Genomic DNA, 288,358 nt, shown 5'->3' on the forward strand with positions numbered 1-288,358 from the left:
TCACCACAATTAGGAAGGATTGCAAAGCAGATACACAGAAAAACCTTTCATCGTCAGGGGAAAACTGTCCGAAAATCTTCTATACAAGCAGTTCCTGATTAGAAGGAATTTAGGGCTGGGCAATAATCGCTGAACAAAATTTAATTGTAACCTCCAGGGTATTTTGCCCAGTAAAGGAAATTCGAACAGCAGGCCTCAAGGGTGAAGTCAGAAGAAAGGCACTGTATCTAAGGTTTTCTCCACAGAAAGGAAATCGGCACGGCAAGACGGAGCAAGCATTGTCCCATTCTCCAGGAGAAGACTAGGCACGGTGGACACCCGCCACTTCAGAGGAGAAACCACAGAACCACAAGCGAAGGTCAGGAGCGCAGCGCTCACTATTGTGTTAGCACCGGTGGCGGAAGGACGTAGTCCCACCGCATCATTAAAGAGTCCTTCTTTGTTCAGTCTCTGTCGTAGACGCAAGCCGAGGTGTTCTTCCGCGCTCACTGCGCAGTCCCCGCCTCCTCGCGGCCCTGGAGAGCTGCCATTCGGCGGTGGAGTGGCTCTGCGCTCCCAGAATGCACCGGCAGTCCGCGGGAAACCAAAATGGCGAAGGGCTATATCGAAGTGGGCTGCGTTTAAGGCTGGTGTAAGAACACTCACTGTTAGACCCCAACCCTTGTCCTCAGGACGTCGGTTTGTGCGTGTGTATGTGCGGGGTGCCCAGTGGGGCGGGTGTCCAGTGAGTGCTCGAACTCGCAGTGGAAGCGCCCACGGGGACGTGATTGGTTGTTTTTTCCTGTATGAAGCGGTTGGCACCACTGAAGTGACCGAATGAGGTGAGAGACCTTGGCCTGGGGACCATGCTTTTCCGGAGGAGATTGGGGGGGTGGGTTGGTGAAGAAAGGAAACAAGTATAACAGGGAAAGATGGAGGAGGATCGAGGTGGGGGTGGTGGCTGCATATGTGTATGTGGGTGCCTTGCATTTATGCTTCTAATGAAAAGAATGGATGAAAAGGAGTAGTCAGTTAGGTGTCGGGGAAACTAGAGACTAAGGGAGGTAGTTGGGCATTAGGGAAGTCAGTTGGAGGAACTAGATGAAACGTTGAGACGGGGAAACAGTGTTTGGAGGGGCAGGAAGGAACCTGAGGGTGGGAGACGGTTGGAGGGGCAGGCTGAACCTGGTGATGAAGGGGTGGGGAACTGAGGGGAGGAGCCGTTAGGAAATAGGGACCAAGGGAGATGTGGGGTGCAAAGTGAAGGCTGCCTGGGACCTTAGGGGGCGCAAAGGGAAGCAGGAGATTTGAACTGGAGTGTGGTGAAATTGTATAGAATTGGAGTAGGGGGTATAGTAAAAGGGCTGGAGTACAGGGATAAAGGGAGCACTAAGTGGAGCCTGGGGTCAAACCCTGAAAGCTTAAAGGGAAGAGCTGCCTTACATTTGGAGAACACCAAAAATCTGAGGCCACTGTTCCATTTAATTAAATCTAATTTATATGCCTGCTCGGATATAGATTTTTATTATTGTGTTCATTTTTTAATAACTGAGGTAATTGTGGTTTAAGGGATTTAAACTAACTTGCCAAGATTTCTTAACATTTTGGTAGTGCCAGAACTCTGAACTCTGTGTGTTTTACAATCTGGTGTCCTTGGTTGCTAGAATTTTTCTTTGGAAGCAACTAGAAGGAACAGATGGATTTGTCGGGGCGATACGACGAACAGTGAGGGTTCATGAACAACGAGAAAAAGGATATGGAATGTTATTCTATTCTTTAAAGCATTTAAAGAAAGAAAGAAACCATTTACTAATACAAATAAGAAAACCTAGGTCGGTCTGTGCATAACATAAGAAAGCATGTGAGGTCAGTGCAGAACTAGAAATATGTAAATAGTGCCTGATTTAATTTGACTCCAGATGCTCTGGTAGTAGTAACTTTCTCCTTCAGATTGATTCCATGTGACCCTCCTGTATACTTTGCCTACAGGCTGGTTTCAATTTCCTTGTTTTCATTCTCTCTTGAGAATTCCTTTTTTGGCAGTGGATTGCAAAGGCAGTGAATTGAAAAGTATTTAATGTGGGCAAAGTAAATACTGAAATTCTTGAGTGACTTTTTTTGATGGTTTGAATTGCTTTAAATGGCACCATTTTGACTAAAGTTTTAGGTGCCCAGTCTTTTTGGCAAGGGAAGAGTTGATTTTAAATTTCTTTAACATACAGTGTTCTATTCTTGATATTTGGAAGTTTGTTCACACTCCAAGCATTTGCCGTGATAGCCTGAGAGGGAACACACGGTGAAATTTTTTGTTTTTGTTTTTTCAGGTTCCTAAATTAAAAAAAATTTAATTCATAACATCTACTGTTGTTTTTAAGGTACTAAAATATTCTAAAATATTTGAATTAAGAATGCACCTGTTTCCTGACAATGTGTATGATGTTAATCGGCATTAACAGAAATTTATACCTGTTAGGATGAAAACACACAATTTTAGAACTAGAAGTACAGAAATTACCTGGTTAAACTTTTTTTCTAGATGAAACAAAATATATTTAACAATGCCTGTTGCCTCAGAGCTCAATTTTGTTGAGGGATTTTATTCTGTGTATTTTGCTATGTATGGGTGCTTTGATGTCATGGATTATAAATATACCTTTTTATTAGATCCTTGCCTGAAAGGATGATTTGTTTCATTTATATTTCATCATAATCTTTACATTTGACTTTGGGAAACTGGCAGTATAGTGATCATCTGTTTTTTAAATTAATTAATTTGCTAGAGAGGGAGAATAAGGGAAGGAGGAAGGGAGGAAGAAAGAAAAAGGGAAACATTGATTTCCTCTTCCACTCATACATTTGTTGATTCTTGTATGTGCCCTGACTGGGGGTGTTGATTTTTGTTTGTGCCTTGACCTGGGATTGAACCCACAACCCTGGTATATTGGGGCAATGCTCTAACAAACTGAGTTGCCCACCCAGGGCATGATAATCTATTTTAACACATGGGGAAATTTGCCTGTGAGGAGTTTCCATGGCCAACATCTGTAGCTTGGTGGTTCTGAAAGTAAAATTTACTGTTTTATTTAGTCTAAATTTGCACAAATGATATTCCTTGTTTGATATTTTTATGCTTTGTTTCCCTGTTTTTCAGGAATTGTTTATTGATATAGTATAACATCCCCAAATTGGAATGTGAGAGTTTCCCTGTGGGTGTGTTCATGTATTAGGAGATGACTGTCCAATAGAACTTTCTACACTGATGGCAGTGATGTTTATTGGCTCTGTCCAGTATGGTAGCCAATAGCTACATGTGGATGTTGAACACTAGAAATGTAACTGGTGAGACTGAGAACTGAATTTGTAATTTAATTTAATTAACTAAAACTAAAATTTCAATGGCCATAAGTAGCTAGTGGCTGCTCTATTGGACAGTAAAATCTTAGGGGTTATTGCACCCATTTATTAGGAATTGTCACATCAATTAACTATGGAAACCCAAGGGCAAGGAATTATCTTACAACTAAGGAGATTGAAATTCTCTTAGTACATTTTTAAGATAAAGTATTTTTCATTTTTGCTACACATCATGTCTTCTGTTGTATCTCTGTTTTCATATAACATTGCCCAAAAATAATGAAGGTGGCAACCTCTGGTCTTTTCAAGAGATAAAAGATTCTGTTTCTTTTGTTGAAAAACAATAAAAATGAGTATAAGGAAAGTTTATTTTTAAAAAATTTAATTTGTTATTTTGACACATCAGTTAAAAACTTTATTAAGGAAAATTTCAAACATACAAACACATATGTATTATAATGGACTTTTTTTTTGTATCCATGCTTGTTTCATCTATACCTCTACCTATTCCCCCACTTCATTACATTGTTTCTACTATTTTTTAAAGTTGTTTTTAGTAAGATATACATATATTGAAATGCACAAATCTTAACTGTACACTTTTAAAAATAATAGATTTAGTGGGATATAGTGCACATACCATATTTATATGTACATAATCACATGTTACCTTTTAAGATACAATTCAGTGATTTTTTTTTAATACAGTCACAGAATTGTATAACTGTCATTGTTATCTAACTTGAACATTTTCATCACCTCCAAATGAAAGTCTGTCTACTAGCAGTCACTCTTTATTTGTCCCTCCCCTTACCTCTGGCAACCACTAATCTATTTTTTCTGTATTTATATTTTACCTATCCTGAACATTTCATATAAATGGAATTATATGATTCTTGACCTTTTGTATCTGGCATTATAACATTTTCACTTACCAAAATGTTTTCAAAAAGTATATTCAAGTTCTAGCATGTATTTCTACATCATTCCTGCTTATGGCCAAAATATATTTCATATTATATTTTGTTTATTCGTTGATTGACTTTTGGGTTTTTTCTTCTTCTTGGCTATTACAATGATGCTCTGAACATTTGTGTACAGGGTTTGTGTGGACATGTGTTTCCATTTCTCTTGGGTACATACCTGAGTGGAATTGCTGTGTCATGTGATGCCTCCGTGTTTAACATTTTAAAGAACTGCCAGTTTCCAAAGATCCTGTACCAGCAGCTATGAGGATTCTAATTTCTCTGTGTCCTTGCCGGTACTTATTGTCTGCCTTTTTTATTCTAACCATCCTGGTGGGTCTGCAGTGGTACCTCATTGTAGTTTTGACTACCATTATCCTAATGTCTAATGATGTTGAGCATCTTTTCCATGCAGCCATTGGCCTTTTGTATACCTTTCTTGGAGAACTGCCATTCATGTCCTTTGCCTGTTTTAAAAATTGAATTATTGCTGCTCTGGCTGGTATGGCTCAGTGGATTGAGTATTGGCCTGAGAACCAAAGAGTCTCTGGTATGATTCCCAGTCAGGGCACATGCCTAGGTTGCAGTTCAAGCCCATACAAGAGGCAACCACACATTGATGTTTCTCTCCCTTTCTTTCTCCTTCTCTTTTCCTTTTCCTAAAAATAAATAAATATTAAAAATAAATAAATAAATAAAAATTGGATTACTGCCCTGGCTGGTGGGGCTCAGTTGGTTGAAGCATTGTCCTATAAACCAAAAGATTACGGGTTTGATTCCTGGTCAGGGCACATGCCTAGGTTGTAGGTTTGGTCCCTGGTTCAGGCACATAGGAGAGACTACAGATTTGTTTCTCTCTCACATGGATGTTTCTCTCCCTCTCCCTCTCCAAAAACCAATAAGCATGCCCTGACCGGTATGGTTTAGTTGGTTGGGCCATGTCCCACAAAGTGAAAGGTCACTGGTTCCATTCTCTGTCGAGGCACATGCCTGGGTTGCAGGTTTGGTCCTGGTCAGGGTGCACAATCAATCAGTGGTTCTCTCTCACGTGGATGTCTCTTTCCCTCTTTCTCCCTTTCTTCCCTTCTCTCTAAAAATAAAAAATTTAAAAATCAATAAGCATGTACTTGGGTAAGGATAAATAAAAATTGGATTATTTATTTTACATTTTTAAATTTATTGGTTTGAGAGAGAGAGAGGAAAAGGGAGCAGGGGAGGGGGCGGGGAGAGAGAGAACATTGATTTGTTTCACTTATTGATGCATTCATTGCTTGATTCTTGTATGTACCCTGAGCTGGGATCAAACCTGCAACATTAGTGTGTTGGGAAGATGCTCTAACCAACAGAGCTACTTGGCCAGGGCTGGATTATTTATCTTTTGTTAAGTTGTAAATAATATCTCTTTATGTGTTTTGGATAAGAGTCCCTTATCAGATGTATGATGTGCTATTATTTTTCTCCCATTCTGTGTTTTTCCCCCCATTTGGTAGCACCCTTTGAAGTGCAAAAGTTTTTAACTTAATATTTATTTTATTTTTTTTAAAGATTTTATTTATTTATTTTTAGAAAGAAGGGGAAAAGGAGAAAGAGAGGGAGAGTACATCGATGCTGGAGAGAAGCATCAGTTGGTTACCTCTTGCATGTGCCCTGACTGGGGACCAAACCTGCAACCCAGACATGTGCCTCCAGACCAGAAATCAAACCAGTGCCCTTTCACCTTGAGAGATGATGCCCAACTAACTGAGCCACACTGGTCAGGGCTGCTTGTGCTTTTGGTATATCTAAGAGTAGCATGCCCATACACGGTGTCACAAAGATTTACTCCTATGAGTTCTGTTTTTAATTTTTTTAAATCCTCATCCAAGGACAATTTTCATTGCTTTTAGAGAGAGGGAGGGAGGGAGAAAAGAAACATTGACCAGTTGGCTCCCATAAACACTGAGACTGGGGATGGACCCCATAACCTAGGTATGTTACCCTGATTAGGGATCCAACCTGCAACCTTTCAGTTTATAGGACTGTGTTCCAACCAGCTGAGCCACACTGGCCAGGGCACTCCTATGATTTTTTTAAAAAAAGAATTATATAGTTCTAGCTCTTATATTTAGCGTGTGATCCATTTTGAGTTAATTTTTACATATGGCATGAACAGGGTATGTAGCTCCATTCTTTTATATGTGAATACCATTTTCCCAGAACCATTTCTTTAAAAGTCTCTTCTTTCCAACCGAATTATTCTGAAGTTTTGACAAACTTCACAGATCAATCGACCATAAGTATAAGGGTTTGTTTCTGGATTCGGATTCTCAACTTTTTTCAGTGATTTGTGTGTCCTTATGTCTGCATCATAATATCTTGATTACTGTTGCTTTGTATAAAATTTCATAATTGGAAAGTGTGAGTCCTTTGGTTTTATTCTTTTTTTCAATATTTGAGTGTTATGTGTTAGGATCAGTCTGTTAGTTTCTACAAAAACGTCAGCTGGGATATTGATAGATGATGCATTAAATTTGTAGATCAATTTGTGAAATAGTGTCATCTTAATGTTAACATCCATGAACGTGATGTCTTTCCAATCCTGTCGTTCTTATTTAATTTCCTTTCTCTGTTGCTATATAGTTTTCATTGTACAAGCATTATGCCTTTTTGTTCAATTTATTGTACTTTTTGGTACAATTGCAAATAGAATTTTTTCTTAATTTCCATTTCAGATTGTTTATTGCTAGTGTATGGAAATGCAGTTGATTTTTGCATATTAATCTTGTATTCTGCAACTTCACTGAAGCAGTTTATTATATCCAATATAATAGTTTGTGTGTGTGTATTCTGAATCACCTTTTGAGTTTTATAGCATATTCCCTCACAATATCAGTTTTTGTGCCATCTTGAGTATTATTGGTGACAGTACTTCTTAAACTGAAATATTAATTCAAAATATATAAAATGTTACATAAAAATTAGTGCTGGCCTCTATACCAGGTTTATAGTTAAGTGTAGCAGGTATATTCTTGATTCTCACTTTGGGAAACTAACGGAACGTGTCTGACATCTCTCACCACTGTGTGGTTTCTGGAGAGGTAAAAGATGCCTTAATATTTTCTTTAATATTTCTCCCCAGTGACTGCTGATACCCATTTTCTGTGTTTTGATGCTGGTCTTCTTAGTGTATGCATATGCATTACCATTGAAGAGTACTTCGCTACTGCTGCCTGGCTAGTTAGTGATTATAAGATACTATCAGTTGTAATACAGATCTACATTTCATAAAGTTAAAAAGTGAAAATTGCATGTCTTTTAGTTAATGACTTCTGAGGGCATCCCTAGGACCCATTGGAGCTCTTTAAGCAAAAGAGTGAATGATTAAAAATAGGTTTTCCTTACTGAATTGAAAGTGCATTAAATAAGCAAGAGGGTTGGTGACAGGAAGATCAGTTAGGAGTCTATGGTAATAATGAAGGCAAATAAGACTGATTATAGGAGATCTTTGAGAGATGATTGTTGAGGAAGAGTCAGCAGGATTTGGTGAGTATTTGGAGGGTTAAGGAAGAGGGGAGAATAAAGAATAACAGATTTCTTGATTGAGAGATGGTCATGATAATGGCATGAACTAAGATAGAATAATGGAGAAAGGGGAGAAATTTGAAAAAAATGTTAGTTTTGTTAAGGTGCTGGGGGAATCCAAGTTGGATATCTAGTGGGCAATTGGAAATAAGGGTCTGAAGCTTGAGATAGAATGGAGCTGGAAAGAAGAGATTTAAAAATTGTCAACAGGTGAAAATTAGGTGAAACATTAGGAGAACATGACTATTTAGGACAGGCAGAACATGTAGAACAAGAGGAGGGAATCCTAGGCAACTCCAGCATCTAAAGTGTTGGCAGAGGAGGACAATTCAGTACAGAAGAGATGGGAGAAGAGTCATTTACTACAGGTGACAAGTAATTCAGAACCCAAGGTAAGTGAATTTCAGGAAATAGATAATCAGTTATTATACAAATATTGGATACAGTGAGAACCTAAATTAGAGCGCTGTCTGGTATTTGGTCATTTGGAGGTCCTTCATGTGATTGTTAACAGTAATTAGGAACAGTCAACTTGCCATGGATTAAATGGAGTGTGCTTTTGTAAGTTTATTGGTGAAAAGAATAAGAAAAATGGAGAGATAATTTGTAAGGACTTAATGTTGTTGCTTTGTTTGTTTTCGATTTTGGTTATGGTGGATTAGCACCAAAGAGAGTTGGAGATTTAAAATAAAGGAAAGGAGAAAAATTGATAAAGTGAGATTCTTAATGTAAAATCTCTTTAATACTGGAGAGAAGAACCATGGCCTCCTTAGAGAAGCAAATTACATACATGCTTTCATGGATAGGTTTGGGGGGAAAGGGTGGGGAGGAATTTGAGGAATTTCATATTTGTAGCTGAAATATAACCCAACCTTGAGAATGGAGTTGAATGCTCTAACAGATTTACCGTCAAGTTCCTCTTTTGAAGGTGTGCACATAGCAGAAATGATTATAATATTTTTAAAAGTTTTCTTTGGGCATTAATTACTTTGCATATGTAGTTACAGCACATAAACTTTTTGAAAAATGTAATCAGTTTTCTGAGATTATTGTAATTTTCCTGAGTCCAGGAAACTAGATTTTAATCATCAAACTTTTAGCTCTTTGAGGAGTGTTGGCACATATATACCACTTTCCTATTCCTAGGAAAGGGTTTTTTTTTTTTTTTTTTAATGTTCTTTTATGGGTGCCTGAACCTCTCTATTGACCGTCTGCAACTTTTTGATAGCAGTTCACGAATTCTCTATAGATAGAAGAGTTTATGCAGTTCTGGTTAAGAGCACTACCTAGTGCTAAAAATATACTTATTTCAGTATACTTATTCTGAAAAAGTACACTTATTCAGTATACTTAAAATATACTGGATTTCAAAACATTCTCATCAGAATATTGTTTGGGTTATTGTCAACAAATATCTGTTGGTTGCCCATCTTGAAGAAAGTACTATACTTTGGTACTATATGCTACGAAGAATTAATTTACTTACTTGTTAGCAAATTTTATTGAGGATCTTCTATGTGGAATATAGTTTTAGGTGCTACAGATGCATTGTTGAACAGCATAGACATTTTCACTGCCCTTGTGGAGTATGCAGTATTTTATGGGGTGGGATACACACGCATACACACAGACAAGTAAACACAGCTTCTATGTGTTTTTTTTTTTATAAAACTTTCTACTAAAACTGTTTAATCTGACTTTAATTATGAGGAAACAATAAGACAGATTTTGTATACGTAGCATACTATGTAGATAGCTGATTTCAAAAAATGCCTAGTGTTTTATAAAAACAACCAAAAACAAGGATATAGTTGACATTAGAAGAGACAAAAAAGACATGACATACAAAGTGTGAACTTTGACTGGATCCTAGATTTTGAAAAAAGGTTTAAAGAACATTTTTGTATCAAAAATTGGGACAATTGGGGTTGTACATTAGTGTGGGGGGGGCTCTGCCCACAGACACCTCCCCCACTCCATGGCCCATGGCTGTCACAGATGAAAATAAATCTACCAGGGCATGATCTGCTTGGAAAGGAGAGGTGGCCAATCTCTCAGAGGAGAAGGGCCAGGAGCCTGTTCCTCAGTAGGCTTTTACTGGATTCAGTCTGAACAGGAATACAGGTAAAGCTCATCAATCACTGTCAGGCAGTAAGGACCAACCAGTGATAACATTCAGAGAACTAAGAGGGCTTATTCTGAGTCAGGGTCAGTTAGCTAAAGGGCCATAAAACTTGGGGAAACAAACTCATTTCCTGCTTGGACCCTTATCAGAAAATTGAGGGCATTCTTAGCAAAGCAGGTTTCACAGGATTTTATGCATTCTTTCTTAGGCCTGCTCTCCCCAGGGAACTGCTTGTTCCTGTCCAGGGCTGCACCACCCTCCAGCATTGTTTGAGGCTTAAGTCAGGCAGGGGAAGTAAGGCAGCCAAGAGATTAGGAGACTTCTTGCAGACAGAATGAGGACTCAGGCTATGTCAAAGCCTTGGGGTGAGGGTCCATCACCCCCTTTTCCTGTAGCCCCCCAAGTCTTTCCCTGAGGGCCCCTTCATGACTGTGCCTGTCTTAGGTCATCCCTCCCTTGAGGAATCTTTCCCATCATTGGGTAACCAGTCATCTGCCTGGAGCCAAGCAGGGTGAGGTAAAGCAGGAAGAGGCGGCACCTCTGCTGGGAAGATAAGCTTTGTCTCCTGAGTGGCTTATGGTCCCAAGGTCTTTTACTCAGCCTTAGCTGAAGGGGTTTATAGCTTCTGAAACCAAGCAAGGCAATTCCCCACATTAGGCAATAATATTAATGTTAAATTTTGTGGGTATGATATTGGTCTTGTGGTGTCATAGGAGGAGATTCATTATGTTAAGCAGGGTACATCTGCTGTTTATTGGTGAAATGTCATGATTCTGTAACTTTCAAATGGATAAGAAAAAAAATCTGTTGGGGGGAGAGAGGGAAAGAGAAAGAAATGTGAAATATTGAAGAATCTAGGTGAAGAGTATACTGATGATTATGCTTGGATTATATTTGGCAATTGCCAAAAGAAAGAATCGGGATAAAAGAGTATTATGATTATAGGTTATAATAAAGAATAAGACTTCTCTTATAGAGAATATTTTAGAGTACAACACTTTGATAGAATTACTTAGAAGAATTAGCTGTGCAAAGAATGAAGGAGTGGGGAGGGCGGTTGTGGAAGGAGGTACAGTATCTATGAATGTCTCTAGTGGGAAAGATCTTTGTTTTTGAGGAATTGAAAGAAGGCCTGTATGGTTTTGAGATGTAAAGATGTAATACTTAAAAGAGAAGAGAAAACTAACGTGGCACTTGTAGCAATTTCAGCCTAATAAGTATCTTAATGTCCCAGTTTTGTTAGTGTTTGAACTATAAAGCTTATTTTTTTAATCTTTATGAGACTCTTAAATGCAGAGCTTTGAAAAAATAAACTGGAGACAGTTGTCCTTGAGTTTTCTATTGTGTCATAATCAGGGATAGGTAGATATTTCTATCTCAGGAACCTGAGCAACCAGATAGAACCATCTCTAGAGACACATTTCATCACTTCATAGCGTCAAATGCATTTTATCATTTAATAGACTTAAGTTAGGCCTGTAAAAGTCTTGGCTAAATGTTTGGTGGACAAGTGGCTTGAAACATGACAATGAATGACTTGATTTCACCACGTAAGTCTGAAAACATTCTTGGCCTTTCCACTGTGTTTTGTGACTTCAGTACATAACTGGGATCCAAAATGACAAATATCTAGAATAACTTAGTTTGTCTCAAATAATGTTACCTGCCAGAGTTTACCATGCTAGGAGTGGAGAGTTTTGAGCTGTAACCCAGCATTGCTTGACTTTCTTTAGTTTTAAGGGAGTGATTTTACTTCTGAGTTACAGGTCTTTTACTTGTTAAAGGGAATAGTAGTATCCCTGTTCTCTCTTACGGGATTGTTTTTAGGAGAAAATGAAATGCAAATGCTCTTGAGAAAGTTAAACACAATATAGTAAAGTGAGGGGTTTTTTCAGCCCTTTTAATTTTTTTTAAATCCTTGCCCAAGGCTACATTTATTGATGAGAGAGAGAGAGAAAAGGAACATCAGTCAATTGCCTCCTCTGAGTGTCCTGACTGGGATCAAACCTATAACCTTTCTGGTGTACTGGACGATGCTCCAACCACCTGGCCAGGGCTCAAGCTATTTTAATGTTTGCTCTGCTACCCATGATTCAGTTAAGAATTTTCTTCTAAGAATTGAAACTTCTTAACTCTAGGGCAGACTTAATAGATTGCAGCAAGGATACCTCAGTTCTATGATTTCTTCTTCCCTGGTCTTAGGGCCAAATCTCCAGGGTAATAATGAAAAATTTGAACTTTTCATTCAGTTCATTTTCCCTGAATTGTTAGTGAATTTCATTTATGAAATTGTAATCAACCTTACCAGTTACGGACTTTAAGTTAACTATGGTTTTTATGTATATTATTAGCATTGTTGGTTTTTGATGTTTTAAATCTGTAGTTACCTGTCTGTTGCATATATAAGATAACTAATCATTTCACAGCTAATATGCCATCAGGGGCCTCCAAAGTAATTGTTAGCTGATATTAAAATGTCATTGTGGAGACATTCTGTTTTTAATTTGCACAAATAGTTAAGTTTTTTAAGTTATGATGTTTAATGATTTATACAGATCTTTTAGTGATTATACAACTACTGTGTACATGTTGCAAAAGCTTAAAAATACAGAAATGGTCTATCAAACTGATATTTTATCTTTAATTTTAGGATATTTAAACATTTTCTGTAATATCACAATCAGAGCCAAAGCCACACTCACTGAAACTGTATACACCACTGTCATTACTTGACCTGTTAGGTGGCTAAGCTGTTTTTAATTCCAGAGGCCTCAGGCTAAACCCGAGGTCATGGTGGCAAATTTGGTTCTTCCTTTCAATCTTGAAGAAAGATGGAATTAAGTACAATTTTAGAAGAGTTTTTAGCTTTTAATTCTACACTTATATATACAAACAAATTTGGAGCTGTGTGTATTGGAGTGTGTACATTCACAGGATAGTGGTATTTGATTAATGGAGGCTTTATTGCCTAGTATGTATTAGTAAGTATAGGCTATAATTTATTCAGGAGATAATTATTAAGTACCTGCTTTGTGCCAGGCACTATGAAAAGTTTTAGATATCTAGTGATGGGCAGAATATTTTCTTTAAATTGTAATTTGAAATGCAAATTCCATTTGTTTAGATCATAGTTTCTAGAAAATTGGTCATAGTTTAGGTCATAGTTTCTAGAAAATTGTTTGCTTCTGCTTTAAATAAGTGTTTTACACAGAAGATTCATAATTAATCATCAGCATATGAAAGTAAAGGTAAATTTTTTAGAATATGAATATTTATGGTTAAGAACTTCTTGTAACCAGTAGCTTGTATTTTAATGCTCAAATTATTCCCACCCCAAAACCTTTATCCTTCTTGAGGAATTAAACTTTTAGAAAGAGTAAACTAAACATAGCCTGTTAGTCTTCACTTCTAAGCCCCATGTGGCCTGACATTTGAACTCAGTGGTGATAGGTGATTTTGGGATTGTTAACTTTAATAAACAGCTTTTACTACTCATTTTACCTACCCTTTTAGGTAATTTGATAAACTATTTTATCCTTTTTTTTTAAAAGCAAAATACATGTTTATTGAGTTGTATAACTAACAATTCAGAAGTATATCTCCAAGGTGGAATGATTTTAAGCCCTCAAAGATCATCACCAGAACATGGTTTATCTCATTTTACATTTATTCATTAATCTGCACCTGTGTGAGCTCTATTTTTAGGCTCTAGCATTTCCCTATGGAGAATGACACTTCCCCGCTGTTCCCAAATAAAACAGCTGAATGGAGTTTTAGAGGGCTCTGATTAGTCTAATTTGTGAAAGTGCCCACCTGAGAACCAGCCATGATGTCCAGAGACCCAGTAAGCGCTGATTCTCCACCAACACCATGTACCCAATCTGTGAAAATGCTATGCTGTGAGTCCTGTGACTTGTTTTTTGTTTATTTATTTTATTATTATTATTATGATAATCTTCCTGGGTTGTCTATTTCTGTGGTGACTTTTTTCCCAAAAAGATTCTTTTAAAAAAATTTTTATTTTGCCCTGGCTGGTGTGGCTCAGTGGATTGAGCGCTGGCCTGTGAACCAAAGGGTCTCTGGTTCGACTCCCAGTCAGGGCACATGCCTGGGTTGCAGGCCAGGTCCCCAGAAGGGGGCACACAAGAGGCAACCACATATTGATGTTTCTCTCCCTCTCTTTCTCCCCGCCTTTCTCTAAAAATAAACAAATAAAACCTTTTAAAAATAAATAAATTTTGTCTGACTATGGTATTACAGTTCCAGTTTTTCCCCCTTTGCTGCCTTCCACCCAGCACTTCCCACTCCCTCAGGCAATCCCCCCACGACTGTTCCTGTCCATGGGTCGTGTGTGTAAGTTCTTTGGCTACTCCATTCTTATACTGTACTTGACATCCTCTTGACTATTCTCTAACTACTTATTTGTATTTCTTAGTTCCCTCACCTCTTCACCCATTTCCCCACATCCCCCTCCCCTATGGCAACCATGAAAATGCTCTCTTTCCATGATTCTCTGTTTTTGTTGTTTGCTTAGTGTTTTTTAGACTCAGTTATTGATATATATTTATTGACATCTTAATATTCCTAGTTTTGATCTTTTTCTTAAATAAGTCCCTTTAACATTTCATAAAATAATGGTTTAGTGATAATGACTTCCTTTAGTTTTTTTCTTGTTTGGGAAGTTCTTTATCTGCCCTTCCATTCTAAATGATAGCTTTGCTGGGTAGAGCAATTTTGGCTGTAGGTCCCTGCTTTTCATGACTTTGAATATTTCTTGCCAGTTCTTTCTAGCCTGCAAAGTTTCTTTTGAAAAATCAGCTGACAGTCTTAGGGGAACTCTCCTGTAGGTAAATAACTGCTTTTCTCTTGTTGCTTTTAAGATTCTTTATCTTTAACCTTTGGCATTTTAATTATGATGTGTCTTGGAGTAGCCTCTTTGCATCCATCTTGTTTGGGCCTCTCTGTGCTTCCTGGACTTGCATGTCTATTTCTTTCACCAAGTTAGGGAAGTTTTCTTTCATAATTTCTTCAAATAGATGTCCAACTTCTTGCTATTTCTCTTCTTCTGGCACCCCTATGATGCAAATGTTAGACCACTTGAAGTTGACCCAGAGGCTGCTTACACTGTTCTAGAGTTTTTTTAGATTCTTTTTTCTTGTTGTTGTTCTGATTGGTTGTCTTTTGCTTTCTTATGTTCCAAATCATTGATTTGATTCTCAGCTTCATGCACTCTACTGTTGTTTCCCTGTAAATGTTTTATATTTCAATTAATGCAACCTTTGTTTCTGACTGTATCTTTTTTATACTATTGAGGTCCTTACTGAGTTCCTTGGACATCCTTATAACCAGTGTTTTGAACTCTGCATCCAATAGATTGCTCCTTTCTATTTTGTTCTTTTTCTGGAGTTTTGATCTGTTCTTTCATTTGGGCCATGTTTCTTTGTCTCCTTGTTTTGGCAGCCTCCCTGTGTTCATTTCTATGTATTAGGTATAACTGCTGTGACTCTCTGTCTAGGTGTCCTGTAGAGTCCAGTGCACAGCCTCCGATATCACCCATGCTTGGGTACTCCAGGTGCACCCTTTGTGTGGGCTGCGTACACCCTCTTCTTTTAGTTGAGCCTTGGTTGATGTTGGTAGGTCAATGGGAGGGATTTTTCCAGGCCATCAGCTCCAAGGACTGGCTGTGACTATTGGCCAGCAACTTCCACCTTCTGTGGAGGCTCAGCTGTACGGGGGCAGCGTGGTGGTGCTCCAATATGGTCTGCAGCTATCCACTTGGGTGCACAGGCTCTGGGGTTTCCTGGGTGGTGCAGGCCAAGGTCAGCCCCTACCTGTGTTCTGCCCCAGCCACTCTGCATGAGCTATAAAGCAGTCAGAGTTGGCTGCTACTTGTGCCGGGCTTGGAGATTCCCAGACAAAGCCAAGTTATGAATCTAGGCTGGCTGCTGCTAGTATGTGGCATGAGAATACTTAGCAAGGGTTACAGAGTTGGGGAGGGGCTGGAGGCTTACTGAGGCCAGCTGTTGCTTGTTTGATAGGATTTAGGAAGTTGTGAAACATGAGTTAAGACCAGCCATTCATTTGGAGAAGTCAACTGTTAATGGTTTGGGTGTGCTGGTAATTTGGGTGGAAAGAGTCTCAGGGGATCTCCAAGGTGGGACAGACAGTGTTAGCCAGGTGATTGAATCTCAGATATGGCACCCATCTGACAGCTCTGTGGCTTTGTGGGAGGAGTGCTTAAAACAGGGACAATGGCCTCTGCCCAGAAGGCTGTTCCCCAGCTCCTGCCTGGATGCCACATACTTCATTTCCTCCCTGTGTGCCACCAGTGCCTCTGAAGCTGCTACGCTGGTGCTGGAGCTCAGAGGTAGTGAGTCTGAATAAGTCTATGTGTGGGTTCTTTAAGGGAACTACGTGAGACTCCAGAATTTTCTTCTACCCACTCAATCCCCACTGGTTTTTGCAGCCAGAATTATGGGGACGTATCTTCCTGGCATTCGCACCCTGGGTTGGGAGGCCTGGTGTGGGACCAGGACTCCTCACTCCTGAGATATCCCTCCCAAATTTTTATCCACCACACATCAATGTGGGACCAGCCTGGTCCACGTCTCCACCCCTCCTACCAGTCCAGATAGAAGTAGTTTCTTTAATTCTGTAGTTGTCAGACTTCTGACTTCCATTTAACGTGTTTTCTGATGGTTCTGAGTGGTGATTGTTCTGTATTTTAGTTGTAATTTTGATGTGGTTTTGTGAGGAGGTGAGCTGTGTTTACCTGTGCCACCATCTTAACTGGAAACCTCCTAAGAGGATTCTTTTGCTCATAGTTTGAATAAGAATTTTCCAGATTCCCAGATTTGACTTTCAGGTACCCTTAAGTTTTTTTGTGGGATAAGGGTAGTGTATTGACATACTTTTCCTATCTTTATATGTTGGAAAGTCAGAAGGTTATTAAGAACTTCCATTTAACAACATCATTTTATAAAAGAAGAGATTTTATCTCTAAGAATGCAAGGCTATGCTCTCAAAATATTGAATGGTTTCTTAAGTTGCTTAATTTTAACTTAATCAAAAGCTCAATACATTATCCTTGCATTTGTTTGTAATGGTCTGTGGACTTAATTATGTTTGAGAACCACTGCCTTAAACAGTAGTTTCTCCAACTGATTCAGGAAGAAGGAATGGGTAATTCTTGTGGTCTGATGTTAGGGAAAAACTATAAAGTGTGTTTTAACATACAGAGTGGGGCAAAAGTAGGTTTACTGTTGTTTGTATGGAAAAATAATATAGTAATTAATAAATAATACAAGAATAAACCATGTGTTTCATGTACTCACAGTTGTAAACCTGTGTTTGCCCCATGTTGCATTAAAGGCTCCAAGTTAAGCCCTGACTTGTGTGGCTTGTTGATTGGGTGTCTCCCAGAAAAGCAAAAGGTTGCTGGTTGGTTTCCCAGTCAGGGCATATACATAACTTTTTGGTTCCATCCCTGGTCAGGGTGTATAGAAGAGGCAACTGAGTGATGTTCCTCTCGATGTTTCTGTCCCTCTCTTTCTCCCTCCCTTCTCTTCTGAATGAATGAATAAATGAATGAATGAATGAATATTAAAAAATACATGCTCCAAGGTAATCCTGCGAAATGCTTCCCCCCACCCCAACCCCCTAGTTTACACATACCAACTAGTATTAGTATTCTATAGAACTGTTATTCAAGAGGATGCCCTTTGGGAAACACTGCTGTGGATGTTGATATTATCAATGGTTTGCTTTCACTTTTACCATTTTCTTTCTTTTAAAAGTTAATGTATAATATTTATCAAAAATGAAGTAGTGGTAAAATTATAAAATGATTAACCAGCCCAGGCCAGTGTGACTCAGTTGGTTGGAGTGTCATCCTGAAAATCAAAAGTTTGCAGGGTTTGATTATCCTTGTAAGGGCATTTGCCTAGACTGAGGATTGGTCCCCAGTTGAGGTGCATAGGAAAGGCAACTCATTGATGTTTCTCTCCGTACCTTCCTCTCTCTAAGATCAATGAACATGTCCTTAGGTGAGGATAAAAAAAAAAAACCATAAGAAACTTTTAACCAAAAGATACAGTGTCTTAGGGAACCCTGGTGCACTGTTGGTGGGAATGCAGATTGGTGCAGCTGCTGTAGAAGACAGTATGGGGGATTCTGGAAAAAAAATTAAAATAGAACTGCTGTAAAGCCCAGCAATTCTACTTCTCAGTATATACCCTAAGAATCCCAAAATAACAGTTTGAAAGAATATATGCACCACTATGTTCATAGCCATAGAGTTATGAACTATAGCCAAGATCTGGAAACAGCGCAAGTCCCCATCAGTAGGTGAATAGATAAAAAAAGCTGTGGTACATTAACACAATGGCATACTACTTGACTGTAAAAAAAAATGATAAAGGAAATCTTACTTTTTATCTTCTGCAACAACATGGATGAACCTGGATGTTGTTATGCTAAATGAAACAATCCAGTCAGAAAAACACAAATTCCATGTGATCTCACTTATGTGTGGAATCTAGTGAACACTATACATGAAGGAACCATAACTAGACTCATAGATACAGAGAACAGACTGATGGTTGCCCAAGGAGAGAGGGGTTGGAGGACTGGGAGAAAAAGGTAAAGTGATTGAAGATAGTAATGGGGATTTAAAATACAACATAGGAAATGTAGTCAGTGGTATTATAATAGCTATGCATGGTGCCAGGTGGGTACTGGACATACCAGGGGAACAGTTTGTAATGTATTTGTATGTCTAACCACTATGTTATACACTTGAAACTAAAAATTAATGTTGAAGGTCCAAAAACAAAAAAAAAGATACAGTGTTTTACTGTTCCCTCCATTCTTCTTAGAGACAACTATTCACTCTTAGCTATATTTTTTGTATCTCTAAATAAAACATTGCTGTAGCTTCATCTATCAATTTTAAACATTTTCTTCCTATAATGATAGATGAGGAATTTCTCACATAGCCTCTTATCCCATTCCTTCAATATGCTTACACAAAATATTTTGAACCCTATTTTCTTTGTATTATCATATACAAATTTACATGTGAGCCACATAGGATATGATATAGCAAAGTAATGTTGAAGGTTAAATGATTTAATACATGCAGAGTACTTAGAACAATGTCAAATATTTGCCGGGTATTCTAGTTGTTATTTTTAGCATTACATTTCTTATACAGTTGGGCTTAAACATTGCCTCATTAAAAATATAATTTGCTTAGTATTTTTTGAACATTGAAATCTTCATGTGTCTTGAAATAAAACCTTCCAGACAAGATGGAGGTGTCAGTAGATACACTTTGCCTCCTCACACAACCAAAAGAAGGACAACAAATTTAAAAACCAGAACTGCCAGAAAAATCAAACTATATGGAAGTCTGACAACCAAGGAGTTAAGGAAGAAACATTCATCTAGACCAGTAGGGGGGTGGATATGGGCAGCCATGGCAGAGAAGATGCTCAGCAAGGCAGCAGCTGGAGGACCCACATTTGCATGTGGATAAACCAAGAGGAGCAACTGGGGAGGGAGACAAACTGCCCAACCCAGGCTTCCAGTGCAGGGAAATAAAAGCCTCAAAACCTCTAGCTGTAAAAACCTCTGGGGGTTGAGGTGGTGGGAGAAACTCCAAGCCTCACAGGAGAGTTCTTTGGAGAGACCCACGGGGTCCTAGAACATACACAAACCCACCCACTTGGGAATCAGCACCAGAAGGGCCCAATTTGATTGTGGGTAGCAGGGGAAGTGAATGAAAGCATGAGATCCAAGGAAGTGGCATTCTTTCCTCTCTGACCCCTCCCCACATCTAGTGCCACAATGCAGCATCATAGGTTGCCTCACCCTGGAGAATACTAAGGTTCTGCTCCTTACAATGTAATAGGGGTGCCAACACAAAGAAATATGGCCTAAATGAAAGAACAGGTCAAGGCTCCAAAAACAACTAAACAGTGAAGAGATAGCTAACCTATCAGATGGGTTTAGTGCTCTCGTTCAAATCACTAATAATCAGGGTACTCACAGAAATACTCAACCGAGTATGTTCACAAAATAGAGGGAAAAGTAAAGGCTATGCAAAGTGAAATAAAGGAAAATGTTCAGGGAACCAACGGTGATGAGAAAGAAACCAGGACTCAGATCAGCGATTTGGAGCAGAAGGATTCAGAAATACACATTCAACCAGAACAGAATTAAGAAAGAAGAATTTGAAAAGATGAGAGGCTTAGGAACCTCCTGGACAACTTGAAACATTCCAACATCTGAATCATAGGGGTGCAAGAGAAGAGGAAGAGCGAGAAATTGAAAACTTACTTGAAAAAATAATGAAGGAGAACTTCCCCAATCTGGCCAAGGAAATAGACTTCCAGAAAGTCCAGGAAACTCATAGAGCCCCAAAGAAGTTGGACCCAAGGAGGAACACACCAAGGCACATCATAATTACATTACCCAAGATCAGAGATAAGGAGAGAAGCTTAAAAGCAGCAAGAGGAAAGGAGACACAAAGGAGTACCCATCAGACTGTCAGCTGATTTCTCAAAAGAAATCTTGCACGTAAGAAGGGGCTGGAAAAAAATATTCAAAATCATGAGAGGCAAGGACCTACATCCAAGATTACTCTCTCCAGCCAAGCTATGTTTTAGAATGGAAGGGCAGATAAAGTGCTTCCTTCCCAGATAAGGTCAAGTTAGAGGAGTTCATCATCACCAAGTTCTTACTATATGAAATGTTAAAGGGACTTATCTAAGAAAAGGAAGATCACAACTGTCAACAGTAGAAACACCACAAACTCACAACTCTCAGCAACTGAACCAAAAAAAACACCCCAAAACAAACTAAGCAAACAACTAGGACAGGAACAGGATCACACAAATGGAGGTCACATGGAGGCTTATCAGTGGGGAGTCGGAGGGGGGAGAATAGGTTAATAGGTGCAGGAAATAAGCATGAATGGTAGGTATAAAATAGACGGGGGGAAGTTAAGAATAGTGTAGGAAATTGAGAAGCCAAATAACTATGAATAACCCATGGACATAAACTAAGGTGGGGGGAATCCTGGTGGGCAGGGCTTGTAGGGCAAAGGGGGGGACAACTGTAATAGCATAATCAATAAGATATACTTAAAAAGGAAAAAGAAGTCTTCACATATCTTTCCCCTGTTCTGTAAAATGTCTCACAGTGTATTTTTCCATACTTTCAGTCTGTCATATGATTTATCAGTTACATTGTTTTGTTTTATTTTTTAAGAGATGCTACCTGGAGCTCTTCTGGAGTCCTCCTGTAATCTGGACTTGTTGCTCTCTAGACTTTCTGCACAGATGTTGTGGTGATTGCCCTCACTATTTCCTTTGTTTTCCTGCTACGTTGACTCCCTTTCATTTCATGTCTGCCTGTTTTGTTTTTTGGTATCTCCTGTCAGGCCTAAGGAAAGTATGCTTTAGCAAGAAATCATCCTTTATAGGCCCGAAAAATGTACCTACTTTACCCTTAGTATTGATTGATAATTTCATTGGTTTTAAAGTTGATTTTCACTCATCTTGTCTTTCACTTAGAATTTTGAACGAATAGTTCCTGTCTCCTGACTTCTGGTTTCACTGTAATAATTTCTTTACTATTCTCAGTCCTTTGTGAGTTACCTTTTTCTTTCTTCCTAACCTTAGTAGCTTCATCCTAATTTCCTTGGCAGAGGACTTTTTCATTCATTTTGCTGGACACTTGGTCATTTCAATCTGGCAACTCCTGCTCTTAAGTTCTGGAAAGTTTTCTTCTACTTTTTCTTTGGTAATTTCCCCCCTAACTTTTCCCTGTTTAGTCTTTATTACATTTACTTTTACTAGTCACATGTTAGATTTCTTAGATTGAGTTCCTGGTTTTGTCTATTTTTTATTTATCTTCAATTTATGTTCCATTGAAATTTTTTTATTTTGTCTATCATTTTTTGGTACTTGCTATTCTGTTTTGTATATTATCTTACTTAATGGATGCAATATTTTCTGAGGTTTCTGAGGACATTATAGTTTTTTTGAAGAAAACCTTTCTAAAGGTAAGACAAAGCACAGATACCAGCTGCATAAAATAAATGTATAGTAGGTTAATAAGTTATTATAAGGTTAAAGCATTTGTAACCAACCCAGGGTCAAGAAATAGAACATTGCCAGCCAACTCAGAAGCCCAAATTTTAACCTGTTTCCCCAAAGATAGTTAGCCTGACTTTTATGGTGATTACTTTCCTTTTTAGAGATTTTATTTAATTTTAGAGGAAGGGAGGGAGAAAGGAAGGAGAGAAACATTGATCAGTTGCTTCTCACACATTTCTCAACCAGGGATCAAGCTGGCAATCTCTAGCTTTGTGGGAGATTGCCCAAACCACTGAACCACACCAGTCAGGGCATTTTTTTCTTTATAATTTTATTATACAGCTGTCCATCTTAAAGATTATAGTTTAACTTTGTCAATTTCTAAATGAGTTTTAAGTCTTTTTCTGTTACAGGTTCCAACTTGCATCTTGCGTTTTTTTTTCCATATGTGCAGTTTGTTTGAGGAAGGAACCAGGGCATTTGACTTGTAGATTTCCCAGCCTAGGTTTTGCTGATTATATCTTCATTGCACAGTTGAATATTATTTCTCTGCATTTCTAGAAGTTGGTGGGTAGATGGATGTGCAGGCTTAAGAGATTTTGGTTTGTTTTTTTGTGTTTTTTTGGCAGGATTTCATAGGTGTGGTGTGTTCTATCAAGAAGTACATAATGTCTAGCTGTTGCTCTTGTGCTGTTAGGAGCTACTAATGCCCAATGCGTAGATCTGTTTATTCATTAAGTGTTGCAAAATGATGATTTTGAAAATTCATTTCTTTTTCATTTATTGTCTTGAATATATTTATACGGTTAGTTTTTTAATAAATATATTCTGGACAACCCTATTCCAGTAGGCTCTTTACCTGTTTTATTCCCCTTTTATTCCATCTTTTGATGGAAATGTGACTTTGCAGTCCAGCTGTCTTTTTATACTGATTTCTACAAAATTATTCTTTGTGCTGCACCTGACCTCTCTTGCGGTTCTGTGGGACAGATGAATTTACTTCTAATTGTTTATTTTGTTGGGAAGTTTAATTGTCTTCCTTATTTTACCCTTGTTTATTATTATTTTGTCTGCTTTCCATTTTCATATATTGTGGTTTGGAGTTTTACATGTGTTGTATAATGATTAAAGATAGTGTAGGTTTAATTTTTTCTTTTCTCCTTGTTTACAGTGAGGAGCACAGAAATCTTTACTCTGCTGTCTTGATACAGTAAAATCCTCTTTATCACATTTCTGTTCTCATTTTTATCCAGGGCTTCAAACACAGTCAACATTTTCTGACTTCGAGAACTTAAAATCTGATTTTCTTTCCTTTCTGAGCTGTGCATCTTTTCAGCCACTTCTCAGAGTTCCTGATTAATTCTCTCCAAATGTTTGCCAGTTCAATCAGTGTTTTCACAGGACTAATTTTTGATGTCATTGATTCTAATGTATATTTTTCTTTCATTGATTTTTTTTATTCTTACATTTTGGGACGGGTTATTTTCCTTTATTTCCCTCTTCAAGGTGAGGTAGATACTTAATTTATTAAGTTTCAGTATTTCCTCTTTTCTTTTTTACCCCTCCAACATCTGTGCTCCAGTTTTTGCTAGCTGAAAGCTTATTTGAACTGATAAATAAAAATGAAACTAAGAGTTTCCCCATTTAAATTCCTGTGTGACTCCTCATCTACTATATATATTTTTTATTGTGTATAGTTGACATATAACCTTATATTAGTTTTAGGTATAATATAATGATTCAGTATTTGTATGTATTGCAAAAAGATCACAGTAAGTCTAGTTAATAACTGTAACCATATATAGTTACAACTTTTTTGTGATGAGAACTTTTAAATTTATATTTTTATCAACTTTCAAATAAATACAATATGACATTAACTATAGCCACCATGTCATACAGTATATCCACATGACTTATTTATTTTATAACTTGAAGTTTGTATCTTTTGACCCCCTTCACCCATTTTGCCCATCACTATGGCAACCACAAATCTGTTTTACGTATCTATGAGCTCAGGGTTTTTTTGTTGTTTTAGATTTCACATATTAGTGAGATCATATGGTGTTTGTCTTTTACTTGTTTCACTTAAGGTCCATTCAATGTTGTTGCAAGTGGCAAGATTTCATTCTTTTTAATGGCTGAATAATACTCCATTGTACAAGGTCTGTCCAAAAAGTATCCAGCCATGTAATATGAAAAACAGAGATATTGGAGGTATAAGATGCAAGAAACATTGTACATAGGACAATGATACCTCACTTCCCTTGAAAGTAGGCACCTCAGGACCTCACACAGTTCTCCCAGCCGCCATCAACTGCTCCTGTTGTATTTTTCTGAGTCTCATTGACTGTCTGTAATCTCTTCTCTTTCTAAGGTGATTTTAGTTTTTGGAAAAGCCAAAGTAGCAGGGCACCAAATTGGGTTGCAGAGGGGTCTGAGTGACTGGATAGTTTGATGTTTCACCAAAAAACTCTGCACAAGATGTGATACATAGCAGGTGTGTTGTCAGTGATAAAGGTACCAATCACCAGGTGCCTATACTGTGACCTTCTGACTCATCCGAATAGTTTCCATGGAGGAATGTTCAAACTTTTTACTCAAAATTTGATGCAGATTCTTTGCTTTACTCGTTCAGTCATTTTGAATGTGACTGCCACACAGTACACATACTTACTCAGTGGCATTTGCTGTCCCCACTGATTGGTACAGTGAAGTCGTTTTGTTCACACATGCTCATTCCAGTCCATTCTCCTTGGCTGCCAGGTTATATCGATGTGCGAACCATTCTCATTATGTTAACAATGGCTGCACTTTTTCCAGACAGACCTCGTAAACACTGCATTTTCTTTATCCTTTTATCCATCGATGGACACTGAGGTGGTTTCCATGCCTTGACTACTGTAAATAATGCAGTGAACGTGGAGGTGCATCTTTTAGAGCTGGTATTTTTGTTTTGGATAAGTATCCAGAAATAGATTTGCTGGACCATAAAGAGTTTTATTTTTATTTTTATTATTTTTTTCCATCCTCACCCAAGGACATTTTTTTATTGCTTTTAGAGAGAAGAAGGGAGAGAGAAGGGCGGGAGTGGGGAGAGACAGAGAGGAAACATCTATTGTTTGCCTTCCTATATTTGCCCTGACTGGGGATCAAACCTGCAACCTGGGTATGTGCCCTGACCGGGATTCTACCCCACAATCTTTTGGTCTATGGGACGATGCTGCAACCAATCGATCCACTCCAGCCAGGGCTGTGTTTCTATTTTTAATTTTTTGAGGAACTTCCATGCTATTTTTCATAGTGGCTGCACCAGTTTACATGTCGACCAACAGTGCACAATGGTTCCCTTTTCTCTATATCCTTACTGGCTGTTGTTGTCTGTTGGTTTAGTGATGACAGCCATTCTGACAGGTGTGAGGTGGTACTTCATTGTGGTTTTGGTTTACCTATCCCCAGTTAGTGAGGTTGGGCATCTTTTCACTTACCTGTTGGGCATCTGTAAGCCTTCTTTAGAAAAATGTCTATTAAGGTTCTCTATTTCTTAATTTGATTGTTTAGGGAATCTTTTGTTATTGAGTTGTAAAAGTTCTTTATATATATTTTGGATATTAACCCCTTACTAGAAATGTGATTTGCAGTATTTTCTCCCATTCAGGAGGTTGTCTTTTCATTTCGTGGATGGTTTCCTTCTCTCTGTAGAAGATTTTTAATTTGATATAGTCCAATTAGCTTATTTTTGCTTTTGTTGTCTTTGCTTCGTGTCAAATCCAAAAAAATCATCAAGGAGCATACTGCCTATATTTTCTTCTAGGAGTTTTATGATTTCAGGTCATATGTTCACATCTTTAATCCATTTTGAGTTGATTTTTATGTGTGGTGTAAAATAGTGATCTAGTTTCATTCTTTTGCATGTGACTGTCCAGTTTTTCTAGCACCATTTACTAAAGAGGCCCTATTATATATTCTTGTCTTCTTTGTCATAAATTAATTAACCATAAGTGTATGGATTTATTTCTGGGTTTTATTTTCCATTAATCCATCTCTCTTTATATGCCAGTACCATACTGTTTTGATTACTATAGCTTTGTAATAAAGTTTGAGGCCAGGAAATGTGATGCCTCTAACTTTTTTCTTCTTTCCCAAGATTTCTTTGGCTATTCAGGAACTTTTGCGGTTGCATACAAATTTTAGAATTGTTCTATTACTGTGAAACATATTCTTGGAATTTTGATAGGAATTACATTGAATCTGTAAATTGCTTTTAGTAATATGGGCATGTTAACAGTTTTAATTTTTCAGCCTGTGAGATGGGATATCTTTTTGTTTGTGTCTTCAGTTTCGTTAATCTCTCTCTTACAGTTTTCACTAGACAGGTCTATTACTTCCTTGGTTAAATTAATTAATTTACTTATGTTTTGATGCGGTTGTACATGGGATTGTTTACTTAATGTCTCTTTCTGATAGTTACTAGTGTGTAGCAACACAACAGATTTTTGTTTTACAGATTTTCTTTATTTTCAGAGAGAAGGGAAGGGAGGGAGAAAGAGAGGGAGAGAAATATCAACTTGTGGTGCCTCTCATGCGCCCCCCCCACTGGAGACCTGGCCCACAACTGAGGCATGTGCTCTGACTGGGAATCGAACTGACGATCCTTTGGTTTGCAGGCTGGCACTCAGTCTACTGAGTCACACCAGCCAGGGCAAGTTTTTATATATTGATTTTGTATATTGCAGTTTTTATTAGTTCTAACAGTTTTTTTGTTTGGAGTCTTTAGGGTTATATATATATGTGTGTGTGTAAATATAAATAAAACCATGTTATGTGCAGATAGTGGCAGTTTTACTTCCTTTTTTAAATTGGGATCTTTTTTTCTCCTTGTTTAGTTGCTCCGACTAGGGCTTCAGTACTGTGTTAAATAAAAGTGGTGAGACTTCTGGCCAAGATGGAGGCATAAGTAGACACACTGTGTCTCCTCGCACAACCAAAATGAGGACAACAAAAGTTTAGAAACAAAAAAGAACAACAACCAGGACTGACAGAAAATTGAACTGTACAGAAGTCCAACAACCAAGGACTTAAAATAGATACATTCATTCAGACCGGTATGAGAGGTGGAGTTGGGTGGCCGGGTAGAGAGGGGTTGCGGCAAAAAAAGCAGTGGCTTGCGAACCTGGGCACACAAGGCAGCAGCTGACGGATGCCAGTCACGCAAGATGGCAGCAGGTGGATCCAGGGAGTGCAGGTGGTGGCTGGCAGACCCAGCGAAGTGCGCAAGGCAGCTAGCTGACTGGGTGGGCACACATTCGCGGACAGATAAACCAGGCAAAACTGGGGAGCGAGACAGACCATGCAGTCCCAGGCTCCTGCGTGGGGAAATAAAGCCTCAAAACACCATTTGAAAACACCTGTGGGGGTTGGGGTGCCAGGAGAAATTCCCAGCCTCACAGGAGAGTTCCTTGGAGAGACCCACAGGGTCCTAGAATGTACACAAACCCACCCACCCAGGAATCAGCACCAGAAGGGCCCAGTTTGCTTGGGGGAAGTGGTGGAAGGCACTGAAATCCAACAGAAAGCAGCGCAAGCGCCATTGTTTCCTCTCTGACCCCTGTCCCACATATAGCATCACAACCCAGCAATGTGGGTTGCCATACCCTGGTGAACACCTAAAACTCCACCCCTTACTACATAACAGGTGTGTCAAGACAAAAAAAAATGGCCTAAACGAAAGAACAGATCAAAGTCCCAGAAAAAATACAACTAAGCAACGAAGAGATAGCGAGCCTATCAGATGCACAGTTCAACACACTGGTGATCAGGATGCTCAGAAAATTGGGTGGATTTGGTCACGAATTAGATGAAAAAATGAAGGCTACGCCAAAAGTGAAATAAAGGAAAATGTACAGGGAACCAATAGTAATGGGAAGAAAACTGGGACTCAATGGACTGGAACAGAAGGAAGAAAGAATCAACCAAACAGAAAAGAATGAAGAAACAAGAATTCCAAAAAAATGAGGAGAGGCTTAGGAACCTCCAGGACATCTTTAAACGTTCCAACATCTGAATTATAGGGGTGCCAGAAGGAGAACAGGAAGAGCAACAAGTGTAATAGTTATTTATTTGAAGAAATAATGAAGAATTTCCTCAATCTGGCAAAGGAAATAGACTTCCAGGAAGCCCAGAGCCCCAAAGAAGTTGGACCCAAGGAAACATACACCAAGGCACATCATAATTCCATTAGCCAAGATTAAAATGAAGGAGAGAATTCTAGAAGCAGCAAGAGATAAGGAGACAGTTACCTACAAAGGAGTTCCCATCAGACTATCAGCTGATTTCTCATAAAAGACCTTGCAGGCAAGAAGGGGCTGGAAAGAACTATTCCAAGTCATGAAAGGCAAGAACCTACATCCAAGATTGCTCTATCCAGCAAAGCTCTCATTTAGAATGAAAGGCAGATAAAATGCTTCTCAGATAAGGTCAAGTTAAAGGAGTTCATCATCACCAAGCCTTTATTTTATGAAATGTTAAAGGGACTTATCTAAGAAAAAGAAGATAAAAGACGTGTATAGTAAAATGACAGCAAACTCATAGTTATTAACAACCACACCTAAAACCAAAACAAACCAAGCAAACAACTAGAACAGGAACACAACCACAGAAACGGAGCACATGGAAGGTTAGCAACACAGGAGTGGGAGGAGGAGAGAGGGAGAAAAGGTATAGAGAATAAGTAGCATAGATGGTAGGTAGAAAATAGACAGGGAGAGGGCAAGAATAGTATGGGAGATGTAGAAGCTAAAGAAGTTATGACACATGAACATGAACTAAACGGGGGGAAGGTGGGTGGGAGAGGGTGTGCAGAGTAGAGGGGAATGAAGGGAAAATGGGACAACTGTAATAGGATAATCAATAAAATATATTTCTTAAAAGTGGTGACAGTAGGCTTTCTTGTAGTGCTTCTGATCTTAGAGAAAAAGCTTTCAGCTTTCTACCATTGAGTATGATGTTAGCTGTGGGCTTGTCATATATAGCCTTTATTATGTTAAAATATTTTCCCTGTATATACTACTTTATTGAGTTTTTTATGATAAATTGATATTGAAATTTGTCATTCTTTTCTGCATGTACTGAGATGATGATTTTTCTCCTTCATTTTCTTAATGTGGTATAATGTATTGATTGATTTGTGGATGTTGAACCATCCTGGTATCCCTGGAATAAATCCTACTTAGTCATGGTGTATGATCCTTTTAAAGTTTGTTGAATTTAGTTAGCTCATAATTTGTTGATAATTTTTACATGTATGTTTATCAGGAGTAGTTGCCTCTAATTTTCTTTTCTTGTGGTGTCCTTGTCTGGTTTTGGTGTCAGAGTAATGTTGGTGTTGTGAAATGAGTTTGGAGGTTTTTCTCCCTTTCTGTTTTCTGGAAGAGTTTGAGGATTGGCATTAATTCTTCTTTGACTTAATTCTTTTTTTTTAAATTTTATTGATTATGCTATTACAGTTGTCCCATTTTCCCCCCTTCACTCCCCTCCACCCTGTACACCCTCTCCCACCCACATCCCCCCTTTAGTCATGTCCATGTGTCATACTTATAAGTTCTTTAGCTTCTACATTTCCCATACTATTCTTGCCCTCTCCCTGTCTATTTTCTACCTACCATCTATGCTACTTATTCTCTGTATCTTCCCCCCACCCTTTCCCCCTCACACTCCCCTGTTGCTAACCCTCCATGTGATCTCCATTTCTGTGGTTGTGTTCCTGTTCTAGTTGTTTGCTTAGTTTCTTTTGGTTTTGCTTTAGGTGTGGTTGTTAATCATTGTGAGTTTGCTGTCATTTTACTATACATGTTTTTTCTTCATCTTCTTTTCTTAGATAAGTCCCTTTAACATTTCATAAAATAAGGGCTTGGTGATGATGAACTCCTTTAACTTGACCTTATCTGAGAAGCTCTGTATCTGCCCTTCCATTCTAAATGAGAGCTTTGCTGGATAGAGCAATCTGGGATGTAGGTTCTTGCCTTTCATGACTTGGAATAGTTCTTTCCAGCCCCTTCTTGCCTGCAAGGTCTTTTTTGAGAAATCAGCTGACAGTCTGATGGGAACTCCTTTGTAGGTTACTGTCCCCTTATCTTTTGCTGCTTCTAGAATTCTCTCCTTCATTTTAATCTTGGCTAATGTACTTATGATGTGCCTTGGTGTGTTTCTTCTTGGGTCCAACTTCTTTGGGGCTCTCTGAGCTTCCTGGATTTCTTGGAAGTCTATTGCCTTTGCCAGAATGGGGAAGTTCTCCTTTATTATTAGTTCAAATATGTGCTCAATCTGTTACTTTTCCTCTTCCCCTTCTGGCACCCCTATAATTCTCGGATGTTGGAACGTTTAAAGTTGTCCTGGAGGTTCCTAAGCTTCTCCTCGTTTTTTTTTGAATTCTTATTTGTTTATTCTTTCCTGCTTGGTTGCTTTTTTCTTCCTTCTGGCCCACTCTATTGTTTTGAGTCCCAGTTTCCTTCCCTTCACTATTGGTTCTCCGTGCATCTTCCTTCATCCCTTTTATGGTAACCTGCATTTTTTTTCATCTAATTTGTGCCCAAAATCAACCAATTCCGTGAGCTTCCTGATCACCAGTGTTTTGAACTGTGCATCTGATAGATTGGTTATTTCTTGGTCGCTCAAAAGGATGAGTCCTGGGGGACTGTCTGGTCTTCTATTGGAGACATGTCTGTCTGTCTCTCTCTGTCTCTCTCTGTCTCTCTCTCTCTCCCCCTTTCTTTTTTTTTTTTTTTTGGTCTGGTCGCTCTTGTTATAGTGAGGGGCAGAGTCTTAGGTGTTCACCTGGGCTGGGCACCCCAGTTGCTAGATTATGATGTTGTATGTGAGGGCGGGGGCAGGAGGGAACAATGGTGCTAGCTCCGTTCTTCTGGGATCTCAGTCCCTTCTCTGGGATCCTGGGTTGCGCTTTCTGCCCTGGCCCACAGTGCCACCTCACTGGATCCGCCAGCTGCTGCTTGCGTACTCAGGGTCCACTGCTGCAATCTTGCCCGTCCAGGAAGGCTTACTCGCTCCCGATTGCCTTTTGCTCCCAGTTCTCCCTGATCTCTGAGCGAGGCGACCTGTGCCCGCTCTTCCTCCGCCCCTCTTACCGGTCTGGATGAACGGGTCTACTGCAACTTCTTGGCTGTCTGACTTCCATTCAGATAAATTCTCCGTCAGTTCTGGGTGTTATTCTGGCTCTAAATTGTTGTTCTAATCTTGGTTGTGCGTGGAGGTACGGTGCATGCACCTATGGCCCCATCTTGCCGGAAGTCCCTTTGACTTAATTCTTTATGTTTATCCATTAGTTCTCCAATGTATCTGTTTTGTCTTGGACTTTTGATCCTTAATAGTTTTTTTGATTACAGATTGAATCTCCTACTGGTAGTGCCAGTTCAGATTTTTTTGTTTCTTTATGATTCAATCTTGGTAGGTTATATGTTTCTGGTAATTTATGTTTCCTAGGTAGGTGTGTAATTGTTCATAGTAGTCTCTTATGATTCTTTTTGCATTTCTGTAATATTAGTGGTGACCTCTCCTTTATTTCTGATTTTATTTATTTGTACCCCGTTTTTTTCTTTGTGAGTTTAGCTAAGGTTTGTCTATTTTTGTATTCTTTTTTTTTTTTTTTTTAAGATTTTATTTATTTATTTTTAGAGAGGGAAGGGAGGGAGAGAGAGAGAGAGGGAGAAACATCAATGTGCGGTTGCTGGGGGTTATGGCCTGCAACCCAGAAATGTACCCTGGCTGGGAATCGAACCTGGGACACTTTGGTTCCCAGCCCGCGCTCAATCCACTGAGCTACGCCAGCCAGGGCTTATTTTTGTATTCTTTTTTCAAATAACCAGCACCTAGTTTCTTAGATCTTTTCTATTGTCTTTTAAGTCTCTATTTCATTTATTGCCACTGTGATCCTTTTTATTTCTTTCCTTCTAATAACTTTGGCCTTTGTTTGATTTTTCTCTTCCTAGTTCCTTGAGGGTTTAAAGTTAGATTGTTTGAGATTTTTTATGTTTCTTGATGTAGTCATTTATTGCTATGAATTTCTCTCTTAGAACTGGTTTTGCTGTATCCCATAGTTTTGGTGTGTTGTAGTTCCATTTTAATTTGATTCAAGATAATTTTTAATTTCTTGTTTTCAGTTTTTTTAATTTCTTGTTTTCTTGGTTGTTTAGTAGCATGTTTAATCTCCATGTATTTGTGAATTTTCCAGTTTCCTTATTGTAGTTGATTTCTAGTTTCATACCATGTTGTTCACAAAAGACTGTAATGATAGACACAGAAGATTTTTGCTTAATGAAGATGGATGAATACAACAAGAGGATATAATATTTGTAATTATGCATCCAAAAAGGAGCACCTAAATATATAAATATTAACAGACCTAAAGGTAAAAATAGGTAGAAATTACAATAATGCTAGGGGACTTTAATACCCCACTTTCATCAGCGGATAGGTTATCCATATGTATATTCAGTAAAGAAACATTGGCCTTAAATGACATTTTAGAACAGATGGACTTAATAGATATATACAAAACATTCCATCCAAAAGTAGCAAAATACACAATCTTCTCTAGGATAGATCATATTTTAGATTTCGAAACAAGTCTTAATTTTTTTCTTTTCTAATAACTTGTTAGACTTATCTAAGTACTGCTTTAGCTACTTTTATGAGTTTTAATGTGTGATATATTATTGTTCACTTCAGCATACTTGTTAATTTCCATTATGATTTCTTTGGCCCATGGGTTAATCAGGACTCTGTCTTGATTTTCAAAGTTTTTAAGTTATATTTTTCTTGATTTTTAATCTTATACCATTGCATTTAAGAACATATACAGTATGATTTTATACCTTGAAATTTGTTGATACTTGCTTTGTGATTCAGTATTTAGTCAGTTTTTGTAAATCTTTTGTAAACATACACCCTGTGATGAAGCATAAATAATTTAATCTTCATTTTTCATTATCAGTGCCAACTGCTGAATGTAATAGTATAGGAATATCAGGACATTTGCATGGGAAAATTATTTTCAACATAAAATACCATACAGAAAAGTATCTGTGAGATGTGAGGTGGGACTGAGATAATTTTAGATATCTAAATTCTCAGAATATTCACATACACACTTCCTTTTATTAGCAAGCTATTGCTTGAACAAAATAGTATGTGATGCAGAATACAGAGTAATAAGGAGAACTTTGAAGGTGACAAGGGCTAGACTACAGGGCAATAATCCCAAATTGGTACAGGAACATGGAGAGCTCTGGAAGCAAGTTACTTGTGGAAAAAAAGAAAGGTTTGGAATGATTCTTGACAATTTGAAACAAGGAAGCAATAAAAGGACACATAAGAGCTCTGGGAAAAATAAAAAGTGAGTAAGAAAAGATGTTTAATAAGGTATGCCATTTAGCTTCTGCTGGTAAGTCATTGATTGTTGTGCTTCGAACGTTCTGGGCTTTGTGTGAGGTACTGGGAAAGTAATGATAAACAAAATGGGACAGTCATTTCCCCTCTCTGAACACAAATTATTAGGAGATGGGTAGTAAAGACAAGTAAGTAGGCAAATGGGATACGGTGTGAGAAGTATAATGATTGGAGAACTGTAGCAAACCAAGAGAACATCTAACCTGAACCTGGTGGGTGGATCTGAATCAAGAAAAGGAACGCTAAGAAGGAGTTCTAGCTGAGTCTTTTTTTACCTACCAAAATCTTGGGCTTTGAAGGTAGGGACTTTGACTGTCTTAAAGGGGTGGTGGGGGGGAACTTGAAAGTGAGCTGAATTTCTTGAAATTTCCTCCCGTACTTACTGAGAAATTATACTGTGTCAAATCCTTGTTTTTAAATATTAGCCTGATAGTAGTCCTCAGAGATTATCTAAGATGAAATAAACTATCCATGGTCTCACACGTAATACTCAGGTAGTTTCCTTGTTAGTTGGGGGAATAAAGTGGGGATTTGGTACAGAAGGGAAAAAAAGCCACATGAATTATACATCCAATTCTCAAGTTCTTGAGTCAGGTTCATATTTATTGTGGGAATAGTCAATCAAGGAAGAGCTTCTTTGTCCAGGCATTGTCTTTCAAGATGGATATCAGTTGCAGTGATGAAGAAAATACTTCACTAATAATGGCATTATAGATAGAAATGGTCTGTTTCTGAGTGTCGTCAAGTAGGAAAAGCAGATAGCAAGTAGTAATGATAGTAGTGACTATTCTTGAGATAATGACTTATTATTCTGCTGCTCCTGTATTGTATACTATGAGGAATGGATGTGTTGAATCAGATCTTAGAAACATTGGAAATAGGATATGTTCAGATTCCCCAGTTTTCAAGTTCCCACTATAACCTACCAATCTTCTTAACATGTCCACTTAAATATATTTAATATATATCCTGCATATGTATGTGTCCTTGCAAAATATATGGGGTTATATATGCATGTTTTCAATTTGCATAGATGGTAATTGTGCTCTAAATTTTGTTCCACTTCTGTTTTCATCAACACATTTGCATGCTCTTTTTATGTTTCAGAATGTATGCTCCACTTCAAAGATCACAACAATATTCTACATTTTCCTGGAGTTTGTGTGTGTGTGTGTGTGTGTGTGTGTGTGTGTATTGTAAGTTAGTGATACAATTTCTTCTTTAAGTTGGCCAGTTTTCCGAGTACAATTTACTAAATGATGCATCCTTTGTGTACTGATCTGTGTTATCACTTTCATCATTTATCAACATCCCATAAATGAATCTGTTTTGGAGATACCTATTCTATTGCATTGCTTTTTTTTTTTAATTTCTGTTTTACTTTCCCCAATTGCCTTTCCATTTTTTAAAAGATTTTATTTATTTATTTTTAGAGAAAGAGAGGGAGAGAAACATCAATATGTGGTTGCCTCTCAGGAGCCCCCCGACTGGGGACCTGGCCTGCAACCCAGGCATGTGCCCTGACGGGGAATCCAACTGGCAACACTTTGCTTCATAGTCCGATGCTCAATCCAGTGAGTCACACCAGCCAGGGCTATTGCATTGCTTTTATTGTCTGTTTCCTTTTTTTCTGGAACAGTTTTTCTCTGGAATATGTCACAGTGTCTGATAGGGCAAGTCTTTTCTTTGTTCTTTCTTTTAAAAGTTGGCTTAGGTATTCCATGGACTTTTCATTTAATTTTATAAAATGTTTGACCTTAAAAAATCCTGCTGGAATTAATCGGCATTTTATTAAACTTATGTGCTAAAATTATCTGCCAAATATATAGAATTTAACTAGCATCAACTCCATTGAGAGAAGCAAGAGTATTCTAGATGCTTCTAACATCCTATAAAGTGAAAACGTATGCGCTGGAAGTTTAATGGATGTTGGGAAAAGGAGAGAACATCTTACATAACCCCACAGCAGACGTAGGGAGTATAGGTGCTTAAGGAAAGGGCATGTGGGCCAACTCCTTTGTTTTGGTTTTCTGTTTAAATTTTCTTTGGTGTGACTTCTTAATCAGGACAGGAAGCCTATCCTGGATGCAATATGAGTAGCTTCGTAGCTACTGACCGGAGTCAACTGGGCACAAATAAATGCTGATTCCCACCCTGGCTGGTGTAGCTCAGTGGATTGAGTGTGGGCAGTGAACCAAAGTGTTGCTGGTTTGATCCCTAGTCAGAGCACATGCCTGGGTTGCAGACCAGATCCCCAGTAGAGGGCATGTGAGAGGCAACCACACATTGATATTTCTGTCCTTCTCTTTCTCCTTCCCTTCCTTCTAAAAATATATAAATGAAATCTTTTTTAAAAAAAGAAATACTGATTCCCTTATCAAAAAGTCTCTCATGGTGATTTTACAGTGAATATATATATTGGGAAAAATATTTCTAACAAGTAAAGTGTTACTGTTTATAATATATAAAATGCTCTTGAAAATTATGAAACAGATTAACATTTTAGTTTATAAAACAGGCAAAGAATATCAACTGCAGTTTCCAGAATATGTACAAACTGTTAACAAATCTGTGAAAAAAAAGGCTTCTGTAATATTAGAAATACAGATAGAAATTGTGTGTGTATGTGTTTGTGTGTGTGTGAAGTAGCAAAAGGATAATAACTCATTGTCAGTGAACGTGTGGGCCATCAAATTTACTCTCATAGTGTGAATGAGAGTATTAATTGCTACTTTTTTTGGAGATTCATTTGACAATATCACATTAAAATATATACATAATATGGGTTAAGGGGAAATGGAGTCTTTAAATGAAATAATATTGGCCATGAGATGATGACTGAAACTGGATGGTGAATACCTGATGGTTCATTATACTTGTTTTGTCTTTTATATATATTTGTAATTTTTTCAGTAAAAAGGAAAAATGTACATATTCTTTGATTCACTAATTATTCTTTATGAATTTATATATTATATAGTAGGAACACTTAAAAATAGGATGTAAAAGAATGAACTTTATATTATTGCTTGTAATAGTGAAATATTGGGAATATCCTAAATGTTCTTTAGTTAGATAATAGTTTGAAAGTAGCTTAGCAGTTGATAAGATATTCTTACACACTTTTATATTTATACAGATGGACATTACACATTGTCAAAGATATATCGTTGTATGAGAAAAGTTACAGGACAGTATATTATCTACTTTTTGTTAAAATATATATGTGAATTATATCTATATATGTAGTATGTACATACAAAAAATTAGAAGTTTAACAGTTTTATTTTGTGGGAGGAGGTAGAATAGGAAATATTCACTTTGACTATGTATTTCTGTATTGTTTATTTTACCATCTCTGCATGTTTACTTTTGCAATCAGAAAGGAAATAAATTCGAACATTAGAAAAATTTGCTTGACTTCTAATAAAGGTCACATTTATGTAGAAAGGAGGGACGTTATCAGTGACATTGATGGTGGGGAACCTTAGGGAGACACATAGAGTATTTATCCTAGTTGTGTTATATGCATCATTTATTTACCTTTTTCTTTTTTCTTTCTCGTTTTCTGTAAAATTTCTTTGGACAGAGAAGTTTTAAAATAGAATAATACGTTCACAAATAGCTTTACTAATGCAGTTTTATATTTAGTTTTTGTTCTTCATGTTTATATGCATAAAGAATTGGTGTTTATTTGCCTTAGAATATGAATTAGAATCTATTGCTTACTCAAAACAAAACAGATTATTTGTGCATACAATTATTTTTAGAAGAAATTTAACTCTTTAAATACAATTTTTTCTTGAATTAAACCTGAACTTTATAAATTCCATATAACCTTTCTGCTTTTTATGTAGTGCGCCCTATTCAGAACATTGAGATACATCTGTAAATAAGAGTAAGATAAACACATGCACTGTTTTTGATGTGTTATTTGCTTTAGGAATGGTAGTATGTGTTGCAGTGTGCTGAAGACTAAATGGGGAACACTGTAGGAGTAGACAGTTATGTGTGTGTAACTTGGCTGTAGAAGTTTGTGCATGGGAGGGAAGAAATAGGAACACAAGGAATCAAGAGAATTTTAGTTCTCTTTTCCCTATAAATTCTTGAAAATATTTAAGCATAGTGGAATGTCAATGGAAAGATTTATTGAAGGCTGACTCTAGCGAATAATTGTATAACTTCGGTCAGTTTCTTTAATCTGCCTTCTTACAGATATAGTTTCTTTTTTTATTGTTGTTGTTCAAGTACAGTTGTCTCCATTTTCACCCCCCAAAGCCCCCCTACCCTACTTATCCCTAACTCCAACCCTTGAACCTACACCCTTTGGCTTTGTTTATGTGTCCTTTATACGTGTTCCTTGTTGGTCTTTCCCCTATTATCCCATTACCCCTTTCCTCTCTAGTTACTGTCAATTTCTTCTTTATATGTAAAAAGGGATTTGTGAAGTCAGCATTTGTAATAATGTCTCCATAGCATTGTTTTGAGTATTAAGTTTCTTTGTTCTCCTGCCGTAGTAAATGGCTCATAATAGGGATTCAAAATAACTTGTGAATAAATAAATATGCAGAATGCTTAATGTATAGTTGAGCACATAGTAAGAATTTAGTAACTTTTCTCTAGAGGTTCGGGTGTGTATGGAGGGGAAAAATAAGAAGGTGGTAGTGGAAGGGGGCATAAGGAATCAAGGGTAACTATAAGGTTGGGTATCACTGAAACATTAGGGAGATAACAGGGCAGAAACACTAGGAGATGAAAAAGTAAGGAAATGTTTGTCTAAGGATATACTGTGCAGTGAGAGTAAATACAGTGGGAAGTAAAGTGGAGACAGACCTGCCATCATGAATAAGGGAGAGAATTTGTAGAAGCAATAGCAGAGCATATGAAACTAACTGGGAATGTTTGCATTTTAATTTTTACACATTTTCCACTTTAGAGTTGGTAGACTCTAGGTCTTAGTAGTCACCCTGACATTCTGTTGGTCGTTTCTCACCCATAATTATGTTCAGGTTTTGGTTCATTTCTTTAACTTAAAGGAAGCAAAAATCCCTCAACCCCTGGATTTATAGCTTTTTAGAAAGTTGTAATTTTAATGCCATGATTCAAAGGCATAAAATTGTGTTCAGTGTCTGGAGACAGAAGGTTCTTGGCCTGGCATTGGGCATTCCTTGTGATAAAATTCATTGTAGTGATTCATCAGACATTTTTACTTGTCTCTAACACTTACCTCGTTAGACTTTTAAATCTTTTAACCCCTCTAATCACAGTACTAAAGTGCCTTTTCCTCATGGCTATGTCAATAACATATGGCAATATATATATTTTTTATTTACAGCGTTGGTTCTCAGAGTCTTTCAGAGGATCTACAAGGTCAAAACTATTTTCATGATAATACTAAGATGTTACTTGCCTTTACCACTGTTTTGGCATTTATACAGATGGTATATAAACAATGTGTTGTCAGACTCCTGTGTGCCTTAGCATGAAACGAGTCGGTGGCATCAGAGTGTAACTAGTACTCTTCATTGTTGAGCACTCGCAGAAAACACACACATGTGCACATGCATGTACACAGAAAACCCTATTTCATTTAAGGACATTCTTGATGAAACAGTAAAAATTACTTTCACTAACTCCAACATAGAGTTTTAGGTTTTTAATGTGTGTGATAAAATAAAAGTGTACATAAGGTATTTAGGCCATGGTTTAAGTTGCCAGCTGAACTAGCAGGTTTTCAAGGAACATCATTTTTACTTGAAACAATGAGTAACTTGGGTATATGGCCAATATTTCCTTGAAATGACATACTTATTTACTCTTTTATTTACCATTTAAGAACGGGGAAGGGAGAGAGAAAAAGAGGGAGAGAAACATCAGTCAGTTGCCTTTCATATGCACCCCAACCAGGGACCAAACTCATAATCCAGGCATATGCCCTGACTAGGAATTGAACTGGGGACTTTTTGCTTTATCGGACAATGCTCAACTAACTGAGCCACACTGGTCAGGGTTGGTGTCATTTCTTGAATACAGTTTAGTTTCTACCACCTTCTTTCTGTCAAATATGTTACATTTCTATGTTATAGGCCTAACAATAAAATTATATGTGTATTGTTTCATATACTTACATTAAAGGAAATAGGCATATTTATACTGTATTTATAATTACTTTTACCAGTGTTCTTTGTTTTCTTGTATGTGTGTGTGTTTTGAATTTTCATCTTGGTTTACTTGTTTTCAACCCTAGGAATTTCCTGTAGCATTTCATGTAAGGTGCTGTGCTAGTTGCAGATTCTTTTTGTTTATCTGGAAGTATCTTTTATTAACCTTCATTTTTGAAAGATAGTTTGCTGGGTATAAGATTTTTGATTGACAGGATTTTTCCTTTCAGCACTTTGAATATGTTATCTCACTGCCTTCTGGCCTTCATTGTTTCTGATGAGAAGTTATTTTACAGGGTTTCCATGTAGGTGATAAGTAATTTTCTCACTGCTTTCAAGATTTTCTCTTTGCCTTTCAGCATTTTTACTATTATATGCCTGGCTATAGAGATCTTTGCATTTATGCTACTTGGAGTTTGTTGAACTTCTTGGATGTATAGATTAGTGTTTTTCAACAAATTTGGGAAATTTAGGGAGAAAACAGTTACCTTTAAAATGTATTATATTTCAAACTGAAACACTGTATACCCTTTAAAGGGTTGCATCCACATGCAACCCTTCTTTCGGCCTCTGGCAACTACCATTATACTCTCTGTGCATGAATTTTACTACTCTTACATCCTATAAATGGAATATTTGCCCTTTTTGTATGGTTTATTTTGCTTCACATAGTGTTCTCAAGGTTTCTCCATATTTACCTTATGATAGAATTTCCCAGAACTTGTGTGTTCTTAAGTATTGAAATTAGGTATTCCCAATACCTAACTAATAAAACATTTTTTCCTTCCATACTTAACTTTATTTTTACTTTCCTGTTATGCTATTTTTTAATTATTACCTATCTAGTTTTACATATTGTTGTATGTTTAATCAGTAAAAAATAATCTAAACTGGGAAAGTGAAACAAAACAAACTCAGCTTTGTTGATCATTTCAAAAATTGATGGTAGCATGCTATGTTGTTTATGGAGTAACTAATACATGTTATATTATTTTAGAATATGTAACTTTTGGCTCTTTTATTTCAAAAAGTAAAATCTTATATATATATATATTTCTCATCTGATTTTGATTTTATGAAATTGATGGTTGCCAATTTTTATTTTAAATTCCCTATGTGCCTATTTGAGAGACTGTGATACATTCCTGTTTATATATAAGAATCAATTCAGAATCACCCCAATATTCATAGCAGCACAATTTAACAATAGCCAAGTGCTGGAGGCATCCTGAGTGCCCATCAGTAAATGAATGGATCAAAAAACTATGGTACATTTACTATGTAAATGGAATTCTATGCAACAGAAAGAAGGAGCTCCTTCCCTTTGCAACAGCATGGATGAAACTGGGAGAGCATTATGCTAAGTGAAATAAGCTAGGTGGTGAAAGACAAATACCATATGATCTCACTTTTAAGTGGAACCTATTCAGCAAAACCAACAAGCAAAATATAACCACAGACATTGAAATTAAGAACAAACTGGAGAGTAACCAGAGGGGAGAGAGGAGGGGATAATGAGGGGGAAAGGGTGAGGGGTTTTCAGGAACAACTATAAAGGACACATGGATAAAACCAAGGGGGTTGGAATCAGGGGAGGGAGGTGGGGGTGGCTGGGGTGGAGGGAAAAGGCAGAAAATTGTACTTGAACAACAATAAAATAAAAAGTAATTTTCAATCTGTAGTAAATTCTTCTAAGATTTGATACTATGGAAATAGTCTTAAATGTACAAAAAAAAAGACTCTATAACAAACTGTATGTAGTCTTTGAATTGGGTAAAAATATATGCATATATAAGTTGTGTTTATTCTTATACACAGAAAGAGGCAGAAAGAAATACCTTATAGTATTAACAGTACTTTTCTCTGTATATTATGCAGAATGGCAGTAACTAGCCTTTGGTTTGTTCTTTTGGCATATCTTTATACATTTTCTACAATGTGCTACTTCTGTAAGTGAGAGAAAAATAACCCTCAGTCTCTACTTTTTGAAGGTCAAGATCAAATATTGCAACTTGGTCAAGTCTTCATCATCATCAACATGTCGTTTTCCTAGGCAGAGTTTTTGTGATGTGATCTTACAGAACACTCTCAAACTTATCACTGTGCTCTTCTCATCATACTGTAATTATTAAGTGTGAGTCTTCTGCAGACTACTACGAGTTTAGCCAGGGGAGGTGTCATTTACTCATCTTTGTGCTCTTTTTGGTTATTACAGTAAAATTCACTGAAACTGCAAAAAAAAAATCAATTTGGTAGTGATTCCCTGTAGAGAGGTCATGACTACCCTTTCAATGAATTGAATATGCCCAGCTTCCCCTAAATCACTGGTTAGTGTGTTTAACTACATGTGGCATAATCGTTTTTGATCTTTATCAAGTGCTTATGAAATTGTGCCATGTAACTTTTTAGTTTGTCTAAACCCAGTTTTGAGATTCAAAGCATCCTTTGCTGATGACCAGGGCCTGTCCACTTAAACTTAGAGCTGTTGTTTTGATGATAGATGTCATTATTATCTTGGAGTGGTTGTTGAATCCTGGCCTCGCCTCAGATAGGCTCTGAATCAATATTGAGAACTGTCATTTTGCTTTAAACTTTGTTTCTGGAAAGTGTTTGTGATTTGAGGTATTGATTATATTGTCCCTCAATTTAAGGTTTTTATAAATGAAAAATTTTAATATATGATATCATTGGTATAAAATAAGCTCTGCAAGTAAATTAATCTTACATATGCTTACCTTTTACTTTCTAACCAGAGACTCTACAGGGGCAGGTAATTCACTGGTCCACAAGCGGTCTCCTTTACGCCGAAACCAAAAGACCCCAACATCCTTGACCAAGCTGTCTTTACAGGATGGACATAAAGTCAAAAAGCCAGCATGTAAATTTGAAGAGGGTCAGGATGTCCTAGCTAGATGGTCAGATGGCTTGTTTTATCTTGGAACTATCAAAAAGGCAAGTTACCTTAATATAATTTTTGTTTTACAGTTTTATAGTAAACTTATAGTAATTTTGCATTTAAATTTAACATCATGTTTTTAACTTTAAAAGAAATCATAGGTATTCCTCTGTATTTCAGATAAACATATTGAAACAGAGCTGCTTCATCATATTTGAAGACAGTTCTAAATCCTGGGTTCTCTGGAAGGACATTCAAACAGGTTGGTGCTATGGTTTCTCTTGAACATGATTTATGCATTTGATATTTTTGCATTTGATATTTTTTGACTAGTCCTTTTTGATTATTATTTGTTCAGCAGTGTATTAAAATATCTCAGAATCCCTTTTGGGGAGAGGCTAAAAAAAATCAATATTGCCTTCATAGTCTTCAGGGTGCCATAATCTATATCAGTGATTTTCAACCTTTTTCATCTCATGGCACACATAAACTAATTACTAAAATTTTGCTACACAATTTTGCTGACATGACCCCCCAAAAAGTATAACTTTGATTCATTGATTCATTTACACCAGACAGCTACTGTGTTAGCTATTGTCATTTTTTTATTTGACAATTTAAGGGAAAAGAGGTCAGTGTCCCTGACTAAATATAGTCAGGTATTGCATATTTTAAAAAATTCTTGCATCACACTGACTGAAAATCGCTGATCTATATTAAAGAGCACAGAAGAAAAAAATTCATTCCTCTGGCGTAGAGGTAGACTAGAAGACAGATGTGTCACTGATGCACACCTATAAATGTTTTAGGACCCTTCTAAGAACTTAGAGAAGAAATACTTTGGGCTTCATCTTAACTATTACTTGCCTATATTAATACAAAGTAATGTAGAGAACTGATAAGTACTGAGAACATAGTATTTGTCAGATGTATGTGGGAATTAGGATATATTACACAGGCTTAGAGTACTAGAAATACTCATTTATAAGAATGGTTTAAAATCACTATTTTTTAATGTTTATATGGGAAAATGAGGCTATTTGGGTACAAGTGAAAATGAGTACAGGTATGCCTTGGCTTGTTACAGGTATGTTTCTTACAATGCTTTCTATTTTTACAAACTGTAATTGCTGTATGCCCTTTGAATCTGCTAAATAAAGGTGTTTTTCTAGGAATCTCTTTCATGGAAAGTGCTTTATTTTTAAAAAGTATGAATACTAAATATCTGAGTATTTTAGCTGCATACTAAAGCAACAGTTTTGGTTTTCTTTTTACCAAGTTAATAGGCCTGCACTAAGACCTGTGTTTTATATTTCCTGTTACAGAAAGGAGATGTAAATTCTCTTTCCCTAAAGGTTGGGTACTTTTCTCAAGTATTAGCTATTGGGCTTTATATTAGAGTCTCAAGTGCAACTTTATGATAGGTTACTGCATGTTGTATTATATTTTTTAATCTGCAATTGATGGGTCAGTGAGAAAAGCAATAGGAGGGTAGGATGTCTTCAACATAGTGATATCAGGCAGATCTTACTACCTCACATACAGAATTTCCCTTTTTCAGTTTGTAAACCTGAGTCTGTCTGTGGTGGGACTGAAACACATTAAACTGCTTCTGTTCCCCCTCTATTAGCTGAGTCTTTCAATTTTTCTACCTTTTTAAGGTTCCTGTGAGTTAAATACAGGTTTCTCTGACTTTTATCTTCTCCTTTTCCTCCCTTCCTCCCTCTTTTCCTTCCCTCCTTTCGAAGATCAGTGGTACATAGGGATAGAAAGTTGTCATGGAAGTGAGGGTCCTGTCTAACGTGTGCCCCACCCAGTATATCAGTTTAGTATTCTAGTGGTTTTTTCCTCACTGGCTGCTTTTACCATCCTTAGAATTACCAAGGATTGCTCCTTGGCCATCCTTTGTAACATCCTGTTAATTCTTTGTAACACCCAGAAAGTAGCTCACATGTAACTTGGAGTTGCTATAGAATGAGCAAGTGAACCTGAAAACTGCATTATGACAGATTTCAGTGTGGAGAGAAGTTTTAGTGGTTTTCTTCCTGTAAGAAATCTGCTAATAATAGATAATAACAAAATAACTTAATAAATTAGAGTAATTTCACTTATCTAATAAGATTCCTTTGAAAAGTTTACATAAATAAGAAAAAAATAGTCATGTTAGTAGTGAAAGAAACGTGCATTACAAAAGGGAGATGATGTGTTAAAATCATTAAATGAATTTAAAGAGATTTTTTTATTTTTTATTTTGTTTTTAAGATTTTATTTATTTATTTATTTATTTATTTTAGAGAGGGAAGGGAGGGAGGGAGAGGGAGAGAGAGAGAAACAGAAACATCAATGTGCGGTTGCTGGGGGTCATGGCCTGCAACCCAGGCATGTACCCTGACTGGGAATCGAACCTGGGACACTTTGGTTCCCAGCCCGCGCTCAATCCACTGAGCTACGCCAGCCAGGGCGAGATTTTTTATTTTAACACCTAATACTGTTATGGTTTTTGTGAAAATGATACACTGCTGTTGACAGTGTAAATTTCTATTTTGGGTATTACTTTCAACAGTTGCATTAAATACATAAAAATGTTTTATACTCTTTAATTTATATAGCAGTTTATTCAAAATGAATTCAAAAGTAAAAATAACTAGATGAAAAATATTCACTGTACTTTTATTTTAGCAACAACACAGAAGTTGGTATATTGAAGATGAAATGGCTTGAACTTTATAGTCAGTTAGATTTAGAATGAGGGAGCCTATAGAAGGCTAGAAAACTACACAGAAAGTTCTTGTCAACTTTACGGTAAAGAAGGTGTACTTGAGTTTCACAAGTAAAGGCAATTCCCTACTTTCTCATGATTGTTTCCTGAGGTGAACACATATTGTTTATTGAATCAGCACCTTCTCCCACACCAGTCCATATGGTTGCAGAAGTTAGATCAAGTACCTGCCCCAATCTGGGACTAGTGGTCTTTTTCCAGGCAATTGCACATTTGGACAGAGAGGTCTTAGGGTCAGTCTGGTTGCTCTCCTGATGGTAACCATAAACTCAGAAACTGTGGGAGGACATGTTTAGCCAGTTGTGCAAGGAAGTAAACAAACCTTGGGAATGCAGGAGGCTAGAGAAGACAAGAAACCAAAACAAACAAGGAAAACTGCAAAAATTAAACAAGAAATTTGGTTTAACTTGTATGCATAAGAATAGAAGCATAATGAAGTAAATTTGGTTCTTTCTACCAGATGGAATAATAGTGTAAGTATTTGAAGTTAAAATTTTGAAAACTGTGGAGTGAAAAATGCTTTTGATAGAAGAAATGTTATATAGTATTAATGAAAGGAAGCATCTCAACAGTGGATAGAGTATTGACTCTGGCATATCTGGATTTGAATCCTAGCCATGGTACTTTGACTGAGGGTCCTTAGTTTAGTTACTTTATTTTTCTAAGCTTCAGTTCTTCTCTTTAAATAGAATACTTATCTAATAAGTTGTAAAATTAAAATAATATATGTCCAAAATCTAACAATGCTTGGCTCATAGCACAGAATTGAAATTTTTTATTGTTGCTTTGGGAATAAAACATATGTGTTAATATTTTTAACTATGTATGTTGAAATTGATGAGAAGAGAATATTGGAAATATGTTAGAGGATTAAAATCATATTGTAAGTTTTATAGACTATAATTTTTTTTAGAATAAAATGTTCGAGAAAGAAATTTTACCTATGTAGGTAAAAAGTATAATTAATAACTAGAACCCCAAAATTTTGTTGCAGGGGGATTTTCTTGGGGTATAGGGCACCATATTCTCAGATTTCAGAAGCTAGAGATTAAATGATATTCAGTCTCTTTTGTAAATTAGTAAGTAAAAAGAAATGTTCCAAGTCCAGAGAAAAGGAGATGTTGATATATCTTCTTTGCTCTTTTTTGTTAGTCCTTAGGCAATGTAGATTGAGTGAACACACCATACATGGAGTAGATACAGATGTGTGTTTTGGAGAATAGTTCTTGTGTTAACAAAACATCTTCTTTCCTCCCCCTCATTCCTCCCAGGAGAGTAGGAATATTAGAAATAAATGATAAGGTATCCCGCCTGAGAGCAGGTTAAATTATGCCCTGTGCCAAAAATCAGGTTAAATTATTAATGTAGACAGGTAGGCATCCTAAAGGTGGGAAGAACGCAGATAGGGAGCAGAGAGAGAGCATGAGAGAGAGCATTTTTTTAATAACTTTTTAAAAAAGAATTTATTTATTTATTTTTTAGAGAGGGAAGGGAGGGAGAAAGAGAGAGAGGAACATCAATGTGTGGTTTCTGGGGGTCATGGACTGCAACCCAGGCATGTACCCTGACTGGGAATCGAACCTGTGACACGTTGGTTCGCAGCCGCCAGGGCCTGAGATCATTTTATGTATAGTACTTTGCCTTGAAAAGAAATTATGAGTTAGTGAACAAATACCGCCAATAAGGGCTACTCACTGAGTCAAAAAGTAGTTTTGTTACATGGAACACTTCTTTATTATTTTAAATAATAATATTTGTTATTTTAAATATTTCAGGAGCCACTGGAAGTGGGGAAATGGTCTGTACAATATGTCAGGAAGAGTATTCAGAGGCTCCCAATGAAATGGTTATATGTGATAAGTGTGGCCAAGGTAAACATTAATTTCTTTTAATCTTGTGGAAAAGTTTTGTTACATATATAATGCCCCTGTTGAAGATTAATGATTAAAAATACTTTACATTGGTAATTTGAAGCTGTTTCAATAAATTTATTCATCAGTTGTAATTATATTAATGTAGGAAAAGAGAATACTAAAATGCCTTCTTGAAATTGTGTTGCAGTATTTATTAATAAAATAGAATTTGCTTTATGCTTTTTTTGATATTAAGGATATCATCAGTTGTGTCACACACCTCATATTGATTCCAGTGTGATTGATTCAGATGAAAAATGGCTCTGTCGACAGTGTGTTTTTGCAACAACAACAAAGGTATCTTTTAAGTGTTTTGGGCTAAAGCCCTAAATGGAATTTGTAAGGCACTATCAACGTAATGATTGTGTACGTTGAAAGTTTATTTGAATGAAATGAGCAATCAGTGCTGGGTAGAAAGAGGTGCTGCTTATTGTTTGACTAATGATGCTTAAGTGACTTGCAACTGTTCTTGCAGTTGTTTTCTGAGAGTGGTCTTGGATTTGGGGCAATAATTTGAAAGAAAAGATAAAGATTATTATTAGTCAAACAGTTTGTGATATGGTAAGAAACTTAGAATGGAAATTTCTTTATAAGTGTCAGAAGCATTTTTAAGTTACAGAATTATATATAAGTTTTATTCTTCACTCTTTAAAATAACCTTTTCCCTCTAATATAGAGGGGTGGTGCACTTAAGAAAGGACCAAATGCCAAAGCATTGCAAGTCATGAAGCAGACATTACCCTATAGTGTGGCAGACCTTGAATGGGATGCAGGTCATAAAACCAATGTCCAACAATGTTACTGCTATTGTGGAGGCCCAGGAGAGTAAGTAAATATAATTATTTAATACCCTTGAAGTACTTTTTATTTGCTTATATTGTTGATTTTATTTTTGTTATTGATTGTGGTGTAAGAGCGATAGTGAATTGTAAATTCATGAAAGTATCAATAAAGAAAATTGGGGGAGGGGAATTAGAGACTAGTTTTATTCACCTTTTTCATTAAATATTTGTTAAATTAATCAGTTCTAACAAAGAATGTTTAGAAATTTATCTTTAACTTCTGATTAGTAATCTTAGTTCATCTGTTTGGAACTAAACAAATAAGTCTTATCTCCCTGAGGAGGTAACTCTTAAAATATCTCAGTCCAACCCTGATGGCATGGCTAAGTAGATTGAGTGCTGGCCTATGAACTGAAAGGTTGCTGGTTTGATTCCTGGTCAGGCCACATGCCTGAGTTCCAGGCCAGGTCCCCGGTCAGGGGTATGTGAGAGGTAACCGATCAATGTCTCTCCCTTTCCTTCTCCCTCCCTTACCCTTTCCCTATAATTATATAAAATATTTTAAAAAGTTTTCAGTCCAGCAATTGTATTTCCCATACCCATAATTCAAATACTAATAGTGTTCTCTTTTCCAGGCAACAGTCTCCATTGCCATCAAAAATTCTTTATGACATGACTCCAAAACTATTTCTTCTTCACCAGTTCTTTTTTTAAATATATTTTATTGATTATGCTATTACAGTAGTTGTCCACCCCCCGCCATTTATTCCCTTCCACCCTGCACACCCCCTCCCACCCACATTCCCCACCTTTAGTTCGTGTTCATGGGTTATACATATAAGTTCTTTGGCTTCTACTATTCCTATACTATTCTTAACCTCCCCCTGTCAATTTTCTACCTGCCATTTATGCTACTTATTCTCTGTACCTTTTCCCCCTCACTCTCCTTCCCATTCCCCCACTGATAACCCTCCATGTGATCTCCATTTCTGTGATTGTCTTCCTGTTCTAGTTGTTTGCTTAGTTTTTGTTGTTTGTTTGTTTTAGGTTTGGTTGTTAATAGCTATGAGTTTGTTGTCATTTTACTGTTCATATTTTTTAACTTCTGTTTCTTAGATAAGTCCCTTTAACATTTCATATAATAAGACCTGGGTGACGATGAACTCCTTTAACTTGACCTTATCTGGGAAGCACTTTATATGCCCTTCCATTCTAAATGATAGCTTTGCTGGATAGTGTAATCTTGGATGTAGGTCCTTGCCTTTCATGACTTGGAATACTTCTTTCCAGCCCCTTCTTGCCTGCAAGGTCTCTTGAGAAATCAGCTGACAGTCTGATGGGAACTCCTTTGTAGGTAACTGTCTCCTTTTCTCTTGCTGCTTTTAAGATTCTCTCCTTATCTTTAATCTTGGCTAATGGAATTATGTTGTGCCTTGGTGTGTTCCTCCTTGGGTCCAACTTCTTTGGGACCCTTGGAGCTTCCTGGACTTCCTGGAAGTCTATTTCCTTTGCCAGATTGGGGAAGTTCTCCTTCATTACTTGCTCAAATAAGTTTTCAGTTTCTTCCTCTTCTTCTTCATCTTCTGGCACCCCTGTAATTCGCATGCTGGAATGTTTAAAGAAGTCCTGGAGGTTCCTAAGCCTCTCTTCATTTTTTAAAAATTTTTGTTCGTTCTGTTGTGGTTGAATGTTTCTTTCTCCCTTCAGCTCCAAACCATTGATTAGAGTTCTACTTTCTTTCCCATCACTGTTGGTTCCCTCTGCATTTTCCTTTATTTCACTTTTCATAGCCTTCATTTTTTCCTCTAATGCGCCACCATATTCAACCAGTTGTGTGAGCATCCTGATTACCAGTGTTTTGAACTCTGCATCTGATAGGTTGGCTATCTGCTCATCACTTAGTTCTATTTTTGGAGCTTTGGTCTGTTCTTTTATTTGGGCCATATTTTGTCTGGGCACATCTGTTACATGATAAGGGATGGATCCTTAGGCATTCACCAAGGTGGGGCAATCCACGCCACTGCATTGTGGCACTGTATGTGGGGGAGGGATCCAAAAGGAAACAATGCTGCTGTCTATGCTGTCCTCCAGCTTTCAGTCACTTCCTCTACTTCCCAATCAAATTGGGCTTCTGGCGCTGATTCCCGGGTAAGTGGGTTTATGTATGTTCTAGGACCCTGTGGGTCTCTCCAAAGAACTCTCCTGTGAGGCTGGGAGTTTCTCCCACTGCCTCAACCCTTACTGGTATTATAGCTAGAGATTTTGAGGCTTTCATTTCTCCACAGTGGAACCCTAGGTTGCACGGTCTATCTCTCTCCCCAGTTGTTTCTCCCAGTTTATCCGCACACAAATGTGGGACTGTCCCATCTGCCAGCCACTGCCTTACTGTGCATCTTCTACATCCAGCTGACCATTTCAGCCACTCCTACCGATCTGGATGAATGTTTCTTTTTTTTATTTTTATTTTTTATTTTTAGAGAGAGGGGAAGGGAAGGAGAAAGAGGGGAAGAGAAATATCATGTGTGGTTGCCTATCACATCACCCCCACTAGGGACCTGGCCTGCAACCCAGGCATATGATATGCCCTGCTGGAAATTGATCCGGCGACCCTTTGGTTTGCAGCTCATGCTCAATCCTGAGCTACACCAGTGAGGGCAAATGTTTTTTCTTTAACTCCTTGGTTGTTGGACTTCCATACAGGTCAGTTTTCTGGCAGTTCTAGTTTTTAATTTGTTATTGACCTTCTTCTGGTTGTGGGAGGAGGCACAGTATATCTACCTACACCTCCATCTTGGTCAGAAATCCTTTTGTTCACCAGTTATTAAAAGTTACTCTTGAAATACAGTGTTATGATTAGAAATTTCACTGTTTCCAGTACATGGAGTATAAGGGGGTTATTCGAGTTCTGGTCGTTATGCTTATGTAGTTGCTTAGAGGGATTGTATTACCTGCCCCTCTTTGGTCATCCCATTATATTCTTTTGGATCATTTTGGGTTTGTAGGTGGTCAGCTAATACCTTTAGCTTTTTTTCTATACAAGCTGGTGTTAATCCAAGTTGTATATCATATATTTGTACTACATTTAAAAAATATTAGTGAGTAACTTTATATTTAACTTTATTTAAATTGTAATTATTGGTTTCTTATATCTTTTGAGACTCTGCTTCTCTTAAGGTGGTGGTATCTAGGAAAATGCTGGGGCATATAGGTACTCAGTGATGAAAACATGAATAAACGAATATATAAATGAATGAAATTTTAGTTCTTCACTCTACATCATCTCTGATCTTAGGGAATTTTTTTGATTTAACATTTTTATAATATTTCTCCGTTTTTGGTTACTTACATATATAAGAAACTGTCTGGTTTTTTAAAATCATCTATAAAATAGATAAAATGAACAGACCTACAAATATTGATTTTTCCCTTAACTCATTTATACCTAACAGTTTAAAGCATTATTCAAAATAGGTGGAAAGTGCTACAGACATTATTTTATGAAACAGATCATTCATTATTCTTTGAGTACCTTAATGACATGAAATTACATTGTAACAACTCTAACTTCAGCAGCTAGCAGACTATCTAGAACATAATATTCATTAGTCTTTCATGAATGAATACTTTCGTATCACCCTTCTTTCTTGCCTTTATGTGTGACTTAAAATTTATGGGGGGTTCACTTGTTGAGCAAAAGAGTTATTGTGGGAAAAACACATTATTGGGGTGGCAAATAAGGATACCAATATATCAAAAACATGTACTAACTGAAAAGAGAGGATATACTCAATTGAAGATTCAGTTTTAGCTTCTTCAGCTCTGTGAAATAGAACCGAATGTTTCACAAAGCCTTTACACCTGGTAGAGTCTTAGATTAGATTTACAGTTATGTTAATTAAATTATTAAATTGCTATATAGTCGTATACCACTTAACAATGGGGATACTTTCTGACTAACATGTCATTAGGTGATTTCATCATTGTGTGATGTGATATAAGAGTATACTTACACAAGCCTAGATGGTATACGCCTGGGCTGTATGATATGTTGCTAATGTATATGTGGTCTGTTGTTGACCAAAATGTTGTTATGCCATGCATAACTGTACTTTCCATTTTAGTGGAAAGCATAATATAAGCACAATGAAGATGTAAAGCTGCTTATGCCCATTTGGTATATGGAGCAAACAGCTGTGCATATCAGTACCCTCTGAAACTTAATCTCTTCTGGAGTGTGGAGTTGATATGAAATCCCAGGCTTATTTTTTTTTTTTGTCTTCGTTGTTGTTTTAATCCTCATTGGAGGATGTGTTTATTGATTTTAGAAGAGAGGGAGGGAGATGATTGATAGATAGAAAGAAAGATGGAAAGAAAAACATTAATGTGAGAGAGAAACATCATTTGCCTCCTATACGCACCCAACAGGGAATCAAACTTGGACCATTTTGGTGTACAGAATGATGTTCCATCCAACTGAGCCATCTGGCCAGGGCCCAGGCTAGATCTTTTACTAGTGTAGGAACTATGCACTTGTTGACTAGAAATAGATGTGTCTCTCTAGAACTTAGTAGTCTTCATGAATAAAAGAGTGATGAAATGGTCAATATTAATAACTGTTTTGGGAAAGAAAAAAGTTAACACTAAGTGTAGTAGAAATGTGATACTATAGGCAGAACCAGATTCTACAGTATCTCTCTTCTTTTTTAAACCATTTACTTCATTTTAAAAGGTAGTAATTTTAATCTTTTTTCTTATAGCTGGTATTTAAAGATGTTACAATGCTGCAAATGTAAGCAGTGGTTTCATGAGGCTTGTGTGCAATGCCTTCAAAAGCCAATGTTATTTGGAGACAGGTGAGAAGGGCATTTGAACTTTACTGTTGTTGTTTTCTTTTTTGTTTGTTAATTTGTTTGTTTTAGCTTTTTAATTGTGGTTTTAATTGTGGTTCAGTTTTAGATGTCTAGTTTTAACAATGATTTGTAAAGCAGACACCTTAGAGGGAAAATATTAAATAATATACTTAAATTATTTATCATTTTAAAATAACATAATTTTTCTACTTTTGGATGTTATTCCAGAAAGCATTTAAGTATTTGATTAGTGATTGCATTTGCTCATATTGCCCCACAGTGCTCTAAATTATTCTCATTGGTATCTTCCTTTAAAGAATCTCAGAAGGATTGTTTGACAGAAAATTGGAAAAGACTGAAGAACCTGATACACACAGTTTATACCTCAGATTTAAAGAATTTCTAAAACAGATTTAATGTGATTTCTGGATTAGGAGAATGTAGAATAACAGAGAGAACTCTAAGAAAAATTAAAGATAGAGCACTAAACTTGGCATCAGAAAACCTGGCTTTAAATCTTGGCTTATGCCATGTACCATCTTTCTGAATTTAGGAAGGTCAACTTGTCTCCTCTGGATTTATTTTACCAGATTGTTTTAAGCATTAAATGTAACAATGTAGATGAGTAGCCACCACAATTCTTGATACACACAAGCCTTTAGTAAAGTATGCTTGTATATGAATCAGTGTATGAACTCTGAAGGTTTCTAATGGTTAAAAAAGGAATGTCTGTTCTCCCCATATATGAGCTATTTCATTATTTGTCATTACTGGAAAAGAAATTCTTTAAATCACAGACAGTGTCATAATTCAAATTATAGTTTGCTCTATCATTCCTTATGTCATCTGTAGGATATGTATTTGCTGAATATTAACTTTAATTGATAAATAATTTATGTATACCATTGATTACTCAATATGTAACTTTTCCTTTTTCTTTAGGTTTTATACATTTATTTGTTCTGTCTGCAGTTCTGGACCTGAATACCTCAAACGTCTACCATTACAGTGGTAAGTAAGGACATTTCTGTTAAGGAACAAAAGCGTCGTATTCTTAAACCTATATGATGCAAATTTATATATATATTTACTTGGCTTAAATAAAAACTTGATCTTCTTTATGCCTGGTTTTATTTCTTTTATTTATCATCAAACCTGATGTCATCTTCACTAATGATTATCTAGTTTTATTGCTAAAGTAATAGGCCATTTATTTACTAATGATATAAAATGCAACTTTTAAAAATATTTTTTAGATCTTCAAAACTCTTATTCACATTTCTAGTTCTTTTGGGCCTTTAGAATAGCATATAGTAAAAGAGAAAGCTCTTATTATAAATACTCCAGTTTCTGTTTCAGTGTAGTAATATTGGAGCATGAGAAATATGATGAATTTTGAGGATTTAATGATAAAATATTACACAGTAGTACCCCCTTATCTGTGGGGAATACGTCCAAGACTCCAAGTGCATACCTGAAACTGTGGATAGAATCAAACTATATTATACTATGGTTTTTCTTATACATGACTACACCTTACAGCTTCTCTTTGGTGAATTGCCAGCGCTACTACTCTTGACCTTTGTGCCCATTGTACAGTAAAATAAAGTTTACTTGAATACAAGCACTGAGATACTGTCACAGTTGATCTGATAACCAAGATGACTGCTAAATGATTAATGAGTAGGTAGTGTATACAACCTGGATACACAAAAGGATGATTCACAGGTGGGACAGAGTAGGGTGGAACAAGATTTCATTATGCTACTCAGAACGGTGCACAGTTTGAAATTGAGGAATTGTTTATTTCTGGGATTTTCCATTTAATATTTCTGCACTGTGATTGACCACAGGTAACTTAAAACATTGAAAGCAAAACTTATGTTAAGGAGGATTACTGTAGTACATACTTAGAAATTTTTATTAAATGTTCTATATATTTTAGGAAACGATACCACTTGTGAATGTGGTAAAGTCTATAAAGTATGATCTATGCTGTAGTTTATATATGGTAATGAAAACATAAAATTTTTTATTGTATAAGTATTATATAGCATTATCCAGTTGTTTTGGAGTCAGATTCTTTTTGAATGCATTTTAAGAAATTATTCAAATACCTTTAGTTTATAGTTACTTCAGGATAACTAAATGTTTAGTTAATGCTTTCCAATAATTTTCAGTGTAATGATTTATTACATTGTAAATATCACTTAGAATATTGACCCTCTGTTCACCTAAATACTTCACATTGGATTTTTCAAATTGGTGGTGTTATAAAAAATTGTGTGATTTTTTTTTTTAACAATTACCAAAAACATTGTTTTTGTATATTTTGATTACTTTTGGATTCCAGGGTAGATATAGCACACTTATGCCTTTACAACCTAAGTGTTATTCACAAGAAGAAATACTTTGATTCTGAACTTGAGCTTATGACATACATTAATGAAAACTGGGATAGATTGCACCCTGGAGAGGTAAGTGGTTTTAGACCTATTAGCTACTTGATGTGGTTTGTTTTGTTTTTGTTTGTTTTGTTTTAATTAAAAGCAACTAAGGCACATGTATAAGCCACACATCTAAAGTAGAATTTTATTTTTAATTTAGGGAGAAATAACTCCAGTAAGGTTATCAAGACTGGCCCTTTTCATCCTCTTATATGTTGCCTGTTGATTAGGGGGAAAATGTAGGGGGAGAAAGTAAATTTATAAAATATTTATATCTTAGTTAAGAGGCTGAGAATAGAAAACAATAAAACTCACAATTAGACTATTTTTAAAGAAATGAGTTCAGTTTATGAATTTCAGGTATCTCAGTTCCAGCCAAACTTCTGATACATATCAGAAGAAATTTATTTCAGCAATAGATACAAATTTTCATTTTCTGTAGTTTGTGAGATAATGTCTTAGATACAGGAAGTTTGAATTTTTTATTATTTGACAATGTGGAAAGTGTTTTTCTTTTTATTTAAAATTAGGAAAAACATTATAATCAAAACCTTACAATAAAAATATTTTTACTGTTGTGAAGTGCTTTTGCATTTTATTTTGAGCCATCAAATGATCAGAACAATCATTCAAATCATTTCTCATTGTTCATCCTTTGCATTTAAAAAAGAAGGAAAAGAAAATGTTCAGACTTCTTAGATTAGTCTGGTTGTTTACAGATGGAACTTAGGTTTTAATTCTTTGTTAACTTTCTACATCTTTATATAATAAAGAGACCATAAAATTTATGTGACTTGGTAGTGTTTATTCAGTTATTTTAATTTAGTTCACTTTAAAAAACTTTTGTAGTAATAGAAATTATTCTAGATTATTAAATAGTAAATAAGTCTCTAGTTAACTGAAATTGATTTGCAAATTGAATTTTGTCACTAATTCAGAAAAAGAAATTTGTTTATATTTGTGTTCAACATTTTATAAAATAGCAATTACTTTCAAAATATGGGAAATACAGTATGCTAAGCATATATTGTTGGTTAATTGAGTACCTTAGGGTACTCAAGGGTTGTTTTGAACATCAACTCTTATTATACATACTATAGACTATATGACATAGGCACTTAACTTACTCTAAAAGTTTTTCCTCAGAAATGACACAGAGCAGGAAAGTAGTTGTGATTTTACTCTCTCAAATATGGGCTTTCCTCCCTTATTCCATTGAGGAAAAAGAAAAAAAAATCTTGTGATGATTTGAGGAGTTTTTTATGGCATTTTGTTTAGATACTTATACTGGACACCTAGTTGCAGGGAGACACGTACTCCTATTTATCATTTCTGACCTGCATTATAACATACTTACATGTGACAGTGGGCTAAAGTCATATGGTATTTCTATGTTGAGAAGCCATATAAGTAATTATTTACATTTCTATTTAGAGCAACAGTAGTATCTGTTTAGTGTTCTGTGCTGCTTCTTTTTTTTATTGTATAAAGGAAGTATTGTGACCTCTTTCAATGACAAAAAGAAGTTTCAAAAACAAACTTTTGGAGAGTATATCCTTTCATACTGAAAGGCACATTTAACATTTATATAGCATGTATATTTTTTCACTTGACTACTTTATGATTTCTGTGAAGAGAAGCTGAAACTTATAGGACATATTCTAGAATGTATAATTTGATATGTTTCCCTATGTTATTTGTTGGTTTTGTTTTTTATATCTTTGAGAGTTAGTGACTTGATGATATAGATTGAATATAGCTATTTTAGAAAACTATGTTTTGAAATATTTTATTTGGGTTAGTAAAAATTTGTGATATAACATTTGAGACCCCAAGTAAAGCTTGCTTAAGGTTTTTATTTAGAATGAGGCATTGCTCCTATAACAGATTTTGGGGGGGAGTTAAAATGAGATACTAATACTTTATGGAATCTGCCTGTTATCATTTGTCTTTGATTCCTAATCTGATTTGAAATCCTAGTTCTGGGAGGACAGTTACTTTTCTGTTAACTGTGGTGATCTTAACAGTGTGTTGAGTATCTCACTTTTGAGGGATGTGGGGGAAAAAAACATAGGTAAAACTTAAATGAAATACTGTGGCAGAAATGATGTTTTGGCCAGAGGAAAATGTAGCAAATAGAGGTAGTATATTAAGAAATCTAGTTAACAAAAATACGTGGGGACTTGAATATTATATGGTAGCATACAGTGTATATGTCTCTATACAAATTACTTAAGATGTTTGTCCTGTTTAAGCCAGTGTGGCATGGAATTCAACGTGAGAAATTGAAGGGTGTATTTTGTTGAAGTGGAAGAGTTGGAACTGTACATAGTAGCATTTATATCTGTACAGAAATATACAAAGCCCTGAAAGTAAAAGCACGGTGTGAGATTGATATCTTCTCATACAGATTATTTGATTTACACTATAATAGTTTCACTCTTAGTTTTCAAAATATAGAATGGGATCCCTTCATTTATATGAATTGAAGTACAGTCCTATGCAAAATATAGCAGTAGTGTTTACTTAACAGATAAAATTTAGTGTTTACTTAACAGATAAAATTTCTGAGAACCATAGAAAATAATTACTAAAGGAAAGATAATAGTTCATTGTGATTCTTAAAAAGTAGAAAGGAGTAGATCTGAGAAATTAGAAAGTCAGTTTTGTTGTTGGTTGTCAGCTAAATTGTAGAGCAGATTTTTCAGATACACAGTTTGTGAAGAGTTAAGAAGCAGTAAGAAAATAACACCTGATATATTAGAGTAAATCATGTTAAATACCCTAGATTTTTAAAAATATATTTATTTTTAGAGAGGGGAAGGGAGAAAGAAAGAGGCAGAGAAACATCAGTGTGTGGTTGCCTCTCGAGTGCCCCTAATTCTAGGGACCTGAGCCGCACCATCCAGTACCCTGAATTCTTTTTTGTCATGATTAGCAAAACTGGTATGGGCATGATGTAGTCATAGTACAACTCGGTTTCATATAAGATAATGAAATGTGAATATTTAAAGTAAAAATTAAGTAGATTTATAACTAATTGAATTATAGTAACAAAAGTAGTAAGTGGCTTGGAAATATTCTTGAGGGAGAGTTTCATGGAGAGCCCCAGGTTCTGTCTTTGTCTCTACTCTCACTATGACAGAATCAAGAGAAAAGATCATTTTGAGCATTGAGCTGCAAACAAAATCAGATTAACAAGTTACAAAGTTCTGCTCTTTGATTTAAATACACAAAAAGTACAAAAGAAGCATGTATGATAGGGGATACTTGATTTGACAGAACTTCATTTGATCAGATTTTAGAGTTGGGGTGGGGATGGGGGAGGATGAGGAAAGATAGAATTAGTTAGCCAATGCTTAACATGGAATACTTTTGTGGTGTTGCTGCTAAAAACTTCAACCTAATCTTATACTTAGACATGATAGCTGCTGTCAAATATTTGAAGAACTATCTTATAAAAGAGGGAATAGAAGAATTCCAGGAAGGAAAGTTTCGTGCACCTATGGAATGGGCTCTCTCAGTAGGTGCCTCATCAGCTTTCATCAATGGTAATAGTTAAGCCAAGGTTCAATGACATTTAAAGTCTCTTTCAAGCTTTAAAGTCTGATTCTGTTATTTTTGCTTTAATAGAAATTCTTTATCATTAGACACTTCATAAATTACAGTAGGAGGAAATGGTAGAATGATATGGAGGAGTGAGCACAAAACTGCCCTTCCTCCCCTTTTTTTTTTAGCATTCAGCATATTGGCACAGGGTTGGTTCTCAGTGAATGGTGAATGAATGCATTTATTGTCACTTGGGTTTAGGGTCTAGCTCCCTCACTAACCAGCCCTGTGAATTTGAGCAGTTCATTTAATCTCTACATATGTTAAATAATAAAGAGTTGTAGATGACTTTGCAAGTCTCTTTTACCTCCAGCATTCTCTTTGGCAGATTTGTTTGCTCTTTTTACTAGAAGCAGTTCTGAGGTTTAGAAGTTTTAACCGGTAAATAACATACGTGGCAGAATTTTGAAAGTCAGCTGTGATATTTTGGAAGTTTGGTTTTTTTGTTTGTGGGTTTTTTTTTGGTTTGTTTGTTTTTTTTTAATTATCTTTTTGTGGCTTTAATGGAGGATGGCCCTTTTGTAATTTAGATTCCACCCCTCTTCTGGTGCCACAGTGTTTAAACTGAAGAGACAGAAATGACTCTCTGCAGGAAACCCTTTTGAAACAAAATAGAATATTTTATAGAATTTAATTCAAATTTAGTTAGATTTTAAAATGGTTTTGACGATAAAAAAATTGCTGAGCCAATTTGGGTTTTAGGGCTAGGTGGAGTCTATAATTGTTATAAAATGAAATCTCCAAATTTCAGTAAAAAAAACTTTTTAAAAAAGATTTTTATTCATTTATTTATTTTTTAAAGAGTGGGGATGGAAGGGACAAAGAAAGGGAGAGAAATATCAATTGGTTGCCTCTCCTACCCGTCCCAAATGGGGACCTAGCCTGCAATTCAACCATGTGGCCTGACCAGGAATTGAACCATATACTTTTCACTTTGTGGGATGATGCCCAACAAACTGAGCCGCATGGGTCAAGGCCCCACATTGTACAGTTTTAAAAATTATAGCAATTACCAGTTTGTACTAATACTAGAAGTACAGTTAGTGAAATGTTATGTTTATTATTTTTATATTCCTCACTATTCATATCTAACATCTATTAGAAGCTTTTAATGGTTGATATTAATATAATTCAAATGTATTATTTCCCTAGGTTATAAAATGAAAATAAATTTAATGATAACCTCATTTTTGTAGTGTTACATGGCTTATATCAATAATTCTTTCAGACACATAATTTAATCCGTACAATTACTAGTAAAGTAACTTGTGTGGGATTTATACTCCCCTTTTTTTATAGATGAGAAAATAAGCCTTGAGAGGTTAAGCAAACCTCTCAAGGCTTAGAAGATTTAGGTCTTCTATCAGTCAGTACACTTCTCTTTTGTGTTACATTGCCTCTACCTAGCACCTGTGTATTACTAATTGATGAAATTATACTATGTTAAATTGTTTCTTGATACTTCACAGCTGGCAGACACACCAAAATCTGAAAGATACGAGCATGTTCTGGAGGCATTAAATGATTACAAGACAATGTAAGTTGATTTACTTTATTTATCCCTATGAGGGAGACATTTATTAAGTATAAGAATAATGACATTGTTTAAAAATTGTGGGATTTGTGTATAGAACTAATACATGTTAACATTTCTAATGTCCTATTCTCTTTCAGTTAGAGTACAGCACTGATTCTCAAGGATTGGAGAAGGGAAGAGCAATCCTATAGGAATGGGGTGTGGGAGGTGACATATCAGTGTCTCAGGGTAATTTGGCCTGGTCATTTGAAAAAGTGTAGTCAGTAATGACTTGTTTTTATACTGCACTCTACTGAAAGTAAAATAAAATCTTGTTAGCCGATGGAAATATGCAGAGAGTATGGGGAATATATGGTAGAGAGAATATGGGTTTTTAAATGAGGTCTCTTATGGTTTTAAAATTAATTATTGCCATCAGTTATAGAAAAGTAGTATTAGTGGTCTGAATTTTTGATAATGAAGTTATATTGTTTAATATTTTCTTATGTGGATCTTTCCTTTGTTTAAAAAACCTAGCATATCTATATTTCTTAAAAATATTTTCAAAATACAATAGAAATACATTTTTAAATGTTTATGCTGGCTCCAACCACTGAGTTACATTGTAAAGTTTCTGTAACAAGTTGCTGTTTTTGTACTTGACTGCATGCTTTTCCTCATTAAAAAAAAAATGTTATAGTTACTAATAGCTAGATCTTTAGACCAGCTCAAAAAGCCATAAAGTATCTGAGCAGTTACTGTGTTGGTAAAAATACTTCATGGGACAATGAATTCTGTAAGTTTAGGGTTCCAGAAATACATGTGTTCCTATTATAGAAGAAATGGGAGCTTCCCCCTTTTCACCCTTGCATAAAAGAAGAACAATACAAGCATTTAATAGTGGTTCTGTGGCTAGGCAGGCAGAGCTCAGACAGATTGGAGTGTTTTGGAATAAGGACCTTAAACGCTTTCGGGAATGGTGAAGGGCATGTTTTTCAGAGATCCAAGCCCACACTGAAATAATATTTCTCTGCTCCACGTTATTTCCGATTTCAGATCTGACACACTAGATATTCCTTTTATTTTCTGGGCTTCTAGAACTGGTTTCCTACTTTCTTTAACAATGCTATTACCTATTGTTTTCTGGCCACAGTTTCTCACAGATACATTCTCAAATACAATTCTTCTTTTCTTACACTTTTTTTTTGGAGATATTTTTAACAGAAGGCACTAAGATATGGAAAAACATACTGGGACTAGAGAGATAACACTCTATACTCTCCTTTAAGAAGTTAGATGCCATGTTTTAAAAAGAAGGTGGACGTGTGCTCTTCCCTCTTCCTTCTCATCCTCTCCCTCCCTCCCTATTCTTCCATCCTATCCTACTGTGGACTGGCCCTGGGGCAGATAAGAATCAAGGAAAGCAAGGGGAAAGAGTGAGTATTGGGTGGACTTTCATGTATAAAGGCTTTATATCTGAAAGTTGAGTTATGGTCTGCCATGTATATATGTTCAGCTTTAAAATTTTTAGTTAATTTTTTTAAAAATTTAGGTTTATGTCTGGGAAGGAAATAAAGAAGAAGAAGCATTTGTTTGGGTTGCGAATTCGTGTTCCTCCTGTGCCACCAAATGTGGCTTTCAAAGCAGAGAAAGAACCTGAAGGAACATCCCATGAATTTAAAATTAAAGGCAGAAAGGCATCCAAACCTATATCTGATTCAAGGTAAAAGTTGTTCTGTGGCTTAGTTTTTTTCTTTAGCTTATTTGTAACTAAAAATGTGTGTCGTTTAGTCTCATTAGTATATTTGAAAGTACAAGTGGTAGTTACCCTGATTTGTTTTACTGTTTATAATTTTTTGCTTAGACAAGATACAAAGAGTTAATGCTAGATGTTTATTTATTTTAGATCTTAGGTTTTCCAGGAATAAGCCCGATTGATGTGGTTAGCAAACAGCTTGAGTACTGGCCTGTTTATTTGTTTGTTTACTTCTCATTTATTCATTCATTCCACTTATCAAGCCTCTTAAACTATCTAAGTGCTGGGGATATAATAACAAACAGGACAGACTTCCTTTCTGCCCTGATGGGGTTTACATTATAGTGGGAAAGAAAGTGATAAATAAAATAATTACAGGTCATGCTAGTGTCATTTTGGAAATAGCATACAGATTTAGACTATACTGGGATGGATAGAGAGAATTGGGTCTAGTTAATTTAGGAAGGAGGATTGAGGGAGGCCTATTTGCAGTGAAACTTTAAAAATGAGAATGACCTAATAATGTGAAGAACAAAGGGAGGGATACTCTAGGTAGCAGAAATAGCAAGTATGAAAGCTGTGAGGCATGTTCTGGGAACTCTTAGGAGGATTTTGAGGTAAGAATTAGGGTTGGGGAGTAGTATCAAGTGTTGGAAAGGTTGGGTGGGGTGTGATTATATAGTCTTTCAGGTGTCATAAGGACTTTTGGTTGTTTCCTACAAATAATGGGGAACTATTTAAAGATGTGAGGATTGGATTATCCTTTAAAAATACCTCTTTGGAAAAGATAGGTATAGAGGTAAGACTAGAAGCAAGAGAAAATTAAATTAAGACCCTTGAAGTTGTCTAGGTAAGATACTGCTTGTGCAGTGGTAGGTAGTCACAGTGAAGTGGAGAAAAAATGGGTTGAGGATCTCTATTGGAAGCAGAATTTATTGACTTTGTAAATGAATTAAATTTATGAAAGAAAGGGAAGAATGAAGTTAAACAATGCCTAGATTTCCGACTTGAGCAACTGGTGGGTAGCGGTGTCTGTTACTAAGATCTGAAAGAACAATTTCGCAAGGTGAATGAAGCATTCTTCTGTTTCATACTCAATTGAGTTCAGGATTCTTAAGGGGGATGTCTAAGTGATGATGATGTTAGGTATAGGCAATTGGGTGTGTAAGTCAGGAACTCAGGAGAGGTCAGGACACATGATATAAATTTGGAAGCCGTGAGAATGAATGAAATTACCTAAGGAGCAAGAAGAGAGAAGAGACTGTGGCCCAGAACAATGCACTGATTTTATTTGGAGATTTGGAAGAGGTAAAATGAAAGAAATAGACTAAAAAAGAATGATCGGTGACACAGGAGGAAACCAAGAATGTTTAGTGTCATGAAAACCAAAGAAGGTAGTGTTTCAAGAAAGATGGGTATGTTAAACAGTATTGAATGCTACTAAAAGGTGGATTAAGATGAGGGAAAAATGTTTATTGGATAACATTCTGTTATTAGTGAGTGACCTTGACACAATTTTTTTGAGAGGTAAAGAAGTCAGATTGAAGTGGGTAGAAGTGTGATTGAATCTGGCATTGCCCAATGTACATGTCAAAACTGGGCTTTTTCGCAAAAAAGAGGCATAGGGAGGTTCCAAATTGATAATAATAAAGGAAAAGGAAATAATCTTTTAAGAATTCTGAGTGAGAAAGGAGAAAGTGGAATGTTTCTTCAAGTCTCAGAAGTAGTTTTACTGTGAAGAGATGTAGACAAATGAGATTGAAGAAGGATAAGGGAGTAATCAAGTGATTGTTTTTTAATAGGTGGAAGCTAATTGGAACTTTTTTTTTGGTGCTAGTAGGAATAATACAGTGGAAAGGAAGAGATTGGTGTAGGAGATAGGGGAGGTAATCAAAGATGTTGTAAAGTCTTTGAGAAGCCAAAAGGGAAGGGATTTTGAGAAGCCAAAAGGGAAGGGATTTAGAAGCCAAAAGGGAAGGGAAGCCAAAGGGAGTAGCCTTTGATAGGACTTACACTTTTCTGTTGAAATGGGTGAAAAAAGGAGATGGATACAGATGCTGGTTCTCTTGTAGATTTGCCATTCAGAAGATGACTAAAGTTATTGCTGATGGCCTCTATTTTTTCAGTGAAATAGTGAGGTAAAAATAACTGAGAAGGAAGTGTGAGAAGCAAATAAAAGGTATGAGGTAGTCATCTTGGAGAGTAAGAAAATGTAATTACAGAGGGTTGACACTGCTTCATATCCATTTGAGTTTATAATAAAGTAGGTACTACATCAAGATTTTTTTGCCCTGAAGGAAAGAATATGCGTTCTTATTACTTATATATTTTATTAATCATTTGCTAGCAGTTGCCCATATGATAATTAGGAAGAGGTTTGCACAAATTTTCTTTCTCATTCCTATCATGAATTTAATAGGACATTCCATCTGTGGTAGCTATCAAGTGATTTGACGCCACCAGGTAATGGTTGGGCTTTCTTTAAAGGCATTCTTAGTTCTTTCTGGGCCCCATGTATGAACTGGTCCTTTTAATCAGAGAGAGTACTTTTCCTTAATCTAGGGATTGGTCTTTTATAAATGTTATGTGGTCATCTTTCAAAAAAGATGTATGCTCTCTCCAACTTATGCTTGAGACTTTTGATTATAGTTTTAGTTATGATCTGTTCCTCTAGCTCCCCTACTTATATATACTTCCACCTTTATTCCCCAATCTTAATTTGGTATCTGGAGGGATAGTCTTTCCTACTTTCCTCCATTTACCACTTCCAGCCTATTGTATATTATTTTTCCTTCTTTTTGTTTTAATTTAATTTTCCTGGGTAACTTTCGTGTATAGCACTTTACCCATTTTATTAGCTTTCTTGTATACACATTTGTCACCTTCTAACTATATCGTGAGCCCCTTTGCACAGGAAACATCTTGGTATTCCTATTACTCCTTTATATGATAATGTTGAATAAAATAGATATTTTGTATATTGATAGTTACCCTTTTTTTCTTCTTCTTTTGTATTAATTAGGGGTGTTCTTGACTGTTGCTTTATTTCTTGGTATTGCTTGATATTTGTCTTTATATTTCTTTTTTTTAAGATTTTATTTATTTTTTAGAGAGGGAAGGGAGGGAGATAGAGAGAAAGAGAGAAACATTAATGTGCGGTTGCTGGGGGTCATGGCCTGCAATCCAGGCATGTATCCTGACTGGGAATCGAACCTGCAACATTTTGGTTCTCAGCCCGAGCTCAATCCACTGAGCTACGCCAGCCAGGGCTTGTCTTTATATTTCAAAAATGGTTTTCTAGGTCTTTCCTATTTTGCCCTTTGAATGACTCACTTACTGCCCAATATGAAGGATTCCTTCCTCCTTTACCTCTGACACCCTGGGCTTTATTCTCTTTCTGATGAGCATTATTCAAGAACTATACTTCCAAGTTTTATATATATAAAATTTGTATATATACATCTAAAGGCAACCTTTATTTACAGACATTATATTTTAACATAGATACTTCCTGGCTATATGAGGCTAACTACTGAATTCCTAAATACTTTTAGTAATAAATCCTTGGAACTTTTAGGAATTCTGAACTCTTCCATTCTAAATAGTCTTTGTTCATTTTTTAAAAATTTTTAAGTGGTATATATTTTTTATAAGTGTACTATAGAAATTTTAATTAAATCTTTTATGTGTAAATATCTCTAAGTCAAGAAGTAGTTATTTAAATTAGAATTTATTTATGTATTTGAATAAACTTGTAGATTCAACTAATTTATTGTTATTTTATATTACTATTATAAAAATAAAAGAAGTATAACCTAATTATATAAGTAGATATGTGACTGTATATAATCCATTTTCCTTCTTTATGCAGAGATTAAATATACAATAATTTTATATTTCAGGGAAGTAAGCAATGGCATAGAAAAAAAAGGAAAGAAAAAGTCTGTAGGCCGTCCACCTGGTCCATATACAAGAAAAATGATTCAGAAAACAGCTGAGCCACCTTTGGTAAGAGAATATGTTGATATATGGTCTCAGGGAAGGGTGCTTGAAATAACTGAGAGATCAGCTTACTCTAGAACCATGCTGGGGTGTGTGTTTGTTTGTTTATTTGTTTTTTTGTTTTTTCCAGGATAAGGAATCAATTTCAGAGAACCCTACCTTGGATTTACCTTGTTCTATAGGGTAAATAGAAAGTTATTTTCTCCTATTCTAGGAATTTTCTTTAGGTGAAATTAGTATTTCTATTGTTATGTATTATAGTCATTTTACCATTTGATTTTTTTTTTTCCTCAGGAGAACTGAGGGAACTGCACATTCATCCAATACCTCAGATGTGGATTTCACGGGTGCTTCCAGTGCAAAAGAAACTACCTCGTCTAGCATTGCCAGGCATTATGGGTAGATATTTTATGTTCTTATTCTTTGTTAGTTTTCCTGTAGACTCTTTTCCTTTGTGAAGTGATGATTAATAAATTTTTTTTCTAATTGAAAGTGATACAAGTATGTTTTTCACTGATACAAGTATGTTTTTCACCCTTTGAGAAGCAATCCATATATTGATTCCTTAGGTGGTTAATATTCATTTGAATAATTGCTTTTCAGAGCCCAAACGTTCAAATTCTCAAATATGTTAGAAAATGTGCTGTGTGTACAGAGAAGAGAGGTGTATTAGAGTTTATAGGCTGGGCTTTTTTTTCTGAGAGACCTTTTCATGTTTTTAATACACAAGAGTGCCTTGCTTTGGAAAGGCTTGATGATGATGATGATGATGATGATGATTATATATTTTTGTAAGTTACCATTGGGAATATAGTAAAAGGGTTTTTAAGCTCAGGATTTTTATCAGTAGCAGATTTCTTTAATATTTTATTTAACCTAATTCTTCAGAAGGATGACTTTTCCCTCAAATGTAATTATCAGTTATGAAAAGTTTCGTTTACTTGGGGTCAGAGAGTTATAAGCTTCCAAGTTTTATGTTACTTTTTTAAAATTTTTGTTCACAATTTAAGAACTTCTCTTATAAATTATATAAAGTTCTAAGTATTTAAAAGCTTAAAATGTAACATTTTTAAATGAATCATGAATAATAGTAAGGTGCGTTATTTTTGTCTTTTTACCAAGTATTATGCTAAGCTTTTTTTTTAAAGATTTTATTTATTTATTTTTAGAGAGAGAAGGGGGGGGGAGAGAGAGAGAGACAGACATCAATCTGCGGTTGCTGGGGGTTATGGCCTGCAACCCAGGAATGTATCCTGGCTGGGACTCGAACCTGGGACACTTTGGTTCCCAGCCCGCTCTCAATCCACTCAGCTATGCCAGCCAGGGCTATGCTAAGCTTTTTACATACTGTCTTAGTCAATTTCTTTTTTACTCTCACCTGAGGACATGCTCATTGATTATAGAGAGAGGGGAAGAAAAGGAGAGAAGTATCAATTCGTTGCCTCCAGTACTGGCCCTATCTGGGGACCAAACCTACAATTTAGATATGTATTGTACCCTGACTAGAAATTGAACCCAGGACCTTTCAGTTTACAGGACAATGCTCCAACCAACTGAGCCACACTGGCCAGGGCTGTCTTATAATTCTGGAAACAGTCTTTTGATTTGTAGGTCCTGTTTTTTTCATTTTACAGATAAGGAAACTGAGACTTAGAAGGTGTTAAGTAACAAGCCCAATATAGTGTGATTAGCAGGTATTCAAAATAACAGAGGCGGGATGTTAACCCATGTAGTATGATTGTAAAGTCTTTGAATTTAGCTGTTATGTTCTATTCTCCCTTTGTTAATAAGGCCATAAAATCATTGACTTTTTAAGGTAAAAAGGACCTCAAAGATTTAGTTCAACCCCTTCGCTTAACCTTTTTACTTAAGAGAACATAGAAGATAAGAGATTTGGATTTGGCCAGTATTATATAGAGCTACACCCAGTCTACCCTGACTTCTAGTTTGTGCTTATTCCAGTTCATTACTTTACCAGGCCTAGAACTGATAATCAGACACCATTTATTCTAGTTTTATAATCTCTTTAGGCACATGGAACAGTGTCTTATACATAGTAGGTGCTTATTAAATAGTTGCTGCATTTAATAAAGGAACTGAGTTTTTTTGTGTGTGATTGTATGTGTTTTTTAAATGATAAAACCATTGACAAAACCTGGCTTATGATTAGGTCCTTTGGTAAGAATTTAACTCAGCCTCATAATTCAAAAATTTCCTATGATTCTTTTAAGCTTAATAGAACATAGTTAAGGAAGAAAAGCTCTTCATAGGTCAGCCACAGAATATGATGGAATCTAACACAGGCAAACAGTGATCCATTTATATAGCATTTATTGTTTTGATTTGGCTAATTTTTGTCACCAGGGTATATACTTACGACAGAGTGATAGAAAAAACTCAGGGAACATATTCTGTGTGCATTGGATGCTTTATAAACTTAGCGACAACATTGGCCTTTTTATCGTCCATAGTTTGTCTGACTCCAGAAAAAGAACTCGAACAGGAAGATCTTGGCCTGCTGCGATCCCACATTTACGGAGGAGAAGGGGTCGTCTTCCAAGAAGAGCACTCCAGACTCAGAACTCAGAAATCGTAAAAGATGATGAAGGCAAAGAGGATTACCAATTTGATGAACTCAACACAGAGATTTTGAATAACTTAGCAGATCAGGAGTTACAGCTCACTCATCTAAAAAACTCCATTACCAGTTATTTTGGTGCTGCAGGTAGAATAGCATGTGGTGAAAAATACCGAGTGTTGGCGCGTCGGGTGACACTTGATGGAAAGGTGCAGTATCTTGTCGAATGGGAAGGAGCAACTGCGTCCTGACTGTAGGACTGAACATTATGTTCACTGCACTCTCACTCTCTGTAGGTACAGTTCAAAACCCTAAAGAAGCCTGGCTTTTACTATGTTTCTTTAAAAAAGTCAAAAAATTCCCAAAAGAAGATGATACTAGCCTTAACGTGTGTGTACCTGTCAATGTTATGGATACTGTCATAAAAAGATATCTTTTAAAAATCAGAACAGAGACTTAATTTTTTTAATCTTAAGATTTGTAGAATGTTTCTAGGATAGGATATTAAAAATGATTCAAATCCATGCATGGTGTTAGGTAATTTTTCTAATTATTCCATTGAGTCAGATTTTGTGATTAGTGAGTATCAGCAAACAGATCATGTAGTTAGATAGCACAAGTATTTGAAATAATTGTCTGTTTTGTTACCAAAATGTTGGAAAAAAATTATTTCAATACCTTTTAGATTTCATAAAGTGCAGTGTATATAATGCCTATTAAAAGACTGTAAAATATTGAAATTTTCTTTCAAACAAAATGTAAAAAATATATTGAGCCTGTAAATTGCTCTGTGACTAGACTTCATTGTCGTCTTAATATATTCTTTGCATGTGCATATATATACACCTGTGTATATATATGTGTGTGATTATGTGACCTATGCAATACAAATTATGGGAATGGGCAGCTTTGGAGTATATATCCCATAATTCTTTTTTCAGGAATAGTTGCAGTATTTACACAGCAGCATTTCTTCTCAGGCTTTTATTGGGTGCTGTTGCTTGCTATGTATGAAGAGAAATGTGTCAGATGAGTTTAGTGTGTTCTGAAAAAGGGTGTGAACAACATTGTTCATGGGCTTTTAGATGCTTTTTTCTTTCAGTCCTTGTAACTCAGCTGTTCAGTACCTAAAACAAATTCAAATAATATGAACATTATCTCCTACTAGAAGTGACGTTTTCAAGTTTTCATGGCACATTATGATTGTAAATGTCTCTCAGTTTTAACAGTAAGTCTATAGGAGTCCCGTGAAGATTCCTAAAATGTCTGTAGTAACTGTTAGTCATGTTGAATAAGTGTAGTATGAACAAAGTATTTTATTGCACAGGGTTAACAAACAGTGTGTCGCCTGCCAAGGCTACACCTGTTTTATTACAACATTACCTCTTGTTTTTATAAGATGTACCAAGATTTAAATTGATAACTTTATTTTACATGTAAAAAAAAAAACCATTTTCTTTTATCACCAGTGTTAGAGTTGTCTTCTGATTTATTTTTTTTTTGTTTTTGTTTGTTTTCTTTTTTAGCCAAAGAGTAAACAGAAGAATTATCTCATTTTGGTGGCTATTCATTGTATTCTTAAAAGTGATTGGTGGATTTTAGCCTAAAAATTGGGGAATTTGCTGCCAAAATGAAAAATATAAGTGTAGTGATTACAGAGCGGTGAAAATGTGGGTTAGTACTTATTTATTCCATTGATTGATTATTTGACTGTTTATAAAGAAAGTTGCTTTATTTCTTTAAACATCTTCAAAAGATGATCTTTTCTTGTCATATTATAGCCAAAAGAAGCAGAGAACTTCGTTGCCCTGCGTTTGGTTCCTGGTTGGCCAGGTATAAATGAGCTTTACAAAAGTGCGAATTAAAAACTGTCACTTCTGTTTACCTCCACCAAAACTTGATTTCCCCCTAGCTATTAATTTAAAGTTGCCTTTCCTGCAGCTGCAATATTTTGAATAACACACAGAGTTTGTGTTGATTTTGAATGTTTGTTTATATCTAGGGGTAATGGAAAATGTAAATCCCGTGTAACCTTACTTACTCCACTTGTATCATATTTCATTCTCCCCAGAGTCCTTTAATTCTAACTGAACACCAGCAGTATTTTTAGTAACTCTTTGGCATACTTGGAAGATGATTTATTAAGCTGAACTGTCTTTAGACGTAAATATTGTGAATGTCTGTTTTTATTTTATCATGGTGGTTCACATGGCTCTGATGTTCAGTTTGTATTTTTGGAATTGCTTTACTTAGAATTAAAACAGACCATTAAATGTGTGTATTTTTTAAAGAGCTAATGAGTTTTGGTTCTGTATTTGCTTGAAAATACACACTAGTACAGCAGATGACTACTTTTATTTTGCCAGGGAGCTAAGGATTTTCCAATTCCGTTATAAAAATGTTCACTTGAATTAATCTTCATAAAACTTCGCTTTCATTTTTCTTGTCCCCCCTAATAATATTAATAATTGTTGCACAATAATCTTAAATGATCCTTAAAAATTTACCTGTTTAGCCAGGTTGTACACTTTATACTTGAAAGACAGTATACCTCCCTCTCTCTGCCCTATCCCTGAACTTGAACAAAATTTAGACTTTTCAACTGTTTCTTTTTTCTTACTTACATAGAAGGTGTCAGGGATCATATAAAAGAATTTCTTGTTTTTTTTTTTTTTTCCTTCTAAAAAGCTTTGTACCTAGGCTACAGAAAGAAAAGATGTGAAAATAATACACCTTACTCTTTTAATTCCATTTTTGTTTCAAACAAGTACATATTTATAAATACCCTGATAAAAAATGATAAACATGGGTTCTTAGGCCCTTAGGTTACCAAACAAGGTCAGAACATGAGCTATCAGAGTTAATCTATAAGTTCTAATGTGGGGATGATGAAGTCAGATCTTGCTAGTTATATTTTATTTCTTTTTTTTTTTTAAATATTTTATTTATTTTATTTTTAGAGAGGGAAGGGAGGGAGAAAGAGAGAGAGAGAGAAACATCAATGTGTGGTTGCTGGGGGCCGTGGCCTGCAACCCAGGCATGTGCCCTGACTGGGAATCGAACCTGCGACGCTTTGGTTTGCAGCCCGCGCTCAATCCACTGAGCTACGCCAGCCAGGGCATATTTTATTTCTAAATGTTCAGCAGAAGTGAATGTTAACAGATATGTGAGTTGAGGATACCTCACCTCTTATTTTGCAAGATATGTCCAAGTAGGCATGTTTAGTTTCTATTGTGAATATAGAAGATTTCTGTTAGCAGTTTTGGGGAGAACTAATTCTGTTTTGGGGGGCTACTTGATTGAGTTTCTATTAGATACTATTAAATTTTGATTGGAACACAATCTGGCTTTGCAGTGTTGTAGCACACTGTTTTATAATGTGGTTCTAGAGTTGTTTGACGATGTGATGGCAAAGAAAGATGTCCGTGCAAATTTGGGAAATAGTAAAAAAGAAACAAAACATGGCCTGTGTGTGAGGATGTTTCCTCTTTAATTATATTTGAGTATCTTCATGAATACACATTCCCAAAAGCCTCCCTTGGTTTCCTCCATGGCAATTGGTGGGTTGTGTCCTTTCCTCAAGAAAATAAAAACTTGACAGTTAAATATAAAGTGAGAATTTTATCTGATCATGGATTCTTTTCTAATTAATGACAGTTAAAATACCAGATGTCTGATAATCATTTGTAGATGGGTTATCATTTGCTGTGAAAGCAAACTGGCTCTTGGAATAACAAGTACATTATGTGTAGCCTTTAAGTTATAATAGCAAAATGTCTTGGAGAAATAGATAAAAAAACTATGTTGCCTTTACATTTGAAATTAGACTAGGAGTGCAAATGAGCAGGCTTCCTCTTTTTTTCCTCCTCTCCCCTCACTTCTACCCAACATAATCCCTCTTTGCTTGCTCCCTTTGGAGATAATGAGTATTGGAGCTGGATGGTTAGTAAGAGCTCCTCATTTTTGCAGCATCTTCAAGGAATGTGATGTCTCATTCAGGAAAACTTCCCTTTGGATTTAAGCAAGCATGCAAATGAACAAAACTTCCATAGATGATTAACTATACATATTAAAAAAGATAAAAATATATTTTGTCATTATCATTAGTGTAATTTCTATTCCCATGGTATTCAATCTTTATTTTTTTTTTTTGAAGTCTAACTTGTTTAACAATAAAGATAATGTAGTCCATAAACTGGCACACAGTGATTCATGAGGGGCAAGGAAATCTTACAAAATGGTTTATGACATTACCCTGGTAAATCTAATACCCATCTGACATCATATATAATTATTACAATATTGTTATCATTTTTTAAAGATTTTATTTATTTTTAGAGAGGGGAGGAGGGAGAGAGAAAGGGAGAGAAGCATGGATGTGAGAGAAACATTGATTGGTTGCTACTCACACACTCCCAACTGGGGACCTGATACACAACCAGGCATGTGCTCTGACTGGAAGTTGAACTGATGTCCTTTCATGCTGTGGGATGATGCCCAACCCACTAAGCCGTACATTCATGGCATTATATTACTGATTATATTCCCTGTGTTAATACTTCACATCTCCATGACTATTGTGTAACTACCAATTTGTACTTCTTAATCCCTTCCCTCTTTTCACCATTCCCTCTACCCTCCTCCTAACTGGTAACCATCAAAATGTTCTGAGTTTCTTTCTGCTTTGTTTTTAGATTCTACATATAAGTAAAATAATATAGCATTTTTCTTCCTCTGACTTATTTAGCATAATATCCTGTAGGTCCATATGTTGTTGCAGATGACAAAATTTCATTCTTGTGACTAATAATCTATTGTATATATGCACCATTTCTTCATCCATTCATCTATTGATAGCCACTTAAGTTGCTTCCATATCTTGCCTATGGTAAATAATGCTACAGCAAACATATGGATGCATATGTATTTCTGAATTTAGTGTTTTAGGTTCCTTCAGATAAATCCTAAAAGTGGAATTGCTGGGTCCTTCTTTGTTTCTTAATATAGCCTTTGTTTTTAAGTCCATTTCATCTAGTATAAATATTCCTACCCACCTTTCTTCTTCATTTCTATTTTCATGAAATATCTTTTTCCAGTCATTTACTTTTAGCCCATGTGTGTCTTTTGATCTCAAATGAATTTCTTGTAGGCTCCATATGCAAGGGTCTTGTTTTCTTATCCATTCAACCCTGCTGTCTTTTGACTGGAACATTTAAGCATTTACACTTAAAATAACTGTTGATAGACATGTAGTTATTGCCATTTTATTGTTAATATTCTTGGTCTTTTCTTAAAGAAGTTTTTTTTAACATTATAATACTGGTTTGGTGGTATCATTGAGTGTTCTTGAGTATCACAAGAGCAGCACTGACATTGAATTCATGGAACATACACACAGTGTGTGCAAGATCGGTGCTATGAAACTAACGAATGGATAGCTATGTTTTTGAGAACTTGTATGGTTCAGTCTTGAGGTCATAGAGTCAGGGGTGGGTCTGCACATGCCTATTGTCCTCTGTTGACTCCCTTGTAGATGCTCACTGCTTTTTGTTTGTGACCTGGGCTTGGAGAATTAAATAAAGCTAGTTCATATTTTGTTATGTATTCAACCAAGGTTATTCAGCCCACTATTAATTATGTCAAATGCTGAAAAGAAAAAATGTTGACAATATTTGAATGAATGTCTAGCAGGTAGTTAAAAGTAGTTTATTATATCAATCAGAAGTTAAACATAAGCTCACCAGAAAAATTTGTATGAAAGAAATTAAGTTTCTTGAAGTTGAGGCCTAGGTAGATATGCTTCACTTCCTCACCCAACCAAAAGAAGGCTAACAGCCAATCTAAAAACAAAAAACAACCAAACAACTGTATGGAAGTCTTAACAACAAAGGAGTTAAAGAAGAAACGTTCATCCAGGCTGGGAGGAGGGGCGGAGCCAGGCAGCTGGGGTGGGGAGGATGTGTAGCAAGGCAGTGGCTGGTGGACTGGGTGGTCCCATATTCTTGTGAAGATAAACCAGGAGGAACAACTGGGGAGTGAGACAGACCACACAGCCCAGCGTCCCAGCATGTGAAAATAAAGCCTCAAAACCTCTAACTGTAAAAACCTGTGGGGGTTGTGGTGGCAGGAGAATCCACTGGAGAGGCCCATCGTGTCCTAGAACATACACAAGCCCACCCACCTGGGAATCAGTACCAGGGCAGCAACTGGAAGAGCACAATTTGCTTGTGGGAAGCAAGAGAAATGACTGAAAGCAGGGTGAGAGCCAAGCAAGCAACATTGTTCCCTCTGATTCCTCCACCACTTAGAGCACCACAATGCAGCAAAGTGTTGCCCTGCTCTACAAATACCTAAGGCTTTATGTTTTAACATGTAACAGGCACCTGAGACAAAGAAATATGACCCAAAATTTTAAAAAAATTCTAAAAACTCCAAAAATAGAACTAAGCTATGAAGAGATAGCCAACCTATTAGATGCAGAGTTCAAAAGACTGGTAATCAGGATGCTCACAGAAATGGTTCAGTGTGGTTGAAAATTAGAGGAAGAAAGTGTAGGCTATGCAAAGTGAAATATAGGAAAATGTACAGGGAACCAACAGTGACGGGAAGGAAACTGGTACTCAAATCAACAATTTGTACCAGAAGGAAGAAACAAGAATTCCAAAAGTTGGGAGGCTTAGGAACCTCTGGGACAACTTTATACTTCCCAATATCTGACTTATAGGGGTGTCAGAGGAGAAGAGGAAGAACAAGAAATTGAAAACTTATGTGAAAAAATGAATGAGGATTTCCCCTATCTGGCAAAGGAAATAGACTTACCAAGTCCAGGAAGCTCCAAGAGTCCCAAATAAGTTGGACCCAAAGAGGAACACACCAAGACACATAATCAAGTTACCCAAGCTTAAAAATTAGAGAATCTTAAAAAGCAGCAAGAGAAAAGGAGACAGAGGAGTTCCTGTAAGACTGGAAGCTGATTTCTCAAAAGAAACCTTGCAGGCAAGAAGGAACTGGAAAGAAGTATTCAAAGTCACAAAAGGCAAGGGCCTACATCCAAGATTTCTGTATCCAACAAAGCTGTCCTTTAGAATGGAGTGACAGATAAAGTGCTTCTCAGATAAGGTCAAGTTAAAGGAGTTCATCGTCATCACCAAGCCCTTATTATATGAAATGTTTAAGAAGAAGAAAATCACAACTATGAATAGTAAAAAGACAACAAACTCACAACTGTCAACAACTGAACCTAAAAATAAAAACTAAGGAAACAACTAGAACAGGAACAGAATCACAGAAATGGAGATCACATGGAGGGTTATCAGTGGGGAGGGAGAGGAGGAATAATGGAAAAGGTACAGGCAATAAGAAGTGTAATTGGTAGATACAAAATAGGGGGAGGTAAGAATAATATAGGAAATGGAGAGGCTGAAGAACTTTATATGTATGACTCATGGACATGAACTAAAGTTGGGGGGGAAGCTGGTGCTGGAGGGAATGGGGCTACCGGGCAGAGGGGGATATAGAGGAGTAAAAAATGGAACAACTGTAATAGCATAATCAATAAAATAAAATGTTTTTCAAATGTTTTACTTCTGGAGAAATATTTTTGAGTCATTCTTAAATATTTGATACATTGCTATTTATGTAAATTGGTAACCTGCATGTGTGATCTTAGATACACCACAATTTAAATAAATAAAATTACAGTGGAAGATATACAAAATGAAGTTTAAAATTGAAGTTAGGTGTTAATAGCAGTATTAATATATGAAGTCTGCCCTGGCTGGTGTGGCTCAGTGGATTGAGTGCTAGCCTGCCAACTGAAAGGTCACCAGTTTGATTCCCAGTCAGGTCACATGCCTGGGTTGTGTGCTAGGTCCCCAGTTGGGCTTGCGAGAAGCAACCAGTTGATGTATCTCTTGTACATTGATGTTTCTCTCCCTCCATCTCTTTCCTTCCCTCTAAAAATACAAATAAATAAAAGATAAAAAAGACATTTATTGAAGATACAATATTGTACATAGGACAATAATGCCTCAGTCTCCCTCAAAGTAGGCAGCTTGGGACTTCACAGTTTTCCCAATTGCCATCAGCTGTCCCACTGTGTTTTCCTGAATCTCATAAACAGCCTGAAATCTCTTCCCTTTCAAAGGTGATTTTAGGTTTTTGGAAAACCCAGAAGTCGGCTGGGCACCAAATCTGGGTTGTTGGGGGCCTGGGTCACCTGGGTGATTTGATGTTTTCCCCCAAAATTGTACGAGACATGATGCCTGAGCAGGTGCCTTTTCAGTGGTAAAGCTGCCAATCACCAGTCGCCCATAGCTTCGGGCTTCTGAATCATTCTAATGGTTTCTGTGGAGGAATGTTCAAGCCTAACACAAGGTTCGATGCAGATTTGTTGCTCTACTGAGTCATATTGAATGCAACAGGCACACAGTACACATGCTCCCTCAGTGGCGTCTACCACCCCCACTGACAAGTACAGTGAAATCATTGTTCACACATGTGCATTCCAGTCTACTCTCTTGGCTGCCATGTTACATGGATGTCGCATAAACCATTTTCATTATATTAACAATAGCTGGACTTTTTCTGGACAGGCCTTTGTATACTTAGTAAAGGATTATGATCATTGTTTTGATCAATAATTGACTTCACATTCCACTGTAAGGAAATTTTTCCCATATAGAATTAGTGGAATGTGAGGAAATTTTCCCGTGCAGAATTTGAGGCAAAAACCAGATTCTGTGAGAATTTCTGTCTTTGAGAAGGTGTAAAGCTTGTTTAGATATCCCTGAAGTTAAACTTTTCCCTGAGGAGACATGAAAGTTTAGGAAATGAAGCTTGTTGGAGTGTTGATAGGAGAGGCCTAGTGGCTCACCTAAGTCTCAGGTGTATGTTGTCTATCATGGACTTATAAGAATAATATCATTTTAGATAATAGCATATTGACGTGGTTTTTTTACATGCATATATTTAATAGTAAAAAAAAATAGCCTCAAGGTGTCAACAATTGAATCTAAAAAACAAACTAAGAAGCAGAACAGAAACACAGATACAGGGAACACTAATGGTTGCCAGTGGGGAGGGGGGAGAAGGGGAAGGGATTAAAAAATAATAGAAGTACATATTGTTTGTTACGGAATGGTCTTGGGGATGTGGAGCACAGCATAGGGAATACAGTCAACGGTATTGCGGTCGCTGTGTGTGGTGTCAGATGGGTGTGGGATTTATCAGGATGAGCAGTTGGTGGGTCATGTGTCTGGTCACTGGTGTGTACCCCTGAAACAGTATAATATGTATGTCAAATGTAATTGAAATATAAAAAATTGTTAATAGAAAAGTAGTGTAAAGGAATAGAGAGGGGGATAATATGTCCATCAGAGCAATAATTCAGTGCTAATTCCCATGACCACATAGGTTAGTGAACTTAACTGATAATAGTAACTTAACTTCAGTACTTTTTAAGTGCTGAAACTGAGTGAACTGCAAGTAAGTGTAAAATGTCAAACTTCAGAGGATCCTAATTCCTAAGAAAATAGTTGTTTTACCAAATTCATGTAATAATGTTTGATCTTGGGTAAGTCAGGGAAATGAGTAAAAATTAAATCACCTGTGCTGGTTATAGCATGTATATGGAAGGTATAGTTTAAAATGTGTCAGTAGGGTCAAGCTTCTATTTTTTGAAATTACTCTGAAATAATTTTCAAAATTTTGAAAATAATTTAAAAATTTGTACTTTTATTAACAAGTACTTAATATAAACACCCATGTACTTGAAAATATAATTTATATTTATTTTGGGGCTCTTTTTAGACAAAATACATATGTTGGCAGCAATGTTACAATCAAATTTTATTTGCTAATTGAAGATGATATCAGTGTTATAGATAAGTAAACTCAGCAAAATACCTAATCATTTCTATTATATTTGGAATTGAAGGGCTTTTTAAAAAAATTGATTTGAGAAAAAGAGAGAAAAAGTCCATTTGTTCCACTCTTGTGCATTCATTGGTTGATTCTTGTATGAACTATGACTGGGGATCGAACCCTCCACCTTGGCACATTGGGATGACACTCTAACCATCTGAGCTACTCAGCCAGGGCTGGAATTGGAGCACTTTATTATTCACTTAGGCTCCTTTAAATTGTTTTGTATTCTTCAAGCATACTGTGACTTAAAAAAGCAAAAGTTGGATAACTTAGAAACATGGCATAAGGATTAAAGGGAAGCACTGGATTAAATTTTTCACACAAAGTAAGCAAAATACCAACTTATACCTAATATCAAAGTACATTGATCATATGAACCTTCTCCATTAAGAACAATGTTTAAGATTTATGTTGTATCCCTGGCTGGGTGCCTCAGGTGGTTGGAGTGTCATCCTGTACACCAAAGGGTTGCAGGTTTCATCCGCAGTTGGGGTGTGTACAGGAAGCAACCAATCGATGTTTTCTCTCTCACCCCCTCTCCTCCTGTCTCTCCCCTTCCCTCCCTGCCATCGTCTCTCTCTTCCGTTTCCTCTCTAAAAATCAATAAACATATTCTTAGGTGTGGATTTAAAAAAGAAAGATTTATATTGTAGTAAAAATACCAATAAAATAGAACTTCATCTATTCACCAGGATTATTTTCTTTAGAAGTAGCATGAATTTTTATAATTATAGTATATATGAGTGTAACTTTGGTTTTACATCTTTTAAAACTTAACACATTCCATATTTAGAGGTTTTACTAAATTCAGTGTAACATAAGCTACTGCTTAATTATAAACAATCCATTTTATATGTTTAGATAAAATATGGTTTTAATTTTAAAAATCTGTTTATTTCTTAGCCTTATTTTTACAGATAAAGAATTTATTTTTCTGAATGTTTAAAAAGGTATATTATTGAAGTATATGTATTGTTGCTTAGGACTACCGTTAAGAAATGACCACAGACTTTATTCCATGAAACAACAGCAATTCATCTCAGTTCTAGAGGCTGGAAGTATGAGATCAGAGCGATGGCATGGGTGGTTACTTCTGGAGGCTCTGAGAGAGAAGCTATTCCATGCGTCTCTTTTAGCTTCTGGTAGCAGCCAGCAATCCTTGGTGTTCCTTAGCTACAGACTAGCATTACTGCATTTTCACTTCCAATTTACACAGCCTGTGTCAAATCTCCCTCTCCTTTCGTAAGGATACCACCCTGAGTCCAGGATGATCTTGTCTCAAGGTCTTAACTTAATCACATCTGCAAAGATCCTGTTTCCCATAAGGTCACATTTACAGGTACTTGGAGTTAAGACTTGGGAATATCTTTTTTGGGGGGCAAGGCACAATTTAATCCACTTTCGTATTATTACAGGGTTTTTTGGTATGCTTCAGTTTTGAAAACATTTTTAAAAGCTATTTTGTGTTATATATGGAGAGCAGGATGACGGGGAGAGGAGGGGAGTTTAGAGGGAGAGCAGTTGAGCAAAAAGGGAAAGGGACTCGTGGACATCAGTGTGGTGATTGCTGGGGGGAGAGGGATACCAGGGGACTACATGGTAATGGAGAAAAATACAATAAAAGTGTAAAAAAGTGCAGCAATCATGCTTCAAATATCTGTGAGTTGCTGTGAAAAGAGAAATGGAATGTTAGGAGCCTTGCTCTGACATTTTAAATTATAGAGGACAGGAATAAATATAACTAAATTTGAGCTGAAATGTGGCAAGTGCTATGGAATATCGGGACAAGTTTCCACAGGAACAGAGAATAAACCTAGGATGTGTTAGGGAAGGACTTACTAAAGGGAATCTTACTTGAATTTGGATTTGAAGGGTGACAGAATTTTGGCTGGCAAAGATAGGGTAGACTAAGAAACAGTATAAGTGAAAGAGATGGACTTTGAGGAGGAAGGACAATTAAAGGGATATAGTTTAGGGAATTGTACAGTCTTGGGGAGTTAGGACATGAAAATTAAACAATATTTGAAGACAGTATATGACTAAAGGTATTCAAGTATGTGGAATATCCCCAGAGAAGTGATCAATTAATTTGAAATGAATTATTTGTTAGGTTGTACCTTGAAAGGAGAGAAAAAGTTTGGTTCAAAATGAGCAAAATGAGGGAGCAGTGTAAGAATGGGCTTGCAGCTGAGAAGTAATGTCTTACTCAGTATGGGAAGTACTATTGTTTTCCAAGATACTACTGGGAGGAAAATGTGAAATAGGCATGATTAACTCCTTTAGTGTTCTCAGCTGGGAAGATGACAATATATGGTTAGCAATTTAGAAGGGTCACAGTAGCAAGAGGGTGTAAAGGAGAGATTACTTTTGCATGGGGCCTGACTATAGAAGACATTTGGGAAAAATGAATTGCTCTATTTTGCCATGTATAATGTGCACATTTTGCCCAAGTTTTTGAAGGAAAAATAAGGGTGCACGTCACAGATGTGCAGTGCCCGAAATACCTTATTATCTGTTCTTGTGTTTTGTAATGACTCATTACATAAAATTTCTTGTGCCATAATATGTTCAAAAATGCTAAAATTCCTTTATAACACAAAAACCTAGTATCTAAATATAATAATTAAAAAATTAAAATGAGAGTCCTTTTCCTGAAAGTTTGGGCCAGAAATGGGGGTGCACCTTATACATGGGAGCACATCATACACAGCAAAATACGCTATTATGGAAGACTTTGTGAAGGTAAATGAGAATGAAGTTTACGGGCCTGTAGAGAAGGGAACACATTGAGACATTCAAGTGCAGGAAGAGTAAGGAAAGTCCACACACAGAAAAGAACAGTCGAGTTTGGGTAGTGTGTAGCATGCCTGAGGCTGGAATGATTTGGATTCTGATAGGACTTCTGGCTAAGGTGTCTTTAAGTTAATTTGGCACTGGTCTATGTGTTGGATGATTCAGTGGGAAGTGATGTGAGGTGCAAAGCCAGGAAGGCCTCATCTAAATCTAGGCAGATCTGAGGTAGTAGAAGCAGTAGGAATGTTAAGAATACATATGAGAGATTTTGGGAAAGGACTGAGCAGGTAAGAGGTCTTCAAGTTTTGAGGACCTGGGAGGCTAGTGATGTCATTACACGGAGGAAACAAGAGGAGGAGACCTGTTCAGAGGACAGGAAGGAATAACATATGCTTGAAAGTAGTGGAAGAAGTAAGATGTGGAACAGGATTGGATTGTGAAACAACACACATTAGCAGCCATTGCTTCTGTCAGGCACTTCCCAGAAGCTTCTGCATTCTGTCATTAAAAACTTGCCTGTTACCATTCTTTGAGCAAAGACTCAGTTTCTTTACTGTGGCAGGTATGTAGAAAATTTTCTGTAAAACTGAATTTTTCTTTCTTGCCTGCCACCATAATATTGGAATAATAATTTAGTAAAGATTTAAGGTTATTAGCTGAACTAGAAAAGTATTTGTTTTTTGAAGCATTAGTACCTATATTTGTAGTGAGAAATCTAGTGAGAAATCATTGTGTTGTTTTATTTAAAAGCTTATCCTGAGGCAAAATCACTTGGAAGTGTTTCCAAGAGAAGACTCTGGGGCTTTCTAGGTGGACAATCTGTTAGGGATCCAAAAGCCCATACTGTATTTAAAAGTGGTGTTGTATAGAAAGCAGGTTGTTACAAAAATCAAGCCTGAAAATATTTTGTGAAAAAAATTGAAGCAAACTAATGTACAAATAATGTAAGTTTTTAAATGGATGAGGAAAAGATTTTGTCCTGGAAGGAAAATGCACAGTAACACATAAACTGTAAGACATACAGAGGGATGAGTAAAAATGTCAAATGGTTTTCTTGGCTAACACTGAAAAGCAGCATTAAAATGTTTCAAGTAGTAAAATTGACCTTTTGTTTTTATTTTTTTTAATTTTTATTTATTGATTTTAGAATGAGAGAGGGAAACATCGATTTGTTTTTCCACTTATGTATGCATTCATTGGTTGATTCTTGTATGCGCCCTGACAGGATTGAACCTGCAATGCTGGTTTTGGGATGACACTGCAACCAACTGAGCTGCCTGGCCAGGGATGAAACTGACCTTTAAAAAATTACACTGTGACACTACTTCATCTTTTGTATTGAAAAATACAACTTAAGGTTAGAAAAATACGAAATATTTGCTGTAGTCCAATAACAGGGAGACCTTGGAGACTTACTATTACACTCACCAATTAATTTACCCCCTTCCTAAGACAACTGCAATAGTCTCCAATTCTGGATTTTCTTGCACTAGAAACTATTCACATCTGGGATGAAAAATACTCCTTTACTCAGCTAAACTTGACTTAGAAGGAAGTAATGCTAATTTGTTCTGAAAGTACTGTTTTTCTTCTTAAGCTTAAATTGTATCTTAGCTGGCAACAAAAAGACTTGGTTAAGCAGTTCCAAGAGAATGAAGATGCGGTGTATAAGAAAGGGGCAATGATAGGGGAGGATGGAGGAAGTAGTTGAGAAAAAAGGGAGGAGGTTTTACAGCAAGTGTTGATTCCTCCAGCAAAATGAAAAATCTTTACTGTTTCCTAAGTATGATATACAAATATTTCTCAGTGAAAAAGTTCAGGCAACACAAAAATATAAAATATTCTGAAAGTCCTCCCAGATCTACAATCCAAAAGAAAATGGTATCTTACCTTTTACTTAATAATATGCAGTGTGCCTGAACTCTGCCCAACAAATACTGTGGCCTAACCACCGGTGCAATGGATTGAACATGTCTGTGTTCTCTGCCTTCAGATATTTTGTTCAGAGTCTAGTAAAGGGTTTATATACGTTAAATATGCTATGATGTGATCAGTGCTCTGAAAGCAAAGTATAGATGGAGCACGTGATAGGGGCACAACCTAAATTTGAGGGATCTCATCAAACTTCCTGGAGCAATGAATGAGAAAGAGGTTGATGATTCCTAGATACTAGTCTCTCCCTAGTTATACTTTCAATTCTTTAAGGGTAGATTCTTTGCTTTTCTGTTCTCAATGGCCTGGACACAGCAATGCTTACGTTTATTTTCTTTTTCTTTCTTTCATTCATTTTTTTTATAGAAAGGGGGGGAAGGGAAGGAGAAAGAGGGAGAGAAATATCAATGTGTGGTTGCCTCTTGTGCACCCCCTACTGGTGACCTGGCCTGCAACCCAGGCATGTGCCCTGACTGGGAATGTAACTGGCAACCCTTTGGTTCACAGCCCGTGTTCAATCCACTGAGCTACACCAGCCAGGGAAACATTTTGCATATAGTACAATATCAAGTCCAGAAAATTGTCATCAGTATAATTCAGAGTTTATTCAGATTTCACCAGTTTTACAAGCATTCATTTGTATATGTAATTTTATCACCTGTATACTTATATAACCACAATTAAGACAGAATTATTCTACCATGAAACTGCCTTGATAGCCACATTTCCTTTCTTCCCTCCATTCACATTCCCTTTCTTCTCTCTGTTCCTAACACTTGAGGACCACTAACGTGTTTTCCATTTCTGTAACTTTGTTATTTCAAGAATGTTGCATAAAAGGAATCATACAGTGTATATATAACCTTTTAAGATTGCTCCCCCCCACTAACCTAATTCTCTTGGGGTCCATCCAAATTGTTGCATGTATCAGTAGTTTGTTCCTTTGTATTGCTGCATAGTATTCCATGGTGTAGATGAATGAAAGTTTAACCATTCACTCTTTCTAGGACATTTGTGTTATCTATAGGTTTGGGCGGTTACAAGTGAAGCTGCTTACATAACATGTACAGGATTTTATCTGAACATCTTTTCATTTCTCAGGGATAAGTGTCCAATAGTAAAAATGCTGGTTTGCATGGTAACTTCATTTTCATTTTATAAGAAACTGACAAATATTTTCCAGAGTGACTACCATTTTATGCTCCACTAGCAATGTATGAGTGACCCAATTTTTCTTGCATCCTAGCATCAGGTGCTGTGTTTTTATTTCAGCCACTCAGGTATGTGTGTTGTGATAATCTCACTGGTTTTAACTCAAATTTCCCTAATGGCTAATGATATTGAACAATCCTTTACATGCTTATTTGCCATCTGCATATCTGTTCCTGTTTGCCCATTTTCTAATTGATTTTATTTTTTACTATTGAACTTTGCAAATTCTTCTATATATTCTAGTCCTTTTTTGGATATGTGGTTTGCATATATTTTCCCTATCTGTAGCTTTATTTTTCATCCCCTTAACAAGGTCTTTGATACAGTAAAAGTTTTTACTTTTGATGAGGTCCAGTTCATGTTTTTCCTTTCATGGGTCAAGCATTTAGTGTCAAGTGTAAAAACTCTTTGTCTACCCATGAGTCCTTAAGATTTTCTCATTTTATTTTGAAATGCTTTATAGGTTTTTTTTTAAATATTTAAGTTCATGTTTTTGCCTATGTTTGTCCCAGTTGCTCCAGCACTATTTCTTTAAAAGGCTGTCTTTTCCCTTATTGAATTCCTTTGACACCTTTGTCAAAAATCAGTTGGGCTTGCTTTGGTGTATTTCTAAAATTTGTTCCATTGACCCATTTGTTCCATCGTTCCCTCCACCAGCATCACAATGTTGATTACTGTAGCTGAATAGTAAGCCTTAACTTAGGCAATTTTTATTCTTTTCCAAAGTTGTCTTAGCTGTTCTTAGCCTTTTTAAAAAAATTATCTTATTGTTGTCCAGGTACAGTTGTCTGCATTTACCCCCCTGTTCTTAGTCTTTTGTCTTTACATATGTTTTAGAATGTCTATAAAAACAAATCCTCCAGGATTTTGATAGGAATGTTAAATTTACAGATTTAGGAAGAATTGAACTTTTTACTATGTTGAGACTTCCAATCCATGAACATGGCATTTTTCTCCACTTATGTAGGTCTTTGACCTTTCTTTAATAGTTTTCAGCATACAGATCCTGTATGTCTTGTTAGATTTATACCAACATATGTAATTTTCTTTGAAATGATTGTAAATGGTACTGTTTTTCATTTCCAATTTGTTTTTTAGTGTCAAGCAAGAATCCAGCAAAATACAATTCTAAAGTGTATTTCTTGAAGCTGTGGCATATCTTTAAGCTTTTTCCTACATACGGTATTATTGGGTTGGCCAAAAAGTTTGTTCTTTCCCCACTTAAGGTGGCTCTAGTAGCATTTAGTTGTCTTCAACTTCATTTGAAACAATTTTGTTAGATTGTATTGTGACAGCTGTCATGTCAGCCTGCATTAAAAAAGAGATCAAAATTGGTGAATTTCTGTGTGGTCACTTTAATTTTGAAGATGGAAGAAAATACGCAACATTTTCAGCATTTTATGCTTTATTATTTCAAGAAAGGTAAAAATGCAACTGAAAACACATAAAAAGATTTGTGCAGTGTGTGGAGAAGGTGCTGTGGCTGATTGAAATGTGTCAAAAGTGGTTTGTGAAGTTTTGTGCTGGACATTCCTTGCTGGACCGTGCTCCAAGGCTGGGTAGACCATTTGAAGTTAATAGCGATCAAATGGAGACATCAAGAAGAATCAACATTATACCATGTGGGGGATAGCCAACATGATCAAAATATCTAAACCAATGAAGTTATTGGTGAAAATGAAAAATGTGTCTTTTATGAAAAAAAACATACAGACTTTTTGATCAACCCAATACTAGTTTAGATTTGAAATAAGGGTAGAAAGAATAGGATAATTAGTCCATCCTCCCAGTTGATATCAGATGTAGAAATAATCCCTTTTGATAACACCTGATCATTATTGCCACTTGAAAACTTTCAGGATGGGGAAGTAGTCTCTCTCTCTATATAAAGGAGCTCATTTTAGTGTTAGTTAACTGATTGTCATTGTTTGTTTTGCTGTTGACTCACGGTAATTAAAAACCTCCAATTAAAAAAAAATATTTATTTTTAGAGCTGGGGGAAGGGAGGGAAGGAAACATCAATGTGTGGTTGCCTCTCACGTGCCCCCTACTGGGGACCTGGTTGGAAACCCAGGCATGTGCTCAGACCCCTTGATTCGCAGGCCAACACTCAAACCTACTGAGCCACATTAGCCTTGGCCAAAAAACCCTCCTAATTTTTATCCTGCCCTGTATTTTCTTGCCTTTCTTGTTCAGATTCAAGGATGGAGTCCATCATCTCAAAGTTCTCACTTTCACATAGCATCCTAGGTATGGATTCTTTATCCTGTGCCCTTCTGCCAGACATACATACAGTAAACGTAGTATGACTCTAGTTTCTAATGACATCAGCCTTCCAGAGCCCAAACACCTGAAAGTGATGGGAGTAAAGTAGAAAGGTGCCTTAGCTTGTAGGGTTGAGCAACTTATCTAGATTAGGTGAAAGAAATGGACTGGATGATATGCTCTTTTGACCTAGTTTTTAAGATCTTAAAGTATTTCTGTAAATGAAGAAACAGACTCAAATGAGTCTTGAATTCCCAAGATCACCCAGTTAACAGTCCAAGGATAATGGACACCCGAACCCCAAGTTATGTTGCTAATTTAAGATTCTGGAGTCACATTCCAGACCTAAACAATTTCTGGGGTTGGGTAGAGGAGTGGAGCAAGCTCCTTGGATGCTTATTTAGCATTCCTAACTTTCAGAACTGATGATCTTTGCCTCTACAAGTATTTTGAGCACCTTTTAGTTACAATGCATGTTTGGACAACAGATGAGTAACTATACATGTAAAGAGAATGCTAATGCAAGGTAGAAGGCAATAGTGAACTATGGCTTTATAGGAGGCCGATGCCTTATCTGTTAGGCCACTGGGGCTTCTGAACTATGGCTTTTTAAATGGAAGGGAGAGCACACTTGGCTAAGAGGAGATAAATGAAGACCTGAAGGATTAGACAGCACTTACAATGACTGGTAGATAAGTTAAATTTTTTACTTTTAGTTTTTATTATATATACTTAGTGCAGTATTCATTTCTCATTTAATAAGGCTGTTCACAACTAAAAAAGCAATTTGAACAACTCAGCATCATTATACTTCACATGAAAAACCATTACATGCTGTATCAATTTCTTTTAAAATTTCATTTGGGGAGGCATACAATTATAGGTACTCTGTCAATTTAAGACATAATAACAATGCTTAAGAAAGATGAGCATAATATGAAATTACATTAGAATTTTTGATTTCAAGGCTATTTCAACCACTTATTTACCCTCTATGTCGATATTCACATGAAACAACAGTATACTATTTATAAATGATCTAAATGCAAACCAGAGTGAAATGCTAGGCCTTAGTTAAATATTGTAGTATTTTAAAAGTTTAATTAAAAACCAATGATAAAAAGCTGTTGATTTATAAACAGCTTACTCAGTTTTAACAAATCTTAATTTGGAAATTGAATACTGACATTAAAAAAACCATGAAGCAAATAATACATCCTTAGAAATATTGAAGAACTTAGTCCTTGCTTACAAATTTTGTTTTTGGTTAATACACGTAACATGTTTCTTAAATCTCTCCACTTTGTGTCTATAAAAATAAAATTGTCCTCAGTATCCCTAAATTCTCTCTTTTCCAAATAAGGCTATTGTTACATTTGTTACATGGTAAAACATTATTGAATCACAGGTTTAATTTAACATCAGTGTCAAAGTATGTGCAGAAGATATAACAAATTCATTGTTAGGTAAGGAATTAGGGTACAGTATAGTAACTAGTCATTCTTTAGAGGTAGAATTCTTAATCACAGTTTTATAGAAAGATGCAGTAGTTTATATCTGTACTGTCTTATTAGTTATAGTAAGTATATTAGTTATTAGTAAGTTTGCTTCCCATTATAAGGTTAACAGTAGGGTGTATGGGAGGGCTCCTCAGAGGCAATGAATAACCTTATTGGTCCTTGTTTTGCAAGTGTTACAGGATGATTCTTGGACACTTAGTGCACTTACCAATGAAGGCAACTGATCATATATGGCATTTATCTCATTTTTTAAAAGCTACAAAGTAGGGAAATCTAAGTGTCTGTTCTCCCAAAAGCATAAAGAGGAAAATAAATCTCTTTCTGCACCACTCTGATTGTAAATTACAAATGAAACCATTCTCTCTGGCTATTAATTATTGCTTAAGAATTCCAGCAGTACTGACCTACAGAGGGGTTCTATACTTGAATTTAAAAGTTGATTGTTTTTAATCATATTTGTCATAAACAATGTTACAAGTAGCTATACACTAAAAATTCTATTCCATTTATGATGTAGCTGAATTACTAGTATCTGAGTAATACTCCACAGACTGTAGTAAGCTAGGATGGCACAGACTTTATTTACATAGTTACTAACACGTAGTATTCAAATTTAGGATTCTGTGGGTTTCTAATCTCACTTGAATGTCAATAAAATGATCAGAAGTTATTTTATGAAAGTTATAATAAAAATTGTAATAAATATGTATACCCAGTGCTAAACTACAGTAGGCCTTATATTTCATAAAATATACCTGAATATGGTACTTAGATAATTGAAAACAATAAAACAGTTGTAAAAAAGTAAAACTCATAGCCAGGTAATGTTTCTTCTAGTTAACTGGAAATTATGATTTGTATTAGGATTGGATCATTATGTGAGCAAATAAGATTAGAGATACTTAATTAAATCCCTTTCTAACTGATTTTATTAGTTCTTTTTTACTGACTTTGAGAACTCAGAAAAGGAGATATTTATTTATGTTAGGCCCAGATTCTTTTAGCAATATTTTCTTCACAACTGCTGGTAATAATGTATCGAACTCAATAATCATGTTAAAATTTACATTAACACTTCTTGACAAAAAAAACCCACAAAATTATTTCCCTCATTTAATTTTAAATTTCCATACCTGAGACCAGGGGTGTAAGCTCATTTTCACTGGGGGCCATATCAGCCTCATGGTTGCCTTCAAAGGGCTGAAATAATTTTAAGACTGTACAAATGTAACTACTCCTTAACTGTTAAGGAGTTGAAATTACATTCGGCCCTTTGAAGGTAACCACAAGGCTGATGTGGCCCCCGGTGAAAATGAGTGAGACACCCCTGCCCTAGACAGAATGAATGTATCCTTAAGGAAACTGAGCAACCTATAGCTGTTTTACTTCAAAGAGATAATTTGTCCTAATTTTAGTAAGTATGACTTAGCATTTTTAAGAATTACAATATCAGCTTTTGGGAATGTAAGACAAGTATATAAAACTAAAACTTTTGTTAGCATTTTAAGTTGAAATATAGTTGGTTATAAAAGTCTCACGAATCTGTTTTTCACAGCTATGCTTCTCCTTACATTAGAGATGCATCTGTAAAAAACAGAAAAGTCGGGTCTTTGTCTTCTAAAGATATATTCAATCCATGATTAAGTAATTCTCACATGACTTATAACTTAACATATTGAAAACTTCTACAATTAATTTGTAATTGCCACATTTACAAAGAAACTTCTGGGTAAGGGAATCTTTTAAAAAACATTGTTTGGTGTTGCATTTAAGCCCAAAGTTCATTTATTTAAATCACCCATGACACATTTGTAAAAAATTATTTACACTTAGGAAAATTCAATTATTAATATGGCTTAATTATACCTATATTCTGTAAAATTTTGTTACACACTTAAGTACTACTGGAGCAATAAGATTACTTGCACAGAAAAAAGTGAAGACTTTCACATTAAAATTATAATTGTTTCACACTTATGGTAGTAACTGAAAATATTTTGGAAAATACTATTAATGGTCTTGACTGTAACAGTTTATTGCATTTTTTGTCTCTCTTTTTCAGTATTAGGTACTCTGATTTGGAGTTTTAAGTTCTGCTTTTCCTTTTGTCTTCAAATAGACTCTTCAGCATATAAACTTGAATGGCTGACACCACCACCATAACCGCTAAATTAACCATAGACCAGAAATTGACTCTATCAAAGTTGCTTTCTTGTATATTTCGATCACGAGCTTCAAATGCTCTAAGCAGAGTTTGGATATGACCACTTTTGCTTAGTCTGGACTTGATACTGTTGATGGATTCCTGGAGATAAAGAAAACAGTTTTACTATAAAAGAATAATCGGTAATTTTAATTTAATTTTAAAATGTGTTTCACAACACCCTGATATTCATAATTTTATATCTAAACACAGTGTTGTTTGTTTTTTTTAAAGATTTTATTTATTCATTTCTAGAGAGGGAGGGGGAGAGAGGGAGAGAAACATTAATGTGCAGTTGCTGGGGGTCATGGCCTGCAACCCAGGCATGTACCCTGACTGGGAATTGAACCTGTGATGCTTTGGTTCGCAGCCCGCGCTCAATCCACTGAGCTACACCAGCCAGGGTGTTTTTTAAAAAAGATTTTATTTATTTATTTTTTAGAGGAAAGGGAAGGAGAAAAAGAGAGAGAGAGAAACATCAATGTGTAGTTGCTCCTTATGTGCCCCCAACTGGGGACCTGGACCACAACCCAGGCATGTGCTCTGACTGGGAATCGAACCAGCAACCCTTTGGTTTGCACGCCCATGCTCGCTCAATCCACTAAACTACATCAGCTAGGGCTAGATACAATGTTAATTAAGGGACAGATGCTACTTAGATTACCTAAAGCTCTTCTTCTGTAAGTTTATGTAATAGTTTTGATACTTTATTGTTTACAAAATTATTTAACAAAGGAGCAAAGCTACTGTGAATTGAAAATAAATAGTATGATGCCCTGGCTGGTGTAGCTCAGTGGATTGAGCGCGGGCTGCGAACCAAAGTGTCGCAGGTTCGATTCCCAGTCAGGGTACATGCCTGGGTTGCAGGCCATGACCCCCAGCAACCTCACATTGATGTCTCTGTCTCTCTGTCTCTCTCTCTCCCCCTTCCCTCTCTATAAATAAATAAAATCTTAAAAAAAAGAAAATAAATAGTATGAAAATATATTCCAATGGCATAATGCCAGGAATTTTATATACATTATTTCTTTTTTAGCCCTCACAACCATAAGGAAGTTTTAAAAAACTGAACTGATAAGTTTTTAGATATTTACTTCTATATAATGCATTGTATGTTAATATTTTTCCCTTTAATGTTAGTCTGGTCCAAATTAGTATTTAGCAAAACACCCAATGTTTTTGTCTCACAAAGCAGTAAAATTAGAAAATTCTTCAATTTGCCCTGGCTGGTGTAGCTCAGTGGACTGAGCACAGGCCTGTGAACCAAAGGGTCGTAGGTTCTATTCCCAGTCAGGTCACATGCCTGAGTTGCAAGCCAGGTCCCCATTTGTGGGCACACGAGATGCAACCATACACTGATATTTCTCTCCTTCTCTTTCTCCTTGCTTTCCCCTCTCTCTAAAAATAAATGAAATAAAAAAATACTTCAATTTTACATGTGCATTCTATACATACAAAAGTATACCGTATTTTTAATAAAAACATATTCCAGCCCTGGCTGGTGTGGTTCAGTGGACTGAATGCCAGTCTGCAAACCCAAGGGTTGCTGGTTCGATTTCCAGTCAGGGCACGTGCCTGAGTTTTGGGTCAGGTCCCCAGTTGCAGGCATGTGAGGGGCAACCACACGCTGATGTTTCTCTCCCTCTCTCCCTCCCCCCTCTAAATCAAGAAATGAATAAACAAACAAACAAACAAACAAACCTTCTTAAAAAATAAAAAGAAAAACATTCCAACATCACATTCATTAAACAAACTTACCAGGATGCATTCTAAGTTATGTATCTTCTAAAAAAGCTATTTTATAGGAGGGACATGGTCAGAAATCATTTGAAAACTAACTACAGATTATATGAACATAAGATAAAATTAAGTTGAGATTTGAAATGATGTCAAAGTATTTATGGCAAAAATAAGAATTCAAGAAAAATTTTTTTGGAGAATCACTTTGCTTAAAAATCCTCATTTAAGCAAGAAATATACTCAAAATTTCAGACTGCTGTGTTAATTTTACAAAACCTCAAAATGTAATATTTATCATGATATTTGTAAAGGAATACAGATATTTTCCAGAAAAATAAGGGGGCTCAGCTCCTCAAAGAGAATGTATAATTCTTTTTAATGGCATAATGATAATAATCATGCATAAAATTATTTGTTCCAGTTTGCTATTATGATACAAAATTTGGGGGAAGTAAATGTGAACAAGTTCCTGAAAGACACTTTTTTTTCCTTAAAAAGAGATTTGTAAGTATTTTAAGCCATATTTAAACCTGAACTTTCTAGTCATTTTATTTAACTATGTGAATAAAGTCAATCTCTTGAGAATGTAGTGAAGCACTAGTAAGATTTATAATTACTTGTATCTTGTTCCTGCTGGCAAGATAAATTTTAAATGGAATAATATAGATATATGATTGAGATTTTTAAAATGGGTGTGAAGAACCCTGGCTGGTGTGGCTCAGTGGGTTAAGCACTGGCCTGCAAATGAAATATTGCCAGTTTGATTCCCGGTCAGGGCACATGCCTGGGTTGCAGGGCCAGGTCCTTGGCAGCGGGCATGCAAGAGGCAACTGATCCATGTTTCTCTCTCACACATAGATGTTTCTCTCCCTCTTTTTCTCTTGCTTTAAAAATAAGCAAATAAAAATGGGTGTGAAGAAGACTGGATTATAGCGAAAGTATAGATACATCATTTCCATTTTAATTTAAGCCAGTTCCTTATCTAAAAAATGGAATGGAAGGGGAAAGAAAGACTGGAACTAGACTAATAATAAATAAGTCATGTTCTGGCTCTAAACTTCAGCTAAGTTTAATGCACATATGAAATCAGGGTGAGATCCAAAACTGTCACGGTAAAAATTCATGCCAGTCAAATTTAATACTTTTTTTCCCTTTTTAATTTTTATTTTTTTATTATTTTTTAAATATATTTTATTGATTATGCTATTACAGTTGTCCCACTTCCCCCCTTCTCTCCCCTCCACCCTGTACCCCCCTCCCACCCACATTTCCCCCTTTAGTTCATGTCCATGTGTCATACTTATGAGTTCTTTAATTTCTACATTTCCCGTACTATTCTTGCCCTCCCCCTATCTATTTTCAACCTACATTCTATGCTACTTATTCTCTATACCTTTTCCCCCTCTCTCCTCCTCCCACCCTCCTGCTGCTAACCCTCCAGGTGCCCTCCATTACTGTGGTTCTGTTCCTGTTCTAATTGTTTACTTCATTTCTTTTGGTTTTGCTTTAGGTGTGGTTGTTAATATTTGTGAGTTTGCTGTCCTTTTACTATACATGTCTTTTCTTTATCTTCTTTTCTTAGATAAGTCCCTTTAGCATTTCATAAAATAAGGGCTTGGTGATGATGAACTCCTTTAACTTGACCTTATCTGAGAAGCACTTTATCTGCCCTTCCATTCTAAATGAGAGCTTTGCTGGATAGAGCAATCTGGGATGTAGGTCCTTGTCTTTCATGACTTGGAATATTTCTTTCCAGCCCCTTCTTGCCTGTAAGGTCTCTTTGGAGAAATCAGCTGACAGTCTGATGGGAACTCCTTTGTAGGTGACTGTCCCCTTACCTCTTGCTGCTTCTAGGATTCTCTCCTTCGTTTTTACCTTGGCTAATGTAATTATGATGTGCCTTGGTGTGTTTCTTCTTGGGTCCAACTTCTTTGGGGCTCTCTGAGCTTCTTGGATTTCTTGGAAGACTGTTCCCTTTGCCAGATTGGGGAAGTTCTCCTTTATTATTTGTTCAAATACGTGCTCAATCTGTTGCTTTTCCCCTTCCGATTCTGGTACCCCTATAATTCGGATGTTGGAACGTTTAAAGGTGTCTTGGATGCTCTTAATCTTTTCCTCAATTTTTTGAATTCTTATTTCATCATGCTTTCCTGCTTGGTTGATTGTATCTTCCTTCTGGTCCACTGTATTGTTTTGAGATTCATATTCCTTCCTTTCACTATTGGCTCTCCTCCGCGTGTCTTCCTGCATCTGTTTTATGGTAATCTGCATTCTTTCATCTAAATTTCGTCCAAAATCCACCAGTTCCGTGAGCTTTCTGATCACCAGTGTTTTGAACTGCGCATCTGATAGATTGGCTAATTCTTGGTCGCTCAAAAGGATGAGTCCTGGGGGACTGATCTGCTCTGTTGAAAACATATTTTTTTTTCCCCTGTCTCTCCTTTTTTTTTTTCGGTCTGTTTGCTCAAGTTACGGTGGGGGGGCGGAACCTTAGGTGCTCACCGGGGCTGGGCACCCCAGTCGCTAGATTGTGACGTTATACGTGGGGGTGGGGCGGGAGCGGGGCGGGAGACAACAATGGCAGTAGTTCCGTTCCCCTGGACTCAGACCCTTGTCTGGGCTTCCGGGCCGCGAGTTCTGCCCTGGTCCACAATTGCTACCCCTCTGGGTCTGCCAGCCGCAGCTTGCGTACTCAGGGATCACTGCTGCCTTCTTGCGCCCCTGGATGGCTTTTGCGCCGATTTCGCGCCAAACCTTCCCCCGACCTCCGAGCGCCGCCGACCCGAGCCAGCCCCGCGCCGCCGGCTCGTCTTCTCCTACCAGTCCGGATGAACGCGACTACTTCAACTTCTTGGCTGCCCGACTTCCAATCAGGTAAATCTTCTGCCGGATCTGGGTGTTATTCTGATAGTAAATTATTGTTGTAAATTATTGGTTTTCTAATCTTGGTTGTACGAGGAGGTACGGTGCATCCACCTATTCCTCCATCTTGCCGGAAGTCCACCCAAATTTAATACTTTCAGTTTGTGTTCACAGTAACATCAGTGGAAAAGGGAAGAAAACTGACATTTGTTTTGCACCAGACACTGCTTAAAGCACTTATACACATGGTGTATCACATTTCATCCTCACACTCGTGAGGTGTTGTCCCCATTTTGCAGGTAGGAAACCCAGGCTCAGAGAGCTCAGTCATCAAGGAATTATGCATATAATAGGACCATTTAATATTCCAACTTAAGCTAACTGATTCATGTCTCTTCTGTTATAATTTGTTCCTTTCCTAAGAAACTTGATATGACCAAAATATCACATTATAAAAAGAAAGTTCAGGTGATAAGAATATAGAGGTTATACCATTTCAAACTTGCAATAACAATGTCATTTCTCTTGTAGAAATTTCTATGATAAAGTTTTACATGCTATTTACATATATCACTGAGTAAATTCCTTTTTAAAAAAAACGTTTTACTTAATTATTTTTAGAGACAGGGGAAGGGAGGGAGATAGGGAGAGAAACACTGATGTCAGAGAGAAACATTGATCCGTTGCTTCTCATATGTGCCCTGGCCCCAGGAACAGAAGCGGCAACCCAGGTACCTGACTGGGAATGGAACCGGTGACCTTTGATTACATCTAGCTGTGGCTTAAGGGTTATAACCCTTTCCTCTATTGTTGGCAGTACTATTAAATGCAAATAGGTTCTTATACATGTACATTTCATATGCATGTTTATAATAAATGAAGCATAAAGCAATTCAAGCAAAGAAGCCATATCTGAAGTTTTTACTCCTGAGTGTAATGCTAGTTTCTGATAACTGTTAGCTTTGGTCTGAGTAATGAAAACAGTGTTCCCAAATTAATCAAATAATGTGAAATCTCATGTTATAAAAACTATGGGGAAAAATGCCTGTACATCTTAAGTTTTTACAAACTACTCAGGATTATTCTATGTGCAAGTAAGTATACTATACATCATTACATTCTTCTACTAGTGAACATTCTAAGGGAGTTTTGTAGTTAAGAACCTGTATTCAATTTGTACAATTCTAGTTCTCCCTCTCTCTGGTTATATGACAGAAACATCACCTAATCTACCAAAGATAACAATTTCCTCAGTGGAAAGATGGAGGTAATCCTGACAGAGTTAAGGAAGGACTACATGAGATAGTGCAACTGAAATACTTAGCTCGGTACCTGTCGCATAGTAAGGCCACTGGATATTAATAATTTTTATTCTATTAAAAGACCATACTGACCAAGATATCTTCCAGTTTCATATCCAACATGTCTGTGCCAGTAATATATTTCTTCCAGTCCTCTTGTTCTTGCTCCTGTTCTCCCATATTATCCAGGATTAATTCAAAGAAAATCACCTTCTCGGAAATGGTGCTGAATGTATTATCAAAGCAGAACATGTAGTCACCAACTTCAGTCTCTACCCTGTATTTAAAAAAGTACATCTTCAGTTATTTGTACTTACATTTTAGATTAAAAAAAAAAAAACCCTACACATAGAAGCAGTAATGGTTTGTAATAATTGGGCAGCTTACTGATAGACTTCCTTAGTATTCAAAGATAATTTATAATTCCTTGGGAAAGAAGCAACCCGAAAATATACAGGTGTGGGCAAAAATAGGGTTACAGTTATAATACAAAATGTAAAATAAATAATAATGCAATAATAAACTGTTTCATGTACTCACAACTGTAAATCTACCTTTGCCCACCCTTGTACATTCAGGTACTTGAAATCTACATGTGCTTGGCATTATGGTAAATGTTCTTGACCTAATTTTTGGAAAATAATAGAATTAAAAATCTAGATACATGATACCTCACAATGAATTTCTTTTTCTTTTTTTAAAGATTTTATTTATTTATTTTTAGAGAGGGAAGGGAGGGAGAAAGAGAGAGAGAAACATCAATGTGCGGTTGCTGGGGGCCATAGCCTGCAACCCAGGCATGTGCCCTGACTGGGAATCGAACCTGTGATGCTTTGGTTCGCAGTCCTCGCTCAATCCACTGAGCTACGCCAGCCAGAGCGAAAATGTCAAGATTTATATGTTATAAAAAGTAATTTATCACGAGTTCAATTCATATAGAAATATGACTAGAAACCTCCCCTTCAATTGAGATTAATCTGTAAAGTGAGTTTTGTTTTCAAAAGCAGTGATGTATTTAAATGCTTTCTTTCCTACCAATTAAGTGCATTTTTGGAATATAGTTAGGGTAATAGTAATTCAGTTGTTTAGAAAAATACATTACATGTAACTCCTCATTACAGGCAGTGCTAGACAAATAGATATTATTTAAACTATTTAAGGCTGTATTTGGAGAAATTTTTACTAACCCTGACTTCTAGAAGGGCAGTATTTGTTTTAAAATTTTAACTTAGGAAAAAAGATTTCAATGTCATAAATGATGTTTTAGTTGCCTTTAAAAAGTTAATATAGCTAAAGATACAATTTTTGTTATAATCTAATTTTGACAAAAATGATTTGTAAATATGGTATAGTGATTAATATTGAGTTGGACTGCCTAGGTTTCAATGATCACTAGCTGTGGGATCTTCCATCAGTTTACCAAACAGCTCTAGGCCTCACTTTCCTCATTGGTAAAATGATGATAATATCATGTACTTCAAAGGACTATGATAAAGAATGAAACATACAAGTTCATGTACAGTGCTTAGAACAGTGTCTGGGCACATCAAAAAAAGAACTCAGTAAATGTGAACTCTTATAAACTAATTTTTATCTCCTAATGTTTTAATGAGAGGTAATTCTATGCACTAAAGCAGTAAAATACTTTTTCCCTCTAAGAGTCAGTATCACTAAAGGAAAGCAGAAAATTGGAGAACAACAAAAACTAACGAATTCTACACATTTTTTATATTCAGAAATTTAAAGATAAACTACATTTTTAGTTCTTGTTCATATATCTATCAAAGAGAAAGTATACTGTCTTTTGTTGTGTATAATGCGTACTTTTTTTGCCCAAATTTTTGAGGGAAAAATAAGGATGCGCATTATCCATGAGCAATACTAATTTCGTATCTATATAAATGTTTTAAATTCTTTTATTTATGCTTATGTGTTAAAACTGTAACTCTAGAAAGCAGTTAACAATATACGTTTGCAAAATAAAACCCCAGAATATGATTAATCAGTTTTGTTCCTAAATATAAGTAAATAAATAAATAATTGAATTAAAAGTTACAATGAAATATTTTTTTCCTGAAAGTTTTGGCCAAAAACACATTAGCGTGCATTATACAGAGCAAAATATGGTTGTTAATCCCAATATATCAATCTAAATTGACTTTTTAAATTACTATTTCTCACCCTGGCTGGTGTGGTTAGTGGATTGAGCACTGGCCTGTGAACCGAAAGGTTGCCGGCACAATTCCTAGTCAGGGCACAAGCCTGGTTGCAGGCCAGGTCTCGGGTTGGGGTCATGCGAGAAGCAACTGATTGATGTACATCAATGCATTTCTCAGAAATCGCTGTTTCTTTCCCTCTCTCTCTCCCTCCCTTACCCCCTTCCTAAAAGTAAATAAAATATTTTTAAAAAGTAAATAAATGACAATTTCCCTATTTTATATATTAATCATTTATGCTAATATTTTTTTCTGAGCTCTACATAGCTAAAATGCCTTTTTACAAAGCACTCTGAAATTAATACCTTAAATTATGATGGAGATATTTTTCCCCTCATTCATTCATACATGTATTCAGTTTTTATTATCAATTACATGCCAGGTACTTTCATTACCAAAGACCAATAATTGTAATAATAGCTAGTACTTACACAGTGCTATGTGCCAGAGATGTTCTAAGCATCATATGGTAGAAAGTAAGAACTTTGGTCCATCCTGCCTCCTCTTAATAAATGTATATCCCTGCAGACTTATTTAACTTCTCTGAGCTTCCTTGTCTGTAAAGATTCCTTGTCTGTAAAATGGGAATTAGGGAATCAAAGAATCTTTCTCACAGTGGATTGGAATAATTAATTTAGAAGCATATAAAATGCAAAGCCTTAGGAAAAAATTCCACTCAAAATAAGTCACAAAATTTTCTCTTTTGGTATAATGTCTAGCACTAAATAAACAGTTGTTACAATATTTATTATTATAACCTCACAACTGAGAGAAGAGCACAGTTCTGAGGATGCCATAGCTGAATAAGATAGGAGATAATTCTAATTCTGCTTTTCTTGATGGGCAAACTGACCATATCCGAGGAACTGTTTTGGTTTCTCTGGTACTACACTTTAAGAGCAGCTTAGAGCATCTTCCAATGAAGGTAAAAGAATTCATAGTCTTGTCATACAAAAAAAATGGTGGAGGGAATGAAGAATGATTCACTTGGTACAAAGATAACTTGAAGGGAACATGGTATCTGTCTTCAAATATTTGAAGAGTTATCCCATGAAGAAAAGCAAGGAAAGCCATACTAATGGGCAGAAACTTCAGGAAGATACATTAAAAAAAATGCAAAGCCTAGTTTATGGCAAATATTAGATACTCTGTATTCATTCTTCCTGTAAACTCAAAGAGTTTTGTTTTAAAAACAATACTGAGTAACAAAAATGCTAAAGTAAAATACTAGAAAGGAACACTGAAACATCAGTGACAGATTTTTAAAAAAGGAAATAAGAAGCAAATATATGGTGTGTTGTCAAATTTAAACTGAAAGTGTTATAACAAGTATCTTTTTATATGGTTTTCTATGGTCAGATTTTTTACTTTTGGGTCTTCTATTGGTGTAAAAAAAGTGAGGTCTGAGTAAAAAAACAATTTTTACATATACACACACAAATGTATTTTACTGTTGTTTTAAGGAAGAAAAGAATGGCCAAGATGATAGCAAGCAGCTCAAGAAACTTTTAGGATACACACCCGGAACGGTAACTTAAAGTTAGAACAGAAAGCCTGCACTAGCCAGAAAGGCAGGTTAAAATTGCCAAAATAGATTGAATGCAATACCTAGGGAACACTCATCTATTTAACCAGAGCAAGGAAAAAGTTTAGTCAGGATCAACACAAAATGCCTAAGCAAAAAGAAAAAGGTCAATGGAAAATACTGTAGCTTTTAAGGCAGATTACTATCAAGGACTGTTTAAAATGTTCGTATAGAATTTAAATTTAGTATCAAATGTGCTATATAGTATCAAAATGTGCTAAATTGATATTTAGTACCAAATGTGGTAAATTTCCCTGCCCTGCAGAGAGCCCACTGGTATTATTTAGCCCAGAGAATCAACTAAGAGATTACTTACGTGTGAACTCCATCTGATTTTCTTTGCTCAAAAACTAAGGTTCTTCCTTCTGGAGAAACAAGATGGAAATCAATATCTAATCCTGCTCCATCTAAAACCTGTAGAATAGTTCAGAAGAGAAGAACATATATTATAAAGTAGATGATTACAAAATGTCTTTATAAACCTAGAGGGGAAAGAAAGCCAATAGACTCATTAGGGCTAGAAAGAAGCAGAAAGATCATCCAGTTCAATTCCAGTAATTTTTGGAACTGGTCCCTTTCTTACCAATTCCTGTTGGCTATCACGGAAATTTAGACCTTATAGGTACTGTAACGGTGCAGCCAAGAGGGGAGCCCCAAATAGGGATTTGTGATGGGGTCCAGAAGAGCTTGGAGATAATTGGCTCCACACCACAGGGCCATACCTGCCCAGAATTCGGGCAGCTGTGGACAATTGTGAGAGGAGCCGAAACAGGGCTGCAGAGGAAGATTAGCGCTGGGAATTAAACAGAGGCACAGCAGCCATTAGGCGTCTCTCTTTTTGGGACCACGTGTCTGTTTAGGACCACACGGCTTTGGTGTCTTGGTTGGGACCATGAGGCTTGGGTGAGAGTCAGGACTGAGGCTTTGGAAGTGCTCCCTTTTGCCACGTGGAGGGTGCTGGGAGGACTGTGTGCATTTGTGGGGAACTTTAGTTTGTGTTATTTCAAATGAGTAATAAATTCCTTTTCACGAATCTCGGGCATTGAGAGATGTCTTTCCTCTGGCAGCGGACATAACGAACCTGGGGATTCCTTTCAAGTAATAATATGTTGCCTTGGCTGCCCTTGGCACCCCCCCCCCTTTTGCACTGTAACAGTACTAATGAAATAATCTTCCTAAAAGCAGTGCCTTCACTGACAATCCTGTAGAGTAAAAAGAGATAGAAGAGAGTTCAAATCTAGGACCTTTTACTTAGGCAATTTAGGGTATGCTATGTAACTTTTCTGAGTTTGTTTTTTCTTCAATACAGTAAGAATAAGAATTAGCTATTTCTTAGCCTAGAATTCAAGACCTCCATGATCTGATTCCAACCGACTTCTTCAACAGATTTATCTATTGCTCCCAATATGAACCATATATTCAAGGTAGGCTGTTTACTTACTGGCCAATGAACATTATTTGTTCCTTTACAATCCCCAAATTGACCTCTTGCTGCTGCTGAGGCTGCTGCTGAGAAGATAGCCGCTCACAGTTACAGTTTATGCCATACACGGTTGGTTATTTATTTATTTATTTACTTACTTACTTAAGATCCTCACCTGAGGATATGTTTATTGATTTGAGAGAGAAACATCGATCAGTTGCCTCCCATACATGCTCTGACTGGGGATTGAATCCACAACCCAGGTATGCGCCCTGACCGAGATCAAGCCAGCAACTGAACTGTTTTGGTCTACAGGATCATGCTCCAACTAACTGAGACACCCAGCCAGAGCCATACATTGTCTTTTAAGTGCTTTATGTGGATTAATTTATTCCTCACGACTCTAAAAGGTAGGTCCTATTATTCTCATTTTAATAAAAAGTAAAAACTGAGGTTCAAAGAAGTTATTTTCCTGAGGCAATACAGCAAATAAGTGGCACAGCCACAATACGAACTCAGCAATCTCTCTCCAGTGGCTACTCTTTTTCTTATATAACACTCCATTTTATTTTTCTTGGTGGCTTTAATGGGATAATATAAAAGATTACCTACTCCTGCTCTCTACTTATTAATCAAAAGAACCTGTTTCAAATGGCTAAATATACACAATTCTATCTCCTCTTTAAATCCCAATGAAATGAAGAAAACATAATACAAATAATCCATAACAATACTGGAAATCTCAAAAGCCTGTTAACAGACTTGAAGAGGAAGGAATTTCTAGAAGATAACTCCACTGAGCAAAGGCTATGTCTAGCTACAGGTATCTATTGATCTCAAAAGTCTCAATTAAATGTACATTACAAACAAATGTCATGTTAGCAGAATGAACATGGATGGAGACTAAAAATCAGAGAACTAGAAGGAGCCAAGGAATTCTCAGAACAAGATGAAAAAGTATAAATGAAAAAGTATGAGGAAAATAGTAAGACCCTTCATGAAGGACAGAGCTAAAGATTTGAAATTATCTAATAAGCAGTTCAAAAGGAGAAAAACAAGAAATGAAGGGAGGAAATCAAATAAGAATAAAAATTCCTGTTTCAAAAAATAAAATTCATTAGACTGAAGCAGAATAAAATATCTAAAAATCCTGTCATCTTTCTAAAAGTATTTAAAAAGAACAAACTAGAAACTAGTTAAGTCTTAGAGACTAGTAGAGAACTTACAAAACAAAAACAAAAAACCCCACCACCACCCCAAAATAAACAAAAACAAACAAGAATTGGGATTGGTGATAGAATTCTTACATATAAGATGGAAAAAACCCTACAATGGAGCCATGTCTTCAGTGTTCCCAAGTAAAAAATTATACAGTTTACTGAAGTGAAAGCAAAAAGTAAAGCCATTTTCATATTATTTGAGGACTCAAAACATTCTAAGAGAATTACTTAAGGCTATCCTCCAAAAAAAGGTATCCATTAAATCAGAAAACTATAACAAAACTAAGCAGATTTCAATAAAATTAAGTTTAAAAGATATTTTTGGTAGAGGCTATCAGGCTTAATGAAATTGTTAAAAATGGTCCTAAAGAATAGACATTAACTTAAAAATATATGAAATATATATTTAAAATACAAATTATTTCTTTTAAAAAGCACCATAATCCAAAACTAAACTTCTGGATGATTTTAATGGAATATGGTGGGCCAGTGCCACTCCCCCAGTCTGTATACTATGGTAACAGTGTTTCAATCCCTCAAAAGCTGTCTTGTCTTATTCCTCAGCGCCTGGTCACATAATGTTCTTTTGACCCATCACCTTGTTCTACTGACTCCCTTATGCCTAGTAAGCCTGATTCTTCTACAGATCTGAATTCTACTTCCTCTGGAATGTTTTCTCCCAATTCCTAGATGAAATCAAGTCCTCCCTTTAAATACTCTCATAGCTGTATACATTTACCTTCATAGCATGTGTTAGAGTTGTAATTTCATTTGTTTGTGTAGTAATTTAATTAACATCTGTCCCCATACAAGACTGTGTAAGAGTATGAACTATTCAAAGCACCTAGCAGAGTGCTTATACAAATTAAGCACTCAGTAAAGATTTAAATTTTAAAATGATCTATTTTATTCACAGAATATATATATTGACATTTAAAATTTTTGAGAATATAATGTAGGGCTCATCAATTATCCTGAAAGTGTCCTCTTAACACTGAAAAGTAAGAAATGGTTAAAATTTTCAGTTTGTCCAATGGCAATGTTTGGAACCTGGGTTCTCTGAAACTTTAAGCTACTGGTTTTTGTCTTAATTTTTAAAGTTAATGCCAAGTTAATCACAGAGCAGGAAAAGGCAGACAAAGGGCCAAAGATGATCTCTACCCTACACATTCCTCCAACATTGTCTAGGATTATAGACATTAAATGATTTCACTTTTCTTTTTTTTTAAATATTTTTTAAAATTTTATTTTAATCATTGACTTTTCTTATCAATTAAATTGTTTAGGGAGAATGAATGCTTTGGGGGAACAGCCCCTTTAAGAGTGACTAAATATACAAAGTATAAAGCTAAACCAAGCCAGCAATATAATACTAGCACTGTAAATGTAAAAAAAAAAATTAACATTCATTTAATATTTAGTATGTGTCAGAGACAGTTTATGGACACACTTATTAACTCATTTTTCCAAATCTCAGAGGTAATTATTGTTACCTCTATTTTATCACTGAAACACCAGTGCCCCCTATTATCTCTATTTTACAAATCAGAGGTTAAGTAACTTGTTCAAAATCACACAGGTAGTAATTGAGAGGATTTCAACCTAGTCATTTTATCTCTTGAGCAAGAAGTCTTAATCATAAGAGGTCAGTAGTTAAAATAGATTTCCTCCCTAATACCTGGGTAAATACTGAGGAATTTTTGAATAATACAAATTGCTTTCTTATGTGGACCATTCCACTAATTTCCCTGCCTCTAATTTTGACCTCCTTAAACCCACCTTCCACACTACCCAGTGATCTATCTGAAAAACACTTTTGACTGTTACCATACTGCTTAAATTTTCAATGGCTCTTGCACAGAATAAGTACGCAGCTACTTAATATGGTGCACAAGGCTAAGATAATAATGATCCATGATCAAGCCTCCTGATCTTTTTTCTTTTGCTCCCACTCAACTTTCCAGACTTAGTCTAATAAAAACTGAGCACTTGTAGTGTCCACTACATAGTGCCCACTGCCAAAACACTCCCACTATGCATCTTCAGACCCGTCTATTCATTTTGTTCCTTTTCCTGAAATGTCTTCCCTTCCTTGCATTCTTAACAAACATCTTTCTAGATTCAAATTTTTTATCCAGGAATCTTTTTTTGAAACCCTAGAAAAGTGGCCCTCCTCTATTAGCACTTAATCGTACTTTATTGACATTACTTGTTTATGAGCCAGTACCTCTTAGTATTTCAAGTACCCCTTGAAAACAGGGACTCTTTTTGTTTTTAACCCTACACCCCCATTACTGGCACATGGTACTTGTTCAATAAGAGAACTTTTGACCTAGACTGGAAGTTTAAAAATGTTGAGTTCTGGATTTGGTTTTGCTAACTATGTAACTTTAGATACACTCTATGCTTACCTTATAAATCTATAAATAATCTAATTCTAGTCCCTCTGGATGAAAATTCTACATAACTTTTTATTTTACTCTACATGTGACAGTACTTGTTACTGAAAAAGATCCCCTACAACTTAAAAAAAAATTGACCACTGATTATAAATTAAGTAACTTGTAAAAAGATTAAAAGATGAACCATACCAACACACTTCTTTTTGCAGTGCTACCTAGAGACATTGAAATTAGCTGTGTGGAACTAACAAGATTTCTTCCAAGAAATTACCCTCTATCAGGAGGACTACATTAAACTAAGGCAATCTCCTATATATATTATGCAGATACTAAAAAGAAGCCAATGATATAAAAACAAGGGCTTACAGTGCTGGGTGAAAGGTTACAATGTTTTCATATACAATTAGATCTTATTTGATTAAAGATGTAACAGATAAGGAACCGTACCATTCATTACATATACATCAATAACCCCTTTCACAATATTCCAAAATCGAATTTAGTGATAATCACATGGTCACGATTCAAAAACCCTTAATTGAAGCAATGACAGTTAAGATTTATAACACTGAGGTTGGGTGAAGGTGGTGGCGTGAATTGAACAAATAGCATCTCGTCCAATGATAAAGGGGAACGTGTGTCAGTCCTGTATTGTAAAATTCTCAGTATTGGAACATGAACTGGCTAGCAAAGCGATGGCAGAATTATGACACGCAGAAAAAACCCACAGACATTAGCAGCGCTGGCCTTTCTCCCACGGGAGGAAAGGGGAGAGGGCAAAGAGTCAATTTCACGTCTTGCTTAACTTGCCAGTTCCCTGCCCCACCAAGCCCAGCCTCGCGCGCCTGCGCGGAGCTGGCCGCTGCCGGCGCGGCCCTCACCTCTTCACCAGCCAGGCTGTGGATAAGAAGTTTCCAAACGGGTGAGAGGCGACAATGTGGTGCAGCGGAGCTAAGGAAAAGAGGCTGGGTACCTTCCACACTTACTTGGTACTCGATTTCCAGAGAGGCCTTCAGAGGCATGGGCTGGTAGAAACACTCCTTCCGGCCGGCCGGAATGGTAAACGTGAAGTCGCTGTCTAAGGAATGCGTGAAGCCAACCACTCCCGGCAGCAGCACTGTGGGCAGAGCGGCCAGCAGGAGCACCGGGAAGGGCAGCCTGGTCTTGCCGCCCATCCCTGCTCGGGCGCTCTCGGGATGTGGTGTTGGGAGGTGTGAGTGGTCCGCACGTAGGCGCCAAGTTTCCTCCAAGGACTCCTCGTGGTTGGCTGGTAAACCCAGAGGAAATTCCAGGAGGTGGCCGCGGCTGCAGACACTCCCAGAGAACGTGTTACGCCTGCCTCCCAAGTGTGAGAACTGAGGGTGGGGCCAGCAGTCCCTTTCCGCACCGTCCTAGGTCTCGCCTCCCCCAAGCCCCACGTGAGCAATGTAGTTCCGAGGGAGGCGGCTCAGACTCGCTCTCAGACCACGATACCCGACAGGCCCCGCGCTTCCTGCATCGTCCGGCCCACACTACGCGGAGGGGGTGGAGAGAGTGGTGCTGCGACCCGGGAGGCGGGACCTCAACGGTTCCCGCGGCGGTTCGAACTCTTTGGAGTTCGTGGGTTCTCGGTGTGTTGTGTCTGCTCTTCCCACGCCCAGGGCTCGCGAGAGGGTCCAAACGCAGAGGAGAGCGCGGCGGGCGCTGTCGACGGGTGGGTGTCTCTGCCAGCTAACACTTGGGTGGTGGGCAACTTCTTTGTGAACGGAAACAGGCCTACCTGGGGCGGTTGTGTTCTGTTCCCTCCAGGCACCCTCGGAGCGCTTAGTCTAGACCTCCTGTGCTGCCTACGCTGCTCTGCCGGCTTGTATTTCAGTTGAGGGAAAAAATGAAGAGGAAGATGTCTTATTTGCCACATTCAGATGAACGTAGGAATAATTTTGTTCAGATGAGTGGTTTTGATACAAAAATCTTTTTTGTGTCAAAAAAGATTTATACAGAGGGTATAAAGAGCACTTGTTCTTCGTTGCCATGGTTGTGCTTGTGAAGAGCTACAGACGCGTTATTAGAGCCAAAAGATACGTCAGGGTCGGTAGATAGCATGTGCTTTTCCACATATGTACAGGCAATGAAGACAGACTTTTATGACTACTGAAGGGAGGAGGAATTTTCATTTGACAAGAAATGGCCCACCAGGAAAAAAATCTGAATATCAAATGAACTCATTGATACTTCAGAAGTATTAGAGAATTTTTACATTAAAATACATGGAAGATGTTGGACATTCTGATTTGATTGAACCACAATATTGAATGACATTTTAGAATTTACCTAAATTTTCTGCTTTAAAAATTTTAATCATTGTTCAAGTACATTTTTCTGTCCTTTACTCCCATTCCAGCCCACCCACCCATCCCTCCTCACCTTCCTCCCATTTCCACCCCCCCCCCCCCCCGAGTTTTTGTCCATGTGTCCCTTATATTTGTTCCTGTAAACCCTTCCCATTCTCCCCTGAAATTGCCTCCCCTTTCCCCTCTGGTCTCTGTCAGCCTGTCCTCTATTTCAGTGTCTTTGACTACATTTTGCTTGTTTCTTTGTTTTGTCATTTAGGTTCCTGTTAAAGGCGAGATCATATGGAATTTTCTTTCACTGCCTGGCTTAATTCGCTTAGCATAATGCTTTCCAGCTCCATCCATGCTGTTGCAAAGGGTAGGAGCTCCTTTCCCTCTGATGCATAGAATTCCATTGTGTAAATGTACTGTAGTTTTTTGATCCGTTCATTTACTGATGGGCACCTAGGTTGCTTCCAGCACTTAGCTATTGTAAATTGTGCTGCTATGAACATTGGGGTGCATAGGTTCTTTTGGATTTCTGTTTCAGGGTTTTTAGGATATAGTCCCAGCAGTGGAATTGCTGGGTCAAAAGGCAGATTCATTTTTAGTTTTCTGAGGAAGTTCCATACTGCTTTCCATAGTGGTTGTACCAGTCTGCAGTCCCACCAGCAGTGCACTAGGATCCCCTTTTCTCCACATCCTCTCCAACACTTGTTGTTTGTTGCTTTGTTTATGATGGCCATTCTGACTGGTGTGAAGTGGTATCTCATTGTGGTTTTAATTTGCATCTCTCTGAGCTAGCGGTATTGAACATCTTTTCATGTGTCTCTGGATCCTCTGTATGTCCTCCTTGGAGAATTGTTCAAGTCCTTTGCCCATTTTTTAATTGGGTTGCTTGTCTTCTTAGAGTGGAGCCATGTAAGTTCTTTATATATTGTCTGAGGTATCATTGGCAAATATGTTTTCCCGTACAGTTGGTTCTCATTTTCTTTTGATACTGTTTTCTTTAGCTGTGCAGAAGCTTTTTATTTTGATGAGATCCCATTTGTTTATTCTTTCCTTTATGTCCCTTGCTCTAGGGGACATGTCAGTAAAAATGTTTCTGCATGAAATATCTGAGATTTTCTTGCCTATGTTCTCCTCTAGGGCCTTAATGGTGTCACGGTTTATATTTAAGTCTTTTATCCACCTTGAATTTATTTTTGTGTAAGGTGTAAGTTGGTGCTTGAGTTTCATTTTTTTTGCATGTAGCCGTCCAGTTCTCCCAACACCATTTGTTGAAGAGGCTATTTTTACTTCATTTTCTGTTGCTGCCCCTTTTGTCAAATATTAATTGACCATAGAGACTTGGGTTTATTTCTGGGCTTTCTGTTCTGTTCCATTGGTCCATGTGCCTGTTTTTATGCCAGTACCAGGCTGTTTGATTACAGTGGCCTTGTAATATAGTTTAGTATCATGTATTGTGATCCCTCCTACTTTACTCTTCTTTCTCAAAATTGCAATAGCTAGTGGGGGTCGTTTATGGTTCCATATAAATTTTTGAAGTGTTCTATGTCTGCAAAATATGCCATTGGTATTTTAATAGGTATTGCATTGAATGTGTAAATTGCTTTGGGTAGTATGGACATTTTGACGATGTTAATTCTTCCAATCCATGAACACGGTATATGTTTCCATTTGTTTGTGTCTTCCTTGATTTCTTTCTTCAGTATTATGTAGTTTTCTGAATACAGATCTTTTACCTCTTTGGTTAGGTTTATTCCTAGATATTTTATTTTTCTTTTTGCTATTTCAAATGGGATTTTTTTCTTGATTTCTGCTTCTGCAGTTTCATTGTTGCTGTACAGAAATGCCTTTGGTTTCTGGGTATTGACTTTGTATCTTGCTGTTTTGCCAAATTCATTTATTAGCAGTTTTTGCAGTCCAGTTTTTGGCCCGAGTCTATAGGATTTTCTATGTACAGTATCATGTCATATGCAAACAGTGACAGTTTTGTTTCCTCCTTTCTGATTTGGATTCCTTTTATTTCTTTTTCTTGTCTGATCGCTGTGGCTAAAACTTCCAGTACTATATTGAATAGAAGTGGTGAAAGTGGACAACCTTGTCTTGTTCCTGATCTTAGTGGAAAAGATTTTAGTTTTTGCCCATTGAGTATGATGTTGGCTGTAGGTCTCTCATATATGGTCTTTATTATGTTGAGGAATGCTCCCTCTATTCCCACTTTGCTGAGTGTTTTTATTGTAAATGGGTGCTGCAGCTTATTAAATGCTTTTTCTGCATCTATTGATATGATCATGTGATTTTTGTCTTTGCTTTTGTTTATGTGGTGTATTACATTTACTGATTTGCGAATATTGTACCATCCTTGCATCCCTGGGGTGAATCCCATTTGGTCATGGTGTATGGTCTTATTAATGTATTGTTGGATGCAGTTTGCCAATATTTTGTTGAGGATTTTAGCATGTATGTTCATCAGTGATATTGGCCTGAAGTTTTCTTTCTTCGTTGTGTCTTTATCTGGTTTTGGAATTAGGATGATGTTGGCCTCATAAGAAGAGTTTGGGAGTCTTCCATCTTTTCGGATTTTTTGGAATAATCTGTGAAGGATAAGGTTTAGCTCTTCCTTAAATGCTTTGTAGAATTCTTCTGTGGAACCATCTGGTCCCAGGCTTTTGTGTGTTGGGATTTTTTTGATTACTGCTTCAATTTCATTTGCTGTTATTGGTCTGTTCAGGCTTTCTGCTTCTTTTTCATTGAGTTTTGGAAGAGTATGTTTTTCTAGAAATTTGCCCACTTCACGTAGATTTTCAAATTTCTTGGCATATAGTTCTTCATAGTAATTTCTTACAATCCTTTGTATTTCTGTGGTATCTGTTGTAATCTCTCCTCTTTCATTTCTGATTGTGTTTATTTGGGTCTTCTCTCTTTTTTTATTGATGAGTCTGCTTAAAGGCTTGTCGATTTTGTTTATCTTTTCAAAGAACCAGCTCCTGGATTCATTGATCCTTAGAATTGTGCTTTTAGTCTCTATGTCATTTAATTCTGCTCTGATCTTGGTTATTTCCTTCCTTCTACTTGCTCTGGGCTGTCTTTGTTGTTGTTCCTCAAGTTCTTGTAGACGTAGGGTTAGGTTGTTTGTTTGAAATGTTTCTATCTATTTTAGGTATGCCTGTATCACTATAAACTTCCCTCTCAGAACTGCCTTGGTTGGTTGTGTCCCATCGGTTTTGGGTTGTTGTGAGTTTATTTTCATTTGTTTCCAGAAACTTTTTGATTTCTTTCCTAATTCCATTCTTGACCCATTCATGGTTTAATAGCATGCTATTTAATCTCCATGATTTTGAGTGTTTTTGATTTTTTTCCTTTGGTTGGTTTCTAGTTCCAGTCCCTTGTGATCCAAGAAAATGCTTGGTATGATTTCAATTTTCTTAATTTATTGAGGCTTGTTTTGTGTCCTATCATGTGGTCTATCTTTGAAAATGTTTCATGTGCATTTGAAAAGAATATCTATTTAGCTTCTTTGGGATGGAGGGCTCTATATATATCAGTTAAGTCCATTTCCTCTAGGGTATTGTTCAGTGCCACAGTATTTTTGTTGATATTTTGGAAGATCTGTCCATTTTTGACAGTGGGGTGTTAAAGTCCCCCACTTTAATTGTGTTGCTGTCAATATCTTTCTTGAAGTTCTCTAAGATTCTCTTTATGTATTTGGGTGGTCCTTTGTTGGGTACATGTATGTTTACAATGTTTATGTTTTCTTGGTGGATTCTTCCCTTGAGTATTATGAAATGACCTTCTGGGTCTCTCTTTATGGCCCTTTTGTGGAAGTTTATTTTGTCTGATATGAGTATTGCTACCCTGGCTTTTTTTTCCTGTCCGTTTGCTTGGAAAATTTGTTTCCAGCCCTTCGCTTTCAGCCTGTGTAGGTCTTTTATCCTGAGGTGGATCTCTTGTAGGCAGCATCTGTGTTGATCATGCTTTCTTATCCATTCAGCTATTCTATGTCTTTTGATTGGAGCATTTAACCCATTTACGTTTAAGGTTATTATTGATAGGTACTTATTCATTGCCTTTTACGTGCATGTGTTCCTCTCTCTGTCTTTTCCTTCTTTTCCTTAAAGCAGCCCCTTTAGTATCTCTTGCAGAGCTGGTTTGGTGGAGGTGTATTCTTTTAGACTTAAAAATATGGAACGCTTCACGAATTTGCTTGTCATCCTTGTGCAGGGGCCATGCTAATCTTCTCTGTATCTTTCCAATTTTAGTATATGTGCTGCTGAAGCTAGCACTACCCAAATTTTCTTTAGCTTTTCTTCCTTCACCATCCTGCAGGAAGCTAGAGATGTTGAAAAGATAAAGCAGAATGGGGACCTGATTGATTGACTTTTGTCTGGGAGAGTCTTCTCACTTAAGTAGAAGCAAATTTGTGGAAACAAAAGGGGAAAGAGGATAGAAACATTTTCTCTAAGACTGCTTAGTATCTCAATTTCTTGCCATAGTTTCTTCCAATAAGGTGAGAGTTTTTTGGTTTTTTTTTTTTTCAGTCTTTCTCCTCACATCTGAGAATAACTTGTCATACTATTTTAGCTGAAGAGGGGGAAGGAAGGGCAGTTTAGTAATCATTTATTTACTGAAAATACTGAACTTATCTAAGTGCCTTACAGTCCTGAACGTAATTCACAGGACTTCTAGCCATTTGAAGTTTGGGATGTGGTCAAAATTCTAGAAGGGTAGTAAAAGAGAGATGCTACAATGACAAAGGTAAATGGGATCTTAAAGGAATGTACTTTTAAGATGATACAGAAAGTAAGAAATGGTAGAGATTATAAAACCTTCATTTAATTGTACTAATTATGAATATGTATTTTTAAAAGTTGTGGCCCTTTAAACTTCACAACCCTAGAGATACACTTTTTTAAAAAGATTATATTTATTTGTTTTTAGAGAAGGGAAGGGAGGAAGAAAGAGAGAGAAACATCAATATGTGGTTGCCTCTCACGTGGCCCCCACTGGGAACCTGGCCTGTAATCCAGGCATGTGCTCTGACTGGGAATTGAACCTGCGACCCTTTGGTTTGCAGCCCACGCGCAATCCACTGAGCTACATCAGCCAGGGCTCTAGAGATATACTTTAGTTGAAGAAACAAAAGCTTTCTTTCTTATATTTCTGTGAGTTTACCTGCCAAAGATCATTTTGATCTATGTGCTTGTGATATGAACCTGTGCTTTTAAATTTTAGGCCATTAGGAATGGGAGAAGGGGATATTTCTTTATCTGGTAATAAATTGCCTTTAAGAAAATGAATGACTGTAATGATCCCAGTTTTATGAGATGTCCTGAGCTTGTAATGTGATTATGTAAGTTCAAACACCTCATTGAAATTGATGTATAATAAGAAAATTGCAGTGTGACAATTAAAAGGTCTTTGGGATCCTGATGACTTAGGTTCAAATCTTGGTTCCACCATTTAGTTTGTGTGACCTTGAGAATATTATTTAGTTTGTTTTATTCTTATTTTCCTCATCTTTATTTATTTTTAAAGATTTTATTTTATTTTTAGAGAGAGGGGAAGGGAGGGAGAAAGAGAGGGAGAGAAACATCAAATAGTTGCCTCTCACATGCCCCCAACTGGAGACCTGGCCTGAAACTCAGGCATGTGCCCTGACTGGGAATCAAACTGGTGACCTTTCGCTTTCCAAGCTGGCACTCAATCCACCAAGCCACACAGCCAGAACTATTTTCTTCATCTTTAACATGGAATAAAAATACTTAGTTTGTGCAATTGTTTGAAAGATTAAATGTGCTTAGAAGAGGGGAACTATAATAACTAGACCCTAGCTATAATGAAAAATTGATTCATTGAATTGGAGGACAGGCTGACAGTGACCAGAGGGAAGAGAAGAGGGAATTTCAGGGGAGAATGGGAACGGTTTACAGGAACAAATTTAAAGGACACATGGACAAAAACTAGGGGGAGGATGGTAATGGGAGGGAAGTGGGGAGGGATGGGTGAGTGGGCTGGAATGGGAGTAAAAGGGAGAAAACTGTGCTTGAACAATGATTAAAATAAAATAAAAAAACTCTATAGAACTTTCCATTGTGGCCTTACATTGCAGAGAAATTGTTAACTTTGTTTAAAAAAAAGACTTTATTTATTTATCTTTAGACAGAGGGAAGTGAGGGAGAAAGAGGGAGAGAAACATCAATGTGTGGTTGCCTCTGGTGCGTCCCCTACTGGAAACCTGGCCTGCAACCCAGGCATGTGCCCTGACTGGGAATCAAACCAGTGACCCTTTGGTTCGCAGGCTGGAGCTAAATCCACTGAGCCACACCAGCTGGAGTGAAATTGTTAACTTTTTTTTGTTTTGTTTTAAATCACCATTACACTTCACAACATTTGAAATAGAAAAATAATGAGTTAAACTCTGTTAGTGTGAGAGTATCTTGACTGACACCACAGGTTCTTTCCTGCAAGGTAGTAGAAATTCATTTCTTTTTTTAAGAAATGGAACCTAATTCTTCAAACTACTATAAGAATGACAACGAAGAAGAAAATTTACTTGCAAATGTTGCTTCTTTAAGACATGAACTGAAGATAACAGAATGGAGTTTGCAGAATTTAGGGGAAGAGTTATCCAGGTATGTAAGGAAAATCACATAGAATTCAGAGTATGACTTTAATTTAGGAATGTAAAATGTATGGATATTATTATTTTTGAAGATTTATTTATTTTTAGAGAGGGGAAAGGTGAAAGAGGGAGAGAAACTTCAATGTGTGGTTGCTTCTTGAGCGCAACCAACTGGGGACCTGGCCTGCAACCCAGGCATGTGCCCTGACTGGGAATGGAACCCATGACCCCTTGTTTCACAGGCTGGTGCTCAGTCCACTGAGCCATACCAGCCAGGGCTGGATTTTATTATTATTGTGTTTCTAATATGTTTCTAGAATCGGAAATAATATCTTATAATTTTGAATATAACTCAGTTTAGGGAAAAAATAGAAGTATTAGAGAATCATTTACATATTAAGAAAACACCTTATAGATATAAAAACAATATGAAATATATATTTTGGGCTTTATCTATTTCTATGCTCTCTGAAACTTAAGTAATTCTAGCATAGAAGCTCTAGAAATATATAGATTGCTAGTTTAAAATTAATTATGGTTTATTTAAAAATTTAGTTGAAGCATTGCCTTAAGCTCATAAGTGTGAATCTGACTTCCAGCAGTATTTCAGGTATTCTTATTTAATGTAATAGAAATTTGGATTGAATGCATAAGCTGTTTAAGAACTAAAATAAATTTTTTTCTTTTTTCTCCAGTGTCAGTCCAAGCGAAAATTCTGATTATGCCTCTAATCCCTCAAGGTCTGAAAGGCTGATTTTGGAAGATCTTTCTCAGCCTAGCCATCTTGGACTTTTGAATTACTCACCTTATAAAAAAGTTTATAAAATGCCCAGTAGCAGTACTGATTTTCAAAAACAACCAAGAGATAAGGTTATTATTTTTAGACTTCTCTACTTAAAAGTGATTTAATTTTTGAACTACTTAAAATACTTTTTTCTTTGAGTTTTTTTCTTTAAAACATGCCTTATGCATGTTTTACACAGTCTTTTACTACAGTGCTCAAGACGTGTTGAATTTAAATATAATGGTTCTTGTTTCATCTTAAGAAGGAATTAGTTAATTTGGTATATCATTATATTTTTAAACTTCTGTATTTATGGCTTTTCAAAATTAAATGTTTTATTTTCTCAAATAAATTATAACCCCTTGATTTTAGCACTATATCATGTATATAATAGGCAATCAGTGATTTATTAAGTGGTTAAAACATACTTATTGTTTAACCTAGATCAGGATGCTATATGACAGCATAACATTTATTCTTCTTTCATTGTCCCTAAATTTTGTGGATGATCTTAGATATCTTCTCTGTTCTGGAACTTACTCTCTTCCTCTTTCTTAGTCATATCATCTATCCCCCAGGGTTTACTCCTCTTTCTTACTCAACTCTTTTATCTCGCTTTCCACTCTTCTTCCTGTTCTTTAGTACCCCACTGTCAGCACAGATAATATATGCACAATATTACACATGCACATCGTGATGTTTTTTGATAAAAATTTGCTATTACCACTTCAAAAAGCCAACAATTGAGAGGCTTTCTTTAAGTAAGGAAGCTGCATAATAAAGCTGTATGACTGAGCCCATATTTTAGAAAATGAATTCAAATTCCATATCTATGAAGATTATTTCATTCTGGGAAATTTGATTTCTATACTAATTCAAATAGCTGATTATTTTTCATCATATTTATGCTTTAGTTGAAATCATGTTGTTTTATCCTAAGCAAAATAAAAAAAACCAATGACAAATTGGAGGGGAAAAAATATTGGTAATGTCTATTAAAGACAAGGGACCAATCTCTTGAATATGTAAAGAGCTCCTAAAAAGAAGAAAAGATCAACAACCCCCGTATAAAGAAAAATAAGGAAAAGACATGTATGGAAAAGGAAATTAAAGTGATCTCCAAACAAATAAAAAGATGTTCAGTCTCACTCATAAGAGAAAATCACAGTGAAACTATACTTATGTACCATTTCTTACCTAACATTATTAAACATCTAGATGTTTGATACTGTTTTGTTGATAGAATTAGGGACAAATAGATACTCTTGGCTCTAGGTCCATTGCTGGTAGAAATGCAAAATCATACGATCATATGGGGAGGCTTTTTTTCATGTTTGCCAGAATCACGGATGTGTTTACCCTTGACTGATACATCCCATTTCTAGAAATTCATCCCACAGGTTCTCATGCCTAGGTACGAAATGAGACATTGTTTCTCTTAACAGAGCTCAAGTGTTCAGTAATAGGAAATTGGTGGGGTAAACATGCAACAGACACTACAGCTGATGAAAAAAAAAATCCCTGAGTTCATTATGGAGAGATTGCCAGTATGTATCATTTAATCAAAAAATGCTACAGAATGATACACAGTCATCCCTTGGAATCCTTGGGGGATTGGTTTCAGGATACCTTGCAGATGTCAAAATCTGCAAATGCTCATGTACCTTATATAAAATGGTACAGTATTTGCACATACCTATGCATGTTCATTTACTTTAAAGCTAGATTATTTATAATACTTAATACAATGTAAGTGCTGTGGAAACAGTTGTATTGTTTAGGGGATAATAAAAAAAGTACATGTTCAGTACAGATACAAATATTGTAGGCCTAACTACATTGTACATATTAGCAAATGGGTAACTTATTTTTTCCAAAATATATATTATATTGTATTTTATTGATTATGCTATTAGAGTTGTCCCAATTTTTATCCCTTTGCTTGCTTCCACCCAACTGTCCCTGACTCCCTCAGGCAATTCCCACACCATTGTTCATGTCCGTGGGTCATATGTATAAGTTCTTTGGCTGTTCCATTTCCTATACAGTAATGTATATTCCCAATGCTATTCTGTAGCTACTTATTTGTACTTCTTAATCCCCTTACCCCTTGCAATCTGTCAACTATCAAAATCCTCTCCGTATCCTTGATTCTGTCTCTGTTCTTGCTTGCTTAGCTTGTTTTTTAGATTCAATTGTTGATACATATGTATAACCATTTTATTGTTCATAGTTTTGATCTTTTTCTTAAATAAGTCCCTTTTACATTTCATAAAATAATGGTTCAGTGATGATGAACTCCTTCAGATTTTTCTTGTCGGGGATTTTTTTTATCTGTCCTTCAATTCTAAATGATAGCTTTGCTGGGTAGAGCAATCTTGACTCTAGGTCCCTGCTTTACATGACTGAATATTTCTTGCCATCCTTTCTAGCCTACACAGTTTCTTTTGAGAAATCAGCTGACAGTGTTATGGGAACTCCTCTCTAAGCAACTAACTTCTCTTATTGCTTTTAACATTCTTTCTTTATCTTTAACTTTTGGGATTTTAATCATGATTTGTCTTGGACTGGGACTCTTTGTATCCATCTTGTTTGGGCCTCTCTGTGCTTCCTGGACTTGCATGTCTGTTTTTGTCATCAAATTAGTTTTCTTTCATTACTTTTTCAAATAGATTTCCAATTTCTTGCTCTTTCTCTTTTCCTAGCACCCTTATAATATGAATATTGGAATGCTTAAAGTTGTCCTAGAGGCTGCTTATATTAAATTCATTTTTTTGGATTCTCTTCTGTATGGTTGTGTTTTATGGGGTTTTTTTTGCTTCTTTATGTTCCAAATCATTGATCTGATTCTTGGCTTCATCACTCTACTGCTGTTTCCCTGTACATTGTTCTTTATTTCAATTAGTGAACCCTTCATTTCTGACTGGATCTTTCTTATGCTATTGAGGTCTTCACTAAGTTCCTTGAGCATCCTTATAACCAGTGTTTTGAACTCTGCATCTGACAGATTGCTTATCTCCATTTTGTTTAGTTCTTTTTCTGGAGTTTTGATCTGTTCTTTCATTTGGGCCATGTTTCTTTGTCTCCTCATTTTGGCAGCCTCCCTGTGTTTATTTCTATGTATTAGGTTGAGCTACTATGACTTCCTTTCTTGGAAGTGTGGCTTAACGTAGTAGGTGCCTTGTAGGGTCCAGTGGCACAGATTACCCTATTACCCAGGCTGTTTACTTGAAGTGCACCATCCCTGTGGGCTGAATACATCCTCCTCTTGTAGTTGAGCCATGGTTGCTGTTGGCAGGTCAATGAGAGGAATTTGCCCAGGGCAGTCCACTGCAAGGATTGGCTTTGACCACTGACCACCAACCTCCACCCTCTGGAGGATCAGCTGTGCAGGGTCAGGGTGGTGGTGCTCTGAAGTGGTCTATAGCTGTCCACAGGGTGCACAGGCTGAGGTCAGCCCTGTCCTGTGTTTTGCCTAGTACTACCCTGTGTGACCTATAAAGAAATCTGAGATGGCTGTTACTTGTGCTGGTCTTGGAGGTTCACAGGAGAAGCTAACCTGTGGATCTAGGCTGGCTGCTGCTAGTGCTAGGCCTGGGGCCACTTAGCAAGAGGTGTGGGGTGGGGAGGCTAGGAGGCTTACTGAGGCCAGCTGTTGCTTGTTTGATAGGATTTAGGAAGTTGTGAAGGGTGAGCCAAGACCAGCCATTCATATGGAAAAGTAACTGTTAACACTTTGAGTGTGCTGGTAAATTAGGTGGGACAGTGTTAGCCAAGTGATGGAGTTTCAGATATGGCACCCACCTGCTGGCTCTATGGCTGTGTTCAGGGGCGGGTACCTAGGGAGAGTTCAGAAAGGGACAGTGGCCTCTGCCTGCCTTTCTATCTGGGAGAAAGCTATCCCCCATTCTCACCTTGATGCCAGACACTTCAACTCCCCACTGTGTGCCACTGGTGCCTTTCAAGCTGCTACCTCAGTGCTGGAGCTCAGAGAGAGTGAGTCTGATTAAGTCCATGTGTGGGTTCTTTAAAAGGAACTGCCTGGGACTCCAGAATTTTCTTCCCCCAACTCAGTCTCTGGTGCTTTTTGCAGCCAGGAGTTGTGGGTACTTATATTCCTGGCACTGGAACCCTGTGTTGGGGTGCCTGGTATGGGGCTGGGGCTCCTCACTCCTGATGTATCCCTCCCAAATTTTCATCCATCACACATGTGTGTGGAACCAGCCAGTTCTGCATCTCTGCCCCTCCTACCAATCTGGATGGATGTGGTTTCCCTAATCCATAGTTATCAGACTTCCATTCAATTTGATTTTTGACAATTCTGGGTGATGGTTGTTCTATATTTTAGTTGTAATTTTGATGTGTTTGTCTGAGGAGGTGAGCTGTGTTTACCTAAGCTGCCATCTTGACTAAAAGTCCTTTTCCAATATCTTTGATCCTCAGTTGGTTGACTCTGTGGGTACGAAAGCAGTAGATATGGAGGGTTAACTCTGTATAGCACAAGTGCTGAACACAAGGCCTGTGGGCCCCTCCACCTTGTTTCTACCTGGCAGCAGCGCTGAGCTTTGCTTAAGTGTTAAGGAGTATTTACATTTATATAGTCCTAAAATTACACTCGGCCCTTTGAAGGCAACTGCAAAGCTAACGTGGCCCCTGGTGAAAATGAGTTTGACACCTCTGCTATATAGTATGCTAATTTTTACAGTAGGCAGTGAGGCTGTGGTTAATTTGTATTGCTTGCATATGCACGTGGAAACACTAGAAGGATAGGTTTAACTAAGACTCAAAGTTAATAACTCCTGTATAAGGTGTTTACTCTTTTTTGCTGTATGAGTAGTGTTAAATATGTATCAATGATAAACTTATAAAACTGGGTATGTAAGTATTAAATACAGGTATGAGAGTTCTTTTGTGTACTTTTTATTTTATATAGTTTTAACTTTTGAACTGCATAATATGTTATTCAAAAATAATCAGGTTTTGAAAACCTCAACCCTCACGAAAAGTAAAAAAATAATTGTAAAATATATTTTCAAAATATGTATGTTGTTCAAAGAATATTTTATCTAATATTCATTTTATTGTTGGTGGACATTTGGGTTGTTTCTATTAATTGTCTCTTATGAACAATGTAGGTATGAATATTTTTATTTCTTCAGGTGCAAAAATAAAAAAAATTTCTGTCAGATTTATACCCAGAAGTAAAACCACTGAGTCTCAGAATGTTCAGCTTGCTGGGTAATACTAAGAACTTTTCCAAAGTTCCAAGCTGTGCTTATTTATGTACATCTCCACCAGTGGTGGTGAAGAGAATGCTGATTTTTCCACATCTCCTCACCAACTCTCATGAAATATCTTAACTCATTTTTTGAGCTATTTATTTTATAGATGATTATTCATCATTTTCCATTAATTATATATAAATGCTTAATGAACTAATCAAAATTGACCTTTTGCATTTTTCAGATATCTTTTTCATCATCTACCCCCATGGATCAGGAGATCAAAAGTCTTCGAGAGAAACTTAATAAACTTAGGCAACAGAATGCCTGTTTGGTGTCACAAAATCATTCTTTAATGACTAAAATAGAATCTGTCCACTTTGAATTAACACAGTCAAGAGCAAAAGTATGTTTCTTGAAGTGGTGACTATGCCAACAGAAAATCATTGTAATCATATAAAGACTTAATAATTGCAAAAATATTCCTTATATTACTTTAATGTGTTATGTATAGTTATGATAATGTAGTATCAGTATGTTGTGGAATCAATTTTATATGAGTTTAGTATCTGAAAATGATTCAGGGAAACTTGTATCATCTCTGTATTTAGGTAAGTCAGAACTTCTTAAAATCTTAAGATTACCAATTTGTGTGGTTTTATTATATAAAGGAAATAAGACATTTAACTTTTTAAAAAAATAATATTTGTTGAAAACTTCTTAAAAAAAAAGAAAACTTTAAAAAGAGAATAAAGAAGAGGCAGAAAGATCACCCAGTTCCACCATATAGGCTGTCTTATTTGTTTTAGGTGTCTATGCTTGAATCTGCACAACAACAGGCAGCCAGTGTTCCGATCTTAGAAGAACAGATTATAAATTTGGAAGCAGAAGTTTCAGCCCAAGATAAAGTTTTGAGGTAAGTATAATTTTTATAGCTTTAAAATTTTCATTTTTTACTTCTGCCTTTTGATATATCTTGTTACATCTTGTTCTGTGCCCCCAATAAATCTGTAGTGAGCTATTGGAATGATTTCTTTTTTGAAAAATATTTTATTTATTTATTTATTTATTTATAGATAAAGGGAGGGAGAGGGGGAGAGAAACATCAATGTGTGGTTGCCTCCTGTGCACCGCCAACTGGGGACCTGGCCTACAACCCAGGCATGTGCCCCTACTGGGAATCAAACTGGCAACCCTTTGGTTCGCAGGCCAGTGCTCATCCACTGAGCCACACCAGGCGGGGCTAGTGTTTTCAATCTGTGTTCAGTCTATCATAACACCACTTGGCTACAGGATGCATGCAGTATATGGGGACTAAAAGAGGAATAAATCTAAGTTGAGATGCTTATTTACATGTTTTTATTAAATATGAACTAGTTCATTTCTTGTCCTACATAGTATTATATACCCAGCACTTAAATGGGAGTTCAAGAAATAAAATGCAAGGAATAAGACAATATATAATTTATCTTGTTTTGCTTTGAAATGAGAAATACATACATACTAAATAGTACATTACTTTATTTTAATGACTCTCAAAGTGTAGTTCTGGGACCAGCAATATTAGCATCATTTAGGAACTTGTTAGAAATGCAGATCTCAGGTCCTGTTAAATACTTATTGAATCATAAACTGTGAGAAGTGGGACCCAGAAATCTTATTTTTTAAAAGATTTTATTTATTTATTTTTAGAGAGGGGGAAAGGGAGGGAGAAAGAGAGGGAGAGAAACATTGATGAGAAAAACATTGATTGGCTCCCTTTCACACTGGCCCTGAAATGGGGAGTCAGGGTGGGGACTGAATCTACAACGTAGGTATGTGCCCTGCCTGGGAATTGAACTAGCAACTTTCTGCTTTGTGGGACCAACTGAGCCATACTGGTCAGGGATAAATCTTATGTTTTAACAAGTCCTGTAGATGATTCAGATGTACACTAAAGTTGTCTTTCATGACCATCAGAATTTTACAATTTTTTTGTGATACATATGTTTAGTACTAGGTATTATATATTTTTGGTTGTGAATTTGTTCTTCTTTTGTTCGTTAATGGTATATGGGAAAGCTACTGCTTTTCTGTAATATAATTGTTTTCTAATTAGACTATTTGTCATACTCTTTTATTGTCTAATAATTTTTCATTTGATTTTCTTGGATTTTCCAGGTAGCTAATGATATCAGCAAAAAAAGAATGTTTTGTCTTTGTCATATATTTATGTATATTACATTTTCATTTTTGCTTTTTTTCAACTCTCAGGAAAAAAATCATTGGATATAGTCATTCTAACCTAGACCCTAAACTATATCTTAATGCTCTTAGTCTCTGACCATGAAATATAAGCTATATATTTATAATTTGATGGACGTACTCTTTTATTCCTTATTAAAACTTAGTTGGTAAATGATAAGTATGCCCTTTTTTCTCTAAGTAAATATTCATTTCTCTTAACTCGGTGGTTTCAACTAACAGAATTTCTAATATTGAACTATTTTTGCATACTGGCATAATCTTTTTAATAGCCTTTAGAAAATATCCTTTATTTTATAGAGAGGCAGAAGATAAATTGGAGCAGAGTCAGAAAATGGTGATCGAAAAGGAACAGAGTTTGCAGAAGTCCCAAGAGGAATGTATAAAGTTGAAGGTGGACTTACTTGAACAAAGTAAACAAGGAAAGAGGTATGTGTTTCTAAAGGAAGTAATTTTTTTTTGGTAAGGGATAAAAGAATATATTACCCGTTTAAAATTCTAACTAAGTTTTGAAGTGAAAAATTTGCAGAAATTTGGCAGTAGAATGACTTGATTTTCTTTTTCATCCATTTTGATTTTTATTTTCCATTAAAATGTTCATGTGTGGGTTTTATGTTATTGGCATTCTTGACTGGGATTAATTCCTAGTAGTCTGCTATATCAGTGTAATCATACTTATTTCTGAAATTACGTTGCATAACTTATATAAAATTCATGAGAAAATGTCTTTGGGTCTTCCTTGGGGAATACATAAGTAATGTAAAAAAATATATTTTATTTAAATCATATCTTAAGATAAAATTTTTCAGGTAGCCAGACCCAGGAACCACTAATTGTGAATGTCAATTAATTTTTAAAATAATATTTAAAATGTTTTATTTTATATTAGTGAGACCTTACAATATGATAATATGATTATAACAGTCTTTACATGGAGTAAAATCATAATCTGTGTTATATTTTACAATAAAAATACTAAAAAAAGTATACTATCATATAAATAAGGTTACAAAGAACTTTATTTTGAAAAGTTGTCATAAATAGGTTAAATATTTCTTTGCATTTGTACTTAAACTTCTAAAAACCTCTTACAACTCATTTTTTAATTTTTTCATTAAAATGGGTTTGGATATTATTTGAATATTATTTCATCAGCATTTGGTTATTCTGTTTCCAGTTACAATATACATATTTGGTAGGCAGTATTACTTAGTGGTTAATAAGTAGTGGTTAATAATTAGGATTTGGAGTCAAATAGCCAGATTTTACCTCTCAGTGACTGTGTTACCATGGGCAAATGATCTAACCTTCCTGAATCTCATTTTGCTTATCTGCTAAATCATGATAATAGTGTCTTGACTAGTAAACAACTTCTAGTCAAGATGGAAGTGTAGGTAGATATGCTTCACCTCCTTGGGCAACCACAAAAAGAATTACAACTAAATCTCAAAACAAATAACACCTAGAACTATCAGAAGATTCAACTGTATGGAAGTCCAACAACCAAGGATTTAAAGAAGCCAGATTTTTCTAGATAGGTAGGAGGGGCATAGACTCAGAGACTGGACAGAGAGGTGAGGAGATACAGTATGGTGTGGAAAGGTGGTAGTGGCAGTGGAACGGGCATGGGTAGTCCTGCATTCATATGTAGCAAATAAAAATTGGGAGGTATACCTTGGGAGTGAGTGATCCGAGCCCCAGGCGAGACTGTACAGCCCAGGTCCCAGTGCCAGGAAGGTAAACCTCCACAACTTCTGGCTGTAAAAACTAGTGGGGTTTGGGAGGGGAATAAATGGCTGGATTTGCAACAAACTCCACATAAAAGGCTTGCACCATCTTGAAACATTCGCAAATCCACCCACTCTGGGATTCAACACCTAGGCAACAGCTAGAAGGGTGCCAGTCAAATACAGGGAGTGTGCGAAGTGACCAGAAACAGGATGAGTGCCAGGCTCATCTCCAGAAGCCAGGCAGTGGCACAATCCCCTCTCCAAGTCCTCCTCCCATATAGAACCACAAAGTGGTAAAGCGGGTTGCTGTAGCCTGGCTCTTCCACACACAATTTACAGATTCCTTTTTAACAATAGGCCATGCTACTAAGAGAGGGAGTCAAAGCAGTTCCACCTTATACACAGAAACAAACACAGGGAGGCTGCCAAATTGAGGAGACAAAGAAATATGGCCCAAATGAAAGAGCAGAACAAAACCCCAGGAAAAGTACTAAATGAAACAGAGATAGCCAACCTATCAGATGCATAGTTCAAAACGCTGGTGATCAGGATGCTCAAAGTATTCATTGAGTATGGAAACAACATAATGAAATGAAGGTTACACTAGATAAAATAAAGAAAAATCTACAGGGAACCAACAGTGAAGGGAAGGCAGCCAGGATTCAAATCAAAGATTTAGAACATAAGGAAGATATAAACATTCAGCCAGAATAGAAAGGAGAAAAAATAATTTTAAAAAGGAAGGTAGTATAAGAAGACTCGGGGACATCTCCAAACATGCCAATACCAAAATCATAGGAATGCAGAAGGAGAAGCAGAAGAACAAGAAATTGAAAACTTATTTGAAATAATAGTGAAAGAAAACTTTCCTAATTTAGCAAAGGGAATAGACATAAAAGTCCAGGAAGCACAGAGCCCCAAAAAAGTTGGAGCCAAAGAAGACCACACCAAGACACATCATAATTACAATGCCAAATGGTAAAGATAAAGAGACAGTCTTAAAAGCAGCAAGAGAAAAGCAGAGTTACCTACAAAGGAGTTCCCATAAGACTATCAGCTGATATCTCAAAAGGAACTTTGCAGGCAAGAAGTATTCAAAGTGTTGAAAAGCAAAGACCTACATCCAAGATTACTCTATCCAGCAAAGCTATCACTTAGAGTGGAAGGACAGATAATGTGCTTCCCAGACAAGGTGAAGCTAAAGGAGTTCATCACCACCACGCTCTTATTATATGAGATGTTAAAGACGGCAAAGAGAGAGAATGGAGGAAAAGGTGCAGGGATTAAAAAGCATAACTGGTAGGTACAAAATAGGGGGATGTTAAAAATAGTATAGGGATTTGTGAAGCTTATGAACTTATATTCATGACCCATGGACATGAACCAAGCTGGGGAGATTGCTGGAGGGAAGGGGGATACTGGGTGGAGAGGAACAAAGGAGAAAAACTGGGACAACTGTAGCAACATAATCAATAAAATATACTTTAAAAAATAATACCAGTAAAAAAAAAAAGATGTTACTGTCTTGTTATAAGGATTAAAGTTAGGTACTTCTTAAATAATGAACATTAACAAATGTACTTTTTGTAAGTGTAAACTATTGAATATATGGTTATTCTGAAATTCAGCTTTATTCATACATGCTTTTTGTACATAGTTATTTAAAATAGTAAGATAATAATTCATGAAAATGTACAAAGGTAGTCTCTGTAAAACTTAAATAAGATGGTTTTTAGGGGAAAGTATTGACTTTGCTTTCACAGGGTAAGTGGGGATGGGCACGGTCTGGACAGCATGTACAAAGGCATAGAAATATAAAAGAGTACCATTGCTGAAGAACACTAAGGAGTTTTATGTACTTAATAAATGGATAGGTGTAATAGAATATAAGGCAAGAAAGACTGGCTCTGTCCAGACTGTAAATAGCTTTTTGTGTTATGCCAAAAGATTTGTATTTTAACCTGGAAAGCATAAATAGACAATTAAGATTATTTTTTAAATATATTTTATTGATTATGCTACTACAGTTGTCCCATTTTCCCTCCTTCTCTCCCCTCCACCCTGTACCCCCCTCCCACCCACATTTCCCACTTTAGTTCATGTCCATGTGTCATATTTATGAGTTCTTTAGTTTCTACATTTCCCATACTATTCTTGCCCTCCCCCTATCTATTTTCAACCTACATTCTATGCTACTTATTCTCTATACCTTTTCCCCCTCTCTCCTCCTCCCACCCTCCTGCTGCTAACCCTCCATGTGCCCTCCATTTCTGTGGTTCTGTTCCTGTTCTAATTGTTTACTTCGTTTCTTTTGGTTTTGCTTTAGGTGTGGTTGTTGATATTTGTGAGTTTGCTGTCCTTTTACTATACATGTCTTTTCTTTATCTTCTTTTCTTAGATAAGTCCCTTTAGCATTTCATAAAATAAGGGCTTGGTGATGATGAACTCCTTTAACTTGACCTTATCTGAGAAGCACTTTATCTGCCCTTCCATTCTAAATGAGAGCTTTGCTGGATAGAGCAATCTGGGATGTAGGTCCTTGTCTTTCATGACTTGGAATATTTCTTTCCAGCCCCTTCTTGCCTGTAAGGTCTCTTTGGAGAAATCAGCTGACAGTCTGATGGGAACTCCTTTGTAGGTGACTGTCCCCTTACCTCTTGCTGCTTCTAGGATTCTCTCCTTCGTTTTTACCTTGGCTAATGTAATTATGATGTGCCTTGGTGTGTTTCTTCTTGGGTCCAACTTCTTTGGGGCTCTCTGAGCTTCTTGGATTTCTTGGAAGACTGTTCCCTTTGCCAGATTGGGGAAGTTCTCCTTTATTATTTGTTCAAATACGTGCTCAATCTGTTGCTTTTCCCCTTCCGATTCTGGTACCCCTATAATTCGGATGTTGGAACGTTTAAAGGTGTCTTGGATGCTCTTAATCTTTTCCTCAATTTTTTGAATTCTTATTTCATCATGCTTTCCTGCTTGGTTGATTCTATCTTCCTTCTGGTCCACTGTATTGTTTTGAGATTCATATTCCTTCCTTTCACTATTGGCTCTCCTCCGCGTGTCTTCCTGCATCTGTTTTATGGTACTCTGCATTCTTTCATCAAAATTTCGTCCAAAATCAGTCAGTTCCGTGAGCTTTCTGATCACCAGTGTTTTGAACTGCGCATCTGATAGATTGGCTAATTCTTGGTCGCTCAAAAGGATGAGTCCTGGGGGACTGATTTGCTCTGTTGAAAACATGTTTTTTTTTCCCCCTGTCTCTCCTTTTTTTTTTTTTCGGTCTGGTTGCTCTTGTTACGGTGGGGGGCAGAGCCTTAGGTGCTCACCGGGGCTGGGCACCCCAGTCGCTAGATTGTGACGTTATATGTGGGGGCGGGGCGGGAGAAAACAGTGGCGGTAGTTCCGTTCCCCTGGACTCAGACCCTTGTCTGGGCTTCCGAGCCGCGAGTTCTGCCCTGGTCCACAATCGCTGCCCCTCTGGGTCTGCCAGCCACAGCTTGCGTACTCAGGGATCACCGCTGCCTTCTTACGCGCCCGATGGCTTTTGCGCCGATTTCGCGCCAAACCTTCCCCCGACCTCCGCGTGCCGCCGACCCGAGCCAGCCCCGCGCCCGCCAGCTCGTCTTCTCCTACCAGTCCGGATGAACGTGTCTACTTCAACTTCTTGGCTGCCCGACTTCCATTCAGATAAATCCTCTGCCAGATCTGGGTGTTATTCTGATAGTAAATTATTGTTGTAAATTATTGGTTTTCTAATCTTGGTTGTACGAGGAGGTACGGTGCATCCACCTATTCCTCCATCTTGCCGGAAGTCCTGCAATTAAGATTTTTATGTGGAGGTGTGACATGGAGACTCTTGGAGTTTTTGAAGAGCTAGAATGAATATTGACATTGTGAAACTGAAGATTGAAACCTTTGCAAAAGTATTTTTTGGGGGTACAGAAGATTCATCGTAATGGATTAAAAAGCCACTATAAAGGCAGAGGTTGTTTAGCTTTATGCTGTTTATAAGAGACATATCTGCCCTGGCTGGCGTAGCTCAGTGGATTGAGCGAGAACTTGGAACCAAAGTGTCCCAGGTTCGATTCCCAGCCAGGGTACATGCCTGGGTTGCAGGCCATAACCCCCAGCAACCACACATTGATGTTTCTCTCTGTCTATCTCCCTCCCTTCCCCTCTAAAAATAAACAAATAAAATCTTTAAAAAAAAAAAAAGAGACATACCTAAATCATAAGGACACATAAAAGTTGAAAGCAGAGGTATGGAAGGATCTATTTCAAGCGAATAGTCTCAAAGTATATATAACTATATTAATATCACACAATAGATTTAAGTACAATAAGCATTACTAGAGTTAAAGGTAACTCATATAATACATATATGTTTAAGTAACACTTAAGGAAGAAGCTATAAAATTCTAAACTTACATGTATCTAATCTAGTCACAGTATATATAAAGAAAATGACAATATTTAAGTAGAAAAAAACAAATCTTATACAGAGCATTATACATTTTCTAGGAATTATTAGAATAAGCAAAAAAAAGTAAGAAGTTGAAGAATTGAATGATAATAATCTTGATTTAATGAATGTATATTAGTCCCAGATTATAGAGACTAAAGAAACTTGATAACTAAAAGCAGTGTGTGATTCTGTATCAGAAGAAAAAAATGTTATAAAAAACATTATTGGAATAATTGATGAAACTTATATAAAGTGTAATTAGATAATAGTACAGTGATCCCTCACCTATCTCAGGAAGTTACGTTCCAGAGACCCCCGAGATAGATGAAAATCCAGGAAGTAGTGGCGTTGTATTTATTTTGTTATTTATATATATTTTAAGGCTTAATAAACCCTTCCCACACTCTTATAAACACTTCATATGCTCTTAAACACTTTCTACACTGTTAAACCTACATAATTTTAACAACACATAAAATTCTATATGGGTACGCGCCAGTGAAGTATACTACAGCTTGAATGATGAAGATCATGAATTATGTAGCTGTGCAGTACTGATGGCAATGAAAGTGATGATGATGAGATGAATGTACTGCACAGCCAAGAAGAGCATTACAGCTCTTCTGAAGGCACCACTTCATCAGGCGCTTCGTCAGGTGGTGCAGTACCTTTGCCCTGGGCCCTAACTTCTATTTCCACTAAAGGTGTAGGCATAACTGATCTCTTCGTCTGAGTGATGAATATAGTTATGGGGAGTTGCTGGCGCTGCTTTTTATCTGCAGAGGCAGCTTCTCCATGCAGAGAAATGCTCTTGAGTCCAAAGCATCTCTGAAATTTGTCAAACTAGCCCTTGCTGGCACTGAATGGGTATGCTCTGGTGGAGAAGCACTCTATGGTCCTGCTTCTGCATCATTGTCATCATCCTCATCTTCATCCTCGTCACGGTGGTGAATGTCCGTGCTTCTTGCAAAACTATCATAAAGTTTCTTGGCCTTCATCCGGACGGTGTTGGTATCCAGTGAGATATTCTTCCTGCAGTCATTTATCCACAGGGCCAATGCAGACTGCATCCTCACAATGGCCCTATTGTGGGACATGACCACTCTCTTTGCAGTCTTGTTAAAAGTCATTGTGTTACAGAGCACAACAAGGGGGGCCTGGGACGATATACTATTACTGAAAGAAGCCCCCAGGTCTGTTATGTCCGCCACCAGAGGAAAGACATCTCTCAATGCCAGAGATTCATGAAAAGGAAAGGAAATGTTTATTTAATGCTATACAAACTTAAAGTAGTGACCTAATGTCTTTATCAAAAAATCCTAAAGTCCCTTAAAACACCCACAAACAGACATAGTCCTTCCTTCCTTCCCCCTTTTCCCAGTCCAGAGTACCATATCTCAGGAAAGGAAATAGAAGTCCATGGCTCAGGCAGCCTTCTGGTTATTCCTAGTTAGTACTCTATCTCGACTGGAAGACCTCCCTGGGTTCCCGGCTGAGTCGCCGGGATCTCTGCTAAAACCAGGTGGTGGTTCCCCCTTCTAAAGCTATGGGGGTCCCCACTCTGGCAAAGGCACATGCTCCTCTCTCCCAGGGCCACAGGAGTCCCCATTCAGCCAAAACCCCGTGCTTCTCCCCCTGCGCAATGGCTGCAAGGGGGGGGGCAGTGGTCGCCACTCTGCCAAAGCCAAGTGGTGGTTCTCTGCTAAAGCCGCATGGTGATTCTCTCTCTCAGGGTTGCGGGAGTCTCCACTCTGTCAAGGCTGCGTGGTTCTCCCCCTCAATGGCTGCCGTGTCTGCATAGTTACTTCCATTCCCCTGGCTCAGAGCCTGGCCACAGCTATTTAACATATCTAAGTGACCAGCCAAAGGCTATAGATATGTTAAATGACCATACCAGAGGTTAGCTACAAAGCTGTTGCTATGCGAAACAGCTCTCAAAGGCCCTGCTCCATTTGTCCCTTCCCCCAACCCACACCCTGGGGGGCGGGGGTGAAGACATCCTAAAATCTAGACACCTTGAGTTCTGGACCCCATTTTAAATGCCCATTTGGGGTCCCCCCTCTTGGCTGCACTCTGTAACAGTTGTTGCTGTAGACCTAATATTCTTCTCATTTTTCTTTATGTGGTGAACAGTAGATTTGTTGATCCCATAATGGTGGCCTATGGCCGTGTAGCTTTTGCCTTCCTTTTACATGTCAAGAAATTCCACCTTTTCTTTGATGGTAAGCATATTCTTCTGTTGTGGAAAATCCACCCACACGTGGGGAGATAACGAAGCACAAACTTTATTACCCTATTACCCAGGGGCCCAGAGGGGGTGGTTAACATCCAAATCCTCTGAGCACCGATCCTCACTCTCCTGGGGTTTAAATAGTCCCGGGCTCCCTACCTACCTGGCGAAGCAAGGTTACAGAAGCTGAATGCGGAAGTTAGGTCTAGCTACCTTATATGGGAGACAAAGGGAAAACGCAGGAGGAATTTGCAGAAGCTACAGAGCACAGGAGCTTATCATGGGAGTCTGTGTACGACCTTGAGTAACTGGCCGTTGCTTTGGTTACGACTTGTCAACTTCTACAGTCCTGTGTGAAATTTTGCAAGTGTTACAGTTACAGAGCATAAGAAACTTTTGGAGTTTTCTTTTCCTGCCACACTTCTGGTACTTGGGTTCACTGCCAGAAGCCTTAGAACGTGCAGAACATTTGGATGGCATCATAGGGCTTGAAATAAATTCAAACTTTTACGAAAATTTCACAAAAACACAACACTGCACACAGCAATCAGACATCAATGTGAAGTAGACAAGGAGAGATGCTGAACGTATGAGCACAGTGCGGGCGAGCAAACAGACTGACGCTACGGTCATTGAGCCAATCAGTGCCCAGGATACAGAACACAGTGCTGTGGTTGGTCTCCTTCCATCCCATCAGCCAATAGTGTGCCGTGTACAATCTCATGTTGGCAAACTTGCACAAGTGGTAGTGGCGTACTGCATTTCCATTGTGTACAGTACAGTATTCATCCGTTGATGAAATACATACTGTATTTTATTTCGATTTAATATTCTTTTAATATGTTTGAATTAACATTTTTTATATTTCTTTATATTACTTTAAATTTTTTAGGCAAAAATAATTAAAATCATAAATATCTATAAATACCTATATACTGCAAACTCCTGCAATATAGCAAAAACTCTGTGATACAGAATTAGATATATTTTTTAAAAAACCTGCGATACACAGGCTGTGAACCAAAGTGGCTCAGGTTCAATTCCCAGTCAGGATACATGCCTGGGTTGCAGGCCATAACCCCTAGCGACCACACATTGATGTTTCTCTCTCTCTCTCTTTCTTCCTCCCTTCGCTCTCTAAAAATAAATAAATAAAATCTTAAAAAAAAAAACCCTGCGATACAGTGAAGCCACAATAAGTGAGCCACAATATAGCGAGGGATGACTGTATATCAATTTTATCATTTATTTATTTTTAAAAATCTTCACCCAAGGATATGTTTGATTTTACAGAGACAGGAAGGGAAACAGAAAGGGAGAGGAGCATGGATGTGAGAAACATTGATTGGTTGCCTCTCATATGTGCCCCATTTGGGGATTGACCCCACGACCTAGGTATGTGCACTGACCAGGAATTGAACTTGTAACTTTTAGGTGTATGGGACGATGCTCCAACAACTGAGCCACACAGCCAAGGCAGTATTATATCAATTTTAGATTTCTTGAATTTGATAGTTGTGTTGTGGTTATATGAAGCAGTGTCCGTGATTGGAGAAGATACATGCTAAAGTGTTTTAGGGATGAAAGTTAGTGATTATTCTAGAGTATAGTTCAGTGCGAAAAAAAAAATAATGCCCAGTGAGAGACAAAGCAGTTGTGGCAAACTGTTAAAAATTGGTGAATCTACGTTCAGGGTATACCGATTTGAACATTTTAGAACAAAAAGTTCAAAAAATGATGCTGGGAGAATTGATTTTAAAAATTAAATTAGATTCCTGCCTCATACCATACCTGCACATTTAAAAGGATTCCAGATGGATTAAAAATCCACTTGTGAAAAGTAAAACTTTCAGAGAAAATATAGGGGGATAGTTTCCATTATGTTTCATGGTAGGGAAGAATGTATTTAAATGAAACTCGAACAGCATAAGTATTATAGGGAAAGATTGCCAAATTTTTACTCCATTAAATTAAAACATTCTGTCCTGCAAAACACATCATTTAAGAAGTGTAAAGGGCAAGACAGATACTTGGAGAAATATGTGCAGATAAGGTAATTCACAAAGATTAGTACCCAGGATTGAGAAGCAACTCTAACAAATCAATAAGAGAAAAGGGGGAAAATGCAGTAGTAAAAGATCAAAGGCACTAAGCTGGTAAAGGACAGGAAACACAGATGGCCAATAAAACTTAGAAAATTGTTCAGCCTTACCATCATCAAAACTGCAAATCAAAACTTCATTGAGTAAAAGTTTTTAATATGATAATTAGCTTAATAATTATCAAATAATATCCTCACTTTACAGAGGAGGAAACTGAATTAGAGAGAAGTTGAGATTACACAGAAAGTAATAGAGATAGAATTTAAATTCAGACACTGTGCCTGTAGGGTCTATTGGATTGAATTCCATGCCAGAGGTAGAAGTGCAAAATATTAAGTAAAGAGGTTTTGGAAATAGGTTACACTCACTGTAACTTGTGAAATTTTGAGCAAGTTACTTAATTTCTTAGGGCCTTATTTTTGGCATTTATCTTTATTACGGATTGTTGGGAGACTTAAATGAATTATTATTTTATTATGCTAGTTCTTTAAGCATAGGTGAGGGTGTGGTATAACAAACTCTCATGTTTCTGGTTGGGAGTGTAATTGGTACAGCTGCTTTACTAATTTTTTTTTTTAAGATTTTTTATTTATTTATTTTTAGAGAGGGAAGAGAGGGAGGGAGGGAAGGGGAGAGAGAGAGAGAGAGAGAGAGAAACAGAGAGAGAAACATCAATGTGCGGTTGCTGGGGGTTATGGCCTGCAACCCAGGCATGTACCCTGTCTGGGAACTGAACTTGCGACACTTTGGTTCGCAGCCCGCGCTCAATCCACTGAGCTACGCCAGCCAGGGCACTGCTTTACTAATTTTTTAAAAGATTTAATAGAGTTGAAGGTATAACTACATAGTTCCTTCAATTTTGAAATACCTTTTGGAAAATATCTAGCAATTCAGCTCCTACTTATTTATCTTAAACTCTCAGACATATTGCCAGGAAGGTATGCACTATGATGTTTGTTGCAGCGTTGTTTGTGTTACTGGGAAAAACCCCAATGTATGTCAACTGATAAATGGATAAATAAATTGCAGTATTTTAATACCATCAAATATTATATAATAGATTTTTTAAAAAAAATATAGTCACATAGGTAAACATAGGTAGGTCTTGAATGATATTGAACAGAAGCAATCTGCAGCAGGATACAGTGTAATGCCACTTATAGAAAGCATAAAAACATGAAAAAAGACTGATATTTTATTAAATGAATGATTACACAGATTTTTAAGGTACAGTATTATTTTAGTAATCACTAAGAAAAAAATATCACCACAAAACTGAGATACTGTGAATTGCAAAATACATATCAACTTTAGAGATGTTAAATATGTAAAAGCCATCTGCCTCTTAGAATAGATTAATTATGAGGTAAATTTGTGGGTTTGGGATAACATATGAATATACAACATGTTTGGTAATTTAAAAAAAAAGTGGTACTACTAGGGTTACCTTTGTGGAAGAAGTCAGGGGAATGGGATTTAGAAAAGATTTTTTTTTTTATTTTTTTAAAGATTTTATTCATCCATTTTTAGGGAGGGAAGCGGGGGGGGGGGGGAGAGAGGGAGAGAGAGAAACATCAATGTGCAGTTGCTGGGGGCCATGGCCTGCAACCCAGGAATGTACCCTGGCTGGGAATCGAACCTGGGTAGAAAAGATTCACAGGAACCTTAACTCTGTAATGTGTCTAATGTTTTATTTGCTTAAAAAAGTCTACATGAGGCAAAAATAGCAGGGTTAAGATTTATTAAAATTGGGGTAAAAGTACCCAACTTTATATCCATTCTATTGTTCTGTGTGGTTGAAATATGTTATGACTTTTTTTTTAAATTGGTGCTAAAGAGGAATAGGTAAGTATAAAGCGGGTAAGTTTGGCCAGAAAGGAAGGATTACAGAGGAAAGCACAGTATCTATGGGAGTTGTGTTTCTTTAAGTGAGAAATACATGTATCCTTTGCTCTCTGAATTCTAGCTTTGCAAATTAAGGAATAGGATATGTTTTCTTAGATTTTCAGATAAATCCCTTATCATTTAAACTCTTTCTATTTTTTATCTGAAACTTTGGAACCAAATAGACATCTCCAGTATGCACAGGTGCTATCCAAACTTAAAAACCACATATTCAGGAAGTAAGGGTTACTTTCACTTGACTTTGTAAACCAGTAGAGAAAATATACAGAAGATGTAAGTAGAGCTAAGATCCATAGTATAGATAAAGGAATTCACCTTGGATGAGAGAAGAGCCACAAACTTCACTTTTATACTGGAAAGGATTTGATGAAAATAGGTTTAAATATAGAAAAGTTTTAGATGTGGAGATGAAATTGACCAAGTTCCAGCCCAGTAGTCTCCATTCAGTGTGAGAAGTATTATATGATGAAAGGTCAGGGTCAGCTAAAAGGTAAGGCAGCATGGTTGGGCTTAAGACAGTGCTTGGTAGTGGTTGGATTTTGTTGTTCAAATTTTTATATCTTGTATTAGTAGAAGTTACTGTCTTTTAGAATACCTTTTTGAATATTTACCTGACCTTCGTAAAGGTTACAGGATTTACCAAGTATTTTTGATATACAGGGCTACTTCCCTTATCTATCTTTTCAGGACTGAGGAAAAATGTTGCCAACACATAAGACTGTTTATGTGTTTTAAAGTTTATATATATTTTGTTATGTTTTATCTTTTATACTGATATAGCAAGGAAATTACTGTAGTCTAATCTTTATTCTTTATTTTGCAATTTAAGTCTGATATTCTTTTTTTAGTACAGAGAAATATGCTTCTTTCTAATTAGTCCCTAAAATTAAATAAAATATAAGGTACTTTTGGACTTAACTATTCAAACACAGATCGTTCTTTGTTTTTATTAATTATTCATTTTTAAATTTTAGAGCTGAACGACAAAGGAATGAAGCACTGTATAATGCTGAGGAGCTGAGTAAAGCTTTCCAACACTATAAAGAAAAAGTGGCTGAAAAGCTGGAAAAGGTAAGGGGTAGTTATACAAATTCAGCATTTTGTATTACTGTCCATATCTAAAAATATAGACATAAATAGAATATATTTATGATTAAAGCAGGGAGTAATTTTTATGATCTCATTCATAATAAAATCATTGGAATAAAGAATTTATAAATATCAATTAAGGATGATGTTCACAATCTTTTTTAATAAGCAAAAACATTTTTATCCAAAGAGAGAAAAGAGTGGAAGCAAGAAAAGGAGCAAAATACAGAGAAAGATGGGGTGAGTGAGCATAAGTTGGAGCTATAGAAATAGAAGCAGGAAATTTGTTCCCATCACCTTAGTGAAAATGAAGGCAGAGTAGATTATGTAGCCTTCAGTTGATTTCCCTGGACCTACCACCCTGAGAGGGGCTCACTTCTGCCTCTGAAAGTGAAGGTTCCTGGACAGATTCTTCACAGTAATATAGTGGCTCTATTACATTCATTTACTATCTTCAAGTAATATGATGTGAGAATAAAACCCGTTTGGAGAAAGGGCACATGTTGTATATTTATGAACTCAGAAGAGTGGTCTGGTCAACAGATACTGATATGAGAGACTTCCATCTTGAGACAATAATTGAAACAGAGGAAGTTAGTGATTCTGTTTAAAGAAAGGTAGAATGGTAATAGAAAGAAATATTATTATTAAAGTTTAAGAAATCAAGATCCTATTTAATACCAGAATCTTTCATGTGAATTAATATTACTGTTTTGAAAGCCCTGGAGAAGTTCCCTGTGGGAATGAAATATCATAGAAGGGATTTTTAATAAGAATGTGTACGGGGAGGTAGAATAACTCATGGAGGGTATCCTCAAGGAGAGGGAGGACTTTATAGAGGAAAGAGAGGGAAATATAAGATGAGTTTTTTCATACCTCTCCTTAGGATTATCAATTTCATACTGTTCAGCAGGGCCCTTTAGTTAGGTAGATATAACAAAGGAAGTGAGGCAGATTTGCCCAGTCTTCTGCTCCCACTGTTCATCCTGGGTGCTTGGCTTTTGTTTTAAATTTTGGACTATGATTTCACTGGGAGCATTTTGTGGCTAAAATTTCAAAAATTACTTCTCTGGAACATTTGTACTAAAGTTAGCCTCTACTTCCTGCAGAGTCCCTGCGTGAGGTGCTTGCCTTGTCCATGTGAGGTCAGAACCCCATTTGCTGTTGCTGCTGTGTCATAGGCTCTTAAGCATTTCTGAATAGGTAGTAGAATCCCACTCTTTGTCCAGAAAGTTCACTTTCCTCCCTTTACTTTGAGGTTGGGGATTTAAATGGGTGGAATACCTACTTCACTCTTCTGCTGATTTCTAAAATCACTTTTTTTTTAGTTTGAAAAACCTAAAACCTATGACATTATTAGTATGCCCACTTAAATTATTGTTTTAGGTTCAAGCTGAAGAAGAAATATTAGAGAAAAATCTAATTAACTGTGAAAAGGAAAATAAAAGGCTACAGGAAAAGTGTGGTCTATATAAAAGTGACCTTGAAATTCTGAAAGAGAAATTAAGGTACAGTATTCTATTGTAGAACAAGGATTTTTGGGTGGAAACAAAGAAAAAAACTGAAACATTTCCTAATGGAATGTTTTATATATTGTAATTGTGGCCTTAAATTATGTAGAAAGGTAGGCTTCATAACAATTTGTTTTCTGGGTATAATGAAGTTAGGATTTTAAATGAATGAAGTGTATGTTGATGTTAATATTCTTGTAAATGTAATGTAATCAACATTTTTGCTTTGCATTTGTTTAGAGAAAATTAACACCAACATAATGTTCTTATAGTGTGACCACATTAGCTAGTTAGTAAAATATGTATTCTTCAAATCATGAAGAATCACCTAGTTCAACCTTCTCACATTCAGATCTTAAAAATGTAAGAAAGGGAACTGATGAAATACAAGTAATAGTTCTAAAGATTGGATTGTTCTAATGTTTGACATGTTTTTATAGGTATATATATTTGAAAATATTAATACTTAGTAATCTGCTAATGGCTGATTAGACTTTACCTTTTAGAGTTATGTCTGGTACTTCATAATTTTTCCTTATATGATCTAAAACCTTCTTGATGTTGCAAAATGTTGTGTCAGGATTTTGGAGTTAGATCTCCTGTTTTAAAAAAGGAACAGAAATGCTTCCAAGATAGTGGGGTTATTCTGCCCTCTACTTATTGTGAGACACTGGGCAAGTTTCATAAGCTTTCTGTGCCTCAATTTTCTCATCTATAAAGAGGGAGTTGCTAGCTACCTAAAGTTGTGTGTACCTGGCATGCAAAAAGCTGGCACATGGCAAATATGAGCAGGTATTATTTCAGAATTAAACTTTAAAATATTTTATAAGTGAGATTAACTAAATATGATTATTGCAAATGAATATGTATTTTCACTTTTGTACTTTTTTTTCATAGGCAGTTAAAAGAAGAAAATAACAATGGAAAAGAAAAATTAAGAATCATGGCAGTAAAAAATTCAGAAGTCATGGCACAACTAACTGAATCTAGACAAATTATTCTGAAGCTAGAGAGTGATTTAGAGGACAAAGACAAAGTAGTTCGAGAAAAATTTTCTCTAATGAATGAAAACCGAGAATTAAAGGTTCGTGTTGCAACACAGAATGAGCGACTGGATATATGTCAGCAAGAAATAGAAAGTTCAAGGGTGGAACTGAGACGTTTGGACAAAATTATGTCCCAGTTACCAGTAAGTATGTGTGAAAAGGGAAATGTTACTGATGTGCTTTATAACAGATCATTGGTTTGTGGTTATTTTATTAGGTTAAGTTTTTTTCTTATATCTCTGTACTTTCAGTCATCAATTTCTTTTCTAATTCTATCTAATTCCTCTCCCCCCTTTTTTTTTGTATTTAACTTTCTGATGTTTACCCTTTCTCAGTCTCTCAGATGTTATATATAAGAATGGCACACAATTAAAAAACAAAAAACAAAAAACAGCCTTATTGAAGTAACATCTATGTACCACAAAATTTACCCATTTTAAATATACTGTTCAATGATTTTTAGTGAATTTACAAGTTTTAGAACAGTGACCACAATCCAGTATCAAACATTTGTTTCATCCCCAGAAGATCCCTTGTGTCCATTTATGATTAGTTTCTGTACCCACCTTCGCTGTGAGGGAACCACTAATCTACTTTCTGCATCTAGAGATTTGTCTTTTTCTGACATTTCACATAAATTAAATTCTACAGTATATGCTCTTTTGCATCATGTCTTTCACATTCTTAATGCTTTTGAGGATTGTTCTTTGTGATGGAGATCAGTATTTCACTTTTTTTATTGTTGGTTTTTTCATTGTGTAGATATACCACATTTTATTTATTCACTGATAGATGGACATTTGAATTATTTCTACTTTTGGACTATTATGAATAACACTGCAATGGACATTTGTATATAAGTCTTTGTGTGGATATATTTTCATTTCTCTTGAGTTGGAATAGAATTGCTGGGTCATACAGTGATTTTTTGCCAAAATATTTTTCAGTGTGGCTGCCCAATTTTATATGCTTACCAACAACACATGAGGGGTCCTATTTCTCTACATCATTGCCAACATTTGTTATTGTTTGTCTTTTTGATTCTGTCCATCTTGGTGCGTATGAAGTGGTATCACATTGTGGTTTTAATTTGCGTTTCCCTAATTACTAATAATGTTGAGCAACTTTTCACATACTTACTTATGGTAAAGAACATTAAAATGTTTTTAGATGTAGCCAGCCACTTTTTCTCTTTGAGTTATATACGTATATGATCATATTTATAAGTGAGATTAGGAAAGAGGTAAGTATACCTGCATCAGAAATTTGTTTCTGATAGGTGTGAAATAAAGGTGAGATCAGGAGAAAGCTGCAGATAAATGTGTTGTGGTTGGTTTTACATATGTATGGATTACCAATTTTAAACTGTCATGGAATTATGAATCTGAGAGGGACCTTAGAAATCATTTGATTCAATACCATCATTTTATTGGTGAAGAAATGTAGACCCAAGGAAGTGAATGACTTGTACCAGAATTAAATTGGTGATTCTTGGTTCCAGCCCTCTGCTATATCTACTTTCCTAGGATGCTGATTATTGATTATTTGCTTAGATTTTTAATGCACAGATTTCATTTTGAAATCTGATAGTAATCACATGCAGATAGCATTCATTTTAAATTGATGTTTTCATTTTACTCAGTATCAAGAATTATTTGATATGTGATTCTGAAGGTGGTATGGTCATATATGCTTGATCCTGTGTTTCATGCACTGCTAAGAATAACATGGTTTGGAAATATGAGTTTTTTTCATTTCTAGAAAGTGTGCTTTGGTTATATTTTGAAGGTAGTGGTCATTAGTGCTTCCTTGCCCCTTTTTACAACTAATTTAAAAATTCTGTGTTATTCAAGCACAGAGACCAATGTAGCATAGAATTTGCTAAGTCTGGATAACATTTTGTGATATCTATTTCAGAATTTTAAAAAATATATATTTTATTTATTTTTAGAGAGGGAAGGGAGGGAGATAGAGAGAGAGAGAGATCAATGTGCGGTTGCTGGGGGTTATGGCCTGCAACCCAGGAATGTACCCTGGCTGGGAATCGAACCTGGGACACTTTGGTTCCCAGCCCGAGCTCAATCCACTGAGCTACGCCAGCCAGGGCTACTTCAGAATTTTTTAGAATAAAATTTTACAGGTAAATGAAACCTCTTTATATACTTATCAGATCCAGTTTTCTCCCTCTCTCTTCAGAGGTAGTGACTCTTCTGAAATTATATGTATACTTCTTGTCCATATTTGAAATACTGTCAATACATATACATCTGGAATAAATATATATAGTTTAGTGCATTTTAACAAATGATACTTGTGCCATTGTTGTTTTTCACTCAGTTTTATGTTATGTGTCGTCTCCATAATGATCTAAGTAATGCAAGTTTATTTAACTATTGTAGTTTTCCCATTATCTTACTATTTCATAATATATTTATGCAGTTTCTTATCGATGGACATTAGGTTGTTTGTATTAAATTCACACAATTTTTCAGACTTGGAGCTCTAAATAAAAAAATCACATCCTATATATTTTAAATTTATATGTTTGTTTTTAAACTTACAGTTAAAAAGAGAAATGTTTGGTTTTAAATCATCTCTTTCTAAGCACCAGATGAGTAGTTTGCCAAACAAGGAAGACAATTACATTGGCTGTTGTGAGGCAAATAAAATGATGATTTCGGAATTAAGGTATGGTTTTCAGGTTCTGAAGTCATAGCAAATACAATGTTTTAAAAATTTGCTAATTAAAGTAAGATCTTTAATTAAATATTGAAAAATATTCAAAAAGCCCAGAGACTATTTTAACAAATATCTGTGTTTTCAAACTAAGAATCAGTTCTTAATGTTTTGTGATATTTGTTTCAAATCTGTTTCTTTAAATAAAAAGTTTAAAACATTCAGAATAGATGATACATGTTGATTCTTACCACTAGTCCCATTCTTCTCTTTAGTATCCACCACCATGAACTGGGTATATATTCTTCAATCCATTTTGTATATGTTTGCACTCACAAAAATATACTGTATGTTTATATTGTTTGTTTTTTCACTCAGCATCATTTTAAATTTCATCCGTGTTGAAGTAAGTAGAGTGATTGATTAATGCATGGATTAGTGTGGTTAGTTTAGTTTTTATAGATGTATAAGAGTATATACTGTAACTATGTCACAATTTATCCATTTCTTTATTGTTAGTTTAATTTTCATAACTGTGTAAGAGTCTATCCTATAAATATGTCACAATTTATCTGTTCCTTTATTGATTTTTACTGATTTTATTGAATGTTTCTCTTTTCCATGTATTACAAACAGTGCTGTAAAATACATACTTATACACATCAACTACAATATGGGTGAGCTTCTCTAGTGTACATTCCTAAAAGTCAAAATCTGGGTCATAGGGTGTGTACATTTTCAATTTTATTAGGTATTACCAAATTTTTAAAGTAGCTGAACCAGCGTATAGTCCAATCAATGACTTAAAAGAGTTTGCATATCCTGGCCAATAGTTGAGTTTTAAAATTTTTACCACTTTATATTTTCTTACTTTTTTTCTCTGTGCTAGGATTAAGCTTGCAATAAAAGAGGCGGAAATTCAAAAGCTTCAGGCAAATCTCACTGCGAATCAGTTATCTCAGAGTCTTATTTCTCGTAATGACAAAGAAAGTGGCAAATTAAACAGTTTAGAAACAGAACCTGTAAAACTAGGAGGTAGTCAAGTAGGTGAGTATATTTTCTTGAATTTTTATAATAAATTATGATCAGAGTTCTTTAAGATAGTTTTATAAAAACATAAATGGATTATGAACTGTTTGGTTTCTGTTATCAAACATGTTAATTACTAGTTATGGGTTGATGAGTCAGCAAAAATTATTTTAAAATTCTCCAACTTTTCATCATTCCTTAAAAATGTACTTTATTGAAGTAAAATTTTCTTGCAGTAAAATGTACCTAATAAATAAACATTTGATACGATCTGTCAAATGTTTGTTTTTCATGTCTATACCCTTCTTACCATCACCACAATTAATGCTTCATACTTCTTCCCAGTTTACTTTGCATTTAATTTTCTCTTCCTTTTTTTCAACTTATCTTAAAGTGCAAGCTTAGATTATTGATTTTCAACTTATTTTGTAATGCAAGTATTGAAGGATATACAATTCCCTTTAGGTAATATGTTAGCTGCATCCCACTAATTTTTACATATTGTGATTGTTTCTATTTTTGTTTTAGGTTCCGTTGTTGGTAGTTGGAGTTTGTTGTCATTTTAATGTTCATATTTTTTATCTTTTTCTTAGATAAGTCCCTTTAACATTTCATGTAATAAGGGCTTGGTGATGATGAACTCCTTGAACTTTATCTCATCTGGGAAGCACTTTACCTGCCCCTCCATTCTAAATGATAGCTTTGCTGGATAGAGTAATCTTGGATGTAGGTCCTTGCCTTTCATGACCTGGAATACTTCTTTCCAGCCCCTTCTTGTCTGTAAGGTTTCTTTTGAGAAATCAGCTGACAGTCTTATGGGAACTCCTTTGTAGGTAACTGTCTCCTTTTCTCTTGCTGCTTTTGAGATTCTCTCCTTGTCTTTAATCTTTGGCAATTTAATTATAATGTGTCTTGGTGTGTTCCTCTTTGGGTCCAACTTCTTTGGGACTCTCTGAGCTTTCTGGACTTGTATGTTTGTTTCCTTCACCAGATTGGGGAAGTTTTCTTTCATTATTTTTCCAACAAGTTTTTAATTTCTTGTTCTTCCTCTTCTCCTTCTTGCATCCCTATAATTCAGATATTGGAAAGAATAAAGTTGTCCCAGAATTTCCTAAGCTACTCCTCGTGTTTTTGAATTCTTGTTTTTTCTCTCTATTCCAGGTGAATGTTTATTTCTTTCTCTTGAGTCCCAGTTTTCTCCCCTTCACTGTTGGTTCCCTGTATATTTTTCTTTATTTCACATTGTATGTTCTTCACTTTTCCTCTGTTTTGTGACAGTAGTCAACCATTTCTGTGAGCATCCTGATTACCAGTGTTTTAACTCTGCATCTGATAGGTTGACTATCTCCTTGTTGCTTAGTTCTTTTTCTGGAGTTTTGATATGTTCTTTCATTTGGGTCATATTTCTTTGTCTTGGCTCATCTGTTACATTGTAAAGGGTGGAGCCTAAGATATTCACTAGAGTGAGGCAACCTACTTGTCTGCATTGTGGTGCTGTATGTGGGGAGGGGTCAGAGAGAACAATGGTGCTTGCCTCGTTCTTGCCCACTTTCAGTAACTTCCCTCCCTTTCCACAAGTGAATTGTGCCCTTCTGGTGCTGATTCCTGGGTGGGTGGGGTTGTGTGCATTCTAGGACCCCATAGGCCCCTCCAAAGGATTCTCCTGTGAGACTGGCAGTTTCCACTGCAGCCGGAACTGCCACAGATTTTTACAGTCAGAGGCTTTGAAGCTTTCTTTCCTGGTATTGGAACCCTGAGTTGCCTGGTCTGTCTCACTCCCCAGTTGTTCCTCCCTGTTTATCCACATGCAAATGTTGGACCACCTGCCACTGCCTTGCCTCTCCTCCTCTCCACCCTGGCTGCCCGTCTCTGCCCTTTCTACCAGTCTGGGTGAATGTTTCTTCTTTAACTCCTTGGTTGTCAGACTTCCATACAGTTCAATTTTCTGGAAGTTCTGGTTGTTTTTTATTTTTAAATAGGTTGTTATCCTTCTTTTGGTTATGAGGGGAAGTGAAGTATACCTACCTATGCCTCCATCTTGGCTAGAAGCACCAATTTATTAAAATATTCTTAATGATCTCAAGTTATCAAAAAAGTGTTTTTTTATCCTCACTGGAGGACATTATTTTTTTTCACTGCTTCCAGAGGGAGAGGTAGGGAGACAGAGAAACATCAATGTGAGAAGGAAGCATCAATTATTTGCTTCCTGTACATGCCCGAACCAGGGGTTGTACTCACCTGGACCAGGGATTGGGGATCAAGAATTGAACCTATAACCTAGGTATGTGCCCTGACCAGGAATTGAACCTGCAACCATTTGGCTACAGGTCGACGCTCCAGCCACCTGAGCCATACCAGCCAGGGCTTTAAATACATTTTATGATTAACTTCAGTCTAAGGAGACTTGACAAGGTATTTTGTTTTTTGTTTTAACAGCTTTTAAAAAGATATTATTTATTTATTTTCAGAGAGTGAGGATGGGAGGGAGAAACAGAGGAAGAGAAATCTTGATGAGTGAGAGAAAACATTTGTTGGTTGCCTCTCACACACCCCCAACTGGGCACCTGGCCTACAACCCAGGCACGTGCCCTGACTGGGAATCAAACTGGCAACCTTTCGTTTGCAGGCTGGTGCTCAGTCTACTAAGCCACACCAGCCAGAGTACAATGATTTTTTAAAAAAATGAATCTGTCCAAAGTATGGGATTTTTAAAGGTGGAGAAGGACTCTTTCTGTTACAAAGGAATAGTTTTTCTTGTTTGAAGGAATAGTTTAGAAAAGTGAGTGATTCAGAAGAACTTATTCCCACTTTATGTATTCAATTTAAAAAGGACCTTACTTTCCATGTTCCTTCATTATACTTACCTTAATATATGTCTCATTCTCTATTCCCTTTACTGGCCTTTAGATCAGAAACTAATCTTTATGATGAAATCTTTTAACATTGTAATAAGATTTTTCTTGAAGTTTATACAGAACAATTTTCCTTTACTTTTACTAGCGGAAAGTATAAAAGAGCAAAATCAGCCTACTGTTAACAAGCAATACGAAAAAGAAAGGCAAAAACTTGCTTCTGGAATAGAGGAACTACGTACTAAGTTGATGCAAATAGAAGCTGAGAATTCTGATTTGAAAGTTAACATGGCCCACAGAACTAGTCAGTTTCAGCTGATTCAAGAAGAACTGCTAGAGAAAGCTGCAAATTCTAGCAAACTTGAAAGTGAAGTAAGTGTGAATTAACTGTTTATATGTACTAAATTTCCATACAACACAAAAGATGTTGTAGGGTTTTATTAAAAATGGTATGTTTTAAGCCCTGGCTGGCGTAGCTCAGTGGACTGAGAGCGGGCTGGGAACCAAAGTGTCCCAGGTTCGATTCCCAGCCAGGGTACATTCCTGGGTTGCAGGCCAGAACCCACAGCAACCGCACATTGATGTTTCTCTCTCTCTCTCTCTCTCTCTCTCTCTCTCTCTTCCCTCTCTAAAAATAAATAAATAAATAAAAATTTTAAAAAAAGGTATGTTTAAGCCCAGTTTTACACATTAAAATATTTCTTTTAAGATTTTTTTTTAGAGCAGGGAGAAGGGAGGGAGAGAAACATCAATTAGTTGCCTCTAGTAGGCACCCGACTGGGGACAAAACCGGCAATCCAGGCATGTGCCCTCACCTGGAATCAAACCCCTGAGCTTTGGTCCGAAGAACAAAGCCTAACCAACTGAGCCACACTGGTTAGGGTAGTTATAAATTCTTTTAAATTTATATTTGGAAACCTTTGCATTTTAACCTATAAGTAGGAAAATATACTCCAGGGTGCTAAAAGATCTAAATTTAGTGGAACTTAAACTGTACTGTACTTCATTATTTCTTCGAATTTAATACAGATAGTGTACATATACAAGTAAAATTATTTGTATTATGTAATTGGAAGAAAAGCAGTGGTAATAGTGTATTTCAAATTTTAGCAAATAGCAGGACCACCTGAGAAGCCTGTTAAACATGCACATTTCTGGATTCTACCCTAGTGATTTTGATTCAGCAGATACCAAGTAATGCTCAGGAATCTGTGTTTTTAAACACCGCATGTGAATCTAGTGCAGATATGCTATGGATTACATTCTGAAAAGGGAATAATGTGTTTTGTGAATATCTGATCTTCATTGCCAGTGAAGACAGAGCAAGGGTGCTTCAGTAGATAATTGTGGACCCAGATCCCATGTGTATTTTATACTCAGCCTTCAAACCAGTGGCTGCAGCTATCTAGGGGGACAATTTTAAATGTCTGAATTCTCATCTTGTTTTTATAGATATATGTATTTCTTAATTGACTTCAGAGAGAGAGAAAGGGAGTGAGAGAAACATTGATTTTTCTGTTCTACTTATTTATGCCTTCATTGGTTGATTCTTGTATGTGCCCTAACCTGGATTGAACCCCTGTGTTGGCTTATCAGGCTGAGGCTCTAACCACTTGAGTTACCTTAAAGTTTATAGCTAAGGAAAAGACCTGTAGCATAGGAGCTTACTTAAGTAATGGAATAGGAGCTTTATCATATTTTGCTGTGTATAATGCGCACCCATGTTTTTGTGTGTATTATACGTGGGATTATTATATCCATTATTATACCCATGGTATATAATCTTTATACCCATGTATAATGCACACCTTCATTTTTCCCTCAAAAATTTGGGCAAAAAAGTACACAATACAGATGGCAAAATATACTAGTCAGTCTATAATTACAGCGTTAGCTTACATAGAAAATTGTCAAGTACTGAAATTAATAACTTTTTAAAAAATTATGAAATTAGCCCTGACCAGTATGGCTCAGTTGTTTGGGTGTCATCCGGCAAACTGAAAGGTCTCCCATTCAATTCCCGGTCAGGGCACATGCCTGGGTTGCAGGTTTGGTCCCTGGTCAGGGCACCTATGAGTGTCAACTGATTGGTTTCTCTCCCTGTCTTAAAAATAAAAGGGAAAAAAATAAATTAAAAAAATTAAAATTACAAAATGAGCACATCTTGTTGAAAATACAGAAAGGGAGAATGAAAAAATTAATCATTGATAATTCTACTACCAGAAATAACTATTGTTAACATTTTATTATACTAATTTTAGTTTTTCATTGCTACTTTTAAGAATTGGGTTAGGGTACAGTCCTTTTGGGACATAGGAGTCAGAATTAAATTACTTGTATATTACATGGATGGAACAAGCTGTGTCGTATCTCTAGTCAGTCTTCCACTATTTGTTTTTCTTCTAAACTGTCACTTTTTTAAAGTAACTTTTAAAAATATTTTTTCATTTATTTTGATTTGTTTTCAGATGACAAAGAAATGTTCTCAACTTTTAACTCTAGAGAAACAATTGGAGGAAAAAATAGTTGCTTATTCCTCTATTGCTGCAAAAAATGCGGAACTTGAACAGGAGCTTATGGTAAAAATTACCCTACCCCCCTTTTTTTTTTTTCACTACAAATTTACCATGACTTTAAGGCACTTAATTTGTGACAGCCTGTTTGTTTTAGTATCATTATTATAAAATGTGCCGTATAGGAAAGTATAAATTCTAGTAAAATCTTCTTATTTCTTTTTTGTTGATCTGTGTTTTTTAGGTTAATAGGCTTATATGCAACTGTTACCTACATTTTCTTTTCTTTTACATTTTCTCATTTTTATCCTAGTAGAGCTGAAGGAAGTGGTAGTAGTTCTTTGACATTCTCAGTATTTTAAAGTAGTGTAATTTTCTCATTTTGATATAATTTTTAAAATAACCATTTTGCCTTTTTCATAAATATTTAAATATTTTTGAAGTTTGACATATTAAGTACTATGGATTTTTTAAAAGTATAAATTATCACTAATGCTTTACTGATGTACTTTTATGTAAAACTGGCCCTTGATTATATTCTTAATTGTTTTTGTATTTCTAGGAAAAGAATGAAAAGATAAGAAGTCTAGAAACCAATATCAATACAGAGCATGAGAAAATTTGTTTAGCTTTTGAAAAGGCAAAGAAAATTCATCTTGAACAGCATAAAGAAATGGAGAAGCAGATTGAAAGAGTAAGATACTAATATTTTTTACCAGTATATGTGATGTATAGTTAGAATATAGATGCTAAAAATTACCTTAAACATTACTAGCCCAGCCTTCTTTATTTTTTTGATATGTGAAGAAATAAAGACAGAAAAATTATTGGCAAATGTTATAATTAGAATTCCATTACTCTGGATCATTTTATAATGCTTTCTTATGTAGTACTGCTGCTGTTTCAGTTTTAATCATCATTTTTTGAAGTTATCAAACTAAGAGTGATTCTGTAGACTCTTTCCACTAGAGATCTAAGTTGTTTCAAGACTGGTTGAGAATAGAAGCACTCTTAACCCTGAGTGGAAAGTAGATAGACAAAACAAAAGTAAAGAAAAAGGTGTGAGACCAAGAACTCAAGATTTAATAAAAAAATTGATCATGTGTATATGCTTAAAGTCAGAATGGCGCTAATGAGGGAAAAATATATGAGCTTGAAATATAGAGCAATAGACACTATTCAGTCTGAGCAACAGAAAAAAAAAAAGTTTTGGAAGAAAATGAACAGAGGCTCAGAGACATGTGGGACAATATCATAAATATCTAACATTCATGTTTGCAGAGTCCCAGAGAAGAGAATAAGGTTGGTGCAAAAAAATATTTGAAGGAATAATGACAGTAAACTTCACAATTTTATTGAAGGAAATAAATTTATAAATTCAACAAGCTAAGTGGGGTAAAGTCAAAGAAAACAACTTTCCAATATACCAAAGTTCTTGTGGAAAACCAAAACAAAAATGTCTTAAAAGCATCCAGAGATAAATAACACATTGCATTTAGAGGAACAAAGATTAAAAGTACTGTAGAATTCTCATCAAGAACTGAAAGTTAGAAGACAGAAAACTTTTTTTTTCTGGTGCTGAAAGAGAAAATCCATTAACCTATAATTCTATATCCAGTAAAAATATTCTTTAGGAAATATTAAAACATTCTTAGAATGAGCACAGTTTAGAAAATTTGTCACCAGGTGACTTGTTCTAAAATAAAATTCTTCAGGCAAAAAGAAATATCAGAAGTAAACTTGGAATCTCAGGGGTGAAGAGCAACAAAAACAGTAACTTTTTGGTTAGATATAGTATGAACTATTTGTTTTCTCTAAAGGTTGTATTACAGTTGAAAGAAAAAATGATAACATCTAGTGAAGTTTTTAATATATGCTGGTGTAATACATTGGAAACTACAGTATAAAAGAGGGAGGGTCAAGGGATCTCTGATTATATAAAGCTTCTGTACTTCATTTCAAGTGGCAAAATCTTAATTTTCAGTAAGCTTTGAAAAATTAAATATGTATATTATAATCCCCAGAAAACCACTAAAAGCATACAGATATAGTTAAAGAGCCAATAGATGAAATAGAATTCTGAAGATACTCATATATTTAAAAGAAGGCTGGAAAGGAAAAACAGGAATGAAAAACAGGAGAGAAAGAGAAAACTAATAATAAAATTATATGCTTAAATTGAGTCATACCAGACTTCTGGCAAGATGGAGGCATAGGTGGATACACCGTATCTCCACGCACAACCAAGATTGGAACAACAACAATTTAGAGGCAGAATAACACCCAGAACTGACAGAAAATTTATTTGAATGGAAGTCGGACAGCCAAGAAGTTGAATTAAACCCGTTTATCCAGACTGCTAGGAGGGGCGGAGCCAAGCAGCTGGGCACGGGTCGCGGCGCAGAGAACTGGGAGAATTGGGTGCAAAAGGCAACCAGGAGCATGTAGGGCATCTAGGTTGCGCAAGATGGCAGTGGTGGACCCTGAGTACGCAAGCAGCAGCTGGCAGACCCAGTGAGGCGACGATTGTGGACCAGGGCAGAGCGCGCAACCAAGGATCCCAGGGAACAGACTGAGGTCCCACAGAAAATGGAGCTACCGCCATTGTTCCCTCTTGATCCCACCCCCACATACAATGTCACAATCTAGCGACTGGGGTGCCCAGCCCCGGTGAACACCTAAGGCTCCGCCCCTCACCGTAACAGGAGCAACCAGACCAAAAAAAAAAAAAAAAAAAAGGAGAGAGAGAGAGGGAGATGGCTCAAACAGAAGAACAAATCAGTGCCCCAAAACTCATCCTTTTGAGCAACCAAGAGATAGCTAACCTATCAGATGCACAGTTAAAAACACTGGTGATCAGGAAGCTCACAGAATTGGTTGATTTTGGTCACAAATTAGATGAACAAATACAGGTTACCATAAAAGAAATGAAGGAAAATGCACAGGGAACCAATAGTGATGGGAAGGAAACTGGGACTCAAAACAGTAGAGGAGACCAGAAGCAAGAAAGAAACAACCAAACAGGAAAGAATGGAGAAATAAGAATTCAAAAAAACGAGGAGAAGCTTAGGATCCTCCAGGACATCTTTAAACATTCCAACATCCGAATTGTAGGGGTACCAGAAGGGGAACAGGAAGAGCAGCAAGTCGAAAAGTTATTTAAACAAATAATAAAGGAGAACTTCCCCATTCTGGCAAAGGAAATAGACTTCCAGGAAGTCCAGGAAGCTCAGAGAGTCCCAAAGAAGTTGGACCCAAGAAGAAACACACCAAGGCACATCATAATTCCATTAGCCAAGATTAAAATGAAGGAGAGAATCCTAGAAGCAGCAAGAGATAAGGGGACAGTAACCTACAAGAAGTTCCCATCAGACTGTCAGCTGATTTCTCAAAAGAGACCTTGCAGGCAAGAAGGGGCTGGGAAGAAGTATTCCAAGTCATGAAAGACAAGGACCTATACCCCAGACTCCTCTATCCAGCAAAGCTTTCATTTAGAATGGAAGGGCAGATCAAGTGCTTCTCAGATAAGGTCAAGTTAAAGGAGTTCATCATCACCAAGCCCTTATTTTATGAAATGTTAAAGGGACTTATCTAAGAAAAGAAGATAAAGAAAAAACATGTATAGTAAAAGGACAGCAAACTCACAATTATTAACAACTACACCTAAAGCAAAACCAAAAGAAACTAAGCAAACAACTAGAACAGGAACAGAACCACAGAAATGGAGATCACATGGAGGGTTAGCCACAGGGGAGTGGGAGGAGGAGAGAGGGAGAAAAGGTACAGAGAATAAGTAGCATAGATTGTAAGTAGGAAATAGACAGGGGGAGGGTGAGAATAGTATGAGAAATGTAGAAGCTGTCATACTAGTATGACACATGGACATGAACTAAAGGGGGGGAAGTGGGTGGGAGAGGGTGTGCAGGGTGGAGGGGAGTGAAGGGGGGAAATGGGACAACTGTAATAGTATAATAAATAAAATATATTTTAAAAAAATCCAGAAATAGCTATGTAAGTTCTGAAACATATATACAATAAAATATTCTGGAACTATTAAAAAAATTAAGTCATATCAAATACTACTTTAGACTAACGTATGCTAAATATACCAAATAAAGACCTGTGATTGTGAGATTGGATTAAAAAATAAGATTCAGATATATGTGCTCTTCAAGAAATCCATTAAACATAAAGATAGATAGGTTAACTATAAATGGTTAAAAAAACATCTACCAGGCAAAGAAAAGGAAGCTGCAGAAGCTATATGAAAATCAGAGTAGACATCAGAAGAAAGAAAATGACAATGAATAAAGAGGAATATTACATAATGATAAAAGACTCAATTTACTAAGAATTCATAACAGTCTTAAATGTGTAGGTACCTAACACTAGAATTTGAAAATACATGAAGTAAATGTGAAGAGGTCTGAAAGGAGAAAGAAATTAATCCATAATTATAGTTGCAGACATCAACACTCCTCTTTTATGTAATCAATAGAATAAGTAGACAAAAAAATCAAGGATCTAGAACTCACCTGAACAACAGTGTCAGTCAACTTAGCCTAATTAACATTTATGGAATATTCCACCCAACAACAGAATATGAGGTCTGTCCAGAAGGTATCCAGCCAGGTAATACGAAAAACGGACATTTATTGAAGAAGATACAAGATACCAGAAACATTGTATATAGGACAATGACACCGTCTCAGTCCCCTCCAAAGTAAGCACTTTGGGACCTTACACAGTATTCCCAGTCACCATCAGCTGCCCTGTCAGATATTTCTGAATCTTATCCATGGTCTGAAATCTCTTCCCTTTCAAAGGTGATTTTAGTTTTGGGAAAAGCCAGAAGTCATGGGGTGCCATATCTGGCCTGTTGTGGGGCTGAGTCACCTGGGTGATTTGATGTTTCCCCCCAAAAATCTGCATGAGATGTGATGCATGAGTGGGTGCTTTGTTGAGATTAAGCTGCCAATCACTAGTTGCCCGTAGCTGTGGCCTCCTGAATCATCTGAATAGTTTCTGCAGAGGAATGTTCAAGCTTAATGCAAACTTTGATGCAGATACATTGCTCTACTTGCTCAGTCATTTCAATGTGATGGCCACACAGTACACATGCTCATTCAGTGGTGTCTGCTGCCACCACTGACTAGTACAGTGAAGCATCATTGTTCACGCATGTGCATTCTAGTTCACTCTCCTTGGCTGCCAGGTTACATTGATGTCACACAAACCATTCTTGTTATATTAACAATGGTTGGACTTTTTCCATGCAGACGTTATATACGTTCTTCTCCAATACACCTGAAACATTCACCAAGGTATACTGTACACCAGGTCAGAATAAACTTTATCAAATGTAAAAATTAAAACCATACAGAGAATGTTCTCTGACCCCAGTGGAATTAAACTAGAAACCATTAAGATATCTGAAAAAAATCTTCAAATATTTGAAGCTAAATAACACACTTCTAAATAATCCATGGATCAAAGAGTAAGTCTCAAGGGCAATTAAAACACTTGAAACTGAATGAAAATGAGAACATGACATAAAAATTTGTGGGATGCAGCTAGAGCAGTTCTGTGAAGTTTATAGCATTAAATGCATATATTAAAAGAAAGTGAAGAAAGTCAATAATCTAAACTTTCACCTTCAGAAACTATGAAAGGAAGAGCAAAATCAACCCAAAAGAAGCTGAAACATGGAAGTAATAAAAGGCATATTTCAAATAACTGAAATTGAAAAGAGAATGTAGAAAAAAATCAGTGAAAACCAAAGCTGGTTCTTTGATAAGATCAACAAATTTATAAACCTGTAGCCAGTCTGACCAAGAAAAAAGGAGAGAAAACACAAATTCCCTGTATCCAGAATGATATGGGTATATAGAACTACAGACCCTGAAGATATTAAAGGTTAATAAAAGAATACTACAAACAGGTCTGTGCACATTAATTTGACAACTTCTATGAAATAAACCAGTTCTTCAAAAGACACTAATCATACTTTGTAAGACAGATCATCTGAATAGTTCTACATGTATTTAAAAAATTGGATTTGTAATTTAAAAGCTTTCAAAAAAATAAAGTTGCAGGCCCATATGCTTTCACTGATAAATTCTTAACAAACATTTAAGGAACTAGTAACAATTCTATACAATCTCTTCCAGAATAAAGAGGAAGGATTACTTTGCAACTTATTTGATGAGGCTAGCATTACCATGATATCAAATTAAGGCATAGACAGTATCAGAAAAGAAACATAGACTAACGTAGCTTATGAACATTGAAGCAAAAATACTTGACAGAATTTCATTACATATTGTTCATGGATCTACAAATGTAGTATTTAAAAGCACAAAAAGTGTGTATAAGAATGAAACACACCACAGAATAATACAGGTCAGTTTCAGCATAGTATTGGTGAAGGAGTAAAGGAATAAGACACAGGTATGTGATTTCATTTCTTCTCTAAAAGGAGAAAAACTAAAGGAAATTTGGCAAAATGCAAAAAATGTATGTAATTTCAGTAGTAGTTCAACATGAGAGTATTATATCTCTTTGTATATTTAAATTTAAAAATGTTTTAAATTTGAGATAAAAATTAATACATCTCATTTTTATGTTTAGCTTGAATCTCAACTAGAGAAAAAGGATGAACAATTTAAAGAACAAGAAAAGACTATGTCCATTTTGCAGCAAGACATAATGTGCAAACAACATCATCTTGAATCACTAGACAGACTCTTGACAGAAAGCAAAGGGGTAAACCATCTTTATAAAAATGCCATTTAAGAGCTGACTGATAGCCCTTGGTGGGTGGCTTGGCTGGTTGGAACATTGTCTGCTATACTAAAAGGTTGTGGGTTCAATTCCTGATCAGGGCACATAACCTAGATTTTGGGTTTGATCCTCAGTCCGGGCAGGTGTAGGAGGTAGTCAATGTATGTTTTGCACATCAGTGTTTTTCTCTCTCTCTCTACCCTGCCTTCCTCTCTGTCTAAAGCCAGTAAAAATATATCCTTAAGTGAGTATTTAAAAAAAAAGCTGAGTGGTACATTTAGCTTATGTTTCTGTAACATACCTTTAATTCTATCAATTGTTTAACAGCACATTAGTAATGCTAAAATATTTATATGCATACTTACACTTTTGCTTACTAATATGTGTGATTTCAGGAAATGGAAAAGGAAAATCTGAAGAAAGATGAAGCTTTGAAAGCATTACAGAACCAAGTATCAGAAGAAACAATCAAGGTTAGGAGACTAATACTTTAAAAAAAATTTTTAATTAAAAAAATTTTTTTTCATAATGGAGTCATTCCTGTAGCTTTTTCGCTTTTCCCTATAAATTGTAAAAATCAATTAAACAGTAAATATTTTACCTAGATCAGTGGACTTAGTTTCTATAAGTATATTTTCTTTAATGTGATCTTAATTATTTGATAGTTAATAATTTAGTTTGTATAATATCTAACCTCTTTTTTTTGCCTTTAACCTCTGTTTCTTTTTTTTTTTTAACATTAGCTACTTACTAACATTACAAGTAAAGAATTAACAGAGTGAAGGAAGATGAAACTACATATAGTCCACTTTTGTTTCTTTTAATCTGTTCTAGGATTAATTAGGGGATAAATTCAGAATTTCCAAATAAAATACAGTTTTGTGGCTAATATATTTTTATGCTTAAAAGCCAGGGATTTGGAGCTGAATTAACTTGGATTTCAGTTCTTGCTTCAGTGTGTTTACTAACTGATTATAACCTTGCCTGGGTTATTTATGCCCTCTGAAATTTGATTTTTTATCTGTAAAATAAGGATAACAATAGTGTGAGAATTAAATTAATGAGGTACATAAAATGTCTAGCATATACTAAGTTACTCAAAGTTTAATAAGTAATTACTATGTATTTAATATTTTCTCATTTCCATTTTTAGTGTTAAATATAAATCCAAGCATACGGCTATCTTTATTCTGTCATATATAGCTTGAGTATAATGGATTTTTAAAAGTCTGTGTTGTTCAGTACTTTTTTCCTACTACTCTATTTTTTAATCCATTTTGTGACCTTGTGTAACTTTGTAAACACAGTTATAGGTTTATCCATAACTTTCCTATAGTATTTTCCAAAACTTTTAACATTTTGTGCCATATCAATTTATTTCCTCATATAAAATTAAACTCTAAGATCATTAACATTAAAAAATATTACCGTACAAAGGTTGTAGGCTTGAAATAATTTTATTAAATAAAGTTGATATTGCCACTTAACTCCTGTTTTTCTTTAAACTACCTAACACATCTGGCCAACCACTTGGTAAGTTATTTCTTCTAGTTAATAACCAGATATGAAACAGGAAGGAAATCAGTGAAAGAATAAATTATGATGTTGGGTTTTATTCCCTTGGTACCTTTAATAACTATGCTGTTATTGGAGAAAAAGTCAAAATAAGAAACAAAAATCATATGACTCAAGCTATACTAAATGGTTCTTAACATATAGGATATTTGTAGCAACAAAGTAGAAGTTTGAAATCTAGTTCTCTTTTCTTGATTATGTCATTACCACCTTTCCTGACTTTTGGCCATGTCCTTCTGCATGTCTCAGTTTGTTCTCTGCATAAAAAAAATATGAATTTTCTATCTGTAGGAGAGTTACAGGGATCAGTTTACAGTTATGTCACTTATAAAAGTGTGATGTAGCTTTTAGCTTAATGAAAGCTAGAAGATTGACGTGAATTCCAAACAGGTAACAAGAAACCAGTAAACTAGAGCCATTATGTTGTCTTCCCTTGACTTCTATTAAATACAAAGTTGAGAACATACTTACTAGATTTAGAGATTTTATTTAATTTTGCTTTGTTTTGGTTTTATTTACCACTCCAGATTCTTTTTCTCCCCCCAAAGAAAATTATAAGTGGAAAACACAAACAAAAAAGAAGAGCTTAGGTGCTTTTGTTGAAGAAAGGGTAGCCTAGAACTCCCATCTGGTTGCCCCCAGACTGTGTCCCTAAGGAGGTTCACAAGAGCAGTACAAATACTTATATTTGTAAGTGGTTTGTGTAAAGTAATGACATTTATTTATTTGAGATTCAGAGTAGTAGTTTGTTTTTTATTTATATTTATTTATTTTAATGGTTTATTAATTTTAATTAAATTCCATCCTACAAAATTACTGAAAGACTAGTGTACAGAATATCTTTGCACCCCTCACCTAGATTCACTGTCTGTTAAACTCTATCTATACTCACTTCATCTCTCTCTGCACACACATGCACATGCCCACTTGTGTTTGCACCCACCTAATCCCACCCCTGCTCACACACTCCCTTTTTTCCAGACCGCTTGGGAAAAGGTTGCAGATATCATAACATTGTATACCCTTAATACTTAAAGCTATATCTCCTATGAACAGAAACTTTCTCTTACATGACCACACCACCTATACTTACCAGAGAAAATAAACCATAATTCAGTAACATCATTCAATACACAGTCCATGCTGAAATTTTTGCAATTATTTAAATTTTTTTTTATTTTTTAATATATTTTATTGATTATGCTATTACAGTTGTCCCATCCCCCCTCTCCTTTATTCCCCTCCACCCTGCACACACCCTCCCACCCACATTCCTCCCCTTTAGTTTATATCCATGGGTCATATATATAAATTCTTTGGCTTCTACATTTCCTGTGCTATTCTTAACCTCTCCCTGTCTATCTTCTACCTACCATTTAGGCTACTTATTCTCTGTACCTTTACCCCCTCTCTCTCTACCCACTCCCCTGCTGATAACCCTCCATGTGATTTCCATTTCTGTGATTCTGTTCCTATTCTAGTTGTTTGCTTAGTTTGTTTTTCCTTTAGGTTTGATTGTTAATAACTGTGAGTTTGTTGTCATTTTAATGTTCATATTTTTTATCTTCTTTTTCTTAGATAAGTCCCTCTAAAATTTCCTATAATAAAGGCTTGGTAATGATGAACTCTTTTAACTTGACCTTATCTGAGAAGCACTTTATCTGCCCTTACATTCTAAATGAAAGCTTTGCTGGATAGAGCAATCTTGGATATAGGTCCTTTCCTTTCATAACTTGGAATACTTCTTCCCAGACCCTTCTTGCTTACAAGGTCTCTTTTGAGAAATCAGCTGGCAGTCTGATGGGAACTCCTTTGTAGGTAACTGTCTCCTTTTCTCTTGCTGCTTTTAAGAGTCTCTCCTTATCTTTAACCTTGGGTAATGGAATTATGATGTGTCTTGGTGTGTTCCTCCTTGGGTCCAACTTCCTTGGGACTCTCTGAGCTCCCTGGACTTACATGTCTGTTTCCTTTGCCAGATTAGGGAAGTTTTCCTTCATTATTTTTTCAATCAAGTTTTCAATTTCTTGCTCTTCCTCTTCTCTGGTACCCCTATGATTTGTATGTTGGAATGTTTAAAGTTGTCCCAGAAGTCCTTAAGCCTGTCCCTTTTTTGAATTCTTATTTCTTCATTCTGTTCTGGTTGAATGTTTATTTCTTCCTTTTGTTCTAAATCATTGATTTGGGTCCCAGTTTCCTTCCCTTCACTAAAAAAACATATTTTCATTTTCTTACTGACTTCAGCAGATTGAAAATATTCACACCATAGCATTGTTAGCATGATATACCAGTTTGTATTCACTTTTCCATTTTTCTTGATCAAGGGAACTTAAGGATTAAGCTTATCTTTTTCAGTTAAAAAAGTATTTACCTTACAGATTCTTGGTAGTTGGCCCATCTGTCTTGCCAAACTTATCACCTAAGTACCGATCTCCAACAAATTTATACTCTTGATACGCAGAGCTCCTGTCAGCTTCTCACCATTCCCTTTTATAGTAACCTAACTCTGAGCATACTTCCTCATCCTGGAATGCTCTTTTTCACTTGTTCAAGTCCTATTTGTCCTATTTGTCCTCAAGTCCTATTAAGACTGCAGTCTCTGCTTCACTAGTTTCCTATGAAAAATTAGTTTTTAAGTAAATCTCTTAAGTAAGAGAAATTACTTAAATCTCTTTTAAGTAAATCTGTAATAGCATTTTATATCCTATGTTTGACTGTATAGTCCCTGTTTGAAGCAGTGAGTTAACGTTAGGATGCAAATCTGTTAAGTATTGAGCATATAATAAACACTTACTGTTAAGTTGATTTTTCTTTTTTGCATTTTTCCTGCTTAGGTCAGACAGTTAGATTCAGCATTGGAAATTTGTAAGGAAGAACTTGCCTTGCATTTGAATCAATTGGAAGGAAATAAGGAAAAGTTTGAAAAACAGCTAAAGAAGAAATCTGAAGAGGTAAATGAATGTTTTCTTCATATATGGAATATTTTTCAAGTGTTTTTTTGAGACACTATTTTCAAGATGCTTTATGAGTACATCTTTATGTAGCTCATATAAAAGATCTCCTCAATAAAGTGGATATTTTAATTTTATATTCTTTTAAAAATAAACATTATTGCCCTGACTGGTGTGGCTCAGTGGATTGAGCACCAGCCTAGGCTGTGAACCAAAGGGTTGCCCATTCCATTCCCAGTCAGGGCACATGCTTGGGTTGCAGGCCAGGTCCCCAGTAGGACCTACATTGATGTTTCTCTCCCTCTCTTTCTCCTTCCCTTTCTCTCTGTAAAAATAAATAAATAAAATCTTTAAAAAGTAAACATTATTTCAGTGAGGTACAAAATATGACATCTTAAAATTGGTACTTTTACATATTTTTAGGGAATCAGAAAATTAATTATAAATATCACAAAGTAAGTCTAATATAGATGAATAATACTTAGAACATTGTTTGAGACTTAGAAGTATAAAATTCTTAAAATATTTTCCATTTTGCTTTTGTTTTTTCTAGTTGTCTGAAGGATTGAGAATTAGAAGTTAACTTTATTGAGATGAGTTTCTCAGATGTTAGAACATTTTTCTTGAGTTATCTGTGTCTATTATTGAATTATCTATTCGTATCGTCATTTTGTATCACTTTGCTTTCAACAAAATAGGTACTCAGTAAATGTTTGCTCAGAATAATCTTTGAGGAATTCCTATATATCTTTATTAGAAGTTATAATACGGGATGGGCAAAAGTAGGTTTACAGTTGTGACTATGTGAAATACAGTTTATTCTTGTATTAGTATTTTATTGTGTTATTTTCCATAGAAACAACTGTAAATGTACTTTTGCCAACCCCTGTATTATATATTTGAACCTTAAAATTATGATTAGAAATAGCCTCCTATAAGTCTTTGTTAAGTTGACTTGAATGTAGCAGAAAAGTCCAACCAGAAAAGCAGGAACTCCTCTGTATCTTTAAAATGGAGGGATTTTTTTTTACAGAGAAGTAGGTACACAGGTGATGAAAGAGGAGAAAAGCCAATTGAAGTATGCTAAGGTGACTCAGGGTATCACAGCAAGGATCCCCTTAATATCCTTAGGGTTAGATGAACATCAAGGAGAGTTGATGTGATGATAGTTGGGTAGCAGGTCTGCTTGGTGGAGCTAGGGTCACAGAGAAAGAGTCTGTCTAGTAGAAATTGGGCCATAAAGGAGAACTCTACTACTGGCCCCTCCCAGTGGCCAAATCTCTGTTACCCAGAGGGCAGTTTCCTGCAATATACAGAGCAGAGCAGGGGGAAATCAGGGTAGCTCTAAGACCAGCATTTCAGACTTAGATGCACCATGTAATTATATAACTTCAGATGTAAAAAAAAAACAGAAGAAGAAGAAGAAGAAGGAGCCATTATATTTTATATCGTCCTGTCTTCTTTCTTCCACTTCCCTTCATAAAGATTTTTATGTCATCTTTGACAGATGGACATATGCATTTCTCCACTCCAATATATGGAAACGTATGTATTTCTCCACTCCAAGCCTAAACTGTGGATACCTTGACTTTTTAAAATACAAATGTCTTTTTTTTTTTTTGGCCACAATCTCCTTTAAGATATTGTTTAGGCATTTGCTCTAGAGCTCTCAGTTATACTATAGTATAAAAGGACCTAGGAGAGATGGAATCTGGAGATAGGCAGTGTTTGTAGTAAGATTGTTTTTACAAATAGCATCAAGAGACAAGGTAGAGCCCTGGCTGGGGTAGCTCAGTGGATTGAGCGTGGACTAAGAACCAAAGGGTCATCAGTTCAATTCCCAGTCAGGGCACATGCCTGGGTTGCAGGCCGGGTCCCCAGTGGGTGCCACGTGAGAGGCAACCACACACTGATGTTTCTTTCCCTCTCTTTCTGCCTTCCTTCCCCTCTCTCTAAAAATAAATAAATAAGATCTTTTAAAAAAAGAGACTAGGTAGATTATTGACATTTACCCAAAATTAACTCACAGCTTTTTTTCAAAATAGTGAAAATATGAACTGAGGTTCAAACTGAATTAGAAGCCCTGGCTGGGTGGCTCAGTTGGTTAGAGTGTTGTCCCAATTTGCCAAGGTTTGGGGTTCGATCTTCAGTCAGGGCACATATAAGAATAAATAAATAAATAAATAAATAAAACAAATCGATCTCTCTCTCTCTCTTCTGCCTTCCCCCTACCCTTCCGTCCTTTCCTCTCCTTCGTTCACTTCCCTTCTCTCTAAAGTCATCAGTAATTAAAAAAAAAATTAGCCCTGACCTTAGTGTGGCTCAGTTGGTTGGTCATCATCCCGCAAACTGAGAGTTCTATTTTATTCCTGGTCAGGACACGTGCCTGGGTTGTGGTTTTGGTCCCTGGTCAGGGTGCATAAGGCAGGCAACTGATCGATGTTTTCTCTCTCACATCAGTGTTTCTCTACTTCTTTTTCTCCCTTTCTTCCCCTCTTTCTAAAATAAATAAATACATAAATAAATAAATAAATAAAAACTTAAGAAATTTGGTAACTGAATTAGAAATCAGAAGCAGTAGTCAGGTATGTACAACCTTACTAGAGAATAAGTAAGAAAGATTTGCAAGCTCTTTTATTTCTACTGATTTATTGGCTTAAGTACATGTGCATTGGCTTACTTAAAAGCCCATCTTTCATTTTTTTGTGTATATTGATATGAAACATATAGACAAATCCAATTACTATTTACTTTTTTTAAGGCACTGACTCTTACATTTACTTACTTTTGACATACTTGTCTTCAGAACAAATTATAATGTCTTACAAAGAAAACTAATGATGGTTAATATAATTAATATTACAGCAAAGTTGTGAGGTTTTCATCATATATAGCTAGGTTTTAGTAAATTTGATTTAATCCTTAGTACATCTATTCTGTTAATAATAGAGGATATTATAAAGATGTTTTAATCTTTTAAATAAGCGCATATTTCCAAATCACATACTATCTGAATAATTAAGTGGCCCCAAAACATATTGGTAGAAAGTTAGCCAGTTATACAAACCTCCTTTTGTTTACACATGACAAAAAGCTAATAAATATTCCTCTAAGGGCATTACTCAATGAATATTCTTTTCCATATGTTGAAAATAAGTAAAGTTATTATTAAAATAATAGTGACTTTGGGGGTCCTGAATTATTTTGAAAATATTTTAATTCCATATTAATATGCCTTAAAGTGATAAAAGTATGTATTCATGCAAAATTACATTGTCAACATGCTACAAGAAAATAAACACAAAATTGATGTAAATAAGCCGAAACATTTTCTACATAAAGCATTTATTTATTAAAATCAATCATTTTAATAATAAATATCTTTATTCAAATTGATAGACTTAAATTTTGAACAGTTAGCATCATGTCATAACTCTTTTGGGTTATAGTTATATTTTCTAGTTTATATTTATATTAATATATAAAAATATTTGTATTGTATTTTTTAAAAGATTTTATTTATTTATTTTTAGAGAGAGGGGAAGAGAGGGAGAAATAGAGGGAGAGAAACATCCATGTGCGAGAGATATATCCATCAGTTTCCTCTTACATGCCCCCAACTGGGGACCTGCAACCCAGGCATGTGCCCTGAATGGGAATCAAATTGGCAGCCTTTCAGTTTACAGACCAGTACTCAGTCCACAGAGTAATATTAGCCAGGGCTTATTGTATTTTATTTAAGTAATAATTATGAGAGTGTCCTTTCTCTGGATTATACATTAATACTAGATAAACTTAATTGTAAAGTAGATTTTATAATGTAAAATTTTGACTTTAATTATAGAATAATGACTCCTTTAGGAAAACCTTATTCTCTGAATTTAATAACTTAGAAATTATAATCTAAAAACTATTTGTCAAATAGTATGAACTTTTAAAGTTAAATGGAAGTTAAATGTTAGTGCAATGAAATAAATGGTAATATAAATTTGATAGATACAGGTTAATTTTTTAAATTATATTTGTGATACAACCAACATATTAGATACTTCAAAATTTTTAATTTAAGTTATTTTGCCAGTGGCTTGATTACTAAAATAAATTTTTTATTGTTATTATGGCTTTCTTAGTGTTTTGGTAAGGCCTTATTTTTTTTCTGTTGCTTTGTCTGTTTTCATATTTTATTTATTTATTTTTCTGAACAGGGAAGTAAGTATAAAACAATGTACCAGTAGACAAAAAATAGTATTTAAACTTATCTTGAAGGCAAGTCAGTTCTATGTAAAATAAACTGTTAAAGTGTGATTTGCAGTTTTCTCAGGAGATAGCAGAGGGAAAACAAAGAAAGTAGGTGATATTGATACATATTTGTGGTAAATTATTTTCCAACAGACAAAATTAAGTAAAAAAGATTAGCCTAAGAAAGGACTATAATAATAGGATTAGAAATTGATTAGTTGCATGTGATATCTAAAGTTCTTCAAGTTTACAACATCATCGTATAATGAAGAAGTCTGAAATATAAGAGGTTATATTTCAATTATGAGTGTTCATCTGTTAGACAATTAGAAAAAATAACTAAGTCAGTATTCTCTTCTACTATTTCTTACAAGTTTGAAATTCCTGTTTTTTTTTTTCTGGAATGATAATTATTGGAAAGATTCTTTGCTCTAAAGGAATGGCTTTATTTTCCTTCATTTTAAAATACTTATTACAGAAGCAACAGTAAGATTTTTTTTTTTACTTTCATTAGCATCTATTTTTTGCCAAATTTACTGCCAGGCCCTAAGTATTTTTTTTCTTTAGTTTATAATGGGATATCTTTTTGTTCTCTGCAACCTCCTCTTCTGGCTTAGGAACACTGTGCTCTTTTTTCAGTAAGGATCATGCCATTGTGGCAGGCAGAGCTCATGTATCAGTTAACTCTCCCCTGAGGTCTGTAAGTTCTTCATCTTGGGAGTTTTGTTCACCTGTATGTGCTTAATGACCAGAGAATCTACATCTAAACCCTTAAGCTCAGCATTGCTCTTTGTGTGTTTGAGCATGTGTAGGAAAAATTCAGCCCTCTTTCTGGGCTACCGATCCTGTGTCCAGCCCCACTGTTTGGCCTGAGCACACCTACCAACTCCACCATTATAACTACAGAATGGCACACATTGCTTCTGCAAAGCGACATCCTACTGATGCTCATTGACTTTTCACATATGCATACCCTTGATGGCTGGGCAGTTTCATGAGTGTTCTTAAAGTGGACATGAAGATTTGATCCTCTTGACTTCCGGCTAAGATGGAGGCTTAGGTAGACACACTGTGCCTCCTGGCACAACGAGAATAAGGACAACAACAATTTAGAAACAAAATAACAGCCAGAACTGACAGAAAATTGAACTGTATGGAAGTCAGACAACCAAGGAGTTAAAATAGACACATTCATTCAGACTGGTAGGAGGGTGGAGTCTGGCAGCTGGGCGGAGAGGGATCACAACACAAAAAGCAGTGGCACTGGGCACACAAGACACCCTGGGCACGCAAGACGGCAGTGGGCAGACCCTGGGTGCACAGGCGGTGGCTGGCAGACCCTGGGCGCGAGGTGGCAACAGGCAGACTCAGTGAGGCAGCAATTGTGAAGCGAGGCACTACGGATAAGGTGGCTGGCTGACCAGGAGGTCCCACATTTGTGTGCAGATAAACCAGGTGAAACTGGGAAGCGAGGCAGAATGTGCAACCCAGGGTCCCAGCACCGGGAAATAAAGCCTCAAACACTGATTGAAAACACCTGTGGGGGTTGGGGTACAGGGAGAGACTCCGAGCCTCACAGGAGAGTTCATTGGAGAGACGCACAGGGTCCTAGAACATACACAAGCCCACCCACATAGGAATCAGCACCAGAAAGGCCCAGTTTGCTTGGGGGAAGTGGTGGAAGGCACTGAAATCTGACAGACTGCAGAGTAAGTGCCATTGTTCCCTCTCAGACCCCACCCCCACATACAGTGACACAACCCAGCAACTGGGTTGCCCCGCCCTGGTGACCACCTAAGGCTCCTCCCCTCGTGCCTAACAGGCACAACAAGACAAAAAAAAGGCCCAAACAGAAGAAAAGATCAAAGCTCCACAGAAAATACAATTAAGCAACCAAGAGATAGCCAACCTATCAGATACACAGTTCAAAGCACTGGTGATCAGGATGCTCACACAATTGGTTGAATTTGTTCACAAATTAGATGAAGAAATGAAGGCTATGCTAAGTGAAATGAAGGAAAATTCACAGGGAACAATAGTGATGGGAAGAAAACTGGGATTCAAATCAATGGAGTGGACCAGAAGGAAGAAAGAAACAACCAAACAGAAAAGAAGGAAGAAATAAGAATTCAAAAAAATGAGGAGGCATAGGAACCTCTAGGACATCTTTAAACATTCCAGCATCTGAATTATAGGGGTACCAGAAGGGGAACAGGAAGAGCAACAAGTGGAAAAGTTATTTAAACAAATAATAAAAGAGAACTTCCCCATTCTGGCAAAGGAAATAGACTTCCAGAAAGTCCAGGAAGCTCAAAGAGTCCCAAAGAAGTTGGACCCAAGGAGGAACACACCAAGGCACATCATAATTCCATTAGCCAAGATTAAAATGAAGGAGAGAATCCTAGAAGCAGCAAGAGATAAGGGGACAGTAACCTACAAAGGAGTTCCCATCAGACTGTCAGCTGATTTCTCAAAAGAGACCTTGGAGGCAAGAAGGGGCTGGGAAAAAGTATTCCAAGTCATGAAAGGCAAGGACCTACATCCAAGATTACTCTATCCAGCAAAGCTTTCATTTAGAATGGAAGGGCAGATAAAGTGCTTCCCAGATAAGGTCAAGTTAAAGGAGTTCATCATCACCAAGCCCTTATTTTATGAAATGTTAAAGGGACTTATCTAAGAAAAAGAAGATAAAAAACATGTATAGTAAAATGACAGCAAACTCACAGTTATTAACAACCACACCTAAAACAAAAACAAAAGCAAACTAAGCAAACAACTAGAACAGGAACAGAATCACAGAAATGGAAATCACATGGAGGATTAGCAACAGGGGATTGGGAGGAGGAAAGAGGGGAGAAAAGTACAGAGAATAAGTAGCATAGATGGTAGGTAGAAAATAGACAGGGAGAGGGCAAGAATAGTATGGGAAATGTAGATGCTAAAGGACTTATAATGCAGGAACATGAACTAAAGTGGGGGAGTGTGGGTGGGAGAGGGTGTGCAGAGTGGAGGGGAATGAAGGGGGGGGAAATGGGACAACTGTAATAGCATAGTCAATAAAATAAATTTTAAAATATTTGATCCTCTTGATTTGCATGATTTTGTGGAAGTGGTTGGGTCAAGTGAATATCGGACAATTTTCAGAGGTCATCTCCCTCTGGCTGCTTATGGGAGAAGAGCAATAACAAATCTTTTAAAGAAGATTTACCTACAGTCCACTCTCTAATACTTACATTTTCACTTTTCTATTTGCCTATGTGTTTTCATAATTACATTAATAAAACGTAATTGCTTTTTTCACTTAATTTCATTTTGTAAAATTTTATACTTGCTACTGTGTTTTAAATTGGTGGCATCACTTTAAATCAGATGGTATGTCATCATTTATTTAACCTCCTTTGGGGAGCAGGTGAACAATATTATAAAATGTACATTAAATTATACTACATTATACAATTTTAACAATAACCTCTTTTGGGCAGATTTTTAGAATTTGGACTTTTAAGACAAAGGACATTTTTTCCCCTTGTTAACACATGCCTTCAGATAACCTCAAAGGTATATTTTAAAGCAGTTTTGGGGGAACCCAGTATTGAAGTTTTAAATATTTGGAATGAATGAGTCTGATTTCTTATTTTGTCATTCCTTTGGGTGTTTTTTGGATCATGAATATTCAAAAGTGCAGCGCTAGTATATGTTTTTACAAACAATAGCAGTAATAGCAACAGTAATGTTATAAATAGCACTAACATGTAGTGCTTTCATTGCTGTAATTTGTTACCAAGGAGAAAAGATACATCAATGGGATTATAGAAAAATCCATGGCTTCCTGTATTTTCTTCCTTATTCTGGGAGGGGTCACATAGAACTTGCTTCATTCTGCAGCAGTGAAATATGGTAACATCTGCAGTATTCCTGCGCAGGGAAGCCTGCTTATGACTCAAAAGGTCAAGATATTTTAGGGGGGTTGGTTACGTAGGAACAGCCATAAGTATTAAAGTTCCAGACGCACGGAAGGAAACAACGATTTAATGTCCTAGCCAGGCAAAACAATTTCATTTCTTAGGGAATGTCAAAATTCACCTTTCCAGACACCAGCCAAGAGCCAACTCTATAAGTACTCCCTTCTAACGTATCTCCTCAGAAAAATGGGCCCTTCCCTTCCACATGATAACCTATAGCCATAAATACAATTGTCCCACGTGACAAGTGGGATCATTATCTAATAAGGCAAGACAGCTTAGACATTGTGTTGCTTTTTATTTGAAACATGTCATTATAATGAGAAATGTATGTATTTGTTAGGTGTATTGTTTACAGAAAGAGCTAAAGATGAGAAATCACAGTGTTCAAGAGACTTCTGAGCAAAACGTTATTCTACAGCATACTCTTCAGCAACAGCAGCAAATGTTACAACAAGAGACAATAAGGAATGGAGAGCTAGAAGACATTCAAACGAAACTTGAAAAACAGGTATATATTATTGGTCAGAATTATTATACTTGTATGAAATAGAAATTTTTACAATTGATAATACATTTTTTGTTATATAAATTGCTGCTTGACCTCAGAGAGGTTATATTATAAGAAATATTCTATATTAACATTGTTAAATGGATAAAGTTCTATTCCTGTGTAATGTGGCCATGTAATCCTATAAGCCCATTTTGTCATTCCATATAACTTGGTTATAATTTAGACTTCTTTTTCTATCTCTCCTTTCTTCTTGGACCTGAATGTAATACCAATATGAATCATCATACCTTCCAGTTTCTTCTTTTTGGATCAGGGCATGTGTGATAGCCCCTAAAGAAATTCCAAAGCAATGCCCTGAAAGAAAAATCCCTAGGGAACTACTTATTTCTAATAAGTTATTATTCCAAAGAAAGAGTCCTATGAAAATTTATACTAGTATCTAATCTTTGCTCTTTCATTTATTACCAAATTCATCTGAATTCTTCAGACAGATATTTCACACCTTTTGTTCTTTTTCTCTTTCAAACTTTACAGAAATATACACATTAAAAATGATGGTTCTGTGTAATCTCACTACCTATGTATTCTGAATTCATTCTCAACATCTCCAATGGAGCTAAAGAATCTCCTGTCAGTAAATTCAAACTTATCAGTCAGGTATTATGTATTTTCTTTTTTAGAGACCTCATTCCTATAACTCTCTGTCCCTTTTGTTAAAATCTAGACCTATTGCTTGATATGCCTGTTGTACATACAGCCTTATCCTGATGCATTTCTTCATCTCATCTGTATGAGAGTCCCAGTTCCTAGATTTCTTGTCATTGACTCTGGGTTTTGCAGGATTGATTATAATTCTTGTTCCCTCTAAAGTTGTTTTCATTTCTCTAATGATCTTATGTTTCTTTTTCTGTTTTTTTTCCCTCCTAAGTCTGCCAGTTCATTTGTATTTTTCATTTGGTAATTTTATTCTTCATGATCTTTATTTTAAGAGATTTTTTTGGTGTTCTCTTTAATTTCTTTGAGGGTCTAAAGTAGTTTATATCTAAAAATTTCTTCAGTATTTGGAGTAAATTTTTTAGCAAATATTTTTCTAGCTTTCATTTCTATTCCATTATTGCATAGGTTCTATGCCATATTATTTCCGATTATTTTTCATCTTTAGATTCTTCCTGCTTATAAGTGTGCTATTTAATTAAGCAGAGAGTAGGTAGATTTTTCATGGGATTCTTCCCTTTTTACCCAGGTACTATTTTAATTTTATTCTTGGAACTTGAGTGGGGGGTTTGATAGTAATGATTCATAACCTGTATTTAGTTCTTCAGTGACAGGTTTTAGGAGAGCTGGGAGGATATTAAAGTCATTAGCTTTGAGATCCCAGTCATGTAAATGTTCATTGAAAACATGGAGTGGCTGAGATTAACTAGGGAGAGGATATATAATGAGGGGTGAGACGATTGACTTGGACAGATCTCTGAGGTGTGTAGTACATGGAAGCCAAAGTATTTCATGAAGTGAGGAACGATAGTTGGTGTCATGGGCTGCTGCAGTCAATGTCACATGTCAAGTAAATTGAGTGTTGAGAAACATCCATTGGAATTAGCAACATGGGGGTGATTGATGACATTGCACAGTTTCTGTAGATTGCTACAGGTTGAAGAATGAATGAGAAATGCAACAGGCATAGAAAACTCTGAGAAGTTGAGCTACAGAGACGAGGAAAGAAAGGGTAGTAGTTGGAGAGAGTTAGAGGTATGAAGGTATGAAGGAAAGTTTTTTACTATGGGAAGGTTTTGAATATGTATACATGCTGATATAAAGAAACCAGAGGAAAGATAGATTGAAGGTACAGCAGAGAGTAGAGACAGTCAGTATGAGGTTCCTGAGGAAGTGGATAGGAATTGAATCCAGAATACCTATGCAGTAATTTGAGTTGTGTAGGAGGAAGAATATTTCCTCTACTGTAGCAAAACAGAAGGAAGAATGAATAGGAGCAAATGAAAGTTATGTTGGGAGCAAAAGCAAGTTATAATGTTTGAGGGTAGACAGGGATCTAGGAATCCTTCACTGAATGAGCCAATTTGTGAAGGAGAGGAATATGGCTTGACAAGAGAAGAAAAACCATTTCAAATGGGGATAATAAAATGGATAATATTTACCATTGTTTTGTTCAATTCTTGTAAATCTTATTTTAATGTTATGATATGGCCATTTCTATAAATATGTATATGAGTGACATCTTTATTATTAAAAACTGTTTTTTTTATATTTCAAAACATAGTAAGTTCTCATTTAACATTGTTGATAAGTTCTTTGACTTTAAGTGAAATGACAAATAACGAAACCAATTTTATCATAGGCTAACTGTTATAAAGAAGAGTTAGGTTCCTATGTAACTCCACAATGTTATGATAAAACAACATTGGATGAAATAACATTATTCAAAGACCTGCTGTAATTCCTTGTCTATTTGATTTTTGTAATACATCTTAAAATGATAAGCTAGGAAACAAATTTATATGCCAGTAAATATTTTTCTTCTGAAGAATGTTGAACTGTGATTGAATTTTAAATACTTACTGAAAACTGCTTTACAAGGTATCAAAACTGGAACAAGAGCTTCAAAAACAAAGGGAAAATTCAGCTGAAAAGTTGAGAAAAATGGAGGAGAAATGTGATGCAGCCATGCATGAAGCGGATTTGAAAAAGCAGAAAGTTATTGAGCTTACTGGCACTGCCAGGTAAAATGAATATGATAGTTTTGATATGTCTTCCTCTTTCAACATTAATAGTGTCTGAGTTTCCATATCAGATAATGTTCAGTGAAGCTTTTGTTTGAGGGATTAATTTCTCTACAGTCTGTGTTCCTATAGCATTTTGTTTTTACCTCCCACATATCCCTCCTACTGTAAGTTCCTTAAGACCAAGATATCTGGTTTATTTTTAAGGGTCTTCCCACAACAATTCCTTATACCTCATAGGCACTCAGCAACTGTTGTAGTGAATTAAATTGTGGAAGACCTTAAAAGTTGCAAGCAAAGATGTGCTCATACAGGAATGTGGTCAAATTGTTTATGGGAGGGAGTAACTTAACAGAATAAAGCAGTGGTTCTGTACCTTGACTGAACATTAAAATCATCTGAGGAGGTATAAAAAAATACTGATGCCTAGGTCTCACCTCTGAAGATTCTGATTTAATTTGGCTGGGCTGGGTCTAGGCATCAGTTAGTCAGGAGAGGGCCCCATGAGCTGAAACTATACCCAGCCTTCCCAGACCTCTTCTACTTTATCAGCAGAAGTTGACATAATTAATAATATGCTTATAATTAGACTATCATCCTACTGACAGGAGGCAAGAGCTAACTTATACACTTGAACTAAAACCACATGTTGCCCTGCTTCCTCTCCCCTACCGACAGAAGTCTTTGATAAATATAAAGTCTTTGTTCCTTAAGTGCAACTTGCTTCCCCATATGTCCTCAACTTTCTCAACAGGGTCAAAAGGGTGTCCTGTGTTTAAAACTAAGACCACTGTTCTTTAGACCATCTTTCTCCTATTGACAGATGTCTATCAACTAGTACAGCCTCACCACCAGTGTGTACCTTAATTCCTCAAAGATTAGTCATATCATAATTTTATCCTTGCTTATGCAAAACACCACTAGAAGCTATAGATTTTCAGGTCACCCCTCATCTCTGATACTAACCTCTCCATTTATTCTCTTTCCTTCTCCCACCTCATTCCACCTTCTGGAAGACTTTTATGTGTCCACTGGAATTCACAATCCATCCTGAGAGACATCCCCTATACTCTCTACTTCTTTTCTCTTGCTGTAGTAGAAATCTGACTCTCCCCTGAGGATGTTACTTCTTTCCCTGAAGTCCTCTAAAGTAAAAACTTTTCTTCACAGTTCTTGTACCACAGGGTTAAAATGTGGAATAGTGTACTATACTCCATGAACCTCATGTCATCAGATCATATTATCCCTCACTGTTGCTGACACCTACAGGCCACCCAACTTAGTGTTGCTCTGTCTAAAACCACTGATGTAATTATTCTGGGAGATTTCAATATACTGCATATGTATCTAGCTGATCCTTTGACACCCTAGTGTTTTTTTTAATTCTCCTTTAATGATCTTGATCTTTATCATACCTCAGCCACGCACTCACATGATTTGCCCTTGATCCTGTCATTTATATTTCAGTGTAATCTGAATACTATGCATCTACCCCCTATTATCCTCATTCACTTTTAATACCCCAGTTTCAATAATTCTTTGATCTTACCAGGACCTCTAATCTGTCATTCCACCACTGTCTCATTCTCTTAATATCCTCTCTTCTCTTTATCTAGCTTAAATTCTTTAGTCATTAAAATCACTGATTTGTATATATCCACAATTCCTTTACTTCACATATAACCACAATTCTCTCTTACTTTGTGGTACACAGCCTAAAAATAAAGTTAGACTACACCATGTTTGCATCTTTACAGAGGCTGGAGAAAAATCTAACCATGCTGATCAATCTTACTTTAATATAATAACTTCAAATTTTAAGTGTTCCCTTAATGCTACCTGGTAGTACACACCTTTGCCTTTTCTTTCAAAATTCCAACAACACCTCTCCAGTATTGCTTTCTGTTTTACTGAGAAAATTAAAGTAATAGTTTCTTTCTTTTCTTACCCCTACAATTTGACTTCAAGACAAAAACTCTTTATGATTATAGCTGTAGTCACATTTAGTAGTAAATGTAAGTCCTAAATACTAACAGGAAGATAGTTAAACTTTATAGGACACATCCTAGTTCCAAGAAATCTCTTCCTGAAGCAGTGTTTTCTCTGTTTCTCTGTTCTCACTATCACTTGTGGAACTACAATTTATGAAACTGTTTTCCTCTGCCAAAAGGTATTAGAGTTAAAATATATCTCTTATATATCTCCTCCAGCGTGTTTTAGCGTTAAAATATCTTCAGATAGAAAGAAAGGAAACTAATTTATTGAACACATTCTGTGTGCCAGGCAGTGTGTGAAGTAAACACATTAACTCAATCTTCAAAACAGCCCTAGGATCCACCTTCCCTCCCCGCCACCCCTGAAGCTGGAAGGTGAAGGGTTTAGCCAAAGAACATATATTCATGACCCATGGACACAGACAACTGTGTGGGGAATGCCTGAGGGAGGGCCAGGGCTGGGTGGAGGGGGTGTGCAAAGGAGGAAAAAGCAAGGACAACAATAATAGCATAAACAAAATACAATTAAAAAAATGCAACCTCTTCTCATTTTGTAATTAATATTTATGACTTTAGATGTAATAAAACCTATTATTTTAAAAGATTGGAAAAAAATAGCCCTATCAGTTTTTATTATCTCAGTTTTTAGAATGAAGCTGAAAGTCAAAAAAGTTAAGGTATGAGATGCACAATTTCAATGTGCTCTAAAACCAAGATTTTTTTCTTGTTACACCACTACTAAAATGTTCTCTTGGTGTTATATGTAAATGTCACTGCATATGAATGATCCTAACCCTGTTTTTTTAGTGCTGAGGTACATATGGCACTTGCTAGATTTCTCAAACTGCCTCTTTAGCCACTTGAAAACCTTTTTTTCACACTTGAAGAAGCCATTTGTTCAGCAGCTATGTTCTAAAAGTTTAGTAGTATTTTTGCAAAATCCTTCCTTTGGGCCTGTTTCCAATCTCAGGCTTGATTGTCCACAATAACTCTGCAACTGTAAGATGATTTCTGGAAAAAACTGTGGGTTTCAAGTCTTGTAAAATTTTGAAAGTTACGGAGAAATTTTTAGTATTGGATTATCTATGTAATAGTCAAAATCTTAAACCCTTAAATATTTGTTATATTATAGTAATGCCTCATTTATGTAGCATCGGGAAATAATGCATGGTTGGTCATAAATAAATAAGAGTGGAATTTATCTTTACCAAGTAGGGAAACTTTAAAACAAAACAAAAAGTTTTTTGATAGAAGTTTTCCAAAATGTATATGTTCTTGTTATTTTTACCTTCTTTGGGTGCATCAGGGTTAAAATTACATACGTCACTTATTATACCATAGTAATGAGATGAAACCTTTAGGAGTATAGAGCTCTGTTTATTTTTTACTTAATAGCTGTGCTTTTTGAGTATTTTTTGAAAATAATTTTCTTCAACTTTTTAACTGATGAGCTGTGACCTCTTGGTACTGTAAGCCAACCTCTTTGAATTATTATTGTAAAATTATGTTTTCTTTTCTTTTTTTTTTTTTTTAAATTATGTTTTCTATCTACTCTAACATAAGAGAAAAATTAGCCAAGTTAAAAGTCATTTACCTAGGATTTTAGACATGTAAAAGAGTCATTAGCACTTGTCTAATCTAACAGTTCTTAACCTTGTTGGACCATGGTCATATTTAAGGATATGGATCATTTCCTGTACATAGACATAACATATGCATACATAATTTTGCAGATTGTTTCAAGGGAGTTTTAGTTTTCCTGAAGTTCACTTATGGACACTGAAAAAAATCTTGAAAAATACAATTTTGTTTATGTTGCATTTATTAAAAAATAAATGCTTCCATTTGCAACCTCAGTTTATAAAATGTCAAAGTCCAAAAGAACTACAACAATAACAAAAATGCTGATGCAAAAGAACATTAGCTCTACCCACTATTATGGATGACCTTAACAATTGTTTAATTAGTGAATATCACTTTGGAATTACCAACAGATGGGCTTAAAACTTCCTCTCACCATGTTGACTAGCAATAAATAGTGGAACTTCCATAGTAGAATGAGCCCAGGGTAGCCTGAAAGTTAATAAATTTTCATGATTAATAATTATTTGTATTATCCTAGGCCATCAATTTTCAACCAGTGTGCTGTGGCAAGATTTTTTTTAATTTTTATTTATTTATTTTTAGAGAGGGAAGGGAGGTAGATAGGTAGAGAGAGAGAGAGAAACATCAATGTGCGGTTGCTGGGGGTCATGGCCTGCAACCCAGGCATGTACCCTGACTGGGAATCGAACCTGCGACACTTTGGTTCGCAGCCCACGCTCAATCCACTGAGCTATGCCAGCCAGGGCTGATTTTTAATATATGTAACATCTGACTAGTTAGGGGCACTGACCTCTTTTCCTTTAGATTGTCAAATAAATGATAGCAGCCAATGCAGTAATACCCGTTCAGTGTGAATGGATCAAAATTATACCTATACTTTTTTGTCAGAGCTGGCAAAAAATATATTTTGGGGGGGTGCTACAGATATTTAGTAATTAGGAAATTATGAATTTTATCTAATTACTCAGTAATTAGGGGAAAAAAAGGTTGAAAATTGTTGTCTCAGACAATGTGCTTAATCTTCCAGCTTCATCATCTGCTAAGCAAGGAAGTTGTACTAGTCTAAGAATTTCTAGTCCCTTTTAAAACTAAAAATATAACATTATTAAGAAATGTCTGAGGAGGTACTTCCAGCCAAGATGGAGGCATAGATGGAAACACTTTTCTTCCTTGCACAACCAAAAAAATAACAACAACCAATTTAAAAACCAAAACAACCAGAATTGTCAGAAAATGGAACTCTATGAAAGTCTAACCACCAAAGAGTTAAAGAAGAAATATTTATTCAGACTGGTAGAAGGGGTGGAGATAGGCAGCCGGGGTGGAGAGGACATGAGGCAAGGTGGTGGCTGGTGAACCAGTAGTCCCACATCTGCATGTGGATAAACCAGGTGGAACAACTGGGGAGCGAGACTGACAGTGCAAACCAGGTTTCAGTACGGGGGAATAAAGCTCAAAACCTTTGACTATAAGATCATGTTGGGGATGCAGTGGTGAGAGAAACTGCCAGTCTCACAGGAGAATCTATCGGAGGAACCCACAGAATCCTAGAAGGAACAAAAGCCCACTCATCCAGGAATCAGCACCTGAAAGGGCATAATACGCTTGTAGAAAACGAGGGAAGTGACTGAAAGTGGGATGAGAGCCAAGCAGCATTGTTCCCTTCCCCATATACAGTACCACAACACAGTGAAATGGGTTGCCCTGCCATGGCGAATACCTAAGGCTCCTCCCTTACGACATAACAGATGCCTGAGACAAAGAAATATGGCCCAAATGAAAGAACAGATCAAAACTCCAGAAAAAGAACTAAGTGACGAGGACATAGGCAACCTATCAGGTGCAGAATTCAAAACACTGGTAATCAGGATGCTCACAGAAATGATTGAGTATGGCCACAAAGTGAAACAAAAATATACAGGAAACCAACAGTGATGGGAAGGAAACCAAGACTCATATCAGTGATTTGGACCAGAAGGAAGAAATAAACATTCAACCAGAACAGAATGAAGAAATAATAATGCAAAAAGAGAACGAGAGGCTTAGGAACCTCTGGGACAACTTTTCAACATCTAAATCGTAGGGATTCCAGAAGGAAAAGAGGAAGAGAAAAATATTGAAAACTTATGTGAAAAAATAAAGAAGGAGAACTACTGTAATCTGGCAAAGGAAATAGACTTCCAGGAAGCTCAGAGAGTCCCAAAGAAGTTGGACCCAAGGAGGAACACATCAAGACACATCATAAGTTAACACAAAATTAAAGATAAGGAGAGAATCTTTTTAAAAAAAAGTTTTAATTATTTATTGTAGAAAGAGGGGAAGGGAGGGAGGAAGAAAGAGAGGGAGACAAACATCAATGTGTGATTGCTTCTGGCATGCCCCTTACTGGGGGACCTGGCCTGCAACCCAGGCATGTGCCCTGACTGGGAATTGAACCGGCAATCCTTTGGTTCACAGGCCTGCACTCAGTCCACTGAGCTACACCAGCCAGGGTAGGAGAGAATCTTGAAAGCAGCAAGAGAAAAGGAGACAGTTACTTACAAAGGAGTTCCTATAGACTTTCAGCTGATTTCTCAAAAGAAACTGAGAGTTTCTTTTTTGAGTTTCTCGGTTGCCTTAGAGGCAAGAAGGGACTAGAAAGAAGTATTCAAAGTCATGAAAGACAAGAATCTGTATCCAAGATTATTCTCTCCAGTAAAGCTATTATTTAGAATGGAAGGGCAGATAAAGTGCTTACCAAGCCCTTATATGAAATGTTAAAGGGGTTTACCTAAGAAGAAGAAGATCAAAACTATGAACATTAAAATGACAACAAACTCATAAGTACCAACACCTGAACCTAAGAAACAACAACAAAAACAAACTAAGCCAACAACCTGAACAGGAGCAGAGTCGCAGAAATGGAGATCATATGGAGAGTTATCAGCAGGGAGGAGGAAGGGGGGAAATGGGGGAAAAGGTTCAGGGAAAAAGAAGTATGATTGGTAGGTACAAAATAAACAGTGGGAGGTTAAATGTGGTATAGGAAATGTAGAAGCCAAAGAACTTGTATCTACGACCCATGGACATGAACTAAAGGGGGTGGATGCTGGGGGTAGGGGGTGCAGAGTGGAGGGAAATAAAGGGGGAGAAAAACATGGTACAACTGTAGCAGCATAATCAATAAAATATACTTAAAAAAAGGAAATGCCTGAGTAAAATGACTGATTTTGCTCTCCGATGAATAGTGTGGTCTCAGTGACAAATATTTTGATTATTGGTTCTTTATTTTCTGTGTTCCAGATTGTAGAATTTACAGATGAATGAGACACCTCTTTATGGATATTCTCAATCCCTGTACAGCTTTATAAAAGTTCATTATAGTTAGGTTGAAAAAAATGCTAGCCCTGACCAGTGCTGTTCAGTTGGTTGGAGCACTGTTTCATAAACCAAAGGATTGCGGGTTCCATTCCTGGTCAGTGCACATGCTCAGGTTATGGTTTGGTTCACGGTCAGGCTGTGCACATGGGATAGGCAACTGATTGATGTTTTTTTTTCCCCTATCTCCCTCACCCCCCTTCTCTCTCAAATCAACAGGCATGTCCTCAGTGAGGATTAAAAAAAAAGAAAAAAAGAATGCTAACCTTGCTAAATACTGCTAGGTAGTACAGTTATATTTAGCGGTATGTAATTGGTGCAGAATTACAATCTTTAAGTTGAACATTTAACAATAAAATAAGTGATTTGAGATTCTGACTAGACATTTTGCTGATATTTGTCCTTATATAACTGGAAGTCTTTGTTTAGTCAGAGACAATCAGTTGGTTTTTAAGTTTTTGAATTATCATGTTTTATTTTTTCTTTTTAATTAGACAAGTAAAACTTGAGATGGATCAATACAAAGAAGAGCTGTCTAAAATGGAAAAAGAAGTAATGTACCTAAAACGAGATGGAGAAAATAAGGCAATGCATGTCTCTCAGTTAGACATGATCTTAGAACAGACAAGGACAGAACTAGAGAAGAAAACAAATGCTGGTAAGCAACAGGTTCGCTGAGCCTTACTGCCTTTGTATTTATATTTAAAGAAGTAGACTAAAGTAAGAATTTGGGACAATGGAGTTGAAAGGGACAATGAATAGTCAATATCTTGCCTCTGATAGATGAATAAAGTTGGATATTCCTAATTATTTACAAATTTCTTATTAATAAATGGTTTATATATAGTTCCAAAATTATTCTCTTGTCTTAACAGTTAAGGAGTTAGAAAAGTTACAGCACCACACTGAAACTGAACTAACAGAAACCTTGCAGAAACGGGAAGTACTAGAGGCTGAACTACAAAATGCTCATGGAGAATTAAAAAGTACTTTAAGACAACTCCAGGAATTGAGAGATGTGCTACAGAAGGCTCAGTTATCGTTAGAGGAAAAATACACCACTATAAAGGATCTCACAGCTGAACTTAGGTCAGTTAAATACAAAGAAATGATACCACAATTACAAGTATTTCACTTTATTATTCTGAATCTTTGGGTCATACAATAAAGTTTGTTGTTAAATTCTAGATGTCTGAACTTCTCAGTCAGCCTGTTCCCATGCACCACCTAATAAATGCAGTAACTGCTGTTAGCTAATATTTTATCTTTAGCCTTTGGACCATTTTACACTGGCCCACTCCTATATTCTATAGTGGTTAAAAATGTGATTGGGCTAGCATACAGCAGTGTTTAACAGCAAAGTAATATTAATAATAACAGTATTGTTCTTTGTATTAAGCCATTATTTGTGCCAGTACTACTCCAGGGACTTCATATATGATCTTATTCATTTCTTTATAACAAACCTTTCAGGTACATACATCACGTTTTTACCCTTGAGAAAACAGAGGCTTTGGAAAATTAAGTAAAATATCCAAAGAAGATAGAGTGTTCGGAGAAGAGAATTAAACACAAGTCTGTCCAACTCTAAAATCTAAAGTTCTTAGGTTAGCAGCTAAGTTCACCACATGTATGGTGAGTGGAGATGGAGACCAGACCAGATCCAAAGGTTGGGAAATAGATTCTGAAAAGGAAAACAGAATTCCAATCCAGAATGTGAAATGTGGAATGACAGAATAGGGTAGAGAGCAGTAAGATGACCCCAAAACTTAAATGTGTCTCATGATTTATTGTAGGGCATCTTTCTTTTTTCTACCCACAAAATCATTTTTAGTAAATTTCATGTAACTTTAAATAGTATGTGTCAGACTTTCAAACCCCTATCTCCAGTAATAACCTATTTCCCAAACTCCAGACTCAAATATCTAATGTCTTGTTATCTCGACTTTGATATTTTTAAGAGGCTTCTTAAGCTTGGCCAAAACAAAACTCATGTTTTTCCTTGCCCTTCCTCTCTCGGTATTATATAATAGCTTTAACCAAAAATCTATGATTATTTTATCACTTGCCCTCCTTTTTTATAAAATTTAATCTATTAGTCATGTCAATTCTGTTTCCAAAATATATTCTGAAATCCATTGATTTCTTGGCCTCTTTTCTATTACCACCTTAGCAGAAGTCATCATCGTCTCTTACCTGGTCTGTTTCTGTGACTTCCCAACTGGTTTCCCAGTTTAAATTCTTGACCCTCCCCACAACCTGTTCTCCTCAGAATGGTTTTAAGTTTATGATTTAAAACATCAATCAGATCATACTACTTCCCTAATTAAACCTTCTAATGGCTTTCTAAACGATTCAGAATAGCACCCAAGCTATTTGGGAAATATAAATTAAAGCCACAATGAAATATCACTTAAACCATAATGTATGAATGGCCATAATAAAAACAAACAAAAACCAGAACAGAAAATAACAAGTACTAGAAAGCGGGTGGAGAAATTGGAACCCTTATACATTGCTGGTGGGAAACTAAAATGGTATAGCTATTGCACAAAACAGTTTGGCAGTTCATTAATAAGTTACACATGGAATTATTATATAACTTAGTAATTTCACCCTTAGATACGTACCTAGAAATAATTGAAAACAGGTGTTCAAACAAAAATTTTACACAGATGTTCATAGCAGTTCTTCACAATAGCTACTAAGTGGAAACAACCCAAATGTTCATTAATAGTTAAGTGGATAAACACAATGTGGTGGTATATCATGTAAGGAATATTATTCAGCCATGAAAACAAAGTACTGATATATGCTACACATGGATGAACCTTGAAAACATTATGCTGAATGAAAGAAACCAGATGCATACTACATAATTCCATTTATATAAAATATCAAGAATTCACACATCTATGGTGATAGAAGGCAGATTAGCTGTTCCCAGGAACTGGGGGGGGGGATAGAAAATAACTACAAACAGATATGGAATTTTCATTTGAAGTGATAAAGAAGTATTAGAAATAGATAGTGCTGATGGTAACAACACTGTGAATGTACTTAATGTAACTGAATTGTTTAAAGTGGTTAAAAGGGTAACTCTTGTATGCATGATTTTTAAAAAATTCAAGCTCCTTATTTCTGGAATACAAAATCCTATATGACAAGGTTCCTGTCTACTTCCCTACCTCATTTCATACTGTTCTCCTTCTTGGCCTGCCTACTTACTTATTTATGTATTTACTTACTTATTTATATTATTATTAGTATTATTTTAAATTCTCACCTAAGGATATATTTATTGATTCCAGAGAGAGAGGGAGGGGGGACAGAGAGAAACATCCATATGAGAGAAACATTGATGGGTTGCTTTCCACATGTGTCCTGACCAGGGACTGAATTCTCAACCTTGTGCCTTGACTGGATATTGAACCTGCGACCTTTTGGTTTACGGGACAGAACTCCAACTAATTGAGCCACACCATCCAGGGCATGGCCTTTTTATTTTCCTTACCAAGTTTTTCCCCCACCCTCCTACTTGCCACAGCTGTTTCTGTGGCCTGAAAAGAATGGTTTTATGACTAGCTTCTTGCCCTTCACATTACCTCAAAGGGCCCTTCCCTGGCCACCTACTCCAAAGTAGCCACCCAGTTACTATTTTGTTAGTATTTAATGCCCTAACATAGCACTTTGTATTGTGATTTGCATCTTTCTTGTTGAGTTGTTTATTATTTATTACCTATCAAGATCGATGTGATAAAGGACATCTATGTTGTTTACTATGAAGTCCACAGTACATAGAACCCGGACATAGGGGAAGCATCCAGTAAATACTTGGTAAATGGTTAAGTGAATGATTGGATGAAAAATGTAAAAATGAAATCTGAAGTTTTAGCTAATAGCTTAATTTTAGAAACTCAATTATTTGCATAGACAGCAGTTACAGTTATCATTAGAATTAATTTCATATCACATTTAGAATATTAATTTAGTCTTGTATTTTATAACTTTTAACTTAGGAGAATAATAAACATCTCATTAAAGAAGTTCAGAATCTATTTTTTAAAATGAGTACCTTTATTCAGTATTGTTTCATATTTAAGACTGGAAAATCATTTGAAGATTTTTGAGCTCAACACACCATTTTCAGGCTTTGTCATATCAGAACTTAGAGTTCAAGTTAAAATTCTCTGATCGCACCAAGATGCCCATCAGTAAATGAATGTATCAAAAAACTATGGTACATTTACACAATGGAATTCTATGCAGCAGAAAGAAAGAAGGAGCTCCTACCCTTCACAACAGCTTGGATGGAGCTGGAAAACATTATGCTAAGTGAAACAAGCCAGGCAGTGAAAGACAAATACCATATGATCTCACCTTTAACAGGAACCTAAACAACAAAACAAAGAAACAAGCAAAATATAACCAAAGACACTGAAATAGAGGACAGGCTGACAGTGACCACAGGGGAGAGAAGAGGGAATTTCAGGGGACATTGGGAAGGGTTCACGGGAACAAACTTAAAGGACACATGGATAAAAACTAGGAGGAGGGTGGTAATGGGAGGGAAGTGGGGAGGGTTGGGAGGGGGGGGCTGGATTGGGAGTAAAAGGGAGAAAACTATATTTGAACAATGATTAAAATAAAATAAAAAAAATTCTCTGATCGCAGGCTTCAGAGTAGTAGAAATCTTAAAATTGTGTTGTACTAAGCATTTTTATAATGCAAAATTGTATGTAAGAGTTTTAGGAGGATGGGAATTTATAAAATCTACATAAAATAAAATTATATGAAATATATTTATTTCTATTTATAAAAATATTTTGATAGTAGACTTCATTATATCACTATATGTAAGCCATCATTTTGAGTAAAATTTTATTTTGAGAAATACATCAGTTATTTACTGCGCTGTGGGTATCAGGGATACCAACCTCGAGATAAATGCCTCATTCAATTGTAATAAACTCATAGTTATTATATAGAAAAGACTTTCAAACATTCCCTTGATCTGTAGATGAAAAACTATGGGTATGTATTTTAAATTCTTTTAATTCAATCTAATTTCCTGGGAGTGCTTTACATTTAGCTTAAGTTGTCTATAATAGTAGAATTTAAGTTACCTTTTGCTTTTTTAGGGTACTCTATTAAACTAATTATATTAATATCAACTATTTTTCCTATACATTATTCCTTTAATTTGGGCCCTTTCAATTTGAAATAATTACATATATGCTATCACTTTTAACTGACATGAGAGTTAACCCAGTTGACTTAATTTCTAAAAACTATAATATTTCTGATATATGCTTTGATCTTTTCTTTGATAAATTTCAGGGAATGCAAGATGGAGATTGAAGATAAAAAGCAAGAACTCCTTGAAATGGATCAGGCACTTAAGGAGAGAAATTGGGAGCTAAAGCAAAGAGCAGCTCAAGTTGGTTTTATTAATTATATATACTTTAAATATATTTTATTGATCATGCTATTACAGTTGTCCCATTTTTTCTCCCCTTTATTCCCCTCCACCCTGCACTGCACCTCCCACCAGCATTACCAGCCCCCCCCCCCCCTTAGTTCATGTCATGGGTTGTATACATAAGTTTTTCGGCTTCTCCATTTCCCATACTGTTCTTACCTCCCCTTGTCTATTTTGCACTGACAATTATGCTTCTTATTCCCTGTACTTTCTCCCCCATTCTTTCCTCTTCCCCTCCCCACTGATAACCCTCCATGTGATCTCCATTTCTGTGGAGTTGTTTGCTTAGTTCTAGTTGTTTGCTTAGTTTTTATTTTTGTTTTTTAGGTTCAGTTGTTGATAGCTGTGAGATTGTTATCATTTTATTGTTCATATTTTTGATCATCTTCTTTTTCTTTGATAAGTCCCTTTGACATTTTATAAAATAAGGGCTTGGTGATGATGAACTCCTTTAACTTGACCTTATCTGAGAAGCACTTTATCTGCCCTTCCATTCTAAATGCTAGCTTTGCTGGATAGAGCAATCTTGGATATAGGTCCTTGCCTTTCATGACTTGGAATACTTCTTTCCAGCCCCTTCTTGCCTGTAAGGTTTCTTTTGACAAATCAGCTGACAGTCTTACGGGAACTTCTTTGTAGGTAACTATCTCCTTTTCTCTTGCTGCTTTTAAGATTCTCTTCTTCATTTTAATCTTGGCTAATGTAATTATGATGTGCCTTGTGTGTTTCCTTGGGTCCAACTTCTTTGGGACTCTCTGAGCTTCCTGGACTTCCTGGAAATCTATTTCCTTTGTCAGATTAGTGAAGTTCTTCATTATTTCTTCAAATAAATTTTCAATTTCCTGCTCTTCCTCTTCTCCTTCTGATACCCTATGATTCGGATGATGGAATGTGTAAAGTTGTCCTGGAGGTCCTAAGCCACTCCTCCTTTTTTTGAATTCTTATTTCTTCATTCTGTTCTGGTTGAATGTTTCTTTCTTCCTTCTGGTCCAGATCATTGATTTGAGTCTCGGTTTCTTTCCCATCACTGTTGGTTCCCTGTACATTTTTCTTTACTTCACTTTTCATAGCCTTCACTTTTTGCTCTATTTTACAACCATACTGAACCATTTCTGTAAGTGTCCTGACTACCAGTCTTTTGAACTGTGCATCTGCTAGGTTGACTATCTCTTCATTGCTTAGTTCTAATTTTGGAGTTTTGATCTAGTTATTTCATTTGGGCCATACTTTTTTGTCTGGGCATGCCTGTTACATAGTGAGTGGTAAAGCCTTAGGTATTCTCCAGGGCAGAGCAACCTACTTTGCTACATTGTGCTGCTGTATGTAGGGGAGGGGTCCTAGAGGGAACAATGCCCCTTGCTCAGCTCTCTCCACTGGCTTTTAGTCACTTCCCTTGCCACCCACAAGCAAATTGTGCCCTTCTGGTGCTTATTCCCAGGCTAGTGGGCTTGTGTATGTTCTAGGACCCTGTGGGTCTCTCCAGTGAACTCTCCTTTGAGGTTGGGAGTTTCTCCCACCACTGCAACCCCCACAGGTTTTTTTCAGTCAGAGGTTGGAGGCTTTATTTCCCTGCAAGAGAACCCTGGGTTGTATGGTCTGTGTCTCTCCCCATTTGTTCCTCCTGGTTTATTTGCTTGCTTCCCCACCCACCACCTCACCCACCTCATCCTCCAGCCTTGGTCTTGCTGTGTGTCCTCTCTGCCCCTCCTACCAGTCTGGATGAATGTTTCTTCTTCAACTTCTTGGTTGTTGGACTTCCATACAGTTTTGTTTTCTGGCAATTCTGGTTATTTTTTGTTTTTAAATTTGTTGTCCTTCTTTTGATTGTGTGAGGAGGCAAAGTATACCTACCTACACCTACCTCTTGGCCGCTAGTCTTATTAATTATATTTTAGTGAAATTTTCTGTTAAAATACAATCACACAGTGTTTCACAGGTCACATATTTTGGTAGATGGACTTTTTATAACATTTGGGGTTTTTCCACATAAATACTTTAGAAAAATTAAAAATATGTCATCTTTCTTTATCTTGCTATTTTTTACAGCAAGTGAATTTTTGAGAATGAAAGTTACCTTAGCATCTGAACCTTTTGATCTGTTTATTACTGTATATCAGAAAAATGGGACTAAAGGAATTTCTTGCTCAACTAGTATTTGTTAGAGGAGCAAAAATATTCAGAAGGTATTATTTATTATCATCTTTTTAAAAGACTTTACTATTTACAGCAGTGTTTGGTTCACAGAAAGATTGAGCAGAAGGTACAGATATTTCTTATGTATGACCTACCCCCACAAATGTGCAACCATCCCCATTATCAACACTTTCCACCACAGGTAGTGCATTTGTTACAGTTGTGAACCTACGTTGATGCATCATAATCTCCCAGAGTCCAGAATCTATATTACTCTTGGTGTTGCACATTCCACAGAAGGAACATATGGTAGTTGTCCACCATTATAGTGTTTTCACTACACTACAAACTTCTGTGATCCACCTATTCATTCCTCTTTCTCTTCCCTCAGTCCTAACAACCACTGATCTTTTTACTGTCTCAATAGTTTTTCCTATTCCAGAATATCACACACATGCTTTGAATCATAGCACGTAGCCTTTTCAGATTAGTTAGTAATCTGAAAAGTTGGTAATATGTGTTTAAGGTTCCTCCATGTCATTTCTTACCTTGATGGTTCATTTCTTTTTATTACTAAATAATGTTCCATATTCCGGATATACTGCAGCTAATTTATTTGTTTTCTCCTATTGAAGGCTGTCTTGGTTTCTTCCAAGTTTTGGCAATTATAAATGAAGCTGCTATAAACATTCATGTGTAGCTTTTTGTGTAAGAATAAGTTTTCAACTCCTTTGGGTAAATACAAAGGAGAGTGATTGCTGGATCATGTGGTAAGTATATGTTTAATTTTGTAAGACACTTCCAAACTGCCTTCCAAAGTGGCTGTACCATTTTGCATTCCCACCAGCAATGAATGAGCGCTCCTGTTTCTACACATGCTGGCTAATGTTGAGTGTTAGTGTACTAATAGCTCCTTGTTTTAATTTCTGTTCCCCTAACGACATGGTATGGAGTAGCATTTTCTCAGCTTATTTGCCAACTGTTTATCTTCTTTGGTAAGGTGTCTTTTATTTTTTAATTGGGTGGATTGGTTTTTTCTGTTGTTGAGTTTTAAGAGTTCTGTGTATATTTTGGATACCAGTCCTATATCAGATTTGTCTTTTGTAAATATTTTCTCTTAGCGTGTGTTTTTTTCTTCTCATTCTTTGGAAATTAACTTTCACAGAGTAAAATTTTTTCATTTTGATGAAGTCCATCTCATCAATTATTTCTTTCATGGATTGTGCTTTGGTGTGTCATTTAAAAAATTATAGCTGTACCCAAGGTCATCTTGGCTTTCTTCTGTGTTATCTTAGGAGTTTTATAGTTTTGCATTTTACATTTTGGTATGTAATCCATTTTGTATTAATTTTTGTGACAGGTGTAATGTCTGTGTCTGGATTCCTTTTTTTTTTTTTTTATGTGGATGTCCACTTAATCCAGCCCCATTTGTTGAAAAGAATATCTTTTTCCATTGTATTGGCTTTGCTCCTTTGTCAAAGATCAATTGATTATATTTATGTATGTTTGTGTCTGTGTTCTCTATTCTGTTCCATTCACCAGTACCACATTTTCCTAATTAGTTAGCTTTGTAGTAGTAAGCCTTGAAGTCAGGTAACATCAGTCCTCCAACTTTGTTATTCTCTTTCAATATTGTGTTGGCTATTCTTAGTATTTTGACTCTCCATATAAACTTTAGAATCCGTTTGTTGGTAGACACAAAATAACTTGCTGGGGTTTTGATTGAGATTTCCTTGCATTTGTAGATCAAATTGGGAAGAACTGATATCTTGATATTATCGAGTCTTTCTACCCATGAACATGGATTCTTTCTCCATTTATTTAATTCTTTGATTTCTTGTGTTGGATTTTTGTAGTTTTCCTTATATAGATCTTGTATATTTTGTTAGATTTATACCTAAGCAGTTCTTTTGTGGGGTTGCTAGTATAATTTCAGATTCCTCTTGTTCATGCTAGTTTATAGGACAACAATTGGCTTTAGTGTAGTAACTTCATACCCTAAACCCTGCTATAATTGCTTATTAGTTCCAGAAACTTTTTGTTAAATTTTTTGGATTTTTCTACCTAGATGATCATGTTCTCTGCAAACACAGACAGTTTTATGTCTTCCTTACCAATATGTATACCTTTTATTTCCTTTACTTGTCTTTTTGCATTAGCTAAGATTTCTAATACAATGTTGAAAATACTGGTCATAGGGAATAATTTTGCCTTGTATTTATTTGGTCTTAGTGGGAAAGCTTAAAGTTCTTCTCACCATTAAATATAATATTAGCTGTTGAGTTTTTTGTAGATTTTTTTATCAAGTTGAGGAAGGTATCCTCTATTTCTAGTTTACCAAAAATTCTTATCATGATTGGGTATTGGATTTTGTCAAGTACTTATTTAGCATTAAATGATTTTCAAATTTTGAACCAGCTTTTGATACATAGAATAAATCCCACTTGTTGGGGTATATAATTTTTCTTATACTTTGTTGGCTGTGATTTGGTAATATTATGTTGAGAATTTTACAATTATGCTCATGAAAGATGTTGGTCTATAACCTTCTCTCCTAATAATGTCTTTGTCTTATTTGGCATCAGGGTAATGAGGGCCTCACAGAATGATTTAGGAAGTATTTCTTCTGCTTCTGTCTCTGAACAAGATTGTAGGGGATTATTATAATTTCTTCCTTAACTGTATGATAGAATTCATATATACCAGTGCACCTATCTGGGCCTGGTGCTTTGTTTTGAAAAGTTATTAATCGTTGATTCAGTATCTTTAATAGATTGTTTACTTTTTGTGTGAGTTTTGGCAGTATGTGTCTTCCAAGTAATGGTTCTTTTTTTGTCTAGTTTTTTTTTAAGATTTTGTTTATTTTTTAGAGAGAGGGGCAGGAGGAGCAAAAGAGGGGGAGAGAAACATCAATGTGTGGTTGCCCCTCACACACCCCCACTGGAGACCTGGCCTGACTGGGAATCAAACCAGCGACCCTTTGATTCATAGGCTGGCACTCAATCCACTGAGCCACACCATTCAGGGTCATCTAGTTTTTTAAACAATTATATTTTATTGACTATGCTATTGTAGTTATTCTGATTTTTCCCCATTTGTCCTTTCCACCTAGCACCCCCAACTCCCTCAGGCAATCCCCTGACTATTGTTCACATCCACAGGTCATATGGATAAGTTCTTTGCCTACTCCATTTCCCATACTGTACTTTACACCTCCAGGGCTATTCTGTAACTACCTATTTGTACTTCTTAATCCTCTTACCTCTTCACCCAAAACCCCCCTTTCCCCTTCCATCTGGCAGTCTTCCAGTAACTAACTTCTTTTCTCTTGCTTTTAAGAGTCTCTCTTTATCTTTAACCTTTGGCCTTTTAATAATGATGTCTTGGGGTGGACCTTTTTACATTTTTGCATTCTTCATAATTGGGATTCTCTGTGCTTAGAGAAGGTTTTTTTCAGATAGATTTCCAATTTTTTGCTCTTTCTCTTCTCTTTATGGCACCCCTGTGAGGCAAATTCTGGACCTCTTAAAGTTGTCCCAGAGGCTGTTTGTACTATCCTCATTGTTTTGGATTCTTTTTTCTTCTTGTTCTGCATGGTTGTTTTTTGCTTCCTTATGTTCCAAATCATTGATTTGATTCCTGGCTTCACCCATTTTACTGTTGTTTCCATATAAATTGTTCCTTATTTCAGTTAGTGTATTCTTCATTTCTAACTGGATCTCTTTTATGCTGTTGAGGTCCTCATGATGTTCCTTGAGCATCCTTATAAGCAGTGTTTTTAACTGTGCATCTGCTAGATTGCTTATCTCCATTTTGTTTAGCTCTTTTTCTGGAGTTTTGATCTGTTCTTTCATTTGGGCCATGTTTCTTTGTCTCCTCGTTTTGGCAGCCTGCCTGTGTTTGTTTGTATATATTAGGTAGAGCTGCTCCGACTCCGTGTCTTGGTAGTATGGCCTAATGTAGTAGGTGCCCTGTAGGGTCCAGTGGCACAGCCTCTCCTGTCACCCAAGCTGGGTACTTGAGGTGCATCCTTTTTGTGGGGTGAGTACACCCTCCTCTTGTACTAGAGCCTTGGTTGCTCTTGGCAGGCCAATGGGAGAGATTTAACCTAGGCCAGTCAGCTGCAAGGACTGGCTGTGACTACTGATGACCAACCTCCACCCTCTGTGAAGGATCAGTTGTGCAGGGGCAGGGTTGTGGTGCTCCAACATGATCTGTAGTTCTACACTGGGTGTGTTGGCCTTGAGGTTTCCTGGGTGGTGCAGACCAAGGTCAGACCCCACCTGTGTTTTTCCCAGGATACCCTGCCTGAGAAGCAATCTGAAATGGATGCTGCTTGTGCTAGGCTTGGAGATTCCCAGGTGAAGCCAAGCTGTGACTCTAATCTGGCTGCGGCTAGGGCTCACTAAAACCAGCTATTTCTTGTTTGATAGAATTTAGGAGCCAAGACCATCTATTCTTATGGAAAAGTAGCTTGGGTATGCCCATAAATTGGGTGGGGTAGAGCCTCTGTGGACCTCCAAGGTGGGTCACACAGTGTTAGCCAGGTTGATGGAGTCTCAGATATGGTACTAGCCTTCTGGCTCTGTGCAGGGAGGGCTCAGCAAAGGGACAGTGGCCTCTGCTTGCCCCAGTGCCAGACACTCCAGTCTCTCCCTGTATACCACTGGTGCCCTTCAAGCTGCCACCCTGTGCTGGAGCTCAGAGGAAGTGAGTTGAGTAAGTGAGTCCATGTGTGGGTTCCTTAAGAGGAACTACTTAGGGCAGCCTCCTTCATCTACTCAATCCCTGCTGGTTTTTGCAGCCAGAAATTGTGGAACTTATCTTCCTGGCCCTAAATTCCTGGGCTAGGGGGCCTGGTGTGGGTCTGGGACTCCTCATTCCTGAGATATCCCTCCCCAGTTTTTATCCATGTGGGTGTGGGCCCAGCCTGTTTGGTGTCCGCACCCCTCCTACCAGTCTGGATGGGTGTGGTTTCTTCAATTCCATAATTGTTAGACTTCTCAGCTTGATTTCTGACATTCTTGAGTGATGTTTATTCTCTATTTTAGTTGTAATTTTGATGTGGTTGTGTGAAGAGGTGAGCCATGTCTGCTTATGTTGCCATTTTCAAGGTTGTTAATTTTTTTCATCTAGTTTTATTAAATTCATGGACAGAGAGTTGTTAATAGTATTCCTTTATTTTTTTCAATGTCCATGAGATTTATAATAATGTCTCCTTTTTCATTTCTGAATTAGCAATTTATGTCTCTTTTTTTTAGCTTGGTTAGTTACTTGTCAATTTTATTGATCTTTTCAAAGAAATAGCTTTTGATTTTGTTGATTTTTCTCCATTGATTTCCTAATTTTAATTTCACTGATTCCTGCTCTAATTCATAATATTTCTTTCCTTCTGTTTACTTTGTATTTAATTTGCTCTTCTTTTTCTAGTTTCCCAAGGTAGAAGTTTAGATGATTGATTTTAGATCATTTTTCTTTTCTGATACATGCATTTAATGCTGTAAATTTCCTCCAAGTATTTGCTTTTGCTGCATTTCACAATTTTTATATTGTATTGTATTTAGCTGCTTTTATCTGGCATAAAATGAAGTCTGAATCATTTTTTCATTTATAAACATAATTTTTGTTTAAGTTTTTATAATATATATAAGACTCAAGATCCAGTATTCGTAAACAATAATTATTTTTCTTATTTTTAATAATTTATTTGACATGAATTTGTTTCATTTATACCCACTATAAATTATTCTAAAACATTCAAAGCATATCATTTTCCACATTAGAATAAAATTGAATAACAGTTTAATGTTACTTTTGTATTTAGGTTACACATTTGGATATGACTATTCGTGAGCACAGAGGAGAAATGGAACAGAAAATAATTAAATTAGAGGGTACCCTGGAAAAATCAGAATTGGAAATTAAAGAATGCAACAAACAGGTTAATTATAAAAATTACTTCTTTTAATTTGTTTTAAAAAATTCTTCACTTTAAGCATCCATTATTCATATAACATGGTTTTTTAATAGACTATGTGTAAGAAAAATTGTAAGTATCTTGTACATGCTACTTTATGTTTCTTTTTCTCCTCTTAATATTTTTCCCAGTTTTATTAAGGTATTACTGACAAATAAAAATTGCACATATTGCCCTGGCTGGTGTGGCTCAGTGGATTGAGCTCTGGCCCATGAACCAGTACTGGCCTGTAAACCAAATGGTCGTTGGTTCAATTCTCAGTCAAAGCACATGACTGGGTTGTGGGCCAGGTACCTAGTTGGGCGCCTGTGAGAGACAACCACACATCCATGTTTCTTTCCTTCTCTTTCTTCCTCCCTTCCCCTCTATATAAAAATAAATAAAGTATTTAAGCCCTGGCTGGCGTAGCTCAGTGGATTGAGCACGGGCTGTGAACCAAAGTGTTGCAGGTTCAATTCCCAGTCAGGGCACATGCCTGGGTTGTGGGCCATGGCCCCTAGCAACCACACATTGATGTTTCTCTCTTTCTCCCTCCCTTCCCTCTAAATAAATAAATAAATAAATAAATCTTTTAAAAAATAAGTAAAATATTTCAAAAATGGCATATATTTAAGGTGTGGCACATGATGTTTGATAGACATATACATTGTGAAATAATTACATAATCAAGCTTATTAACGTATCTTCACTTTACTTAGGTTTCTTTGTTTTTTTGTTTTTATTTTGGTGACAACATTTAAGATGTATTCTCTTAGCAAATCTCAAGTATGCTATACAATATTATTAACTATAGTCAAAATGCTTTATATTAGATCTCCAGAACTTAATTCATCTTGCATAACTGTAATTTTGTACCCTGTAACCAACATTTCAATATTTCTTCCACTCCCTAGCCTTTGGTGACTACCCTCTTAGTGTTATTTTGAATGCAGTTTTTATTGGGTCATTGTGTCCACAAACTTATAATGTGTGCATGTCTGAATATGTATAACATATGTCTGAAAGAATTTGCAGGTAATTCTGTTAACTGGTTGTGGCGAAGGAAGGAACACAGTGCAAAGTGGACTTTTTCACTAATCATATGTTTTACCTCATGCACATAGTACCTATAAACCTTTTTTAAAGGCCATGTAACATTTGCTGTTTTAATGTGCCCTAATTTTCTTTTGTTATACAAATATGATTGATCTTCATCTCTTTTAGCATAGTTAGGTATATATATAAGCATCTTATTAGGCACAAGAATTCTGACATTTATATCTAAGTTGCAATTGTCTTAAAAAACATTTTTATATTTAGTTATATTAATATTGTTCTGTTTAAAATTCAGATAGAAAATTTGAATGAAAAATTGCAAAACGCCAAAGATCAGCTCCGAGAAAAAGAGTTTATAACACTACAAAATGACCAGGAGATCAGTCAACTGAAAAAGGAATCTGAAAGAACACAACAAAAGATGAAAGAAATGGAAAGTGTGAGCAAATTATTTTCCTCCTAAGGAACATGTAGTACGTGATCTGAAGAGCAATATAAATCTTTATATGTTTTTAAAGATTTTATTTATTTATTTTTAGAGAGGGAAGGGGGGGAGAAAGAGAGAGAAAAACATCAATGTACGGTTGCTGGGGGTCATGGCCTGCAACCCAGGCATGTACCTTGACTGGGAATTGAACCTGTGACAAATCTTTATATTTTATTTTATTTTATTTTATTTTATTTATTTAATATTTTAAATTGCTTGGTTTTAGTATACAGAAACTGTGTCATAAATATTTTTAGGCTAATTATTTGGGCCTGATGCTTATTAGTTTCTTTGACCTTATTAAATATTTTATTATGACATTCTAGTGAGTTGCCAGATGAATTATTACTAGTTTGTATGTGTATTGAGTTGTGAATCCATTTACCAACTTGCTTTTAAAAATCTGAAATTCCTGCCCTGACTGGTGTAGCTTAAGGGTTGGATGTTGTCTCATGAACTGAAAGGTCTCCAGTTTGATTACTGGTCAGGGCACATTCTTTGGTTGTGGGCCAGGTCCCAGGTTGGGGGCATGCAAGAAGCAGCCAGTCGATGTTTCTCTCTCACATCGATGTTTCTTTCCCTCTCCTTCTCCCTCACTTCCCCTCTTTTTAGAAATAAATAAATGGATCTTGAAAAACAAAACAAAACTGAAATCGCTTATAAAAGCTCTTGTAGACGTACTTCCTCTTGTTTTTAAATACTATACTCAACTTTAAAACTTTATACAGGGTCCAGTAGAAGTAACGCCACTGAGAGTGTTAGTAATGTACATGAATGTCTTGCATGAGATGGACAGCAATTTGAACATTTCACCTAAAATGTCATATGGTGTGCTTTAGTGTGATATTGTTATGTTAAAGAATTATATGCTTATGGTTTTATAATAAAAGATTTCTATGTAATAAAAAAGGAGCATTATATGTGCTGGATCCTGCATATTGCTCTCTATTGTATTTGACTAACTGATTATCTGTCTCTTCCAATAGACTATAAAATCCATAAGGGGGGGCCACTCTGTCTCCTATGTTCACTCTTGTATCAACACCTGGAATAGTACATATCCCATAGTAAGCATGAATAAATATTAGTTGAATTATATATTAAATTAAGCAGGGTCTCTGAGAACAAGTTTGGGCTCCATTGGGGAAAGATATTATTACTGGCTCAGTCATTGAGTCATTAAGTGTTGACATACAACAGAGTTGGACCCTGGGCCCCCCATTCTAGACATCAGGGTCCTAGTGATTTGTACAGGTTTCTTTCCTTCTTATCATTCCTAAAATCAAATGTCATTACCCACCCTCCCACCATATCAAGCTAATTTAGAACTAACTTACTTTTCACTGACTAAAACAATACTAGGGATTTAATTGAGTAAAATAAAAGTATTTCAGAAAGAATAGCAGTCTCGGTGACACATTTTACCTCACAGGGAATAAGTCATAATCTTAATCCAGCTATGTGAATTAACAGTGAGTTTTGGTTATTCATGCTAATATATTTTCTGTATTTGACATGAATAATCAAATATTAACTTCTTTTTTCTTTATATTATTGTGTGTTTTGTCATGTGATATTCATAATAATAAAGGATTATACAGCTTGCATATTAAAGTCATGCAAAATATACCAGTGAATCCCAGATTTATTATAGTACATTTATTTTCTTGTCATTAAAAAAGTAAAAAAACATTTTCTGAATATCAGTTTCACAGTGTACAATATTTATTGTCTATTAAATTTTATAGAGATTTAGTTGGGAGGGGTAAAGCCACTTATTAAAACAATAAAAATAAGATATTGGCCATTTGTATCATTTCATTTCCAAACTTACAGATACCTTGTGTATTTCAGGTTATCAAAGAGCAGGAACAATACATTGCAACTCAGTATAAGGGGGCCATAGATTTGGAGCAAGAATTGAGGCTAACCCGGGAGCAGATGCAGAGCTCTCATACAGAATTGGTGGAGGCTCATCGTCAACAAATCCAAGCACAGAGAGAAATAGAAAGGCTTTCAAGTGAACTGGAGGAAATAAAGCAACTCTTTAAAGAGAAGGTAGTCCCTATTTTAAATAATTTTACCTTACTGAAAATCTTAAAAATTTTACCATTTTTTGAACTGTAGAATATAGTTTTTGTGAAAGCCAGTGTTGCACAACATTGTGAATGTACTTAATGCCACTAAAGTATACACTTAAAAATGGTCAAAGTGGTAAATTTTATGTTATATAAAGAGAAAATAAAATGTGTTATATTTAGCATAGCTTTGTAATGTAGCTAGGAAGTTCCTCAGAACTGAGTTTTGGCTAATATAATTAGTTTTTAATAAATTGAGTGACAAAGCACTTACAGACTTTTTAGGTGAGTTTAAGCTATCACTTTGAAGGAAAAAATAAAGCTCATAAATCTTTTTTTGAGTGAGAGTTTTTACATTTGTAGGCACTCATATAAGTGAAAACTGGTGATTTAAATTTACAACTGTTATGAAATGTGTAGTCCAGAAAACTTGGGGAGTTATAGTGTTTTTAAAAAGCAAGAACACTAATATAAATTTTAAGGGTGAGTGGGACAGGAGAGAGTGGTGGAGGGGAAATGGAAACAACGTACTTGAACAACAATATAAATAAATAAATACATTTATATATTTTATCTGCACAATATTTGGTAGAAGGTAAATAACTTGGCTTAAAAATATTGAAATTGGTACACTTGGATTGATTGCTCAGACTTTGAGAAAAATATATTTATTGGTATTCTAGAAAAGTTCTTGTGGGGTTTTTTGTATATGCTTTCTATTATGGTTACTAATTCAGTATAGGAATGGAGTTAAAGTATTTTTATGTTTAATTTTGATTAACCTAACAATGTTTTATAATTTACATTCTGGGCGGTTAGTCTAATAAAGAATATTTAGGGAATTTTTATTAAATTAATAAGGTATTTGGGAGTCTACCAGGAGAAGGGATGCTATCTACTTCTATCTCACTTCTGTCTGTATCAATGGTATCTAAGTATAGTAGAGTTGATTTTATCTGATAAGCTCAATTAATCAAAAAATGAGTGAATGTGCAATATTATTGAAAATGACTATTTAAAATACTGTATTTTAACCCCCAAACTCTACATATAAATTTGTATGTTAATCTTTTAATGTGGGACCAAATCTTGGTTCTTTGTGTATGGGTAGGGTTATTTAGATTAGAATTCTGCCTGGTCTTTCTTGAACAAACCGTACTCATATTCCATCATCTATAGTTTTCAATTTTGGTTTCTTTAAAGTTGAAGAAGAAACAGAGAAAGACAAATACCATATGATTTCATTTATGTATGGAATCTAAAGAACAAAACAAATGAACAAACAAAACAAAAACAGACACATAGATACAGAGAACAATCTGATAGTTGCCAGATGAGAAGGGTGTTGGAGGGCTGGGTGAAAAGGTGAAGGGATTAAGAAGTACAAAATGGTAGTAACAAAATAGTCACAGGAATATAAAGTAAAGCATAGGTAATATAGTCAATAATATTGTAATAATTATGTATAGTGCTAGGTGGGTATTAGAATTATTGGAGGGATCACTTTGTAAATTATATAAATGTCTAACTACTATGTGCTATATATCTGAAACTAAGTAAAATAAGATTGAATGTCAATGCTAATTGAAAAATTAAAAGAAAGTAGATGTCAAAAAAACACAGTGGAAGAATTACAAAACATTTGAAAACCAGTATATCTCATATTTTTGAGGTTTCCTATAATATTTTACAACTATCTTGACTGCTTCTTGATGAGGAGCAAAAGTTTGTGATTTATTTATTGAGTGCTTTCAAAGCATATAACTTAGTTTGCATATAAACTTTCCTTTTGCTTGTATATTTCATGACTGTTCATAATGTATAATAAAATGACATTATTACAGTTATAAGCACAATTAGCATAAATAGGTTTGGATAAATACACAATTGACTCTTGATAAACAAATAGCATTTCTGGTAAACAAAATTGTGTGGGCATACCTAAAAGTAGACTATTATCTGCCAAAGTTCAGCATACTGTGGTTATTAGTTTGTTTTACAGAAAGCATTGATCAATGAACTTACAGTAACAATAAACCAATATATTCCTATTAGTAGTTTCTTAAATGTCTAGATTTTAAAGTGTACCTTTAAAAAGTTAATTTAGTATATGAATCTTTATTAATACAGTAGAGATTAAAGTACTTTCGTAAATACAGTAGATTGACTTGGCTGTAGTAACCAAATAAATAAATTATATAGTTTTACTTAATATGTCATTTTTAAGGAAGCTCATGGAAACCATTTAGTTGAAGAACTGGGTGCTTCTCAAGTACGTGAAGCTCATTTAGAAGCAAGCATGCAAGCAGAAATCAAGAAATTGTCAGCAGAAGTAGAATCTCTCAAAGAAGCTTATCATCTGGAGGTAAAGAAAATTTTAATTTCTGCCATTACACCCTGCTGAAATGGGTTGGGTATAAATCTAGCTCTTAAGTGTTCATAATAGAATAACAATGTGGTTTTTATTTCTCATAGCCTACATATCTAACTTTTATTTCACATCCAGTGAACTATATACTGTGGGGTTAAGAGCTTGAATTCTTCTTTTTTTTTTTTTAAGATTTTATTTATTTATTTTTTAGAGAGGAATGGGAGGGAGAAAGAGAGAGAAACATCAGTGTGGGGTTGCTGGGGGTCATGGTCTGCAGCCCACACATGTACCGTGACTGGGAATCGAACCTGTGACATTTTGGTTCGCAGCTCGTGCTCAATCCACTGAGCTACGCCAGCCAGGGCTAAGAGCTTGAATTTTTGAGCCCAGGCAGCTTGGTTACAAATCTCAGCTCATCAGTCAGCTCTTACGTGACTTTGGGCAATTAACATCTCTGTCTAAAATGGATATAATAATGATACCTATCTCATAGAGGATTACATGAATTAATACAATTAAAGTTCTTACACCAAAGTGTGGTTTATCATCATCATCATCATCATCATCATCATCATCATCATCTTTATTGACAGTAAAATAGTACTTGCCAGAACTAACTGGAGTATTTAAAATCCAGTATAAGCATTTTCGTGTGATGTGTGACATTAATCTATAATGCTTTGTAATTTCCAGCATTTGTTCTGATATTAACTTAGAGAGGCAATACCAGAACCTGATACTCTGCTTTTTATCTATTAGTCTGTGTGAGCCTTTATAGAAATGGGCAGTATTATCAAGTAGAATAGTATTTCTTATATTTTTAATAACTACATCTGAAGATGTTATATAAAATGTATGTATAAGATCAGTCCTGGCTGGTGTGGCTCAGTGGACTGAGTGCCCGGCTTGCAAACCGAAAGGTGGCTGGTTTAGTTCCCAGTCAGGGCACATGCCTGAGTTATGGGCCAGGTTCCCAGTTGGGGGCATGTAAGAGACAACCACACATTGATGTTTCTCTGTCTTTCTTTCTCCCTCCTTGCCCCTCTATCTAAAAGTAAATAAATAATACCTTAAAAAATGTTTAAAATTTATGTATAAAATCTAACTAAACTACTTATGAAGTTCTAATACAGCATTTTTCTATGTGGCAAGGCTTGTAAATACATTTATATAAAATACCTTTCAAGGGAGTTTGGTAACATCTTTTGAAGGATTGGTTGGGCATGTGGTCACCATGCCTTGCTTATATTCATTTAGATTCAGATCTATTTGAAAGCATGGTGTTTGCTAAACAAAACACATTTGCAAGCTAAATCTAAGAGATTACAACGTTTGGTCTTTAGAGATAAGTGTGGTGCTGTTGGATTCAGCATAATTATTTAATTGATATTAGCTGCTCAACTTAGTGATCATTAGTAATAATCCATCTCAGGTGTCTGCTAGTGACTATTCATTACACTTTTATTATATAGTGTCTATTCTACTTTTATTTTTAATTCATTTTTTATTTTTAGTTTTATAAGCAACCTGAAATTATTTATAAGCAGATAATACATAAAGTGAAATATAAAAATTGGTTCTAGTATTCCTGTATACTATTTGGTACTAATTTTTATATGTATGACATAAAAATATGTAATATAGGCATGTGTGCAGGAGCCACTATGGGTGGTGTCAAGGCCCGTCAAGTGTGAAGGCACTGAGGTACAATACTTTTCTGGCCAAGCCCAAAATGCCTGTTCTTGTAAGCCTTATGGTGGAACAGCTGTTAGACCCATTCAACAGAAGAATGAAAGCACTAAATAAGAACATGATATAAATGGAAGAGACCTCTCATTATGCAAACAGCATGGCATTCTGAATAGATACTAAAAACAGCTCTTGCCCTGGCTGGTGTGGCTCAGTGGATTGAGCACTGGTCTGCAAACCGAAGGGTTACCAGTTCAATTCCCACTCAGGGCACATGCCTGGGTTGCAGGCCAGGGCCGCAGTGGGGAGCACACAAGAGGCAACCATACATTGCGGTTCCTCTCGAGCTCTCCCTTCCCCTCTGTCTAAAAATAAATAAATAAATAAATAAATAAATAAATAAATAAAAACAGCTCTCCTCTCAAAGAACCTAGCACTTGTATCACAGTATGAGAAGTGAGATCTGGGGTGCAGCATTTGATGAACAAAGTCTTCCAGCTGTACAGTGATCTCTTTGGACCCAATACCTTGCATTTACAATTAGATTGGATCACCTCACATTTAGAGACTCTCCAAGACTTTAAACACTTTTTCAATGATCCTTAAAGAAAGACACTCTCCCTAGAGAAACATAGTTTTTATATACAGCGCATTGGATCTCTTGGAAAGACCAGAATTATCAGTAAAGAATATATTAAATGGCTCAAGGGCTACTGTGAAGCATTTTTCTATGGCTCGACAGTAAAACTCCTGGAACCAGTTCCTGCTTCTGCAACAAGGTGTTCCTTTAAAGTCAGTGATAACACAAAGAGTCTGTAAATTCATATAGGGCATATTCTAAAGTTCTTAAAGAAGATACCTAAAGATATCTTTTCTATTATAGGAATAATAATGCTTGATCTTTATTCAAGAAACTCCTGGAATTTTTTTTCTTTGGATGGGCCTCTTTGGCAGATGGTATAGGATATTCAACTTTGCCAGGTCTGACCACTTTTTATAGCTATAAAAAAGGTCGGCTTAAGACAAATTTCAGTGTATATAACTTGCTGTCTTCTCAGATCACTGATATCAGAATAAAGCACCCATAAAGACTCAGTCCTTGTCTCTACTTATTAGTTCTGATAGTGACAGGCAGCACAAATTTCAAATTTTTGTTTCATAAATACCTGAATGCTAAAAAAAAATGTAATGTTTTTCACCTTGGTACTTGAAGTGTGTATATTGTTTGAATATAAAAATGAGAGAATATGTCATTAAAGTAATAGAAAAAAGGATCAATAAATTTAAAAAGTATTTTTCAAAATATAGGTTTCAGAATTGTCAGAAAAGTCACTTAATAATTGTAAAACTGATTTTTTTATGAAAAAGATTTTTTTAAACTTTTTATTGTGGAAAATTCTAAACATATTCAAAAGTAGAGAGAATAGTATAAATTCTCCCATCTTTATTATTCAACTTAAATAATTAACAACTCTTATCCCAAATTTGATTTCATCTACAAGTGGAAACCCAAAAAACACAGAATTAGCTTCTGGAGGGTGTGTTCCTTGTAGTACAGGTGAGTGTTCTAGGAACCCATCGTATCAGTGTACCATCGGACACTGTGGTGAGAGGCTTTGTTTGGTTTCCGTGAATGTTTTTTGAAGACTCTTTGAATTCATTTGCCCATTTCATGATGGGTTCATGAGCACACTTGCCCACACCACACTGGGTGTTCAGCAGTTTTTGACCAAAAACAGCATGAACCCCATGCCCCACCCTCCCTATTCTCCCATTGTTGCTCCAAGCAACTATTTTTTGTTTCCCTGGATGAAAAAAGTCCTCAGAGGGAAATGTTTTGCTGATGAAACAGGTGAAACAAAAAACAAGCAGCACTAAAAGGCATCAAAATTGACAAGTTCAAAAACTGGTTTGAGCACTGGAAAAAAATGTCTTGATTGGTGTATTGCATCAGATTGAGAGTACTTGGAAGGTGACTGAAGTTTAAACACGTAAGAATAATACACATTTTTGCTCTGGCTGGCGTAGCTCAGTGGATTGAGCGAGGGCTGTGAACTGAAGCATCACAGGTTCAATTCCCAGTCAGGATGCATGCCTGGGTTGCAGGCCGGGTCCCCAGTGGGGGCCACATGGGAGGCAACCACACATTGATGTTTCTCCCTCTCTCTCTTTCTCCCTCCCTTTCCCTCTCTAAAAAATAAGTAAATAAAATCCTTTAAAAAATACGCATTTTTAATAAATAAATTCTGGCTTCTTTTGGATAAGTATATTGACCATTTCTTTAAAAGGGAATACGTTTGAGAATGAAATGGGATGCTGTTACTAACTAATGAGGATACTAAGGCATAAAACCCATACTGTCATAGGCAAACTGGGAAGTGTGGTGGTCCCTATACTTTTAACCTCACTCACTTCCCTTCTCCCCTCCACATAACACTTATTATTTCAGAGCAAATCCCTGATATCATTGTTTCATCAGTAAACATTTCAGTAACTGTCTCTAAAAGATAAGGGTTATTACAATGAGATATCATCTTACACCTGTCAGAATGGCTATCATCAATAGACCAATAAAACAAGTTGTGGCAAGGGTATAAAGAAAAGGAAACCCTTGTGCACTGTTGGTCAGAATGCAAGCTGGTGTAGCCACTGTGAAAAACAGTATGGATTTTCCTTAAAAAAAATAAAAATTGAACTGCCTTTTGACTCAGTGATCCCACTTCTTGTAGTATATCCAAAGAAACCTGAAACATTAATTTGAAAAAATACATGTATCCCTACAAGTGCCATCAGGAAATGAGTGGATAGAAAAGATGTGGCATATTTACACAATGGAATACTACTGGGCCATTAAAAAATAAGGAAATGTTAACTTTTGTGGCAGCATGGATGGACCTGGAGAACATTATGCTAAGTGAAATAAGCCAGTCAGAGAAAGAAAAATACCGTCTGACCTCACTTATATGTGGAATCTAATGAATAAAAGATAAGGATTTTTTTTAATATAACCACAATACTATTATCACACCTAAAAATTGGCAGTAATTCTTTAATATCCTCAACTATCCAGTCATAGTTCAAATTTCTCCAGTTGTCACAAAAATGTCTTCATACTTGATTTGTTCCCATCAGGATGCAGAAATGGTCCGTTGAATTTAGTTAATTGTTCTTTTCTTTTAAGATTTGTTATTTATTTATTTTTAGAGATAGGGGAAAGGTGGGAGAGAAAGGAGAGAAACATCAATGTGCGAGAGAAACATGAATCAGTTGCCTCTTGCACACCCACAACTGGGGATCTGGCCCGCAACCCAGGCATGCTCCCCGACCAGGAATCGAACCAGCAATTTTTTGGTCCACAGGCCATCATTCAATCCTCTGAGCCACACCAGCCAGGGCTGGTTAACTGTTCTTAAGTGAATTTAAGACTATAAGTTTCTTCTCCCCCTTTTTCCCTCTACTGTGTTATTTGTTGAGAAATCAGATGTTTGTATTCAAAAACAATTTACTTTTATTTAAATACAGGTTAAAAGTAGTAGAATATTGTTCAGACCAATGCCACTCTATTTTCTTTTTCTTTTTAATTTTGGGACTATATAGATGATCTCACATCAAGAGAATCATGCAAAGTGGAAGATTTCTGCTGACTCTCAAAAGACATCTGTTCAGCAACTAAATGAACAGTTAGAGAAGGCAAAATTAGAATTAGAAGAAGCTCAGGATACTGTAAGCAGTTTGCATCAACAAGTCCAAGACAGGAATGAAGTAATTGAAGCTACAAATGAAGCATTACTTATTAAAGTAAGTAAACATATAAAAGTATATAAAGCATATGTCAATGTAAGAATATCGAAACCTGTAGAAAATTTTTATAAGATTCATTTGAGCCAAACAGAGGACGTGCCTGAAAGCAAAATCTCAACAGACTGAGATAAATGCTTCTCTGAGTGACACTTTGCAGTTTCTCTTATACATTTGTAGTTAAGGAGGGAACCTAAGGAATATTACCTGAATGTGGGAGAGAGCAACAGGGAAAACTCTATGATTGTATTACAGGATAGTTAACAAGATTACATGTTCTCTTCAGGGTGTTGATGCTGCCCAGGGATCTAAAAAAGATAATTACTTGGGGGATCCAAGATGATGGAGGAATAAGTGGAAGCTACACTAACCTCCTCCCAGGACCAATCTGGAATTACAACTAAGTTGTAGAGGAATCCTGAGTAACCAGCTGAACACTAGCTAGAGCACAGGTGGCTAACACAAGGCATGCGGGCTGAATCCAGCCCTCCACCTTGCTTTATTTGGCCCAGGACCTTGTTTCTACCCAGCGGCAGTGCTGAGCTCCTTTCCCCTTGTTAAAGAGTAGTTACATTTACACAGTCCTAAAATTATGTTCAGCCCTTTGAAGGCAACCTTGAGGCTGATGTGGCCCCCGGTGAAAATGAGTTTGACACCCCTGAGCTAGAGTGAAGACTTATAACCACAGAGAGTTGGAAGAAACCACTTAACCACAAAGAGATTGGCAAAGAGTGCAGAGGTGGTGGGAGAGGGTTAGCTGGGCTTCCATGGGTGGCACCTGGAGTTCCAGAAGGATGTTTGAGTGGCCAGCGGGTTCCCCATGAGAACTGTGGGGTCTCAACTGCAATCTGGGCTCCCCAGCCTATAGCACCAGAGCCAGAAAGGAACCCAGATAACATCTAGCTGTGAAAAACAGCAGAGTTCTATTTGCCAAGGAGAGACTGCTGGAGATACAGAGAGCCTCTTAAAGGGCCAAGATACAAAATTTTGTTCACAGCCACTTACCCTGGGCCCAGGCAGAGGGAGTACAGAGTGGACTCGAGACACTTGAGTAGAGTTTGGGGTTAATGGCTTTGGGGAGAGAGCTGAAGGAACAGTGGCCAGGATTCCTTTATTAAGTCATTCCCCATACTGCAGAAGCCATCTTTCTCAGGCAGAGCACTCCCCCTTGAAGTGGCATCAGCCTGAGGAGAAGCAGTACCCCACCTGCAGGAATTACTCTGCCCTACCCTGTGAAGCTTATGCCAGGCTGCTGATTACAGCCTGAGGCTACATCACTGATTAGTTTAACAACTATGGTAGAAGACACAAAGTAGCCAAAATGTGAAGGCAAAGAAACAGACCCCAAATGAAAGAACAAGAGAATTCTCCAGAAGAACAACTAGATGAAATTGAGGTGAGCATTTTATCAGATAGAGAGTTTAGAGTAATAATTATAAGGATACTCAATAGCATGAAAAAAGACATAGAAACCATAAGAAAAAGACTACTTAGAAATAAAGAATGCAATAGCTGGGATAAATAATACACTGGAAGGAATAAACATTAGGTTAAATGAAGCAGAGCATTGAATCAGTGATTTGGAAGACAAAGCATGAAAAAACACAATCAGAACAGCAAAAAGAAAAAGAATTTTTAAAAAATGACAGCTTAAGAAACATTTTGGACAACATGAAGTATAACAATATCTGCATCATGGGAATACCAGAAGGATAAGAGTGAGAAAGGGATCAAAAACCTATTTGAAGGAATAATGACCAAAAGCTTCCCTAGTCTGGTAAAGGAAAGAGAAACACAAGTTCAGGAAGCTCAGAGAATCCCAAACAAGTTGGACCCAAAGAGGACTACACTGAGATGCATCATAATTACTGTATTTTGCTGTGTATAATGTGCACCCATGTTTTGTGTGCATTATACATGAGATTATTATTATGCCCATGAATAATGTGAATCCTTATTTTTCCCTCAGTAATTTGGGTGAAAAAATTATGCATTATACATGGCAAAATACAGAAAAATGACAAGCCATAAAGAAAAGGAGAGAATCCTAAAAGCTGTAAGAGAAAAGCAGATAATTACATACAAAGGAACATAAATTAAACTCTCTGATTTCTCAAAGGAAACATTTCAGTCCAGAAGAAAGTGACATGAAATATTCAAGGTAATAAAGTAAGGGCCTACAACCAAAGCTACTTTACCCAGCAAGTCTATCATTTAAAATTGAAGGAGATGACCCCGGCTGGTGTGGCTCAGTGGATTGAGTGCTAGACTGTGAAGCAAAGGGTTGCTGGTTTGATTCCCAGTCAGGGCACATTCCTGGGTTGCAGGCCAGGTCCCCAGTGGGGAGCACGTAAGAGGCAACCACACACTGATGTTTCTCTCCCTCTCTTTCTCTCTCTTTATAAGTAAAACCTTAAAAGAAAAATTGTAAGGGACTTCCCAGATAAGAAAAACACCAAAACACCAAACCAGTACTATAACAAAAAAGAGCCTGCTTTAAGAAGAAGGGGGAGGAAGAGGGGGAACGAGGGGAGGGGAGAAAGCCTAACAACAAAATGGTACTAAATATGTACCTACCAATAATCACCTTAATGAATGGCTTAAATGCTCCAACCAAAACATATATGGTAAATATATGGCAGAAAACCAGACCCCATATATATATGCTGCCTCCAGGAGGCCCATCTCAGATTGAAAGATACAAACTAAAAGTAAAGGGATAGAAAAAGATATTTCATGCAAGTGGAAAAGAAAAAAACTATGGTAGCAGTACTTGTATGAGACAAAATAGACTTTAAACTACATAATGATAAAGGGAACAATCCAATAAGAAGATATAACCCTACTAACCCTACTGAACAGTTATGCATCCAACATAGAAGCACCTAAATATGTGAAGCAAATCTTGATGGACATAAATGGAGAGATCAACAGAAATACAGTCATAGTTGGGGATTTTAACACCCCATTGACTTCAATGAATAGATCTTCCAAACAGAAAATTAGCAAGGAGACAGCAGCCTTAAATTAAGATTAAATGGATTTAATTGATATCTTCAGAGCATTTCATTCCAAAGCAGCAGAATGTACATACATTTCAAGTGCACATGGAACATTTTCTAAAATAGACCACATGTTAGGACACAAAACAAGTCTCAGTAAATTTAAGAAGACTGAAATTATATGAAGCATCTCCTCTGACTACAATGCTATGAAACCAAAAATAAATCACAAGAACACTGAAAAACATGCCAAGACATGGAACATGTTATTATACAATGAATGGGTCAACAGAGAGATCAAGGAAGAAATCAAAATATACCTTGAAACAATTGAAAATGAGGACAGAACAATCCAAAATCTGTGTGACAGGTATAAGCAATAGTAATAGGGAAGTTCACAGCATTACAGGACTATAGCAAAAATAAAAACAAAACAAAAAAAGATAAACATAAACAAAAAGATCAAATAAACAATCTAAATTTACCCTTAAAGGAACTTGAAAAAGAACAAGAAACAAAATGCAAAGTGAGTAGAATGAAGGAAGATCAGAGCAAAAATAAATAAGATAGAGCCTGAAAAAGTGACATGAAAGATCAATGAATCCAAGAGCTGGTTCTTTGAAAAGCTAACAATATTAACAAACCTTTAACCAGACTCATCAAGAAAAAAAGAGAGAGGATACAAATGAATACAGTCACAAATGGAAGAGGAAAAATAACAACAGACACCAAAGAAAAACAAAGGGCTGTAAGGAAGTATTATGAACAACTATATGCCAACAAAATAGACAGCGTGGACTAATAGATAAAATCTTAGAAACATACAATCTTCCAAAGCTAAATCAAGAACAATCAGAGAGCCTGAATAGACAGAAAAAGCCTATAGCTAGTGAAATTGAAGCAGTAATCAAAAAATTCCCAATAAAAAAAAAGCCGTGGACCTGATGGTTTCACAGATGAGTTTTACCAAATATTCCAAGAAACACTAGCACCTTTGCTTCTCAAACTATTTCAAAAAATTCAAGAGGAGAGAAGGCTCCCACGCTCATTACACGAGGCCAGCATTATCCTAATACCAAAACCAGATAAAGACACTACAAAAAAAGAAAATAATAGACCATTATCCTTCATGAATTTAGATGCTAAAATCCTCAACAAAATATTAGCAAACTGAATGCAGCAATGCATCAAAAAGATCATACACCATGATCAAGTGGAATTTATTCCAGGAATGCAGGGTTGGTACAACATTTGCAAGTCAATAAATGTGATAGACCGCATAAACAAAATGAAGGATAAAAACCACAAGATCATATCAACAGGTTCAGAAAAAGCATTTGATAAAATCCAGCACCCATTTATGATAAAAACTCTCAGCAAGAGGAAACATACCTAAACATAATAAGGGCCATATATGACAAACTCACTGCCATCATTATACTCAAAGGATAAAAACTACAGGCATTCCCATTATTTGGGAATAAGACAGGGATGTCTGCTTTTACCTCTTATTCTACATAGTACCAGAAGTCTTATCCACAGCAATCAGACAAGACATAAAAGATATCCAAACTGGAAAGAAGTAAAACAGCCTTTATTTGCAGATGACGTGATACCAAATACAGAGAACCCCAAAGATTCCGCCAACAAACTACTAGAACTGATCAATGAATTAAGCAAAGTAGCAGGATACAAAATTAATATCCAGAAATCAGTTGCATTTTTGTATGACAATAACAAACTAACAGAAAGGGAAATTAAGAAGACAATCCCATTTACAGTTGCTACAAATAGAAGAAAATACCTAGGAATAAACCTAACCAAGGATGTAAAAGACCTGTAGTCAGAAAATTTCAGGACACTGAAAAAGGAAATTGAAGAAGATACAAATAAATGGAAGCACATACCATGTTCATGGATAGGAAGAATTAATATCATTAAAATGTCCATTCTACCCAAAGCAATCTATAGATTCAGTGCAGTTCCTGTCAAGGTTCCAATGATGTATTTCACAGAACTAGAAAAAATACTTCAAAAACTTATATGGAACCTCAAAAAGTCCCACATAGCAACAGCAATCCTGAGAAAGAATAGCAAAGTTGGAGGAATCACACTACCTAATATCAAACTATACTATAAGGACATAGTAATCAAAACAGCATGGTACTAACATAAAAACAAATAGATCAATGGAACAGAATAGAGATCCCAGAAATAAACCCACACCTTTATAGTCAATTAATAATCAACAGGGGAAACAAGCACATACAATGGGCTAAATGTAGTTTATTGAATAAATGTTTTTGGGAATATTGGACAGATATATATGAAATGAAACTGGAGCACATTCTTATACTACACACAAGACTAAATTCAAAACAGATCAAAGACTTAAATGTTAAATCTGAAACCATAAAAATTGTTGAAGAAAACATAGGCAGCAAAATCTTATACATTACTCGTAGTAATATTTTATTGGGTATCTCTCCTCAGGCAAGGGAAACAAAAGAAAAAATAAACAAATAGGGCTCTATCAAACTAAAAAGGTGTTGCACAGCAAAGAAAAGCATCAACAAAATAAAAAAGACAACCTACAGCATGGGAGAACATATTCACTGATAAATATGATAAGGTAAATATCCAAAATTTATGAAAAACTTATAAAACCCAACACCAAAAAAAAACAAAACCCAATTAAAAAATGGGCAAAGGACCTGAATAGACACTTATCCAAAGAGTATATACAAATGGCCAATAGACGAATGAAAAGATGCTCAACATCACTAATCAGAAAAATATAAATTACACTATAATGAGATATTGCCTCAGAACTTAAAAATCTCTAAATATTTCCTGAAACCCTAGCTTTTGCAAACTACATGCTAAAACATCTGGCACCAGATTTAGCTGCTTTTTCACTAGTTGCTCCAGTGCAAATAATTTTTCCCAAGGACCAAATTGTAGCTGTTATTGTAGGTTTTCTAAGCTTCATTAGTACTTTTCCAACATTACACTTATAAATTACATTTGCTCTCTCCAAAGCAATCTTTCTTGAGTTGAAATGGCATCTTGTTCTAAGCACCTCTCCTCCAGTCATCTGCCCCCTGCTCACTCTTCCCACAGCCCACCTAGCTCTGCACCTGGCACTCAGGCCACCCAGTTGTTCACACTCCCACCCCCCAGCCCAGGGTTGCCTATCCCAGAATAGTTTTGGCCCGCATTTCCCAGAGAACCATTTTATGTACCTGTTGGCCATTTGTATGTCTTTGGAAAAATGCATATCTACTTAGTTCCTCTACCTGTTTTTAATTGAGATTGTTTTTTGCTATTGAGTTGTATAAGTTTTTTTTATATTTTGGTAACTAATCCCATGTCAGATATATGATTTGCAAGTATTTTCTCCCATTCTGTAGTTTACCTGTTCATTTAAAAGATTATTTTTTAACGAACAGCAGTCTGCTTTTTAAATTGTTTAATTTTCTTTTAGAGAAAGCGGGGGAGTAGGGGAGGAGAGTCCCTTTAACATTTCATATGGTGATGATGAACTCCTTTACCTTTACCTTATCTTGAAAGCGTTTTATCTACCCTTCCAATCTAAATGATAGCTTTTGAATTCTTTCACCCATTAGTTGTTCTGTGGTTTGTTTAACCTTCACATGACTATAGTTTTCCAGTTTTCATCTTAAAATTGATTTCTAACTTTATACCATTGTGGTTGGAAGATGTTTGATTTGAGTTTAGTTTTTTGAAAATATAGTAAGTCTTTTTTTGACCTAATGTACGATCTGTCCTGGAGAATGTTCCATCGTGTGCTTGAGAAGAATGTGTATATTCTTGTGTTGGATGAAATGTTCTGTAAACATCTGTTAAGCCCATTTGATCAAACGTGTAGTTCAACCCCAGTGTTTCCTTATTGATTTTCTGTCATCATGATTTATCCATCAGTGAAAGTGGGATATTGAAGTACCCTGCCATTATTATATTGCTGTCTATTTGTCCCTTCAGGTTTGTTAATATTTGCTTTATATATTTAGGTGCCCCTATGTTTTTTAAGTACCTAAATATTTACAAATGTTAAATCTCTCATTAGATTTACACGTTTATCATTTTATAATGGCATTCATCATCTTGTTTTTTTTCCTGATAAAAGTATAAAATACACCAGTTTCTTTTGGTTTCCATTTACATGGAAGGTATTTTTATATGTCTTCACTTTAAGTCTTTGTGTGTCCTTAAGACTGAAGTTTCTCTAGGCAGTATATAGTCGAGTTTTATTTTTTAAATCCATTCTTTCTCTCTCATTTGATTGGAGAATTTAGTCTATCTATATTTAAAGTAGTTATTGATGGGTATGGACCTACTACTTCCATTTTGTTAATTGTTTTCCAGCTGTTGTTAGTTCTTTTGTTCCTTTCTTCTTTTGCTCCTGTGATTTGATGACTTTCTGCAGAGGTATGCTTAGATTCCTTTCTCTCTCTCTCTCTCTCTCTCTCTCATTTTTGTATTTACTGTAGGTTTCTCTTTTGTGGATACCATGAAGCTTACCCACAGTATCTTACAAGTCTGTGTTAAGCTGATAAGAAACACATATTAAACTACAAACACATATTAAAGCTTTACATTTTACTCTAGCCTCCTCAATTTTCCTTTTTTGGATGGAAAGTTGAGAGTTTGTGGATGGTTGCAGTAGCGTTGAGGTTTAAGAAGGAGTAGGATTTAAGTTGTATGAGGACGAAAGGGAAGATTTTTTCTGATTTCTGTAGAACTCCCATTGTTTCTCCCCTGGAGGAAGAGGCATTGTGATAGAAGGAAGTAAGCTTTACCCAGGGTCAGAGGCCAGCAGTAGCCAAACTATGCATGTTATGTGTTAGTGATAGCTAGCTCAGTCATAGCACAAAGCCTTTTTTTTTTAAGATTTTACTTATTTATCTTTAGAGACAGGGGAAGGGAGAGAGAATGAGAGGGAGAGAAACATTGACATGTAAGAGAAACATTGATCAGTTGCCTCTTGCATGCCCCCCCACAGGGGACCTGGCCTGCAACCCAGGCATAAACCCTGAGTGGTCATTGAACCGGTAACCTTTTGGTTTGTGGGATGATGTTCAACCCACTGAGACACACCGGTCAGGGACTCAATTTTACATTTTTGATGGCATTAGTGTCCATTAACAAACTATTGTAGCTGTTGTTATTTTAATACTTTTGTCTTTTAACCTTCATACTAGAATTATAAGTCATTTACCTACTACCATTACATTAGAGTATTATTAAAGTTAACTGTATGTTTATCAGTGAGATTTAAAGTTTCATGTGTTTTCTTGCTAACAAATAGTATCCTTTCAGTTCAGTGTGAAGTCGCTGTAACATTTCCTGTAAGGCCAATCTAGTGGAGATGGATTTCTTCAGTTTTTATTTATATAGAAAACTATCTCTTTTTCAGTTCTGAAAGGCAACTTTGCTAGGAATAGTTTTCTTTCTTGGATTTTTTTTTTCTTTTAGGGTTTTCAATATGTCATGCCTTCCTTTCTGGCATGTAAAGTTTCTCTGACTGTGAAAGTGGGTTTCCCTTGTATGTAACAAGTCGTTTTTCTCTTGTGGCTTTTAGGTTCTCTCCTTGTCTTCAATTTTTGAGGATTACATTATAATGTGTCTTAGTGTGGGTCACTTTGGATTCATTATATTTCAAAATTTATGGGCTTCCTGGATCTGGATGTCTGTTTCTTTCCTCAAGTTAGGGAAGTTTTCATCCATTATTTCTTTGGGGTTTTTTTAATTATATTTTATTGACTATGCTGTTACAATTGTCCCAATTTTTCCTCCTTTGCCTTCTTCTACCTAGCACCCCTACACCCTCAGGAAATCTTCACAGCTTTCTTCATGTCCTTTGGTCATGCAGGTAAGTTCTTTGGCTACACTATTTCATACACTGTACTCCACATCCCTGTGGCTATTCTCTAATTACTAATTTGTACTTCATCCCCTTGCTTCTTCACCATTCCTCCACACTACCCTCCCATCTGGCAACCATCAAAACACTCTCCATCCATGATTCCGCCTCTGTTCTTGTTTGCTTAGTTTGTTTTTTAGATTAATTTGTTGATACATGTGTGTTTATTGCCATTTTATTGTTCATAGTTTTGATTTTCTTTTTCTTACATAAGTCCCTTTAACATTCTAGATAATAATGGTTTTCTGAAGATGAACTCCTTTAGGTTTTTGTTTGTTTGTTTGGGAAACTCTTTGTCTGCCCTTCAATTCTAAATGATATATTTGCTGCGTAGAGCAACCTTGACTGTAGGTCCCCATTTTTCATGAATTTGAATATTTCTTGTCAATCTTTTCTAGCCTGCAAAGTTTCTTTTGAGAAAACAGCTGACAGTCTTATGAGAACTCCCCTGTAGGGAATTAAGTACTTTTCTCTTGCTGCTTTTAAGATTCTCTCCTTATCTTGAATCTTGGGTAATGGAATTATGATGTGCCTTGGAGTGGGTGTCTTTGTATCCATCTTGTTTGGAACTCTCTGCTTCCTGGAATTGCATGTCTATTTCCTTCACAAAATTAGGGAACTTTTCTTTTCTTATTTTTCTTTAATACAAAGTTTTATTTATTTTTATTTTTTAAAAACTTTTAAATTTATTTACTTTTAGAGAGAGAAGAGAGGGAGAGAAGTATCAGTGTGTGAGAGATATTATCAACTGGCTGCCTCTCTCAATCAGTTGCCTTTCACATACCCCCAACTGGGGACCAGGCCCATAACCTAGTCATGTGCCCTGACTGGGAATCAAACCAGTGACCTTTTGGTTCACAGGCTGGTGCTCAATCCACTGAGCCACACCAGGCAGGACAGTGAATTTTTCTTTCATTATTTTTTCAAACACATTTCCAAATGCTTACTCTTTCTTTTCTCTTTCTGGCACACCTATCATGCAAGTGTTGGAATGCTTAAAGTTGTCCCAGAGGCTCCTTACACTGTCCATGTTTTTTGGATTCTTTTTTCTTCTTGTTCTGATTGCTTGTTTTTTGCTTCCTTATGTTTCAATCATTGATTTTATTCTTGGCTTCATTCACCCTACTGTTGTTTCCGTGTGTGTGTGTGTTTAGAGAGGGGGCAGGGAAGGAGAAGGAGAGAGAGAGAAACATAAATGTGTGGTTGCCTCTCATACACCCACTACTGGGACCTCGCCCACAATGCAGGCATGTGCCCCTTTGGGAGTCAAACCAGCAACCCTTTGGTTTGCAGGCCTGTGCTCAATCCACTGAGCTACACCAGCCAAGGCTGTTTCCCTGCATGTTGTTCTTTATTTCAATTAATGTGTCCTTCGTTTTTGACTGGATCTTTTTATGCTGTTGAGGTCCTCACTAGGTTCCTTGAGCATCCTTATAAACAATGTTTTGAACTTTGCATCTGACAGAATGCTTATCTCCATTTTGTTTAGTTCTTTTCCTGGAGTTTTGATATGGGTTTTTTTGTTTTGTTTTGTTTTGTTTTGTTTTCATTTGGGCCATGTTTCTTTGTCTCATTTTGGTAGCCTCCCTGTGTTTGTTTCTATGTATTAGCTAGAGTTGCCATGACTCCCTGTCCTGGTAGAATGGCCTAATGTACAGGTGTCCTGTAGGGTCCATTGGCACAGTCTCCCCTATCACCCATGCTGGGTACTTGAGGGTTGCCATTCATGTGGGCTGAGTACACCCTCCTCTTGTGGTTGAGCCTTGATTGCTGTTGGCAGGTCAGTGCTAGGGATTTACCCAGGCCAGTCAGCCACAGGGACTGGCTATGAGGACTGAACACCAATCTCCACCCTCCATGAAGATTGACTGTGCAGGGGCAGGGTAGTAGTATTCCAGTATGGTCCATAGATGTTCACTGGCTGCACATGCTCTGTGGTTTCCCTGATGGTGCAGGTGTAGGTCAGTGCCCCCACCATGTTTTCCCTAGGGCCACCCTGCAAGAGCTGCAAAGCAGTCTGCAAATGACTGCTAGTTGTGCTGGGCTTGGAGGTTCCCAGGAGAAGCCAAGCTATGAACCTAAACTAGCTACTGCTATTTCTGGGCCTGCAGCCACTTAGCAAGAGGTAAAGGGGCCAGGGGCTCACTGAGGCCTGCTGTTGCTTGTTTCAGAGGATTTAGGAAGTTGTGAAGCATGAGCCAAGACCAGCCATTCATATGGATGGTTAACAGTTTGGTTGGGCCCATAAGTTGGGTGGGCTGGAGGCTCAGGAGATCTCCAAAGCAGGGCAAACAGTGTTAGCCAGGTTCACAGAATCTCAGATATGGTACCCACCTGCTGGGTGTGTGGCTCTGTGGTGAGAAGGTTCAGAAAAGAAACATTGGCTTCTGCTTGCCTTTCCTCTGGGAGAAAGGCACCTCTTGCCTTGATGCCAGACACTTCAGTTCTTCCCCATATGCCACTGGTGCCTTTCAAGCTGCTACCCCAGTGCTGGAACTTAGCAGGAGTGAGTCTGATTAAACTGTATGCGGGTTCTTTAAGAAGAACTGCTTGGGACTCCAGAAGTTTTTTCCACTGATTAAATCCCTGCTGGTTTTTGTAGCCAGAAGTTATGCGTACTTATCTTCCTGGCATTGGAACCCTGGGTTAGGTTTCCCGGCATGGGGCTGGGACTCCTCACTCCTGAGATATCCCTCCCAAATTTTCATCCACCACACATGGGTGTGGGACCAGTCTGTTCGACATCTGTGCCCCTCCTACCAGTCTGGATGGATGTGGTTTCTTTAACTTCATAGTTGTCAGACTTCCATTCAACTCGATTTCTGACAGTGCTGAGTGGTGGTTTTCCTATAGTATAGTTGTAATTTTGATGTGGTTGTGTGAGGAGATGAGCTGTATAACTTAAACTTCTCTCTTGACTGGAAAGTCCTCCATTTATTTGAATAAGCTTTGCGCCTGCCTTTTTCTCTTCTCTCCTTTAGGGTCCCTGTAATTTGTATGTTCATTTGCTTGATGGTTCCCATTAGTTCCTTAAGCTATCTTCACTCTTTTTTATTTTTGCTTCTCTGATTGGTTGAATTCCACTGCCTTCTTTTTGAGTTCACTGATCCTTTCTTCTACTTGATTGTGTCTTCTGTTGAGCTTCTCTACTGAATTGTTCAGTTCAATTTTTGTATTCTTTACTCTGTGATTTCTGTTTGGTATTTTTTGTCTCTTTGTTGAAATTATCAATATGCTCATTATTCTCCTCACTTTGGTAAGCCTCTTTATGTTGGTTATTTGAACTCATTGTCAAGTAAATCACCTGTCTCTTTAGGTGTTTCTTAGGTATTTTCTATCAGGTGTTTCATTAGGATATGTTTCTGGAGTTTTAGCTTATTCTTTTGTTTGGAGCATATTCTTCTTTCTTCATTTTTCTTGACTCTCTGTGTTGGTTCCTGTGCATTAGTTAAAACAGCTACTTTCCCTAGTCTTAATAGAGTGGTCTCATGCAGGAGATGTATTTTATCATTCAGCCTGGCCTGAGCTTTTTGTTGTCTTTTAAACCTTTGTGATTGTCCAAACAGCATTCTTTGCTGTTAGTGGCTCTCAGTAGCTGAGGATGTGCTAAGACATGTTAGTATGCACAAGAGGAAGATCCTCCATCCAGGCCGATTGGAAACTGGGCTCTCAGGCAGCAGTTGGAAAAGTATGTAGTCAGGGCTCTTCCAGGGAGAAACTCAGATACGGGCTTTTTGCCCATTTCGTCAGCACTGGGCCTGTGTATATAGCTGCAAGGGATTGCTCCTGTGCCCATTAAGAACTGCTTCTTTTTTTTTTAATATTTTATTTATTTATTTTTAGAGAGGGATGGGAAGGAGAAAGAGAGAGAGAGAGAGAAACATCAATGTGTGGTTGCTGGGGGTTGTGGCCTGCAACCCAGGCATGTACCCTGACTGGGAATTGAACCTGCAACACTTTGGTTCGCAGCCCACGCTCAATCCACTGAGCTACACCAGCCAGGGCTGATTTTAAGAACTGCTTCTTTATTTGCTACATTCTGTTGGACTCATGAATGCATGAGTTGGCTGTCAGAGCCATACAATCCAAGAGTCTGTCCCAGGGGCAACAGCTTCAAAATCTGGGGTACCAGACATGTGTACAAGCTCCTTCCAAGGAGATGCTGGCCATTTGAAGCAGACTCAAGAGAGAAAGCAGAGGATGTGTCCATCAGCTTCCCCCATCTCTGGAAAGGATCACAGTCTGACCCTCAGGCAACAGCTTTTCAAGTATGAAAATAGGCTCTTTTCAGGGAATAACTGGGAGATGGGCTTTTTTTTGCCTGCTTCTTTGCTGAGTCCTATGGGTATAACCATGGTCCATTCTCGCAAGCCTGTTAACTGCTTGTTTGCTATATAGTCTTATGGGTCTCATGGATGCAAGCCCTTTTGGCTTTCAGAGCCAGGTGTTTTGGGGGCCATCCTTTAGGTGGGAGTCTTAAAAGTTGGAGAACTAGATTTGAGGTCCAAACTGTTTACTTTTCTGGGAGAACCTGGGAATCAGGCGGTCAGTCCCATTGTATGGCTTTATGATGGGTGTAGGGTTTATAACTCCTTGTGTAGTTGTAGATTTGGTGTGTCATGGGAGGAGCCTCCTATGTTGCCATCTTGGACCTGAACTTTTACAAATACAGACTTAATCATATTGTTTATTTTAGAGGGTTTTATAATTGATATATTTAAAAAGTAGGAGCATTTTTCAAAATCACTAAAGTTCCTTTAAAAATCATAAATTAAGAAATGCAAGATTGTATTAAAAAATCTTTTTTACTGGACTTGAGTATGTATGTCCCTTTTCAAATAGTCCATTGCTACTTATTTGCCCCTGCTGATAATGGCAGTTTATTCTCAGATTTGAAATTAATCCTACTATTGATGTCTAGAGAGAAAAATGTTAATATTACTTCAAAATTGCCAATATGTATGTTTGACATGGTCAGTCAAGACCTTAAAAAAGAACAATCCCACTGTTAGTTGTAAAAATAAATTATTTTATATCAAAATGGAAGTTACTGAAAAGCCAAAAATCTCAGTCAAATAATAATACCTTAGAATATTTCTAGTTACTAAGCTGAACACTTAAATTTCTGATTTAACATACCTTGATATGCACAGTACCAGAGGAAAGCTGAAGAGACAAAATCTAAAAGTGTTTTGATTGAACACTCTGCTTTTATTGAAACATTAATAGAGCTAGTATTCTGGGGATTGATAACATTTATACAGAATTATAAAACTTCACTGTGAAAAACTGACTAAAATTTTAAAGATTCTGTGTTGTGTATTTCTTGTCACAGTAGTTATCTCTGCCCATTTGTTAGATATTATCAATGAAATAAATATAATTGTATTGCCCTTATCTATTACTCAGAAGTTTTTAAGTTCAACTACTTTGAAAATTACCAAAAAAGCAGCAAGTATAAAATGAACTATACATGTAGAGATTGTAGAACATGTACTATGATTAGCTAATATTCCAGTCAGAAAATAGAATTTCTTTGTTTTCTGACACTAGCTCTCAGAGTCAATATGAACTGGCTTTAAATTTAGACTGAAAAGGAGTTTAAGAGAATAAGGGAGAAAGAAATAAGAAAAACTAATAGAAGAGCAGAAGCTGGCATAACTATAACAATTAGAAGTAGCTGTAAATAATGGGAAAAAAAAGAAGTAGCTGTAAATAATGGAAAGCATTTCCATTAATAGCAACATTAAATACAGAGAACAGAAAAAGAAGTGAGAGAGAGGAGAATAACAGTATTAGAAGCAATTGATCTTTCCATCTCACTTCCTTTAGTATCCTAATAAATGCCTAGTATTTGAGTGCAACTGGAGCCAGAGCAAAGCTAAGACCTTTTTCTGAGAGCCCTAAAGACATCATTATATTATGGCACACTACAGTAATGATTACAGCAGTGACCTTCTTTGAGTCTTAAGAAAAAGTTGAATGATGTTTAATGTATTCAATATAGTACATTTTATTATAAAAGTTAGATGTTAAACTGTAAGTTAAATGGAATCCTATTTTCTGAGATACTACATTTCTCAATTATGGCTAGATAACATACAGAGTTTAAAATAAAAACAAAACTCATAATCACTGGCCAGCATGGCTCAGTTGGTTGGTGGTCATCGCTGGTTCAATTCCCAGTTAGGAAGTTCGATTCCTGAGTTGCATGTCTGGTCCCAGTAGGGGTGTGTGCAAGAGGAAGCTGATTATTTTTTCTGTCTCACATCAATATTTCTCTCCCTCTCTCTTGCCTTCCCTTCCCTCTCTCTAAAATGAATGAGCATGTCCTCTGGTGAAGATAAAAGAAAAAAAACTCCTCACATAACCTTAATATATGTATCAACTCTATAACTACTTTATTAATTATAAGAATGTGAATACAAGACTTACTACAAAAAAAATGGCCGTGTAGCCACTTAGAAAGTTAATCTAGGTAAAATGATATAACGACGTCAAAGAATTGAAATATATGTTAAACTTTTCATTTTGTAATATATGCTATGATTGTGACAGTTATGAACAGTATTTTTAGGAAAATAGAAAGTATTAGAGTAAAAGTAGCTGATTTAGAAATTTATATCTTATGGATACTCATAAGAAAAGGAGAATGTATTTGGAGACTACTACACATATTACTGAATTTTTAAAATTAAAATGTCTTCTCTTAACTTTCTTAGGCACTATGATTTTTTAATGTATGCAGTTTCATCCTTAGAGTCCCCTAATTGGGCCAGAAGACCCAAATAAAGGACATAAAAAATAATAGAAATGAAAAGTTCATTTAATAAGGATTGATTTATTAAATATTATTAATCACTTTATTAAAGATTTTTCTTTGAAAAATGTCTAGCATACTAAAGCTTTCTTGTAATGAGGACATATAAAGCAGAGTAGTAGCTAATATACATTTATTTCCTAGTAGAAATTCTGAAGAGAGTTTTTTGTGTGTGTGTGTATATATATATTAGATGAACAAAAGATAGTGTATCTTTACAATATGTAGAAAAATTTTTAGGTGCAAGATTTAAGTCTTGACTAGAAAATGATATTGCCATTAACACCAAGAAGAAAAAAATTCTTTTTTTTTTTTTTTTTAGTTTTTTTTCTTTCTTTTTTTTTCCTTTTTTTTAAATATATTTTATTGATTATGCTTTTACAGTTGTCCCATTTCCCCCCTTCTCTCCCCTCCACCCACATTTCCCCCTTTAGTACATGTCCATGTGTCATACTTATGAGTTCTTTAGTTTCTACATTTCCCGTACTATTCTTGCCCTCCCCCTATCTATTTTCAACCTACATTCTATGCTACTTATTCTCTATACCTTTTCCCTCTCTCTCCTCCTCCCACCCCCTGCTGCTAACCCTCCATGTGCCCTCCATTTCTGTGGTTCTGTTCCTGTTCTAATTGTTTACTTCGTTTCTTTTGGTTTTGCTTTAGGTGTGGTTGTTGATATTTGTGAGTTTGCTGTCCTTTTACTATACATGTCTTTTCTTTATCTTCTTTTCTTAGATAAGTCCCTTTAGCATTTCATAAAATAAGGGCTTGGTGATGATGAACTCCTTTAACTTGACCTTATCTGAGAAGCACTTTATCTGCCCTTCCATTCTAAATGAGAGCTTTGCTGGATAGAGCAATCTGGGATGTAGGTCCTTGTCTTTCATGACTTGGAATATTTCTTTCCAGCCCCTTCTTGCCTGTAAGGTCTCTTTGGAGAAATCAGCTGACAGTCTGATGGGAACTCCTTTGTAGGTGACTGTCCCCTTACCTCTTGCTGCTTCTAGGATTCTCTCCTTCGTTTTTACCTTGGCTAATGTAATTATGATGTGCCTTGGTGTGTTTCTTCTTGGGTCCAACTTCTTTGGGGCTCTCTGAGCTTCTTGGATTTCTTGGAAGACTGTTCCCTTTGCCAGATTGGGGAAGTTCTCCTTTATTATTTGTTCAAATACGTGCTCAATCTGTTGCTTTTCCCCTTCCGATTCTGGTACCCCTATAATTCGGATATTGGAACGTTTAAAGGTGTCTTGGATGCTCTTAATCTTTTCCTCAATTTTTTGAATTCTTATTTCATCATGCTTTCCTGCTTGGTTGATTGTATCTTCCTTCTGGTCCACTGTATTGTTTTGAGATTCATATTCCTTCCTTTCACTATTGGCTCTCCTCCGCGTGTCTTCCTGCATCTGTTTTATGGTACTCTGCATTCTTTCATCTAAATTTCGTCCAAAATCCACCAGTTCCGTGAGCTTTCTGATCACCAGTGTTTTGAACTGCGCATCTGATAGATTGGCTAATTCTTGGTCGCTCAAAAGGATGAGTCCTGGGGGACTGATCTGCTCTGGTGAAAACATGGTTTTGTTTTTTTTCTCCGTCTCTCCTTTTTTTTTTTTCAGTCTGGTTGCTCTTGTTACGGTGGGGGGCGGAGCCTTAGGTGCTCACCGGGGCTGGGCACCCCGTCGCTAGATTGTGACGTTATACGTGGGGGTGGGGCGGGAGCGGGGCGGGAGAAAACAGTGGCGGTAGTTCCGTTCCCCTGGACTCAGACCCTTGTCTGGGCTTCCGGGCCGCGAGTTCTGCCCTGGTCCACAATCGCTGCCCCTCTGGGTCTGCCAGCCACAGCTTGCGTACTCAGGGATCACCCCTTCCTTCTTACGCGCCCGATGGCTTTTGCGCCGATTTCGCGCCAAACCTTCCCCCGACCTCCGCGTGCCGCTGGCCCGAGCCAGCCCCGCGCCCGCCGGCTCGTCTTCTCCTACCAGTCCGGATGAACGCGTCTACTTCAACCTCTTGGCTGACCGACTTCCATTCAGATAAATCCTCTGCCAGATCTGGGTGTTATTCTGATAGTAAATTATTGTTGTAAATTATTGGTTTTCTAATCTTGGTTGTACGAGGAGGTACGGTGCATCCACCTATTCCTCCATCTTGCCCAGAAAAAAATTCTTTAAGGGAAATCTAATTTTTATGGAGTTACTTAGGAGAGTAATTAAACATACTTCAAGTGAAAATATGTAATTGTCCACAAATGAAGGGTTGAAACAGAGCTGGGAAAACCTGGGTGAGTTGTTATAAAAGGAATTACTATGCTGGGAGGAAGGTTGACTTAGATGACTGATAAGAATCTGGGATTTTCTAAGTAATTCACTTAACAAAGTCGATCACCTACTGTGTACCATTTTTTCTACAGGAATCAGAATTAACCAGATTACAAGCCAAAATTTCTAGACATGAAAAGGCAGAAGACATCAAATTTCTACCAGCCCCATTTTCATCTCCAGTAGCCATTATTCCTGGCATTCAAGATCCAAAATTTGCTAAGTATGCTCACACAGCTTTTTTCAAGTGTAGAAAACTACGTCGTTCTATTAGTGCCAGTGACCTTAGTTTTAAAACTCATGGTGATGAAGATCTTTCTGAAGAATTACTACAGGACTTAAAAAAAATGCAGTTAGAACAACCTTCAACATTAGGAGAAAGCCAGAAGGATCTGACTTATACCCAGTCAGACTCATTTAAACCTCTCACATATGACCTAGAAGATGACAACTCTGAAAATAATGACTTCAGTACTCTTAGTGGAATGCTAAGATACATAAACAAAGAAGTGAGACTATTAAAAAAGTCTTCTATGCAAACAGGTGCTGGTTTAACTCAGGTATGTATTTCATACATTGGGAGTTATAATAATTTGTCTCTATTGAAATCATTTTATTGTAGAAAATTCATATATTTAAATGAAGCATGCTATTAGATGATATAAACAAATATTGTAAGTACAAAAAAAATTCACTCTTAAGTTTGGAATGCTTTTACAACAGACAAGTAGAGTTGAAAATTTAGCTTTGAAAAATAACTTTTGTTAAAATAGCCTATATCTTTTATTAAATATAATCTCTATGTTTGATTAAGTAACTGATTCTTCCTCATGTTAGGAAAGTATTTTTAACTCTAGATATTAAAAAATGCCTCTGGAGCTTGAAAATTAGTTTGTTTCTAGACTTCCTGCAAACCATTCTAGCAAAAATTAAAATAACTGGTGTTTAGTTCATAAACTTCCACAGTGGCTCAGAATATGTCATTCACATGATTTATCTACTCCCTTTATTCTTTGGGCATATCAGCCTGTATAGGCAACTTTACTCCTACTACACTCAACATTGTGTATAAGCATTTAATCTGTAGTTTGCATATGGAAATAAAGAATCTCTTCTAGGTAATTTAGCTTTTTATAAGTGCTTATTTGCATCATTTTCAAACACATTAAAATAGGTTTAGTGACCTAATCAATTTAAAAAGTGTTTTTAGAATGGATGCAAGACAAAAACTTTGGAGTTTCTTTTTATTTCTTCATATTCACTCCTTAAATTACAAAGAGCTTAATCTACTATTTATAAGTAGAAAAGTATATGAATGTAATAATATTGTGGGTAAAACAAAATTTTCACATTATGAAATTGTGGTATAATAATTAAGACAATCTTCTATTAAAGCCTGATAAAATGTTTTTATCTAACCTTTAAAATTATAGTTGTGTTTTCTATATGTCATTTATTTAGCCATTCGATTAATTTATAATTATTGAGTATCTATTTGTAGATTTATTTGTATCTATTTGTATCTATTTGGGATTATAGAAATAAATAAAAATGACCAAGAACCTATCCAAACAGAACTTTTATTTTAGTGGAGAGACTATTAATACACAAGTAAATAGGTGAAAATAAGTGTTATGTTCCAAAGCCAGGTAAAAATAAGTGTTATGAAGAGAAGTTAGTAAGAAGATACAGTGTGACAGGGGTACTATTTTAGATAGACTGGTCAGGAAAGACCTCACAAGAAGGCACCATTTGATCAGACTCCTGAAGGTAGTATGGAAATCACTATCTCAGTATCTAGAGGAAGAGCATTGGAGGATAGGGAACAACAGCTACTAAAATGCTGTGGTGGTAGCATGCCTGGCATGTTCAAAAAACAACAAGGATGTGTGTGGCTGGTTTGGTGTAAATGAGGGAAAATAGCAAGTGATAAGGTAAGAGATAATGTTCGGGGGTGTCCTAGGGGTCTCATAGTTCCTGGAAGAAGTTTGGATTTTATTTGAAGTGTGATGGGAAGCCATTGGAGGGTTCGACTTAGGGATGTGACATGAAGATTTATTTTTTAAAGGATTACTCTGGCTGCTTTATGACAAATGGATAATAAAGGGACAAAAGCAGAGACCATGTAGGAGGCTACTTGTAATAATCCAGGCAAGAGACGATCTTGGATAGGCAGGAAGATGGATGTAGAACTGTTGAGAATGGATCAATATCTGGATATGTTCTGACAGTAGAGCCAACAGGATTTGATGTAGGTTTGAAGTGAAATAGAAGTCAAGAGAGACTACAAAGATTTTGGCCAGAGTAACTGACCATTTACTGAGATGGGGAATACTAGGAGATGAGCAGATTTGGAGGCAAAGGGAGAATCTAGAATTTGATTTTATTAAATATATTAAATTTGAGATTTCCATTAGATGTCCAAGTGAAGATGACGAATGAGAGAGATTAGTATGAGACTGAAGTTACAATCTTTTTAAAGATTTTTTAAATTTATTTTTAGAGAGATGGGAAGGGAAGGAGAAAGAGAGGGAAACATTAATGTGTGGTTGCCTGCACTGAACATAGGGGTACATATATCTATATGAATAAATGTTTTCAAGTTTTTGGGGAAGATACCCAGAAGAGAGGTTGTTGGGTCTTATGGTAACTCTATTCTTAATTTTTTGAGAAACCTCAAAAAATACTGTTTTCGATAGTGGTTGTACCACTTTACATTCCCACCAGCAGTGAACGAGGGTTCTTTTATCTCCACAACCTCTCCAACACTTATTACTTGTCTTGTTGATAACAGCCTTTCTAACAGCTGTGAGGTGGTACTTCATTGTAGTTTTGATTTGCATTACCCTAATAGCTAGTGTGGTTGAACATCTTTTCATTTATCTGTTGGCCATTTGTGAGTCTTTCTGGTAGAAGTATCTGTTCATATCCTCTGCCCATTTTTTAAATGGATTTGTTGTTGTTGTTGTTGTTGTTGTTGAGTTGTATGAGTTCTTTATATTTTTTGAATAACCCTTAATCAGAAGTGTCGTTTGCAAATGTGTTCTCCCATTTGGTTGGTTACCTTTTTGTTTTGCTGATGGTTTCTCTTGCTGTGTAGAAGCTTCTTGGTTTGATACAGTCCCATTCATTTATTTTTGCCTTTGCTTTCGTTGCCTTTGAGGTCAAATTCATAAAATCCTCTATACGATCAACTTCCATATTTTACTACCTGTTTTTCTTCTATGTAATTTATTGTTTTAGGTCTCATACTTAGTTCTTTGATTCATTTTGAGTTAATTTTTATATATGGTGACAAATTGCAGTCTAGTTTTATTCTTTTGCATGTGGCTTTCCAATGTTCCTAGCACCATTTATTAAAGAAGCTTTCTTTTCTTGCACTGTATGTTTTTGGCTCCTTTGTTGAAAATTATTTGCCTATGTACATGTGGGCTCTCAATTCTCTTCCATTGTTCTATGTCTGTTTTCTGCCAGTATCATGTTGTTTTTTTGATTGCTGTTGTTATAATTTGAAGTCAAGGAGAGTGATTCCTTCAGCTTTGTTCAATTTTTCAGGATTGCTTTAGCTGTTCAGGGTCTTTTGTGGTTCCATTCATATCTGAGGATTTTTTGTTCTATTTCTTTTAAGAATGCCATTAGGATTTTGATGGGGATTGCATTAAATCTGTATACTGCTTTGGGTAGTATGACCATTTTAACTATATTGTTTCTTCCAATCCATGAACACAAAATACCTTTGCATTTATTTGTGTCTTCTTCACTTTCTTTAATAATGCCTTGTGATTTTCAGTACATAGGTGCTCACATCCTTTGTTAAGTTTATCCCTAGCCCTGGCTGGCATAGCTCAGTGGATTGAGCACGGGCTGCGAACCAAAGTGTCGCAGGTTCGATTCCCAGTCAGGGTACATGCCTGGGTTGCAGGCCATGACCCCCAGCAACACTGATGTTTCTCTCTCTCTCTTTCTCTCTCATTCCCTTTCTAAGAATAAATAAATAAAATCTTTAAAAAAAAGTTTATCCCTAAGTGTTTCATTTTATTTTTGTTGCAATGCAAGAAAAAAAAATTTTTCCCATTTCTTTCTCTGAAATTGTATTGTTCATATATGGGGATGCAGTGGATTTTTGTACATTTATTTTGTATCCTGCAACTTTACTGTATTTGTTTATTGTTTCTAATTGTTTCTTGGTTAGTAAGGTTTTCTGTATAAAGAATCACATCACCTAAAAAGTGATAATTTTACTTATTCATTAAAAATTTGGATGCATTTTATTTCTTCTCTTGCCTGGTTGCTCTGGCTAGGACTCCTGGACTATGCTAAATAACAGTGGTGAGAGTGAGCATCCTTGTTTTGTTCCTGATCTTAGAGGAAAAGTTTTCAATTTTTCACCATCAATTATGATATTAGCTGAGGGTTTGTCATATGTAGGCTTTAATTTGTTGAGGTACTTCTATACCCATTTTATCTAGTATTTGAATCATAAATGGATGTTGTATCTTGTCAAATGCTTTTTCTGCATTTATTGATATGATCATATGATTTTGTCTTGTATTTTGTTAATATGGTGTATCTCATCGATTGATTTACATGCATTGAACCATCCTGTGCCACTGGAATGAACCCCACATGATTGTGATGTATTATCTTTTTAATGTATTATTGTATTTGATTTGCTAGTATTTTGTTTAGGATTTTTGCATCTGTATTCATGAGCGATATCAGCATATAGTTTTCTTTTCTGTGTGTTTTCCTTGCCAATTTTGGGTTCAGGGTAATGTTCACCTCATAAAATATGTTAGGAAGTATTGCCTCTTGAATTTATTGGAAGAGTTTGAGAAGGATAGATATTATATCTTTACTGTTTTATAGAATTTACTAGTGAAGCCATCTAGTCCTGGACTTTTACTTATGGGGAGGTTTTTCATGACTATTTCAATTTTCTTACTGTTGGTTGGTCTATTTAAATGTTCCAGTTCTTTGTGATTCATTCTAGGAAGGTTATATGTTTCTAAGAATTTGTCCATTTCTTCCAGGTTATTGAATTAGATGGCATATAGTCTTTCATAGCATTCATATATGATCCTTTGTATTTCTGTGTTGTCCATTGGAATTTCTCTTTCATTTCAGATTTTGAGTCTTTTGTCTCTTCTTTAGTGAGTCTAGCCAGAGATTTGTCAATTTTATTAATCTTTTCAAAGAACCAGCTGTCTGTTGCATTAATTTTTCGTATGATGTTTTTGTTCTCTATTTCATTTAATTAATTCTGCTCTAATTTTATTATCTTATTTCTTATGCTGACTTGGGCTGCACTTGTATTTTTTAGTTCTTTAAGAGGTATTATTAGGTTATTTGGGATTTTTCTTGTTTCTTTTTTTTTTGAGGATATTATTATTATTCTCACTTTTCTATTGAGGTAATACAGGTACAGAAAAGTGAAATAATGTACCCAATATTACAGTTAATAAGGGGCAAAGCCAGGAATTGAATCCAGGTGGTCTTTTTAAAAATTTTTTAAAATATATTTTACTGATATACATGCTATTACAGTTGTCCCATTTTTTACTCCACTTTATGGCGCTCTGCCCTGCATCCCCCCTTTCACTAGCATTCCCCCACCTTAGTTCACGTCCATGAGTCATACATATAAGTTCTTTGGCTTCTACATTTCCCATACTATTCTTAATTGAGAAGAATCTCAGTTGTGTAACTACCACTTATGCTTCTTAATCCCTGTACCTTATCCCCCATTCTCCCCACTCCACCTCCACTCTGACAACCCTCCATGTGATCTTCATTTCTATGGTTCTGTTCCTGTTCTAGTTGTTTGCTTAGTTTCTTTTTGTTTTTAGGTTCAGTTGTTAATAATTGTGAGTTTGTTGTCATTTTACTATTCATATTTTTTATCTTCTTTTTTTTAGATAAGTCCCTTTAACGTTTCATATAATAAGGGCTTGGTGATCATGAACTCCTTTAACTTGACCTTATCTGGGAAGCACTTTATCTGACCTTCCATTCTAAATGAAAGCTTTGCTGGATAGAGTAATCTTGGATGCAGGTCCTTGCCTTTCATGACTTGGAATACTTCTTTCCAGCCCCTTCTTGCCTGCAAGGTTTCTTTTAAGAAATCAGCTGACAGTCTTATGGGAACTCCTTTTTAGGTATGTCTCCTTTTCTCTTGCTGCTTTTAAGGTTCTCTCTTTTATTTTTAAAAATATTTTTATTGATTATGCTATTACAGTTTTCCCAATTTTTTCCCCTCTATCCTCCCTCCACCCTGCACCCCCAACCCTCCAGCCTTCATTGCACTCAGCCTTGATGAGTGGGGAGGAGGTGAGCTGGGAGAGGCTGGTTTTGCTGCATTTGTAGCTTGGTTCTGTTGCCAGTAATAGCAACTGCCAGACCTCAGCAACCCACCTCTGTATCTCCACCCATCACTAGGATTAGCTGCAGTGTGTGTATGCCACTTAGAGAAAAATGCTTCTGCCTTTCCATTTCCCAGGGCTACAAATAATGTGCTCTGCAGCTTGAAACTCACTGCTACAGCTTCTTCTGGGGCCTGCTGCTCACTCTGGAGGTGAGGGGACGTGACCAAGCTCCACGGCTTTGTTTTTCTGCCTCGCAGTGGTGGCTACCAGATAACTGCGGCTGTATCTCTGTGCTTTGTCTCCACTCTGGTCACTGGGTTCAGCTGCTACTCGTATCAACCACTCAGGCAGGAATGCTCACTGTATCTCTCTGCTCCTTGGGGTTGCAGGAAGTACAGGTGGCAACCTCTCCTGAGACCCACAGTGAGCACTGGGCTGCATCTGTGTCACCCACCTTCAGGTGTTTTAATGTGCAGATCTCAGCCATGTTTGTGTGTTAAGTAGGGAATCCTCTGGTGGATCGTAGCTGTTGAACTTGTAACTTAAAGGGAAGAGACCAAGGGAATCTCTCACACCACCGTTCTTCTGATGTCACCTGGTTTCATTTTGAAGTTTTAAGTTTAGATATCATCAGCATATAAATGGTAGTTAAAGCCATAGTGCTGTATTAAATCAAGGGAATTAATGGAGGTAGAAAAAGAAGTCCAAAAACCAAGCCTAATTTATAAAGTTAAATTGCTTTTAGTCATCAAGAAGCTGAGGACCCAACTAAGCTAACTGAGAAGTAAAGTGGTAAAAGTAAAGGAGTAAATAAAGTAAAGGAGAAAAATTAGGAGAATATAATATCCCATAAGCCAAGTGAAGAATGTGCTTTAAGTAGGAAGGCGAGATCAGCAGTATCAAATGTTGGTAAATAAAGACTCATAATGGATGTCATATTTGGTACTATGACAGCTGTTAATGTCTTTATAGGAATGACTTCAGAGTAATCGTGGGAATAAAAGCCTAAGTAGAGTGCGATCAGCAGAGAATGGGAGAAAAAATGGAAATATCAAGAATAAACAACTCTTTTGGTATAGAGTAAAGCAGAGAGATGGGGGATATGTGGTCAAGGGAGAGGTTTTTGTTTCATTTTTTTAGGGTAAGAGATAAACCAGCATTTTACGTATTAGTATGAATGGTCCAGTAGACGGAAAACTGATAATTCAAGACAGAGAGTGGAAGGAATAAAATCCTTAAGGTAGGCTGAAGGAGAAATGATCCAATAGAGAGGCACAGTTGGCCTTGAATAAAAGGCCAGTCCGCTGCAGTGGGAAAGAGGGTAGACTGCATGGGTCCAGAAACTCAGGAAGAGGAAGATTTGGTGGGAGGGGAAGAATTTCTTTATTGATTGCTTTTACTTTCTTAATGAAATAAGAAATTTTATCATCTATGGCAGGCGAGGTTTTGGAGGTTTAAGAACAGGGAAGATAGATGAAATAGTTATCTTAAAGAGTGGGAAAATATAAATGGGTTAGGGAAGTCTGGTAAGATTGCCTGGCAGGTAGTTTTGTTGTATGGAATGGCCCTGAAGAATATATGACATCTGACATCTTTTTGTCCTTGTCTGTTATATGCCAGCAACGGGATGTCTCTTTCTCCCCATCATAGTGACAACCAAAAAGTACTCTTACAAATTTCCAGAATGTTCCCTAGAGAAGAGTACTGCTGCTCCCTTTAATACTTCTGCTGTACATCAATGGCCCTTAGAGTCATTGGTGTGCAAAAGTCTGTTTTTGGTAAACTAGAACTTAATTTATTATATATAAGATAAGTTTGATAAGCACAGTGACAGATTGTGATTATTATAATACATGGCATTTACTATGTGCTGGGCACTATTGTAAATGCTCTAAAGAAATTAACTCATTTAATCTTTATCAACAACCCTACAATATGTACCATTATCCTAATAGTACCAAATAGTTTTTCTGTTGTAGTGGGTACTGTTATTATGCCCATTGTTTAGATGAAAAAGCTGAGTCTCTGTCCTTAACCACTGTTGATATCCTATTTATATAATTGCATTTATATTTTCTTCAGTACTGTCTAATTAAATAGCTTGGTCTTAGTACTAATAGCCCAAGGTCCAAGGTATGACGAGAGTATTTGACTTGCATTTTTAGTCTTCTGAGCTTTTCCCTGTATTTTTCTACTTCTTTATGTGTTGCCTCTTTGTGCAAACATTTTTTCTTGTTTTTTTTTCCTTTCCTGCTCTGTTTTTCTTCATTCTTTTCCATTGACTTTTTTTCATGTAATCTTCCATCTGTCTTTCTTGTGCCCTCATTTGAACTAGATGACACCAGTAGCTAAATATCTTATGTTTATTATGTCCCTCTTTTTGTTTTTAAAATCAATTTAATTTGACATTGCACTCCTTCCTCATCCCCAACCAGAATTATTTGCTTTTTACATTCATGTGGCCAATTACTGACTTTTTCCGAATCATATATCAGTTAACTTAGAATTTCCCACCCTTACCTTAAATTATGCTCCTGATTTGTTACAGTAGACTTTTAATGCTAAATCAATGTAAGAATATTTTAAGTATTAACTTACTATTTTGCATTATTCCAGGGAGAAAAATTATAATTAAAAGAAGATGTCGATGTGATGAAAAATGGGATTGTGGTACTATGCTGTCTTCTTATATGTAGCTCATACTTTGTAGATGTTGTTATTTTACTGCTTTTGAATAAATTTTATGTTTCAGTATTTTTATTGTTGTTCCATTACACTTGTCCCCATTTTTCCTCCATTACTCTCCCCTGCCCTACCCACCCCCTATTTCAATCATTTTAAAGACAAAGTTCTTTCTTCTGAAGCTTATTTATACTTTTTCTGAAAATTCATGTTTTTCATTATTTTTGGTTTAAATTTGCTGCTTTCCTTATCTTTGTTTTTTATATAAAAATTATTGTTAAAATGCATAAATACATTGAGTCATTTGTATTTTTAATCAAACTACCATAGTATGTTTATTTTTATAGTAATACTTTATTTTTAAAATAAACCTCGAATTTAGAAGTCATTCTGCCACAGGTTCATAATTGTACTAATAATAGCAGGCTTCTGTTAAGTGTTTACCATTTATCAGGCACTACTCTAGATACTTTATATTTTTAGCTCATTTAATCCACATGACAATCATGTGAAGTAGCTATTATCATTATTCCTGTTTTACTAGTGAAATTGTGTAACAAGTGTGTGCTGCAAAGTAATTGATTTGTTGTAAGCATCAAAACAGGGACTTTGAATTAGTGACTCCATTTACACATGGTTAGCTTAAGGTAGAATAAAAATAATACAACAAAATTAAGATGAAATTTAAACATTTGAATTTACAGATTTCTCAAAAGTTTGGACTTGCTGTCTTTAAACCACATTTAATTTGTAAGTGAATATAAATGATCTTAAAAAAATAATAGTTAATCTTTTCTACAGTAATAGTTAATCATTAAAGCTGTTAATATGTTGACCCAGTGATTCTACTTCCAGGAATATATCTGAAGAAACCCAGAACACTGATTCAAAAGAATGTGTGCACCCCTATATTCACTGCAGTGTTATTTACAAGAGCCAAGATTTGGAAGCAGCCCAAGTACCCACCAGTAGATGAGTGGATTAAAAAGCTGTGGTACATACACCCAATGACATACTACTTGGCCATAAAAAAAGAATGAAATCTTACCTTTTGTGACAGTATGGAAGGACCTGGATAGTATTATGCTAAGTGAAATAAGCCAGTCAGAAATACAAATACCATATGATTTCACTTATATGTGGACTCTAATGAATAAAATAAACTAACAAACAAAATTAAAAAACAAAAAGCTAAACTATAAAGATTCTAGAAGAAATATAGGAGAATCACTTTATGACCTTGAAGTAGGTAGAGATTTCTTATGGCCCAGAAAGCACTAATATAAAAGAAAAAGTTAATAGTCTAGACTTGAACAAAATTTAAAACAACTCTCAAAATTCATCATTAAGAAAATGAAAGATACACTGCAGAGCAAGAGCTATAAATACATAGGACAGAAAACAACTCACTGGAAATAAAAAGTAAAAAGACAAACATCTCAATTTAAAAATAGGTAAAAGACTTAAACGGAGACTTAACAGAATAGTATATGTGATTGGTTATGTGCTCATTTAAAAGCGTTGAACATTTTTAGTCACCAGGAAAATTGAAAAACACATGGGATGACCTTTGGAATAGCTGATAATAAAATGGCCAACAACACCAAATTATGTAGAGCATCTGGAATGACTTTGGAAAAATTTAATTATGTTCATATTACTTTTCTCATTTATAGCCCAAAACTAAAAAAAGTCAAATGTCCATCAGAAGAATGAATAAGCAACTTGATACATGCATATATTTATATAACATAAAGAGAATAAACTGTTACATACAATAACATGGATAAATCTCAAAAATACACTGAATGAAAAAAGCTATACACAGAAGTAAATAGTATGTGATTCCATTTATATGAATTTTAAGAACAGACATAGAACCAAAGTATGATAATACACATCAGAACAGTAGTTGTCTCTTGTGGGTAGAGAATTGCATGGAAAAGAACAGGAGCAAACTTTCTGTGATAATAGAAATGTTCTCTCTTAAGTTATTTACTACACAGGTATTTACATTTGTCAAAACTTATTGAATTATACATTTACAATAGCTGAATTTTGCTATTCAAAAATCTATGTTAATAGTAAAAATTTATATATTTGAAAATAAGAAATGGGCTTTGAGCTCACACAGATCTGGGTTTGATCTTGGTTTTTCCATTTTTATAAGAATGTGCCCTTATTGAATAACTGAACTTCGGTCTCCTTAAGTGTAAAATAGAACAGTAGCTATCTCAGAAATTTCTGGTGAGGGTAAAGTTAGGTGAGGCGTATGAAATAGCAGTATACTACCTGAGTGGAGCAAGGACTCAGTAGACAGTAACTGCTGCCATGGAGGCAGTCTAACGACTGAGTCGAGAATGTGGACCCTGGAACCAGATTACTTCTGGATCAGTTCAGAGCCTGGCTTTGTTCCGAATTCAGTGTCATTTTGGGCAAGTTACTTAATCTCTCTGCCTTTGTTTCCTCTATTATAAAAATAGAATAATGTTTCCTACCTAAAATAGTTACTATGAGTATTAAACACGTCAGTACACTTAGAGCACTTAAAATACTACCTGCCACACAGTAGGTGATCAGTAAATACTTTTTTTTTCTTATTCAGCCTATATACTGTGAAGGCCTATCACTTCAAATCACTTTTTTTTTGCCATTACCCTAAAATTTTTACTCCTTTAGTTTCAGCGATAAACTGTACTGAACTCATTAAATGTCCATTGTTCTCCTAATGTTTAAGTTGTTATATATTGTTACAGAAAAGAGACAATTATGCGATGGTGAAGACTACTAATTTTTCACCAAAATCAGCTTTCTCCTTTTTATATAATTACAGAATTTTAGCTGGGCCCGTGACCAGACACTGTTTTTCCTGACCTCTCCAGTGATTAAGTTCTCACCAGAAAAATACAAGCGGAAATGATGTATACAACAACTTCAGGCCTGGACATGAAAATATTACATACATGCTCCTCCGAGGTCTTTCCCTTTCCCTAGAGCTGGAATTGCCTGCAACCCAACCTCAGCCATGCAGATGGGGAAACACCTAAGGGGATGGCAGAAAAACAGAGTAGAAGGAACCTGGGTGCCTAAGTGACCTGGAGCATTCTCCTTGGACTATTACATGAGAGGGAAATAAACGTTTGTCTTTTTAATAAAAGCCACTGAATTTTGAGGATCTCTTTGTAAAGTAGTGTTACCTAACCCTAATGTAACCATTTGTGATTCTACACCATTATCTAAAAGTCCTTCTTGGAATTCAACTTTATCTCCACCTGGGTCAAATCTTGGCTACTTCTCCTAAGTCTGTGATGACACCCCCACACAGATGCACTTAGCAGGTGACTTCACCTGCTTCAAAGAGAGAATGGCAGCCGTCAGAAAAGAGTTCCTATAATGCCCTGCCTTTGAATTCACAAACCTAATCTGTACTCAGTTTATCTTTTTATCATCTCAGTGAAGCCTAGGTTTCCCTCTCAGTAATCTTTGTACCTGCATTTTGCATCCCTTACTGTCTCCTCAGGAACTTCCCTTCGTTAGTTATTTTTTCTCATCTATATCATCAGTATTTTCCTGTGTTCCAGCTTTTCTCCATCCATATTCAATATATTTCTGGTGTAGACACTATTGAAAACAGTATGGAGGTTTCTCAAAAAATTAAAAATAGAACTACCACACAATTCAGTAATTCCATTTCTGAGTATTTATCCAAAGAAAATGAAATTTCTTAATTTGAAGAGATACATGCATCCCTGTTTACTGCAGCAGTATTTACAATAACCAAGCTACAGAAGCAACCTAAGCGTCCATCAATAGAGGAATGGATAAAGAAGTGTGTGTACACATACGTGTATACATGGTGGAATATTACTCAGATATAAAAAATGAAATCTTACCATTTGCAACCATATGGATGGACCAAGAGGATAGTATGGTAAGTGAAGTCAGAGAAAGACAAATACTATGTATGGCTTCACTTATATGTGCAATCTAAAAAAACAAAACAAATGAACAGAATAAAACAAGCAGACTTGTAGATAGGGGAAACAACTGGTAGTTAACAGAGGTAGGTTAACTACCTGAGAGGCAGGTGGAATAGGTAAAGGGGATTAAGCAGTGCAAACTTACAGATATAAAATAAATAAGTCATGGAAATGTATAGTGTAGGGAATACAGTTAGTAACTTTGTGTGGCGACAGATGGCAACTAGACTTAGCTGGTCATTTCATAATGTACATAAATATTGAATCATGATGTACACCTGAAAGTAATAGGATATTATATACCAATTATATTTCAATTAAAAAACAAAACACACACAACATTAAACATATGCAAGTCTTTCCTAACCTAAAAAAAATTCTTTTTTTCTCGATCTCATATCCTCAGTCTAACTACCTGTATGGTCATGCACTTACTTACATGACCCAGATTCTTGAAAGAGTTCATTAAACTAGCCACTTCTTCGCTTCCCCTCCCTTCTCATGTGCCTGCAACAAGTTCTGTTTGGGGGTAGTTATCTATCTCATGCATATCCCAGAACAGCTCGGGAATAGTTTAGGTCCCATAAATCCACCCTGGTTGTCAGTTGTCACTTTAGCCTGAGAGAAATATCCTACTGGTCATTCTAAACATTGATTTATAAGAGACATGACAGATGAGACCATATTATTTTGTTTAGAGTATTCTACTTTATTCTGATTCCATGGTTACCATGTAATCTTGTCATTATACATGTGTTTCCCACCCAACTTTTTATTAGTAAAATTAGAATGTGATAATGGGCTAGTATGACCATCTAGTACACTTTTGTTTATAACTTAGCATTTGAGTAAATATCAGTCTTTTGTGAGTGGTTGCCATGAATCAGTTTTTCTGGATGATACATGACTTTGTTACCTACAAAGCTGAGCAGCAAATCCTTGGCCACAATGGCTGTATAAGGTAATGCCATGACATGACTCTTTTGAGGGACTGCCTGGTGTCTGAAAATACAGCCCTACAGCTTGATGTACACATAAAGTTTTTTTTTTAAGTGTACGCTAATAGGCAGAGTGAACACATTGTAACCTTACTCAGAATAAATAAAACAATTTTTTATTGGCAGAAGGTATTGTTCTTAAATCTGTTCATCTCTCATGGGGAGAATAGATTTTTAAGACTTTGGAGACATTTGTACTTAAAGGATTAGCAAAAAAAAAAAGATTACAGAACAAAAGCAAAGTATAATTTAAAGGGGGAGGGAGTACTTAAAAATTGTAAAAATAATACATTGTAAACCAGGCTGAGCTGTCATCAGAAAGAGTTGGTATAATAATTTCAAACCCTATTACCTGCAGGAACTTTTTTATTACTCTGGTTATTTAGCCAAGTAATAAAAACCAACATGGGCCCATAAGGCCAACTCTAAAAGAATCTAGGCCCAGTCTGAAATAAGATAAACTGTAGCTATTAAGGGAGATGTTTAATCAAAGTGAAAAATATAAATACAGTAATGAAAATATCAAAATTTCATTTTACTCTGTCTCATAAAGTACACCATTGCCTCTATGAAGGCTTGAAGTTTACTTAGCAGATTAAGTTTCTTAAGCAAACAGAATGATGATGAGCCTTTGAAAGAACCATGTGATTCAATGGTATTTACCTGGCTTCCTTGTGCAAAGCAGACATGTGGGGCTGAAGGAAGGTGATAGACGTTGGGTAGAAGGCATTCTAACAGCCTCAGGTTCTGGGGTCCTAGTTTTGCTACTTACGGCTACACTTCTAAGGACATTTTTGAACTACTTTTTCAGAGAACAGTATTAAGAAGTTTCGCTGAGGCTTGGTGGAATATGATTCATTTATGAAATATAGCAGTGGATGCTTATTGAATATCTTATTCAGGAATAGTTGCACAAAACTAAAGTAGCTTAAGAAGTTATACTACTAAATGAAACCTGAGAGAGGAAGTGTGATAGCATACATTTCAGTGAGGATTAAAGAACAGATAAATGATTTAACTGTAGGAGATGCTATAGGTCACCCCAATACTTGTGAGCAATTCTTTCTTTTCTTTTTTTAATTTTTTAATTTTATTTTTATTATTTTTTTGTTTTTATTTTTTTGTGCTCTTCTAAAATGTATTTCGAGTTCTTTCCAAAAACAAAGCCTTAGGAACCCCCAGGTTCAAGTACGGCTCTGGGCTTGGCATTCATGCTTGGGTATCTGTTCATCAACATTAAGCCCTTGGAGAGAAGATGGGACAAAGCGGGACCCCTCTTGCACGGCATGAGTCCTTTGCTGCCTTCAAGGTGGTAGTAGTAGCGAATGTGGAAAACACACTGGACTTTTCCTTTGGAACAGGGCTGTGATAAGAAGTGCCTGCTACGAACACCACCATCTTTTCCCTGACTCCTGCCCTCCAGCTTCTGAAGATATAGCCGAAAATAATCTTCTTTGAAGATACTGGTAATTCCAAAAAACAAAAACACATGCTTCCAAGGCATTGTGCTTTCAGATATTCTGGGTTTAGTTCAGCTGTCGGATGAGCTGATTGATGCGTTCACCTGGATAGCCAGGTAAGCCCATCTCCTTGAGGAAGCCTACTCTATCCTTGGTGGCGTGACGGGCCACTGAGAGCTGGAAAGGGCACAAGAACTCTGAGATTGCCTGGAAGTTCTTCCCTGGGAAGGCAATTTCATGATTGAGGTCTTCCAAGCAGATGACACCAAACTTCCCCAGGTGCTCCTCAATCACTGTGTTATCTGTCAAAGGGATGATTTTATTCTTGATCTTGGCTTGTCCACGTTTCAAGATGAGTTCCCGGACAGACTTCAGATTTGGAAATCCCCAGGTCACATAAGGTTCCACCATGAGCAGCGTTTTTATGGTTTGGGGGGTCACTTGGACAAAGACACCACTGAAAATCTTCAGGCGAAGCCTCACAATGGTCCTCTGCACCTTTAAACTCACTCCATTAACCCTTTGGATGCGCACAACGAAGGCCAAGGAGTGTTCATCTGGCACTTCCAAACCATGAGGTTTCACTTCCAGGTGTCGGAGGCATACCTTGTCACGCTGCTGCCGCCAGGCATCATGGAGGAACCATTCCAGTTGCTTAAACTTGATATATTTAAACTTGCTCCTTCTTTTCCAAAAGTGCCTGCTTTGCCTGGGTGGCTTTGAGGGCCTGATAAGCCTTCCTCTTTTTCAGGAGATTTTCTGGAACCAAAGAGATCTTTTTTCTTTGCTCTCCCTCCACCATCTTCACAACGCTGTGGCTACTGCCTCTTTTCTTTATTTTTAAAAATATTTTTTATTGATTATGCTATTATAGTTGTCCCATTTTTTCTCCCCTTTATGCCCCTCCACCCCCCCCAACCAGCACCACCCCCTTTAGTTCACGTCCATGGATCATACATGTAAGTTCTTTGGCTTCTCCATTTTCCATACTACTCTTAACTATCCCCTGTCTGTTTTGTAACTACCATTTATGCTTCTTATTCCCTGTATCTTATCCCCCACTCTCCTCACTCCACCTCCCCTTTGATAACCCTCCATGTGATCTCCACTTCTGTGATTCTGTTACGGTTTTAGTTGTTTGCTTAATTTGTTTCTATTTTGGGGTTGTTTTTTTTATTTTTAGGTTTGGTTGTTAGTAGCTGTGAGTTTTTGTATTTTACTGTTCATATTTTTTATCTTCTTTTTCTTAGATAAGTCCCTTTAACATTTCATATAATAAGGGCTTGGTGATGATGAACTCCTTTAACTGCCATTTCATTCTAAATGATAGTTTTGCTGGATAGAGTAACCTTGGATGTAGGTCCTTGCTGTTCATGACTTTAAATACTTCTTTCCAGGCCCTTGCCTACAAGTTTCTTTTGAGAAATCATCTGAGAGTCTTATGGGAACTCCTTTGTAAGTACCTGTCTCCTTTTCTCTTGCTGCTTTTAAGATTCTCTCCTTATCTTTAACCTTGGGTAATGGAATTATGATGTGCCTTGGTGTGGGCTTCCTTGGGTCCAACTTCTTTGGGGCTCTCTGAGCTTCCTGGACTTCCTAGAAGTCTATTTCCTTGGCCAGATTGGGAAAGTTCTTCGTCATAATGTTTTCAAATAAGTGTTCAATTTCTTGCTCTTCCTCTTCTCCTTCTGGCACCCCTATGATTCAAATGTTGGAATGTTTAAAGTTGTCCCAGAGGTTCCTAAGTCTCTCCTCCTTTTTTTGAATTTTTGTTTCTTCATTCTGTTCTGGTTGAATGTTTATTTCTTTTTGTTTATTTGTTTGTTTGTTTGTTTAAAGATTTTATTTATTTTTAGAGAGGGGGAAGGGAGGGAGAAAGAGAGGGAGAAAAACATCAATGTATGGTTGCCTCTCGCATGCCCCCTCCTGGGGACCTGGCCTGTAACCCAGGCATGTGCCCTGACTGGGAATTGAACCAGTTACCCTTTGGTTCACAGGTCAGTGCTCAGTCCACTGAGCCACACCAACCAGGGCTGAATGTTTATTTCTTAAATAAATAAACCAAGTCCAGGCTCCCTTTGTATATTATTTTACTTTTTTAAAGACCAGCTAGCTTTTAAATGGAAAGCTCACCAGTACATACAAAGTATCTTGTCATAGATCCTTGTTAACTCTCTTACATTTTGTCAAAATAACCTGCAGGAACCTTGGTCATTTTCACCTTTATACTGGTCTATGATATTGTATATGTAGTATATTGATTACATACTAATCAGACTTGGCAAGCAGGAAATGACAAATACTCTTGATGCTTGCCAGAGAATGAAGGATAAGTCCCTATAAAGATTCAGCCACCTGCTACGTCATTGACATTTTCAAAGTTCCAGTGGTCTCAGAATGATGGAATGATCCTTCTAAATGAAGGGGGAATTATTATACCATGCAATCCATACCTCTAAGAAGGAAACACAACTGACAGACCTATTTGGATTTTGGAAACAGCATATGCTACTCCAGACCACTTATTGGGGAATTTAGGAGGCTGTCAGTTTTGAGTGAAGGTGGCTCTGCTGCAGGCCAGGCCACAGTACAGATTGCCCTCCTGCTCAGATCATGTGCTTGTCAGAGCCCTTGGTATTAGAAGGTCCATGGTACATAAAAACAGTAGGAGGAATCTCTCACAAGCCCTAATAGGAGAGTTGTAGCACAAACCCCTAGGGTTCTGGGGGTACCCCACTCCTATCCCCTCCCAGCAACAATAATTTGGCAGTCATCAAAAGAAAAAAATGACTGTGGGTGCTTTGGCATCTAGGTAGGAGATTGTGAAACTCTAGTGGAATCCAAGACCAAAGAGGATGATTTTGAAAAGGGAGGCCTGCACCCAGGTGGCTGGCTTGTCACTATGGTCCCAGCTACAGACCCAGAAATAGCTTATTGCCCTATGGACTCAGCTGTAGCCCCATTTGGCCTTAGTTCTTCACCCAGAACCACATGACAAGGTTTGTAAGAGGAGTTGCACCTGCCTCTCCCTTGAGTAATAGGCCCAGAGACCTGGGTCCCTCCTGTGGACTTTGAAGTGGTTCATGACTTGGCTCCAGCCCCTCTTAGCCACAGTGCAGGAGTCCCTGGAGGGAAGTCCACATTCAGTCAAACTACAGATCCTGAAACAGCTCTGTGACTTGGCTTCAGACCCTCCCAGTCACAGTCTATGAGCAACCCTACTAGCCCAGTCCTGCTAGCATAGGAAGACATTCCTGTGTGTGCCCTTGGAGATCCTGAAATGGCCCTATAACAGCTCCTGACGCTCTCAGCTGCAGCCTCCTATCATTCTTGCCAGCCCAGAGACCTGTTGGGAGACTTTGCCATCTGTCCCTCTAGAGCCAGGACTGTAGAATTTAGTCCCAGTTGTGGATGCTGAAGCATCCTGGGACTTAGTTCAAACCCCTTCAGCCATGATGTAGGGCAGTTATGCTTGCCCAAGGAGGAACCCACCAGTGACCTAGATGGGGTCCTTCTAGGCACCTGGCATGAACCGGGACCATCTGTACTTGGTAAAAGGCTCACTGTTTGCAGACTTAACTGCAGACCCTGAAGTGGACCCTTGTCCCTGAAGTAGCCCTACTGAACAGGGTCCTGGAGGCAGTTTCATCCACCCAAGGACGATGTAAGATTTACACCTGCCCAAGACCCTGATAACAGGCCTATCAACAACAGATTCCACCATGAATCCAGCAATAGCCACATGACTCAGCTCTAACCCATCTCAACAGATTCTGGGGATAATCCAATCAATCAGAGAATGAACATGGAGAAGCTGGAGACTTGGTTTTACTCTTGGAGCAAGCTTGGGGGAAAAGCCAGGGGACATGTCCAAAAGCTCTTACAGGCTCCTGGGAGGATCTCATTCAGTTCTCAGATGCAGTCTGATTAGGATCCAGGCAGCTGGGACAGTATGTAGTTTTAACCCCTCCAGAGAGAAACTAGATACTGGGTGTCTTTGCTTGCTCCCTCTGAGCTGAGCTTGGGGTAATAACTGAGGCAAAGAGGATTATTTTTGAGCTTTAGATCTAAATGAATTTGCCTTCCTAGGTTTTGGACTTTCTTGGAAACTGTGACCTCTGTTTTCTTTACCATTTCTGCTCTTTGAATGGGAATGCCTGTCCTACTACTGTATTTTGGAAGCATATAACTTGTCTGGTTTCCCAGGTTCACAACTGGAGAGGTACTGTGCCTCAGGATATATTATACCTTGAAACTCACACTTAGCTGATTTTGGTATGCTTTAGATGAGACTTTGGAGGTAGAATTGATTCTGGAATGGGTTAAGACTTTTGAGGCTATTGAGATGGGCTGAGTGTGTTTTACACACAAGAAAGAAAGACATGATTTGAGGGGGAAGTGTCCAGAATGTTATGGACTGAATTCTGTTTTCTTGGCATTCATAGGTTGAGGTCCTAACCCCCGATAAAACTGTATTTGGAGCTAGGGCCTTTAAAGAGATAATTAAGGTTAATTTAGGTACAAGGGTGATGCCTTATTTCAATAGGATGGGTATCCTTATGAAAAGAGGAAGAGATGTCAGGAGTCCATACCAAAGGGGGGGGGGGGGAGCAGGCCACAATGGAGACATGGGGACACAGCACAAAAACAGCCATCTACAGACCAAGGAAAGAATTCTTACCAGAAACCAACCCTGCCAGCACCTTGATCTCAAACTTTCAGCTTCTAGAATTATGAGCGAATAAATTTCTGTCCTTTAAGCCACCCAGCCTGTGGTATTTTGTTATGGCAGCCCTAGCTGACTAATACAGAGGGAAATGGGATGTAACCACTGTTAGATACAGGGTTTCTTTTTGGAGTGATTAAAAGCTTTAAATTTGATTGTGGTAATGATTATATAACTCTGGATGCTATAAACCATTGAGTTGTATACTTTAAATGGGCGAATTTTATGGGATATGTATTATGTCTCAAGAAAACTTTTAAAAAATCAATCAGAATTTATCATATTAACAAGATAAAACAAAAGTATGATGATCAATACAGACAGAAAAATTGTTTGACACCAGGAGAAGAAAAGGAGTGAGGGATAGAAAACCTGTTTGAAAAAAATAATGACAGAAAACTTCCCAACCTTGGAGAGGGGAAAAACCATGCTAGGTCAAGAAGCACAGAGAGTCCCAATCAAGATGAAACCAAAGAGGCCCACTGTAAGACATATCATAATTAAAATGCCAAATTTTAAAGACAAAGAGAGAATCTTAAAAACAGCAAGGGAGAAACAGGTAGTAACATGGTGCAGAGACCAGCCAGCAGTATCTGTGGTGCTGCAGATGGTAGAGATACGAGGGAAATACACACGGACTACTGAGTCCTGTGGAGGAATAGGGATGGCACGGCCACTCTCTCTAAAGGAGAGGGAGTGCCCCACTGCCTTGCCTGAGCAGGCTTTTATTAGGTAGTTTGGGTAGGAACATGGATACAGCTTATTAACCATTGCCTGGCAGTGAGGATCAAACAGATAGATAACGTTCAAAGGGCTAAAAAGGGCTCCCACTGAGTTTCGGTCTTATTACCTAGAAAACTACAGAACTTAAGGGGCTAAATTCATTTCCTGCCCAGGCCTTCATAATCTAATTATGAGCATCCTCAGCAAAGCAGGTTTCATAGGATTTTACCTATCCTACCTCAGGCCTAATTATCCCAGGAATCCCACCATTTCCAGCACAGGGCTGTACCACCCCTTGTCATTGTTACAGGCTTGAATCAGGCAGAGGAGACAAGGCAGCCAAGAGATTAGGAGACTCCTCGTAGGCAGAATGATGACTCAGGCTTTGTTAAAGCCAAGGGGCAGGGGTTGATCACCCCCATTTTCCACAGCCCTTCAAGTGCTTCCCTGAGGGCCTTCCCATGTGATCGTGCCTGTCTTAGATCCATCCTCCTGTGAGGAATCTTACCCATCATTGGCTAGCCAACCAAGCAATGGAGGCCAGGCAAGGAGCAGGCAGCACTCCTGCCAAGGAGATAAGCTTGTCTCCTTAGTGTCTCCTGGTCCAGAGGTCTTTCACTCAGCCTTATCCACCGGGGGTTACAGCTCCAGAAACCAGGCAGGGCGGTTCCCAACAGTAACATACATAGGAGCTCTGATAAGGCTAGCAGCTGATTTCTCAATGGAAACACTACGAACCAGAAGAGAATGGCAAGAAATATTCCAAGTAATGAAAAGCAAAGGCCTGCAACCAAGACTATGCAGCAAGGCTGTCATTTAAAATGGAAGGTGAAATAAAGAGTTTCCAGACAAAAAAAAGTTAAAATAATACACCTCCACCAAACCAGCTTTGTAAGACATGCTAAAGGGACTACTTTAAGAAGATGAAGGTATAGAGTAAGAGAGAGAGGAACACAGGTACAAAAGGGAAAAATGGCAATAAGTGCCTATCAATAGTAACCTTAAATGTAAATGGATTAAATGTTCCAGTCAAAAGACATAGGGTAGCTGAAGAACACATGACCTGCATATATACTACCCACGAGGGCCCACCTCAGAACAAAAGATCAACACAGACTGAAAGTGAAAGGTTGGGTGAAAATATGCCAAGCAAATGGACAGGAGAAAAAGCTGGGGGAGCAATTCTTGTATCAGATAAAATAGATTTCAAAACAAAAGCCATAAAAAGAGACAAAGAATTTTGTAATTCTAAAAGGAAGAATCCACCAGGAAGCTATAAACATTGTAAACATGTATGTACCCAACATAGGAGCACCCAACTATGTAAGGAAAATCTTGGTTGGCTTCAAGAAAAATATAGACAGCAACACACTTATTGTTAGGGATTTTAATACCCCACTGTCAACAATGGACAAATCTTCCAAATAAAATAACAAGAATTTTGTGGCATTAAACAACACGCTAGGTCAAATGGGGTTAACTGATGTATACAGAATCTTTCACCCCCGCCCCCCAAAAGCAAAACATACATTCTTTTCAAGTGCACATGGAACATTTTCAAAGGTAGACCACATGATAGGATACAAAACATACCTCAACAAATTCAAGAAAATTGAAATCATGTCAAGCATTTTCTCAGGCCACAATGGCTTGAAACTAGAAACCAACCTCAAAGAAAAAAAACTCAAAAACATTGAAATACATGGAGACTGAATAACATGTTATTAAACAATGAATGGGTAAACAATGAGATCAAGGAAGAAATCAAAAAGTTTCTAGAAACAAATAAAAATTAACACACAACAACCCCAAAACATGGGACACAGTGAAAGCAGTCTTGAGAGGGAAGTTCATAGCAATACAGGCCTACCTAAAAAATACAGAAAAATTTCAAATGCATGACCTAACCCTGCACCTACAATAACTAGAGGAACAACAAACAAAGCCCAAAGGGAGTAGAAGGAATGAAATAATCAAGATCAGAGCAGAATTAAATGACATAGAGACTAACAGAACATTCCAAAGGATCAATAAATCCAGGAGCTGGTTCTTTGAAAAGGTAAACCAAATCAACAAGCCTTTAACCAGTCTCATCAAGAAAAGAAGAGAGATGACCCAAATAAATAAAATCAGAAATGAAAGAGGTGAAATTACTACCCATACTACAGAAATACAAAGGACCATAAGAAATTACTATAAACAACTATATGCCAAGACATTTGAAAACCTGGCTGAAATGAACAAATTTTTAGAAATATATAATCCTCCAAAGTTTAGTCAAGAAGAAGCAGAAAGCCTGAATAGACAGATAACAGCTGGTGAAATTGAAGCAGTAACCAAAAAACTCTGGCACACAAAAGCCCTGGACTGGATAGAACCACAGGAGAATTTTACCAAACATTTAGAGAAGAGCTAACCCCAATTCAAACTGTTCCAAAAAATCCAAGAAGAGGGAAGACTCCCAACCTCTTTTTATGAGGTCAGCATTATCCTACTTCCAAAACCAGATAAAGACACAACAAAAAGAAAACTACAGGCCAATATTGCTGATGAATATAGATACTAAAATCCTCAACAAAATATTGGCAAACCGGATCCAGCAGTACATTAAAGAGAACATACATCATGATCAAGTGGAATTCATCCCAGGGATGCAAGGATGGTACAATTTACACAAATCAATAAATGTAATATATCACATAAAAAATATGAAAGATGAAAACCACATCATCATATCAATAGATGCTGAAAAGGCACTTGATAAAGTACAGTACCAATTTATGATAAAATCACTCAGTAAAATGGGAATAGAGGAAGCATACCTCAACATAATAAAGGCCATATACAAGAAACCTACAGCTAACATACTCCACAGTCAAAAACTAAAATCTTTCCCCTAAGATCAGGCACAAGACAAAGGTGTCTGCTTTCACCACTTCTATTCAACATAGTATTGGAAGTTCTAGTTACAGTGATCCGACAAGTAAAAGAAATAAAAGGCATCCAAATTGGAAAGAAGGAAGTAAAACTGTCACTGTTTGCAGATGACATGATAGTGCACATAGAAAACCCTATAGACTCCACCAAGAAACTGCTCAACCTAATAAATGAATTTAGCAAAACAGTGGGGAAAAGTCAACATTCAGATATCAAAGGCATTTTTGTACACCAACAAGGAAATATCAGAAACAGTAATTAGAAAAAAATTCATTTACTAAAGCAACAAGAAAAATAAAATGCTTAGGAATAAACTTAACCAAGGAGGTAAAAGACCTGTACTCAGAAAACTACACAACACTGAAGGAAGAAATTAAGGAAGACACAAATAAATGGAAGCATATACCATGTTCATGGATTGGAAGAATTAACATCATTAAAATGTCCATACTACCCAAAGCAATCTCTAGATTCAATGCAATCCTTACCAAAATATCAATGATGTATTTTACAGATGTAGAACAGATATTTCAAAAACTTATATGGAACCATAAATGACCCTGAATAGCCTCAGCAATTTTGAGAAAGAAGAACAAACTAGGAGGTTTCACAATACCTGACATCAAACTATATTACAAGACTACTGTAATCAAAACAGTCTGGTACTGGCATAAGAGCAGACATAGATCAATGGAACAGAATAGAGAGCCCAGAAATAAACCCACATCAATATAGTCAGTTACTGTTTGACAAAGGGGGGCAGGAACATAAAATGGAATAAAAATAGCCTCTTCAATAAATGTTTTTGGGAGATCTGGACAAGTACATACAAAAAAAAAAAATGAAACTCGATCACCAATTTACACCATACAACAAAATAAACTCAAGACAGATAAAAGATTTAAATATAAGTCATGCCACCATAAAAGTCCTAGAGGAAAACATAGGCAGGAAATTTTCAGTTATCCCATGGAGTAATATTTTAACCAATGCATCCCCTAGGGCAAGGGACGTAAAGCAAAGAATAATCAAATGGGAGCACATCAAACTAAAAAGCTTCTTCATGGCTAAAAGAAACATCAACAAAATGGAAAGGGAACCAATCACATGGGAAAACATTTGCTAATGATACCTTGGACAAGAATTTGATCTCCAAAATATATATAGAACTCACATGACTCCACACCAGAAAGACAAGCAATCCAATTAAGAAATGGGCAAAGGACCTGAACAGACACTTCTCCAAGGAAGACATACAGAGGGCCCATAGACACATGAGAAAATGCTCAACATACTAGCCATTACACAGATACAATTGAAAACCACAATGAGATACTACTTTGCACCAAAGTAGTATCAGAATGGCCATCATTAATCAACAAACAACAAGTGCTGGTGAGGATGTGCAGAAAAGGGAACCCTAGTGCACTGTTGGTGGAAATGCAGACTGGTGCAGCCACTGTGGGAAACAGTATGGAATCTCCTCAGAAAACTACAGATGAAACTGTCTTTTGATCCAGTGATCCCACTGCTGGGATTATACCCTAAGAATCCTGAATCACCAATCAAACGAATCAAGTGCTGGAAACAGCCTAAGTGCCCATCAGTAAGTGAGTGGATCAAAAAACTGTGGTGTAGTTACACAATGGAATACTATGCAGTAGAAAGAAAGAAGAAACTCCTATGCTTCGCAACAGCATGGATGAAACTGCAGAGCATTATGCTAAGTGAAATAAGCCCGGTGTTGAAAGACAAATACCATATGATCTCACCTATAAGAGGAACCTAATAAAAACAAACAAAGAAACAAAGAAAATAGAACCAGAGACTTGGAGATAAAAAAACAAAGTGACAGTGACCAGAGGGAAGGGGAGGGAAATAACTGGGGAAAGAAGGAGAAGGGGCAAGCAAAGAACATGAATAGAGGACTCATGGTCATGGACAGTAGGGGTGGAATTGAGTGTGGAGGACGGGCAGGGGAGGGGAGAACAATGGGGAAAAAGCTGGGACAACTATAATTGAATAGCAATAAATTTTTTTAAAAAGGAAAAATCATTTAATAAAATTCAAAATCTATTCCAGATTAGAAAGAAAAACTAGGAAAAAATTTGCAAATTATACATTTAATAAGGGATTAATATCTAGAATATATAAATATTAAAAATCAGCAACAACAAAATCTAATTAAAATGGGCAAAAAACTTGAATAGATATTTTTGTGAAGAAGATATACTGATGGCCAATAAGCACATGAAAAGATGCTTACTAATCATTAGAGGATTGCAAATCAATTCCACAATGAGATACCAATTCAAATCCATTAGGATGGCTCTTACTTCAAACAAATAAACAGCAAACAAAAAATAACAAGTGTTGGTGAGGATGAAAGAAATTGGAACCCTTGTGCATTACTGATAGGAATGTAAAATGTTTTAGCTGCTATGGAAAACAGTATGACAGTTTTTCAAAATATTAAAACTTGAATTACCATATTATCCAGCAGTCACACTTCTGGTATATATCCAAAAGAAGTGAAAGCAAGGACTAAACAGATAATTTAACACAATGATCATAACAGCATTATTCACAATTGCCACAAGATGGAAGCAAAGTGTCCATTGATAGATGAATCAAGAAGTAAAATATTGTATACACCTACAATGGAATATTATTCAGCCTCAATAAGGAAGAAAATTCTGATTTATGCTCATCTTGGATGAACCTAGAAATTGCTATGCTAAATGAAATAAGCCAGAAGCAAAAGGACAAATATTCTATGGTTCTGCTAATATGACTACCTAGTCTAGGCAAATTTGTGGAGACAGAAAGTAAAATGGTGGTTACCAGGGCTGGGAGAAGAGGGGAATGGAAATGTATTGTTTAGTAGGTATAGAGTTTCAGTTTGGGATAATGAACTGAACTTATCATCTCCAGATAAGTTCTGGAGATGAATAGTCACAATCGTTGCACAACAATGTGAATGTGCTTAATGCCACTGAACTGGTTTTCCTGGATGTGGGGTGGGGAAGAGGAACCCCAACTTAACTTTGGTGACTTGTTCCACCCATCATTCCCAGTTCAAGATGTTGAATGGAAGTATAATCCAAGGCATTCCTTCTGTACTAAATGTAGGCGGTAGTCTATAGACTCAGCAGTCTGACTGGTTGTGTATTTCCATGTCGGTGGCAGCCCAGAACAGGACAGTGTAACCTGTAACAGGCAGAAATTGAAATGAGAAAATTAGAGATTAGGAAACAGACAATTATCTTGGATCTCGATCAAAGGGTGTTCTTCCTTTTGGCAATGTCCAGTTTGGGTTTTCAGATGCCTTTTTTCTGGAGTATCCCACAGTCTGAGATGAGCTGACACCAATACTGGGGCGCCTGAGCAGCAGTTTTGATGGTTTCACGGCTCAGGTGGGGGACGGCAAGTGTGGAGCAGGCTTAACCAGAGAGTGGTGAATCCAGGGTTTGACTCCGAGTTTAGCAGAAGGAGTGGTTAATAAAATCTGATAAAGTCCCACCCATTTAGGGTTAAGTTGGTCATCAGAATGTTGAATTTTGCAGGATTTTAAAAGTAGCCAGTCTCTGGAATTGAAATGGTGTAACAGAATATCTGTGGGGTTCTTTACCCTATTAGAAACAAGTTTATGAATAGCAGGTAAATTCACTTCCAAGGATTATACATATATTAGCATGTCTAATTATTTAATTTTTAGGTTTTCACTGTTTCTAAGATTTTTTTCTAAGACATAGGAAGGGCCTCCCTATAGTATTTCATATTACTCAAATCCTTGTGAGATAAGATAATAGACAACGCCTTATCCCATTTCAGGTGAGTTTCTTGGCAAAGTTTAGCAATGGTTTCCTTTCAAGTGTGGCTCATCTCCTCCATTTTTTTCCAGTAGATTGTGGCCTCCAGGAAGTGTGAAGTGTCCTTTGTATTCCTAAGAGTTGGGAAACTTCCTGGGTCTCCGTGGCAATCAAGGCACTTGCTCCCTTTGTCACTCTGAATAGAGGAGGGCAGTCCAAGTCGGAATCGTTTCTTCTAATAAGGCTTTTACTACTGCTTAAGTCTTCTCTGAGCTGCAGGAAATGCTTTGAACCATCCTGTGAAAGTACCCACAAAGACCGGCAGGCATCAGTAACTTCCAGTTGTTTTAGTCATCCCAGTGAGATCAACTTGCCAACCTTCTCCAGGGCCTAGTCTTTGGCTCTGGACCCTTTTGTCTCTGGATGAGGTCCTGTTTTAGGATTATTTCTGGCACAGATAACTCATTTCTTAATTATCTTTTGAACAGTTCTTTGTGTATCTGGCCTAGTGATACATTTCTGCATCCATTGGAGTGTCGCATCCCATCCACAAAGGGTGCTCTGGTGGCTCGAGGCTGACTATTTCCTCCATTAGAAGTGTTGAGATCAGAATGATCCATTTATTACTAATCAATCTTACCTGGTGAGTAGAATACCCACATTGTTTTACTCTTTCTAAGTCTTCTGAGGAATATTCAAGCTGGGCTACCTTTAAGTCAATGTCAGGAATAAGACCTGCTACCAAGGACACTGGGAATTTAGTTTGGGCCACCAACTTGGCAACTTGACCTGCTTTATTATTTCCCTGGGAGATTAAGCCATTGGTCTTCTGATGACCTGGGCAGTGGATGATGGCAACCTCTGTAGGTTCTATAACTGCTTTTAGAAACCTAATATCTCCTGAGCATTGCTTTTCCTCCTGATGTTAAGTGTCCTTTCTTTCCAAATAGCTCAATGGGCATGTACTACTGTGAATGCATATTTGGAACCCATGTAAGATGTTGACTTTCTTACCTTCCCTTTTACCTATCAGGTCAGGTCCAATAGTTCGGCCTTCTGGACTGAAGTGCCTGTCAGTAGACCTCAGCTTCCAAGGTTTCCTGGAGAGACACTGCACATATCCTGCTTCCTGGTTTCCTGTGTCCATGAAGCTGCTTCCATCAGTGAACATCTCTAGATCAGCATTCTGTAGCACAAGTCTGTTAGGTCATTCTTGAGCACAAGCTCAGCATTCTGTAGCACAAGTCTGGCTGGCTAGAAGGCCCTTGTTCAATTATTTCAATACAGTCATGTTTGGGTCCTTCTGGCGCAGTGTGGAAGCAGTGTGGCTGGGTTTAGAGTAGAGATAGAGTCCTGGGAGTGATATTAGGATTGTCTAAAAGGGTCACCTGGTATTTTCCCAGTGGACCAGAGGTCAGCCGGTATCCTCCCTTTTGTTCTGGTGGGGTACGCACTGTGGTGGGCAGTCCCAGGATGAACTCAGCCTCCTGTAGAGGGAACAGCTGTGGTCCTCAGACACACTGGCCAACCCTGAGCTACCATGTCTGGCTGTTTTGAGAAGTAGAACACTGGCCTTTTAATATTTCCTAGATTTTGGGTCAAAATCCCCAGTCCCATTCCTTGTCCTTCATGTACAAACAAGTCAAATGGCTTTCTTGAGTCCAGGAGGCCTAGGGCTGGGTCCATCAATAACTTTTCCTTAATAGTCTGGAAGATCTTTTGCCATTCCCCAGTCCAAATCAAAGATTCTTGAACTGTTCCTTTTATATAATGGTTGCTCATATAATGGTTTTTCAATGAAACCAAAGTTTGGAATCCAGATTCCACAAAAGCCAGCCATTCCTAAGAACCCCCTTAGCTGTCAGCAGATGGTGGGCATTTCCACCTTAGCTGAGGCTTCTCTTCCTTCTGGGATCAAGTTCTTTGTCCTCGAGATGGTTCAAATCCCAAATATTTCACAGAGGGTTTGGATATTTTGGCTTTCCTTTGGGAGACTTTATGTCCCTGTTCAGCCAGGAAGTTCTAAGTTACAATGGTATTTTTGTTGGAAACCTCTTTGCTGAGCCTGGTGGTGAAATGTCATCAATGTATTGGATCAGTGCCTTAATACTCAGCTGAAGTTTCCCTAAATCTTTGGCTAAACTCTCTCAAAACAGGGAGGGGAGTTTTTGAACCCCTGGGGAAGAACAGTCCAGCAGTTTTGTGTGGGTGTGCACACGCGTGTGCGTGAGAGAGAGAGAGAGAGAGAGATTGAGATTGCGCTTCATTTGTCCTTCTGTAACTGAGCAAACCAGGGCTCGGCTACTTGGCACCTTCATTCTACATGACATGACCCAGTGATTTGTGTGGAAGAAACCAGGTTTTTATTAACAGGGCTCCAATTTTGAGAGTGAGGCTGAGAGCACTGCTGCTCAGAGCCCTTCTCTCCCATGAGACCCAGAAGTTCCCTTGGACCTCAAAAGGCTACAAGCCAAAATCATGCCCAGAAGTTCCCCATTTCCTTATCTGCCCTTAAATTGGCCGTGCAAACAGATCTCCATCCTCTCCAGATTGTGTGCTTGTGGGTTTCAGAGTTGCCATCCTCTCACAGCAGCTCTCTCCTTCAGGATCTGGGGTGCGCTGCTGTCTGCCTCCATGTACTGGTTCAAGAAACCATGTGCCATTTTACACGATCTGAGCATGGGACCCTCCTTCCAGGAGTGGGCTCCCATCCTCTGTGGGGAAGAGGGCCAGAAGCCCAGGTTGACCAAATGCCAAAATCCCAGAGGGAGAGAGCTTACACCAAGTTCTCAAGTCCTGTACCAGGAGTGACTTATCCATGCATCCTTCAGAGAGGCAGAAGTCTGCAGCTCAGCATTCCCAGCCACAATCCAACTCCAAGCATCACTCGTGAGTCTGGGTGACTAGGCAGGTCCCCACACTTCCACCTGCTCTGCCCCCATCTTCTCCAGGCAGACAGATCTCACGGCTCTCCTTTCCCTTCTGACCTTCAGCCTGCCCTAATTTAAACACTCGGCTCAGAACTTCCTATGTGACCTCATATCCGGCCCTTCCTATGGTGTGTTAGTGTCCACCATTTTTGTCAGTTTCCCATTGTCTTCCACCATCTTTTGGCTTCCATCTTTAGTCAGGGCAAAAGTTCCCAATGACTCATGGCATAGGGGTGGGTATCCCTCCCCGCCCCCTCCATGTCACGAGTCACTGCACATCCTTACATACATCATTCACCCTGGGCAGCAGCTTTCTTTCCTTCAGGGAGTCACAGCTGTTATCTTTGTTATGTAATGTACCTTGAAGGCTGTACCATCCACTCTCCTTGCAAAAGGTCATTTTGATATTCAGCTTAGTTAATAAGTCCTGTCCTAAAGGTGACACGGGATGTTTTAGGCATATATATAAGAAGCTATGCTTAAGGTTGGTTTTCCCCACTTGGCAGTCTAATGGCTGGAGGAGCAGCTGAGTAACTGCTGACATTCCAGTCACAAGCATTTTTTCAGAGAGCTTAGTTAGTCTAGTATTTAGTACAGAACATGTGGCTCCAGTGTTGATGAAAAAGTCAATTAATTTTTTTCCTGCTGTTAGAGTGACCTGGGGTTTCATGTGGGTGATGAGGAAGGAGTCGCCTAGGTTGAACAGAGCCCCTGGGCCCTGTCACTTGTCATTCTCGGGGAGTTGGGGCATCTGTAATGCCCTTTGCCTGTTCCCATCTTGTTCCCGATTCACGTTTGGACAATCTCTTTCCCAGTAGGAGCGCTGTCCAGGGCCTACCTTCCATGTCTTTAGGGGCTGATCCCTTGTGGGGGTGCGGGGGCAGAGGGGGGTAGGGAACGGTCCTTAGCCTGTTTGTTGTCTTCTTAGGCCCCCCAGAGGGCAGCACAGCAGCCTGCATGCTGGCCTGCTGCCTCATATTCCTCTGAGGCCTGGTCTCTGCTATTGAAGATCTTAGAAGCAAATTCTACTAGCTGTGACCTGCGCATTCCAAAGTCACCCACAACCTCCTGAAGCTTTTTCTGAATGTCAGAAGCATTTTGTGCAATGAAGGTCATGTTCACAACCTTCAAATTCTCAGTATATTGGTGAGAGATCTCAAAGATCCATTTTAAGAATTCTGAAGGATTCTCATCTGTCGTGGCTTTAGCTGCCAGACTTTACTGAAACTCCTCTATTTGTGCACTCCCTTTCTTAATCACACTAGGATGCATTTTTGGTAATGCTCGAGTTTGGCCAGATCCCCATTATAGACATTCCATTGTGGACTGGTAGTGGGGATGGCCACTGAGGCCTCTGCCTGTATTAGGTTCTGGGGTGGGGCGTCTTATTGTGAAGGCAATTAACCTCTTCTCTGGCCTTATCTAAGACAACCCCTCCTTCCTCAGCCATGAGGAAGGTGTTAAACACATGTTGAATGTCTATCCAGTTAGGGTTACGGGAGGCGAAGGGTTTCTGTCTGTCTTGTATCCTCCCTATAGGTAGGCACAATATTCTTCCAATTAAAAAGGTCAGAAGCCATAAAGGGAATGTACACCCAGATCACCCCTGCTGGTTGTCCATTGACATCAAGTCCTCATATTGGCACTGTCTTAATGGGAGCTGCCCTGTCTGGATTGGAGCAAACTTCTGACCAAATCTAGTACCCCTTTGGGTTTGAGGGGGAGGCCAGTCCCCGGACTGGTAGAGACCCCTTCTGGCTGGAGGCTGTGGGGAGGAGCTGCCGTTTCATCCCCCCCGCCCCCCCATGGTGGTGGAGTAGGGGCAGCGGCAGGGACATTACACCGGAGTAAGAATGAATCATCTTCACTCTCTGGTGACTCTAGCAGAACTGGCCTAACAGGCTATTTGCTGCACTGTAATTTTACATTCCATTTGAGCAGGCTTATTCTGATATAAAGGCATAAATGCTTCTACAGAAGCGATTCCATCCCTTTTTTTCTGTTTTACAAAATATCAGGTTGGCCAAAAAGTTCATTTGTTTTTTTTCATACTATGGCTCTTGTAGTGCTTAGTTGTCTTTAACTTCATTCAAAACAATTTTGTTAGATTGTATTGTGACAGCTGTCATATCAGTGTGCATTAAAAAAAACTTATCAAAACTGGTAAGTTTTGTGTAGTCATTTTAATATTCAAGATGAAAGAAAATAAGTGACATTTTTGGCATGTTATGCTTTATATTTCAAGAAAGGTAAAAATGCAACTGACACACAATGATTTGTGCAGTGTATGGAGAAGGTGCTATAACTGAGAGAATGTGTCAAAAGTGGTTTGTGAAGTTTCGTGCTGGAGATTTCTTGCTGGACAATGCTTCATGGTCGGATAGACCAGTTGAAGTTGATAGCAATCAAATGGAGAAATTAAATGAGAAAAACCAACATTATACCATGCGGGAGATAGCCAATATACTCAAAATATCCAAATCACTAAACTTAACTTTCACTAAAGTTATTGGTGAAAATGAAAAATGTGGCTTTTATTTTACAGGAAAAAAAAAGCACACAAACTTTTTGGCCAACCCAATAATTCAAATCGCAGGATGTTAGTGTAATTTAAGGACCCCTTTTCTGGCCAGTGTTTTCCTGATCCTAAATTATACTGTGGCCGTGCCACGCTGTAAAGAAAGAGCATTCCGTTTTCTTTTCATTGGTTCATAGCTAAACATGGCCCAGTTTTGTACAATGCACCCAGGAAGCTGGATTGGGGGACTGGGTTAGACATAAGGTTTTCCATCACAATACCTTTTCTCAAAATTACTTTCCACAGACATTCTACCACTTCCTTAGTCCTTCTTAGTTTTATCCTTTTCTGTCTGTCCAGAGTTTACCAGTCTGAACAGACAGAAGTTTTCAGGACTGAACCACTATCCTGGATTCCTTCGAAACTGTATTTTCAAACTTTATATCCTTCTAAAGTCTGTCCAGATGAGACAGTAAGTAGTTCAGACCTGGTGGCCGTAGGTCAGGTCCTGACTGTTGTCTGCGGCCGCCATGGGTGTGCTGGCTCTCCAATTGTCCAGGGAAAAGGCTCACTCTAAGAGGGGCCTATTATATCTATATGTATATATGTCTACATATCTAGATACATATACAGATATATAGATATAGGTATATAGATAGAGAGGAGAAAGGGGAGAGAGGTATGATTGCTAGAACTAGGATTTAAAGCTAAATTTAATTAAAGTTATAAGAACCCTTGGTTTCATTGGGACCCTATTTTAAAATCCTATGTGGGAAAACAATTCATGTTTATTTGATTTTTGTATTTTTCTGTTGCCACGAGCTATCATAAATTTGTTATAGAGGCTTAAAACAGCACCCATTTATTATCTTAAAGTTTTTTAGGTCAGAGTCTGACATGGAGTGGAGAGAATCTCTGGTCTCAGGGTCTTACGATGCCAAATCCAAGTGTTGGTGGGGCTATGAGCTTCTCTGGAAGGTTTGGAGAAGAATTTACTTACAGGCTCATTCGGGTTGTGCACATTCTCTAGGGTTGGAGGAATATATTGGCAAGTGGTCAGGAGAAATTCACCCTCAAAGGACTCATTGCTATCGTCTTTTTAACTGCCATTTTATTTTGTCAAAGGTGACTTATTTTTAATAATGATACTACAGGCAAATATTTTATTTTCCCCAATTTTAAAATTTAGATTTGCTGCCAGAGAACACTGAAAAAACTTCAGGACATCAAACAAAGTAGGGTTTTTGTTTTGTTTTTCCTAAAAATTTAGTTAGTTTTTCCCCTAAAGTTCTTTCCTCCTCAGAAATGCATTTTAGGATCCACGTACTTGGAATCTAAATAGCCACCAGAGGGCGCCAGCCACTTACACAATAGCTAAGTAATGGTTCTCGCCCAAGACCCGTCACCCCTTTCTCTTCTGAACTATTTCTAGTCAGAGCAGTCCTGTGTTCTTGGTAAAAGCCTTAAGAAATATTTTTTTATATTGTCTCTGCTTTGTGGTTTGAAGTGATATATAAACATGAAACCAGAGCTCTCTGTGGCCACACATATTTCTCCCCAGCATAAAAATTGCTTGTGTGATCATTATAGGGCAAGAAGACCAGTTCAGAGTTACGTCCTTTCTCAGCTTTTCTGCCCCTCTGCCATGACTTTGTTTTGTATTGTTTTGTGCACCCGTGAAGTTTATCTTTTTTTATTGTTCAATAGGATGACTGTAATTATATTAACTGACTTTAAAGTGATCAGATTTCTCTTTTCCCTTTTTTCTCTGTTTCTGGCTTTCTACCTTCCCTCCCTTTTCTACTCTCATATATTCTACCCTCAAGCATATTTTTCCTACTTATATTACTATTTTGAAATACTTTACTCCTGAAAGCAATATTACAACACATGGGGAGGCCATGCTATACAAAAGCCTAGGAGTAAGAAAAGCCTGACATAGGAGTCAAGTGGAGCCAGATCTGCCTGCTTAGCCTCACCCCCCCCTCACCCTCCAGGGCTGGGCTTCCACAGCAGGCACAGGGGCGTGTGGTTCTTCACCAGCTGGACAAAAAAGAGGTCTCTCCGAGTCTTCCTGGAGGAGGAAAGTAAGCAAGTGGGTGGTTCTGGAGCATTTGGGAATATAGTTCACAATGCACAGTGCTACCTGAACAAGCCAAAATTTATTGCTGTTATAGAAAAAGATCAAAGAGTCTGTATACTCAAGCAAAAGAGTTGCCACATTAAGGAGATCAAAAATCCATTTAAATCATTGTTCATTCTTTTTTTTTTTTCATTGTTCATTCTTGAAAAAAAAAAATGTTTCAAAGAAAATTTTGTGACTCCCTCAAAATGTCCCTAAACACCCTTTTAGCTTTATAATCCACTACAGCTTTTCATCCCTGAAGTATTTAAATCCTTTTGGAATTAAAAGCTCTTCATGTTTATAGTCATTTATTTTTTAAAAAAGCATTACCGTGCACTTACTCTGCGCGAGCACTGTTTTATGTACAGCCCAGGAATATAAAGAAGAAAGGACAAAAATCTCCTCACCCTTAAAAGGGTTAGCGTAGTGGGAAAGGTGACCTCATAAAGTAGTAATCTTGTCCTAAATTACCTTTTGTAAGATTGCCTCCTTCCTCTAGTATTCTAGAATTTATTGATTAAGTTCTAGTAGACTATACCATTTGTAACCCAAAGTACTCTGCAAATATATTACTCTTGTTATGAAGATGTAAGTTTTTAAAAATGTTTATTGGTTTTAGAGAGAAATGGAGAGAGAGAGAGAGAAACGTCAATGTGAGAAACATCCAATTGGGCAACTCTAGGCACGTGCCATGACCAGAGATCGAACCTGCAACCTTTTGGTGTAGGGGACTATGCTCCAACCAACTTAGCCATGCTGGCCAGGGCTTGAGGGTGTAAGTGTTTGCATATCACAGTGTTTCCTTTACTTTCTGATTTTTACCTTCAGTCACTCCTCAAATATTTTTTCAGTGCCTATGTGCCCAGCTCTATGCTAGGTAGGTTACAAATATGAGTAAGACATTGATTCTAACTCTCCAAGTTATTTCACATCTCCTTCCTCCTTAAACCTACAACACTTCATCACCCCTCAGGTTCAAGTGGTAATCTCATGCTTCACTGAAGGACCAGAAACCAGCAGGCAGTAATTACCTCATTTTCTCACCCAGTCTACTAACCTGCTAACTGAACACGTGCCATCCCTCCTTCCGCAATGAAGAATTGTGCGCTCTTCTCCCTAGGGTTCTGGATGTCAAGCCTGCCTACTTGAGGATTTCACTCCTTCCATTGTCTGCTCCCTTTTCTGCATCATGCTTTAGTATTGCCCTCAAGTAAGCTCTCCCTATAGTCCATCTCCTTGCCAGCTTCTACCCTGCATCTCAGCATCCTTTCAAGGTGAGACTTATCAAGATTGCCTATACTTGCTCTCTCTACTTTCTCCCTTCTTATTCTCTGTTCAGTTCACTCTAATCAGGTGTTCAGCACATTTGCTGAAATGACCTTCATCCTATCTGTCGCCTTTGGCAATGATGTAACCTTGCCAAATACAATGGCAGTTCTCAGTCCTCTCTGATTTGACCTTTCTGCAGGATTTGGCAGAGATGAACATTTCCTCCTATTTAAAACACATTGTATTGATGCCTTCTGTTACCATGTGCTCTCAGTTTTCCTCCTATGTCACTGGAGTTTCTTCTGGGTTACTCTTCCCCTTACTCCACTTCTAGATATTAAAGTGCCCCAGGTCTCTAAGACATCTTTGCTTCTGCATTTAAGTTTGCTCCATAGGTAATTATATCCAGTTTCATTGCTTTAAATACAATCTACATGCTGATAAATTACAAAATTCTGTGTTTAGCTCTGATCTCTCCCCAGATCTCCATACTTGAATATTTAACTGCCTTCTTTCATCTTCACTTGTATCTCTTAGTGCATCTCAAAAATAACAAGACCAAAGCAGTATTACTGGTTCCCTTCAGAATTTTTTTCCTATCCCAGTTTTCTTGATCTTGGGTAAGGCACCCCCACACACCCAGTGCTTTCTCTCACTGTCCCACCCAAGCCATCAGCAAGTCTTGTTAGCTCTGTTTTCAAAGTGGAGCCTCAATCAATCCTCCTCTCTACATCAGGTTGCTATTGCCTTGGTCCACACCGCCCTCCTCTCTTGCCTGGATGACTACAATGGCCATCTGACTGTTCCCTCAGTTTATCTTCATGTGCACCACTGGACAAGCCAGGGGTACTTTTTAAAGGAAAATCACAACCCTCTGACGATTTCCCATTTCCATTAGAATACAACGGGAGCGCCTTTGCAAGCCCTCTGAGACCTGCAGTACTTTCTGGGCTCATCCACTGATGCCCTCACCTTGTTCACGGCATTCTGACCACAGGGGGGAGCCCTCATTTAATGACAAATGCATTTCTGTCTCAGGCCTTTGCTCTTACTGTTCCCTGTGCTGCCTGGAATACTCTTGTCACAGATCTCTTCTCTAGCTGACTTCTCATTCATTATTCACTTCCCAGAGTTGTCAGTGAAAATGTCCTTAGATCCCCTCACCAATCTATCCAGAGTATCCTGCCTACCTCCAAAGGCATTCTATACCCCATTACCCTGTTTTATTTTCGTAAGGCTTACCATCACCCTAACGTATTTATTTGTCCACCATTTTGGTTTCATTCGTCACTAGAATGTAAGGTAAAGGTTAGGGCTCTCATGTGTTTTACTCACCCCTGCATCCCCAGGATCTGGCATAGAGAGATGTTCATTAAACACTTACTGGTATTAAATGAATGAAAAATTGAATGAATGAATGAGCGAGAAGACATGAAAGTTAGCATATAACAACTGTCAGTGATGTGAACTGTGACAGAGATGATCAAACAAGGAAGTGTTTGATTATCCATAAAGGTAAGCAGCCATCTGATTCCTGGATTGTTTCTATATACCTTGAAAATGCAAGATTACATTTTTATCATTCGGATCACATATATTTAAAAATAGTTAAACTAAATACCTTTCATACAGGAAACCTCACGTCTTACCCCCTTTCCACTTTACAGCTTCATGCGATTCTTCCAAATTGTGGCCTGTATCTCGTTCCTCACTCCCTCTTCAGGCTTCCACAACAAGCGCTTCACAAAAACAACAGCAAATGAGTAGTTACAGTTATCTGTATCTTTGAGAAGCTATAGACAAATGATGTTTTAAACTTTGTTAATAACAGGAAAATTGCTTTCATGATTTCTGTGAAATACTCTAATAGTCACCTCAAAATTAATAGGTATATTTTAAGTAAACTACCAAAGAGTTTCATATGTCATGATATTCAGGTCTTCCTTTATTTTTTGTCAGGTTTATTGAGGCCTAATTTATATACAGTAAAGTTTACCCTTTTATGTTCACAGTTTTATGAATTTTGACAGTGTATAGATGTAGCCACCATCTCATGAAGATACAGAACATTTCCATCAGCCCAAATTTTCCTCTTGCCTCTTTGTAATCAGTCCCCTCCCCCACCCCCTGTCTACTACTGATTTGTTTTCTGTCTGTATAGTTTTGTTTTTTCCAAAGTGGAATTATATATTTTTTAGATTTTTTGAAAATGCTGTCGAGATTCATTCCTGTTTCATGCGTGGCCATCCCTGTGTATTGCTGAGTAGTATTCCATTGTGTGGCTATATTGTACTTTGCTCATCCATTTGTATCTTTCTGTGACAACTGCATTTTGAGGTATTATATTCAGAAATATGGTTTTCTGGGAGACATTTTGGGTTTGTTAAATAAACATTTATTGAGTCCCCATTGTCTGCCTGTGGATTCTAAGGTGAGTATGATACATTTTTCTGTTGAAGGGAAAATAACAGAGCAGGTGAAAGAACAGGGCGCGAGCTTGTTTCTGTCGTCTTTAGAAAGAGGGCAAGTTTTGTTAGACTGTGAAAACTCTCTGAAACATAAGCGCATATTGTATTTTATTGTGGAATTATTTCACAAGTCTGTTTTTTAGTTTTGTTCACACACATTTTATGTGTGTTCAACTTTATTGATTGTAATATCCCAAGTAAAATTTTAACATGGGATAATACATTGATTAAGAACACCAGCTCTAGACCAGGAGTAACATGGACTCAGCTGTTGTGGACATTTGTTGTTTTGGATCAGCAGACATTTGATTCTGTCTAAGACATTCATGGCGACACTTAGTCCATAGTTCATATAAATCCTATTTTCCTGCAAGATTCGAACCCCAACCCACCTGCCTAACCCCATGTGCCATTACCAGCTAGGCTACCACGGCAAGAAGGGTTATTATTGGCAATACAGCCACAACACAAGTATTGGACCAAGAACACATGATGGTATTTTTCTGATTCACCCTGTAAACCCAACGTAGAAATAAACATTATGAGCTGTTTGAACCAGAAATATTTTCTTAGGTATGGAAATTTGGGGCAGGACCAAACATCAAGGACTGTTTGGCATGGACATTTAGGGCAGGATCAAATTCCAAGGACCTTTAGGTGCTGACCAAATGTCTTGGCAGACGTTTTGGACAGGACCAAATGTCCTGAAAGGCTTGTTTTGTCTTTCCAGAGCAGCACCCTCTATTCTCCTGGGAAATTCTCCCTCGAGCTGTGATGCTCATGGAAGCTGCCATCCCTTCGGCCCTGACTCCTTGAGTCCTGGGCCCTCTTGGCTTCCTACCTTGGCTCTCCCCTTTCTTCCTGCCACATTTGCACTTGGGCACCAAACTTCACTGTCTGTTTTGTGGCTGATAACAGCTAGTTTTTCAATGTTTACTATATGCCAGGAACTTTCCTAAATGTTTTAATGCATTATATCATTTAGTTGTGAGAACCACACTGTAGCCACAGTGCAGCGACTGCTGATACTCACATGAGGAAGGAGATGTTTAGAGAAGTTTGTGAAAGTCACATGGCTAGTATGTGGTAGGGCCAGCTCCCTTCCCTTGCTCAAAGCCACAGGACTGTGGCTTTCAGAAGCCAAAACTCCACTCCTAAATTGGGACCCATTCCATAGAGCCTCTGGTCTCATGCTCTATAGGTGGGGGGAAGGGTATTTAATGTTTTGTTTTACCTCCACTATGTTTTACTCCTACTAGCATCATGAACTCTGTGAGTCTTGTTAAATACTGGGTAGTTTTCATTACTATTTTTAGTTCATTCAGCATTTACTAGAATGCTATAGCCTGTTATCATAGCCTTTGAGGGCCTTCAGTATGACATTTTATCTCTTTCAAAGTAGACATGATGCACCTAATCTTAACTGTCTGTCGCTTGGGGGTTTCTTCGAGTCCCTTGTTGCAGATATTTTCTCTAGGCTCTTATTGCTTGTTACTTCTCTTTTAAATTATAATGTAACATTTTGTCAGTGAAACCGAGTTAATTTCTTTAATTTTGTTTAATCTTTGGTGTACTTCTCTTTTTGTAGCTGAAGTTTGTTAGAAACAGATCTGCTGAACTATTATCCTGCCTATTACACTGTAATAGACAGATGTTTGTGCCCCCCCCCATTCAGTGTTGAAATCCTAACCCCCCCGGGGGGGTGGTATTCAGAGGAGAAAGCTGTGGGAGGTGACGAGGTCATGAATGGGATTGGCGCCCTTATAAGAAATACCACTTAGCCCTCTGCCAGGTGAGGTTACCGTGAAAGGACACCGAGTCTTCCAGTGCCGTGATTTGGGACTTCCCAGCTGCCAGAACAGTGAGAAATAAATTTATGTTGTGTATAATTGCCCAGTTTATGGTATTTTGTTACAGCAGCCCAAACGAACTAAGGAATATACCTATTCAAACTCTAGGACACAACTCCTTAGTGAGCTGGGAAATTGATTTGGTGTTTTTTGAGCAGCTTTTTTAAAAAATTTTTTTGAATTTGTATTTTAAAGATTTTATTTATTTATTTTCAGAGAGGGAAGGGAGGGAGAAAGAGAGAGAGAAACATCAATGTGCGGTTGCTGGGGGTCATGGCCTGCAACCTAGGCATGTACCCTGACTGGGAATCGAATCTGCGACACTTTGGTTTGCAGCCCGAGCTCAATCCACTGAGCTACGCCAGCCAGAGCTTTTGAGCAGCATTTTTAAAACAGAAAATAGAATAGAAAATATGAGGGTGTATCACACATATTAAGGGTTAACAGTGTTGTGAAACTTCTGCTTCAATTGTGCATATATGTGTTGAAACATAAAATGCGTTTCTTACTATGAATGGTGTTCCAAAAAGTTTGGGAATGGCTATCCTAAAGGATTCTCCTCTTTGGAATGTACTAAGTTTTATCCTCAGGGAAAATCATTTTATCTAAATAATCAAAGAATAGCCTATAAGTATCCTAGATCTATGTCAGTTTATAATATTAAAAGGAATTTCAACTCAGAAAGTCATTGACCAGCTTCTACAAAGCACTTAGAACATTTCTTATCCCCAAACATAGTACATTCAATTCGTGCCCTGTCCTCAAAGGTCTCTCCACTGCTCATCCCACATTCCTGGGAGAGGGAATCTCGTGAGCCTAGTTTAGAGCAGCTGTTAACCTGGATCCAATCAGTAGTGGCAGAGGTGAGGTGAGAGGTAAGGGGTCACATGGTCTAGATCCAATAAGCAGGAGCTAGGGGTGGAGTGGACATTTAAAAATCTTCCTAAATTTGACATCTGAGTGCCTTTTTTTCACGTTTGTTGGGAATACCCTGATGATGTGTCAAAATTTGTTCATTGGTTCTGTTTTTAGGACCATCCCAATAAAGAAACTTCTGAGGCTAAAAGGAATCATCTGTACTTGATACAACCCACTATCAAGAGCTTGAGTGATTGAGGCTTATGCAACTGTTCTGGACCCACCTAGTCCCGCAGGGGCAGGTCTAAGCATCTCTAAATAGAAGGACTGGAGACAAGCAGTGAGACCCACTAGAAACTAACCCTGGAGCATTGAGGCCTCAGTACAGATTTACTCACCTGGGCCCTGACCTCTGCCCATAAACCCCAATTTCCCATGGATTAGGACTTAAATCTTTCTCAAGAGATGTCTCAGTCTTATCATTCCCATCTGACAAGCTTAGCCATTTTGTTTCTTTTGTTCCTCTTGCGTGCCTACCATGTGCTAGGCATTGAGCTAGTTACTGAGGATATATTCATGGATGAAATAGATGTAGTCCCTTCCCGATAGAACTTCCTCTCTTCCCTTTTCAACTAGGACTGTATGATAGTTTCAGTTACACCACGTTCTTGCCAATGCATGGTAATGGGGCAGGCCTGGCCTCCCTGCTGCCTCACCAGCTTGCCTCCTCGGTCCCCTGAACACCCCCCCTCCCACATTAGTCATTCTGGTGGCTCTGTAGTGGTACTCATTGCAGTTTTAATTTGAATTTTTCTGATGATGATGTTAAGCACTTTTTCATAAGTTTATCCACCATTTGAATATCTTGTTTATGAAATGATGGTTTACATTTTTTGCATATATTTACAGTTTATTTGTTGACGTACAGGACTCTGAATATGAATCCTTTGTCAGATATAGATACTATAAATATTTTCTCCCATTTGTAGTTTGCCTTTTTACTTTATTTTTCATTTAATTTTTTTAAGTTTCAGAGAGAGGGGAAGGGAAGGAGAAAAACATTGGTGTGCAAGAGAAACATTGATCGGTTGCCTCTCACATGAGCCCCAACCTGGGACTTGGCCAACAACCCAAACATGTGCCCTGACTGGGAATCGAATCAGTGACCTTTCTGGTTTGTGGAACGATGCCCGAATCACCAAGCCACACAGGTCAGGGCACATTTTTACTTTCTTAATGACATATTTTGGTAAGCTGAGATTTTAAATTTTGATGAAGAAAAATTTATCAGCTTTTCATTTGTAGCTAATTCCTTTGTGTCCTAAGAACACCAGGCTTTGCCTATGCCAAGGCAGTGTGGTTTTGCCCCTATGTTTTCTCTAAGAACACTTACGGTTTTACTTCACATTGAGTTGCACAATGCTGGTTCTAAGACCATCATCAGTCACTTGGATATTGCAGTTGTCTTTTAACTTGTCTCCTTGCTTCCATCCTTATTCTCCCTACTGACCCTTCTCAACCTAGATGTCATAGTGACTCTTTAAAAACAAAATTCAGATGTCATTCCTCTGATTAGAAATTCTGGTGACTCCCCATTCTTTCACATAAAAGCCAGATTCCAAGCCTCTTATTACTCTCCTACTCAGCTTACGCCCCCTTCCGGCTCACTCTGCTTCACTCACATTGGCCTCTTTGCTGTTCATAGGTGTGAACACACCAGATACCCCCAGGCCTTTGTACCTGTTTCCTCTGTCTCAAATGCTCTTTCCAGATATACATATGAAAAATTCCCTCCTATCCTTCAAGTCTTTAACTGTCTCTTTCTCAATGATGCTGACCTTAACTGCAATGTTGAAAATTGTACTTGCTCCCCATCTTTGTACTCCCAGTCCTAATCCTGCTATTTTTCATAGCACTTAGATCCTCTTATATATGTGTAGGTTCTTCTTTATTTCCTTTACTATTATACTGTGGTTTCTCTTCAGATTGTATAAATCTTTTGCCTTTTTTTATCTCCTTTACTATTTATTGCCTGTTTTTCTCTACTATAGTGTGATTTTGATCTATTCTATTTGCTGATACTCACAAGCCCCTAACACAGAACCTAGAATGTAAAAAGTAATTAATAAATATTGGGTGTATTTGTCTTACTTTTCATTAGTAGGCATTTCAAATATGAGAAAAGCAGAGAAGACAGTATAATAAACCAACAATGGTCATTTTAAATTAATAATTATTAGTATTTTGTCATTTATTTTTCTATATTTTTTGCTAGAGCATTTCAAATAAATTATAGAGCTCACGATGGGTAATTCCTATACTTCATTATACATCTCTTAAAAATAATGACATCTCTGCCTGACTGGTGTGGCTCAGTGGGTTGGGTGTCATCCTACAAAACAAAAGGTCGCTGGTTTGATCCCCTGTCAGGGCACATGCCTGGGTTGGGTTGCAGTTTGGTCCCTGGTCAGGGAGTGTACACGAGGTAGCCAATTGATGTTTATCTCTCACATCCTCACATCAATGTTTCTCTCCTTCCCTTCCCCTCTCTCTAAAAATAAATAAATAAAATTACTTAAAGAAAAATAAGGATCTATATGTAATAAAATTAATGATAATCCTCTCTCCCTTACTTTGCACATCTAATTAGAAGCCAAATCTTTCTCTCTTTTTTTGTATCTTATTCCCATCCTAGTCCTACACTCATTATCACTGCAATTATAATAATTATTATTATTGTGATTCATTATATTAATAATGATACCTTAGTGTGTATCAGGGCTGCTTGGAATTCTTTAGTCATTTAATCCTAACTGGTCTTCTTGGCTGCGGGATGTGCCCAGAGTCCGATTTGCAGTTCGTAGTTTACCTTTAAAAAGTGAGTATGCCTTGTGGTGCGCCTGTCACACCCTACACTAACATCCCTGCTCCCGACATCTGCAGCTCTATCCTATTTTTTCTTCTTTATTTTCCCTGTTAATCTGTTACATTATGCTTCTATCTCCCAGTGTTCACACATGTGTAGTCCCTTTCCCTTAAATTCAAAGTAAGCCTGTGACTTGCTTCAACCAATAACATAAAGCAAAAGTGACACTGCTAGTCCCAGACCTCAACTTTAAGGAGGCCTAGCAGCTTCCATTTTGTGCTACTGGGAGTCTTAACACCCCCTGCAAGAAGTCTGGCTACACTGCTGCGGATTCTGCATGGAGAGAATCCATGCAGAGAAGAAAAGGGCCTGGAACCACATGGAGAGAGAGGGAAACCCAGCTCAGCTGTCCCAGTATCCCAGCTGAGCCCAGCACACATTACGTGGTCATAAGCAAGTTATGAGTTAACTAATCAGGTAAAGAAAAAATAGCCAAATTTCTTCTGAAACACCCTAGCCAAGACCTCCCTGCTTTAGGTAGTGTTTCTCAAAGTATGGCCTGGAGACTGTCTGTCTCAGAATAACCTGGTGTTTATTTGAAAGAGAAATTTTTAAGCTTTTTAAAAATATATATTTTATTGATTATGCTATTACAGTTGTCCCATTTCCCCTCACTTTTTTCCCCTTCACTTTGCACACCCCTCCCACCCACATTCCCCAACTTTAGTTCATGTTCATGGGTCATACACAAAAGTTCTTTGGCTTTTACATTTCCTGTACTATTCTTAACCTCCCTCTGTCTATTTTCTACCTACCATTTATGCTACTTATTCTCTGTACCTTTTCCCCCTCTCTTCTCTTCCCACTCCCCTGTTGCTAACCCTCCATGTGATCTCCATTTCTGTGGTTCTATTCCTGTTCTAATTGTTTGCTTAGTCTGTTTTTGTTTTTGTTTTAGGTATAGTTGTTAATAACTGTGAGTTTGCTGTCATGTTATTGTTCATATTTTTTATTATCTTTTTCTTAGATAAGTCCCTTTAACATTTCATAAAATAAGGGCTTGGTGATGATGAACTCTTTTAATTTGACCTTATCTGAAAAGCATTTTATCTGTCCTTCCATTCTAAATGAAAGCTTTGCTGGATAGAGTAATCTGGGATATAGGTCCTTGTCTTTCATGACTTGGAATACTTCTTCCCAGCCCCTTCTTGCCTGTAAGGTCTCTTTTGAGAAATCAGCTGACAGTCTGATGGTAACTCCTTTGTAGGTAACTGTCTCCTTTTCTCTTGCTACTTCTAGGATTCTCTCCTTCATTTTAATCTTGGGTAATGTAATTATGATGTGCCTTGGTGTGTTCCTCCTTGGGTCCAATTTCTTTGGGGCTCTCTGAGCTTCCTGGACTTCCTAGTAGCCTATTTCCTTTGACAGATTGGGGAAGTTCTCCTTCATTATCTGTTCAAATAAGTTTTCAATTTGTTGCTGCTCCTCCTCTCCTTCTGGTACTCGTATGAATCAGATGTTGGAACATTTAAAAACGTCCTGGAGGTTCCTAAGCCTCTCCTCATTTTTTTGAATTCTTGTTTCTTCATTTTTTCTGATTGAATATTTCTTTCTTCCTTCTGGTCCACACCATTGATTCGAGTCCCAGTTTCCTTCCCATCCTTGTTGGTTCCCTGTACATTTTCCTTTATTTCACTTAGCATAGCCTTCATTTTTTCATCTAATTTGTGACCATATTCAACCAATTCTGTGAGCATCCTGATTACCACTGTTTTGAACTATGCATCTGATAAGCTGGCTATCTCTTCCTTGCTTAGTTGTATTTTTTCTGAAGCTTTGATCTGATCTTTAATTTGGGCCATTTTTTTTTTTGTCTTGGCACGCTTGTTATGTATAAGGGGTGGAGTCTTAGGTGTTCACCAGGGTGGGGCAATTCATGTCACTGCTTTGTAACATTATATGTGGGGGAGGGGTCCAAGAGGGAACAATGGCGCTTGCTCCACTCTCTGCCGAATTTCAGTCACTTGTCCCGATACCCACAAGCAAAGTGGGCCCTTCTGGTGCTGATTCCCATGTGGGTGGGTTTGTGTACATTCTAGGACCCTGTGGGTCTCTCCAAAGAACTCTCCTATGAGGCTGGGGGTTTCTCCCACTGCTGCCTCAACCCCGACCAGTATTTTCAGTCAGAGGCTTGGAGGCTTTATTTCTGCTCACTGGAGCCCTGGGTTTTGCAGTCTGTCTCGCTCCCCAGTTGTTCCTCCCAGTTTATCTGCACGGGAATGTGGGACCACCCACTCCACCAGCTGCCTCCTTGCTGGGTCCACCAGCTGCTGCCTTGCCTGCCCTGGTCCTCCAGCTATCACCTTGCCATGAGTCCTTGCCACCTTCATGTACCTCTAAATGTTAGAGTTTCCAGAACTCTGTCCTCAGTTCTCTCTATATATACTGTCCCCCTACGTGATCTCATCTAGTCCTGTTGCTTCAAAGACTTTGATATACTGATGACTTTCAAGTTTATATCTCTGGACCTAAAACTCTCACCTGAGCTCCAGATGTGTATATGCAGGTCCCTACTCAACATATCCACTAGGATGTCTAGTAAACATCACAATTTTAACATGGCCAAAACAAAGCTATTGATTTCTATACTACCCTAAGTCTGTTTCCCCCAGCCTTCCTGTTGCTAGTAAATGATGCAAATGTACATTAAGTTTCTCAGTGTACTACATAGGAACCCTCCTTGGCTCTTCTCTTTCCCTCACACAGCACGGTTAGTCTATCAGTACGTATCTACTGTAAAATCAGATTCACTCTGGCTCCATCTTCTAAAATATTTCCTGAACCCAACCACTTCACTTCATCTCCACTCTCCTCGCCTAAGTCAATGCCACCATCAGCCCTCACCTTTCCCTGGCCACCCGGCTGCACTCTTGACCCCTCATTGCCTTTCCTCCATCCACATACCATCCAGAGTAATCTCTGTAAAGTGTAAGTCAGGTGATATAAATTGTCTGCCTAAAACCATCTAAAGACTTCACATTGCAATCAAAATAACCTACACGTCTTGTTAGCGTCTGTGAAGCCCACCCGATCTTGCTCTATCTGCCTGTCTGCTCGCGTCTTCCTCCATTCTTCCCCTGGGCCATGTGGTTCTCCTTCTTATCATTTAGGTGGTAAAATACGACCCAAATGTCACTTTTGCAGAGAGGCCTCCCCAACCCCTGCAACTAAAGTTGCACCGTATCTCCCCCAGTCACCTGCATCACAATATCCGGTTACAGCTTCTTCATAACACTTAATCAGTACTTGAAGTTCAAGTTTGTGCTCATTTCCTTTTTATATGTGACGCTAGAACGTAAACTCCTTGGGGGCACTGTTACTGTCTGTGTTCTTCACAGCTGATTTTTCTAGCGCTTAGCACATTGTAGGCTTGAAAATACATACATGATAAATGTTCATTTAAATTGGCTCTTTCCTTATTTTACAAGTAGGTTGAGAGAAGGTAGGGAGAGGCATGAAAACTGTCTTCCCTTTGATATGGGACATAAAGTGTTTGACTGATAGAAGCAGGTAGAGATTTCAGAAGGGTAATGAATCATTCCAGACTCTCTTCAAATGGTTTTTTTTAAAAAGAAATCAATAGTTGACAGTTTTGTTGTTTCAATTATAATGAACACTTCTTAAAAAGTAATTTTATGGGACAAAGAATTTGATTTTTTACCCATTTAGATAGCATTGGCTTTAAAAACACCAATGTCACATTTGTTACACTTCTGGCCTAATATTGATTTCCCTTAATCCATTGTTTTGTTTTTGTTTTCTTCTGTCTCTTTAGAGGGTCTGCTATATCTGGCCCTGACAACACAGGATCAGTTTAGGAAAGGACAAATGTCAATGCTTTCTGTCACCGTGTCCTTTCATTATAGCCTTAAGTGAGTCATTCTCATGTCCCATGTCCACACTTCTCTGTTTCCCATCATAAAGTATTGGTGTTTTGAAAGAATTTAATTCATGTTTCAATACCCATGCTTCTATCTCTCTTTTCCATTGGCAAAGTCTATGTTTAATTCTTTTGCAAGAATTAAATAGGCATAATTTTCTTGTATGTGTTTTTTGTTCTCTACATTTGAACAAAAAGTTGTATTCAAGGTATATCCTGGCTGCAAAATTTATTTTCTGATTCAACTTTTTAATGTTTTCTTAAAATGCTGTTCTAACACTTTTTCATTAGTTTATTTTTATTGGTTCACATATACTACTCCTTCACAGTATTGCTGTGAACTAGATGTGAATTTATAAAGGTGATGCAAAGAGTAATTAAACAAGGAACTGCTGACAGATGAAAGTACTGCAAATTATTTTTCCTTAGAGAAATGCACGAATGTACACAGCAACACAGATTTTGGAAGCCAGACAAGACTGCTGGACATGCTGAACTAGCTCTTGTCCATTCCAAAAATGGAAAGCAACATGTGTGATTCATTCCTGAGACATTTTAGAAAGCCAAATGTGTTTCCATGTGCTATAGCATGTCAGTAACTTCATGAGGGCTTTTGACTTGCTTTTTGGGGAAAATTTTTATGTTTACAAGTGTGGCTAAAGAGCCAAAATGGACATCAACATGCTACAGCAACTGGTCAGGTACACACCTGTAGGGCCCTTGCACCTGGCCTAACAAAGGGCTTTTAAAACCAGGAGCTCTAAGAAATTAAACATTGATGACCTGGCTAGTGTGGCTCAGTGGATTGAGTGCTGGCCTGCAAACCAAAAGGTCACTGGTTCAATTCCCAGTCAGGGCACATGCTTGGCTTTTGGGGCCATTTCCCTGGTTAAGGGTGTGCGAGAGGCAACCCATCGATGTAGCTCTCACACACTGATGTTTTCCTTAATTTCTCCCTCCCTTCCACTCTCTCTAATAGTAAATAAATAAGATCTTAAAAAAAAGAAATTAAACATTGCTGAAACCTCTTTTAATCTGCACCTTATCTGAAATCTTGACTAGAGAGCTTACGTTCAGAGTTGCCTACATTTGGTCAACCACGTGTGAGAAAGGAAGGAACACAATATCACTCTGAATGTGTGACCATGATTGTTCTCTCTTGTTGAGCAGCAGTTGGGGGCTGGGAATTTCCCTGGTCTATTTTCTCTCTTTCAAGCAGATCTAGATGTAAACTATTTCTAGGCTAAATATTGATTTAATTAATTCTTGTAAATCTCCAAAGAAGATTCCACAGCTTGCTTTAGGATGCAGCAATTCTCACTCAATCCCACCAAATGTAACCTTCATTTTCTCAGGCTGTGCTTTGGGGTTTTTGAGTATGTAGATAATAAGATCCATGGTATTTGGCTCTAAGTTCCCATTCTGTGGGGGGGGGTTTTTTTGTTGTTTTTTTTTTTTGTAAGGACACCTGACTTTCTACGTTTCTCTCATTCTCATGGGCCCCAAGTAGTCTCATGGGCACTGAGAACTTTCTTCTTGCCCTGCAGGGTCAGCCTCCTGCTGGGGCTCCAGCAGAGACTTCAGCAGTCTCTCCTAGTCCTGTGGGGGCTCTGCTCAGAATTGGTGGGGCTCCTACCCCTTCCTTCTGGTGATTAATACAGCATTTTAGCTGTAAACTAGGCTTCAAGCTAATGCAATTTAAACCTTTTTATTGTCAGTTGCACTAGTCTTTTTGTTAAGGACTTTAAAACGAGTTTCTTCAGAGAGGAGGCCAGAGAAGCTTTCATTGGTGTCATAATAAGTAATTCCTCACAGGCAGATAGCCGCATCTCTTAGTCTCCTACCTTTGGATGAATTCCCTGCCTTCCCTGGCAGCCCCATCTTCCTCTCCCTGCCCAACCCCTCCACCCCCACCCCCACCAAATTGTTAGAAAAAGTTTCTTTCTTCTTTTGTGGTTTAGGAAGTAAAATCATGGTATTCTAGGGGATTGACCAGTCCCAAATTCTTGTTATTTTTTCCAAGAGGCTTTGAGGCTTTGAGACCCTCATACAAATAATATCCTCTTACTCTGATATCTTACAAAGCATCACTTTCCAAAGCAAACGTATAGTTTATTCATCTTTCTTTCCCCCAGTTTGACCAAGATGAGACTATACAATGTCTTTAACACCTTCCCAAGCTTGGTGGAATTCCCAGGGAGCAGCAAGTTACATGCCTCTGCCTTACTCTACACAGTGGTGTGGCCTCAGCCTCCTCTTTCTACTAAGTCTCAATTTCCTACAGTCCTTCTACCCTCAACCAACTCCTACACACACACACACATGCACACACACACACACACACACACAGTTTGAGGCCCTTAGGTATAAATTATTTAACAAAGATGGAAAAATGTGTGCAACATAGGCAACACTTTCAAGTCAACATTTAGGACTTTTTCCTTATTGCCAATTAATTGCACACAAAACAGGATTTTAGATTTACCACCACCATAATCCAAGCCCCCATCACCTCTTGCCTGGACACCTGAAACAATTTCCATACTTCTACTCTTCCCTACCTTTAACGCTGTCCACACAATATCCATTGTTCTTTTAAAATGATGTCATATCACTTCCTTGTTTAAATTCTTTAGATGGCTGCCCATTTGACATAAAACAGAATCCAAACTGCATACTCTGGCCTCCAAGATCCTGATCAGCCCCTCTCCAAACTCATCTTGTGCTCTCTTCCCTCACTGACTCTGCCTGAGTGATACCAGTCCTCTGTCAGTTGCTAGGACCTAAAAATCTATATCCTGATTAGGACCTTTGTACTTGCTGTTCCACTGCCTGGAAAGGCTGTACTGGTTCAGTCCATAGCTGGATCCTTCTCGTTCTTCAGGTTTCAGATTAAATGTCACATTCCCAGATGGACCTTTCCTGATGACTCTGTCATAATAATGATAATATTTACATCACTACTACTTTTACAGTAATAGTAATAGTAGCATAACTAATAAGAACAGATAAGAAGAATAGTAGGTCACCCCTATTATTCTCTATCATTGAACTTTATTTCCTTCAAAACTTAGGTGTATTCTATTTGGTTGTTTGTTATCTGTCTCCTCATCTTGGATGGTAGCTTCTCAACAGTACCAGCATTGTTTGTCGTGTTCACTGTTGGGTCTTCGTATCCTGGTACAGTGGCTGGCATATACACTAGGCAATTAGTAAATGCTTACTGAAGAAATAAAGTTTTAAGGTTAGAAAGTGAGTTAGGAGTCAGTTAATCTTATCCCTTACTCCAATCCATGGCTTCATTTTCAGCCTTCTCTAATACAGAGGTTATTTAAATAGTGGTGTTTGTGCTGGTGGACAAAAAAAAAAAAGATGGGGGGAAGGAGCTGTTCCCTTTTCCTAATTGGTTTTGCCTTATTTGTTCTGACATCAGCTTTGCTTCTTACCACAAAGCAAGTAGTCATATGAGTCATTTATTCTTAGATGAGCAGTTAATCATGTGGCTGCCCTTTTGCTGGGGGTGGGGGCAGGAGCGCATTCTAGTTGAGTTGATTCTTGATTAATGTTCACCTATTTGTTCATGGAATCCTAAAGATTTTATCTGTTAACACCTAATTAGCCCTAATGAAGTATTTTCCAAACCATGGGCTTTGACTCATTAGTGAGTAGTGAAATATATTTATTATATCACAATCAGCATTTGAAAAAATAAATCAGAAAATGTGAGTGTATTCCACATTGTAAAGGTAAGTACTATCTAGTGAAACTTTTGTTTCAGTCATCAGTCACTGTACATATGTGTGTGTACTGTGTCTCCATGTCACATATATTTCTTATTGTGGAAAAGAACAACAACTAAAAGTCTGGAAGCCACTGTGTAAATGTACATGGAATGTCTTATAGTGAACGGAGGCCATCTGATGGTCCTAGGACGGCATTTGGGTTGACCTCCTGGAACCTCTTTAGCCAGAGCTCTGAGGCTCTTCGGGATTGAGGTGGATGAGAGTAATAATTCTGCCATACTTAAAAAAAATTCCTCACCAGAGGATATGTTTACTGATTTCAGAGAGAGAGGGAGGGAAAGAGAAACATCAATGTGAGAGAGAGACATTAATTGGCTGCCTACCATACATGCCCAGACTGGGGACTGACCCACAGCCGTCTTTGTGTGGGGGGCATTGCTCTAAACAACTGAGGCACCCACCCGGCCAGGGCTCTGCCATACTTCTTAATGAAAGCACTATCCACCTTGTTGCCTGCAAACACTTCGAAAATTTTCTAATGTAAGTATGGGGGACACATCAGCTATTTGAAATAATCTACAAATACATCATTATTTTATTAGTTATCTGTTACTTTTCTTCTCTATTCCTATATTAAAATAGCTTTGGCCCAACAGATTAGAGCCAAAATGGCCAGGAGTCTGGTAAGAGTTGGCGTGGAGGGGAAATGAGTGAAGAGGTCCAAAATTCAGGCTCCAAAAGAACATTGTGGGTTTTCCTTTTTGTGCCAATTTTCTTCTCATGGCTTCTCCTTTTACGATGAAATAGAAAGTAAGATCATCCACTGTCAATGAGGGCAGGAGGAGGTTCTGAAGGTTTGAGGGGAGGAGAGGGCACGAAGTAGTGGGACCATGAATGGATGAAGGAAATGCAGCATGAGTGTGGGCAGCCAAGGGATGTGTATTGAAAAGTAGGTCAGCTGGGGGATGCAGGCATGCAGTAGTCAGAGAGTTAATTTTACCACAGATGAAAGGAAAGTTCTGCTTAGGGCGAGTAAACAGCATAAGAAATATTTGAGTGCTTGGAATTGAGTGATATGTAAATATACATTAAAAATGTTTTAGAAATAAGAAGCAATTCATTTGGCTTCATTGTGTACCCAGAAAACTGAGAAATAATCTGGCATTCTCCTCTTGCAAGTGAAATGTGTAACACACCACACTGAGATAAAGAGGCTTAATGTCAGCTGCTCCCCTGGGTCTTCTTACTCTAGGGTGCAGAATCCCTTCCACAAGAGTCATTTAGGTGTGTCTGACTCGTCCTCCTCTGCTCTAGTATCACAACACCAGGAAGGCTTTTTATAATAACAACGACTGGAAATAGCTGGAAAAAGGCTGAGTCCCCCTTATGGAGTGACCACTATAAAAAGTTCACTAGATAATTTCAGCAAAATTCCAGAATATACTAGCAAACCATAATTAATATTCAGTGGAGGGGTTTATATTTCTCCTCAATGAATAGCCAGTATAGCTCGGGACTTATTTCTGGTCTAGTCTAATAGGATGTCTTCTTTTCTTGCATTAATCAAATCCAGATTCCGTTAATCCTCTTTTGTGTAATCAATTGTTTTTATCTCAAGATGTTTCACCTTAAGATGTGTATCTTGTTGAATCTGAATCTTTATAAACATCTACAAAACTGCTTCTTCTATAGTTTGTGTTCATTTGCAATAACTTTTTCTTTCATTTGACATATTTTCATGAAATGCCTGTTACATGACCAGCACCATGCTTGGCCCTAGTGATGCAAAGCAAACCAGATAAAAATAGTCCCTGCTCTTCCAGAGCTTACTCTCTTTAATAAGCAGTCACAATGGATTGCAGTAAATGCTTAAAAAAGATAAGGCGAACTATAGGTACAGTTGTCAGATTAAATGCAGAATACTCAGTTAAATTTGGATTTCAGATAAGTTTTAATGTACTTGTATAAGTAGGTCCCATGCTATCTGCAATCCTGTGGAAATTTAGAGCAGGAGCTTTTAACCTAGTATAAGGAGATTAGAAAAGGCTTCCTGGAAGAAGAGACATTTAAAATGAAACCAAAATGTTTGTGTGTCAAATTCTTATCAGTGGTGTTGCTAAGTAGGATTCAATTCTTTCTGCAAAATGCCTTCTGCCAGTTCTTGGATGTGGCCACTATTTTTTGCAAAGTGTTCTTCCCACAGCAAGAAGAGGTAAATGTCTTTTAAACTATTTATGTAAAAAGAACGACTTTCAAATTGGAGTCTAGCTTGAAAATTCTTTGTCCTCATTGAAAATTCTTTGACAGAAAATGGCTGTCATATAACTTGTACTAAATCTCTTTCTAGGTTACAATGACTTCCTGGGTTACAGTTTTACCTCTTGTCTCCATACCCATTTAGGCCACACAACCCATTTACTGGTGATACAATTTTCTTTCTTTTTTTTTTAAAGATTTTATTTATTTATTTTTAGAGAGGGAAGGGAAGGAGTGAGAGAGACGGGGAGGGAGAGAGGGAGAGAGAGAGAAGCATCAATATGCGGTTGTTGGGGGTCATGGCCTGCAACCTAGACATGTGCCCTGACTGGGAATCGAACCTGTGATGCCTGGTTTGCAGCCTGCGCTCAATCCACTGAGCTACGCTAGCCAGGGCCTGGTGATATAATTTTCAAAATGAATTATGTATATTATCCAAATCCATGACTTTTTGGATTTTTTAAAAAAGGACTTTTTCTTCAATATGCCAGAAATGCTATCCCAGTCTTTCCTCTGCCTGAGTCTCTTCTTTCTCTGTCTTTCTTCCAGTGCTATTTTTGACTAATGCACAATGTAAGAATACCAGATGTTTCTGGGGAAAACAACAAACAAACCCTTACTACTTCTCTATAAGTGGTACTAAAAATACCAGAATATACTTCTGAATTTTTTAGTGAATAGATTATTTTAATCAGCCTATTTACAAGCATTTAAGCTTGTTACCACCAGTCCCGGCTGGTGTGGCTCAGTGGATTAAGTGCCAGCCTGCAAACCAAAGGCTCCAAGGTTGGATTCTCAGTCAGGGCACATGCCTGGGTTGCAAGACAAGTCCCCAGTGAGGGGGGCGCTTGAAAAACAACCACACATTGGTGTTTCTCTCCCTTTCCTCCTTCCCTTCCCCTCTGTCTAAAAATAAATAAATTTTAAAAATCATTAAACTAGTTATCATCAAATGAGTTGGGCAAGATGTTTAAGTGGTAATATCAATCCTTTTGACCAAACTTGTAACTGTCACTTGTAGAGAAAGATAACTGCTTATTTTTCTAGGTAACTAAGTCACAGACAAAAAACAAAAACACAAAAGAATACCCCCCAAAACAATACCCCTTTCCACTTTCTTTTAGTCTGACCTCCAACAAGGTCAAGAGACATCTCAACAAAGTATGTGTATAACTGCAGACAATCACATGCCTGGCTGCCCTCAGCTCATATGCCTTCTCCAAGGGAGGAGAGTCATTCCTGCCAGCAGCCGTAAGATCTATCTGTACAGCACTATCCATGTGTAGAGGACACATTCTGGAACACCCTTTAAAAATATGTTTATTAATTTTAGAGAGAGAGGAAGGGGGAGGGAGAGAGAAAAATTGATGAGAGAGAGAAATATCAGTTGATTGCCTCCCGTAAACACCCGACTGGGGATTGAACCCAAAACCTAGGTATGTGCCCTGACTGGAGATGGAATCCACAACATTTTGGCATACAGGATGACGCTCCAACCAACTAAACCACACCAGCCAGGGAACGTTCTGGAACATCCTGACAGCTTACAACAAGCCCTTTAACCAGTTCTTCACCTGTGGTAGAATTATGTACATCGCCCAGCCCTTGGCCACAGTGATTGGACTGGAAAAATCCCATTGACTCAAACTGTGCCAATTCCCTTCCAGGGAATTTGGAATGAGGATAAGAGGGAAAGAATAAGTCTTTCCATGTGCCTGGATCTGTAAAACTAAATTTGGGAACTATGACTGCTGTCTGCCTTCTGCCATGTGGCTTGAATAACTGAGAAAGCCAGACGCTGAGGAAAACAATGAAGTGAGAAATACAAGGGGGGACCCCCCCCAAAATGGAATTTATTTATCAAGAATTGTGTATTTATTTGTACATGTTTAAACTTCAGACACCTTCAAAATATTCTCCTTTTGTTTTCTTAGTAGAGCTAAGAATCATGAAGGTTTTGTTTCCACAATCACTTTTATTTTTTTAATGTTTTTTTTTGTTTATGCTACTACTATTGTTCCATTTTTCCCTCTTTGCCCCCTCCATCCAGCCCACTCCCACTTTCATACTCAATCCTCACACCACTGTCCATGTCCATGGGTCCCTCATGTATTTTCTTAGACTGATCCCTTCACTTACTTTCAAACAGTCTCAACCTCCCCCCTCCTCTTATGGCTGTCTGTCAGTCTATTCCATGATTCCATGCCTCTGGTTCTATTTTGCTCATTAGTTTATTTTGTTCATTATATTTCTCTTATAATTGAGATATATGATATTTGTCATATAAGTCTGTCACGGACAGACTTATTTCACTTAGCATAATAGTCTCCAGTTCCATCCATGCTGTCACAAATGGCAGGAATTCTTTCTTTTTTTTTCTGCTGCATAGTATTCCATTATGTACATGTGCCACAGTTTTTTTTTATTCACTAATCCACTGATGGACACTTAGTCTGTTTCCAAATCTTGGCTATTGTGAATAGCACTGCTATAATATAATGGTGCATAAATTCTTTTGAATTGGTGTTTTGAGATTCTTAGAGTATATTCCCAGCAGTGGAATAGCTGAGTCAAAAGGCAATTCTTTTATTAATTTTTGAAGACACTCCATACTGTTTTCCTCAGTGGCTGCACCAGTCTGCATTCCCACCAACAGTGCACTAGGGTGCCCTTTTCTCCACATCTTCATCAGCACTTGTTTTGAGATTTATTAATGATAGCCATTTTGGCAGGTGTGAGGTAATATCTCATTGTGGCTTTAATTTGCATCTCTCTGATGGATAGTGATGTTGAGCATCTTTTCACATGTGTATGGACCATATGTATGTCCTCCTTGGAGAAGTGTCCATTCAGGTCTTTTGTCCATTTTTTTAATTGGATTGTTTGTCTTTCTGGTGTTGAGTCTTAAGAGTTCTTTATATATTTTGGAGATTAAACTCTTGTCTGATGTATAATTGGCAAATATGTTCTCCCATACAATTGGTTCCTTTTTTGTTTTGATGTTGGTTTCTTTAGCTGTGCAGAAGCTTTTTAATTTGATGTAGCCCCATTTTTTTCCTTGCCCTAGAAGATATATTGACAAAAATATTGCTATGCGAGATACCTGAAATTTTACTGCCTATGTTTTCCTCTAGAATTTTATGGTATCGTGACTTATATTTACCATATTTTTTGGACCATATGATGCACCTAGGTTTTAGAGGAGGAAAATAGGAAAAAAAATTTTGAAGCAAAAAATTTTAAAGCAAAGGTAAAATATTTAATAACATAAATAACATAATATTTCACCAATGTAAACGTAAAGCTACATTCAGACTCTAAGATGCACCCCTATTCCCCTCAAGATTTGGGGGGTGTGTGTCTTATAGTCCAAAAATACAGGTAAATCCTTTATCCATGTTGAGTTTATTCTGGTGTAAGGTATAAGTTGGTGGTCTAGTTTCATTTTTTTTTTTTTGCATGTACCAGTCCACTTCTCCCTACACCATTTATTGAAGAAACTGTCTTTATCCGTCATATGCTCATCCCCCCTTTGTCAAATATTAATTGACCATAAAGACAAGAGTTTATTTCTAGGCTCTCTGTTCTGTTTCATTGATCTATGTGTGTGTTCTTATGCCAGTACCAGACTGTTTGATTCCAGTGGACTTGCAATATAGTTTGGTGTCAGGTATCGTGATTCCTCCAACTTTGTTCTACTTTCTCAAGACTGCCGAGGCTATTCCGAGTCTTTTTTTGGTTCCATATAAATTTTTGGAATATTTGTTCTAGATGTGTGAAGTATGCCATTGATATTTTAATAGGAATTGCATTGAATCTGTAGATTGCTTTGGATAGTATGGACATTTTAATGAGGTAAATTCTTCCATTCCATGAACAGAGTATGTGCTTCCATTTATTTTTATCTTCCTCAGTTTCTTTCTACAATGATCTATAGTTTTCCAACTATAGGTCTTTTCCCTCCTTCTTTAAGTTTATTCTAGGTAATTTTTTTTGTTGCTATAATAAATGGGTTTTTTTCTTAGTTTCTCTTTCTGATAGTTCATCATTGGTGTACAAAAAATGCCATCAAGTTTTGAATATTGACTTTGTATCCCACTATTTTGCCTAATTCATTTATTAGGTCGAGTAGTTTTTTGGTGGAGCCAGTAGGGCTTTCCAATGTACACTATCTTGTTGCCTGTAAATAATGGCAGTTTTACTTCCTCCTTTCCAGTTTGGATGCCCTTTATTTCTTCTTCTTGTTTGATCACTGTGGCTAGGCCTCCAGTTCTGTGTTGAATAAGAGTGGTGAAAGTGGACACCTTTGTCTCGTTCCTAATCTTAAGGGAAATGCTTTTAGTTGTTGCCCATTGGGCATGATGTTAGTAATAGGTCTTTCAACGTGGCCTTTATTATGTTGAGGAATGCTCCCTCTACCCCCACTTTGCTTAATGTTTTTATCATAAATGAGTGCTGGATCTCATCAAATGCTTTTTCTGCATATATTGGTATGATCGTGTAATTTTTGTCTTTCATTTTGTTTATGTGATGCATCACACTTATTGATTTGCAAATATTATATCATCCTTGCATCCCTGGAATAACTCCCACTTGATCATGGTGTAGATCTTTTATATGTATTGTTGGATCTGGTTTGCTAGTATTTTGTTGAGGATTTTAGTATCTATGTTCATTAGAGATATTGGCCTGTATTTCTTTCTTGTGTCTTTATCTGGTTTGGGGATAATACTGGCCTTGTAAAATGAGTTTGGGAGTCTTTCTTGTTCTTGAATTTTTTTGGAATAGTTTGAGAAAGATAGTTGTTAGTTCTTCTTTGAATGTTTAGTAAAATTTACCTATGAAGCCCTTTGGACTTTTGCATACCAGTAGTTGGTTTTTTTTGTTGTTGTTGTTCATTTGTTTTTTTTGTGGGTTGTTTTTTTTTTACTGTTTCAATTTTGCTACTTGTTATCAGTCTATTCAGATTTTCTGCATCTTCTAGTTTCAGTTTTAGAAGAGTGTATGTTTCTAGAAATTTATCCATTTCACCCAGGTTGTCCAATTTCTTCGCATATAGTTGTTCATAGTAATTTTCTATAGTCCTTTGTACTTCTTATTACTTCTCTTTCATTTCTGATTTTATTTATTTGGTTCCTCTCATTTTTCTTGATAAGTCTAGTTAAGGGTTTGTCAATTTTATTGGTCTTTTCAAAGAACCAGCTCCTAGATTCATTGATCCTTTTGTGTTTTTTTAGTCTCTATATTATTTACTTCTGCTCTGATCTTGATTATTTCCTTCCTTCTACTCCCTCTGGGCTTTGTTTGTTGTTGTTCCTCTAGTTATGTAGATACAGGGTTAGGTCATATATTTGAAAATTTTCTTTTTTAGGTAGGTCTGTATTGCTATCAACTTCCCTCTCAGGACTGCCTTTGTTGTGTCTTAGAGTTTTTGGAATGCTATGTGTTCATTCTCATTTGTTTCCAGGCACTTTTTGATTTCTTCCTTGATCTCATTGTTAACCCACTCATTGTTTAATAACATGCTATTCAGCCTCCATGTATTTGAATGTTTTTGAGTTTTTTTCTTGAGGTTGATTACTGGTTTCAAGCTATTGTGATCCAAGAAGATGCTTGATATGATTTTCTTGAATTTGTTAAAGCTTATTTTGTGTCCTGCCATGGGGTCCATTTTGAAAATGATCCATGTGCATTTGAGAAAAATGTATATTTTGCTTCTTGCAGATGAAATGTTCTGTAAATATCAATTAAGTCCATTTGATGTAGTGTGTTAATGCCACTGTGTCCTTGTTGAATTTTTGTCTGGAAGATCGGTCCATTGTTGACATCGAGGTATTAAAATCCCCTGCAATGACTGTATTGCTGTTGGTCTCTTTTTTAAAGTTCTCCAAGATTTTCTTTATATATTTAGGTGCTCCTATACTAGGTGCATATATGTTTACAATGGTTATATCCTCTTGTTGGTTTGCCACCTTAAATATTAGGCAGTGACCTTCTTTACCTCTTGTTATGGCCTTTGTTTTGAAGTCTATTTTGTATGATGTAAGTCTTGCTACTCCGGCTTTTTTTTTTTTAATGTTTATTTGCATGGAATACTTTTTTCCATCCCTTCACTTTTAGCCTGTGTAAATCTTTTGTTGAGGTAGGTTTCTTGTAGGCAGCATATTTGTGGGCTGTGTTTTCTTATCCATTCCCCTGCCTTATGCCTTTTGATGGGAACCATTAATCTATTTACATTTAAGGTTATTATTGATAGGTACTTATTCATTGTCATTTTTTTCTTTGTACCTGTGTTCCTCTCTCTCTCTCTCTATTTCTTCTTCTTAACACAGTCCCTTTAGCATCTCTTGCAATGCAGGTTTGGTGGAAATGTATTTCTTTAGCTTTTTAATTTGGGAAGCTCTTTATTTTGCCTTCCATTTTGAATGAGAGCCTTGCTTGATAGAATATTCTTATTTGCAGGTCCTTGCTTTTCATTACTTGGAATATTTCATGTCAATCCGTTCTGGCTTGTTTCTGTTGAGAAATCAGCTGATAGCCTTATTGAACCTCTTTTGTAGGTAAAAGCTGTTTTCTCTTGCTGCCTTTAAGATTCTTTCTTTGTCTTTAAATTTTGCCATTTTAATTGTGATGTGCCTTGATGTGGGCCTCTTTGGGTTCATCTTGATAGGACTCTGTGCTCCTGAACTTGTATGACTCTCTCCCTCAACAAATTAGGGAAGTTTTCTATCATTATTTCTTCAAACAGGTTCCTTCTCTTCTCTTTATGGTATCCCTATGATGGAAATACTGTTATGTTAAAGCTTCCTTAAACTACCTTCATTCTTCTTGAGTCTTTTTTCTTTTTGTTGCTTTGACTGGGTGTTTTTTTCTACCAGCAAGTCTTCCAACTTGCCATTTGACCTTCTGCTTGTCTAGCCTGTTTTTTATTCCTTCTAGTGTATTCTTCAAGTACTACATTCTTCATTTTCAACTGGTTTCTTATTCAAGGTTTCTATGTCTTTTTTCATGCTTATGTAGTTCCCACCAAGTTCCTTATAGTTCTCATTGAGTTCCTTGAACATCCTTATAACCATTACTTTGAACTCTATGTCTGATAAATTGCTTGCCTGGATTTTATTTAGCTCTTTTTCTGGAGATTTCACCTTTTCTTTCATTTAGGGATTCTTTCTTTGTTTCCCCATTTTAGTTGTCTTTTTGTGCTTGTTTTTATGTATTAGATACATCTGCTTTGACTCTCTGTCTTGTGGAGTGGCCTTATGTGTTAGGAGTCCAGGGGGACCCTGTGGTGCAGACTCCTCAATCTCCTGATGTGTATGTTCTAGAAATGTCCTTCGTTTGGGTTATGTGGACTCTCCTGATGTATTTGGGTCTTGATTATTATTGGCCCATTTGTTGGTGGGAACTCCCTTGGTTTGGCTGACCAAGAGGCTCAGTGCCCACCATGTCTTGTATACTGTTGTATAGGTGCTGGCAAAACAAAGCAAAACAACCCCAGAACAAGCAACAACCTTCCCACACAACAGCAATATCACTGACAAGAAAGTAAAGAATAATAAAAGCAGGAAGAGAAATGGAATAATAGAGAAAGGGGAAAAGGAAAAGGAATATGAGAAGACCAAAGGAAAGAAAAGTGATTATAAGGTGATAAAGGGGAAGAGAACAAACACTAGTAATGAATTGAAAGATGTAAATGGGGAAAAGGAACACAGAAAAAGTAACAAAAATAATAAAAGGAGAGAAGGGAATAACAACATAATCAAAGATAAGAATAAAATATGAGATATGAAAGAAAAATGAGAGCACCAAAAATAAAAAAGAAAAAATAGATAAAAATAATAAAAAGGCTGTGAAAAAATAAATAATAGCAAATATAATGAAAAAAGAACCAAGTGGATTTGTCTCAGCAGAATTTAGTGTTTGCCTGCTAGTTTTTCCCTTTGGCTACCACTCTGATGTCTGAATCTGGTGTAAGCCAATGTCAGGTGCTGTCTCTGTCTGGCCCTCAGCAGCCTTTTCAATGCTACAAGTGATCCACACTTTGTGGCTCAATCCTCTGGGCATAGCTGCCCCCAGAGTGGGCCAAGTGGCTCTGCAAAGCTGGCTTTTATCAGCACTGGGTCTATGGTCTTGTTAGCAAAGCAAGTCACCACAGGATCCACCTCTGCCTGTCTCTGCTTGCTGGCCTGCTGTCAATCAGACTAGTTGCTGACCCAACTATTTCTAAGAGGGCTTTTGGCAGAAATGGGGGCTGTGATTCCTAGATTTCCAGTGGCAGGTGCCTTTCAGACTTCAGGGAAGATGTTGGGTGTGTTTCCCCTCCCCCAAGCCACTAGTCTGAGTCTGTCCAGGATTATTTTCTTATACTCAGCAGAGCAGGGCCCCTAGTAGGCCTCCAGAGCCCAGATTTTTGGTTTGCTGGATGCTGGGAGGGTATGTCTGTGGTTCTCCCATGAGGGAGAAGCACCAGTCTGTTTCCCAGAAAAGTGTATGGATTGGCTGCATCCTACAGCCAGTCTGTGACAAGTCCTGAGTCTGTTTATGTTGGTGTCTCCTCAACAAGGGTTAAGGTGCAGCATGGGAGAAAAGGAAAAAAAAAACAACACAAAATACCAAGACAGAGCGAAACTGAAAAAGTTTCTGTGCAGGGTGGAATGAACAGGATTTCAGAGGGTGTAGTGAGTGTGATTTCAGAGGGTGGTGGGAGCAGTATCCCACAGGTAAGGTAATTGATTTTTCCCTGAAAGGGGCTAGCTCTTTTCAAGAACGATGGCTGCTGTGGAGTCCAGGCATATCTTGGCCCTAAAAATCCTACAGTTGCTCCCGCATCTCTCTCCCCAGAGGCTGGCTCCCACTCGTGCCTCTCCTTGCACAACTCCAGTCAGTGCCACCCTCCCTTTGCTGGGGCCCAAGGTAAGTAATCACAGACACAAACCTGTGTTTTGCCCCTTTAAGGAAAAAGAAAGATTGCGGGGTTTTCTCCAGCAGTTTTTATCTCTCCTCAGCACAGAGAGCCCTTGCAGCCTTTCACTGGTGGATAACGCATTGTGGGCTGATCTCGGCACTGGCTCTCTGTGCTTGGGAGCATGGTCTGTTGTTCTGGCTTTATCCTTCCCAAGGGGTAGCTCCCACAGCCATGCTGCCACCTTGGACAACTGTCCCACCACCCCTGTCCATCACCCTGCCACCTCTGCCTGCTGCCTGTGTGTGGGAGTTGGCCCCTTTAAAATGTCCCTGCTCTTCCTACCAGTCCATCAGTATTTTGGCTAAAAGTCTTTTTCCAGTAGCCTTTGGCTTAACTCAGATGATTGTTCTCCTCTTTAATTTTATTTCCAGTCTGGTTCTGGGAGGTGGTATGCAATATATTCTCCCACTGTGCCACCATCTTGTCAGTCCCAAAGTACTCTCTATTTGATGCAATACACCTACTAAGATATTTTTTCCACTGCTCAGAACAGTTTTTTGAACTTGCCTATTTTGATGCTGTTTAGTGTTTTTGCTATTTTTTGTTTCACCTCTTCCACATTGACAAAATGTTTCCCTTTGAGGACATTTTTCATCTGGAAAAACAAAAAGAAGTTGCTCAGGGGGGTATTGGGTGAATAGGGAGGGTGGGGCACAGGGGTCATGCTGTTTCATCAAAAACTGCTGGACAATCAACACAGTATGGGCAGGTGCACTCATAAATCACCCATTATGAAATGGGCAAATTTTGTTGAGTTTACAAAAAATTCACTGAAACCAAACTCAGCCTCTCATGATAATGCCAGCTAGTACACTGATACAGATGGGTTCCTAGAACACTCACTAATGGGGGAAGCCTGTGTTACAAGGGGCTCACCCTCCAGAAGATAATTCTTGTTTTATGGGGGTTCCCACCCACCTTGTAGTGATTTCTCTGAATTCTGTTAACCTTCTTATTCCAATTCTAGTTATTCTGATGCCTGGTTAATTACATCCCTGCCCTTGGCTCAGTGAAACACCCCTACTTCCTTACAATTTCCCCTCTTCTACTTAAAATAGTTCAAGATTGTGTCTTCTACTTGTAAACAAACATCCTGATGAATGCTTAGTGTTAGGCATTCTGTCTCCACAAACCTGTCCTGTGAGACAGTTGTTCCTCCAGAGTCACCCTATGGTGTGCACACTGCACTTTCCTTAGCAATGTGCTCCACTCAGCAATCCTGCTGGGCAAATCAGATGAGAAAAATGCATGAAGCAGAGTGGGAAGAACTAGACAGAACTGAATTACAATCTAACCACATCATTTATTTGCTGTTTGACCTTAAACAAGTTCCTTAAGCTCTCTGAACCTCCATTTATTAATAAATTAACACCTGCTTTGCAGGGTTGATTAAATAAAATCAAGCATGTAAAAATTCTAGAGCAGGGTGAGGCACAGAGTAGGCACTCAAAGTCTGATGGCCACAGATAAAGCATGGAATGGTGACCTATAAATATTATGGTTCTTGGCCTAGTCGCTGTGGTGATATTGTCCCTCTGTACTCAGGGACACATAAAACATTCCTCCATAGTAAACAATGAGGTAGTTAGATGGTTTTCAGTTTTCTACTATTAACATTACTCTACAATGAGCATTCCTACAACCAAATCTTCATGCACATACTTATTTTTTTAGGATAAATTTCTCTAAAGCCAAACCCCAGGTATGTTGCCCTGGCTCTTAATGCATATTGCCAAAATTCTTCCCCCCAAAACTAAACCAAATCACACCTATGCCTCACGTATGCCTGCATGTCATTTGTCCCAAATGCCTTTGTTCTATAATAACTGAGTTTTAACTGAGTACATGGCTTCCCAGGCTATCCATGTTACCAGCTTCCCTTGCCATCAAGTGCAACCATGAAACTAAGTTCTAACCATTGTGCCATGAGATTTGCAGCTACAACATCATTTATTTAAAAGGAAACTGCTGGCCCTCGAGTGCCTCTCTTTCTCTTTCCCCATTGGCTGGAATTCAAACCCAATTAGGACATGTAAGTGAGAACAATACCCTAGGAGACAGTAGAGCAAAAACACTGAAGGACTTTGGGACCCTGAACAACTTCATGGAGCATACACGCACACCCTCAGTAGACGAGCACTCACCTTCAACCTGTTAGAGAAGTGATTCTATGCTACAGAATCTCAGCCTATATCTTTCTTACCAGTTTCATTGAAAAATAATTGATGCCCTGGCTGGTGTGGCTCAGTGGATTGAGTGCCACCTTGAGAACTAAAAGGTCACTGGTGTGATTCCCAATGAGGGCACATGCCTGGGTTGTGGGCCAGGTCCCCAGTAGGGGGTGCGTGAGAGGCAACTGATTGATGTTTCTTTCTCTCCTTCCCTTTCCCTCTCTCTAAAAATAAATAAATAAACTCTTAGAAATTGTTCTAAAAAGGAAATAATTGGCATACATCACTATATAAGTTTAAAGTGTATAGCACAATGATTTGATTTACATGCATTGTGAAGTGATTGCCACAATAGGTTTAGTTAACATTCATCTCATATAGATACAATTTTAAAAAAGAACAATTTGTTTTTATGATGAGAATTCCTAAGATCTATTCTCTTAACAACTTTCCTCTATATCATGCAACAGTGTAAGTTATAGTCATCATGTTGTATATTACATCCTTAGTAATTATTTATCTCATAACTAGAAGTTTGTACCTTTTGACCATCTTCCTCCAATTACCTCTTCCCTGCCTCTGACAATCACAAATCTGATATCTTTTTCTATGATTTGGTAGGGGGTTTTGTTGGTTTTGGTTTGGTTCGTTTGGATTCCATATATAAGTAAAATCATATGGTATTTGTCTTTGGCTTATTTCACTTAGCATAATATCTTCAAGGTTGTTGCAAATGGTAGGATTTCCTTGTTTTTTTTTTATGGCTGAATAATATTCTGTTGTATGTATATATGCATATATACTCATATATGTGCCAAAACCTCTGCTCAAGACTTGATGCATGAGCAGGCACATTATCATGATCAAGGTGCCAGTCACCAGATGCCCATAGCTGCAGCCTTCTGGATCATCTGAATAGTTTCTGCAGAGGAATGTTCAAGCTTAATGCAAAATTTCATGCAGATTTGTTGCTCTACTCACTCAGTCCTTTTGAAAGTGATGGCCACATGCTTACTCAGTGGCGTCTACTGCCCCCACTGACTAGTACAGTGAAGTCATCATAATTCATGCATGCTCATTCCAGTCCACTCTCCTCTGTATTATGTACTTTTTGGCCCAACACTTTTTTCCTAACTAAGGCAGGGACAGCAGGTGACAAAAGGAAGTGAGTTGATTAGTCTGTGCCAAACATAATCACCCAGGGCTATTCATTCTTCAGGGGCTACAGCCAGAGTTCTTCTACATCGATGACACTCAAACCATTCTGATTATATTAACAATGGCTGGACTTTTTCCAGACAGACCTTGTATATTACACTGATGCACTATCATAGTACATTAGTGTTGATTACATGTGAGAGCTTCAGTATTATATATGGATGATTCTAGAAATAAAGTGAATATTAAGAGGATTCATGCAAACTATTCCTAAATAGATATATAACATTTTCTTTGCTATTGCTCTGTAATCAACATCTCCTTTGTTCCCCTTCTCTCAAGGATTACAGTTCTGTTATCTACTGTCTAATGTCTGAAAACAGTTGCTTCATTTATTTCATCCAGTTTTTTTGTTTATTATGGGAAGGTAAATGCATTATTCTGTCATGGCCAAACCAGAAGTCTCTATGAAACTTTGAATCCTATTTTTCTTCCTTAATGCCATATGCTAAGGATTGTCTTACATTAAATAAACTTCCAGGGAACAACACAACCCTAAAACCTGGTTAATACAACTGGCCTTTCTTCAGCTATAGGTCATTAATCCTTCACCATGGAGGTAACCACAATTCTGTTTTTCCTCTCTATTTTGCTACCATTAACTCCCTCTGCATTTCCTCTGTATTATGTACTGCAAAGCTTCTCTTTTTTCATAACTTTGATCTACTGAAGGCTTATAGTGGTCTCTATGAATCCTTTCAGCTTCAATTTCAGCTCCTACTATCAACTACTAAATCACCCTCTGTATCCCATGTTGGAACTAAAAAAAAACCTGATTGCTACCGTGGCCCTCTCTGGGAGGAACTTTTTGGCCCAACGCTTTTTTCCTAACTAAGGCAGGGAGAGCAGGTGACAAAAGGAAGTGAGTTGATTAATCTGCGT

General features: G+C 37.0%; 4 protein-coding genes, 1 long non-coding RNA gene, 1 other non-coding gene and 1 pseudogene across 11 annotated transcripts; 3 read left to right on the forward strand and 4 right to left on the reverse strand.

Annotated features, from left to right (window-relative positions):
- The first annotated feature begins 547 nt into the window (after window positions 1–547).
- On the forward strand, window positions 548–71,130 carry MTF2 (metal response element binding transcription factor 2). 4 transcript variants are annotated; one of them, XM_036026436.1, is made up of 16 exons: window positions 548–821; window positions 42,463–42,479; window positions 42,560–42,661; window positions 42,786–42,867; window positions 47,160–47,255; window positions 47,494–47,594; window positions 47,974–48,122; window positions 52,837–52,932; window positions 53,872–53,940; window positions 55,283–55,406; window positions 60,455–60,522; window positions 62,054–62,224; window positions 66,160–66,265; window positions 66,390–66,442; window positions 66,554–66,658; window positions 68,731–71,130. In XM_036026436.1, exons 5-16 carry the CDS (start codon window positions 47,180–47,182, stop codon window positions 69,086–69,088), a joined length of 1,476 nt encoding a protein of 491 aa, XP_035882329.1. In that variant the 5' UTR covers window positions 548–821; window positions 42,463–42,479; window positions 42,560–42,661; window positions 42,786–42,867; window positions 47,160–47,179; the 3' UTR covers window positions 69,089–71,130. The 4 variants fall into 4 exon arrangements, with proteins under 4 accessions (XP_035882329.1, XP_028366968.1, XP_035882330.1 ...); XM_028511167.2 differs by having other exon boundaries at window positions 42,463–42,661; XM_036026437.1 differs by lacking the exon at window positions 42,463–42,479.
- LOC118500689 lies at window positions 17,822–35,843 on the reverse strand. Its single transcript, XR_004903265.1, has 3 exons — window positions 35,832–35,843; window positions 31,652–31,656; window positions 17,822–17,986 (listed from the first exon to the last, which is right to left on the reverse strand). It is a non-coding gene; the product is annotated as an uncharacterized LOC118500689 (long non-coding RNA).
- A 16,529-nt stretch (window positions 71,131–87,659) lies between the features above and the next one.
- Window positions 87,660–106,848, reverse strand: TMED5 (transmembrane p24 trafficking protein 5). Its single transcript, XM_028511478.2, has 4 exons — window positions 106,425–106,848; window positions 100,710–100,807; window positions 96,686–96,869; window positions 87,660–90,791 (listed from the first exon to the last, which is right to left on the reverse strand). Exons 1-4 carry the CDS (start codon window positions 106,611–106,613, stop codon window positions 90,573–90,575), a joined length of 690 nt encoding a protein of 229 aa, XP_028367279.1. The 5' UTR covers window positions 106,614–106,848; the 3' UTR covers window positions 87,660–90,572.
- A 57-nt stretch (window positions 106,849–106,905) lies between these two features.
- Window positions 106,906–229,735, forward strand: CCDC18 (coiled-coil domain containing 18). 3 transcript variants are annotated; one of them, XM_036026433.1, is made up of 30 exons: window positions 106,906–107,131; window positions 112,080–112,260; window positions 114,250–114,385; window positions 115,071–115,245; window positions 120,626–120,787; window positions 121,191–121,297; window positions 122,926–123,054; window positions 136,026–136,122; window positions 137,527–137,648; window positions 138,549–138,840; window positions 141,261–141,385; window positions 142,263–142,420; window positions 145,403–145,626; window positions 147,723–147,833; window positions 148,330–148,461; window positions 154,398–154,532; window positions 154,946–155,023; window positions 158,957–159,073; window positions 167,618–167,785; window positions 170,384–170,526; window positions 177,977–178,140; window positions 178,358–178,571; window positions 182,823–182,922; window positions 190,922–191,038; window positions 192,405–192,548; window positions 194,451–194,654; window positions 196,902–197,039; window positions 202,332–202,532; window positions 220,709–221,176; window positions 229,598–229,735. In XM_036026433.1, exons 3-30 carry the CDS (start codon window positions 114,252–114,254, stop codon window positions 229,610–229,612), a joined length of 4,374 nt encoding a protein of 1,457 aa, XP_035882326.1. In that variant the 5' UTR covers window positions 106,906–107,131; window positions 112,080–112,260; window positions 114,250–114,251; the 3' UTR covers window positions 229,613–229,735. The 3 variants fall into 3 exon arrangements, with proteins under 3 accessions (XP_035882326.1, XP_035882327.1, XP_028367278.1); XM_036026434.1 differs by lacking the exon at window positions 115,071–115,245; XM_028511477.2 differs by lacking the exon at window positions 112,080–112,260.
- LOC114498191 lies at window positions 111,930–112,036 on the reverse strand. Its single transcript, XR_003684639.1, has one exon. It is a non-coding gene; the product is annotated as a U6 spliceosomal RNA (small nuclear RNA).
- Window positions 199,184–199,849, forward strand: LOC114496127 (annotated as a pseudogene).
- Window positions 229,736–235,757: 6,022 nt separating the features above from the next.
- Window positions 235,758–236,921, reverse strand: LOC114497203 (60S ribosomal protein L7-like 1). The gene is given in 2 exon segments (XM_028512821.2): window positions 235,758–236,774; window positions 236,776–236,921. Coding segments are annotated over 2 exon segments (735 nt in total). The 5' UTR covers window positions 236,904–236,921; the 3' UTR covers window positions 235,758–236,167.
- Between the last annotated feature and the right edge of the window lie 51,437 nt (window positions 236,922–288,358).

Source organism: Phyllostomus discolor, chromosome 5, assembly GCF_004126475.2.
Source record: "Phyllostomus discolor isolate MPI-MPIP mPhyDis1 chromosome 5, mPhyDis1.pri.v3, whole genome shotgun sequence".
Lineage (NCBI taxonomy): Eukaryota > Metazoa > Chordata > Mammalia > Chiroptera > Phyllostomidae > Phyllostomus > Phyllostomus discolor.

What these genes read in the sequence shown, in the direction of transcription:
- MTF2 (XM_028511167.2), top strand. An exon ending in TATTGTGGAGGCCCAGGAGA is followed by an intron (nt 48,123 to 52,836) that starts GTAAGTAAATAT and finishes TTTTTCTTATAG; the next exon opens with CTGGTATTTAAAGATGTTAC. An exon ending in ATAGATTGCACCCTGGAGAG is followed by an intron (nt 55,407 to 60,454) that starts GTAAGTGGTTTT and finishes GATACTTCACAG; the next exon opens with CTGGCAGACACACCAAAATC.
- TMED5 (XM_028511478.2), bottom strand. Translation starts at nt 106,613, where the DNA reads ATGGGCGGCAAGACCAGGCTGCCCTTCCCGGTGCTCCTGCTGGCCGCT. An exon ending in CTCTGGAAATCGAGTACCAA is followed by an intron (nt 100,808 to 106,424) that starts GTAAGTGTGGAA and finishes ACTATTCTACAG; the next exon opens with GTTTTAGATGGAGCAGGATT. An exon ending in TGAAACTGGAAGATATCTTG is followed by an intron (nt 90,792 to 96,685) that starts GTCAGTATGGTC and finishes CTTTATCTCCAG; the next exon opens with GAATCCATCAACAGTATCAA.
- CCDC18 (XM_036026433.1), top strand. Translation starts at nt 114,252, where the DNA reads ATGGAACCTAATTCTTCAAACTACTATAAGAATGACAACGAAGAAGAA. An exon ending in ATTCTGAAAGAGAAATTAAG is followed by an intron (nt 137,649 to 138,548) that starts GTACAGTATTCT and finishes TTTTTTTCATAG; the next exon opens with GCAGTTAAAAGAAGAAAATA. An exon ending in TCTTGACAGAAAGCAAAGGG is followed by an intron (nt 154,533 to 154,945) that starts GTAAACCATCTT and finishes GTGTGATTTCAG; the next exon opens with GAAATGGAAAAGGAAAATCT.